The sequence below is a fragment of the Meriones unguiculatus genome, chromosome 8, assembly GCF_030254825.1.
Source record: "Meriones unguiculatus strain TT.TT164.6M chromosome 8, Bangor_MerUng_6.1, whole genome shotgun sequence".
NCBI classification, from domain to species: Eukaryota; Metazoa; Chordata; class Mammalia; order Rodentia; family Muridae; genus Meriones; species Meriones unguiculatus.
Genome location: NC_083356.1, coordinates 23,227,094 through 23,509,368, shown reverse-complemented (window position 1 = coordinate 23,509,368; position 282,275 = coordinate 23,227,094). Strand labels below are relative to the sequence as shown.

The 282,275-nt window shown below is 51.1% G+C and overlaps 5 protein-coding genes and 2 long non-coding RNA genes across 14 annotated transcripts; 2 read left to right on the top strand and 5 right to left on the bottom strand.

The window, feature by feature from the left end:
• Nucleotides 1-18,704: 18,704 nt before the first annotated feature.
• On the bottom strand, nt 18,705-31,942 carry Txn2 (thioredoxin 2). Of its 2 annotated transcripts, none has more exons than XM_021636758.2 (4): nt 31,784-31,942; nt 30,503-30,765; nt 27,801-27,924; nt 18,705-19,470 (listed from the first exon to the last, which is right to left on the bottom strand). In XM_021636758.2, the coding sequence occupies exons 2-4, from the start codon at nt 30,763-30,765 to the stop codon at nt 19,357-19,359; spliced, it is 501 nt and encodes a 166-aa protein (XP_021492433.1). In that variant the 5' UTR covers nt 31,784-31,942; the 3' UTR covers nt 18,705-19,356. The 2 variants fall into 2 exon arrangements, with proteins under 2 accessions (XP_021492433.1, XP_021492434.1); XM_021636759.2 differs by having other exon boundaries at nt 30,503-30,790; nt 31,784-31,929.
• On the top strand, nt 20,095-26,273 carry LOC132655803 (uncharacterized). Its single transcript, XR_009593663.1, has 4 exons — nt 20,095-21,681; nt 22,698-22,801; nt 24,385-24,684; nt 25,630-26,273. It is a non-coding gene; the product is annotated as an uncharacterized LOC132655803 (long non-coding RNA).
• A 4,217-nt stretch (nt 31,943-36,159) lies between the features above and the next one.
• On the bottom strand, nt 36,160-59,594 carry Foxred2 (FAD dependent oxidoreductase domain containing 2). 3 transcript variants are annotated; one of them, XM_060389110.1, is made up of 9 exons: nt 59,394-59,592; nt 58,416-58,916; nt 56,459-56,710; nt 55,459-55,728; nt 55,136-55,302; nt 51,765-51,930; nt 50,313-50,554; nt 48,948-49,118; nt 36,160-37,110 (listed from the first exon to the last, which is right to left on the bottom strand). In XM_060389110.1, exons 2-9 carry the CDS (start codon nt 58,913-58,915, stop codon nt 37,091-37,093), a joined length of 1,788 nt encoding a protein of 595 aa, XP_060245093.1. In that variant the 5' UTR covers nt 58,916; nt 59,394-59,592; the 3' UTR covers nt 36,160-37,090. The 3 variants fall into 3 exon arrangements, with proteins under 3 accessions (XP_060245093.1, XP_021492373.1, XP_060245092.1); XM_021636698.2 differs by lacking the exon at nt 36,160-37,110 and adding an exon at nt 44,132-45,952 and having other exon boundaries at nt 59,394-59,587; XM_060389109.1 differs by lacking the exon at nt 36,160-37,110 and adding an exon at nt 47,473-48,337 and having other exon boundaries at nt 59,394-59,594.
• Nucleotides 59,595-61,612: 2,018 nt separating this feature from the next.
• On the bottom strand, nt 61,613-73,670 carry Eif3d (eukaryotic translation initiation factor 3 subunit D). Its single transcript, XM_021636761.2, has 15 exons — nt 73,518-73,670; nt 71,433-71,565; nt 71,138-71,183; nt 70,252-70,388; nt 69,643-69,728; nt 69,086-69,158; nt 67,945-68,057; nt 67,231-67,363; nt 66,400-66,547; nt 65,662-65,792; nt 64,604-64,689; nt 64,359-64,488; nt 62,645-62,787; nt 62,209-62,492; nt 61,613-61,737 (listed from the first exon to the last, which is right to left on the bottom strand). Exons 2-15 carry the CDS (start codon nt 71,553-71,555, stop codon nt 61,724-61,726), a joined length of 1,647 nt encoding a protein of 548 aa, XP_021492436.1. The 5' UTR covers nt 71,556-71,565; nt 73,518-73,670; the 3' UTR covers nt 61,613-61,723.
• Nucleotides 73,671-98,919: 25,249 nt separating this feature from the next.
• On the bottom strand, nt 98,920-216,850 carry Cacng2 (calcium voltage-gated channel auxiliary subunit gamma 2). Of its 3 annotated transcripts, none has more exons than XM_060389107.1 (5): nt 216,282-216,850; nt 215,874-216,019; nt 117,964-118,047; nt 101,857-101,997; nt 98,920-100,765 (listed from the first exon to the last, which is right to left on the bottom strand). In XM_060389107.1, the coding sequence occupies exons 2-5, from the start codon at nt 216,013-216,015 to the stop codon at nt 100,230-100,232; spliced, it is 903 nt and encodes a 300-aa protein (XP_060245090.1). In that variant the 5' UTR covers nt 216,016-216,019; nt 216,282-216,850; the 3' UTR covers nt 98,920-100,229. The 3 variants fall into 3 exon arrangements, with proteins under 3 accessions (XP_060245090.1, XP_060245091.1, XP_021492370.1); XM_060389108.1 differs by having other exon boundaries at nt 216,541-216,850; XM_021636695.2 differs by having other exon boundaries at nt 215,874-216,850.
• A 674-nt stretch (nt 216,851-217,524) lies between these two features.
• Nucleotides 217,525-231,450, top strand: LOC132655802 (uncharacterized). 3 transcript variants are annotated; one of them, XR_009593662.1, is made up of 5 exons: nt 217,525-217,661; nt 217,813-217,999; nt 218,083-218,283; nt 221,861-221,989; nt 230,062-231,450. It is a non-coding gene; the product is annotated as an uncharacterized LOC132655802 (long non-coding RNA). The 3 variants fall into 3 exon arrangements; XR_009593660.1 differs by lacking the exon at nt 218,083-218,283; XR_009593661.1 differs by lacking the exons at nt 218,083-218,283; nt 230,062-231,450 and adding an exon at nt 223,085-227,891.
• Nucleotides 231,451-255,110: 23,660 nt separating this feature from the next.
• Nucleotides 255,111-269,856, bottom strand: Ift27 (intraflagellar transport 27). Its single transcript, XM_060389106.1, has 7 exons — nt 269,532-269,856; nt 263,999-264,078; nt 263,632-263,691; nt 262,249-262,308; nt 260,728-260,845; nt 259,772-259,881; nt 255,111-255,357 (listed from the first exon to the last, which is right to left on the bottom strand). Exons 1-7 carry the CDS (start codon nt 269,563-269,565, stop codon nt 255,259-255,261), a joined length of 561 nt encoding a protein of 186 aa, XP_060245089.1. The 5' UTR covers nt 269,566-269,856; the 3' UTR covers nt 255,111-255,258.
• Nucleotides 269,857-282,275: the final 12,419 nt, after the last annotated feature.

The window sequence follows — 282,275 nt, the reverse complement described above, 5'->3', positions numbered from 1 at the left end:
CTCCTGTCTCTGCCTCGAGAGTGCTAGAATTAAAGGTGTGGGCCACTGTGCCAGGCACCTGATTTTCTAGGTAAGGCTTCAAGCCCAGAGAGGAACAGAGAACTGTGCGAACTGTGCAAGGCTCAGCAGCCAACCGGAGGCAAAGCCAGGGCTAGACCCCAAGCTCTGAACACGCAGCTCCTGGCTCTGCACAGCCCTCACTCTAAGGCTGGTAACTCAGAGCTGACACTGCAAAGGGCTTCTGGAAGCCAAGTCTAGCCATCTTGTGATCCCGTTTTGCCAAACACTTGAGAAGTCCACAGCCCACCTCCAAGGCATTCAGATTGCTCCTGGGGCAGCCTTGACATGATGCTGAAATCCCACCACCAGCAATCTTCCTCTCTATTTCCCAGGAAGGAACACGTCCTAAAAAAGGAGCAGATAACCCCCACCCCCCAATTATTATCAGTCATTTGCATTTGGGTTTGAATTAGTTATGAAACTCTAAAAGACTGGCAGCTGCATGCAGGGCCCTGCCCCCCAAAAATAAATGACACAGGATGGGTGAGGAGGGAGTGATCCCAGGGCTTGAGCTGAGCCTTGGGTGTGTCTGGGTGGAGCTGCCTCTGCAGCAGCTGGCCCTGGGCCCTGAGTCCTGAGTCCAGGTGGTAGTGGGATGGGAGGGGCCCAGGTGGATACAGGTGTGTGTTGGAAGAGCACAAATCCTGCCCAGGTTGCTACCCACATGCCAGCTTCCTACCTGCGTAGCTTGGTCAGCCTCTCTCCTCCAGATTTCACAAGCACCTAACGCGCTGGCCCGGAGAGTGCTCCTGAGCGTAAGAAGATCTCTGGGGAAACCATCTCTGTGGGTGTCACAGAGCCTGGGACGCTGAGCACAAACCTCACCTTGTAAAGAAATTGTATATACACATACACATACACACTCACCTCCCTCACATCTCCCCACCCCACCCCCACCACAGCCAGATAGAGAGCGTCCAAAGGAAAAGAAGTGGCATGAAGGGCAGGGACTCCCAAGCTTCTCTCTGGTAGCCACGCTCATGAGCACCGAAGTCTCCCATGAAGCTCAGCATCCAGGGACTTGGGTCGTATAGCTCAGCTGGTAGAGTGCTAGCCTGGCACCCATGAAACGCGGGGTTCGATTCACAGCCCTACACGAGTGGCACACGCTTGGGAGACAGAGGCAGGAGGGTCAAGAATCCAAGATCTTTGGCCATATAGTAAGTTTGAGGCCAGCCAGGGCTGCAAGTGTTGTGTCTGGTCCCACTCTGAGTCACTTCTGTGACAGCACATACCTTGATCCCAACCCTCAAGAGACAAGGGAGGGGACTTGTGATTTTGAGGCCATCATTCAAGCTCAGCAGGAGACTGTCAAAAAAGAAAGAAAGAAAGAAAGAAAGAAAGAAAGAAAGAAAGAGGAAGAAAAAGAGAAAGAAAGAAAAAAGAAAGAAAGCAAGCAAGAAAGAAAAATCTGGAGGTCTTAGGTTCAGGATTCCATTTCCATGCTGGGCTGCTGATGGCCTCAGGGAATCTTGTCTAGCTTCCCTGTGTTCGGAATTGGGAAGGTAACGAAGGGCTGTGTCAAGCCTGCAGAGCCGTTCTGCCCAGCACGCGGCAGGTACTCAATAGCTGTTTTGCACGGACCTGTTCATCCAGCGTGGAACTGTGTGGGGCGCTGTGTCTGTGGTCTCTGAAGGCGCCGCTCAGGGACCTGAGGCCAGTGTGCTCACTGCCTGGTGTCTCATATAGGACCCCCTGGGGTTCTCAGGTCCTTCCTGCCGAGGCTTCAGAGAGCTGAACAGCCATGACCATTGGCCTGCTCTTTCTTCTAGAAAGACTGTCATGTCAGCATGGGCTCTTTTGACTGAGCTCGGTGAGGTGGAGGTGTGGGGGTGGAGGTTCATCCAGCCTGGCTGCTGGAAAGCAGGAGGAAGGGCTGATGTCTACCTTCAACAGCCTGGGGAAGCTTCTTTGCAGGCTGAATGCTTTCTGTGCCTTGGGTAGTGGGTTCTAAAAGAGGCACTTTAGATCCTAGGTTTTCAACCTGTGGGTCGAAACCCCTTGGGGGGGGGTCGAACGACTCTTTCATAGGGGTCTCATCTCAGATATCCTGCGTATCAGATATTTATATAACTATCCATAACAGTAGCAAAACTACGTTTATGAAGTAGCAATGGAAATCATTTTTATAGCTGGGGGTCACCACAGCATGAGGAACTGTATTGAAGGAGCGCAGCGTTAGGAAGGTTGAGAACCGCCATTCTAAAGCTTTAGGGCCAGAAGAGTCTTTCCAGGATGTGACATGACACCACATCCCCTCCCCCCGCCCCCCACCGCCTTCCATCTGAGTCTCTTGAGGTTTTCCAGTCCCTGGGAAAGGGAATCCGTTGCCATGGGTCACAGGCCTGCTCTGCTTAGGAGGGGAAGTCCCATCATAAATAAATAGAACAGGGAGGGGCGGGGAGGAGATGGCTTCTGCAGTAGACTGAATGTTTGTGTCTTCTCAAAAATCGTTATGTTGAAATCCTGTTCACCCACAGGACATTCATACATGGGACCTTAGGATTAGGCCATGAGAATAGTAGGATTGGTGATCTTTAAATAAATAAATAAATAAATAAATAAATAAATAACTTATTTTTATTTAATGTGCGTTGGTGTTTTGCCTGCATGTATATCTCTGTGAGGGTGTCAGAAGCCCTGGAAATAGTTACAGACAGGTGTGATCTGCCATGTGGGGTGCTGGGAATTGAACCTGGGTCCTCTGGAAGAACAAACAGTGCTCTTAGCTGCCAAGTCCCGGGATTAGTGATCTTCTAAGACATGTGAAAACGCCCCCCTCCCTTCTACCATGTGGACACAGCGAGAAGACCGACTCACCCCCTCCCCCCATTCCTTCAACCCATTCCTTCACCCCTGTTCAGGGAGACAGGGCCTCTCCTCAGACACAGGGTCTGCAGGCACCTTAATCTCACACTTGCAGCTTCCAGTGGAGCTGTGAGAATGATGAGGAAGGTGAACTGTGAGAAATGAACACACCTTTGGTTTGTAAGCCACCCAGTGTCTGGGAATTTGTTTTTATTTTATTTATTTTTTAATGTACATCGGTCTTTTGACTGCATGTATGTCTGTGTAAGAGTGTCAGATCCCCTGGAACTGGAGTTATAGACAGTTGTGAGCTGCCAGTGGGTGCTGGGAATTGAACCTGGGTCTTCTGGAAGAGCAGTCAGCGCTCTTAACCACTGGGCCATCTCTCCAGCCCCCTGGGAATTTGTTATAGCAGTTTGAATAGACTAAAACAGTCCTTTGGGAAGAGACTGCTTTAATCGGAAGGGGAGCAGGCTAGGGCTAGATAGTGCAGCTGGTAGCCTGGCAACCTGAGTTCCATCCAGGGAACATGTGATGGAAGGGGAGTAAGGACTCGCCTGAGTTGCCCTCTAAACTCCATGTGTGCAGCGATTTGGGGTGCATGCTCTCCATAAATAAATATATGCAGAACAAACCAACAAAACAAGAAAGGTCTTAGAGCTTCCTGGGAAACAAATCGAAAAATCCCTCTGTGGACTCTGCCAGGACCCTAGTCCGTACTCCACCAAAATTCCTTCTCGGGTTCCCTTTCCCCTTCCTACTCCCCCTCTCCTTCTCTCAAACAGGAACTGTGTGCTAGACCTGGGAGGCAGAATCAGAGCTCAGTGAGTCTGGGGCACTATTGCTCACCCAGTGCAGGCATTGCCAATCGATCACAGGGATGGATCATGACTTCCCTTCGAGCCTGGGTTCGGCTTCACCTTGTCTTCACAGAGCTCCAGGCAGCCAGTTCTCACCAGTGAGAGTTGGCCCAAATACGGAAAGTTCTTGGCCAGCACCAGTCTTCCCATGATGTTTCTTTCAATGTTTTTAAAACAGCAAAATTCCCCTTTGCCTTCCCCGGGGGAGTGTTCTCTGCATCAGTGGTTTTGGTGCTTGACCCTGGTCCGATGTTGAGTCAACATGTTTGAGGAGTTTGAGCAACACAGAGGGCAGCATCTTAGTTCCACTTCCCTCCCCTCCTGAAACAGGGTCCTGGACAAGGTGTTTATGGCGACTGCAGCCAATCAGTGCACACTCAGTGGTTTTAAAACTGTCAGGGGAAAGCTAGGGGTATAGCCTTTGCCTAGTATGCCCAAGACCTGGGGTTCAATACTCAGTACTGCAAAGAAAAATAAGGGGGGGGGGGTTTAGGGGAGGCAGCGGTGAGAAAGAGAGAGAAAAGAAGGGAGGAAGCCAGGCCAGGTGGCTAGCAAGATGGCTCCACAGGTAAAGGTGATTGCCACCAATCCTGACAACCTGAATTTGATCCCTGAAACCCACAGAGTGGAAGGAGAAAACCATCTCCTTCAAGTTGTCTTCTGACCTGCACACATCTGATCTGGAATAAATAAGTGTAAATTTTTAAAAAGAAAAAACAAACAAACAACAACAACAAAAACGGGGGAAGGGGGAAAACCTGGCCAGGTGTGGTGGCAAAATACCTATACTTCCAATACTTAACAATCTGAGACAGGAGGATCACCGTGAGTTCCGGGGGCAGCGTGGGCTATATCCCCAGTCCTAGACAGTCACATGGAAGACAGAATGCCTTGAGTCCAAGGAACCGGGAAAGTTGGCAGGTGGGGGTGGGGGTGGAGGAAACAGGCCTGCTTAGATTTCAGGCCCTATCTAGTGTCTACAGAAAAAAAAAAAAAAAAAAAAAAAAAAAAAGCCTGGAAGCTACCCACCATCCTAATCCTGCGGCCTCAGGGAAGCAGCCGCTTCCTGAGAGAAACCAAGTTCCCACAGGTTTTATCTTCCTCCTGTTGTCTCCAGGCGGAAGAGACAGCACCCTCACCCCCACCCCCATTTTACCCCACTCCACACACATATGGGAAATGAGGTCAGGGATAGCTTAGAACCAGAGGGCTCCAGGACCAGGTGCGTGTCCTGGAGCCCAAGTGGGACCCGGAAAGAGGGTGGCAGAGGGTGTCTCCCGGTGTTGGCCTCCTAGGCTGGTGAGCACATGTCGGAGCCTCTCCCAGATGGGTCATTTCCTGAACTCCTTTCCCGGGTCAGATCCACCACCACCTTCTCCTCAGACTAAGATCACAGCACAAAGGTAAGGGCCGCGGCTACGCCTGAGGCTCTCCTGTGCTATGAGAGGAACTCCCCTCTCTGGGCCTCAGTTTCCACATCCATAAAAGGAGAGGGCTGGATTCCATTCCTAAAACGTTGTCTGGCTCTGAGATTCCAGTCAGATGAAAAAATGGGGCAGAGGGGTGGATTGGGACGAGGCTAGGAACTCTGACCCCTGTGTGCAGCCCTGTGAGCCAGATGTTAGGCCTGGAGGCAAAGCAGCTGGAGGAGGCAAGGGTGGGCCTGAGGAGAGGTCTTAAGTGAGTTTCTTCCCTCGCATCCCACACTGTGCTGGGCTGGCGGCAGACAAAGCTAGTCTAGCCCCTGGACTGGTGGCCAGATGAAGACTTGGCTGAGTTGGGGGCGGAGGACTGGGAGGAACGCGTCCTGATGTCACTTGGCTCTTAGGCCTACCTGTGGCCTTGTGATGAAGGAGGCCAGGAAGAAAGACAGTGTGGGAGACCGGTGGGCCTGTCTTAGCCTTGTAGGCTACCTTACAAATTAAAATAGGCGGAGTGAAGGGCCATCTCCCAAGGACCTAAAAGAAAAGACTAGAGGAATCAGGACATCATTGATTGATTAAATAAAACGGAGTGAGCTAATGGAGAGACGAAGCTATGCTATATGAATGCAGGTTTATCGGAGAGGTGCGGGAAGGGGCGAGAGAGTGCGCGCTGGGTTGTGGGGGGAGGTAGGGGGGGAAGGTATGAGAAAGCAGGAAGGGGAGAAGGGGAAACCGGGAAAGGGGCAGTGGAACCGACGCTTCTGGGTTATAGCTCCGCCCCTAGGGCAGGGCTTGCTGCTCACGCCCTGCCCTGCGGCAGGTAGGGACTCTAACACTCACCTAGGAGATGGGTGGGAACTTCAGGCTGGAGAGTAGGAAGATTTTTCTTTACTTATTTTTATTTAGGCTTTAAAAATGATGTGTAAGAGTGTCTTGTTTTCAGGTACATCGGCGCACCATGTGTGTACCTGGTGCTTGCGGGGGTGGGGGTGGGGGAGCATCGGATCCCCTAGAACGGAACTGCAGTTAAAGACACTGTGAGCCATCAGGCGGTGCTGGGAATGGAACTTGGGACTTCTGCAAGAGCAACAAGTGTCTTTGTTTGTTTGTTTGGATTTTGGTTTGATTTTTTGAGACAGGGTTTCTCTGTGTAGCTCTGGCTGTCCTGGAACTCACTTTGTAGACCAGGCTGCCCTTGAACTCAGAGATCCACCTGCCTCTGCCTCCCATATGCTGGGATTAAAGATGAGTGCCACCATGCCTGGCTCTCACACCTGCATGTGTGCCTGTGTGAGGGAGTCAGATAACCTAGAAATGGAGTTACAGACGTGAACCTGGGTCCTCTGGAAAAGCAGGCAGCTCTCTCTTTGAAAAATTTAGTTATTATTTATACAGCATTCTGCCTGCATGTGTGCCTGTGCACCAGAAGAGGGCACCAGATCTCACTATAGATGGTTGTGAGCCACCATGTGGTTGCTGGGAATTGAACTCAGGACCTTTGGGAGAAAAGCCAGTGTCCTTAACCTCTGGGCCATCTTTCTAGCCATAGCACACAGTTCTCTTCATCACTCAGTCATGTCTCCAGTCCCAAGGCCTTTTTTTTTTCCTTCCATTTTTCAAGACAGTTTCTCTGTGTAGCCCTGGCTGTCCTGGACTCACTTTGTAGACCAGGCTGGCCTTGAACTCACAGAGATCCTCCTGCCTCTTCCTCCTGAATGCTGGAATTAAAGGTGAAAGCCACCAGGCATGGAGAATCTTTTTTTTTTTTTAACCTTTAACTTTTATTATTTATTTATTTATTTTTAAGTTGAGATACGGTCTCACTATGTAGCCCAGGCTGGGCTCAAACTCACAGGTAGCTTCTGCCTCCTGAATGCTCAAGTCTTATTCTTTAGCCTAGGCTAGGCTATCCCGAAACTCACTATGTACCTCGGGCTGACCTTGAACTTGAAGAAATCCTCCTGCCTCAGCCTCACAAAGCTGGAGTTACAGGCACATGCCACCACATTTGACTCAAGTCAATTACTTAATTTAATAAATAAATTATATATATATATATTAAAAAGTTTATTTTTTAAGACAGGATTTCAGGGCTGGAGAGATGGTTGGTGGTTAAGAACACCGGCTGCTCTTTCAGAGGTCCTGAGTTCTATTCCCAGCACCCGCAGGGCGGCTCCCAACTGTCTGTAACTGTAGTTCTACAGGATCCAATGTCTTCTTCTTATGTACAGATATAAACTTAGACACTCAAACACGTAAACTTAAAATACCTTAGAAAAAAAAAAAGGATTTCATTGAGCCCAGGCTAGACTCTGACTTAGCTCAAGATGGCCTTGAAGTTTGGATCCTCCTGCCCCCACCTTCCTGAGTTACAAATTACAGCCATATACCACCATGCCGGGTCTGCACAGTTCCGGGAATTGAGCGTGTGGCGTGGTGCAGGCTTGGCACTCTACTGAGCTACATCCCCCGCTCCAAAAGGTGGTTCTTTGTTTCTGAGACAGGATGTCTTTGTTTTGTTTCTTTCGAGACAGGGTTTCTCTGTAGACCAGGCCCGCCTGCCTCTGCCTCCCTGAGTGCTGGGATCACAGGCGTGCGCCATTGCTCCCGGTTCATTTATTTCTTTTTTTTAATTTTTAAACAAAGTTATTACATCCTTATTTATTTGTTTTGCACGTGGGTGTACATGCACATGCAACAGCACACGTAGGGAGGTCAGAGGACAGCTTGTAGGGGTCAGCTCTCTTTTTCCACGGTGTGGCTCCAGGAGATGGGCATCAGGCCTGACATTTGGTCCCTACCTGTTGATCCATCTCACAGGCCCCTCGAGTTAGTTAATCACGATGGTGATAGGACAGAAAATCCCAGCATGCATTGGGGCAGTAGGAGTAAATGATGATGAAACTCCCTTTAATGTTACGGCCTGTGCCAGGTTGTGATGTAATGTTTTCCTTATCCCGGTCACTGTCAAAACCCTGAACAGTCACTGCCTTAGATCTTCGGGACAAAGGGAGGCTGCTTGAGAGGCCTTCCCACTTGGCTGCGGTCCTCCTTCCTCCTTCCTCACACGCCTGACCTCCTGCTCCTGCGGGGCCCACGCAGCTGCTGCACACGTTTATGCCTGTTTGTTTCAAAAGCTTCCTCTCAGCCTGAGAGCACCCTTTCCTTCACCCAGGGAGGCCTGCCAGAACACCCCTGTCCCCAAACAAGGCTATCCGTCACGGCGTAGGGTCCCCGTGTGTGATGAGATGGTCCATGGCAGGGCCTGACAGGAGGAGAAGCTAGCTGGCTCCTGTAGCTGTCCACGAGGAGAACAAATTGACAGAAGCTGCATTGCTGTGGGCAGGGGACTGACTGCCTTTCTTGTTCGTTTTCAGGCAGGTCTTGTCAGTAGTCCTAGATAGCCTGGTACTCATTATATAGCCCAGAATGACTTCAAACCCTTGGTAATCCTCCTGCCTCCACCTCCCGAGGTCTGGCATTCCGGCATAGACTTTGGTTGTACCTTCACTGTTCATGCCACTGCGTTTGTGTGTGTGTGTGTGTGTGTGTGTGTCTGTCTGTCTGTCTGTGTCTGTGAGTGTGTGTTGCTGAGGACTGAAGAGGGCATCAAATCCCAGTAGAGATGGTTGGGAGCCACCATGTAGTTGTGGAAGTTGAACTCAGGACCTCTGGAAGAGTAGACAGTGCTCTTAACCTCTGAGCCATCTCTCCAGCCTCTTAGCTGTTGTGTTTTATCTCTATCTTGTAACCTTTACAAAGGCCTGGACCATGCTTCCTGACCAGAGAGTTCTTGGTCCTAGTGTCTTATAAATTTATCCAGAGAATATTTAGGAAAGTGCAACAGGCTAGCCTGGGAGGAAAATGTACAGGATGGAGAGATGATTCAGTGGATTAAGGTGATTGCTGAGATGCCTTCAATCCTCAGGACCTACATGATGGAAGGAGTGAACTGACTCCTGCGAATTGTCACGCACAATAATAAATGAATGCGTACTTTAAAGCACTGCAGCAGAGGGGCCTGGGCCTGGCATACCACAGCCCTGGGAAGAGCATGTTTTTTTTTTTTTTTCCTCCTTCCCTGGCTGGGACCTTGGCAGAACTTAAAAGGTGCAAGACTCAGGACAGTCAGCTTCTTAGTTTTCAGACTTCCTCAAATTCTGGTACTGGTGAGGATGCCCCGGGAACCAGGGGGTAGTGAGAACCAAGGATGTCCCACTCAGATGTAGAGGCAGCTGAGAGGCATGCTCTGATACAGCAGCATTCGCGCTCAGCAGGTATACAGCCACTGAGGCAGAACCAGCCTCCGGGTGCTGTCCCCTCCCCACCATGGATGGGAAGGGGTGAGGGGTCCTCTTCTCTCTGCAGGTGGGAGGTGCAGGAGGCAAGCCTGAAGGTCATCAGCAAGCCTCCTAGTGTGCCTTTGCATTCTCAGCATTTTCTTGTCTCTCCTTCTTCTTCCTCCTCTTCCTTATTCTCCTGGGGAGGGAGGAGAGAGCAGAGTGTGCCTGTACCTCAAGCATTTAGGAGGTGGAGAGGAAAGGATCAGGAATTCAGGACTCCTACATAGCAAATTCAAGGCCAGCCTGTAGACACTGAGACCCTTCCTCAAAACAACGATAAAAAAAGAAATACTACGTCGCCAACGGACCAGTCTCCATCTCCTGTCCAAGGCTCCTAATCTGAGACTTTATCTCAAAGGAGGAATTACTAATAAGAGGTGTATTTAGCCTAGTTTTAGTCTTTCTCCTCGACTTTATTTGGGATCCACTGAGATGTGAAATATATGGAGCCCGGTTCTGAAAAGATGGCTCAGCGATTAAGAGCACTGGCTGTTCTTGCAGAGGACCCTAGTTCAGTTCCCAGTATCCACTGGATGGCTCACAACTGTCAAAACATCCATCTGAAACAACTACAAAACAAAGAGGCGAGTTCAACGCCACTGGCAGAAGCTCCGCTGGTCCGTCCGCGGTGCAGAGCGCCGTCCCGCTCGAGTTCTCAGGTAGCCCGGCCTCTACTCTGCCCATCTCGCCCACTGCTGGTTCTGGCTTTCAGGTCCGGAGCGTGCGCCCCAACTCTCCTACAGTTTCTAGTGTGGGGACACCTCGCCGCCCTTCCCAGTCAGCGGACGTGGTGAAGGCGGGGTCTCAGGAAGTGGGCCGCCAGGCCCGCTCGCCTAATATGGGCAGGCGCTGTGCTGAAGGGCGGGGCATCCCATTCTGGTGACCCTGCCCCCTCACCACGCCCATTCCTGGGGCTCTGCAGAGAAGCCTGTTGTCTGCCTTCTGCAAGCCAGGCTAAGTAAAGCGCTGGCTACCCTTCAACCTTCATCCCGCCCTAGCCAGGGTCCTCACTAGGCAGATGGGGCAGGAGAGGGCTGAGGACTCAGTCTTGGAGCTCCACAGTCAGAGCGGATGGTCACTAACGCAGTCTGCTGTACCGGGACAGACTTCAGTCTCTAACCCTAGACTGAGCCCAGGACCTTGCGCAGTCTGAAATGTGTGGTTAACTTGATCCTTTACGGGCACATGAGTCTTTTAATCACAGGAGAAGTTCACCCACAAGCTACCTAGGTCATGTTACCGTTGTAGGCTCCTTTCAAGCTTTCCTTAGCTTCTTAAAAATCCAGAACTCTGATTCTTGTGGTCTCCGCTTCTCTCCTTAAAGTCTTTCTCTCTCTCTCTCTTTCTTTCTTTCTTTCTTTCTTTCTTTCTTTCTTTCTTTCTTTCTTTCTTTCTTTCTTTCTTTCTTTCTTTCTTTCTCCTTCCTTCCTTCCTTCCTTCCTTCCTTCCTTCCTTCCTTCCTTCCTTCCTTCCTTCCTTCCTTCCTTCCTTCCTTCTTTTTTTCTGAGACAGGGTTTCTCTTTGTAGCCCTGATTGTCCTAGAACTCACTCTGTAGACCAGGCTGGCCTCGAACTTAGCGATCTGCCTGCCTCTGCCTCCTGAGGTTAAAGGCCTGGACCATCACTGCCCAGTTTTGTTTGTTTGTTTGTTTGTTTGTTTGTTTGTTTTGAGACAGGGTCTCACTTTGTATCTCTGGCCGTCCTGGAACTCATTATGTAGACCAGGCTGTACTGGACTTATAAGAGATCTGCGTGTCTCTGCTTCCAGAGTGCTGGGATTAAAGGCACATGCCAACATGCCCCTCCATTGTATAGACCTTTCAAAACTTGCTGTTTCTGTTTGTTTCCAGTCTTTGTACTGCTGTCCCCCACCCCCAAGGCTGCTTTCCTGCACAGCGACACTCTCTCATCTCTCATTATCCTCTTCCTGACTTTCCTATCCACTGTTTAATCTTTCTGAACAAGCACTTGAGTTTTAGACATAATGTGTGTCTTTCCAGGGCCAGTTAACCCTTGCTTAGGCAAGCTGGTGGCCAACTGGAGTTTGACTTCCCAACTCAGTCACTTGACAGCTGACCCAATCCCCCATCCCAACCCTGGCTGAGACTGGGGCTGCTCTGCCTACTGTAGGAGCTGGTCTCTGAGGGCCTCCTGCCCAGAAGGTCATGACCGATTAAGTGCAGCAGCTGAGTGCTGAGAAATGCAGCCTCTAGAGAGGAGCTGGGAGGTTAAGTTCCACTGAGCGGGTGGGGGTGGTCAGTTCAGTGCACAGAGCCTCACCCTCCCCAGCTGCTGCTGGCCGCTACATCCTCCTGGGTCACTGTCCAGGATGCTGGGCAGGGAGGGCCAGGCCTAGCCCAGCACAGACCCTCCTTCCTTTACTGAGGAGGAGGCTCTGGATGGAGGGCCTGAGGAGAAAGACCCTGTGGTCAGTGGTCAGGGCCAAATGCTGGGCCAACACAGCGACCACTGGGCAAAGTCCTCCACCTGTGGCCACCTTCAAGTCATTCCTGGGCAGTGTAGAGTTCTGTCTGGTCAGGCCAGTGCAGTGTGGAATGGAGAGACATAGCAGGGAAAGGACTGGTCTTTGTCTATTCAGAAGCAATTTCTTTTCCTCAAGCCTAGGGCTGGAGGCAGGAGCTCAGGCCTTGTCTGGAATCTCCCTCTTGTTGGATAAACCAGGAAAGCACCCCACCCCTCCCTACTCCACCATTTTTCTGGGTTTCCAATCCTTCTCCTGGTCCAAGTCTTATGGCTTCCGCTCCAGCTCAGTGCCACAGGGCATCAATGAGATGGGAACTGATGTACCAACTAGATTGATCACTGTGCCCCCTCAGTGCCTGGCTCCTGGCAGAGAAGGAACACAAAAAGGTGCTTTAGGGCACAGACACAAGTGTCCTCATAGATAGGGCTGGAACCTTGGTAACTGATCTTGCTCTGGTGCAGTCCAAGGCTCCGGGATTAGCGTCACTGACACCTTGAGAATGCACCTTCTTCGCTTCCATTCCAGACCCCAACCTCCTGGACCAGAGTATATGAACCTGCACTTAGACTCAGGCTCTCAGGAATACCAGAATCGGAGCCTGGAACTTTCTAAGGCATAGGTAGAGGGAAAAAAAAAAAAAGGGACTGGCTATGGGCAAGGCAAGCTGAGCTGTTTGGAGAACATTCCTTTTGCTCTGCCTCCCCTCCCCCAAAGCAAACTGGCAGGTGGGAGGTTCAGGTGGCGGGCAGCTCCTCTGGTTTCAGGTTTAGAGGCACTCCTTCCATGCTCTGAGGACAATAACAGACTCCCTTTACCCTGGAAATCCTGGTCTATAAAAATCTAAAAGCTATGTCTGTGCATGTTTGTCTCAACCTTGTTTATAGTGGAAAAGCAATTAACTGAAAAATACCTGAAGATCCCACAAGAGAGCCAAGGTTAGCAATGTAACCCTGGCTGACTGACTTCCCTCTGAAAAGGACAGACACACTGAGGGGTGGCTGCAGGCCGGAAGAACCACTGCTCTGCGCTGAGGTAAGGCCATTGGTTTGGAGCCTGCTGGTGACATTAGTGATGAGGAGACCCGTGGTGTCAGTATCAGAAGGTTGGATTTAAATCCTCCTCTGGCCCTTCCTAGATGCATTCTCCGCGGACTACAAAACCTCAAGGCCTGGTTATCTCCATGTTTTTAGCATAAAGGTTAACTGGTCATAGGACCAACCTCCTGGCTTGTGTGAGCAATTTTTCACATGGAGAGCAGTGGAATGCCCTGGGCCCCTGGGTAGAGTTCCTTTGTTGTTAACATGAGCCAGGAGTGGAACTGTGCCCCCTTTGTGTTCATCTGCGGAAGCCCTGTACCCCAGAATTCAGAATGTGACTGGACTCACAGACAGGCCTTTTGTAGAACCAATTATATTAAAAAATGAGCCTATTATGATGGACCTCGTCTATTCTGAACCTTGTCCTTCTAAGAAGAAATTGGGCCTGGCAGGCACACGGCACTCACATATAATCCCAGCATTCAGGAGGCAGAGGCAGGACGATCTTCATGAGTTTGAGGCCAGCCTGGTGTACAAATTGAGTCCAGGACAGCCAGGGCTATTACAAAGAGAAACCCTGTCTCAAAAAGCAAAACGGGAGATCAGAGATGGCTGGGCCGATTAGGACAGCAATGACTGCACAGCGGAAAAACGGACTGAACTGTGGGCCCCCAAACACCAGCATCTGGGTCTCCCAATATAGCGGAGACCTCAAGTCCTAAAGAAACTAAGTAACCTGGAGGACCCTTGGGAGAATGCTTAATTTGTATTCAGAAGGGCAAATAGAATAGATATCTAACATGGTCGAGGGAACAGGATGGGATCCTTCCATAGCTGTCCTTTGAAAAACTCCACCCAGTAGAGGATCAAAGCAGATGCTGAGACTCACAGCCAAACTTTGAGGAGAGTGCAGGGAATCTTATGGAAGAGTCAGGGGATAGAAGGACCTGGAGAGGACAGGAGCTCCACAAGAAGACCAACAGAGCCAACAAAGCTAGGCCCAGGGGTGCCTGTGAAGGCTGATGCACCAACCAAGGACCATACACGAGAGGACCCAGGCTCCTATTCAGATACAGCCGATTGGCAGCTCAGTTTCCATATAAGTCACCTAGTAAGGGGACTAGGGGCTCTCTCTGACAGGAACTCTGTTGCCTGCTCTTCAATCACTTCCCCTGGTGAGGCGGCCTTGCCAGGCTACAGGAGGAAGAGAATGCAGGCAGTCCTAAAGAGACTTGATAGTCTGGGGTCAGTTGGTAAAGAAGGAGAGCTCCCCCTTTCTGAGGACTAGGGGACAGTGATAGCAGGGAAGAGAGAGGGAAGGTGAGACCAGGAGGAGATGAGGGAGGTGGATATGATCAGGATGTTAAAATGAATAAAATGATAATAATAATAAAAACAAACAAACAAACAAAAACAAAACAAGAAGTGTGTGTGGTAGCTTCAACCCTGTAACCCCAGCATTCTTGAGGTAGAGGCAGGGGGATTACCACAAGTCTGAGACTAGCTCAGGCTATAGTGAGACCTGTGTCAAAAAGCTAAGAGAGGGGATTGGAGTTCTCTTAGCGGTTAAGAGTGGCTTGAAGGGCTGGAGAGATGGCTCAGAGGTCAATAGCACTGACTGCTCTTCCAAAGGTCCTGAGTCAGAATTGGCAGGAGGCATGGCAAACAGAGGACTCAGTTCCACTGAGTGAGGTCACCTCTGGAACTCAGAGCAGGAGTGGATAGTGTCAGAGGTCAAGGCTGACAGAGGCCACAGGCTCAATGGAAGACACAGGCCCAATGGAAGACCATTAGCCTAGTTTAGGTGTGGAGCAGGTTAGAGCAGGGAAAGTCCGGGAGGTGAAAGTTGACCTAACTTTTTTTTTTTTTTAATCTATCTATCTATCTATCTATCTATCTATCTATCTATCTATCGAGTTTTAAGTTGCCATGTGGGTGCTGGGACTTGAACACGGTCTTTTGGAAGAGCAGCCAGTGCTCTTAACTGTTGAGCCATCTCTCCAGTCCCTTACTTTATTTTTTTTATACCTAACACTTCTTAAGCTCTTGCTGAGCAATGGCTGTTTAAATCTACCATGCCCTCTCATGCCCAGGACCTCAACTAGTACTGTTGTAAGCCCCAATTTACAGGGATGCACAGGTGTGTATTTGGGGCACAGCATGATGAAAACCTTGCTCTAGAGGGAAAGCAATCTGGCTACATGTGAGTTCTTTTTTTTTTAGATTTATTTATTATGTTTACAATGTTCTGCCTGCATGTACACCTGTGCACCAGAAGAGGGCACTAGATCTCATTCTAGATGGTTGTGAGCCACCATGTAGATGCTGGGAATTGAACTCAGGACCTCTGAAAGAGCAGACATAACTTTTAACCCCTGAGCCATCTCTCCAGCCCCTCACATGTGAGTTCTAGTCCCAGCTCTGACACTTATTTGTGTCATAATACCTTCTGGGAACCTCAGTTTACCTTATTTGTAAAATGGCAATAACAATAGTCCCTGTGGTTGAAGGTTATTCCCAGATCACTGGGAGGGTGAAGGCTATCATGAGCACTCCCATTTTTTTCTGATGCAAAACTCATAATCTATTACGGTAAACTGACCGGTATAAGGTCATGTGCAAGTAGCAGGTACAATGAAAGGATATGAACCGGGCCCTGATTCTTCCTGCACTGGGGAGGGACCTAATAGGGGGCGACATTCCTTGCAACACCATCAGCCTAGACTTCTTGTGTAGCCGTAGACTTTGCCCTTGGGCTCCTGAAACCGATGTTCAGGATTAGGCTAGTAGCGGGTGCTCCAGGCCTTGGCGAGGAACCACAGCAGAATGCCTGGAAGCCTTGCTTGCTGCCTGGCATCCTGTCCAATGAGGACATGGCCCTGACATTGTTCTCTGGACCCAGCCTGCCAAGGGCCCACAGGTCAGGAATTTCCGCAGCCTGACCAGCACAGCCTTCACTTTCTGGGAAAGCTGTCCCCTGGTAGCCATGGTAGGGGGTGAATGGCCTTTGCTCCCCTTGCCCGGCAGAGACTGCTGGTAAAGGTGACATCATTAACATCCTCTTAACCTTCCAGGTTCTGGGCCTGGAGGTCGCTGCCTTGGAGACACAGCGACCTCCACACTGGACCTCCTACGGCCAAGGGAGGAAGCACTGTTTTAGGGCTGCCGGAAGTCAGGGTGTTGGCATTCACACCTAGTTTACCCTTCCCTATACACTTAGGAGGCAGGATGGATGGTAGCCGAGGGCCTCCCATGTGCCCCAACACCAGCTCAGGAATGACATGCAGCCTCTTCTGGGGTTTCTAGTTAGCACAGCCAGTTTCCTTCCTGAGCCAAACGTTAGAAGGAACTCACATCCTGGGGCTGTGACTCAGGGGTAGAGCATGCGCCTAGCATGTGCGAGGCCCCGGATCCTATGTACAGCGACGCAGTATGTGACCTCCCCACTGTCACCCTAAATGCCTGTGCTACATGCCAAGGCTTACGGAAGGCTGGCCTTCCCTGTGGGATGCAGCCTCAGCATCCACTGCCCGGCTGCGCGGGCTCTCCTCTGAGCAGGGCGGCTCCTGCCTGCCTGCAGTCTGGCTGAGGGCTGTAGGTTAAGGTGCTGCTTCCCTCTCTGCTTCTGGCCCCCAGGCCAACCTCAGCAGGAGAGTACCAGCAGGCAGCCCCACAGAGATGGCTTAGAGCCTGGGCAGCCTGTGGCCCTTTGTCTCTCAGGCTTCCCACCCGGTGATAAAAGGCCATTAGCATGGTGGAGCAGACATATAATCTTAGTTGAGGCAGGACAGTCTTGAGTTCCAGGCCAAGTGAAAAGAAACTCCAGCCTTTTTTTTTTTTTTTTTTTTTTTCCCATTCGGTGACAGGGTTTCTGTCCTGGACTCCCTTTGTAGACCAGGCTGGCCTGAAACTCAGAGATCTGCCTGTCTCTGCCTACAAAGTGCTGGGATTACAGGTGTGATCTGCCCCTGCCCAGCTGAAACTCCATTTTCACTGGATGTTACAGCTGGTTTGCCCACTCCAGCTCCAAAGCCCTGAGGCCCCAGGGTTGGGGGGAGGGAGGGGACCTGAGGCCACTGTGGGACCGCCACATCCCTGGTGAGGTCAGCACCCAGAATTATGCAGATCACCCAGAGCATTCTGTGCTCACAGCCAGTGACTCATGGACATATAATCATTGGCAGAGGCTGCCAAACCTGGGGCAGCTGTGTCCCTGGCCCTGGGCTCACCTTGCCTGTGGAATCACCTTTTAAGGAGGGTGAGCTTGGTTCTCTCCCTCTGCCAGCTCTCCACAGCTATCTCCGGCGAGTCAGACTCCTACCTGGGTTTGTATCTGGCAACCAGTCAGCCAGTTTTTAGATATGACCTTGGCCAGGCCCAGGTCTCTGAACCGGTTCCTTCGCTTAGGATACGGAAATGATCCTTGCCTCATCAGAGTGGAATTAAATGAGGTAATGTGTGTAAAAAGTGCTTGGTGAACGGTACCTTTTAAGGGGTGGCAGCAGAGGGGTACAGCAGGGCAGCCTCTGAATTTTGGCCACTCCCCTTCCTTATGGGGTATTTGAAGTTACTCAACTCTGCTGGGCCCACACTCCCTCTTGGCTTGGGAGGTAAAGACCATACATTCTGTACGGTGATGGCGGGCTGGGGATGTAGCTCAGTTGGTAGAGTCCTTGCCTATCATGTATGAAGACCTGGGTTCAGTCCTCAACACTGAATAAAACCAGAAGTGGTGGTGCATGCCTGTCACCCCAGAACTCCAAAGGGGGAGGAGGGAGGCTCAGGAGTTCAAGGTCATTCTTAGCAAGCCCAAGACTAGCTGGGTGCACATGAGCCTGTCTCAAAACGACAGGAAGCCACAGCAGAGAAACACTGGCCAGTGGTGGGCTTCATGCTTGCTAATCTCTTACCCTAATGTGCTCTCTGGAGGCTGCTAGGAATGAAGGCACTGAACACTCCAGGAGGCGCTCTGACCAATGGCTGTCATCCATTTACCTTGCTTGTGGTCTCTGCAGAACAGTCACTGGGCCAGTTTTCTTCTGGACCTGCACCCTCTGCCTCACTCTGCTTCAGCAACAGAATAGTTTGTCCCCTAATGGAACAATGTCTGCCACAGTAAAAACGCACACACACGCACACACCAGAGGACACTGCACACTCAGTTCCGAGGGTACCGGGACCTCTGTCATCAAGTACATGAGACTTGCTGAAAGCAAGCAGCAAGTCCAAGTGGCCCCTTCACCCCAGGAGGGCTAGAGGCTGGGTTTTCTTGGTTGGGCAGCCTGGCACTCTCCTTAGCCAAGGGAGCTGGAGAGGGAACAGGATGGGTGGAGGGTCTGGTCCCAAGGACTAGAATTTCCTGTGGGCATACATGAGAAGAAGTGCCACCCAGCCAGGAAGGGTCAGAAGCCAGTCCAGGAAGAAGGCCCCAGAAGGGCTGAGGGGAATCAATGGTCAGAGTTCAGGTTTCGGAGACAACCACTATCGGTACAACCCAGCCTGGATTCCTTGAGCCCACGTCTGCACTGGAGTGTGTGTGTGTGATAGCATCCCCAGACCAGGAGCCATGATGGACAGAACACAAGTCACAGGAGGGATGTAAAGTCCAAGAGGAACTGGGGACAGTAGTGGGCCTGGGAATACCCCAGTCCACCCCAAGTGTCTAGTACTCACAGAACAGAAGCCAGTGGCAGTGCAAACCTGGTTTTATTGGTCTGACTTGTTCAAAGCTCCTCCTGCTCAGGGAACCAGGCCCAGCTAACCCAGGGAGGGGTCAAGGGAGAAAAGGGACAGCTATAGCGTGTGGGCTCGGTTCTTCACAGCAAGAGGTAGAAGGGTCACATAAAGTTCTCTATTACAGACCTACAAAAAATTAAGAGAATTATACATTACTCTCCCTTGTTCAGCTTCTGGTTTCCTTTACAAACAGAGGCAGGAGAGGAAAAGTGCCAGAGGCAAATGCCCAGGGCTTGGGGGATTCAGATCAAACGACGATGGAGATGGGGTGTGGGCGACCACCTACACAGTCAGGGTATGGGCTGGCCCCGGCTCTTCCAGCATCTGGGGGAACAGGGACAGGCCCTAGGAGGAGGACACAGTAGGAGGTGCACAGGGGGCCCCCACACCGGTGGCAGCATTGATCCTCTGCTGGTCACCCTGGCTGGGGGCTGGCTCTGGAGCGCTGCTGGCTTCCAGGTTTGGAGGTCTGCTGCCCAAGGCCAGACCCACAGGGACGAGGGGCAGGGCAGGAAGGATCACCGCGGAGGGCTGAGAGTTCTACTAGGCTCCTCCCCAAAGAGGCTCCCAGCAGACAAGGGCAGCCAGGGCTCTTCCCTGCTGTCAGCCAATCAGCTTCTTCAGGAAGGCTTCCAGCTGGTCTTCATCCTTGATGCCGACAAACTTGTCCACCACGTCCCCATTCTTGATGGCCAGCACGGTGGGCACAGCAGACACCTGGGTGAGGGAACCACAGAGCCCAGATCACTCCAAGGTGAAGGTTTCTCCTGCACCTTCCCCAAGCCTTTGTGGAGAAGGCCAAAGTCACAGGAGGCGCCAAAGGAAACGGGGTCTTTACTGGCAGCAGGGCCCAGAGGAGGCCCACCCACTGGGCCGTCTTCCACTGCAAGCTCCCATCGGTACCCTCCTCCTGAACCACGTCACTGACTCGCTGGCCCAGCAGTTTGGCGGGATGGATGAGATGAAAGTAGCTGAACAAGCTCCAGGCAGGCTGCTTCTTGAGCCTCTCAGCCTCTCTATCTACCGGGCATCGAATGGTTTACCCTGAATGTTTGAGATAGAGCTCAGAGTCCCAAGGGGAAAAAAAAAGTGGTCTAGTGGTCTAGTGGTCTCTCAGTGGTCTAGAGAGTGAGCTCTAGGGCTGGCTGGTCCAGCCTCACTCCTATCCTGAGTCAACCTGGTGATCCCTTTATCACCTAAAGTCTCGGCTTCCATCAGCAAGCAGAGACACTGACAATACTTTTAGTTGGGTGGAGGGATGCCAAGTGACACACTCGAGGGCTGCACAGGGCCCATGGCCCACGGTGGGTGTGAAGCTTGACCTCATGAGGACCACTTTGATGGGCACAGTTAATGATTGTCAGGGACCAGAGATCCACAGCTTCTTCCTGCATGGTGTGGAAAGGGACAGTCGAATGTGAGCCGAGGCTTATTAGGGCTGGCAGCAGATGAAAAAAGGGGCCTTCCTGTTCCATGAGGCAGCGCCTCCACCGCTCTGGAGACCCATACAGATTACATCAAACATAGATGAGGCTGGCCGGCCTGGCATGGTGCATTACCCAATGCTCGGTATTTGCTGGCATGTGAGAGCCTTATATAAACAGAGTAAGATAAACTGGGACTTAGCTTACGCATAGGTTAACTACAAGACAATGAGAACAATGTACAGAAACCCAGTAGGTCTTCACACAGCTTGAGGGCTGTGGGATGAACCTCCTCAGAGGCCAGACTGAGATTATGTTCAAAATGGAAAAAAAGAGAGAAGTGAAGGCCACTTTGGCCCTATCCTACAGCCCTCACTGGTCACGTGACAGGCCCTGTCTCTTCCTAATGAGAAAAACACAGCATGTAGGGACAGTCTTTGTGCTTTTATTTTTAGCACCTCTGGTTCCTTTAAGGATGGTCCTGGGGGTGATATGGGGGCCCCAGGGTATGTGCCAGCAGCAGGAATGGTGCTGACCATAAGTGTCCGCAGTCATAGCCTCTCTGCTGGCTCTTGTTCTTGTCTCACTCTGACACAGGTGGTGACATTAACAACCCAGTGCTAAGTTTGTACTGACTGTCTCTAGGAAAAGGCAGGGACCAGCAAAACAGGCTCCAGAAAGCCCCACTTGGTGTGTTTCTGCACCCTCTAGTGGCCGATGAATGAGCTGCAGCACCCTAAGGCTGCCAGCTCAAGGGACAGGCTGAACTCTGCTGAAATGTTCTGTCGGTGGACATTCCGTCCCTTTCAAAGAAATATTCCATTTTTAAGATGTGGTCTAGGGTTGAGGGCGTGGCTTAGTGTGGGGTACTTGCCTAGTAGGCACAAGGTCTGGGTTACATTCCAAAAGCAAAAAACAAAACAAAACAAGGAACTTCCCTTTGTTTTGGTGCTCTAAGTGGACGGAGTTTGCAAGCCTCTGCACAGGCCGGGACACAAAGACCAGGTTGGTGTCCACGACAATTGAGGTCTGGTCAGTACTGACCGAGGGTTTTCTCGTGTGCGCCTGAGTAACACACATGTAAACAGGCATGCACGCAGCTGCAGGCTCCCAGAACACTGTTCTAGGTGAGGTGTCTGGGCTGTGGCCGGAGGCCAAGGCTTTTGCTGCTCCTAAATCAGGGTGCTTAGAACACGGCCATCAATGTTAATACTCGGGCCACTGCACGTGGTCTTGGGTGTTGGGAACACAGGACAGCGATGGGGCATGCCTTCGCCTCCTCCTCACTTCCAGCACGACAACAGGAATCAATGCCATCTGTCCTGCTCCGAGAAGCCATCTGGGGGCCCCTAGCCTGGAACGTGAGTGCTCCTATGATCTCGCCCAACTGACCTACAACGTTCCCACTAGCAACTCTGCTGTGAAACCATCAAAGGGCAGCACAGCCGACACCGCAGGAAGCTGTTGACCTCGGTGGCTGAGGGACACACCGTGGGTGGAGAACGTAAGTGCCAGGAAAGGTCCTGGGTGCTTATCTATGCATGCTCGTAGAATGCCGACCCTAGGTTGGTCCATTTTATTGTTTCTACACATAGCTGCTGTCACTGAGCGACATCCTAACTCTCCTCTCTGCATCATTTAAGATATGAGAACAGTGAGGCTCAAAGCACCTTTTTCAGGAGGACTCAGAAAATTAAGGAGGGATTAGAAACAAGAAACAAGGTCTGTTAGGCTTTGCTTCTACAGGAGAGTGAAGGATCAGAGACAGAGAAAACACAGACTCCAGCAGGGGAAAGGCAATTCAGAGAAGCACTCAATGACTGACTTCATGCTTTAAATGATGCCCAATGTTCTGTAAAAGCGAGTACAAGAGAGTTCTTAGAAAAACCATTATTGCCAGCCATGTCACCTTTAAACCCAGTGCTCAAGAGGTAGAGACAGGCAGATCTCTGAGTTCAAAGCCAGCCTGACCTAGGGAGTGAGTTCCAGAACAGCTAGAGTTACACAGAGAAAATACTGTCTCGAAAAACCAGAAACGAAAAAGAAAAACCATTATTTAACAAACAAACGGGGCTGGAAAGATGGTTTAGTGGGTAAAGACACTTGGCAACCAGGCTTGATGACCTGAGTCCAACCCACTGGACCACCTGGCCAAGGGGGAGAACAGACTCCTGGGTGTTATCTTAGACATGGGGCTGGAGAGATGGCCGGATGCCATGCAACTGTGAAGCCCAAGTCTGGATCCCGACACCCATATAAACGCCGGGTGGGTACGGTGCCTGCCTAAACTCCTTGCATTCCAGAGGCAGAAAATCCTGCAGCAGGCAGGCTCACAGCTGACCAGTGTGAGCTCTGTGCTCAACTGAGAGACCCTGCCTCAATCACTCAAGTGAAGAGCAAGCAAGGAAGACACCAACTTTAAGCCTTAGACGCACTGGCACCCAGCACACACAGCCACTTAGGAATTATATCCTTCCCAGGACTCTAGGTGATAATCTGCTTTTTATTTGCCCCCTTCAGGAAGGAACCCAGGGCCTTTGGCATACGTGCTCTAGGCATGTGCTCTACCACTGAGCTATACCCTCAATCCCAGTCTGCTCTTTTGAGAATTCCATAAATGCCAGGTAGGTATGGTAGCCTAACCTGTAACTCAGCCTCAGATGGAGGGTGGGGGGAGGGAGGTCTTTACAGCATTCTAGCTAGCAAGCGAGACCTTGCCTCAAGGGATAGGTGGAAGACTATAAGGATAATTGCCAACATGGCATCTACATGAACGCACATGCATGTACCCCCCCCACACAAGCAAACCATGCATTGTGCACATGGGGAAAAAGGGGAGAAAAAAACAAAAAAGGAATACTCCAGGAGGATGAGTGAGGTTGCTTCATGGGTAAAGGCACTTGCCACCAAGCCTGACAACCTGGGTCCAATCACCGAAACCCATGTAACAGAGAGAACCAATTCCCACCAAGTTGTTCTCTGACCTCTACACGTGTGCTTGGCATGGGGGCCCATACATACAATGTACGATGATGATAAAAACCAAAACAAACAACAGCCCACATCGTAGTCAAGTGTGAGAAGCACTTGATTCCCAAACAGGGGAATTAGAAAGGCTTAAAACAGCATGTATTTTAAACTACTTGATGATGTGTCTATTGGGGGATACATTCTAAAAAGGAAAAACAACAAAACAAACACGACCCAGCCAGGCTGTGGATGTGGATCAGTTGGCGGGGTGCTGGCTCAGTGTCAGAAAGCCCGGGTTCAGGGTTCATCCCAATTTCAACTTGGAACTGGGGTGCATGCCTTTAGTCCCAGTACTTGGGAGATGGAGGCAGAAGATGGTTCAAGGCCATCCTGTGCTACACAGAGTTTGGCACCAGTCTGGACCACATTAAAAAACATGCCAACCCCTCTCTAAAGTAAGTAAATAAACAAATAAGTCACTAAAGTAATGATAGTGGCTGTGTCATATGGTCAGGCTACAGGAGATGCCGGCTTGTTCTTATTTCTATAAAAGGACCAAACCTTCAAGTGCAAGGCTGAGAGAGAGGCCTCAGGGGACAGCAGATGGCCCATTCTCTCCTTTCTGGACCCCCCCAGGAACTGGCAAGGTCTCAAGGGTTAGGACAGAGATGGGGGGAGGGTGAAAGCCTTGCACCCCCGTAAGCTGAGACCACGCAGAATAGGAGTGGAGGCTGTCAGCGAAACCCTGAAGGCCTCAAGGACTTTTCTTCCTCCTCCTTCAGGGGCAGTGGAAGTCAGGGTGGGCGATGGAGGAAGGGTGTGGGGGGGGTCAGGGAGGCTTGAGAGGTACCTGGCTCTGAGAATGGCTTTGAGCATGTCTGACAAGTTGGCCACACACCTCACACACCTGCAAGAGGGCTTGGGGCCTTACAGGAAGCTTCCCAGGGGGCTGGGGATCACTTGGTGGTGACTTCCTTCTTGGACTCTCTTTAGAAAGAAGATGTGCAAGGGAAGGAAGGGCAAGGAGCAGGCAGGGTGGGCCTGTCCGGATTCAAGGGATGTCAGCGGTCCCAGCCCAGGGCTTGACAAAACGAGGACGACATGTAGGCTGTCGCAGATGCTTTTCTGTGTAACCAAGGCACTGTGTGGATGGCGGGCAGGGGGAGGATAAGGGTCCCAAAGGACTTCCTCACCTTCTACGCTCACCACAGGGATGTCCATATTGATCCCATCCCAGGCTCGCTGGAGTGGAGGAGCTACGGTGCTGGGAACTCCAGTCACCCGTGGCCCCCAGGGGACCCCTGTTGGTGGAAGTCTGCTTCGCATCTTACTAGCTTCCAGGCCTTGGCACAGGGTTGGTCTGTAGCTCTTTGACAAACATATGATGCAGAGCCTGACATGGGAACATTTGGAGGTCCCAGGAAGCAGCCTGGAAATCCTAGGCCAACCCATGCCCCGGGGTGGTTCCTGCCGTGAGCTTCTACCAGAAGGCCACACGTTCACACTCGAACCTGCTGGGATCTCGGCTGTGCAATGGGTAAGCTGGGGGAAAGTCAGGGGTGTCTCAAAGGTTGGAGGGCCCCTCCGACTGAGCTTCAAAAACAGTCTCCCTTAAGTGACCTGGGTTATGACATCTCAAGGACTTGCATCAGGAACAGTCATCCTTGACCCTGTCTACCCAGAATTCACTTCCTCTGCTCTGCCCCAGCCAGCCTGATTCCCTTCGACTAATTATTCTGCTCTCCGTCCAGCCCAAGAGATGGGCAACAGTTCTCATACCGTCCACCCCTCTGCTTCCCTCCACGGGCTCTGGTCAGAGGATGGAAAACTGTACCTCAGTGGCTTTTAGGAAGGAAGGCCTGGTTACCTAAGCCTAAATGTCTGAACTCTGAGAAAAAATTCTCTACCTCCCTTAGCCTCTTGCATCCAGACGGAGGGAAAGGTTCACTTTGGCCTTGGGGTTTCAAGAAATCCAGGATGGGGACTTTTGAAAGAATGTATTCGTTTTTCGAGAGGTCTTGCTATCTGTCCCAGGCTGGCCCAATGCTCAGTCTGATGGGCTCACGGGCATGTGTCACCATGCCTGGCTTGCACAAATCCTTCTGAGTTTTAAATATCAGCACCTGGTTTTCCCTTTTTAAAAAAGCGCACTGACAGCCAGACCAAACATATCTGTGAACCAGGGCTGGGCCCCGGGCAGCCAGGTGTGACCTCAGCCTTGTGAGTGTCACGGTCAGCAGTTTCCCTAGGACCCCCGGTTCCAGTCTGGCCTGCTTTCCCATGCACCTGGCCTCCCAACCCTGCTCTTCCTTTCGCCTAGCCCCTCAGCCACAAAGGGACTCTCTCTTTCCTCAATTGGGGTCTGGGGTCCACAGGATATCCCACTCCTGAACCATGGTCTGTGGCCAGCCCAGGGCCTCTGTTTGCCCTGCCCCAGGCCTCTTTCCTGAGATGTGCACACTTCATTCACTGCTCCTTTCAGGTCTCTGTTATGTTACCTCCTCACGGAAGACAGTCCTCTGACAGACTGTGACGGTGCACACAGACGGAAGCACTGGGTCAGAAAGGCAAGGCCATTTTCACATGGTGACACCAAGGCCAACCTGAGCTCCCTCAACAGGCCAAATCAAAGAACAGAACAAAAAGAAAACCAAAAGAAGAGCCCCTCCTCCATTTCCATCTTTCCACACATCAGTTGACACAGATGTCACTGGCTGAGTGTCCCCAAGCCAAAACTTTCAGCTCTGAAAATGCTCTGAAAGCCTAAGTGTTTATCAATGACTGCCAAAGCCTCTGTACTGGCAGCTGATGCCTGAAAAGTGGACCATGGCCCCCGGGGCCAAACTCTGCTTGTTACCCACCTCTGTAAACAGGACTGGAACATGCCACCGCTTTTAATTTGTCCTGTGCCTGGGAACTTCAGAGAAAGCTGAGCTGCTGCAGCAGCCACTGCCTGCCTGCAAAGCCTCACGTGTTTACTGCTGGCTCCTGCAGTGACTCAGAGTTCTTCAAAAGATGTATTTGTAAGCTTGTTTATGAGCTTTGATATTATTTAAATATTTAAATTTACTCATTTAAATAAAAATAAAATTTATGGGCATGACAATTTTGTCAATAAAGGCCAGAAGGAGGTGTCAGACCCTTTGGGACTAGAGTTATTGATAATTGTGGGCTGTGATGTAGGTGCTGGGAATTGAACCCATGTCCTCTGGAAGAGCAACCAGTGCGTTTAGCCTCTGAGCCATCTCTCCAGTCACTTGACATTCCTGAACGCTGCTTGCTGAGGTCAGAGTGGTTTTTGTTTTGAAATTTTCCCTTTATTTTTATTTCATGTGAATGGGCATTTTTACTGCAGCTACGGCAAATGCACCTTGTGCGTGCAGTGCCAGAGGAGGCCAGAAGAGCAGCACAGCCTCTGGGGCTGAGATGACTGTCAACAGCCATGTGGGTGCTGGGGATTGAACCTGGGCCTCCTGGAAGAGAAGCCAGTGCTCTTAACTGTTGAGCCATCTCCCCAGCCTGCCTTTCTTTCTTTGTTGTTTTTGTACTGAGACGAAGGCTCACTCTGTAGCCCAGGCTGGCCTTGAGCTTGAGGCATTCTCCCTGCCCCAGTCTCTGGATTGCAAGGGTGAGCCATCACTTCCGGCTCTTTCAGGTCTTTGTGTTCACTCGGCTCTTTCCTTCTTGCTATGTCCTTCACTCCCACACACTTCAGGTCACAAGCTTTGGAATGTGAAGCCTTTGCTGTCCTGGCCACTTCTACCCATGACAAGGTGTGCTGCCTCTTCTCACGCAACTTTTTACTTCTGGTTGGAATGATCACCTCAGACCAAGAAACATCTGGGGACAAGGGTCTCCTCTTACCTGTGCCACAATCATGCCTGGCATGCCAGCCAGGGCTCATAAGCAACAGCTGGCTGCAAGTGAGGTACATAGGACAGGGAGATTTAAGAGGATGACTTGTGAGCAGCCATGGTGGCACATTCCTATAAGCCTAACATTTGAATGGCAGAAGCAGGAACATCAGGAGTTCAAGGACAGCTTGGGCTATATAAAACCCTATCTCAGAAAAACCAACAACGGCCGGGTGGCGGCAGCTCACGCCTTTAATTCCAGCACTTGGGAGGCAGAGGCTGGCGGAGCTCTCTGAGTTCAAGGCCAGCCTGGTCTACAGAGCAAGTTCCATGACAGCCAGGGCTGTTACACTGAGAAACCCTGTCTTGAGAAACAAAACAAAACCCCAAAACCAGTAACAGAGAATGACCCAGTGTTTTGGGTCACAAAATCCACTTCCTAAGGGTGCTAGAGATCAATGTGTGCTCAGCCCGGAGCTCTATAACAACACCAGACATGCCACTTACTACCTGTTCTCCTACATCACCGAACAGTTTAAGAAATTAATGTTAAATCTATGAAAGCAACCCTACTTATTATAGGCTGTGACCAAGCAACGAACTGGAGAATAAATGTACAGAGTTACTTTTCTTTATGGGCCCTGGGAGGTCTTCCACACCCCAGTGGGTGATCACATCCAAGAGTATGTAGTCAACACAGGTTGGATTCCACGGGTCTTTTAAATGAGGACACGGAGTTGGTGGTCCCCACAATGTCCTCACCTTGGCTTCTCCGAGACAACTCTACGCTAACACATACCTCATACTCAATGGCCAGGTCTGTGTGGTCGTCAATATCCACTTTGGCCATCACCACCTTCCCATGCTGTTTGGCCACCATCTTCTCTAGCCGAGGTCCGAGGATCTTGCAGGGACCACACCACCTCAGAAGGCAGGCGAGAAGGGACAGTCAGTCCTGAGAGTACTTGCTGTTACACCTGTCTCCCAAGGACGCCCCTGGAACCCTCATGGACTCTGAAGGTAAAAGGAAAGGGAGGGAAACCCAGGAGGGTGGGCACCTTCTCAGAGGCATACACGACCTTGAAAAAGACATTCCCTAGAGGATCCAAGGCCTGTGGAGTTCTTGCAGATGACAGAATGGGAAGGCACATGGCCTGGCAACGGGGTGCAGTCCAACAATTCCTCAACTTGGGGGAGGGGTTGCTGGGCATGCCCATGGGGGATTATTTTGATGAGGTAAACTGAGGTGGGATAGACTCCACAAATTGTGGGTGGATGGAGCCGCTCTCTGAGCTAGGATTCTGATTGTGTAAAAAGGAAAAGTTGAGTGTACAAGATGGCTCAGCAGGAGAGGGCTCTTGCTGCTGGGCCTGACAACCCAGTTTGTCCTGGGAGCCTCCATGGTAGGAAAGTATCAAGTCCAGAAGGCTGACCTCTGATCTTCAAATGCATGCCATGGTATGAGGAAGTATGTGTGTATACACATAATAAATGTTTAAAAAAAACTACAGAGTTGAGCACAAATATCCATCCCTCTTTGTTCTTTCATTAGAGATCCAACGTGACTAGCCTCCCCAAAACTCTGTCACTATGGCCTCCCTATTATGATGGGCTGAGCTTGGAACTGTGAGCCAAACCTTTTCTCCTTTAAGCTTCTTTTGTCAGAGTATTTTATCATAGCAACAAAATACCTAACTGAGACAGGAAGAGAGAGGAACAGGAATTTGAGGCTAGCCTGGGCTACATAATGAAGCCCAGTCTTGATAAAGCAAGCAGAGCCAGGACCACCTCAAGGTTGCTAAAAGTGTTTTTTTTTTTTCTTTTCTTTTTTGGGAGAGGGGTGATTGTTGGTGGTTTGAGACAGGGTCTCACTATGTATCCCTTGCTGGCTCAGAACTCGATTTTATAGACTAAGCTAGTCTCAAAGCCAGACATCCATTTGTCTCTGCCTCCCCTTTTTTTAAAATTTTATATGCTTTAGTGTGAAGGTGTCAGATCCCTTACAATTGGCTTTACAGACAGTTGTGAGCTGCCAAGTGGGTGCTGGGAATTGAACCCAGGTCCTTTGGAAGAGCAGACAGTGCTCTTAACCACTGAGCCATCTCTCCAGTCCCCTCGTCTCTGCCTCCTGAGTGCTGTGATTAAACATGTGTATCACCACTGCTTGGCTAAACAAAGGTAAACCATTTTTGTAAATTAATTTAATTTTATTTCATGAGTTTTGGTGTGAGGGTGTCAGGTCCCCTGGAATTGGAGTTATAGACCGTTATAAGCCGCCATGTGGGTAGTGGGACTTGAACCCAAGTTCTCTGGAAGAAAAGCCTGTGCTCTTAATCGCTCAGCCACCTCTCCAGCCACTGGGATTATTTTCTTACACAAAGTTTCTTGGTGTGATACTCTCACTCAAGGACTCTCTGACTTCTTATTCTGTACCAACTACTGAGGATCATATTGCAGCAGATAGGAGTGACCGCTCCTTGGCTGGGGAGTAGGAAGTCTCCTAAGGCAGATACTATGCTACCGTCTCTGTACGTGGTAGCAGAGATGTGCCCTTCACTAAATGAACAAACCCAAACCAAGCAATCAACCACCTTGTAGAGGAGAAAAAAAAAAAAAAAAAAGAGGACTAACTCACTGACCATTCCTTTCAGAAGCCTTCCGCCACACCAGGAAGTTGGAGAAATTGCCTTCCACAGATCCCTGGCCATCAACTCCTGCTCTATCTTTTCTATAAGCTGGCCCATACCAGTTGTCTCTTATATACGGGAGGTGGAGGCAGAAAAAGGCAAGCTCAAGTCTGACATAGACTGCACAGTGAGACCCTATCTCAACTCCTCATTCCTAGCCCAAAACTTCTAATCAATTAATAAACCTAAATATCTAAAAAGCCAGCCTGCAAGGCCTTATCTCAGACAAAAGGACATACACAGGCCTGCCCAAGGCAACTCGGTGAGTCAGAGAAAGGACCAGAAAGAAAACAAAAGAACCCGTGAGACCTGTCTAGAAAGCCTCCTAATTGTTAATCAGGTTCTTGGCTTTTTGGTTGAATCGGGTGTAAAGGTCTGGGAAGGAAGACCAGGTTAAAATGCAGGCATTTCTATATCCTAAAACACACAACTACCGTACGGGGAGGACACACCTCCTGCCCACCCCAGACACACTTGGGTACTACCATGGCGGTGCTGATGATTCGCCCAGCCCTTCCCACAGTTTTAGTGGCTGAGATGTTAAAATAAAACGACGTTATTCCACACTGGAGAAGACTTTTTAGGCCGTGAGATACAGGACACAGGCGTGACGCAGCACACACCCTGGCCTGCTATGAAGACTGTTTGCCAATCTGTCTCCTACCACAGATTCTTAAGGGCAGGGCACCGGGTCTCAAAAGTCTTCATAGTGAGTTTACGTATGAAAAGCATTGTACATGGTGGCAAGCCATAGTGGGCACCATCACTAGCATGCAATAAATACCTGCTCAAGTATATCTCCCCCAGTACTCACTGCGCATGGAAATCCACAACAACTGGTGTCTCACTGTTGACAACTCTGTCTTGAAAGTCAGGTCCATCCTGGATGTTAAAGGTTGTTGAACACACTCTGGAGGTGTGTACCGTCCGGGCTGGGCTGAATGTTCCTGCCTGACCCCCGGCACTGTACTGAGGGCTCTGCAGGATCCTGGGGGTCAGAGAAGCCCACCCACCCTGAGGGGGCTTCCTGGAGATGACTGAGGTCAGGAACCTCCTCAGGAGCAGACGCTGAGCCATCTGTAAGAGAAAGAGGCACGAAGACCTGGGGCACACAACAGGAAGTCAGCATGCTAGGAAAAACAAAGCTATCTTGGAATTCTGAGATGTTTGACACACGCAGCGCTGGAAGCAAAATGTATGATTTTTGTGGTGAAGCACGCTTGTCATTATAAATAGCTATAAGTCACGGTCAGTTTGGGCTATTCAATAAAACCCTGTCTTGAAAACTTCCACACAACAACAACAAAAGCTATCTAGAGGTGAGGGCGGAATGAGAATCAGAGTGTAGACATAAGTTAGGTGGTCAGAAAACTGGGTTGACAGCCAACAGGAAATCAAGACTTAGGTGTAATCATGAGGTTGATGGAAGGCGGAACAGAGTTACATCACTGGTTCTCCCTGATCAACTCTGAAGAAACTGTTATAATACTGTCCACATTCGTGGCAACAGGTGGGTTAAGTGGACAGTTAATTGGAACCCAAGGTTGTCAGTAAAATCTTTACCTTCTCAATCGCTCTTTTAAAAAGTGCTTTTTAGGGGGCTGGAGAGATGGCTCAGTGGTTAAGAGCACTGTCTGCTCTTCCAAAGGTCATGAGTTCAATTCCCAGCAACCACATGGTGGCTCACAACCATCTATAATGTGAACTGATTCCCTCTTCTGGCAGGTATAAATGCAGACAGAACACTCATATACATAATATAAATAAATCTTTTTTTAAAAAAAGTGCTTTTTAATGGGAAATTAAGGAGGGTAAAGAGAGCTGTCGAAGGATGAGCAAAGAAGCCTCCCAACCACGGAAGGAGGAAGCGAGAGGCATAGGAACCAGCCACGGGAGACCAAAAAGAAATGGGTGCATTGTGTACAGAGGGAAGCCCAAAGGAGGGACACGTGTTGGGGGGACTGGGGAGACGGGGAGCACAGGGCGTGTGGCGGCCGAGCCTAAGTCCCCCCTCTCAGGGCTTCCGCCTGCCGGTCGCCAGCCCGCACTGGAGCCAGCCGTCTCCGCGGCTCGGCCCAACCCTCGGGGCTCCTACCTCCCGGCAGCGCGAGCGGAGGGATGCGGAGCCTAGACGGCCTGCCCTTCAAGGGCACTCCTGTTGTCACTTCCTCAGTGGCGGACCCAGCGTCATTTCCGGGAAAGACTACCCGGACAGCGTTTCTCCGCAACTTGAGGGAGGGGGGCTCGGTATTTTCTACCAATGAGGGTGACGAAAAGAGGTACGACCGAGGGGGCGCGACCGGAAAGGATGGGATCAAGGAGGAGGGACCGGAAGTGGGGTGGGACCGGCGAGGGAAGGTAATTAGGAGGAGGGGCGGGAGTGCGGGGAGGAAGGAGTGGCTTTAGGACTAGCCGCTGCTGCTTCTCGTTTTATTTGCGCTTCGGTCTGCGCTCCAGGAAGGGCAGGAAGGAAAGGGCTGTGTTCATCTTAACGTCGAGGAAGCTCTGTTCCGCAGAAGCTTAGTGTTTAAAGGAAGAGATTCCCGGGCTGGGGTTGTGGCTCAGTGGGTAGAGTGCTTGCTAGCACACACGAAGCCTGGGTTCTCAGTACCATGTAAACTGGGTATGAGGGCACATACCTAATCCCAGAAACTCAGAGGCCGAGGCCGAAGGGCTCAGGAGTTCAAAGTAATCCTTGCTACGTAGGGAATACTTGAGACCCTGTCATTAGTGTGTGTGTGTGTGTGTGTGTGTGTGTGTGTGTGTGTGTGTGTGTTCTGTGGTCCTTGGCTCTTCTCTGTGCAACCTAACTTCTTATAGTTGAGCAAGTCGCTCTGCCCCAAAAGGCTGGTGGTACTTTTAAGGCCTTTCAAGCTTTTGTTTTTGGAATTGTTGGGAAAGCAGGACCCAAGGTGTCATCTGAGAAGCTTGGGCCTGGGGCTCTCCCTCCATTCCCACTGGCATGAATAAGTGAGGTGTAAGTACTTTCCTTACTCATACTGTAACTTGTATTCCAGCCCCTTATGGTCTGAGAACACATTGCCTGCTCACTTCTTCCACAACCTTTTTACCCTGAATTTCGTTTCTCAGTGCTTAGAACACCCGCCAACCTTATCTTCTCTGAGTGGTAATGCTTCCTTCTCGCTAGTCCTTGCTTTGGAACCCTTCTAACACATTACAGGGTCTCTTGCACCAGGTCTGTGCTTTCTGAGAGTGGGGACTTGTGGATGTCGCTCACCTGCATATGCTCAGCACCAGCCTCTTGCAGTGCCCGACCCAGAGAGGCTGCTCAGTAGATGCTCACCAAATCTAGGTTCTTTGCACATCTCAGCAGGTGGTTCTGTCAGAGGGGTTATGTGGTGTGTCCAGGCCGAACAGGCAAACTGGCAGGACTCCATCTGCTGAGGTGTGTTTGTGTCTGCAGTTATCACCAGAAGGCTTTCCTAGAACTACGCTTCTGAAAAGTATGCTACTAGGTTCGGCGTTGGATCTCTTTTCTATCTCCTCCAGTGGAGGCAGGACCTCCTCTTTGCACCTCTCAGTCCCCATTCTCCAAACTTTGTTTTGTTGTCTGTTCCTTTCTTTTCCTTCTTTCCTCCCTCTCTCCTTAACCCCTCTTTCCTCCCTCTCTTTTTACCTCTATTCTCTCTCCATCTCCCCTCCCACTTTTTTTCTTTTTGGTTTTCAAGACAGGGTTTCTCTGTGTGATAGAGCCCTGGCTGTCTTGAACTCTCTTTGTAGACCAGGCTGGCCTTGAACTCACAGAGATCCACCTGCTTCTGCCTCCTGAGTGCTGGGATTAAAGGCGTGTGCCACCACAGCCAGCCCCCCTTCCCTTTTCTTTTCTTTCTCGGATAGACTGTCTTTTGTCCCAGAAGAAGTTTTGTGTGGTGCTAGAATTAAACTAAACAAGCACTTTGCCAACGGAGTGGCACCCCTTACCCCAGTGTCTTTTTATTTCTCACTCTACTGTCAGCCCTGCAGTGTTGGGGTTGGCTCTGCATACACCATGGCTGGCAGAGGAATGATCTGCAAGAAGGCAAAAAGGCAGCCCAGTTTAGCACGACTCAGTAGCTGGGGTTGGTTCAAACTTTGAGAGCTCGACACTGGGTAGTTTATTTTAGGCATATTTAAGCCCAACACAATTTAGAAAAATCTCCTGGTGATAATTAACTCAATCCCATGTGCTCAATAAAGCTTAAGACATGACTACATTGGAAATTCCTTGAAAAGTACATTTCATGCTTTCCATAAAGATGGGTTCGGTAGACTGACTATAGGTGATGTCTTAAGGGTGTCGGGAGGATCTGGCGTGGAACCAGTCATACAGATGCACAGAGGTCACCAGGCTGTTAGCCACCTTCGCTCCCAGCCACCTCTACTCCCAGCCTCCTAGGTGGAAAACAGGTTATACTTATGGTCCTTTGAAGAGACAACCCTATGTGTTTGACATCCTGGTTTCCATAGTGCTTCTCTGTGAGTGCAAGAACCCGTGTCCCTCAACACTGCAGGGTCTGTCTATGTTACTTGCCCCAGCGCCTGACATCGTAGGAGGGGCCCAGTGGCTCGGGGAGGTGCAGCAATGACCCACAGAGTTCTAACATCAAATCCATTTTCCTCAGCACATTCCATGGCTCCGTTGTACCCTTCCAAAGCCATTGTCATGCTCTCATCCGGTTCATCTTGGCCACATCCTGCTCTCTCTTTTTTTTTTTTTTGTCCTCTGTCCAGTTGGCAGGTCCCCGTGCTGTGCAGGGCTTTTCCTCTAGGACAAAGTGAGGGGAACAAGGGTACTTGCCCTAGCTAGCCACTGCCATGTCAGCCTTCCACTTGGTAGAGTCTTGCCCACTGAAGGCAGATTAGGTCAGGTATGGGCAGAGTGGCCTCTCTACCTTGTTTGACCTCTTGTCTTATTCCCTGCCCTTATCCAGGATGACAACCCACAGGGGGATACCCAGATCCCTGGGCTCCTGAGGTCAGCCTCCCTTGCTGCAGCTGTTGCTGATAATGCCAGGCACCATCTGGCAGGGATGCTCTGCCCCACCTACTTCCATATCTGCTTTTCTCTGTCTCCAGCACTTTCTCTTCCCCAGCCACCTACCCGTCCTAGTCAGCATTTTCAGAGCAGTTTCTTGTGAGCCAATTTCCTTGCTTGATCCCCATTCTGAATTCTAAAGCAGGACTAGTCCTGTTTATGTCTATTTTATAGTCATCTCACCTTTCTTGGCCCAGGCTTCTTGTCTGAGAAATGGAAACAACATGACTTCCTCAGAGAAAGACTGTGAGCTAACTGAGTAGTGCATGCTTTTAATCCCAATACTCAGGAGGCAGAGGCAGATGGATCTCTGAGTTTGAGGACAGCCTGGTTTACAGAGCAAGTTCCAGGACAGCCAGGGCTACACAGAGAAAGCCTGTCTCAAAAACTGAGGTAGTGGGAAGAAGAGGATACGGGAGCTGGCATGATGTCAGTTCCTTTTCCTCTGGCAGGTGGATGGCTTGTTACAAAGGTTAAGCTCTCAGCAGGCTGCCAAAGGTCCCTCAGGTGCTTGGTGGTACCTATGTCATGGGACTGGTACATTCACCAATCAGATTCAGGGCACAAGCTTGAAGCAGAGCAAAAGGAATCAGGACAGGCAGCTACATCTGTGTTTCAGATTATGAGCATTGGTGAAATCAATGTTGTGATCAGTTTAAAAGTTGTTTTTTAAAAATAAATCTATTTAATATGTTTATTTAATTTTATTGTATGTGCACTGTTATAAAGGTGACAGAATCCCTAGAACTGGAGTTATAGACAGTTGTGAGCTGCCATGTGGATGCTGCCATGTGTGGTCCCGGGTCCTTTGGAAGCAGAGAGTGCCCTTAAACACTGAGCCATTTCTCCAGCCCCCTAAAAGTTATTTGTTTGTTTTAGATTTACTGTTTACTTACATGTATAAGTGTTTTGCCTGCATGTACATATGTGCACTGCAGAGGTCAGAAGGAAATGTTGGGTCCCTGGAACTGGTGTCATATAGATGCTGGGAACATAACCCAGGTCCTTTGCCAGAGCAACAAGTGCTCTTAACTGCTGAGACATCTCTCCATCCCTCTGTGATCATCAAAGTTAGCTGGGCATGGTGGAACATAACCTTAGTTCCAGCACTCAGGAGGTTGAGGCAGGTGGATCTGTGATTTAGGATAGCCTGATTTAGGTTCAGGCTAGCTAAGGCAATATAGTGAAATTCTCTCTCAAAGACAGACAGAGACAGAGAGAGAAAGAGAGAGAGAGAGAGAGAGAGAGAGAGAGAGAGAGAGAGAGAGAGAGAGAATACAGAGGGGCTTGGAGATATAGCTCAGTAGAGTGCCTGCCTAGCGTACAAAATGGTCCCGGATTTGATACCCAGCACTGCATTATAGTAGTGTGTGCCTACAATCCCACCACTCAGGAAGTGGAGCAGACCAATCAGAAATGCAAGGTCATTCTTGGCTATATTAAGTTTATAGTCAATCTGGGCTACATGAGACCCTGTCTCATACAAAATAAGATAAGGACACAGAATGGAGTTGAAAATGCCAAAATACGGCACATGCCTGCAATTCCAGCACTCCGGAGGCAGAGGCAGGCGGATCGCTGTGAGTTCAAGGCCAGCCTGGTCTACAAAGCAAGTCCAGGACAGCCAAGGCTACACAAAGAAACCCTGTCTAGAAACCTTTCTCCCACCCCTCCATCCTCAAGAGAGAGAGAGAGAGAGAAACCTGAACGTGCCAGGTGTTACCAGCCCTGCTTTGTGTGGCGTCTGTTGCTATGTGACCAAAAGGAATTATTCTCAGAGATGGTCTTGTGTACTCAGCCCCCCGAATGTTGAGATGGCAGCCTTTAACTGCTTCTCTTCCTGAGGATTTTGGTCAAAGGGTTTGAACTGTCCCGCTGTGCTGCAGTGTAACCACGTGAATGCCTAGCACTGTTGCCAGCCTCCCGCGTGTTAAACTCATCACACCCTGCCGCTCTAGGAAGAAGGTACAGTTGAAGCCGCCGCCTCCATCTCAGCGGAAGCCACCGAGGCACATGGAAATCAAGAAGCTTGTTGGGACACACACAGAACACGGGGTGCGTCTTAACGGGGCCATGCTGCCCCCAGAAGGGTCTGCCTTGGCTCCAGAGTGCTGCTTCCTCCCCCAGCCTCCAGAGTCCCGCCAAGCAGCGCAGGCCATCTGAGGTCAAGCCGTGGAGGGTGTCGCTGCTTCGCCTGAGGCTCAGTGCTCTTGGCAGCATGCCGTAAGCAAGGCTTCCACACGATGGTGCTGTGGTACTCAGTTTCCTCTGGGAGGAGCCGGCAGTCCAGGGCGCAGGCTCCCTAAACCCGGCAGAGGACAGGGCTGCAGGACAGTCGCAGTTCAGCGCCTGGAACACTGGAGGATGTCAGGGTACGAAGGAGGCACCTTGAGAAAACAAAACGTACAAAACTATGGGATGGCAGGCCACACCCGCAGAGGTGCCTCTAGAGGACTTTTTTCTTTTTTCTGTTTGTTTCCGTTTTAACTTTGTGTTTTTGAAACTAGTTTTTGCTGGCCTGGAAGTCTCAAGACTGGCCTTGAACTCACAGAGGTCCGTTTGCCTCTGCGTCTAGAGTGAAGGAATCAAAGTACTCCTCCTGGCCTAGTTCCCATCTGGATGGAACCTTTGGCGTTTCTAGCTCCATTGCGGAACAATCTAAGCCAGTTTCATGCCAGTTGTGACGTGCACTGTCCTGTTTCCAGCTATTGTGCAATGTCCCCTCCGGGGCCATGTGTGATGGAGGTGGCCTGGGTACCAGGCTAATTCTGGCTCCAGGCCACTTGTGTGTTACTGGAGGTCAGGGCTGGGGTTCTGCAGAGCAAGGCAGACCTGCAGCTGTGAGGAGAGGAGGGGGCAGGCTTCTTCCTCCTTGCCAGATCTTGCCTAGTGTGCTCCCCCTTACTGCCTCTTCAGCAGGAGGCAGCTGTTGGCAGAGAAGGACTGTTCAGGAGCGTGGGAGCCGCTTCCACCCAGGCTTCTCCTCTTTGCCTGCCTTAGGGAGGGACTCAGGCCAGCCCAGCAAACTTCATGATGTCAGTCCTCCTCTGTAGCAATGCTGCTGTTACAGAAAGGCTGGATCTTCCGAGTGAAGGACAATGAGCAGCAGTCCGGGGGTCCTCACCTCAGGCTCATTACCTATTTTAATTTTTTGTTTCGTTTTGTTTGAGACAGGGCTTTGCTACCTAGTCCTGGCTGACCTTGAACCCCCAACAGTCCTTCTGCCTCTGCCTCCCAAGTACTGAGATTACAGATTATGAATCATGCTGTTATGGATAATAATGTAAATGTTTTTGGAGACAGAAGCTTGCCAAAGGGGTCCCAACTTTGAGGCTGAGAACCGCTGCACTAGGGAGAGTCAGTGAGCCGGAGGGCCCATTCCCATGTAGCTCTCTCAGGGCTGCTGTGGAGCAGCATCTCAGCAGATGCATCGCTCCTGATCCCGTGGGCCTCTCTCTCCACGGGGCTTCCTCACAGGGTGGCACTGGGTGCTTGGACAGTGGGAGCTGTCAGTCTCCTAAAGCTACGCCGGGTAATTGGGGCATCACTGTTTCTACCTCTCTCCTTTGGCCTACCACAATTCAATGGGAGGGTGCCAACACATCCCTGCAGTGGGCATATTCTGGATCATCTTTAAGCTACTGCAGTGCCTTAGATCAAGGGTTTCTGGGTATTTCTCCCAGCACGCTTGTTTAAAACTCAGTGCAGCCAGTGGTAGCGGATCATATTATGCCTTTTGGTTGTTGCTTTGTTTCAAAACTGCCAGATGACAACACCACACACTGGACGCTCTGACATATTTCACCCTCCTCTCATCCTGAGGGGTTTTTGCATCCAGTTATTTCCTGATGATTTGAAACAACTTGAGAGAATAGGTTAGCAATGATAGCATCTCAGAGAGAAAGGAAGAAGCAGGTGATAGACTTTTTGGAGGATTTGGCAATGAGACCAAGTGGGGCTTCTGCAGAAGAGCCGGCAAAACAGCCTTATTTATGCAGCCCAGAGGAAGGAGCGAGACAGGGCGGCCTGTTGTTCCTTTCTCCCTTGCCGAAGTACATCTGTTGCGTGCTATTTTTTTATTTCGGGTTGATGGGTTGATCTCATGATGCAGTTGGGCTGCAGCACCTCCTGCTTGCCCATCAGCTTTGCTCTGAGCAGATTTACATTCCGTCTGGGATGCCAGATTGAATTAAGTGCTTTTTTAAAGCCTGCAGTCTGACAGAGATCTTTATCCAGTCAGCGTTTCCCCCGTATTTTAAAAATAAGCATCTGCAATGCAAAGATGCCGTTGATGGCTTATTTTTGAGAGAAGAATCCAGTTTGGCTTGGTTGTTGATGTTCTAATTGGCTGCAGACCTGAGTGCTGAGACTGGAGCTGGCCAAGGGCGGATGTCTCCCCTTCCCTTTCAGAATCACCTGTCATGCCTTTGTGGATGAGGAGGCTTCATTTGGCACCTGCTATGTAATCAGTATCCCTCAACTGTATCTTCACACTCCCACCCCTATGGGAACCATACTGTCTTCTTAGGATTAAGAAATCTTCTCTCCTTTTTTTTTTAGATTTATTTACTACATATACAGTGTTCTGCCTGCAGGCCAGAAGAGGGCACCAGATCTCATTATAGATGGTTATGAGGAGAATTCTTGAGCTGGCAAGATGGCTCCATGGACAATGGTGCCTGCTGCTAAGTCTGATGATTTGAGTTCAATGTCTGATCTGATCTGGGGCTCAGATGGTAGGAGGGGAACTGACTCTGAAATTGTCCTGATCTCTACATGTCTGTGTAGTGTGCATACCCATGCACAGTAAGTAATCAAATAAAATGTAAACAAACAAACAAAACCCCCATGGAAGTTGGTAAGAAAATAAATAAATGAATAAATAAATAAATAAATAAATAAATGAAAGAAAACAGACAAGCAAAAAAACCACAACACCACAATATTAAGAATTGTCTCCCAACATTTAGTTGAAGGAAACCTCCACATCATCCATGAGGAGGATGGCAAGGACTAGGCCACCATGACAGGTAAGCATCATTGTCAATTTAATTGTGTTTAGACTCATCATAGAAACATACGTGTTGATGAAGGATTTTCTAGAAAGGTTTAAAGAAGACAGAAGACCTACCTAGAATGTGGGTAGCAGTGTCCCATGGACTGGCTTTCTAAACTGAATAAAAAAGGAGAAAGTGAGCTGAGGGCCAGCATTTCACTCTTTCTGATTCCTAACTGGGGATGCAATATGACCAGCAGCCTCACACTCTAGATACCACTGTACCCTCAAACTGTGAGCCAAAACCAAGGCCCTTTGGAGCTAGAAAGATGGCAGTTAAGAGCACTGGCTGCTCTTCTGGAGAGGACCCAAGTTCAAGTCTCAGTACCCATGTGGCAGTTCTTAATGTCTGACTCCAGTTGCAGGGGATGTGATGCCCTCTTCTGGCTGTTAGGGCACAGACAGGACGGTGGTGCACAGACACATGCAGGCAAAGCACCCCCAGACATCAAACCAAGCCAAACCAACACAAACAAAACCACTTTCCCCCTTGCATCGCTTTTGTCAGAGCAACAAACAGAGTAACGCACAGAGCTGCCATTCGTGAGCGGATTGCCACCATCTAGAGGATCTCTCCCGTGGGGTGAATTTTCTCAGGGCCCCACCATTGTCTTCCTGTGTGGCTGTCCTCAGCCTCGGTCCCTCTGGAGAGTGAGTCACCTTACTGCATGTGGTCGTGGTGGGAATGGAATCCATGTGGAGTGTGTATTAGTCATGAGATGCTGTGCAGCAGCTTCCCACCCTCTGGCAGCCTGTCCCCAAGTTTCTGTAACCAGGGGTCAGTGGTGGCTTGTCTGGGTGGTTTTAGCTCAGGGCCTCTCATCAGGCTCTGTTGGGTGGAGCTGTGGCTGTGGCAATGCATTATGTTCAATGCCTCCTAACAGTCTAAGGAACTGGACCCCCACTCACACCCTGAGGTCACGTGAGGTTGAAGAGTGCTGCCCGCAGCCTGTTTGTCTAACTTGTCTTTACCAGAACAATGGAATAACATAACCTGCCTGGGTTTCCTGTGTAGTCAACCTTTGCGACTTAATCTACTACATCATAGCTGTAATTTTAGATGGAGTACTCTTCCATGCCTCTGATCCAGCAAATATAGGGAGGAGGCAGTCTTATAAAAATAATCCATAAATTTTGACAGCAACATATATAATGTGCTTGATAAACAGTGATGTTTGTGGAAGAGGTTTATTTTCTGGGTCAGTTGGAGCTAGTGACTCAATCCCTTGTAAAACTCCGTTAAAGATTTCTGTAAAGTGTCCAGTTTCATTCCCCATTGAAAAGCTTTCAGCTCTGTTCAATAAGAGAGGGCAAAGCCCTTCCTTAAACACAGACACTTGGACACAGTTGGAGACAGAGACAGACACAGGGCCAGATTCACAAGACAGCTTTCAGGCTGGCACAAATTCACACTCCTACAGCAGAGGGTGGAAGATACCGGGAGCGTGAAGTAGAAGGTTCAAATTGCTCTCACTTGAGTAAATGACATCGAAGGGAAGTGCTTTCATTTCTTTCCTTAACTGACACTAGTGCATTACTGGTGACTTGGATTAATTGCTCATGCAGGTGCTATGTTTACCTGGTTTGCCTAGGGTAGGAGCCACGTTTAAGGGTCACTGGTGGTTGCAGGAAGGTCTCAGTTCCGTGCCATGTGATTTCTTGTGTGTGTGGCTATGCTGTGGGGCATGCAGCAGAGAAGACTGCCTGGACATAAGTTTAAGCCAACAGAAAGTCTTTGGCAGCCAGCCAACCACTGACTACACTCTACACAGGGTGTTCAGGATCCCAGTGTAGCACGGAGCCTTTCTCAGGATGCGCTTTTAAACACAAAATCCATGTTGTGGGTTGACAAGATGAGTTAGCCGGAAGTGAAACTACGGAAGCTAAGAAGCAAGGTTAGTACATTCTGAGACTTTCCCTGAACTGTGGACTTCATGGATTAGGTCTTTGTTTTCATTTTGGCCTATGGGACTGTCTACAAGCTGAGTTTTACAGCCTGAATGGTACTTCCATCATGGAGTCAGTTGAGCTAAGGTCTGGGAGCCTACTAAGGTCTGGGGCCCTGTTAGAGTTTGAGGTAGGTCTCATGTGGTTCAGGATGGCTTCAAATTCACAAGTAGCTGAGGTTGGCCTTGAACTGTGGATCCTCCTCTTGTCAACTCACAAGTGCTTGGGAGGGGGGGTTATAGGCCTGTGCCATTATACCTGGCTTATTTTTGTTTGTTTGTTTGTTTTATATCATCTATTGTGTTCAAAGTTGGCTTCAGGCTCACTGTATTACTGAGTACCACCTTGACTTCCTGATCCTCCTGCTTCTGCCTCCTGAGCAGTATGCTGGATTACCACAAATCCAGGGCTTTGTTTGTTTTAGGCAAGTGTCCTATCAACTGATCCACACCCCCAGGCCACAAATTCACTTTTTGGCCAGCTGGTTTTCCAGGTGGACTTCAGGGACACCGCCACTTTCATTAGACAGAAGGAACTTGGTGCTGTCCAAGGCATTGGAGAGCAGCCCTGGGGGGAGGGGTTGTCTCTCCACAGGAAGGATTTTATCTCTGATTTCCTATCATTTGGGAGGAGATGCTCCCAGGGGGCGGCCATGCTGTGTTATCTCAGTCAGTTGAGAGATTTCACTGGAGGAGGGCATTAACTACTCCCTTCCTTTAGCCTGGACATGTATTTTATTATTATTTTTTTAATTTTTGTTTTGAGCTTGTTGGTCTGGAACTCCTTTTGTAGATCAGGTTGGCCTTGAACTCACAGAAACCCACCTACTTCTTGTGCCTCCCAAAGGCTGCAATTAAAGATGCTTTTTGCAGGGGATGGAAAAAGATGGCTCAGTGGTTAAGAGCACTCACTGCTCTTCTGAAGATCCCAAGTTCAACTTCCTCGTGCAGACCAAGTACCCATATATACAAAATATGTACATAAGTAAGTCTTTAAAAAAAAGATGTCTTGGGCTGGAGAGATGGCTCAGAAGTTAAGAGCACTGGCTGTTCTTGCAAAGGTCCTGAGTTCAATTCCCAGCACCCACATGGTGGCTCACAACCATCTATAGTGTGATCTGGTGCCCTCTTCTGGTGTGTATGGCAGAACACTGTATAAACAATAAATAAATACATAAATCTTTAAAAAAAGTCTTTTGTATCTCAGGGTGACCTTGAATTCCTGATCCTCCTGCCTCTACCTTCCACCCCGCAAGTGGAAGGGTTACAGGTGGGTCTGCCATTCTCTGCCTCTGAGGGAACTTGTAGTCTGACACACGGTACTCCTTAGTGATTCCTTCTAGGGCACCTAACTGTGGCCACCATGGCCAGCACAGCAGAGCACAGCCTCTTGCAAGCACTCCCATGGACACCCTTTCCAGCAATCCCAAGGTTCAAGGGCAGAAATTGTTTAAAAATAAATCTGTTTTTATTCCAGTAGCATATAATCACATTTGAAAAATAAACACAAATTTGATCAAAAGAGTCATACAGAACTGTGTCCCACAGCCCCAGAGTCACTGTGGCTTCCTGTCTTCACAGCTACCAGCAGCTCCAGCTGCTGTTCCACCTCACCTGGTGCCACGTCACACGCAGTGTCACCCGTGTAGGTACACTCATCAGCCCTCCCCTTCACCATTTAAGAGATGATCACAGAAAGTTACTGAACTCATCTTCATGTTTCTCACTTATTCCAATCAGTTCCTTCACCGTAATTATTTTTGCCCATGCATTTATCTATCTACCTATCTATTTACTTATTTATTTGGCAGGGTTTTATTATGTAGCTCTGGCTGACCTGGAACCTGCTGTGTCAACTGGCAAGTTGAACTCACACCAGATTCTCCAGCCTGTGCTTTGAACGTGTTTAATTAAGATTGAAGGCATAGACCACCATGCCCAGCCTATTTTTGCCCTTTTAAGTTTTCTTTTTTTGGGGACAGGATCTTGTTAAATTGCCCATACTTTTCTGGAACTCTCCATGTAGCCCAGGCTGGCCTTTCAACCTCAATTCTCCTTCCTTGGCCACCCTAGTGCTGGAATATTGTCTTGTTTTTAACCTTTTCTTTAAAGTAGTTATGGGGGAGGGGTCCTGGAGCAAGTAGCTCAGTACTTCCTGCTCCTCCATAGCGTTTAAGCTCAGTTTCCAGCTCCCACATACGGCGGCTCACAGCCTCCCGTAACTCCAGCTTTACAGGGCTCTTGACACCCTCTTCTGGTCTCTGGGCACTCACATATACATACCCATACATAACCACATACAAGTACACATAATTAAAAGCCTTAAAAACAAGTACCAAGCCAGGACATGGTGAAACCCTATCGGGTAGAAGACATCCCTAGTCAACTGAGCAATACCAGAATCCTCTGTTAAAAACAAATAAGGCTGCCTGATATTTTGACAGAATCAAGGATCTGGCAGATGACAGGAAGCAGCAGATGTCATACAGGAGGGTGTCAGCCAGCTACTTGCTAAGGCACTGAACAAGTGGCTCAGCCAGCCTCAGTGACTGGAGGGTGACGTGTAAAGAACAGCATTCCATTTCCTGGCGCTAAATCAAAGACTCATTTGAAAATGCTCTGGAAACAAGGGTGGGATGGCAAGGTCCCAGTCTGGCTTGCCCATCACCCTGTGTGAAATAAAGTGACACTGGCATCCTGGTGATGTCAGCTGGGGGATGACTCAGTTAGGTTTGGCCCTGTGCAGACTACCTCAAGTAGGTACAGGGGTACACAGTTCCTCCTGGTGAGATGAAGTTGTTGAATTGCCCTGTTAGAACTTGGTAAGCACTGGAGAAGAAGGCAGGTAGGTCAGGCGGCTCAGAGGGCCTGGACCCAGCCAAGACTCTTCCATGGGGAAGAGGATACTCCCAGGAAGGGGCTTTGGCTTGACATGTCCCTGCATGAATGAATGCAGGATGAATAAAAGAGGGTTGGTGAGAAACAGTACCTGCGCTCTGGGCCTGTGGGAAATCACGTGATTTCCATGCTTCCCTTGTGGTCATGCTTTCCTTATGGCTTATTCATCAGTGAGACTAATCTGTTGGCTGAGTGTGGACTCTGATGAGGAAGGCAAGGAAGGGGAGAGGAATAGCAAGGCAGCCAGGATCAGGGCAAGTGTCAACATTTCTATGCCCAGGGCAGCAAGCACAGCAACACCTTAAACCTGCCCAGGCTGCTCTCAAGGAAGACACTGCTCAGGAAGCCAGTCAGCAAGGTGGGAGAGGGACAGAGGCTCCTGATCCCTGGGAGTGTGATCTTGAGGACAGGGCAGCATTGAGGCTCCTGAGAAGGCAGCTGGACAGATGACCTTGCAGGAGTCTCCTGTCTCTGTCCTTTACCAGCCCTCCGGGCCTGTGATGCCCAGCCTGAGAGAGTTCTGCTGAGAGCCACTGCTAGGGGGAGCACGACGGTGTGGAAAGAAAGGGTGGTATGGGGGCAGTCTCTCCTGGATAAGGACCTTAGAAGATGTCTGATGCTTCTGAGTTGGGGTCCATAGATGCATTGGGGAGCAGAGATCCTAAGTGTCTGCCCCACTGATGAAGACCTCAACCTTTCACTCTAAGAGGCCCACTATGGAAATGAAGGACTTTCAGCTGCCAGCTGTTTCCCAGGTAGATCCAAGCCCATCTGCAGAGTGAACCAGAAGGAAAAGGAAATTGGTTGGTCCTAGAAGCAGACGCACTAGACCAATGTGGTCTGTGATGGTTCAAGTGGGAAGGAAGCCGGCAGTGGAAGGCAGCTCAGACCTGACAGAATGTACCCTTCTCTTGACCTTGCATTTAGCACCCAGGGGCAGCACAGGAAGGGACACCACAGTGTGACCGTGTCCCAGCCTTCTGCATTCTATAGGCTATTCTGTTGTCTGCCATCTATATGATGGTTCTGAGAAGCCCGAAAGGTGGGAAAAGGTTTCCTGGAGAGGTGCCAGCCACCATAGCCTGGGAGAGGCTGCTCACAGCTCCTCCTTGTTGTTGTCAAGGGACTGAGCCAGATGCCCTGGAACCGAGGGCTGGTCTCCAAGCCACCTGCTGCTGTCCTCTATGGCTGTGTAGTTCTGCAGGAGCTTGCTTTCCACGCCATGTTGCCGAAGGCTCTCGGTGCTTGAAAGCCCCTGCATCCTTAGGTATCCTTGCTGGCAAAAGGGGGGCAACTTCTGGCGTGTGAAGGTGAACAGGAAACAGGACTCTGTACAAACGTAGAAGAAGGTGTCAGGCAAGGTTGGTGCAAGAAGGAGTGGGCAAGGCTGGGGAAGGGGAAGGGTTCCTCAGGGGCCCTGCGTTGTCCTTTCCAGCCCTTCCACCTAAGCTGCCTTTCCTGATGTCTCACATATGACCAGATGAGGTCATGGGTCAGGATGCCAAAATGAAGCAAACCACAGACACGATGGGTCCTAGAGCTCCGTACGGGACAGGATGGCAGGAGCCATCTCTCCAGAGCTGGCCCTCAGCTGTTCTGCAAGCTGTGTAGGGAACTCAGGTATTGAGCTCAGCGCTGCCTATAACAATATCTGAGCTGCAAGTACTCCATACAAAGTTCTTTTCATGGGTGGGTCAGATGGCTCAGCGGGTAAAGGTGCTTGCTGCTAAATCTGATGAACTGAGTTTAAGCACTGTAACCCATATGATGGAAGGAGAGAATCAACTCTTGAGAGGTGTTACCTATGCGCACATGTGAGAAAATAAGGTTCTCTCCCCAGTTGTGGGAAGTAAAACAGATAAGACAGGCAAAAATCCTTATTAGGACCAAAGCAGAAAACTCATACACATGTTAAATTTGATCATTGACAAATATCTCTGGATATGTATTATTTCTGAAATCTGAAGAAACGATGAAAAGAATCCACGAGCAAGTAAAGGCACCAGGAAGAATCACCCCAAAAGCCAGAGGTAGTTCCTTGTGGGGCGTGATCATCAAGAGGTAGGAAGAAAGCCTTCAGCCAAGTTCAGTGGTCATGCCTTATGGTTTCTCCCCCCCCCCCCCATGGGTTCAGTTGTTTGCTGTAGTCAACCACCTGACAATACCGAATGAAATTCCAGAAATAAACTATTCATGTCTTAAACAGTGTGTCAAGTACTGTGATGACATCTAGAGCCTTTCTGTTCCAGCCCACCCAGGATGGGAACCATTGGTAGAGATCTGAACTATATATACTAACTTCCCACAGCTACTGGGTAGCACCTGGAGTTACAGTATGGGAATCACTTCTTTGTCCAGGTAGCCACATCTTCCACAATACACACCCATGTGTTACTTAGTAACCATCTGGTTAACAGGGATGGAAATCATCCCTGCATCCAGGAACTCCGTGTTGTATATACTTTCCACCCACTAGTTACTTAGTAGCCGTCTTGGTTATCATATTCTATATGCTACTATATACCACCCACACTTAGTAGCCATCTCCACTAACAGAGCCATCACAGTGTCATACTATACCTGAGTCAGTTACCCTTAGTGCCCAACAGGGTAGGTCATCTGGGGAGAAAACATTTTTTTTTTTTTTTTTTGTCATGGTGTTTGATCACAGCAACGGAAAGCAAACTAGGACATCTTATTTTACCTTGGCCAGTAATGGCTTTAAAGCTAGAGAACAGAGGTGGTAATTGATGGCCAAAGGGAAGTCATAAGTATTTCTTTTAAGTGAAAAGGTGATAGTTCTACTCAGAATAAGAAAGAAAAAAAAAGTGTTGTGTGTAGTTGCTAAATGCTAGGGTAAAATACATCTTACATATGGGAACTCATGAGAGGAAAAAAGAAATCCATGTGGCAATGATACATATCATGTAAAACAAACAGGCATTAAATTTGTGGAGGAAAACATAACAGATACATATACACATTCATATTCTGACATCAAAGCGTTGTGCCAGCAATCATCAGGTCTATATTGAGATTTCATTATGACATCCTGGAAGCGAGTACCCAAACCCCAAGTATGTGATTTGGTTCTATCTATTCAGATATTCTCTGGGGGCCTTGGACCATATCCTCCATGGTGTGGAGGGCTTTGACTGAGAAACAAGGGATGAAACAGATACCCACTCACTCTTATAAGGAGCTGGAGGCAGGGTGGGAAGGCAGAGTATCAGAGCCTCAGTGGAGTCCTTCTGCATCTTTGGGGAACACTTCACTTTTCCCCTTCTCTGTAACTCTTGTGAAAGGGGAGGGAATACACAAAGAACGATGCTCTCAGGGTCACGTGGTGAGTAAGCTGAGAAGGGCTCCATAGTATCTTTTCTTTATTCACCTCTGACTCCAGCACAGAGGTCTTGGCAGAGAAGAGAAGAGATGCAATGGCAGCCACAAGGCCATTCATCAGCGTGACCGTCTGATGTTACCCTTCCTCAGTGCTCAGGGTTACTGTAAAGATTCATCGCAGCAGTAACAAAGGCTGGGAGGATCTGGGACTTGGGGTATCAATATGCCACTGCATTTTTGTGGACTCTTGAAGCCCCGGGCAGGCAGTTTGGAACTGAGGGTGCTCTTTACTAGGCATCTTCAGGGGTCAGTGTATGATCAAGATTGGCTACTCCCAGACTGTTAGAACTGCAAAGGTGCTTGGCTCTGGCTCTATGGGTCAACCAAGATAGAAAGAGACTTAGATGATCAGGGCTGGGATGTCACTCAGTAGCAAGTCAGTTCCCAAATCATCATTTCAAAGTATGATGACTCAGGATGAAGCGAGATGCTTGCTCTTTGAATAGGCTAGAATCAGTCTCTAACGTGAATTGGTACGAATAGTATCGGGCATTTGACAGGTTCTCTCAATAGTAGAAAAAGCATTGGATTCAGAACATCCAGGGATTTAAAAGGACAAAATTACTGGCTTGTTTCTGTTACTTTCTCCTTTAGATCATTTGAGTTCCTGACCTAGGTCCCTCTTTGTATTTAGCTATCAGATCTGCCTTCCAATTTACCAATTCTCTCTTCACCTCTGTCTAATGCACCACCAACTCCTTATATTGAGCTTCTCATTTCAAGCATATTTTATTTCCATTAGTTTTATCTGCATCTTTTAAAAATATCATACAATCGATTCTGGTAGTCTTTAGCTCCTCGTTACATTTTCTCCTGCTTTTTTCCCTTTCCTTTTCCTGTGCTAGGCCTCAAACCCGTGCAAGTTAGCACTCTAACATGAAGGTATACACCCAACCCTTTGCCTTCTTGGGAGCTCGGTTACCTGCATAGAAGCTTCGAAGATCCGTGTCCAGACAGTTCTCCAGGAAGCGCCTCAGTGGGAGAATGTGCCCCACCGGGGCTGTCCAGTCAGTCAGGAAGTCCTCCACAATGTGGTGGAGGGCTATGGGCCGAGGCAGGGGCCACTGTGCAGGCCGAAACCGCATATCTTGCTCTGTGGGAGGAGGAAGGCATCAGGGCCAGGCCCCATGCTGGCATGTCCCCCTGCTCTCGTGATGTCCTTCCTGGGGTGCTTCTGCCAGGATGTGGCCAGCTTGGCCAGCAGCCACCTTCATGTAGCTGGAGGAAGAGGAACCAGACCTGCTGCCTGTGGTTTCTGAGTGCAGCGCAGGGACCAGTGACGACATGGGGCTTATCTGGACTCACTTCCCACTGATGTGGATCCTGCTCTCTAAGGGCCCAGCCCACAGGCTGCTGGACCAACTCCTGACCAGCCCTGGAAACCAGTCTCCAGGAGGTGACCAATGGTAGTTGGCCAGTGTTTGGGCTGCTGACTATAGATCTGCATTCCGCCCACACCCTGCCTTCTGTCTGCTGAAGCAGCCTCTGCCATTGGGAATAACCCTCAGTTGGGCCACCTCTGGCAGGATCTCAAATAGCCCAGGCTGGCCTTGAGCTTGTGGCAAGCCTGTCCCAGCCTCCCCAGTGCTGAGGCGATGGGCACCTGTCTGGAGTACCCTTTTCAACCTGAGGCCTTTTAAGCGCTGAACTGAAAGGCATGGTACGGAGGATGTGCCCTTGCGCCACTGGCATTTTGTGTATATGCTCCTGCAACCCTATATGAAACGATTATCAGCATGCCATTTTGTAGACCAAGAAGCAAAGCTCAGAAAGGTTAGATAAAATGGCCGAGATCACTCCACTGTGAGTACGGACCTGGGAGTTCGGCCTGCCATTTCTGCGCTGTGTTGGCCTGCTCAGTCCTTGTGTGGTTTATTATTGTTGCTGTTTGTGTGGGCACACACGCCATAGCGCCTGTGTGGAGGTCAGAGGACGATTCGGGGCGGTCGGTTCTCTTCTTCCACCTTTTGTGGGTACCAGGGATTGAACTGAGGTCACCAGACTTCCGGTAAGTGCCTCTACCCATCCAATCATCACACCCGCCCTCATCCATTCTTCTCTGTTTTTTTTTTTCTTCATCCATTCTTCTTAATGCTCACCCGAAGCACGTCCCCCCTACTCTGAGACACCACAACATGACAGCACCCCTTTCACTACATGGTGCCCAGAGATTACGTGTGGCAGGTCCCCTGGGTGCCCTCTGTCATTGCAGAAGCTCTGAATGGCCTTATGGCGACTATGGTGATTCCTAAAGAGGCCGAGCCTGGGGAGGGTGGGAGCAGCTCACCGGTAGGGAGATGCCTATAGTAGTATATGACAGGGTGGAGGAAGTTGGACATCCAGGCATCCTCTATGTGGGCCACAGACCGGTCATAAAAGAACACGTCCTTCTCTGGCCCAGAGAAGTTTTTGCCATATTCCATGTTGATGACAAAGAGCCCGTGGCGCGCTGTCCTCCCTGTGAGCGTCTCCAGCTGGGCCAGCATCTGCATGGGGAACTCTTCCAGGTACTCAAATGCTGTGGCGTTCCTGTGGGTGGGACCAGGGGGAGGGCTCAGGACCAGGGAGGGGTGCGGTGGTGTGGACTCCCACCCCATAACATCACCATTCCTTCTGGAATAGCTGGGGTAGGTTTAACCTGAGCACACACCAGAGGCTAGGGCGTTCCAGGATGAGGGAGAGTGGGGAGAAGCTGGTCACTGTAGGTAGAGACAAGAGTAACGGGGTCAGGGAGCTCAGAGGGCTTGCGTAAAGGAGCTGTGGGGTGAGTGTGCCCGTAAATGGATGGAGAAGGGGAGCTGTTGGCCCCTGGGGAGTGGGGGCAGGGACAGCAGTATCACTCTCCTTTTAAAAGGATGACTGGTGGCTACGCTGAAGGCAGAGTGACATGCTGGGAGGCTGCTGGGCCAGGGTGGGTGACGGAACTAGGATGCTGACTGAGCACTGGATCCTGGCATGAGCACCCTTATCTACACAGCTGTGGCACTCATGGAAGGGTGCTGAGCTCCTGGACTCCCTGTGTTCCTGAAATTAGTGTTGAGTGGCCAGGGCTTTGGACCCAGGAGTGTCCTCTGACCTGTCTGTCTTCTTTAAGTTCCCCTTGCTCTTTCCTGACATGTCCTGCACTGTGTTCTCAGGCTCTGTGTGTTCTTTGATTTGCCAGTAATCGTTTGATCTAAAATGACCAGCCTGGGGCTGGAGAGATGGCTCAGAGGTTTAGAGCACTGGCTGTTCATCCAAAGGTCCTGAGTTCTATACCCAGCAACCACATGGTGGCCCATAACCATCTATAGTGAGATCTGGTGCCCTCTTCTTGTGCACAGGCACACATGCAAACAGAATGCTGTCTAAGTAATAAATAAACAAATCTTAAAAAAATAAAATAAAATAAAATAAAAGGATCAACCTGGTCCTTGCCTGAGGGGACTCTTATCATCACCCTTCAATGCTGCAACGGAATTATGCTCATTTCTGCAGATGAGGCAAGAAAGCGCAAAGCTTAAATAACCTCCCCAAACCATACAGTAAGAAGTCCATAATCTGAGGTTTATACTGGGCTGTGCTGTAGACACTGTGGTATTTACCTCACTGACTTCTCTGCCAGGATAGATTAGCTTCTCGGGCCTCCTTTCTATAGGAAGCAACTGGGTCACTAAGCACACAGAATAGTCCCAGAAGCAAGGGGCAGGGTATATGGCTAAAGCGGGGTGGGGAAGAAGAAGTGGGGAGGGCTACTCACTCCTTCAGCAGGATGATATCAGCCAGCACACTGAACATCTGGTACAGCCCGGAAGCTTCATTGACACGACGAATGACAGAGCTGGTCAGCTCTGTGATGGGGTGCTCTGTGCACGGCCAGGCGATGCCATGGTGCCGACGCTCCAGCAGCCGGTGGACAGCACGCACTGAAATGGCCAGAGGGAGGAAGGGCCAAGATTTTATCTTGGCTCACTGGAGGGAGGCCCAGGCCTGGGGAACAGTGGCAGTGAGAGTTGTGTATAAAACAGGCCAGGTGGCAAATATTCTTTCTCCTTAGTCGCATACAATCACGGACCCTGCTCTCTTCTGCCTCGTGGGTATCAGGCAAAGTATGGGTGGGGGTGGATTTGGATGTGATGCCACATGGGCATTTCCCTGCCAACTGTCATCCTTTACACTGGGGGCATCCAACCTAGACACAGAGCTTTCAATCCCCCTTTGAGGCCATTTCTAAGGCCCCATGGACACTCTGGCTCTTTCTCTCTTTTTCAGTCCCCATGGACACTCTGGCTCTTTCTCTCTTTTTCAGTCCAAATTTACCTGTCCCTGTCTTGTTCTGAGGTCTTTTGTAGAAAGCAATTGCCGTCCAAGCCAGCAGTGAGGTGGTTTTCTTTACACCTGGGGCTGTTCTATCCTATCGTGTTAATAGAACACCCCAACACAATAAGGCTGGTGATCATAAGAAAGGTGCCAGTGGCCAAGCTGAGTTTGCAAGGTGTAGGAGCTGAAGCTAGAAAAGCCTGGGAGGTGCCTGGGATAGAAAACAAAGCCTGGGTCCTGGAGAAGGTAAGACCTGTGCAGAGCAAGTGTCAGCATGCCGAGGCATGGGGCTTTCCAGGAGGTGGAAGAGAAGTCACAAAAGAACAAGACTCAGAGAATGGAGGTATTTCTCTCCATTGTTTTTGCTACTGTAGAAGGAACCTGGAGCCTTGTACAGGCTATACAAATGCTTTGTCAGTAAGCTCCGTTCTTAGCAACCCCCTCCCCTTTTCTTTATTATTTTGAGACAGGGTCTAAGTTGCCCAGGCTGACCTTGGACTCAGTATGTAATACTCCTTGCTAGCTGGAGAGGGTAATGAAGTATAAAACCTTAGCCTGTTTCTAAATGGAAACAGGAGGGTGTGGACTCATGGTCCCTAGGGTCTGGATGTGGCCCATGGAGCAGTAGCCAGGCAATATGGTACCCACTCCACAGGCTAAGGGGCTGCTCTAGGTGCCACCACCTGAGGAGATATGAGGCTGCTAGGTTCTCACAGGAACACCTTTCTGCTTCCAAAGATGCAGGCGAGGGGACCGACAGCTGACTCCCAGGATTGCCCACAAGAGCTTAAGTGTTTACCATTGCCACCTGCTAAGAGAGTCAGCGATTCTCAAGCATCAGCAGGTGGAGGGAGCGAGGTCATCCCCACAGTGCCCACTCTAACCTGGAGGTGATGGCATGAGTCTCCCCATGCAGAAGGACATGAGGACCTATGAGCCTACACTGAGTTTGCTGCTTCCTATGTTACAAAGACACCCGTTGGGCTGGCAAGATGGCTTGGCAGGTAGCTAGACACGTGTTGCTAAGCCCAAGATCAATCTCCAGGTCCCACATAGTGGAAGGACACTGACCCCCAAAGGCTGTTCTCTGACCTCTATACATACACTGTGGCACATGTGTGCCCACAATAGGTTACAGAGGGTCCTTTTTTTGTGTGCTATTTTGTGTTTTTCCACATTTCTACAGTAAACACACAGTTCTTTTTTGTTTTTGTTTTTGTTTTATTGTTTTTTAAGAGAGGGTTTCTCTGTGTAGCCTTGGCTGTCCCGGACTCTTTTGTAGACCAGGCTGGCCTCGAACTCACAGAGATCTGCCTGTCTCTGCCTCCTGAGTGCTGGGATTACAGGCAGATGCCACTGTGCCCCACGTAAGCACACAGTTCTTTGTATGAAGAGATTGGCAGCATCCCCTCCTCTGATCGCCACAGCACCTGCCTTATTGTCTTCGTGAAAAAAGTAAAAGCACAAACCAGGTGTGGCAGTACACATCTGTAATCTCAGAACCAGGGAGGCTGAGGCAGGATGATTAGAGGTTTGAGGCTAGCCTGGGCTACCACACCCTGATCCCAACACAAATGTTTTACTACTGTTACTTCTCATAGGCCACTTTTCTCTCCCTGGCCTCAGCACTGTGCACCCTAGCCTGGGAACTGAGGATACACAGGCCAACAACATTCAGGCCCTGAGCGAAAGCTTCCACTGCATTCCTGATAACAAGGACCGAAGGTTGATCCTTTGTCCACTGAATGCAAAGCAAGCACTGCAAGCAAAATCCATGCCAAGCTGATGGCATCTGACCTGAAAAATGTGGGTAACAGCTAAACAGCCCACTCAGCTGCTTTTGTCTGCTGCTTCCTCCATGGAGGGGAGAAGAGGGCAGGAGAAGCCACTCTCTAAAAACCAGAAACCAAACAGAGCGCAAACAGAGCGCAAACAGAGCTCTCTGGTCCTCAGAAAAAAACAAAGGCTGTTCTGGCCAGATGGCTCAGTGGGTCAAAGCACTTGCTATGCTATGAAGAATTGAGTTTGAGTCCCAGAACCCAGGCAGAAGGAGAAATCAGACTCCTGCAAGTTGTCTCCTGTCCTCTGCATGCTTATGGTACATGCTCTGTGCACATGTGTGAGTGCCCTTGAGCGCACACATGCACACAATAATTCTTACAATAAAAAAGAGAAGGAGAAGCTAAGGCTTTCTAGTCAGCACACAGGGTGCATGTGCTCAGCCCCTAGAATGTACTTAACACGCGGCAATTTATTCCTCTCCTTCGGTTTTTTGTTTCTGTTTATCCTTAACATCACAAAGTATCGATTTCTGGTTAGAGATTATTATTGTGCAGTAAATCAAATCATCATCATCATCATCATCATCATCATCATCTCATTGAGACCAGAGCTTCAGGCATACTCTAGATGACTGCTCTGCCACTGAGGTATATCCTCAGCTTTCAGATTACAAGCCAACATTATCAAGACAGTAGAAGGGCGACATCTTTAGTACTGAGAGTTTTGCAGCAAGAACTGACATCATCAATCGGAACTTTCACTGAGGGGAAGCCGCATCCCAGTGCAGAGCTGCTTCATGGGCACACACGTGAAGGGTACTACCTTATTTAGCTCTGTGAGACTGGCCCAGCTAAGACCACCCATCCCCATGAACACGCTTCAACTCAAACTACATGGGACCGAGCATTTCACAGCCGCCCTTAGAGGTATCTACTGTTACGCTCTTTCCAGGTGGATCCCCAGGCCATGAAAATATCCTCTTGATCCTTTTGAAAGTCAGGAGCCCTGGGACAGTGGGGCCAGGCTTACCTGTGTATCGGAATCCATGGATGAAGCCGCCAGCAGATTTCCGATAGTCCACTGAGTGGCTGGCGGTCCCTAGGATAAAGAGACCCCGGCTTCCTTTGGATTCATAGCTGGGTCTAATCAGTGGGTACTTCTTGCTGAACTCAGTCCCTGAGGAGAGTCTGAGGGACCTGCCGTGAAGAAGGTTTTTAGGAATATTAGCTGCTAGGGACAAGGCCTTGGCATCCTCCTCCATTCCTGAAGTGGGTTCCTGAAGCCTACTACATTGCTAGGGAGGTCTGAAATTGTTGGTGAGGGGTCCCCACACCCACCCCACTTGGACTCACTGGTTGAAAATGGAGAAGTCAAACTTCCAGCCCAGGCAACGGATGACGCGGTCATAGGCCACCCGCATGGCAAAGTTGTCATTGTCATCCTGGGGGAGGGGAATGGAGTCGGCCCTCTGGCTGCTGTTGTTCTCCTCCAGGAAGAACCTGAGGGTGATGCGGAGCTTGCCCTTGCTGTCCTTCACGAGGGCCAGATGCTCCAGGTCCGACTCCAGGAGTCCGTCCAGTGATTTCAGCTGGTAGGTGTCCAGCAGGCCATTGTTGATGGCTCTGGGATCCACAAGCAGAAAGAGAAGAGAGAGGGCTCAGGAGGCCTGTCTGGTGCAGCTGAGGATGGGGAAGTTCCCATGTCTGAGGTCTTCTAACCCAGCAATGCTTAATTCCCACAGAGGGAACACTGGGAGAGGACAAACTTTTTCCTTCTCTTTCCCTCTTTCTTTTTGGTCCTATGTAGACCAAGCTGGCCTCAAATTCAAATAAGTAGCTAAGGATGTCCTTAGACTGTGATCCTCCAGCCTCCACCTCCTGAGGGCTGAGCTGAGACAACAGGTGTATGTCACCTCACCTTGCTTACGTGCTCTGGGGACTGAACCCAGGGCTTTAGTACATGGGAGCCAAGCATTTTACCAGCTGAGTGATATCCCTCTTAAGATGGGAGATCTTTAAGAGGGAGAACCTAGCGGTGGATCACTGGGTAACGCCCTTGGAAGAGATTAAGGCAATTTTGTCGGGAACTCTTGTAAGTTCCAGGCAGAGGATTGCTAGAGGAGGCCCAAGCGCTCCCTTGTCTGGCTTCCCACCTTGCTAGCTTACTCTCTGGCACATGTGCCTACTTCTGTGATACCATCTACTATGAGGTGCTGGTGAGTCCTTGCTAGAGAGAGCAACATACTTAGCCTGTGGAATCATGAACTCAGCCTCAGGCATTCTCTTATAGTATCAAGAAACAGATTAGTACAGGATTTACAGTACAGAATACAAAAGCAGGGATGTAGCGTACCTGACGTCTCCAACATAGTGGGTGGCCCAGGAGAGCCGAACCCGGGAACGGCTCAGCATGTGGACGAAGTTTGTGACACCCAAGATGTTGTCTGCTGTCTCAAAGGCTGAGTTCCCACGGCCCAGGATCAACACATTCTGACCCACAAAGTCTTCAGGGTCCACGGACACAGACTCGTAACCCTCCACATGTTCGGAGCCAGGGAAGTCAACCAGTTTGGGGACCGACAATCCAGTAGCTACAAGCAGGACACTGCAGGTGGGGACAAAGAAAGGCGACTCAGTCCTTCAGCCTTACAGCCACTCAGTGTGTGTCTCTTTGCCTCATCCCAGGCTCCTCAAAGACATGTCCACTCATATGTCTACCCATGTGCTCCCCCCTCCGCCGACTGACCAACACCAGTGCATCCCTCTCTAAGCTAGCCACAGTCCTTCATGCTTCACTGGAAAGATACCGTACTTGGGGAATGTTCGCTCAGTGATGCTATAGTAAACCATTTCCCCTAAGAGAACAGTGGTGAGGTCAGTTTGCCCGCAGGGGATGCACTCCAGCTTGGCATTCAGGTTCATCCTGTTGACTTGCAGGCCAGGCACACACATCTTCTATCCACGCTGTGCCAGGGTGTTTATCTATCGTCCTACTCCTCGATCTCTTCCACTCCTCAGCTGATGTCCCCTGGCCTGTTTCACACATGAGGAGGCACGGGGCCCTTTGGGTGAGGGCATCAGATTTCTTCAGGAGAGCCACAATCTGAGTACAGAAGGGCCCGATTCCAAAGTCCTGTTGAGGTGTGGGCTAGCTATGTAGTCTGGGGCTAGCCTTGGACCTGGCAATTCTCATGTCTCAGTCTCCCCGATGCTGGGTTACGGGCATGTGTGCCATCTTGCCCAGCTCTGTTCTTTATGCTGATGGGGATTCCAATGGAGTGGTGGCGGCTGGGTATCTGGAGGTTGAAGGCTACAGAATTGTTTGGCCACTGAAGGGCAAATAGGCCCTTGTTTTCTGGCCCCTGTCCTCTCTGCTTCTCACTCCTTTCTACGCTAGCAAAGCTACCTAAAACCCTAGAGTCCCAGTCAGGACAGCCCCCTTTCTCTGGGTCGCAGGAAACAGTCATACACTGGTCTGGAGCCAGGAGTGAAGCTGACAGGCAGAGAGTGAGCATGAACAGCAGAACGAACACAGGCTTAGGTGTCAGCGAAATGCCAGCGGAAGTATAATAGCCCCACACGTGAGTGGTATGACCCAGGCGGTGATCGAAGTCTTCAAAGCTGAGCCTCACAGTTGTGCCTGCCAAGTGGGTATTAGGGAACATCTTCTCTAAGTTCCTTGTGAGGACCAAACAAGTTTGAGGCATCCACATCATGCCTCCCAGCTAATATCGTCTGGAAGCCATGCTCGTTGGGCCTTCAATCTGCTTCTGTTCTGAAATCTTGCTGGCTAATGCCGCCGGGACACTTCACTCAGCTTTTCCCAGCATGGGTTTTGGGGACTGTAATTTTTAAGGAAGCCATCGGATGTCCACGACAGCTGTGATTGTGGCCCAACACAACTTGCAAACTTACTTAAAAGATAAGCTTTGTGTATGTGTGTGTTCTGTAACTTGACCGTGTGTGTGGCTTCAGAGCTCCAATCCTGTAGATGACAACGTGGGGCAGCGGTGACAAAAGGCTGGACCTGCCTGCAAGGGTTTGTGAGAACACACTATGCTTACACGTAGTACTCAAACTCAGAGGATCAGAGTGAAGGCAACAGAACCTGGCGAACCCTAGGGGATGAAGTGCTAGAATTTTCCAAACATACTCAGCCACAGCTTTGTAAAGACACACCCTAAAAAGTGCTGGCTGTACCAAACCTCGGTGCTGAGTCCCAGTGGGAGCGAGGGGTAGCCCCCCTCTCCCAATCTTCCCCATCTCAGGGCCAATCCAGCGGTGTCCTGATTTCGGGTGAGGCTCCTTACCTGCACTGGTAAGCCTGGCCCTTCTGGTCGGTCAGAATGAAGTAATGGCCGTTCCAGGCTTGCGGATCCTTGTCCAGAGCCACGTGAGTGATGTTTGTGTTGTACCGCACGTGGAGCCGCAGGCGCCGCGCGAAGTCATCCAGGTAGCGCACCATGTCGCTGGCATCGGGAAAGTAAGCCTTCGAGTAGTGTCTGAAGAGCAGGTGTGGGTCATCGCTGAGCAGAGAGTTCCAGTCGTGGCGGAGGTTGAACTCAGCGTTGGCCTTGCCCGTGTGCCGCTTGTTGATGCTGATGAGCTTGCGGTGGCGTGGGTAGCGAGTGAAGAAACTGCCAGGGGCGGACTCGCGTTCAAACACCTGGTAGTCCCTGCCGGCCCGCTGCAGGAAGGCGGCCATCTGCAGGCCCGCGGGACCGGCGCCCAACACGCAATAGTCCCAGTGCGGACGGGAGCACACCGCCAGGTGCAGGGCGAGGGCCAGCAGCAGCCCCGAGGGACCCATCCTGCGGCACAGGAAAGGAGAGGCCTTGTACCTTGCGGCTGGCAGCAGGTGACAGCCGGCTTTCTAGAGGAAAGAGGGACCTGGCACAAGGGCCTCCCCCGGACCTGGAGTGGGGCCAGGACCGAGCCCCGGAACCTACGGTCTCATCTATCTCGCCTCCATCCCCTCCAGGTGGGATCACGGGCCCACAGGAATTCTGAACCCCAACAGTGCATCTCCAGTCTTCTTTCCCGGGGCGCCAGACTCCCTTATTATCACCCTAAGGGAGAGACAGTTTCCCCAGTTTCCATGCATTCTGGATGTGCCTTGCATTTTGGGAGGAGGTCTCCCGAGGTGACCCTTCAGAGGCACTGGTCCGGCAACCCACCCTCCATCCTCAAGTGGGTGGGGAGGGATGAGGGGGGAACGACTTGAAGGAGGTGTGGCTTCTAAGGCCCTGCCCCAGCCCCCTGGATCACGTGAGGATGCCCCTGCACACCTGCTGCAGCCTCTGCTACCCCGCGCTGCTTCCGGCGCGTGCGCGGTGCCCAGGATGCGCCTCCGACCCGCACGCCGCCGCCGGAGGCCCAGCGATGCTCCCGCTGCAGGCTGCAGTGCTGGGAAGCTCCGGCTGGCTCGCGCCACGGCGGTCACGCCCCTCCCCGCTCCGGGCCAATGGCGGGGGGCGGGGTCACGTGCGCCACGCGCGGCACGCCGGGACTGGTGGGGTGGCCGGGGCGGCAGTGGCGCGCACGTGTTGTGAGAAGTGCCTCTGTGGGTTGAGGCGCCCCGGGGAAACAGCGGGTCCGTGATGGACACACCGGGCCGGCCTCTGCTTTTGATCTGTACTAACCCACGTGTCAGAGATGAGAGAGGTTTTTGGATAAATTCTTGGCGTTCATATCCCTTTATGCTGCAGCAGGAGACTAAAACTGATTGGCCATTCCGTTTTGTGAGACTGATGACAAGAGCCAAGACAGATGAACCAATTATTTGCCCTAGATACTTGACCGTCCTGTTGTCTGGGGGGTGGGCAACTTGTAACTGTCAATGAAAAGTGACGTTTGCGTAAGTCAACAACTAGGTGGATTTTGAGATAGCATGCTAGCTCACTCTTAATAAGCTTGAGGCAGGAGGACTGACTGGAGTGTGAGACCCCGCTTCAAAGTCCCCAAACCAAAGCCTCACACTGAAAACCCCTGCAGATAATGGAAGGAGGAGGACTTCAATTTTCCTGCTGGCCTCCCTGCGGAAGAGTTACCTGATTCAGTGTGAACTGAGGGAAGGACAGCGACATTCACAGGTCGCTGCAGACTCCAGTGAATAACAGGGGGTTCTTAGGGAAGCACTTTTCTGCCTTCCAGCTTTTCGAGGCTGGAGATTTACGCCTTTATGATTTTCCTGGTCAAAGCACACCCAGGAATGCTGCTGTTTCCTTTAGAGCTTGCACCAAAGCAGGAAAAGAGCCCTGGGAGCAGACACAAGCTTTCTTTTGTAGTCACTGTGGAGACCTCAGCCCCCAGGTGGCTTAGTCTGGAGCTACCCTGGATAGATAAGGTTCCTCACCAAAAATACAGCAGAGCATTTCACAGGTGCCTTGGAGAGTTGGGGTGGGCATGGGAGGGGACTAGAACCTGAAAGTTGGTCTGGCTTGGTCATGGAAATGGAATGCTTCCCAGGACCCCCAAGCCTGGCTGAGAGGTATGCGGTTGCGGGCAGAGCTACGGGGGCTTCTTGCTAGAGGGTTGGGCCAAGGGTCTGGCCAGAGATCGGGATTCTGGCTCATTCCTGAAGTCCTTCAAGACACTTATCACACCACTTTATTTTCTTTGCACCCTACATTATAAACCCAGAACCAGGGTTGCTGCAAGCCCGAGACTTCCAGAAACTCTCGAGTTTTCTGTTTACCTTCCCAAGAGAATCAAGGCCAGCATCCTTTGTTAGCTTAAGTTCAATTGTTTCCGCAGCTTTAGGAAGGCAATCCCAACCCTGAGCTCCTTTTATCTACATAGCTCTGCGTCCACCCACATACCAGTTCTGAAGAGGCAGGTGAGGCATTTATGGAAAGCTTGGGGCAATTACCCAGGCAGGACAATTAGTGAAGCGTTGAGACCAGCACTCATGGAGAAGTCTACACAGCCTTTAAACACGTGCAGTTCTTCTGTGACACACTGCTTTGTGGAGACCGGCCTGAGAAGCCTTCTCCCGCCCAAGCCAACCTTGTAAATCACTAGAACCACCACCCAGCAGCCGCTTCTTAAGATACCTTCAAGAAGGGCCACCTCCCCACCACACCCTGCTCTTAGAGACAGTAAGCTGTGTCATGCTGGGCTAAGGCAGTGGTTCAACCTTCCTAACTCCGAGACCCTTTAATACAGTTCATGTTGTCGTGACCCCCAACCATAAAATTTTGATACTTGGTAATTTTGCTACTGTTGTGAATCAAAATGTAAATATTTGTGTTTTCTGATGGTCTTGGGAGACACTGTGAAAGGGTCATTCCAACCCTAAAGGGCCACAACCCACAGGCTGAGAACGGCTGGGGTATCTCCATGTGGGGGAATCTCCTCCACAGGACATGCTGTTTTCATAGTGCTCCAGCAGGGACAGAACCACTGAACAGCGGCCAGAAGGCTACAAACACTGCTGGATCTGGTCTCTCACAGGGACTGCTGAGAGCAGGGCTGAAGATCACAATGGGAGCACAGGACAAAGGAAGAAACTGAAAGAACTTAAATTTTATTCCATCTGTCACAGCGAGCAGGAAGCCAGACACATGGTGCCCAAGCACAGCTGGATGGAACCCACGTGGGCACCAGTCCAACTCATTTAAGTCTCTTCCTCTGAAAGAAAAACAATTAAGAGAAGTGAGCCTCACCGTGTGACCCGATCGATGTAGCCTTTCCCTCTGGGCCAAAGCGGCCTCCTCTTTGCTGAGTCCTCCTGATCCCTGTAGGGCTGAGCTTGCTTTCCTTTCAACAGCTGCCCAGGGCTTTCTCATATTTAAGGTTGTGAGCCTAGCCTTAATGGCTAAGCCATCTCTCCAGCATTTTGTTTGTTTGTTTTTTGAGACAAGGTTTCTCTTGTGTAGACCAGACTGTCCTCAAACTCAGAGACCCACCTGCCTCTGTGATTAAAGGCCTTAGTCAGGGCCTTCTCTCAGTGTTCTCCCTGGGCCCCTTTGGTGAGCCGGAGTGGCACCCTACATGAAGTGCAAGGAGCTCTTACTGTGCCGCCAAGGTGACCACAGCACTAGCCTGTCTCCCTTACCAGCCCTCAGACTACCCCAAGCTTCATAGGCCCACTCTGCCCACCTTCCTCTTCTTCCTCTTCCTCCTCTTCATCTTCTTCGTCTTCCTCGGAGCTGAAGGTGCCATCAGGCAGGCTGTAGACCCGGATGACCTGCTTGTTGGGGTCCTTGAGGATGAGGTACTTGCCCTCGTCCAGCTTCATGCAGATGTCAATGACACAGCGCAGGATGCCCCAGGCATTCTCCACGCTCAGGTTGATCTGGCTGGCAAACTCATTTGGCTTAAACTGCTGGGTGCCCAGGATGACATGGCGTGAGGAGTCCTTTACGTGGTACCGGGACACATACCTGTGGGGGAGGAGGATGGGTGGTGACACTGGCTGTAGAAAGATGGCAATGCCTGGGGTCCAGTGTCGGTCCTGTGGTAATGCCTGGCCTGCTTTTCCCAAAGTAAAGGGGGGTGAGCAGCTTTTGCCCCAGCACCTTCGCAGGAGTCTCACCCGAGCTTCAAGTACTCAGATCCAGCCAGCAGGGCACAGCAGGTCCACCGCGCCAACTTGTAGCTGTTGTTCTTCAGCTCAGTGGCGATGACAGCCCCACGCTGAGAGTCCAGCTTCTGACGCCAGTCAACGCCATTACAATGCTGCAGAAGGAAGGCTGGTTACTGGGTGAGGGTGACACCTCCCGCATAAGACACCAGGGCCTCCTCTGAAAGACAGGGAGCCACTAGAAAGTGAAGAGTATGCCTGAGCCAGAAGTAGACTGATGATTCCCCAACAAGCAAGGGCGCTGTGTGGTGAACTGGGCTTCACGCTGTGCCACAGCGAACATGGAGAGAAGGATGGAGTCTGAGGGGCACGAGTCCAGCACCTGATGCTTCACAGGCATAGACTTCCAGACATGGGAAGTAGGGCAGTCTAAGGTCATCGGCAGGGAGGTCCCCACCATTCCACGAATACTATCTGACAGATTCTGTGTTTCCCTTAAAACTGGAAAATGAGCAGTAGCCCCCTAGAGAGTGCTGTGACACCAAAGAGCCCTGACATCATCCCGGGGACAGTCACAGGCAGAGACAAACTGAACACAGGTCAGACAGAAGACAGATGTCCAAAGACAGGCACAAGGTAGAGAAAGTTCCTTTCCAGACTCACAAATGAAATAAAAAGACAACAAAAAAGCACCAGAGTGGGATAGGAGCCGCCTGGGTTCCTGGACGACTGCAGTGAGCAGGATCTGAGACGTATCTAAGGGAGAGGGGTGAGGACTCCTGGGGGTGAAGGAGTGTTTGAAAGCTGGCAAGGGACTTAAGCTGTGCCACTGCAAGGACCTGACTTCCCCAACACCCAGATGAGCTTCCAAGATAATTGCTTCTGGAACACACTTAGTTCCCATCCATGACACTTCAACATGCTGGACACCCGCCCACCAAGTCCCAGTCAACAGGTGCTGTTTTAAGCCATAAAGTTTCTTTTCATGTGCTTGTAAGGCAAGAGAGCACTGAGATATAAAGGACTTTGGGACATGAGCTGCACGGGGGACTTAGCCACTTGAGTGGGGCAGGAGTGTACAATTTTAGAATAGTATGAGCATGAGGAAAGATGGATGCCACAAAACAGAGGGCTACGGGCTCCAGATGACAATGGCTCTCTAAGCCACATTTTGATGGCAGGCCAATCATCACAGGCTGGCGGGGCCTCAGAGTTGTCCTCACCAGTATGCTTTATCCTGTACAGAGGCAGCAGCTCCTCCCTTCTCATCAATAGAGAGCCACACACAAAGCCAGGGAGGACTGACGCCTGATCTAACTGTCCCAGGGCACTGGTGGACAATGGAAAGCAGACTATACATGCATGTGTGCATGTTTTCAGTCCAGATCTTTTAAGGTCAGCAGTGCCAGTGCTGGATAAAGGGATCAAGAGGTGCAGGCTGAGTAAAGAGGTCAGAGAGAGTGGGCTTTCAAAGAGGTGAGGTCAATTCAAGATCAGCTGTGTAGAGAGGAGCCAATGGGTGGCCAGATGAACAGACTAAGTACTGGAGACAGAAGATGCAGAAAGTGAAAACCTTCTTAACTCAGACTGTTCTACCCTGTCAGCTGGGACTTGAGTGGATAAAGAAACTCAAGCTATTCCTGCCCAACACCCGCCTGGCCACTCTGTGAGCACTCACTCTAGCCAACCCCACCACACACTGCAGGTGTATGCAATGGTGCCTCACCCTCGAGTCCCACTCGTTGAGCGTTTTGATGTTGATGAAGGACACTTCCCCGTTGGCTCCAGTCATGACACCATCGTGTTCACAGCGGACAATAAGGTCAATGTCATCTCCAAGCTTCCATCTGCGGTAACTACAAGGACAGCAAGACTCACTGACTACAAGATCTGTTGCTTTGGATGGAGCCTCCAGAGCACTAGACAGGGTCTGTGCCCCAGTCTGGTCATACCCCAGCAGAGCTGACGTACCGGTAAGCAACAGAGGCGATCTCATTCTTATCCATGTCATCCTCCACAAACGGGTTTGGGTTGGGGAAATTGTATCTTTCTCTCCCCTGCAGAAGCGACAGAGCTTTCAGGAGATAGGGTTGATTTCAAGTCAGCAAACCCAACACTGTTTTCGACAGCCCTGGCTAGGTCCCTATGTCCTTGGGGGTCTGGGCTCACTGTGCAAACCAACACATCCCACTGAGGAATAGCCAGCAGGCCACTGCCTGCTTCCCTCACCACAGGCGGAGTGCTAACCTAGCACTGTGGAACTGTTGTGGAAGTTTTGTTTCTTGATATGTAAGCATGCTTTTGTTTATTCCCAGGTGTGGGATTTGGAACTGAACCAGACTGCCCACAGCAGGATACTATTTGCCTCACGTGGACTCTGAGAGGGGCTGGCAGACAGTTTAATTCTAAGGACTCTAAGAGGGAATAAAGGCCAGAGCCCAGACAGAAAGGGGGCTCCGAGAAAAGAAGAGGGTTGCTGGTGCTTCCCCCTGCTGCTCCTGGTTGCTGTTGACGCAGCGTGATGAGAAGTTGGAGATATTCTGAAAGGAGGACCAGACTTGCCCCAAGGAACCCGATGACCCTAAACAGCAGGAAGGAGCTAAGGAAAACTAGTCCCCTTCTCCCCACTTTCTTTCTTTACTACCTGGTGATGGAGGGCTGGAAGGGACTGGGGTGGAGAAGGGAGGCAGAAGCCTAAGAAGTGTATGTAAAGTAGATTAAAAGGGCACAACACCCTTCATAGTTCCTCCTCCATCACAGTAAAGGTACACAATTTGTTCAATGCCAAAACCCCAAGGCAGGAAAAGGGATTTCCACAGCTATGTGAGACAGACCTGAGACTAGCATTGTAAATATTGTTCTTTTACAAAGGGGACATACACCTGAATACACAGACCCGTTTGTGGCTTAGATCCTGTTACCTGGAGGGGTCATGCCCAGGCAACCTCACACCACAGTGTAGAGCGTAGCAGAGGGTCAGCAGCAGTGACCTAACCCAGCAAGCTGGTGCCAGCTGCCCGTGTGCTCACCATTCTCAGGCACTGCTGGGAGAAGTTGTGGTTGATGTAGGTGGCCTCCATGGCCAGGTTGCGGGGTGAGTTGAAGGAGTTGCCTTCATCTTGAGGAGGCTCGTTGGCCGTCTCACTCACAGTCAGGAGGTCTGTAAAAACCCAAGCATGGATGGTTACCTGCTTACATAGCCAAAGCCACTGGCAGTGTGTACAGCAGCACGGGGAGATGTGGGGACTCTAGACCATAGGGGCCCATCTTCAAAGAACTGCCTTCTGCTGACAAAGGCCTCTCCACAAGGTGCTGAACACACAAGACCTAACTACCGCACCAGTCACACGGTAAGAAAGAAAGAAGTTCCTTCTCATTCTTTCTGGATTCCTCAAGAGAATGTGTCTGTTTTGGCATTTTAACAAACGAGGCTTGAGACTCAAACATAATCAGACTGCTGTCTTCATGCTGTCATTCTGTGAGTGATTCACTGACGGTGTGTATATACATGTGTGTGTGTCATAAAACACATGCATATGCATTTTTCTTTATAGTATATAACCGAGAAGCAGAAGCCAGGAAGGTTTATGCAAGTAACAGCACAATCACAGTGGTGGTGTGAGGACTCAGAGAGCTGAAGCCCACGGAGAAGTCTCTTCCTTTGGCCTCCAGGACGAGAAGGATTGATACACTACCCATTCTTAGGACTAAGGGATTATTCTGAACCAGCAGCACCCATGCCTTTGAGCTGCTCCCCACCTGCTTACCAAAGTCGGAATTGTCCCTCTTGTCAAAGAAGAGTTTAGATCCCACTCTCTGGACGACAATGTCCCAGGAGTACACAGAGCGGGTGCAGCTCATCAGTGTGGCCAGGATGGCGTCGGTGGCAAACACATTGCCCTGTGTTTTTGCCAGCTACAAGGGGGGGAGAGAGACAGAGAGTGAACTGAAGATGCTGAGGTCACTTGGGAAAGAAAAGATCCCCTTAGTCACCTGAAGCAAATCAACTGTCAAGGCTGCTCAGTCACTGTGGCAGGTTGTGGTGGAAGCACACTAGTTTCCAGCCAAGCTACCTCTCTGCCTTTGCAGGAGAGGATGCTAAGGTTCTAGTGCAGCTAAGTCAGTCAGCCTGACAGGGCTGGGATCTGAGCATGCCCCTGCTCAGCACATTTCAGTGTACCCAGGAATAAGCCTCCACTTCCAGCAAATTCTAAGTCTGACCCAGAAGACCCCTACCTAAGGTTCTTATGTGCACACACAGGAAGCTCTGCATCTGGGCTTCTCACCAGTCAATCTACCAAATGTGTAGGGGGGATATGTGCCCAATCAGCACTGCTCCCGCTCTTTGCCAGGTTCCCCAAACAACAATGTAACGACTGTGTATGTAGCAGTGTCCAGTCTTAGGTGTTGTGAACAGTGCAGAAGGGGTGCCAGGGCTGACTAGTCACATCATTGGTAATGAAGCATCCATGGGTTTTGGTATCCAGGGGAGGGTCATGAATCAATCTCTTGTGCATACTGAGGGACACCTGCATTTCTCACGCCCTGTCCTTTCTGGAGCTTCAGCAACATTCCTAAAGTGGGCAAAGGGCGCATACCTTCCGGATGACAGGGTCGTCTGTGGTGGTGACCGTGTGGAAGATGCGCTTGATGCTCCGCAGAGGCTTCTCACTCCTCGTGGTGATGCGGTCGAAGGCTTTGTCATAGTACTCCAGTGCGCCACAACACTCACTGAGGGAAGAGAGGAAACTCAGAGAGAGCCTCCCCACTTCTTTTATGCCATGGAACCAGAAGTCTTACATGCCGCGCACAGCGGTGCTCACCTGCAACCCCACCATTGGGGAGGGCAGAGGCAGGAGGATGGCAAGTTTAAGTCTCAGCTACACAGGAGGGCCTGTCTGAAAAGACCCAGTAGTCCAGCATACATGAAAGAGATGGAACTGATCTCCCTGAAAATGAGACAGTTCTGCAATGCCACCTCGGTCTCCTGCCTTCCTAGTTCCCAATGCTCCTCTGTAGAACACAGGGAAACATACCCTATCCAGCTAACCTCCCCTGGGAAACTGGGCCCATTACAGAGGCAGCCAGGTGTGTGGACCCCTGGGCTAAGCTCTGCTCCCACTGACTTAGCTCCATGTCCCTGTCCTCTGGTTAACGTCTGTCATATCTCTCCTGCCCAAAGTGACTGAGCTACTGTGTGCCTGCGCAGATACCCAGAGTGAGAAGAAGGATGTGCTAGGACTCACGGAGACATGGATCCCTGGCTGGTGCACATGCCTGAGTGTGTGGGCAGCAGTGAAGAAGCCACTCACATGTCTTGAGGCTCTGACACTTCCAAGTAGCGCATCTTCATCAGCTGAGGGAAGTCCATCTCCTCCTTCACCTCCCAATCACTGCGAACTTCAACTGAAGAGTCTCGGGGCTTCTGCAGAAGAAACACAGGGAAAGATACTGATATCCTATGCAAAAAAAGCAAAAGACAGGGCAACACAGGAAGGGCTTTTACTCAATCACTATGGTCTTGGCTGTTCTACATACTTCGAACACAACAAGCACCAAACCCACCACAGTGTAACCTCCACAATTTACACATCATTTGCCCCACCTCACAGTGCTGGGGGCTGAACCAAGTTTCTGAGCATGCCATGCAGCCACTTCACTGCAGGGCTATACTCCTGGCCCGAACTCTTGCTTTTGCTCATGTCTGCTATCCTCAGTGCTCCCACAAGGATGGCAGCATCATTCCTAACAGTGCCGAAGTGGAAAGGCGAATGGTGGAAGGAATGTGGCAATCCATAAAAAGACATACTACTTAGCAAAAAGTAGTAAGTAGAGTCAGCTCTCCACATCTGCAGGCTTTATGCTGGTGGGTTCTGTATTTAGTCATATGTGAACTGAAAATATTCTGGGTGCTCAGCATACTGAACACCCTGATGGCGGTGGCTGATGGGAGAGGATCACTTGAGATTAAAAATGATACTTTCAACCCGTATAAATAATCAAGAGGTGAGTTAAAGTCCATGAGGGGATGCACATAGGACACATGTAAATGCTACCCAATTCTATACAAGAGAAAGTAGCGTGCACAAATCTGAGTTTCTCTGAGGGTGCTTGGAACCAATCCTTAACAGAAACGAAGAAAAAACATGAAAATACTGCACTAATAGGCAGTGATAGGGACAGACCCCAAAATGCCGCACTAAATAAGGGGCGCATTTTCTATGAAATGCCTGCATCAGAGAAATTCAGAGATAGCAAAGAGCAGCACTGGCTAGGACTGGGGCGTGCCGGACTGTGTATGGGCACAAGGTTTCTTTCTACAAGGGACGTAGGTGGTCTAGGCTGCCTGCAGTCACTGAGAGACCACACAACTGCACACACGACTCCTATCTCTGAGGGTAAAAGAAACAAACTTGCCCCATTCCCAACAGAATCCAGGTATGGACACACTACCTGTGACTTCTGGTCCCATTTTTGCCTCACGCCAAATTGCTTCTGGAACTTTTTCTGCAAGCGAATTCGTTCTCTGAAAAGACAGACAGAATGCTGTCAGTGGGGACTTCTAGCTGAATTGCACTGTCCTTCCTGGCTGCTACCAGGACAGAAAATGGGGGCTTAGATGAAAAGCATGCTGGGGAGGCGTGTACCCCACCCAGTACCAACCACGGGGGTGCACTGAGCCCACAATTACTGTCATGGCAGCCACGGCTAGGCTGTGGTGGCTGCTGTGCTCACAGAGCAGACAGTGTAAATGGTGCTGCCGGGAACCAGGCACCAAGAATCTACAGAGGCCACAGAGCCACTTTACTTCTAGCTATGGCTTTACAGCATAAATGTCTGACTTGGTCCCCGCTTGCCTGTCTGTCATGACCCAGTCTTGGACAGCAATAGCTTAGGTTTTGGTTTCTTTTGCCAAAGTGAAAGACAGCTAACCCCTGCTCTGGCTCTGTGAATTCTGAATACAGCCCATCTGGGTACACAGCTTTGACCTTGCAAGGAGGGATGCTCACCTCTCTTTCTGCTTGGCACTTTTAGGCAGTGTCTGTAGGTTGAACTGCACCATGTTTCGTCGATCTTTGTCTCTGCGGAGGTTCCGCTGGGAAGTAGGAAGAGACCCACGTTAACCCCTTAGAGACATGGCTTATGATATCTTGAAAGCAAGTTTAGGGTGTGAAGCCCCCAGTTTTTTGTCTCTGTGCTTTTACTCTATGGCACCTACAGTATTTGGGTTAAGGGGAGAAGCTCTCATGTTAGCTTGGATTATCACTCCCACTAATGTGGGTGTATTAGTTTTACTGGAGTTGCTAAAGTTGCATCTTTATGTAGCAGGAGGCACCCAACCAAACCATCTAATTGACAAAGGCTGCATGCGGCAATTAAACAAGACAGTGGGTTCCCAGAACAGCTGTGTGATGTCTGAACTACCGTGAACAGATACCTAAACTTCTTCAACGCATCCCTGGACCCCCTGAAAGTTATTCTGGTATAACTGGTCACTGAACTGCCACTCGGGATTGGCCCAAAGCCCGCAAGCCTTTCCTGTCTCAAAATGGTTGCAGAGCAGTAGAAGCTTCCACATAAGAGCTCCCAGGGGCTCAGGCTGCCAGCCCAGGGCCCACCTGTGCGAATCTCATCCGGTTCCGCTGGTAGGCAGTCTTCTGTGTCCTCGCCGTGTCCACCAGCTGGAAACTGGTCTCATCCTCCTCATGGAAATATGCATACTGACTTCCCCCACCGAACTGGGAGGAGTACTTGTCTGCAGGCAAAGGTGACAGTGTGGGTTAAGTGTTGCCTACAGTCTGCTCATCATGCTCAACGGCCTTGAGCCTTGCTCTCTGAAGTGTGGTTCTGGGACGTGCAGCACTGGCCAGAGGCTTGGGAGATGTGCAGACTCACTGCCCCTGCCCAGACCTGATGGATGGGAACCTGTATTTAAACACGATCCCAGGTGATTTACACGCACAATTAAAGTTTAAGAGCTTGGGTCTAAACAATTTACCGAGAGCCCAAGAATCTCAAGCTAGCTCACTTCACCTCTGCCTGGTCATGTAGGAATCTGAGGGGTCCCACCGTTCCTGCCACCCAGAGTCACGGGCATGGCCATCGATCATGACAGACTTTCTTTCTGACCTCATTCACCTTAACTTAGTGTTCCAGCCAGCCACTCCAACTGTCTCACTGTCACCAAGAAGAGTGTTTTCCCTTACCAGAACCTTAACCAGGGCCCAAAACCTCATTCATTGATGGCTTCAGGAAGTCCCAAGCAATAGAATGCAAATGGCAGCACACTCAACGTATTTGTAGACGTCTCTGAGTGTCACCTCGACCATAATTAACAGTTTAACTTCTGGGACTACTTCCAAAACCACGGTTAGTACACACATTCCAGGATACATTCCCAATAACTACTGCTACCACGAGCCTTTCTTTTCCTAAGACGCTTTCCTGTGGCACTCACTGAAAGAAGTAACACCTTCCCACGGCCCAGATGTGGGTCACACTTACTTGTATACCTCTTGTCCTGGTATGTGGCCCCCGTCCAGTCTGCAACCTGTTAGGTGTAATGAAGACAAGGAAGAGAACAGGTCAGGTGAATAGGCTTCTGCTGACCCAGAAACCCCAGAGATGGAGGGAGGGAAACTGAGTGAAAAAGGCACCAGCATCATGCTCTGTACATGGCTATCCCGCCTCTGACTTACTCTGGAGGTCAGGGCCTTCCGCAGCTGGTATTCCCACATGAAGAGTAAAAAAGAAAAAGGGGAGCTGTGGAGTAGCTGCCCCAGCTGAAGGGACCCCATACCTTCCCCAGCCTATCTCCTTTGCTGAATGGCTGGTAGGGCATATCCCGAAACTGCTCAGGAACGGCACAGGGACCCCAGCCCGAGGGGTTGTCCTGGATCACAGGTGTCATGAACTTTGCCATCTTCTAAAACCTTAAAAAACAAGCAGTGTGAGCGGCTTTTTGAAGGAGGACCGTTAAGTCCCAAACACTGGAGCTGCACACCAAGCAAAGCCCTAGGCTTGGAATACCACCGACAGGGTTTTCTTGTAAACTGCTCTAAGAACAGTTAAAACTCAACATTTCTGATACCAGTGACATATTCCTGTCTCATTAATTCTAGGATACCTTCTTTTTTTTAGCAAGTATCTTTGAAAGAAAGCCATGCCTTCCCTGTTGGGGTGTCACATCTTTTCTTTCACAGCATAACATTTATGAAAATATTAAAACTGTGATGAGTTCCCTCAGAACACCTTATCAAAACACTCAACACCAGACTTCTCTAAGCCTTAGTCTCTAAAGTAAAGATCAGTCTGTATCATAGGACCATTGTCTTCTCAGTTAACATGCAGCACAATTACTACTTGGTAAGAGACACTGGCATGGAGTAGCCTTGGGCTGGTGAGACAGGGCAGCAGGAAAGGGGAAGGAGAGAATCGACTCCCAAACGTGGTCCTCTGACCTCTGGCTGAATACCAGGGCATGCACATGCTGGCATTCACGTCACTCACACACTCAACAACAAAATCTTAAGAAAGGCGAAAGCACCATTGGTGACCAGGGTCACCACAAACTTCAGAGCAGAAGTGGCAGGACAAAAGCCAGTGAGATGGCTCAATGAGTAAAGGTTGCAAAAGTAGCCAAGCGTCAAACTTCATTAAACACAAGCACCAGGACGCTGTTGTCACTGCTTACAGCACACAGACCCCTTAAGCCCTTCTGACAATCCCGTGGGGCAGAGGCCAGTTGCGCTACACTTTCCGGGGAAAGATTTAAAGGGACAGTGAAACACAAGTTGCAATGCTGGATGATTAGATTTTCACACAGGTAGTTTAGCTTTGAATCATAGTCTGTATAACACTACAGCTCATTATAGAATGGTAAAAACTAATTCAGGTGCTTGCTGGACACTTCCCAACAAAACAGCAGAAAACAAAACAAACCACGCACTGACATACAAGAAACCCTTTGAAAAGGTCCAGAGGACCTTGAAAGCTGGAGAGCAACTGCAGGAACACAGGTTGAGAGCTCAGTTAACCCCTGCTCCTTGCTCTGCCCCAGGGAGGCTGAAGATGACAGCAACAAGGGATAAACCTGGGAGCCTCAACCCCCAGCTCACATGAAGTAAGAGCCTCCAGCATGTGGGAGCACTGTGTCGGCAGGACAGCTTAACACCATTGCTCTCTCAACGCCCCATCTTTGAGATACAAAGTTAGCTCTGCTAACTCAAGCAGTCCATCTGCAAATGACTTCGGAACAGTTTCCAAGGTTGTCTACTTAAGCCCGGGTTTCTCTTGGCTATACTGTAGTTAGGTGGCAGCCTGTAACCAAGCCAGACCCAACAAACTGCCTCAAAAGCAACTGTAAATCTGAGATGTCACAAGTTCAAGATGGCTCGAGGCTTGACATGAATCATCTTCCTGGATGGGCAGGGTTTGGTCCTTTGGCTTCTGCACATGTGAACCAGAAAGTTACTCGTAGGGGGAGAACTAAAACGACGCGACAGCAGTGCTGGACACGATACAGTGTAGATCACAGTGCACACTACGGGCAGGAGCCATTAACTCCGTTTCAGACCAGAGTTGGAACCTAGTCCTTCCAGCCGTCCGTTTCGGAGCAGAGGAGTATCCCCCAGAGGAGGATACTTGGCTCCCGACGGCCCTAGGCGGAGAATCGGAAGAGGTTCACACACCGGGTCCAGTGCCCTGCACTCACAGTGTCCATCCAGCCTGGGACCACCCGATGCAAGTTCCCGCCCCGCCCAGCGGAGGGGCAGCGACGACAGGAGAGGACGTAAAGGAAGGCTCTTCCGGGAGGTCCCCGAAGCCCGGCCTAGCCCAGGCTGGCTCGCGGGGTCCGCAGGTCCCTACGAAACAAGCCGCTCACCTGTAACAGTTTCCACGGGCCCGGATGGCGACAGATGGCCCGAGGAAGGGACTATGATAGCCTCGATACCGGGAGGAACCAAACCAGGAGGGAAGATGCGCGCGCAGAGCCAGGCGCCGTAAAGCGCGATCAGCGCTGTCGTAAATGATTCTACCACTTCCTTCTTAGTCAGCGGAAAAACGTCGAGCCGTAAAGTGAAGGCGCAGCCGGAAGTGTGTCACAGCTTTGGCTAAATGTTCTCCTAAGCCTCTGAGGTGCCAGACACAAGTAGGGAGTGATTACGTCAGCGGCATTCGGGGAGGGCCAAAGCGGTTCAGAACTGAAACGTGGCCGCGCTCGGTGCGAGAGACGCTGAGGCGAGAGTAGGAACAGGCTCCGTGGTGTCCCACAATGCTCCGCGCCCGCCTCGCCTCCAATGTCTCCCACAATGCCCTGCGGCTCTCGCTTGTTTCAGCTGGGGTGTTTTTATCAGAACACCTTGAGGGGGGTCCAGCGTTACCTGTGCCCTTTATCTGTGGCACCAACGCAGGGTGAGGAGTGGCTGGGGCTGATGGAGCTTCGGGGTAGCTGCCAGGAATCAAACCTGTTCCACAGATCTCAAGCGTCAACCGAGATTTCTGGTCGCTAATTAAAAAATAATAATAATAATAAAAAAAATATATATATATGTAAAGTGTCTCATTTCCGTAGATTGATGGTCAAGTCGGGACTACTCAGGCTGGAATCCAGAAGTCTGCGTTTTAATTGGCATCACGGTTTAGAGGGTGCGACTCAGGGCGATATTTTGGCTTCTTTCGCCCTGTGCAGCCGGAAAGGCAATTAATGAAACGTGGAAAGAGACGCAAGATGGGCTTTGGTTTAAACCTGGCCTCTTCTCCTGGCTGTTTAGGTTTCCTTGCTAGTTTTCCAGCAGATAGAAAATAAGGCAGAGCCGGGCTTAGTGGAGCACACCTGTAATCCCAGCACTCAGGGAGGCAGAGGCACGTAGAGCTCTGTTCAAGGCCTGCCTGGTCTACAAAAGCAAGACCAGGACAGCCAACACTACACAGAGAAACCCTCTCCCCAAAAAACAAAAATAAATGAATGAATGAATAAATAAATCTGTTCTTAGACACGTGTCCAACTACGTCTAGCTCTATGGCTGTTCGTTTTTTCTTTTTTGTAATGTAAACTGGAAATGGTGGATAACAAGGGATAAATTAAATGGTTGTCAAAAATGCATTCCACTTTCTAGTCATTACCATGGGTGACACTTGGGTGGACTTGACCAGCTGATTTGGCCTCTAAAGGTGCTGAAAATGACAATGTTGATGGGAGTGTCCATTTCATTACATTACCAATGACCTTGTCTTCCAGTTTTTCTAATTCTCTAATTTTTTCTAAAACTGGATTTGGTGGCTCCTGCTGTTCTTTCACTTTCCAACCACATTCATGACTAGCCTGTCTGTATTCTTATTTCAGGCACATCTTGAATGTTGACTCCCCTCCTAGCATCATCTCCCCTCATCACTTGATCCATTCATACTTCCGATGGGTTGCTTCTCAGTATGGCCAGAACTTCCCATACAAGTGGCACTTTCCTAGGGAAGCTGAACATGAAGTAGGACTAGCTTCCTGTGGACCGGCATCTCTGGCTGCATTTTCACCTCTCTCCCTGCTTTTCTGTATAGCCTCTTTGGCCACCGTGGCCTGCCCTCATTCCCCTCAGCTGGTCCTGTTCTTTCTGCCCTGATGGTTGACTGTCACTGCCTTGGTCCTGTCATGTATATGTCTTTAAGAGTTGGCTCTTTGACAGGTATGGCAGCACATTCTGGGATCCCTCTACTCTGAATTTGAGGCAGGAGGATCATAATGCCAGACAGGAGCTGGTGAAGTTGGAGATTCTGAGAAACGGTACCTGCTTTGGAAACTGAGCCATCTTACCAACTCTAAAACTTTTTTTTTTTTTTTTAAGCAGGGTCTCACTAAGTTGCCTAGGCTGACCCTGAACTCTCAGCAACTGAGAACACGAGACACAAGGATTGCTGCAATCCTGGGGCCAGCCTGCACTCCATAGCAAGACTGTAAATCAACAGAAACTTGAAATGTGTCCTGCAATACAAAGAGGCATGCATCTTTGCTGAAGTGCTTCCATCATGTCTCTCTGTCTTTTCCCCTCTTTTTGCTGTGGGTCGCGGAGGCCATCTGCTGCAGCCTCTCTATCGTGTCACACATGAGTCATCTTTCCCCTGTCCTCGCCCAGCTATTCTGCTCTCTCCAGATGGAGGGTGATTTGGAGGGTCCCGCCTCATTCTCAGCTCTCTGTGCGCTTGTTCTCTTATGAATATTCCCTACCTCCTCCAGACTCTGCGATTCTGCAGTTCTATATCGCTCTTGTGTGGTAGCATTCTCCAGTGTGCCCAAGAAGTGTTTTATGGACTTAAGGCCCATAGAACCTACTTTTAGAGACAGGAAATAAGACAAAACAAAACAAGACTCCCCCCAAATCCCTCAAGGCCCTGGGTTCGATCCCCAGCACTGTGTAAGACAGGTATGTTGGCACATACCTGTAATCTCAGCACCGGAGAAGGGGAGACAGGGAGATCAGAAGATCAGGGTCATTTTCAGCCTGACATGCAAGGCCAGCCTGGGCTATATGAGATGTTTCAAAACAAAGATTCTGTTCTTGTCAGAAAGTGTATGGCTCATTATGGCTAAGGTTAGCAGAAGGATTTACATGAATAAGCCTGTCATTTCACAATTACAGTATTTTTTAATTTATTTAGAGACAGGATCTCAATATGTATCTGGCTAGCTCAGAATTTTCTAGGCAGACCAAGATGACCCCCTACTCACAGAGATCCACATTTACCTCTGCCTCCTGAGTGCAGGGATCAAAGGCATGTGTCACCACAACCAGGACTGATTACAGATTTCAGTATGAACTTTACACATGGCCAAAAGAAGCTTGGAGAGGTGCATTAGTTAACCGAAGTAAACTATGAGGCTATTGAGAGACAGATAATCCCTTCACCTACTCCATCAGGGTTTCTTCTAGAAACGGAAAGGAGTGGGCTCCATCCCCCTTGGGGTGTTCAGAGTGTTGTGAGAGGGAGGTTGGGGTGGGAGGGAAGGTGTCTTCTGAGAAGTGACATTTGGGGGCTGGAGAGATGGCTCAGTAGTTGGAGTACTGGCTTCTCTTCCTGAATATGTCAGGTTGGTTCTCAGTGCCTGCACTGTGGTTCAAAACCAGTTCTTGGAAATCCAGTGCTCTTTTCTGGCTTTTGTGGACATCAGGCATGCAAGGGGTGCATGGACATACTTACAGGCAAAACACCATACACATTAAAAGAGTAATTTCAAAAAGTGACGTTTGACCAAGAGCTGAACACAGGCAAGCAAGGCAGGTGCCTTCTCATGATGCTGTTGCTCCATATGTCCTGTCTTTTCGGCATCGTAGTTACTTGATTGACATATTTCTGACAGCACCTGGAGCTTCAGGCAGAGTGTGTGCTTAATAAGGATTTGTTGACTTAAGTAAAGGAATGAAAGGAATGAAAGGAATGAAAGTCAGCAGGCATGGTGACGACATCGCCCTTAGTGACCAAATCATTAAGAGCTCCCCCTTGCACCAGGATACTTTGTGTTTAATGATGGACAGAGCTGATTCTTGTCTCAGAGAGCTCTCAAACAGATGGAAGTGACCATAAGAGCGTGCCAGGCTCTCCTGTGTGTCCCCACAAGTCACATCTGGGAGCAAGAGGCCCCATTCTGTGCTATACTGTCCTGTTCTGATAAAACCTCTGTCTACGTAAGATAACTGCATATTCTAATGGAATCTACTTAGGGAGGGATAGAGCATTCACGAGTGCTGAATGTATGCTAGTCAAGCTGCTAGGGGCTTTCCATGAATGACAATTTTTTTTTTAAATGACATTCCTATTAGTGCTGGGGGAAAACAGCTCTGGGCATCTGGGTGGATAGCTCTCAGAGCAGCAGCAGAAGCAGGATTAGACAGCAATTTTATGGACTCTAATCTCCCAGGTGGAATGGTAGAGGAGGCCTTCCCTGGGTGGCATGGTTCTCTTGTCTGTGAGCTCTCTCTCTCTCTCTAACACACACACACACACACACACACACACACACTTTCTCCTTCTCATAAACAGGCTATTTACTGTGAGGGTCATCAGCAAGTCCACTGTTTGATTTCCTATGGGCTGGGCTCAGGGACTATGATTCAATGGGAAGGGGACTCTTGGATCTTGTGGGAGTGTCCTGCTGGTGTCATGCATGTGTGGTGAGTAGAAGAAAACATTCTGAACATTTTCAGGCTGACTCCTGTAGTCTAGGCTGGACCTGAATTGGTAATCTCCTTGCTGCAGACCCCAGAGAGCTGAGAGGAGAGGTGTGAGCTGTCATGCCCGGCTCTTGCTTTGAAATTTTTATTTAAAATTCTAATTAGTGCATGTTACCTGTCTAGTTGTGGCTTTTGTTGTGACATTTCCACACCACACACACTGGCGTGCATTGATCCTATTCATTCCTGTTGCACTTTCTCATCGCCCTCCTCCCTTTTGTCTAGGGAATCTGCCTCACATACAGAGCTCAGGAGCTCAGAGTTCAGTTTTGGCATAGAAGAACGCTGGCGGACTTCCGAGGCCACATGGTGGTGAGTGGGTGATGCGTTTTCTAGCTCTGAAATTGCCAGTATCTAAAGGAGTGATCTGACCACTCAAAGCCATCGCTGCTGAGGAAGCCCAGCCTCCCCACGTGGACTCACCACATAGGCAGACCCCAGAGCATCCATTTCTTGAATTCTTTGTGTTCAAGGTATGTCCTGTATTCTATCACTCTGGGTTGTAAGGAGAGTGGCTTGCCTAATGAAAAGTGACCACAAAATTTATCACTCAGATTAGACCATGATGAGGAGAGAAAGGGGTCACTATGAATAGGTGCATTAGGAAAAAGATGTCAGCCGGGCACTTGCCTTTAATCCCAGCACTCAGGGAGGCAGAAGCAGGCGGATTGTTGTGAGTTTGAGGCCAGCCTGGTCTACTTGCAAGAGACCCTGACATCCAGACTGTTAACTATGGAGGAAGAGGTGGGGAGGGTCAGTGGACCTTTACCTGAGATTCCAGCTGCTCTCTTCCATACCGGGACAGACGGTGACTCTGCCCCCAAGTGCATGTGGCCCCATGGGCTCAGGTGTTGCTAGATTATGTAGCCTGTGGGAGGTTGGGAGAAGGAGCCAGGGTGGGCTCCATCTTCGCAGCTGTATGGAAGTTTTCATCCATGTTGGAGTGAGACCATTTTGGGGTTGCCCACACTTCTGTAAAGTCCAGTAAGCTCATTGGTTCCTCAAGGCGGACGTTGGTGGAATTATACTTTGTCATTGAGGCCTGATAAGGAAGGAGTAGATATTTCTTTATATCTCCCCATGGAAGGAATTCTCATAACATGCGCTCACTCTAGGCTCTGCTTTTTGTAGTGTGTGTGTGTGAACCTGAATTGTTTTACAAAGGCCTCCATCTTGGAGCTTGTCTTCCAGCTGGTGGCACTATTTGGGGAGGCCGTAGGACTTTTCGGAGGTGGCATTTGACTGGGAGATGTTGGTCACAGAGGGTGGACCCAAGGTCATATCTTCCCCTATCTCTGGCTGGCTTGCTGTGCCTCCTGGTCGGCCATCCTGTGAATAACCACTGCCCCACACTCCCACCTCTACAGGTGGGGCTGGCTGTTTGGCCATAGCTCCTGTGATAGACTCAAATCCCCTGAAACCGTGACCCCACATCCTCCTTTTCTGGCTGGAGAAATTTACACTGTGCAACAAACCATTTCAAAATCTAGCCATTCGAACAGCAGCGAGCTCATCCTGGTCTTTCACTTCCTGTGGCTTGGGGCCTGGGGAAGGCTGGCTGGCAGGCTCTGGCCTGGGGTCTCTGCTGCTGCTTGGGTTACATTTGGTGGAGTTGGAGTAGCTGGCAGATAATGGATGTTTCTCTCTTTCCATTTAGTCTGGAGTCTGCTTGTGTTTGAGTTCACGTGAGTAAAGTAGTTTGGGCTTCCTCAGTACGGCATCCTGCAGACTGCCTTTGTGGGTGACCTCAAAGCCGGAAGCCGCATTGCCCACTCTCTGCCATGTAGCCTCTGTAGTTTCTTAGCTTCTTGAGGTCACAAGTGAGTCAAAAGCGTCAAAGGAAAGGAATGAACGGTCCGTGTTATCTGTCAGCTCAGCAGAATCTAGTCAGCTGGGGGATGGGCTTCTGACATGCCTGTGGTGGAGCATACTAATAGCCGTGGAAAAGCCCACCTTAGCCATGAGTGGGACTGTCCCCCCGGGCTGAGTATCTGGAAGTGAATAAAATGAAGAAAGGGCACTGACAGGCACGGGTATCTTCTCTGGTCTCTTCCGAGTGTGTGCCTAGCTGATGCAAGCCCCCGAAGCCTTGACTTTCCCTGCCGTGATGGGTTGTAAGCTGAGCCTGTGAGCTAACATAAGCCCTTTCTCCCTGAAGTCACGTTTGCCCAAGTATTTCATCCCAGGAAAAGAGTCCCAGGTGCCGTGTTGGGTGAGGTACAAGGCTCTGGAGGGCAGGTGGAGCAGGAGAGGTTGCTTAGGTTATAGAATTTTTATATAACTTGGCTTTTGCTGAGAATCATCAGTTTGTTTGTTTGCAGATGTGTGACTGAGTGGATTTGGGACACAGAGGGTACCAGGAGTTTCTCCCAGGGAGGAGCCTGGACTAGGACGAGGGCTCATCCAGGGAGCTCTGGCCACTTAGCGTGTGTCCTCTTTTAGAGAAAGCAAACAATCATGGTTAGTACTGATCGTCAGCTTGACAGGGTCCGGAGTCTCAGGGTGCTCTGGGCGTGCCTGTCGGGGAGTTATTAGATTGGGGTAACGGACATGGGAAGACACACTCCAGGCGTGCATGCTACACCTCCCTTAGGCTGTAGGCCCAGGGTCAGTAAAGAAGTAAGCTGAACATCACCGTTTCTCTCTCTCCCCCTTTCTCTGCTTTCTGGTTGTGGATGCGATGTGTGGGCTGCCTCAAACTCCTGCCACGGTGACCATCCTGCCCCCTGGAGGACTGTAACCCAGGAACTGTGAACCTTCCTTGCGTTTCTCTATTCAGGTTTTTTTTTTTTTTTTTTTTTTTTACAGCAATGGGAAAAGCAACAGGCCGTGCATGGAGGTGTCCCTGGGCATCAGGAATATAGGAGAGGACAGTCATGGAGCCAGCTGCCTAGGAGGTAGGCTGTGACCGCTCTAGACACTGTTTCCTGCCTGCAGGGGGTGAGGGCACAAGCTGGTCTGTAGCTAGACACTTCCTGAACTAAAGCTAGTACTTAATTTGATCTCTCCTCCCAGTCAGCCCCGTGAGTCTGGGGAAGCTCCTAGCACTTTAGCTGTCGTGGTTCTCGGACTAGTCAGGGTGATAAAGTGTTTCAGCCGGCCTGTGGCTGTATTTCTTCTTCATTATTGACAGATCTTCTGTTCATGGGCAGCCTCGTAGGCTCGACCTCGCATGCAGACAGACCCCAGGTTCTCCAGCAGATTCACTAGTGTGTCGTGGGACTGCTGACAGGGGCAGCCCCGCTTCCAGCGAGCCAGCCTGTATCTCCCCTGCCCTTCCTAAAACCACGGGGTCATTTCTCAAGGATAAAACCTGAGGCTCCAAGAGGATGGCTGTGCTCAAGACCAGCTAGTCAAGGAACAGCCGAAACGTACCTGGGGTGGCTAGGACTGGGGCTGTTAATCATTCACAGCATTAAAGTTCCCAGACTCTGGAGCTAGGAGTTCTTCACAGGGCTGGGTGAGCGTCTGAGCAAGGCCCCGACGTGAAGTGGAGGGTGGTTTGAGTCTGTGTCAAATCTCACATAGTGTGAATGTTTATATATTTTGCTGAGGACCCACGGCTTATGGAGCTCTGCATGGGACTCATTGAGCATCGCCCGTAGTGTGGTCAGCCCGTTGGAAAATGTTTTGCCATCTAAAGAATTGAGCACTCTAGGGCTGGCTCTATGGCTCAGAAGGTTAAGGAACTTGCCTCCAAGTCTGATGACCTGAGTTCGACCCCCAGAATCGACATGGTGGAAGGCGAGACCAGATTCCTAACAAGCTAACCGCATAAACTCCACATCTCTGTTGTGTGTACACATGCACACACCCACACCTTGAAAAGGAATTTAAATCTTTAAGGCAAATCGGGCAACGAGGGCTTCAGTTGAGAGATTCCGTCTCTCCCCCGCCACCACCACTCAGCACACATTTTCTGTCCTTCTGAGGCAAAGTTCCTACGCTGTCCTACTCTGTCCTTACAGACGACTCAGGGCTGAGGACACAGTGTCCAGGCAGACACCCCGCAGAGCTGCAGTATTTAGTCTTTCTGTGGGAGGATGCATCCACGCAAGGGGAAAGCTTTCAGTTCGCCAGCCTACCTCAGCCTCAGGAGGGGAGGGGGTGGGAGCTGACCGCCCCAGCAGAACTGTCAAAGTCGCCAACCCACGAGGACGAAAAGCCTCGGAGCGCACTCCTTGTCCTCAGAAGAAAGGGAGGCTGTCGGCCGTTCGTGCCGGTGATGGGCACGCAGAGTTATTTTTTATTTCAGCTGGATGTACACTCAGCCATCACAGGACCGTGCTCAGAATAGAGAGGCACCTGTTGAGCCATCCTCCCCACTTCCTGCCTTTTGGGCATCTCTCCAAGTGCTGAGCCATCCGCTTCTCCGCTGTGCCCAAGATATATCAGGATTCGAAGGCCTGACGACAGGGGACAAAATAGATCCCCATTTCCTTCAGAACCATTTAGCTAGTTTACAGAGAGTTTGGCCATTTCCGTGGGATGAACAGAGGCTCCTTCCTCTACCTCACATTCTTCTCTGCTGGAAGTGTGTATGGGGTGAGGGGTGGGGAGGGGAGGGATGGGGTTGGGCCCCTGAGGCTAAAGGCAAACTGTTGTTGGCTTTACCTGGCTGTGTTGTGTTGGGTGTGGAAGGCCCCCTCTCTGGGCCGCAGCCCTGCTTTGCTGTGGTGTGTAACCTGGTTCCCACTGTCCTTATCACTGAGGCCAAATGACTACAAGGTCTTACTTGGGGGGGGGGTCTTCTCAGGCAAGGCTGGTAGATGTGTGAGGGGGTCAGACTGCCTTTGGACCCAGATTTCCGGTAGCCATGTGGCCTTGAGGATGGCAGCTGTGCTAACACAATGCCTGGCAAACCAACTGTGAGTCCAGGTCAGTGGGCTGACCTGGGCAGAGCTTTGCCTGGGTCACGATCTCCCCATGTTCTCAAAGCCATCACTGGCCATCTGTGGCTGGCGACGTAGGTCAAGCCCCTGAGTAGCCCCGGGTCTAGGGAGGCAATGTGGTCCATGCAGGGGATGTGATACCTGAGAGGTGCCTCATGAAATCATTTTATAACTTTTTGTTTATTTTGTGGTACAGGGGATGGATCCCAGGGCCTTTTGCATGAGAGGCATATGTTCTACTGGCAAGCCATGTTCCTAGCTATGAAATATACTTTGAATTTACATTTAAATCTTGTATTTCACACATAAATCCAGATTTAAGGATATTTTCTCTCTCTTTCTCTCTCTCTCACGCATTTTGGAGACAAGGTTTCTCTACATAGCCCTGGCTGTCCTGGAATTCACTCTGTAGACCAGGTTGGCCCAGTCTCACAGAGATCCAACTGCCTCTGCCTCGCAAGAGCTGGGATTAAAGCTGTGTGCCACCACAGCCTGGTAGGGACTCCTTTAAAATCTGGCCAGACTATTTTGGCCTCCCTGACATCTGAAGAGGACCTGTCCCCTCAGCCCAGGCCTTACAGACTTGCTCCAGTCCCCACCATCCCACTATCAGTCCAGGCCCAGCTTTCGTCCTATTCCTGCATGCCCTCTCTGCAGCCCTCTGGGGATTAGCAGATAAATTGCAGTGCCATGCCGTGGGTGCTGTGAGAGGGACAGTAAGTCAGCCGGGGCGGTCAGGAAAAGCTCCTCAAGGGAGAAAAGCCACAGCTGCTGCTCTGCAAGCCCCGCAGATGCAGCTGAACACCCCTCTCTTCACGGCTCAAGGAGAAGAACCAAGGACACAAAGTCAGAGATGGCGGGGATGTCTGCACTGAGAGCTGAGAGCTGAGGCCGATGGCTTGCTTGCGGTCAAATAGCCTTTCGGCATCTCCCCTGGCTCTGGGGTCCTTGGAGACTGGAAGGCATAGGGGACCCTGGACTCGAGGCTTGTGTCTGTAACTCAATTGCAGTGTGACCTCTGATTGACCATTTCTTCTCTTTGAACCCGCGTCTCCCTGTGTCAATAAGATTCGGGATTCTGATGGTTTGATAGGACAAGGGCCAAATACTGAAAAGGTGGTCTGTGGCCACTGACATTTGAGGGTCATTGTGACAGTTGGAAAAGAGCCACCTTCTCCGGCAGACTTGGTGTCATCTGTTTAACAGAGGCCTTGAAAGGACCCCATCCCCACACCTGCCTGACTGGCCCCTCTTTGTGCCGGGGGATGGGGAGAAGCAAGGCACTATACACAGGAGTGAAAAAGCCTTGCCTCTCTCTCTGGTCTGCAGGTTTAGACAGGATCTCACTGTGTAACCCACACCAGCTTTGAACGTGGACTGATCCTCCTGCCTCAGCCTCCCAGGTGTCAGGCCGACAGGCATGATCCGTTTCTGTGTCAGATTCCCACTAAGACTCCCTTCAGTGGGCCTTTATGTAAGAGCTCAAGGCTGGTTGAGATGATGCCGGTTTGTAACTCCAGCACTTGGGAGGGTGTGTGTGTGGAGGCAGGAGGATCAGAAGCTCATGATAGTCACACACTGAGTTAAAAGCCAGCCCGGGCTACATGAGGCCTGTCTAAAAAAGAAAACAAAGCAGCAAAAGCCAAGAGCTAAGTGTCATGGCACTCAAGGTCACACAACGTGCAGTGCCAGAGAGAGTGCAAGTCTGTTTAGGTGGAGAATGAACAGTGCTTTCTGCAGGGTCTGGCTGGACCCTAGTGTGGGGTTGGGCTGCTCTTTGGGTGCTGTTTTGCCCCTAAACTAGGTAGAAAAGTGTCCTCATTATTGCTTCAAACTCCTATGGCACATTGTCTATATCCTGAAAACCATCTCCAGGGGCGAAGAGGTCTCTCCTCATGCTGTGGTGTCAGACTGACTCCTCTTTGTATTTGTTTCTAGCGGAACCTGAGCAGCCTCGCCCCTACTGGGTACCTCAGCACTGCCCATCTGAAAGTCTTGTATTCTGCACTATGGCCACAGGGTGGCGCTGCTGCTCAATTCAGGAAAACAGCCAGCTTCAGGGCTGCAATTCAGCGCATGAGATACCCTTTAAAAGTGAGTCATTGGCTGTTTATGACTGCGGTGTTAACACATATAAATAATCTTAATGTGAGCAACAGCATTATCCCTGCTACAGGGCTTCTTGCTTTACCAGTTCGCCTGGTTAGTTGGTTCCAACTGCCGTGCAATCCAAGTCCAATTAGCTGAGGCTCTTTTCAGTGACTGCTCTTTGAGGAGGAAACTGAGGCACCGAGAGGTGACAGCACAACTCAAAGGGGAGGGCACTCGGTGCTCAGCCAATAAATCAGGCTGGCAGAGTTCTTCCACACTTCTCCAGAGTGTGCCTCAGGACTCAAGGGCGAAACTCTCCCCACCCTTAGCCCAGTTCATGGTCAAAGGTTTTAGAGACCCTCTGTGGCAGGGGCGGGGAGATATGGGCCTCCTACAGGGTGCTCAGCCTCCCTGAGCTGCAGTGTGGCATGTAAGCCCAGCCTCTGCCAGCCTGGAGGGCTCTTTGGGTGTCCTGGTTGGGAGTAGCAGTCTCTGGGCTGCAGCTGGTGGAAAGACTCCAAAGAGGAGGTCATTCTATTCTCCAAGTGGCATTTACAGGGCATTGGTGACTCACCAGAATTTGGTCCCCAGAGCCTGCCAATGGCAGAGTGGCCATGAATGAATGAGTGATTCATTCATTCATGCAACCAGCATTCTGTCAGGTCCTGCCCCATGGTAGAAGTAGGAATATAGCGGTATAAACACAGCTTCATACTCCATAGCTTCCTGGACGAAGGACAAGTTAGAGGACGTTACAGCTTGGGACAAACTGCTCACAGATTGGTCTCAGTGCCCTTCCCCACATACTGGGACCCTTCCTTGTGCAGTTCTGTTGGGAGAATAGCAGGTAACAGGAGACCAGTGAGTGGTGAGTCCTGGAGAGGCCTTGGGGAAGAGCCTGTGGAGTTTCCATCTTGGCTTTTTGAAGAGCGTTATTTCAAAATTCTAGTTGGGGCAAGATGGGGCTTAGCAGTGAAATGGGGCAGAGGGCAGGGGTGGGGAATGCCTGCTTAGGGATCCATGTTCATGTGTTTGATGGGCTGGCATTGCTGGCTGGTAGGATAGAGGTGAGGGAAGGAGGCACCGAATGGAGATGAGACAGAGGTGAGGCTCTGTGGAGTTCCCAGGACAGTTGCATGGACACCTACAGCAGCTCTAGTCCACTGGGCTACATTCTGGAGCTCTGCACTTAGGGGCCAGGAGGACTGCCTTAGAGCAGGTTGGGAAATCTGAGCAGGTCGTCTCTCTCTCTCTAGGCTTCTGTGTAGGTCAGGGCCATGCAGGAGCCCACGGACCCCTCCTGTATTATGCAGGGAGGTGGGGTTTGGGGCTGGAAACAGGAGGACAGGGCAGGGGGACTTGGAAAATAGAATTACAAGGGGCTGCAGTCAGGAACTGATTCTCCACAGACCTCCAGGGCTCCCCAGGTATGCATGCACGCGCACACGCACGCACACACACACACACACACACACACACACACACACAAAGGCACACACAATACCACATGTGATATGTGGTGCCAGAACCACAGTGTAACAGATAATTTATTTCATTCAATTCTCACCTCCCTCCCTCTCTCCCTCTCTCTCTCTCTTTTTAAATTATTTATTTTGAGTGCTCTATCTGCATGTACACCTGCACACCAGAAGAGGGCATCAGATCCCAGTATAGATGGTTGTGAGACACCATGGGGTTGCTGGGAATTGAACTCAGGACCTCTGGAAGAGCAGCCAGTGCTCTTAATCGCTGAGCCATGTCTCCAGCCCCTTACCTCTCTTTTTTGATTAAAAAAAAAAAATGTTTTCCCAGTATCCCTGACACACAGAAGTGTGACCCTTGTCCAGTGATTCTCTGGTTTCCAATAAGTTCCTGGTTTTATCCATGAGTGATACAGCTTGGAGACCCATCTGGTGACAGAGGAGGAGGATACCAGCTGCAGAGGAAGGACCCTGATCTAGGCAGTCCCTGGATTCTGGCGACCTTCACCCAGTTCCTTTGCTTCCCTTGGGGATGGAACCACAGAAGCCCTGTTACCTCCTTTCTGGAAAGATCTGAGGCTGAGAAGATGATCTGGTGGCTGGCAGAACACTGCCTAATGTGCAAGAAGCCATCTCCAGCAGCTGAGCGTGATGATGTACTCCTGTAATCCCAGCCCTAGGGGGGCCGAAGGCAGAAGAAACGTTGGGTTCCAGCCACCTGTGACCCTGGGGGAATCTGAGCGTATTAGTCAACCTGCCCGAGCCTCAGCTCTTCATCTTTGGGAGGAGGGGGGGAAGAGAGGCACTCCGAAGGAGTGTCCATGGGCATTCTAGCAGACAGCAGCTCAGAGAGGAAGGCTTCCCTTCTCTGGCTCAGTTATCTGCCTCATCATGAAGAAGTGAGGCCCGGGTAACTGGATGTTGAGGAAGAGAGGACGACGGAGAAGAGATTGGGAGATGGAAGGTCAAGGTCAAACCAAAGAGATGGAATTATGTCAGAATGGTGATTTAAACCAGCAGCTCTGGCTGCAGCTGCTGGTGTGTGTGTGTGTGTGTGTGTGTGTGTGTGTGTGTGTGTGTGTGTGTGTGGTGTGAATTTCTCCTAGGGCTGCAGAGATGTGGACCCGAGGCCAAGGAGACACAGGTATCATGTAGACAGCCTTGTGAGGTCTCTGCCGGGAGGCTGGCTTCTTCTTCCAGCAAACTTTGAGAGAGGAAGTCCTTGCTGGGTCGTGTGATGGCGGCACAGGCAAATGGGACAGCAGCTCTGGTCCAAAGGAACGCCAGTACCAGGCAGTAAGTTGACCCCCAAGGTCCCTCCCTTGTGCAGCCCCTGGCTCCTGGTATTGATCCACTGGGGCTGGAGCTGGCTGGAGCGGTGGGAGGCAGAAGCCGCAGTGCTATTAGCGAGAAGAGACGCTGTAATCTGTCAGTGTCTCCCTGAGCACAGCTGGCTGGGGAGCAGCCCTACTGTTAACTCCCCTCCTCCCTCAGCTTCCCACCGAGCGAGCACACAAACTTGGATGCACCCTCCCGCCTTTCTCCAGAGGGAACTCTTGCTTCTCCCAGCCTTGAGCCCTGGTTCCCAAGTGCCCCGGTCAGCCTTGCCTCTGCACCCGCAGCCACCAAATTCCACACCAGGTGTGGCCACCAAATCTGTTCCCAGACATCTGTGAGTCCATCTGTTGCTCTCATGGTCCATCATGCTCTCTTTGTCCATTCATAAATACATGCATCCATGCGTCTGCCCACCCATCCTGCAACTCAGCATCGTTCGATTAGACTCAGCACCGTACAGTTCAACCAATTCATTTTGCTTTCTTTGAGTTTCCTAAGATTAGTGGCTTCGCCATGTCTTGAGCAGGGGCCAGTGGGCAGAGACCTTACCATCCTTCACAGCCACCTCTGACTGTTACCCCACTAACGCATTTGCGAGTCCCTTTGGCAGAAGCCCTGTGGACCAGTGTTGGCCATCACGAACCCCATAGGAGACATCTGAGGCAGGAGAGAAGCCGGCCAGTAAGACAGGACTTGAGCTCCAGGCAGGGAAGGGGCTGTGAGCTGAGGTCAAGCAGAGAGGAGTGGACATGACTTAAGAGCAAAGGGGCGAGGAGACCCCTGCTGGAGAAGTGTGGTTTTCCTGTGACTCTTGAAGGCTGGTGCTGTGAGGATGTAGGCTCCAGAGGCCCTGGCCTGCCTGGCTTATTATTAGAGGGCCACCATTTTTGTTGTTGTTTCCCTATGACCAGGACATATGGCCTAACCTCTCTGAACTCCATTTTAAAAATGGGGGCAATATTAAGAGCTATCGCTCCTAGAGCAAACATTTAAAGTGCTTAAATCTGGGCTGGGCACAGGTGGAAGTGCAGCAGTTTTGTGCTCTAGCATCCCTCCTTCTCTTCTCCCTTCCCTTCCTCCTTCTCCCCCTTCTTCTTTCCTCTCCTCCACCCCACCCCCCGACCCCAGTCTCTTTCATAGGGTCTCATACAGCTCAGGCTGGCCTCTCACCCTCTTACATATCTGAAGAGAAAGCTGAACTTCTGGGTGTTGGTATCACAGACACGTGCCACCGTGCCCGGTTCATGTAGAGCTGGAGATCAATTCCAGGGCCTCGTGCATGCTGGACAAGTTCTCCATACTGACTGAGCCGTGTTCCCAGTGCCAAGCACCAGACTGGGAACTTCCTTACGCTTTTGACTTTCTTCTACTTGCTTGTCTCCATTAGGAGCATTCTGGCTCCCAATGCTGCATGAGGATTGTTGAACCATAGGAAAGGAGGGCCCAGAGAGGCTCAGCTGTGCTGGCATCACACAGCTCTCTCTCTCTCTCTGTCTCTGTCTCTCTCTCCCTCCTTCTCTCTGTCTTTGTCTCTGTTTCTGTGTTGGATCCAAGACTGGCATTTCTCCTCCACTTCCCACTCTCTCCTACAGTCTCAAAAGCCAAGGAATTGCTGTTTCTTAAGGACTGGGTTCTCTGATTTGCAGAGACTCCCAGGCACCCATCCAGAGGGCTACCTGGGGCCCTCACTGGGCTTTCTTTATTTTGGTCTTCATTACTGTGGAGAGTTAGTCTCCTGATGATGAGTTAAAATTTTTAAATAAATGGTTCAGTGTAAAAAAATAAAAAGGTTGTTTTTTTCCCTCTTTCCCAGAAAACTCAAACAACCTCTGAAATGCAACTTTGACAGTGAACGCTGCAGGAGTCATGATGTTTTCCTTTCAGCCTTGCTCGTTAGTAAGCCTGTGCCCTTTGTCATGTTGCCTCTCCTCTCTCTGGTACGGCTTGTGTCTTCTACCTTAGGCTTCATGCGTCTTTTGCTGTGAGCCACCCTAGCCACAGAGGAGTGAAGTAAGCAGAGGCTGAACCGAAGAGGGAACATTACAGATCACAAGGAAATGCCTTAAAGAAACTCCGAGCTTCGGGGACAGGATATGAGTGTGTCTGCCCCTCCCTTTCTTGTGGTCTGGCTTTGCCTCTGGCTCAGTGAGATTGCGTGGAGTCGCCATGGCAGTTTTCTCTGTGGTGTTGTGGACAATGGCTCTATTAAATCTAATTATATATATATATATATATATTTTTTTTTTTTTTTTGCTTCCTGTGCATGGATCTGTGTGTGTGGCATATGTGTATGATCTGTGGGTATATGTTTGTGTGTGTGTGTGTCTGTTCATGTGTCTGTGGGTTTGTGCATACGAGTGTGTTGCTTGCAGAAGCCCTGGAACTGGAGTTAGAGGTGCTTGCGGGCCACCTGATGGGGGTTTTGGGGATGTGAGGCTGGCCCTCTCTCAGAGCAGCACTCTTACAGAGTAAGAGCTGGGCTACTTCCCTTGTCCCTACACCCATCCTATTACGTGTGTGCCGAGGATTCGAACTCATGCCCCAGTGCTTGCACAGCCCCCACTCTTCCTGCCCATGCCCTTCCTTCTGCCTCCATGCCAACCACACCCTACTTTGGCCTGGATTGTCCTCCTCACCCTTGGACTCCCGCTGGATGGCCAGCTGCTCAGAGCACTCTATAGGTTTCCCACCCCTGCTGACTGCTCTGCCTTCAGAGCGGTGGTGCTGACTCTTTTGAAGGCAGCATTCACTCTTTCTGCTAATCACATGCAAACCACCACTCCCACCCAAAAAGCTCCTCCCTCCCCCCCGCCCCCCACCACCATGGAACCAGGCCAGGCAGCATCAAACTCTTGATCCTCTCGTTCAGCTTCCCCAGTGCTGAAACTGCAGATGTGGAGCAGCCTGGTCTGACCTTTGACAAAGGGCTCCATCCTGGTACTTGACCTCTTTTAGCCTCAGCTTCATCTCTGCAAAGGGCAGATTAGTGCCTGCTTCCCAGAACTGTGACAATAGATGATGTGACAATGCCTGGCATGTTGTAGCTTCCCGATAAATCCCAATTTACTGTGGCAAAATAGGTAACAGGGCTGGGCGTGAGATTGCATGACTGCCATCTCATCATGTGGGAGACCGAAGCAGGTTCAAAGCCTGCCCGAGCCACATAGGAAGATCCTGTTGTGTTAAAGGCAGAACAGAACAAAGCAAACATGGGCTGAGGATGTAGCTCTTGCCTAGCATGCACAAGGCCCTGGGTTTGCTCTGCAACATCAACATAAAATCAAGAGACAAGCGGTAGAGCCTTTCAGAGGCTCCCCATGGAAGGCTCCTGTCCTGTTTCCTGTCTTCTCTGACGTAGCCCATAGGCAGCTCAGTCTCCATGTGGGTTCCCTAGTAAGGGGAGCAGGGGCTGTGTCTAACATGGACTCAGTGGCCGGTTCTTTGATCACCTCCCCCTGGCCAGGTGGCCTAATTAGGCCACAGAGAAAGAGGATCCAGGCAGTTCTGAGGAGACCTGATAGGCTAGGGTGGGATAGTAGGGGAGGAGGACCTCCCCTACCAGTGGACTAGGGGAGGGACATAGGGAAGGAAGTGGGAAGGAGGAGATGAGCGAGGGAGCTACAGCCGGGATACAAAGTGAATAAATTGTAATAAATAATAATTAATAATAATAAAGAAAAATAAAAAAAAAGAAACGAGTGGTAGAACAACTAGGGGAAGCTTTGAAGGCTGTGCTGAGGGGGCGCTGTGGAACTGCTGAGGGCTTCTGAGTGAGAGAGGAACTCTGGTTTAGTTCAAGTCCTACCCTGTTCACTCCCTCCCGGTCACTTCCGTCCGCCTGATCCTGCTATCTGACCCTCACAGCTCGGGGATTCACAGGAGAGCCGGATGCGTGCGGAGCATGCTAGCTGACCTCGGTTGTCAACCTGACTGGATCTGGGATCACCTGAGAGATCTGTGAGGTTTTCTTCACAAGGTTATTTGGAGGAGGGAGACCCACGGTAAATGCCGCAGCCCAGGTACAGGAGGGAAGCAGCTGTGGTTTTTCTCTCCTTGACTTTGCATTTTGCTGCGAGTTTGCATTTCTCCGATTATGTCGCGGCTGCCTCCACCGCTGCTCTATTTGCTGAGACCAGAAACAGCTTCTTCAAGTGTTTGACTGGGGCTGGATGAGAGGTGGCTTTTCTTTTGTCTTCAGGCAGAGACTTACTGTAAAGCTCAGGCTGGACTGGAACTCTATGGAGACCAGGCTGGCTTTGAACCCACAGAGATCCACCTGTCTCTGCCTCTGCCTCTGTCTCTGCCTCCACAGAGATCCACCTGTCTCTGCCTCTGGAGTTCTGCGATTAGAGGCATGTGGCATAACACCCCGCCCAAAGTAGACTGAAGACCAGCAGCTCTCCAGGAATCCTGTAAGCTTTCCTCAACAGCTTGGGACTACTGAGGTTTGTGAACTGGGCTTTTACTGGCTTCTTAGTCTATTCAGTGTGGTTTTTTTTTTTTTTTTTTTTTTTTTTTTTTTGTATAAGAATCCATCGTTTAGGGCTGGAGAGATGGCTCAGCATTTAAGAGCTTTGTCTGCTCTTCCAGAGGTCCTGAGTTCAATTCCCAGCAACCATATGGTGGCTCACAGCCAACTATAACAGGGTCTGATGCCTGATGCTCTGGCATGCAGGTGTACATGCAGATAGAACACTCATGTAAAATAAATAAATATTAAAAAAAAAAAGAATCCATCATTTAAAGAAATAAGAAAAAAAAGCATTCTTCCAATACTTTGAAGTTCTACTTGGAATTTCAGTCTCCTGCTTCTGCAAAAGGAACCACTGTTCTCTGAATATTTTCTTTTTCTTTTTTAATTTTAGACAGGGTTTCTCTCTGTAGCCCAGGCTGTCCTTGAACTTACTCTGTAGACCAGGCTGTCCCTGAACTCAGAGATCTGCCTGCCTCTACCTCCCAAGTGCCAGGATTAAAGGTGTGTGCCAGCACTGCCAGGCCGAAGACAGCCTCAGACTGTGCCATGTAAGCCAGACTAATAAATCTTCTTTCAATGCATGTTATCATATCTGCTCTGTCTCTCTGGCTAATGCAGGAGAGGGAGGTTGAAAAAGAGGAGGAGTAACATACACACAAAGAGAGAGAGAGAGAAAGAGAGAGAGAGAGAGAGAGAGAGAGAGAGAACTAATGAACAGAGTTTGGTTTCCTGGTCTGGGCTGCACACTGGTCCAGCCATCTTCGGTCACACTGTGCATTTCTGTCCTGACAGATGCGAGGAGCGCAACACACACAGCCACAAACCCCTTATGCATGGTGCATGTGGACCCTGGCCTCTGTGACGTAATGAGGGCTCCATGCCTGTGCACACACATCAGTGCTTAGGTGACCTGGGCCACGGAGATAGGAGTGCAGGGGATCATGAGTGGGGACCAGGCACGCCCACTGTCCCATGACAGTCTCTCTCCTTTCCTTGCCACAACAAGTCTCTTCTCCTAAGGGAGCAAGACCAAATCTTACAGACTGAAAAAACATTCTTCTTTCTGTGTGTGTATCAAATTCCAGTGTGTGCTTGTGCAAGTGTGTGTGTGTGTGTGTGTGTGTGTGTGTGTGCACATGTAAAAGGTGTATATGCACAAGTGTATCAATTGTATGCATGGATGCTCTCACATGCACATGTGCTTTAGGGCATGTGCTAAGGTATGCACAACTGAGCCCATATGCACAGATGCCCCTTATGAATTTGGGCAGTGACATTCAGATACACGTATTAACAAGTGGCTCTTCTTTAAAAAATAAAATAAAATAAAAGGCCACCTTGTGGCCCTTGTTCATGGTACGAACATTTCCACAGGGCATACGTTAAGCCACCAAGGGGGTGTAGCACTTTCCGGGCCGGGAGGTGGGCACAGATGTACACGGCTGGACTGCAGGAGCTGTGGAAGTCTGCTGGCTAGCTGGGATTTGCCTCTGCGACTGCCAGTAGCAGGCAGGGCCAAGTCCTGTCTGTGCTGGCAGAGAGGAGTCTCCACGCTGGCCAGGAGAAGCAGAACCGCTGTGCCCGTGGGGCAGAAGGGAGGTGGCTGGGCACCAGCCAGCTTTTTACGTGTCACCTGGAAGCTGGTCCAAACTGATGCTCCTTGTTAAGCTGGTCTTGACACTCTTCGAGACAGCAGTCTGCCTCAGCGTGCAGCTGCTGTGGGAGATGGTGGCTGGAAGGATGAAGAGAAGGAAGCAGTGTGGTGTGGGGATGCTGGAGGAGGGAGCTGTACCTGACACCTCCAGCCCATGAGATTGGGGGAGCAAGAAGCTGGGTCCCTAGGCTGCTTATAGCCACTTTGCTGTATATGTGACTTTTTCTCTCTGGCTTCCAACTGGGGCCTTTAATCAGCAAGGGACAAGACTTCCCAGAAATCTTTATAGCCCTTCACTGGACCCACTGGAGCCAGAATCCTGAGGCTGCGTTTGCAGTATTGGGGTCTCCATTGAAAAGCCATAGGCAGGCTGGGAATGTAGTTTGTATCAGTGAAGCTCCTGCCTAGCATGTATGAAGCCCCTGGCCCAGCCCTTGAAGCCTATAATCATGGTGGCAGTACAATGGGAGGAAGACAGGAAGATCAGATATTTTAGGCGATCCTCGGTTACATAGGGTATTCAAGGCCAGCCTGAGCTACAGGAGAATCTGTCTTATAAACAAACAAACAAAACCATAGCAAGGTTCAGCTTTCACTGGGTAGTCAGGAGGCCGCTGGGGCCTCGGCTGGTCCTTAGGGATCCTGCTCCAGCCCTGTCCAGAGCAGGAGAGGACAGACATCTTGCCAGGGAGATATGCTTGCCCTGAGCCCCCTTCACTGTTCTAGGCTCCTCTTTGGAAGCTGGCAGTCTGGATTTCTGCCTGAAGGGTCCATCTCTGCTCCCAAAGGTGAGCTGTTCTAGAAATGTCTGTTCTGGGGAGCCTGAGAGTGTGTCTCTCAAAGGGAGGTATCCTGCTCCTGTTTAGTGGAGATGAGGACTGGGAGGGAGGGGCAGGCTGGGGGGTGGAGGAGGGGGAGGGGCCATTCAGGACTACCCCTGCTGTCACTGTGAGGCAGATTCTCCCAACAAACCTTGAGTTTCCCTCGCCATGAAGATGTGTGGTCCCGTCAGGAGAGAACACATTGCTGGGGGTCAGTTTGATTCACAGCTGTTAGCATTTGGCTTAAGATCCCGGAATCTCCTTTATAAAAGCCAGTGGAATGACATTGAGCTTGTCTTGTGCCCCGTGCTCAATCAGGGTGAACCCCAAAGAGCCCGGGATTTGTGTGTGTGTGTGTGTGTGTGTGTGTGTGTGTGTGTGTGTGTGTGTACTTGACAATGTATTGACTGGGGGCTGAATTGAGCTAGTCATTCTGAATGGTGGGCCTTCCCATGGAACCTACTGGGCCTCAGGGCATGGGGCCTTGCTCTTCTTGGGTTGGTGTGGGTCTTGTTTCATCCTTTATCTCCCCACTCCTGGGGGTTAGATATTGGCTCAACTCCCCCCTCTAAACATTAGACTGTAGCTTGCCTCAAAAAGACCTCCTGGCAGTCCCCAGGCACAGCCAGCCAGCCCTCTTCATGTCAGCATTGGGACCCTAGTAGCTGAAACCGTATCGTCCTCAGAGCTGGGTGTCGGCAGTCTATGGCTGCTCTAGAGTGACCCCCATCCTCTTCCATTGGCGTTGTCTGGCCTTTCTAAATGATAGTATTAAAATAACCACTAGGGCTTGAGAGGTCCCTCAATGGGTAAAACATTGGCCACAGAAGCACAAAGACCTGAGTTTGAATGCCCAGATCCATGTAAAAGCTGGGCTTATGGTATGTGTGCATCCTTCCAATAGTACTCATGAAACAGGCAAGTGAATGTCACCCACTTTAACAAGGAGCACTCTGTGTCAGTGGTGATGGTGGCTGTCAGAAAGGTAGCTGGAGCTCCGGCTGGTAAGCTGATGGCTCCGTTATAAATCAACTTGGCCCTGTTTTCCTTTTTGTCACTGCATCCGCCCGACCTCTATCTAGGTTGAGGGCAACGGATTCAGAAAGGTGACAGGCGGGAGGGTCAAACTGCTTACCAGGTTGGGAGGCGGCTTAGTTGATAGAGTGCTTGCCTAGCATGCATGGGGTCCTGAGTCTGATCTCCAGCACTGGGCAAAAGGGATATGGTTAGAGAACGACACGCCCCCATCCCCAAACTCCAATTATGTACTAGATGAGTGTTTTATGCTTTACTCCCCCATCCCCCCAGGACAGGGTTTCTCTGTGTAGCCTTGGTTGTCCTGGCACTCACTCTGTAGATCAGGCTGGCCTCAAACTCAAAGATCCGCCTGCCTCTGCCTCCTGAGTGCTGAGGTTAAGGGTGTGGCCACCATCACCTGGTTCAGTTTATACTTTCTAAGTCTAGATTTGACATGAAACTCCTGCTTTCTTCTAATCCTTTTGGCATCACCAAATCAAACAGACTTGGTTCATGTTTAGAGATGTTAAAAGGCATCCTCCTTCCAGGAGCTGAACAGCCAGGGCTTCATCAGCCATCAGACAGGGGCCTGTCTCCAAGGTCAAGATCAAACCCGTTGGTTAATGTTCCCACTCGTTTCTTCCACTTTGTCAAGTTGAGAGAGAGAGAGGCTCCTATAAGACACCCCCCCCCCCAGTTTGTGCCAGCTCCTGGTTCTCTCTGTAGAAAGCCTTCAGAACATACCCCAATGTCATGTCCATTGCAGGCTGCACACACAGAGTGGGGTGGGCTGTGAGTGGCGGCTGGTTTGCTCAAAGGGGAGAGCTCAAGGATGGTATAAGCTCTGCTTTTAAAGATGGGAGGGGGATCATGTTGGAAAGGACCAGTGTTGTTGGAGTGGGAAGGAACGGATGGACAGTGACAGCAGGGACTCGTCAGGGAGCTGCAGGCACTGGCCTCTGCCACCTCTTGCGATAAGGGGTCAAACTCCTTATCGCTAAGGAATGCTGAGAGTGGACTCACGACTTCGGAAGTTGGGGCACCTTACTGCAGGTCATCCGTGTCTATCACCCCTCAACTCTGAGAATTCATAGCAACTCTGGGAGCTGCTTTAATGTCTATCACCCCTCAACTCTGAGAATTCATAGCAACTCTGGGAGCTGCTTTAATGGTATGGCCAGGAGTTGGGAAGCAGCTAAAGAAATTCATGGAAGTGAGGACCAAGCTATATATATATATATAAAAAAATCTTTATTTCATGTACCAGGATTTTGTTTTTTCGTTGTTTTGTTTTTAGGTTTCTTTTTAAAATTTTTTTTTCTGTTAACAGTCTGAAAAAAAAAAAAAAGGACCCACCAAGAAAATAAAATGGAAGTTGGTTCTTGAATTGATCAGAGCTGGGCATGAGCTGTCAGTCACCACAGGAAGCATCGCCCCTCCCCTCCAGGCCCCCCTAGCCCTTTCTTGGTCAGCCACAAGTTTTCCCCCACAAGTCTTCTTTGAGTGGCCTGACCCCAGGTCTCACTGCTTGGAAAGAAGTCCCGACTGCTGCTCAAAATACTTGGCCAGAGCTCAGGGAGCTGGGGCCACGGTTCCTCCACCGAGAGGTGCTTGCTAGTATGACCCTTTCCTGTGTCCCAAGGCCTTGGTCTGGTGTGGTTTGGAATCTGCTGGGGCTTGGGTAGGGCTGAGTGAGGCGGGACAAGTTGCCATTTCTGCCCAGCCTGGAAGACGCTCTGCTCTCGCTGCCCACCTATCTGTGTTACCTGGCCCACATATCTGAGCCGTGGGGTCTGAGACCTCCCCGGAACTTCTGGGCTGACAGAAAGCTACAAAGCAGGTGGTCTGCCTTGTAGCTGGCCTGGGAGAGAGAACGTTCCTCTTCCAGACACAAGACAGGAAGCAACAGGAGCCTTCCTCAGCAAGCCCTCCAAATCCCAGAATTCCCTCAGAGAACCCTCAGATCAGGCGGATGTCAGCACAGCAAAGACAGGCAGGAGGCTGGTTGATGCTGGAGGAGCAGGGTTCTCACTTGTGGGGTTGGATGAGGCTGCTAGGAAATCGTTAGCCTGGTTATCATTGTCTTATCTGGCCCTTGCCACTGTGGGGGAGGAAAAGGGGAAACCTGAGCTCTCCCTCATTTCATTTGGGGGTGCAGGCCTAAATGGGCGGATACTTGCCTGAGGGAGTGTTCTGCAAACATTCTTTCCACACAGGGAGACTTTTCACCTCAGAAGACCCGCTTTTTCACTGACCTCAAAGACAGCAGGAGAGCCGTCTCTGCTATGTGAGTCCCCTCCCCCACTTACTCTGACTGGGGTTATAACATTCAAAAAGGGAAGGCAGCCGAGGCTCTCTGGCAACTGCATCTTCCTCTGCCCGCACGGCAGGACTGGTTGCTCACATATGTGAATTTTTGCTTTGACACTAGATATGGGGGTTGGGGGCTGGGGAACACAGTGAGGAGGCACATGGTATGTTTGTGTGTGTTTGTGTGTGTGTGTGTGTGTATGAGAGAGAGAAAGAGAGAGATTTAGGAATGCTCTCAATGTCATCAGAACTGTTTTGATTGCTCCTGGCCATTTTTCCACTGGGCTGGACTGGTGGCAGATCTTAAAAGTCACAGACAAGGAAACGTAAGACTGGGCCCGTGGAGCTCAAACCAGTCTGTCTGTGAGCTGACACAGTGGGAAGTGAGGTCCAGAGATGGGAGCCCTTCCATCTATAAGAATGCGGTGTGTCCACACGTATGCAATGTACAGTGGGGGAGGGGGTGCACACAGGAGCACAAAGGTCAGCGATGGAGTTTTTGGGGCTGGTTTCTATGGCTTTGGTGGGCACAGGCCAGCTGCCTCTGAGCCACACTCCTGACTGTGTGGTGGATGGGAAGGGTTTTCATTGAGTGTGAGCATGAGTGGTTTGCTGCGGCTCTGAGCCTAGGCGACAGTGGCTGTGGGTGTGGCTATGAGTGAAAGAAGGGGTGAATCTCCACTCTCCATCAGAAGCATCCCCCTTGCAGGCAAGACCTCTGCAGTCCCCAGGAAGACGGTGGGCCCTTTCTCCTTTCTCTCTGGCTCTGTGCCCAGCTCACAGCTCTCCCAATGGGTTTGTTTGTTTGTTTGTTTGTCTTAATGGATTTCTATATTTGCTTTTTTGTTTTGTCTTTACAAGTTCCCTGCTAAATTTTAAGTTCCCCCACCCCACCCCGATTTTTTGTTTTCACAGTTTAAAGCTGGAAAAGAATTAAAAGAAAAAAATACTACTTGATTTTCTTGCAAGTAAATTCACTTATTATATATTTACATTTATTTATAGTCTGTGGTTTTTTATTAAAAAAAATCACCACTTGTTTTTCCTTTTTCTTTTGTAAAAAGAAACCTTTTTGCAATGTCATTGTTGGACTCACTGGGCCCCCCCAGAGGGGTATCAGTGAGTCCACGGACCCCCAAAGGGTCAATGAGCCCCCTTCCCGGGGGGGGCAGGGGCCTGTGAGTGTGGGGGTCCACCGTCGCCCCAGGGTCACCTAGTGGCCCTGAGGTGAGGGGTGAGGAGGGACGGCTGCTCTCTATCCCCTGGGGGGTGGGTGTCTCCTGCCTCCAAGGACAGAAGCTCGGGGTTACTGACCCCCAAAGGCTCCCCCTGAGGATTCCAGGGAGCTGGTTTCTCTGTGAGCCACCAGCGGTCATCCCGCCTCCTTCCCTTTCCTCAAGGCCTAGGAAGTCATCACAGTGGGTTAAGGACCATTAAGGACTGGGAACCTGGGGCTGGGCGGCCCCAAGCGCACCACCTCCAGGCACCTAACGGACAGGGGCGGACCAAGGGCTTGGGTCACCTGGAGGCCTGCAACTGCCCCATTGGTGCTGGGTAGAGTTGGCTGCAGAGCCATTGGACTTCCCCAGAACCCCAGGGCCCAGCCAGGGATCCAGGGTCTTGGCAGTGACCATTGCTCCCCTGGCCCTGGGGGCCCTGAGTCTCTACTCCTTACTCTCCCCGGGAGGCAGGGCCCACTGGGGTTAAAGGGAAAAGAATGCGTTTTTTTTATTTTTATTTTTTAATTTTTTTATTTTTAAACTTTCCCTGCAGTTAAAACAAAACAAAAACAAAAACAAAGGCAACATAAAACCCTAATAAATACTCTCTTGCTTTCCTCTTTTTTTGTGTGTTTTTTTCTTTTTTTTTGTTTTTTTGTTTTTTGTTTTGCTTTACATTATCTTGGTTCCCTTTTATTTTTTCATTTAAATTGGTTTTTATTAAATGTTAAAATAATGGTACATGGGAAATCATGCATTTTCTTTTAGATTTATTTTCTATTTTAATTTTATCCCTCTTGCTTTGTTTAAAGTTTGTTTTCCCTCGGTTATATTTTCCCCCGCATAACCTGTGGTTTTGATTTTGTTCCTCTTGTATTTTGTTCTTTTTTTTTTTTTAATTTACTTGCTATATATTTTTCTCTTTTTTTGTTGTTTTTTGTTTTTTTGTTTGTTTGCTTGTTTGTTTGTTTTTGTTTTTGTTTTTTTTTTTTTGCGTGTGAAAGGTCTCCCCGTGGCTGCTGCGGTTCCCTCCCCCGCCCGCGGGCCAAGCCTCCCGGGTCCCCCGGTCCCACGGTCTTCATACGGGCGTGGTCCGGCGGTTGGCTGTGTTGGCGTGGAGAGAGTCCTTGCTGTCCTTCTGGATACAGTTGTGGACCTGGAGAAAGCTGTTATCCCTGTCCGAGTTGTAGGTGGCGGTGGGCGTGGTGGCAGCCTTCAGGGGGTCCCTACTGAGGGTGTACATGGAGATCTCCGTGGACGGCAGGGTGTTGAAGCCCTTCACGCCCACGGGCGAGGCGTCCCTGGAGTGAGAGGGCTCAGTGGAGCGCGAGCTGGAGCGGCTGCGGCGCTGGTAACGGTAGCGGTAGCTGGGAATGCGGGTGATGGCGGAGGCCTGGAGGTAGTCGGTGGCGCGGGCCGTGGCCCGCAGCTGTTTGTGGCGGTCGATAAACATGTGCACGGCCAGCACCCCGACCATCTCGGCGATGATGAAGGACAGGGCCCCGAAGTAGAAGGACCAGCCGTAGGAGTAGCTGTTTTTTTTGGAGTCACTCTTGGAGGGGTCTCCAGCATTGGCTGATATATACACAATGATCCCGATGATGTTACTCAGACCTGGAAGGGAAGAGATGGGGGGAGAAGGGGTGTCAGAGAGATGCTAGGGGGAGGAGAGGCGTGGGGTGGGGCTTGATCTTGTGTTTCCTTGAATAGATGAACCTGGGGAGGGGGCGGTCAGGAAGCCTCCTATTACTATCGCAAGTCTTAAGCCTTGTTTATTTACTTATTTGGGTACGACTGAGTGGCCCGGTGTGGCCGGCAGAGGATACCTCTGGGAGTTTGGTTCTCTCAACAGTGCGGTCCCAGGGATGGAACGCAGGTCCTTAGGCTTGGTGGAAAGCTCCCTTACCCACAGAGCCACCTTGCTGGCCCCGCCTTAACATTTTATCCTGCGGGCCACGAGGGGAGGGGTCTGTGGCCACAAACTTGGGCAGACAGAGGTATCCTAGGAAGCAAGGGGTAGAGATAGCCATAGATACTGTTAACTGCGTGCTCCCTAACTGCCTTCCCTAGCCAGTGATCTACAAACAGGCTGCAGACAGGGAAATGGAGCTCAGAGAATAAGCATCTTGCTCAATCCCCGAACGGGACTGAACCCTTTGGCGGCAGTGACCATAGTCTAAATTTCCCAATCAGCAAGGCCTCATAGTCCTTCGGGGACCCCAGAGAGGACTCGATGAAGGAACACAGGTGGATGTTCTTGAAAGAGAATGTACCTGGGACATGCTCAGTGCCCTTAGGTGGCAGCCAGGCTTATTAAATGGCTTGTGATAGAGTTGCTGTCACTCCCTGGGCATCTGCAGCCCCGTGACAGGTCACGTAACTGCGCAGGTATCTATCTGCCTGTGGGGCCTGCCTGCTCTGCTAGCTGGGGCGGTGATGGGGGAGCAGTCTTCCTTGGCTTCCAGGGTGCAGCTGGGTGTCATGTGGGATAGACTGGGTCCCTTGGTACGCCTCTCTCTCTCTCTCTGCCTCTTCCTTAGTTTGCTTGTTCTGGGTGGGCAGAGGGCAAGTGGGGTGGGCCTGGCGGCCTGAAAATTACCGGGGTCTATGGAGTGGAGCTCCAGCTCAGCCTTCCCCTGGGGCACGACCCGTAGCCAGAACGGGAGATGCCCACCCGTTCTTCCCACCGCACGCCCCTGCCTTACCTGCAGACACAAAGAAGATGCCAGCGCTCAGGATGATGTTGTGGCGTGTCTTGTAAAACTCGCTTGCTGCAATGCAGAGACCACCCATGAAGAGCAGGATCACACTCAGGATTGGGAAGATGCTCGAGGCCCTCACGGCCCCTGCGGAACACAGAGCACAGAGGCCCAGTGAGGGGCAGGAGGATGGGGAGATAGAAGGACATGGGGAGGCTTGGCAGGGGGCCAACACACAGGGGGCCAGGGCTTCACTAATACAGCCCTGGTATCCAGTTGGCTTAGCAGTGTGAGGATGGGGAGGAAGGAGGGTCCCTGCCCAGCTCATGGTATCCTAAAGACTCTCCATGACCTTCAGGGCAAGACTCCAGCACCCTGTCAGTTCCACACGGCCTTCTCCCCCTCCAGTCTCCTGCCTTTAGGCCTCCATGTTTTCTTGCCCTGGCACACAAGCTTCCTGTATCATTTCAAGCTCTTGGCTTTTTGCCATACTTAGCTTTCTTACTGGAATGCCTTTTCCCGTTCGCTTTCCCTCCACAAACTTCTGCTCATCTGTCAAAACCCAGCTCAAAGCCCCCTCCTCTGTGACACCTTCCCTGATTTCTTTATATAGAATCTATTAGCTCCCTCCTGGGTGCTTGGGGACACTTAAGCATATTGGGAGGCAGGTGGAGTCACGGGAACTGGAATCTGGCCGTGGCATTCATTAGCTATTTAAATTTGGGACTGTCATCTTGTGTGTCCACACTTCAGTAAGACAGGGATGGTCTCCAAGGAGCAGTGTGAAGGTTAAATGAGTCAGTCCAGATAATGGATTTATAAAATACGTTCACGGGGCAGTAAGTGACAGTTGTACTCAGTGCTTGTTTATATGTATATCTTCACTGTAAGTCGTAGAGCCCAAAGGGCTAGGTCTTCTTTTTATAACTTCTTTCTTTATCCACTCTTTTCAAAGACACAGGAGACCCCTGGTGCATACTCACGGAGTGACCAAAATGGCCCAGAAAGGGCAGCAGACAGGCTCATTGCAAAGACAACGTGAAAACGAGACACTCAGGGCCTTGGGATGAGGGAGCAAGGAAGGCCTGGCTGGCAGGATGCAGAGAAAGAGCAGCTTAAGGGAAAGAGCTGAGAGTGGGGAGGGTGGCAGCTGGGCGGCATGAGTGGGTGGACACATAGGGGTGTGTTTGTCTGTGGGGATCAGTGTCTAATGAATGCCAGTCTACAGAGGCTCCGAGGGTCCCTGCAAAGTCATATGGCTTTTCCTGTCCAAAGTCAACTACAAAGCAAGTCACATCATGACCTGGTGGGCTCCAGTGAGGGGCGGGGCTGTGTCCAGGCAAGGGCGGAGCTGAAGGCCAGGAGGAGAATGTCTGTTTAGGTACTGTGGCTGCTTCCTCTGTGGCTCCCTTCCCCCCTCAGTGCTGTAGCTTGAACCCAAGGCCCCCCACCTCCTAAGGAAGTACCCTAGCACTGACCTATACTCTCAGCTCTCTTTTTATATTTCAATGCAGGGTCTAGGTTGTCTAGGTTGTTTTTGAACTCACTCTAGCCCACTCTGCCTCAGCTTTCTGTGTGCTGCGATGAGAGGTCTGTGCCATCAGGCCCTGGCCTCCCTCAGCAGCTTCTAAGAAAGTAGGGGCCTGTAGACCACGGGGGCTTTGAACCAAACCCAGTGATTGGTTGTGGTAAAGTTTAGGGGTGAAGATGTTGGGTATGTCCCTGACCAAGTCTCTTTGGGTTGATAAAGGCTGAGGATCTGTGAGAAGAAAGCTCCTCCCCCTTCTTTCAAGACAGGGTCTTACTATGTAGCCCAGGCTGGCCTTGAACCAGGGATCCTTTCACCTCAGTGTGTCAAGTGCAGGGATTATAGGCATGCATTGCCATGCTAACTAGGGGTCAGATCCTCCTCCTTTTATTCTTTCCTTCCTTCCTTCCTTCCTTCCTTCCTTCCTTCCTTCCTTCCTTCCTTCCTTTCTTTTTTCTTTCTTTCTCTCTCCCTTTTCTTTTTGTTGAGACAGAGTCTTTCTATGTAGTCCAGGCTATCCTGGAAATCAGTCTGTAGACCAGGCTGTCCTCAAATTCGCAGACTCTGCCTGCTCCTGCAGTGCCAATGATATTAAAGGCATGAGCCACCACACTGGCTTGGGGACAAACTTGGGCTTTCGAACAGAACTTTAGGGCGTTCCCTAAAACAGCACCCCTCACTATGGTGGAATCTCGCTGCTCACTACTGTTCTTGGGTAAGTAGACCATTTTAGGGTGGGAGAGAGGGCCTGAAGGCATGCAGAGCTCTGTGTGTAGGCAGGCTACAGATGGAAGTTGGGCCAAAGGCTTTCTCTGAGGTCTAAGGACCCTGAGGACAGGGCTGCTTCCCTCCCCAGGCCTGAGGGAGATGTACTCTCTTGCAAGGTATTTCTTAGAAAAAGCACATTTTACCTAACGGGACTCCGACCCAAACAGCCATGGGCACACCCATGGAGACCCAGATCCAGGCACACACACGCACACAGTTCATAGCTTTCTTAATTCCCATCAGTACATGCATGTGGGCATGGTGAATGCTTACTGATGACCTGGAGAAGAGCGGCCCCTCTGGGCTGGGTCCTAAGCAGACCCCTAACTCCCACTACACCTTTGCTGTGATTTAGAGCAGAAAAAATGAGTTCAGAGAGGTGCGACAACTCATTTAGGGCCTGCCTGCTAGTGAGCAGGTTTGTGATCCAGAACAGGACCAGGGCTCTCCCAAAGAACTTGGGAAGGTACTGGAAGGTGGACTGATTTCCCCCTCCTGGAAACCGGCCTCTGGTTTCCTCTGCATTGTGGACTTGCTGCCCCTTCCATATGAATATGGAGGGAGGGCTCTGTCTCCCTTCTCCAAGGCCCTTCCTGCCCTCAGCATGCCTGAATTCTGTCCCTGATGCAAAGGGCCTCAAGACAGCCTGGGCCAGGTACCCATCTCTGCTTCTTCTGCTGTGAGCATTTTGTGCCTTCAGGATCAGCCTCTAAAAAGCTCGTGCTGCCCCTGGAAGCTGAGGCCTTGGTGAGTGGATTCCACCTGCTGGCTGGAGCTGGGCTCTTCTGGTTGTCTGAGATAGGGGTGTCTTTGCTCCTGCTTGGTGAGAGTGCCACACCTGTGCCCAGTTCTGGGATGTGTGAAAACGAGCTTTGCCCCATCTTTCCGGAGCTGTGTCCTGGTGAGGGAGATATGTGTCAATGGATGGAAACAACCAGGATGAAGTGTCCCAACAGGAAGGTACCCAGGAGGCACCGTGGTTTGCGGTTTGTGTGTGTGTTTTGTGTGTGTGTGTAAGAGAGAGATGCTCATGTCCTGAGAACTGAGTGTGTAGCAGACATTGCTTTAGGCCCTGGCTGCCTCCTCAGCCAACGGAGAATACTGTACTCTTGTTATACAGAGGCTGAAACTGAGGCCTAGAGAAAGTTCATCCATCTGTCCAAGTGTTGTGATCCCAGGCATGTCCATCTAACCGTGGCATTCCCCTGCCTAAGCTATGTACATTCTCTGAGTTGGATCGGGGTGGGCTGCCCTGACAGAGTGATATGGGGTTGGGCGTGGGTAGGGAGCAGCTCTCAAGCAGAGCGGAGGCAGCTGCTAGGAGTGTTTGCGGGACAGAAGCAGCACTAAGTGGTGACTGACAGGGACAGGCTCACAGGAGGGACTTGAGGACCCATGAGAGAGGAAGCCAGGAAGGACAAGGCCAGGGTCAGACCAGGTGGAGCCTCCTGGGTCACCAGGAGCCTTGTGGGTCAAGGCAAAGAGTGTGCCTTTGTCTTCAGAGCAAGAGGGCTGTTGGGAACCTAGGACAGGGAGGGCTGTGAAGGGTCTGACTGGCATCACAAGGAGCCAAGTCAAGAGTGACTGCAGGGCCTAGAGGAAGGAAGGCTGCTGACCATAGCAACGGGGCTTGCTCCACTCCACACTGTGGGCACACTCCAGGATATGGGCAGAGGGAACTGGTCTACTCTTGGGAGGTGACTGAAAGTGGCCAGGTGGGGGAGAGAGGATAACTTTTTTTTCTGTGGTTTCAGACCACAGAAGCTTGGCTGGAAAAACTGCATTTGGAAACAAGAAAAGAACAAACTTTGGAGGGACAGGCCAGGCCAGAGGGTGAGGAGAGGAGGAAGAGAAGTTGGAGGACAGGAGGAGGGGACAGGGAGGGAATGAGGAAGGGGGCAGAAAAAGAGGAGGGGATGTGGAGGGACTGAGGAGGGGAGGGGGAAGAGGAGGAGAGGGCAAGGGAATGAGTAGGGGAAGAAGAGGGAAAGAGGAAGGGATGGAGAGGGGAGGAGGAGGGGAGGAGGAGGAGGGGAGAAACTCCAGATTTAGACATCCCTAGTTTGAGGTCTTCCAGGGCTATATCCATGTGTGGAGCCGGGCTTGAAGGAGCCACGACGTGTGTATTAGGCTGTTTATGTGGGTTCCACAGACACAGATGAGGACTTCCTGTCCTTAGCCCTAATGCCTGAGGCTTGGTATCCCCAGTGTGTGGCGGCTGCCCAGAGAAGATAAAAATCCTATCTCACAAGCCACAGTGACTAGAAGAAATAATAATAATAATAAGGGTTCTGGTAAGGGAAGTGTTTGCGTATTCGGGTACTGTATTGCTCTCTTTCTTTGCCTCTTCCTTTGTTGCTCAACCTGGCTAGAACTAGTTATGTAGCCAAGGCTGGCCTCAAGCTCTCTGATCTACCTGCCTCACACCTCCTGAGAGCTGGGATTACACTGCCACAACTCCAACTCACATTTTCTGTGTTGGTGGCAGAAGTGACTAATGGTCCTGAGCCCTGGGGAGGACTGCGCTTAGGAAGTGGCCTCTTGTCTCTGCCAGGGGTGGAGGAGGGGCAAATTGGAGTGGGTGGGTGAGGACAGAGACACTGAGCGGACCTTCTCTGCTTGGCTCAAGCATCCTCTTTGCCACGTTCTCTTGACATATGGGGTTTGTGATCTCGGGTCACAGGGATCCAGCTCCTATAGGCCACCACACTGTGAAATTGCTCTTGCGGGTGGGCACAGCCGGTGGACAGCAGCAGTCCGAGGCCATGCTGTTTTTTTTTTTTTTTTTTTTTTTCTCCATCTGTCAGTGTGGGTGGGTGGCACTCAGTGAACAAAGGTATAGAAAGTTCTTCTTGATGCCAGCTCTTCTCTTTGTCTTCCCCTCCTCTGGCCTCTGCTGGCACTACACTAGGAGAAGCTGGAAGCCCCCACCGTTGTGACCAGCCTGTGTTCCTGGGATCCTTCCTCTAGGTCAGACTGCCATCTTAACCATTCCCCTGGCTTGTACGCCAGTAGTCGTAATAGTTAGCACACTGAAGGCAACTCCCCAGTTTCTGCACAGTGTTGAAATCTATGGATGTTAGCTCCCTGGGACTTGATCCATCTTAATGAGATCATGTGGCAGAGATGCTGGGTTGGGAAGAACCTGCCTGTACCCTCTTCTTCTTCCAATTGGCTGGTGTGGCCAATGACCATGAAAGCGGGTGGATGATAGAAGCTGTGTGTGTGTGTGTGTGTGTGTGTGTGTGTGTGTGTGTGTGTGCCGGAAAGAGATAGGGAAAGAGGTGCAAAGAGATTTGACAGGGAGAGAGGAAGAGAGAGAAAAAGAGAGAGAGTGAGCGCAGGTGTAAGTACAGGCTGCCTCATTGTCTGTGTGGTCTGTGCCTGGCTTTCCCCATCTGTATGACAGGGAAACAGCCAGAGCCGCCTCAGGGTGTCTGTGAAGATGAATCAGGCCGCTACTGTCTGTTTGGGGACATAGCTGAGTGCTCAGCACCCATTTATTCTCTGGAATGCTTCATGGAAGAGACGTTGGAAACATCGGGGGGGGGTATTTGGGGAACACCGGATGTGTTGATTTTGTGCCAGGCACTCCTCCATGCACTGATGTGTGTGCAGCCTGTGACCATCACTCAGGTTCAGGGGACAGCTGTCGGGGCAACTCTGCTTACCATCATGCCTGGCCCTCTTCCTCAGTTTTCCCAGATCTTTGTGCTGAAATCAGGAAGGAGTAGAGCCAGCTTCTCAACTGCTGTGGGGAGAAGCCTGGGCAACAAGTGCAGGGCATGTCCCCAAGGGGTCAGGGGATACTGTTGGCATGACAGCAGAGCAGATGTGGCTATGATTCCTCATCTGTCTGTCTATACATCCATCCATCCACCCACCCACCCACCTACCCACCCACACACCCATCCATCCATCCATCCATCCATCCATCCATCCATCCATCCATCCATCCATCTCTATCATCTGTCTGTCCATCCATCCATCTATCATCTGTCTATCTGTCTATCTATCTATCTATCTATCTATCTATCTATCTATCTATCTATCTATCTATCTATTTACCTACCATCATCTATCATCTATCATATCTATCTATCTATCTATCTATCTATCTATCTATCATCTGTCTCTATCATCTATCTATCTATCTATCTATCTATCTATCATCTGTCTCTATCATCTATCTATCTATCTATCTATCTATCTATCTATCTATCTATCTATCATCTGTCTCTATCATCTATCTATCTACTTATCATATCTATCTATCTATCTATCTATCTATCTATCTATCTATCTATCATCTGTCTCTATCATCTATCTATCTATCTATCTATCTATCTATCTATCTATCTATCTATCTATCTATCTATCTATCTATCTATCTATCATCTGTCTCTATCATCTATCTATCTACCTATCATATCTATCTATCTATCTATCTATCTATCTATCTATCGTATACTTACCTATTTATTTATTTGCAGTGTGTGGTGGTAGTGGGCAATGGGGAAGAGCCTGTGTGTGTTGCTGTGATCTGAGTGGAGGTCAAAAAACAACTTGTGGTGTTCCCCTTCCACCGTGTGGGTCCCAGGCATTGAACCCAGGCTGTCAGGTTTGGTGAAGGGATGAGCCACGTTGCTGGCCCCCTGTTGGGATTAAGGCTCCTGAGGTGAGCTAGGTGCAGGCAGCCATTCAGCAGCCGCAAGATCAAGGAGAACTGAAATAAGAGGTGGGGATTGAGTGGAACCTGCCTGGGCCCAGGCAAGAAGGGTGGTGCTGCCCTGTTCTGCACTGATGGGGCTGGAGACACTTCACTGCTGTGGGATGTGACAAGTAGACTTCTCCACTGCTGTGACTTCTAGGGGAAGGTCTCTGTCCCTTAGACTCTGCTGAAGGGTGGGCAAGGGATATGTGGCCGGCGAATGCACCTGGATCCTGTTTCCAGCAAGTGTCCTGAATAAGGCAAGACTTTTTTTTTTTTTTTTTTTTTTTTTAAATCTCAGTTTCCCCCTAATCTGTGAAAGGAAGGCACAGGGTTGGGTACTCCCATTATCTCCCACTCCGTGTCTCCAAGGCCTGTTTTTAAGAGTTGTGATGATGTTCTTTTACTCCCAAAACTGTAGGGGCCAATCCCTGCCTCGGGGACTTCTCTCATGTTGTTTCCATGGTGGCTGGGGAGGGTTTACAAAGTACGATTCAATCATTTGAGGCACAAAGAGATCAAGCGACTGGCCCAAGACCACAGAGCACAGCCCATCTGGAGTTTAGGCTCCTTTGTTCCAACTCCCTAACTTAGAGCTTGGCACCTCATCTCCCTGCGTATCCTGAACTCAGCACCCTCGAAGCCCCTTGAATGCCTTGTGGGATAAGTGGAGGTAGGGACGGAAGGAAAAGTAGGGAGGGGGTGTTCTTCAAGGTGGGAGGATGGCCTTGTATCGGCTGGAGCCCTAGTTCCATCTCTTCTCATTGCAGGAAGAAGCACTGTGAGCCTGCTAGGCAGACTTAGGGAACAAGGTATCTCATTTAGTTACTTGGCAAACAGTCCCCAAGCTGGATGGAGTGGGGGAGGACACTGTCTTGGGGTCCTCAGGCTCTTCCCGTTCCAATGAGGAAAATAATTTTTTTTTTTTTTGAGACAGTTTCTCTATGTAGTCCTGGCTGTCCTGGAATTCTTAACTCACACAGATCCCATCCCCCTGCCTCTGCCTCCTGGGTGCTGGGATTAAAGGTGTGAGCCACCACCTTCCCTCAAGGAGAAGAATCTTAACAGAAACGGGGACCAGGACTGGGACTGTAGCTCAGAGGGAGAAGGCTTGTTCTAGTACCCACAAGGCCCTGGGTTCGACTCCCAGCACCACAGAACAAAATGGAAAACAGAAAAAGAAACAGAGCAAATAGGAAAGTAGTCTGTTCCGGCCTTAGAAGGGCAGTGGTATTTACCTCTCATCCCAGTTGGGACTTCACATCCCTCTCTACCCTCCAGGCTATTGGCAAGTGTACCCTCCACCCCTTACTAGGACCCCCTACCCACCTACTCCTGCACAACCTGCTGTTCGTGGCCTGCCGCCTCCCAGCTGGCCTCTTCTCTCTAGTCCAAACCGAAGAGCCAGGCTTTGAGTCTGAGCGTTTGACTATGTCCTCTGCCCAGAGCCCTTACACACGGCTGGGTAGTGTCTCATCTCAGGGCAAAGCTGGTCTCTCTGAGCCCGTCAGTGTCAGAGATGCCGTGGCTGCCCTTGGGCCTAAGGTATATGCCCTACCCCAGGAGCAGGGGGTGGGTGGGGATGTCTGCAATGGCTGCAGCTCCCTCTCCTCCTGGTCTCTGCTCGAAGGCTACTTTTGGCTCGAGGAGCCAACTGGGAAGGGAAGCTCTCTCATCAGCTCCGTTCCCATCCCAGCCTCCTCCTCTTTGTTCTCTGCCATCACCGTAGTCCTCACACACGCGGCCACGCACACCAGCCACAGCGGCTAATGCCTTCTGAGTGCTTACTGTGCTCCAGGCTGCTCAGAAGCGAGATGGTCTTAAGCCAGCTCAGGTCTTAAGCCATCACAACCTCAGGAGATAGCACTGAAAAAAGAGGCCGGGGAGGCAGCCGAGAACAGGCAGCTGGTGTTGGAACCTCTGCAGCTGTGCCCAGGTGGCTCTTCTGTTCCCCTGCCTCTTGGTAGCCTACCTCAGTGTCCTAATCCTCCCGCAACCCCCCTCATGGCCACCTGGCGGTTACTTTTCCCCTCTCTGTCTGGTGTCCTTCCTGCCTGGTGGCATGGTCTTTTTTTTTATTTTTTAAAGGATGGCCTTTTGCTCTAGATGCCCTCTCAGGCCAAGGGTAAGTCTCTGATGAGAAGTCCTCTCACTCAGGTATGTTGAAGGAAGCTTATAGCTGTGTCTGGAGTCCTCAGCTCCTTCTCTGTCAGTCCTTTTTCTGTGACCATGTGTGTGATGGGCATGCTGAAGCTGGTACCCAGCTCTGCTGTGTATCTGAGAGTCTGTGTTCGCGTGTGCGTGTGCATGCGTGTGCGTGCGTGTGTGTGTGTGTGTGTGTGTGTGTGTGTGTGTGTGTGTGTGAGAGAGAGAGAGAGAGAGAGAGAGAGAGATCTACAGTATTAATCCTGGCTCCTACCTCCAAGCTCTAACTCCACACTCTAAGTTGTTGGAGACCTGGTGCCCCCCCCCCTTTAGTCTTGTGCTATGTAAGTCTATAATATTGTATATGTGGGTGCCTGGCATACAGTAGGTGCTTACTATGTGATTGTGGAAAAGAATCAATTGCCCTGATTCTTTTTCCCTCACTCCCAGCCACACGGGGAAATCTAAGAACACAAACTTCCATCTTATGGACATAGCAGGGATACCCCCTAGCACACAGAGATCTAGCTTTGACACAGAAAGGGACATGTGCAGATACGTACATACATACTACATACATACACACATACTTTTTGAACCTTAGATGCACAGCCACCCAGGTAACCATCCACAGATCATAGCACAGATGCAGACCCTAGCAGAGACATATGTTGGCTTTCACAGGGGGATGGTGGCCGCTAGACAACACCTTTACCTTGCTCAGGCTGAGGAAGAGGCTGAGGCCACCATCGCAGGCACATCCTATGGCCTACAGTGCTCAGAGGGACACGGCCACCTTTCATCCCTAGTCGGGGCAATGGTGGTGTGGGTGAGGCCTACATCACCACACCTAGCAAAGTGATGGGAACCAGGAGGCAGGTGAGAGGACCCAAGGTTATTCTCACATTCCGGGGGGGAGGGGGAGCTGGACTCAGATTCAGGATAGATGGTGGGCCAGGGAAGAAGATCATGCACTCATGCACCCATCCACCCATGCACCCTTGCATCCATGCATCCATCCATCTCTCCCCTCAGGAAGACCCCTCCTTGCATCAGGCCCTCAGGAAGGCTGGCCAGTGACTTGTGAGCAGGCATACCCTGTTTCCTCCGCTGACCAGGAGATGGGTTCGACACTCCTGTCTTGTCACACTCTTCTAGAACTCTCTATATTCCCCCCCCCCCGTCCCAAGTCACTCTGGGCAGACAAGGAGGGCGTGGGTGACACACTGGCTCCCTTTGCTTTGCTCGCTCTGCTTTGTCCTTCAGTTTATTGCTCGAACACCCTGGTGAGTGCTGGCAGCCCCACCCTTTTCCTGCTTGACTTTCTCTGTTTCGGCACCCTCACAGTCTAACATGCTTTATGACGAACTTGCTAATTTTGTTGATTGCATATCTCAAGTGCCTGAGGCTGGGCCTCCGTGGCTGTCAGCTTCCCCATCCTCAGCACCTGGAGGAGGGCCTGGCATACAGAAAGGAGGCTGCTGCAGGAGGACTGGAAGACTGTGAGTCTTTCACACTTGAAAGAGGAGGAGGAAGATACAGCTGTCTCTAGGGTGGCAGCTTCACCAGAAGCTTCAGGCCCCCAGGAAGGAGGAGGAGAGGGTTTGGCAGGGCTCAGCTCCCCCTAGCCATGCTGTGTGGTTCCTCTTAGGCTTGGGAAGAGCCCAAAGGCCTTTGACAAAAGGGATGGATGTAGCCACACTCTGCTCCCATCTGCTCACGTCTTTGCTTTCCTTGGAGCGAGTTCAGAACATGGAAAAAGGACTCTCCCACGGCAGTTTCCTCTGTGGGATTGGAGGGAGCTGCTGGGGGTGGGTGTGGGGAGAAGCCTGCCTTGCTGTCCCTTTTCTTGCACCTCTATGGCTTTAGTGAAACCTGAACAGCCTGGGCTCGGAAGCTGGCATCTGTTGGAGGCAAAGGGCTTCATGCCACCCTGAACGCAGGCTCCCCTGAGTAGCCTTCTCTGGTCCCACTGCGTGAAAACAGCGATCACCCCCACCCTCTGGCTCCAGCTCCATGACACTGTAGCTCTCACACGCCAAAGGGGCCTCATGCTTGCTTCTCTGTTCAGTGTCTCCTTTCATCATTCCAGGGTTTGCCCTGCAGCATCCCCTCCTGCATGGTGTCCGGGACACGTGGAAGCTCTGTGAGGGTGTGCTGACTGAGGGTGTGGCTTGAAGAAGCTCATAGCTTTCTTGAGGGAGGGGGTGGACCCAAAGCCAGGCTGGCTTTGAACTCCTAATTCTCCTTCTTTCACCCCCTGTGGGCTAGAATCACAGGCTTGTACCACCACCTGGCTCTTCGTAGAGTTTTTAGAAAAAGAGGTCTAATCTGTGTTCAAATAGTCTTAAAAGCCTGAAGTCAGAAACAAGGGGAAGAGGTCTGGGGTGGGGACGGAGGAATGGGTGTTTCTTGCAGCCCCTGGTTCTCACCATAATGCTATTTGGTAGGGGATAGCCTAACTTTTATGGCCACGTGACCTTTGTCAGAGAAGCAAAGATACCAGGTAGGTCAGTACTGAGCTAGCTTGAACTGTTGGGTGCTAGACAGGACCTTGGGCAGCTTGGCCCTCACCTCTCTTGAACACTAATGTTCTCTCAGCCCCAAGGAGCTCACGTAAGCACCCTTGGTGGGCTTGTGGGAGCTAGGGCTTGTCTAGTTAGGCCCAAGCTCTACTCAGCCCACACTTCAGAGCTTGCTTCATTCCAGAAGAGTGTTAGCCTCAGCCAGCCCTGGCCTGGGTGTGTGTGAGGAGTTGGGGTTGACACAGGTCTGATCCTGCCCTGAAGTGGAGCAGGGTCCGGGTGGGGTCACAGTTGATGGAGATGAGCTTCTGGGTCTGCCTGTCGGGGTCACCATGATTTTAGTGTGGTGTGAAGACCTGCCCACTGTGGTTGATGCCATTCCCTGGCTGGGATCTTAAAGAGCTGATCAGCTCTCCCTCTCTGCACTCTGGCTGCAGATGTGATGGGGGACGCTGCTTCAAACTCCCCCTGCCTTAAATCTTCTGCCATGACAGCTGTGTTCTTGAACCGTGAGCCAGAATAAATCCTTTCTCTTTTGAGGTGCTCTTGCCAGGATCTTTTATCATACCTAGAGCCACTCACCATCTTCCTGGAGCTCACCCTACAGGGCTGCTGTCCTTTCAAGTCCAGAGGTCAAAGGCAGAGCTGTCTTGAGGGGCAAGGCTCTGGTGTCTCCACTGGCTGAGCCCCTTCCACTCCTCTGGTTGTCTTCCCTCCCAGCCTTCCACTCTGTCCTGCTCAGAGTTGTCTGAGCATGGGACATTGAGGCATTGAGGCATGGGACTCAATGTTGAGCCTTCTACAAGCTGCCTGGCCTTCAGCCCTCCCCAGTCTCTGACTGCCCCAACTCTGTCAGCTTCACCTTGCTTCACCTCTCTATGGTCAGTGCCTCAAAGCTGGAACTGGCCTCCGTGTCTCTATACCTCCATTACTTTTTTTTAATTCCCTGCCCCTTATGGCCAGCTGCCCTTCAGACCAGGCTCCATCTCACTCAGAAGGACACCTGACTCTGTCCCCAGACCCACCAGGCTGGGACCTCTCTGTGTCTCTCCTCTCTTAGGCTGCAGGCTGGACTCCAGCTAGGCTGGCCTTGTTTGTGTTGCCCAAAGATGGGGTGCTGTTCTTGCTTCAAAGCCTTTGCTTGGTGCTTCCCTCTGCTAGGTTATCCCTTCCCAAGGAATCTTCTTGCTGTCTCCCCTTTCCTCATTCAGAAAGGCTGTCTTGGTCCCGGATCTAAACAAAACCTCTTCCTCTGCCTTTCCCTAACGCACTCCCTTCTCTGAGACCGTCTCAAGCAGGGACATGGGTTCTTGCTCATTGCTCCTTGCCTCCACCAGGACTCAGCTTTCCCGAAGTCCCCAGTGGTCTCTTTGGTTCACCCTGAGACCCTGAGCACTGACGACAGTACCTAGCGCAGCCTAGCCCTCGGCGAGTCCTTGCTCGGTACGTCACAGCGAGTGAATGAACGATGCTTTTAGAACTGAGTTTTACACTGTGGTGTGGTAACATCTTTAGGAAACACTTTTGTGAACAGCCCTGTGGGGAGCATGATGGGGGGGAGCAGGCTCCCCCAGCACCCCAGGCTTCGTGCTTTCTCCTTCTGCAGCAACATAAGCTTTAAGGTCCCTTCCCCCCCCAAGCTAGCTAGCGGTCAGGGTTACTTCTGTCCCTCTCCCAGCCCCTCAAGTGCCAGGTGAGCTAAGGTGGTAGGTTGGACTGACGTAGGCTCTGGGCTGACTCAGGCTCCACCTACCTCCAGGTGAGCCCCACCCACCTTGCCGGCCTCCACCAGCTCTTCTGGAAGGCCCTGCTGCTTGCTTTGCCCCTGGCGATGTTTCCCTGTGGCTTGTTCCACACCCATTTACCAATCCAGTCACTTCCTTGGTCTGTCCGTGAAGCATGTTACCTGACCCTGTCTCCCCATCAGGCCCTGTGCTGGACACTGGGGTGAAGAAACACATGGGCAGGAGACTAAGAAACTTAGGTCTTGCCAGGAGGCCAGCAAAATTTCACTGTGGGGGTGATAAGGCATGAGATGGAGATACAGGAAGGGGGTGACAGGGGCCTAAGAGGGGCTTTTGAACCGAAAAGAATGTAGGAGGGTGGGGACTGTTCTAGAGTGATCATCCCTGCCCTCCAGCTCAGCTGCACAGAATGGCAGGGGCAGCAGCCCTGACCTTCCCAGAGCCATGTTGTCTAGCTCAGACTACCACATTGTACTGCTCAGGGCCAGCACAGCCACGCCATCCTAGGCCGCTTCGTGCATTTGTGAATGGACTTTCACAGGAATTACCACTAGGAATCCTGTGTCTTATTTTTCTCCTTAACGAGTAACAACGAATAAAAAGCAGGCATAGCAGCTCGTTCCTGTAATCCCAGCTCGGGGGATGGGAGGGCTGGTGAAAAGGGAATGGGAAGTTTAAGGTCATTCTTGGCCCTGTGATAAGTTTAAGGGCAGCCTGGGCTATGTGAGAAAAGAAAAGGGGGCATTGTTTTAATGGCTTCCACTCTCTGTGGCCAGGCTGGAGCCAGAGTGGCTTGAACAGATGAAAACGTTTCTCGTCTCATCCTTTGCAGAAAACAGTTGCGAGTTTGTTATCCGTGCTCAGAGAACGCCTGCGTTGCTCAGTGAACTCAAGTCAGGCCGTAGGACCCATGTTGCTGACACAGATCCCAGCCTCGGTGTGAGGAAGCGGAGACACAGCAGGGCAGAGTGTGCCCCGGAGGAACCCTGTATTTGACGAGAGGCATATATTGAGCAACTATTACATTCTGGGTCTTGTACTGAATGAGATAAACTGCCTCCAGCTGCTTCCTGCTTGGATGATGAAGTGTTAGGCCCTCACTGTATTTGGCCAGGTGAGGCCTGGGACCCCCCCCCCCCCGTGTGTGTCTCCTAGTTGGGAGTGGGGGTGGGGCGCTCAGGTTTAGCCTCCCACTTCTGTATCCAGGTCTTGTTTCTATCACACTCTTCATCCCGACCAGTTGTCTCTAAGGGCTCCCCTCCCCCATGCCTGATCTTACTGGCAGCCAGGGACTGTCTGACTTGTCCATCCTGCCCTCCCTACTGCTCAGCACAGGCTCTGGCATACAGCAGGCACGCAGGCCATGCTGATGGCATTGGCTGACTCCAGACACAAGCAACAGGTGATGGCAACCAGACAGCCCTGTGGGAATTCTACTTAAGAGCAAAATCGTGAGGGACTTCAGGAAAAGAAATGATGATGCTCTTATGGTATTTGTACCTCCTGTACCTCCCTAAACTCCTCAACTAACCGGGCACGGTGGCGCACCCCTTTAACCCCAGCATTTAGGAGGCAGAAGCAGACAGATCTCTGAGTTCAAGGCCAGCTTTGCCTACAGAGCGAGTTCCAGGACAGCCAGGGTGACACACAGAAATCTGTCTTTAAAGAACTGATAAATAACTGGATGTGGTGGCGCGCGCCTTTAATCCTAGAACTTGGAAGGCAGAAGCAGGTGAATCTCTGAGTTTGAGGCCAGCCTGGTCTAAAGAGGGAGTTCCAGGAAAACCAAGGCTACACAGAGAAACCCTGTCTTGAAAAACAAACAAACAAACAAACAAACACACAACAACAACAAAAAGACAACCCCCCCCCATATATAAGTAAATAAATAAACAAAGAATCTATAAATTGAGTCCTGCTCTTTCTGTCCCTTTCTGGCTGCTTTACCAGTGCCATTTTCCACAGGCTTTTCAGGGAAGCTGGCTCCCAGGCTGGCCTGATGTGAGTAGGGGCGATTCACAACTAAAACACCTCCTACATGTTTGTCATCAACAGCATCCGGGGTGATGCTGACTGGGGTGCTGTTGGGGAGGGGAGGAGGAGAGGTGTCTGGGAGCAAAGGCGGGGACAAGCAGCTCAGGGGACTCTGTGAGCAAACCCCCTCCATCGAGCCCAGCTGCCTGAGAGCTTTCATTGTGGCTGTCCCAGGCCTCGAGGACCCTCAGCTCCTCTCTGGGAAATCCCTTTTGATAACTAACAAGGTCTTTGTTGGTTTCTGGGGATGCTTGAGAAATTTCCCTGGGGCTTCAGAAATGCTTTCTCTTGATAATATGTCTCAGGGGGAACTTAAGTTCACAGTGGTTATACCAGGATTTGGCTTTGATTTGACTTGTGGGGGAAGGAAAAATTCTCTTCTCTCTCTCTCATGCAAGAGCTTTTGTCATTTTTTGACGATAAAAGGCCGCGCCTGGGAGCCCATGAGAAACAGGGTGGCTTCCTGGAGGAGGTGCAGTTTCGGGAGGGACCTGGCGGATGAGTAGGAGTTGGCCAGTCAGGAGGGAGCAGCAGTTTTCCCTCCCTCTGCTGTAGCCAGGGTTCTGAACAGGCCTGACCTCCAACTCTCCATTCTCGGAAGGAACAAACCGAGGGGCCCTTCAGCCGGAAGGGAGATTAAAACGCCACGTGACTCACGGAGGAAATACTCTGCGGTGTCCGCCTCGTAGTCCGCGTCTTCCGGAAAGTGGTCGATTTGCTTGCACAGACCTTTGAAGTTCCCTGCAAGACAATGCGGAAGGAGCGCGTGAGTGCGTGGTTCGTGTGGCTCGGGACCCACCTGCCCTTTCTGGACCCGGCGATCCCCCCATGATCTTTCCGGGGTCACTCCCTGGCACATTTGCCCTGCGAAGCCTGCCGTGTCACCCTCAGAGCACAGAGGAGGCTCAGAACCAAACCTCACCATCCATCCCCACCTCTAGTTGTCTATTTGTGCATCTCCTCCGAGGAGCCCGGGTTTGACCCTGGGGTGGAAACTGTGCTGGGGAGGGGGGACGATGGGTTCATCAGCCCAGCAGGGTATCGGGGTGCCGCACCTTGGCAGGGAGTCACCCGGTTCTTTAAAAGCAGTAGATTATTTTCCCCAAGAAGGCAGACTGCGCCCCCCCCCCCAACTGCCTCGACAGACAGCCCCTTAGAAGAGGATGCAACCATCTGTGCTGGCAGGAAATTCACCTTCCCAGACCCTCTACCCCAAGCAGTTCCGTTCCGAGCTTGGGGGCTGGCTCTCTGCCATGCTCCCTTCTGAACTCAAGGCTCCTCTGTGTAGCCCAGACCGCCTTTACATTCATCACGATCCTCCTGTCTTAACCTTCCAAGTGGGTCACAAGCCTGAGCCACCATGCTAGGTTTTAGTTTGTGAGCTACAGCTCACTGTAGCGACAAGGCGCCCTTTGGAGGGGTGTTATCCGCCGATTTTACAGATGGAGGAAATGGCTCTCAAGCACCTCAGTACTAGGGACAGAGGAGCAGCCTGGGATGGCGCACCACAAGGACTCAAGTTTGGGGCTTTGTTGAGAACAGGTCCTGGGCACATGCCAGCACAGGGCCCCTGGCAGACAGTCAGCAGTGCTCACACAGAGTGAAGAGCCATCGGAGGAGGGAGCCAGCAGACAAACTGACATCTGGGATTCTGTTTGCTGTCACCAGAGTGTCAGCTTTGGCTCTGGTCTGCTCTGTGCATTTCCCAACACTGTGTCCCCAGCAGCAGCGGAGGCAAGGCTGGTACCAGTCCCTGCAGGAAGGGTGGCCCAGACTGTCTGTTTCCACTCAGCTTTCTTCACTTGACTCAGTTCCTCTGCTGGAACACACACACACACACACACACACACACACACACACCTGTTCTGAACAGTTGGTGCAGTATTTAGTTTGGTGACTGATGGGGAGCAATGAACTGATCAGACGGGACTTTTCTGTGACAGTTGCTAGAGTCACTTAATGAACATAGTCCCCAGTAACTCAGCAATTAAAAAAATTAATTTATTTTCCATGTTTTATTTATTTACTTTTAAGACAAGGCCCCTTACTCTGTGTACCCCAGGCTGTCTTGGAAGTCACAGGGTGGCCTTTAACTTAGGACAATCCTTTGCTTCCATCTCTCTAATGCTGAGATAACAGGTATGAGCCACCATGCCCAACTTAGCAAACTGTTTGCTTATAGAGTCGGAAGATCACACACACGTACTCACATTCACATATGCACACACGTGTACACTCATGCATATGCCCATATATACACACACACAGACATGCATATACACATGGAACACACGTACACAGGCATGCATGCACACACACATACATATACACCCACATATATGCACACGCACACATAGAGCACACTGGGTCTTCTGGCTATTTAACCTAGCTCTTTTTTTTTTTTTTTTTTTTTTTAGACAGGGTTCCTCTGTGTAGCCTTGGCTGTCCTGGACTCACTTTGTAGAACAGGCTGGCCTCGAACTCACAGAGATCCTCTGCCTCCTGAGTGCTGGGCTTAAAGGTGTGTGTCACTGTGCCTGGCTTTGACCTAGCTTTGTAGGGCCACAATGGATCCATAATCTCCAATAACAAACTATAGAAATGTTGTCCCTGAAAGTAAAGTCTTTGGATCCATAATTTCTCTAAGGATTTTGGTCGCCCTTTCTTCCTCCTTGGTCTGTTCCTCCTCTCCATCTTCCTCCTGCGTTTGGGGGTGCTAACAAGAGGCTGGTGTCACCTGATACCCTATTCCTAATACCCAGGCTCATGCCTCCTCTCCCTTCTCCACCAGGAAGGCCCTTGCAGCTGTTGGCTAACTTTCCCCCAACCCCTGTTCAGTTACAACCCCCCCTGCCGCCCTTCTGAAGCACTTTTCAAAGCACTTTCATTTTATTTCCATTTGATCTGGCAAATATTTCATCAGTTCAACTCTGCGCTGTTTGAGGACTACGCGCAGGAGGCTTAGAGACCCCTGAGACAAAGGTCCTCACAGCATGGGGACAGAGTTGAATCTGGAGCCTGGGTGAAAGTGGGACCTCTTGGGATCTCAGCACTTTGTCCTGGGCCTCATCCACACCTACTTCCTGCTGGCTGCTGGCTCCTGTGCCTAACCCCTGCTCCACCTGGTGGCTCCTAGCATAGGGCCAGGCATGGGAAAAGTGTCTAAAGAGTGGAGGCTGGTCCACGTCTGGGCGGCCAACTTCCACCCATGTCTCTGTAGCCTGTTACAGAGAGCTGTAAGCTCAGTCTTTGCACTCATGCTTTCTCCTTCCAGCCAGGGCCTCTAGAAGCAGAGGGAAGAGCAGAGAGAGCCTCTCCATGGCTCCCTTATTCATGGGAAGGCAGGGTCATCATCCTGACCTGTCTGCACTGCCTGTGTTGATGCCTCGATGCCTTTCACCCCTCCTCTACAAACTCAGAACCTCAGGCAAGCCCCTGTGTGACACCATAGTCACCCATTTCTACATTTTATGCCTTCCCTTTCCCAAGCTTTGAAAATGCTGGCTGAGTCCTCCATAACCCTCCTCCTCCTCCTCCTCTCTCTCTCTCTCTCTCTCTCTCTCTCTCTCTCTCGTTTATCTATATTAAGACTTGCATAGGTTACCTTAGAATGCTCCAGGAGAGAGGGAAGATATGGGGAGGGGGGGCTGGGATGGGGCAAGGCCTAGGACACAAAGGTAAGGTGTGTGTGTGTGTGTGTATGTGTGTGTGTGTGTGTGTGTGTGTGTAGATGGAGCCGGGGGACCGAGCGAGAAGGCGAGACACGGTAGTCAGAGACGGGGAGGTACCAGGCAGAGTATGTGGCGGGCTGTGGCGACTAGTCATGCCGAGGTCAAGGTGTCCCAGGGGAAGGTGGGGGTAGGCGGTAACAGGAAGGATCGCGCAAACGGGTCCTCCTGACAAGATGAATGCGTCCTCTTTAGTTTCCCCGCACGCCAAGTGTGAGTTAGGAAACTGCCTACCCAGTGAAAAGTTGATGCGCAGACGATACATCAAATTATGCTAATGGGCCCCAAATCATCGGTTGGTTTTTAGAAATTATTGGTGTGATCTTTGGTTGATGAGGCTGCTGCGGACTAAATGATGGCCCTGTCTGGTCACGCTTTGACACGGGGAGCTGTGGCAGATGCTTCCAGGCCTCCTGGTTGGAAGAAGAGTGCTTGGATGCAGCCAGTGGGGTTTCCTTCCTCAGCTATGGCTCTGTGAAACTGCCCCCCACCTCGCCCCAGCCACAGCCCCAGGAGGCCTGGCCTCAGACTGGATGGTGACACCAGAGGCATGGGGGAGGGCAGGGGTGTGTGTGTGTGTGTGTGTGTGTGTGTGTGTGTGTATGTGTAGGAGGCCAGTTTAGAAGAGACATCCTCATCAGTGGTAGGGAGCACAGCCGGGAGCTGCCTGCCATGCCCGCTACCTCTTGGGGTCCACAAGGGACTGGAGGGGCTTCAGAGCCTGCAGAACTGAGGCTTCGGGAATGGAGTAGAGCTCTTGGCCAGTCTTTGAGAGAAGGGGAGGGAAGATGATGTCACACAGCCCTCCCTTCCCCTCTGCCTGTTCTATCCTGGCAGCCCCTCTACCAGCCCGCCTTTCTTTAGTTATTGGGAGTGATTAGCTCAGAGGCACAAGCAGGATTTCAGCCACTAGGGAAGCAAACATGCTTACAGGCCAGATTCGGGTTTTTGGGAGTGAGGTGGCCAGGGCCAGTCTCTGGAGGGACTGTCCAGTGGATTTGGAATCTCCTAGAACAGGAGCAGGAGGAAGCAAGCTAGAGATATTTTGTACAGAGGGTGAGGGAGCGAAAGGAGCTAGCAAGAGGTGGAGAGTTGAGTGAATCTCAGAACTGGGAAGTTATGGGGGAGGGGAGAGCTGGGGCACGGCCTGCGGCCTGCGGATAGTGAACATCAGCGAGAGGCAGAGGAGCGGTGGCCTTAGGGACACAAAGAGGACAAGGATGAGTGTCTGGGCAGTTTGGCCTACGTTGGGACATGCATTCCAGAAGGCACCAAGACAAGGACTGTGGAGGCTGGGTCATCTCGGGGAATGAAAGCATTCAAGAGATGAGACAAGCGAGGAGTGACCAGGCACGTGGCGGCACAGATGGTGGTGAGTTCAGTCCTGGTGCTTCTGAGGCTGGATGATGAGGGCCATGAGAGTCAAGGAATAAAGCCTCAGTGTCCTGGCTTCTGTCCCATTCTGCTACAGAGGCTCGCTGGAGGGGGGTACCAGCAACACTCCACCTACGTGTTGTGTCTCACATGGGACATTCAAATGGACACACATCGTGATAGGTGGTGAGGAGTGGTGTGTCCTGGATTTCCCGACCTGGCCTTTGGTCCGCATCTCCTCCCATTCAGCGGCGTTAAGCTCATGGTTGGGATGGCCACCAGATGGATCAGGTGCCCAAAGAATTTGTTGTCTTGGCCTCCCTCTGACTTTCTTCTAGGTTGGCTTCATGGGGGGGGGGCAGCCATGGTAGAGACTTAGGGCTGGCCTACCTTAACAGCTTGGTGCTGTTATGGCTGGGGTAGACTTCGCCTGATCTCTGGTGGGTTCCCAGTGCAGGGAACAAGGCAAAACTACAGCGTGTGTAGAGGGTAAAGGCTCAGGTACCACGTTAGAGGGGCATGCAAGGCCTGCTGGGAGGACAACCCTCTAGCTAATATTTGTGTATCTCCAGCTGCATACTGTGTTCTTTGTAACTTGCTGAGGATGCGGGAAAGGAAGAAAAAGAAAGAAAGGAAGAAAAAAAGAAAGAAAGAAGGAAGGAAGGAAGGAAGGAAGAAAGAAAGGAACGGAGTTTAGTTCTCAGGGCCTGAAGTCTGTGGTGTGAGATAGAAAGCTTGTGGCAGAAGAGCAGCCAGTGCTGGGATGCAGTGGGGGAGGAGAGCAGGACTGCAGAAGAGCTTGAAGACAGTGGTGTATCAGAATCCGCTTGTCCAGGCTCAAGAGGGCCCTTGGTAGTATCTCTCCCCAACTCTCAGGAGCTTAGCATCTGCTCTTTCGGATGAGTTTACAGCAAGACTCTCCAAATGCTGCAAGTCTTCTCCCGGCTCCCAGCAATCCTTACCCCAGAGCCTGCCGTTAAGCCTTTTGCAAAAGCTAGTCCTTTAGAGGACTAGCAGGATTCAATGAGGGCAGGAGGTGACTGGACAAGGGACAGAGGCCAGTTCCCACCCAGACCAGTCTGATCTAGGGAGGTGATATCTCACCTCTGTTCCCCCCACACCCACAGCTCTGCACTTGAAGGAAGGTGTTGGGAGGGGCTCCCCTCTCAGCCATGGGGCTCGGCAGCCAGGAACCTCCATAGAGGGAACCTCCCGGACCCTAAAGCACTGTGGCTTCATGCCAAGTGGAGGAGGTAGTTCTTGAGGCTGCCAGGAGCTTCGTGGGCACCCTGGAATTCAGGCTTGCAGGTATTAAGTGGTTTAAACGGAGGTTTCAGCAGCTCCATAAAAACACATTCTGCTGCTTTGTTTCTGGAGGTACAATGAGCTTCTGGTAAACCTGGTCATTAGGGGCGGCTGCTGCTGGTTTATTTTCACATATGTAGAGCAGCCTAAAAGAGCAGAGCAGGGAGGGGCAAGGGAGCACAGGAGGAATGGGGGGCGGGGGGAGGCTGTCCAAGTAATTTTTTAAGTGAGGTAAATGAAGGGTTTGGTGGAAGCTGCTTGTTCTCTGCTTTCAACCTCTTCTGCTCCTGGCTTTTTGTTTTTTATTTCTGACAGGGCTCTCTCTGGAAGTGAGATTTCAGGAGACCTTGGGTGGGGGGGGGGGGCATGCATGACTGGTACTTCTTTAGCCTTAGCATAGCCTGGGTACCAGGTGGTGTGTGAGTTTGTTCATTTGGTTGTTCATTCATTCATTCATTCATTCACTCATTCATTCACTCATTTAGTGGGTGGTTCTGAATGCTGGCTGCAGCCGGGTGCTGGGCAGTTTCTGGGTAGGGTCATTGTGGTCTTCTGTGCCTTCCTGTTTTCCCTGTGTTTGCTCTTTCTGGAGGCTCTGCCTGCCCACTCTCTGCAGCTCTCAGCATTGCCCACACCGGGGAATGCTGGCTCACGCTCTGTCCTGTCGCATCTGGTCCTGGTTTTTATCCTCCATGAAGAACTCCTTCAGTTCTTTCCGTGGGCCGTGTGTGAAGAGCTTGGAGCCCTGGACTCAGGCTTCTAAGCCTGGCTTAGAAGTGATCAGCTTCTTTAGATACTAATCAAGAGAGAGGACCCTGACTAAAATGCTCAATCCCCATCCCGAAAGGCAAAGAGGATGGACATCAGAAGAAAACAGGAAACAAAACCTAGGATCCTGCCACAGAGGGCCTCTGAAAGGCTCTGCCCTGCAGACTCTCAAAGCAGACGCTGAGACTTATGGCCAACTGTTGGGCAGAGTGCATGGAATCTTATGTAAGAAGTGGGAAACAGTAAGATCTGGAGAGGACAGGAACTCCACAAGGAGAACAACAGAACCAGAAAATTTGAACACAGGGGTCTTCTCGGAGACTCATACTCCAACCAAGTACCAGGCATGGAGATAACCTAGAACCCCTGCACAGATGTAGCCCATGGCAGTTTAGTGTCCAAGTAGGTTACATAGTAATGGGAAGAGGGACTGCCTCTGACATAATCTGATTGGCCTGCTCTTTGATCACCTCCCCCTGAGGGGAGAGCAGCCTTACCAGGCCACAGAAGATGACAATGCAGTCACTCCTGATGGGATCTGATAGACTAAGATCAGAAGGAAGGAGAGGAGGACCTCCCCTATCAGTGGACTTGGGGAGGGGCATGTGTGAAGAAGGGGGAGGGTGGGTGGGACCGGGAGGGGAGGAGGGAGGGGCTTATGGGGGGGATACAAAGTGAATAAAGTGTAATTAATAAAATAAAAAAAGAAGTGATCAGCTGTGTAGATTGTGCGACCACTCTCCTCAGTTTCCTTTGTGGAAGGGAGGGTTACTAATCCTAGTGTCGATCATGGGGTCATCCCTTAGGACTTGATGAGATAACAGAAGTGAGGGTCCCTAGGAGTTTCTAAGCACCAAATAAATGCTGCAGCGTCTTCTCCCTCCTCCTCCTTCTCCTTTGTCTGCATATTCTTTTTCCTGTTCCTCTGCCTCTTTCTCTCTCCTCCTCTTCATTCTTTTCTCTTTCTCTTTCTTAAGACATAGTCGGTATATAGCCAAGGTAAGCCTTGAACGCCACAAAGCTCCTTCCTTGGCCTTCTGTGTGCTGGCATCATAGGCTTCTGTGTGTCTGGATCTATGCTTTCTTTTAATGACACTTTGTATTGTCCTCTGCTGAAAAGACCATTTTCTTCTCTGTGCTCCTGTACAGAGCTCAGACTCTAGCGGGCTGAGAAGTTCCCCAGGGTCATCTAAAGTGGACATGGATGGGCCAGAGCACTGTGTTTGTCATCAGTCCCCAGGTGACACCCACACTGCAAGGACCTCAGTGGACAGACTTGGGCCTAGGGGACGAGGGGTATTTTGCACATGCTTTGATCTTGTTCTGTTTTGGTGTTATTTGAAAACCATGTCAAACCTGTAATCTCAAGGGCAGACTGGCTTCTCTGAAGATACCATATTTTCCTTGGTTCTAAGATGCTCCTGTGTACATTTCATTACTATTGGATTCATTTAATGTAATGTGTGGGTTTTCCCCTGGGAAAAAATGTCGTCCCTGGGGATAAAGGGATGGCTCAGGGTTGGAGGGCACCGCTGCTCTTGTAGAGATCCTGGGTTTACTTTCCAGCACCCACATGGGGGTTCACAACCATCTATAACTCCATACCAGGGTATCTGACAACCCTCTTCTGACCTCTGAGGGCAACAGGCGTCCACAGGTGCACACATATAAGCAAACACAACATTTACAAACACAAAATAAATAAGTCTAGAAAAACCTTTTTTTTTCCCTCTGGGAAAAATTTATCAAACACACGAAAAAAAGAAATCTACAAGTCAGTGGGCGCGCATTACATGTGTAAGTGGAAAGACAGCACGGGACATTTCTATCCTTCTAAACAAATGAGCATCACGTCAAACACTAGATCCCGGGGTGTGAGGAGCGCCTGTACCTCCCTTATTAAAAGCCCTTGGCAGAACTGAAGTGTATGTACACGTCACACTCAGCAATTCCTTCAGACGCGAGGCTTGGGGAAACCCCTGTGAGAAGGCACAGGAGGACCCGTGTGTGGAGCGCCTCCAGCAGCACTGCTTGTCACCGAAACAACCGGGAACCCTCCACCTTTCCTATCACCTTGTAGTTCAGGAACAGGGTACTGGGCCGCAGTGGAAGCGAAAGGGTTCTGGGTACTGTACACATGAAGGCGGACGAGTCCCACAGGCCACAGAGTGACACCGATAAACCCACACGCCTCTGGTGTCTGTCACTGCGCCGTGCACCATAACCCAGCCGTGGACTCAGCCTGGACGCCCACCGGCAGGTGACGGAGAAGCATGGTAAAATGTGGTGCATCCCTGTGATGGAGTTTTTATTTGGGCATTAAAAACAAATGGACCAATGTGGTTTTTCAGAAGATGGATGGCTCTGGAGACTGTCAGGTTGACTGAAATAGCCAGATGCAGAGTGACTGACATCACATATTTTATCTCATATGGGGACTCTAACTTGAAAAACAGAAAGCATGAAAGAGGTGGGCCTAGCTGGGAAAAGGAAGGAGGCTAGTGGAAAAGTAGGGAAGAGTCAAAAGAAGGTAATGGTGGCTGGATATGGGCACACTCCATGGTGTGTGTGAAAACACCATGATGGAACACGTGGTTTAGTACCATTGGTACACGCCAGTAACATACCAAGTAACTAAAACTGAGAAATCAGCCCTCAGTTGGTAAATTGCATGTTTGCATGAGGACCTGAGTTTTGAACCCAGGACTCATGTAAAGTCCTCATGTAAAGACTCATGTAAGGTCCAGGTGTAGGGGACAGACACAGGCTCTTCCCTGGAGTTTGCTAGTCGAGCCAACTGTTGACCTTGGAGCTCAGTGAGAGGACCATCTCAAAAACTAAGTCGGGAGACTCAGGTGATGTGTGTGTGTGTGTGTGTGTGTGTGTGTGTGTGTGTGTGTGTGTGTAGGGATGAGGTCAACATTGGGTGTCTTCCCAAAATGCTTTAGGTTTTATGTTTTTGAGACAGTGTCTCTCATTGAACCTGGAGCACACTGACTGGCTAGACTGATTAGCCAGCAAATGTCAGAAGTCGGCCTTTCCCTACCCCTCCATCTCTGGTGCCTGGCTTTTCCTGGGTCCTGGCACAGAGGTCATTAGTTACTGTGGCTCTCAAGGATCAGTATTTTGTTATCTAGCTCTAGATGGTCAACCTTGTCATTACCTGTTGTTTGAGATCTCTGATTGCATCCTCACCTGCTGGGGGTAGAGTAGATTCTGAACTGGCTCCCAAAAGATGGGAACGAGTCCGCATCATGGGTAGCTGAACCCCAGACAGCCTCAGAATCCATGCCTGAGGAGGTGAAGGGGATTCACACAGCGGAGGAGACAGATGAGGCCACCCTGTAAGTCTGGTGTGTTGTCACAGGCATGAAGGGACATGAGGCCAGTTCTCTCCGAATCCAGTTCCACTCAATTCAGTGCCTGCCACCGGAGGGCAGCCATCGTTGGAGCTCAGTCTTTAGGCTGCTGCCTCAGTCTGCGCCCCTGCTATCTCTGGGTCTTGGCCTCCCAAACTTTGAGACAGGCAGACCTACCTGATGGGATTGTGAGGACGGTACAGAACCTTCCATTGCAAGGGCCCGCCACGCAGCAGACACTTCACAGTGGCAGGGTGGACACCCAGAGGCCCTCTCAACAAGTTCACGGTGGGCAGGGGGAGGCTATCGAGATGCCTAGAGAGTTTTTGGGCAGTCACAGGACCTGTGAACCCTGGCAACCTATGGACAAGCCTGCTCCATAATCTGGCCAGTTCCAGAGTCCTGAGAGTGGGCCCTTGGGAGAGAAACACTGTTACGTATCGACAGGCTGTGAGTTCCGCAGCCCGTGGCCTTGCCAAGTCATCCACCTGTACCCCCTCCCCCACATTAACAACCTTTCCCCTTTGAATCATGAAGCTGTATCTCAGAGAGCTTCAGCGACAAGTGATTTGGTCTCCCAGGGAATCCAGCCTGACAGCTAAACATTTCAGACCACAGCGTTGTCAATAGGTTACATCATGGCTTACGACAAATGTTATACCAGCTTGTTGAAACACCCCCTGTCCTTTCAGAACTGAAAATGCTCTTTGGTAGGCTACCCATCTTTCAAGTCAATATTTCAGCTAGTCCTAATATATATATAATATATATATATATGTATATATATATATATTTAGGACAGAGTATCAGTACATAGCTCAGGCTAGCTTTAAATTCACCAGCCACTTGCCTCAGGCTCATGTGTGCTGGGATTCCAGGTGGCTCTCTCTAAGTGTGTGTGTGTGTGTGTGTGTGTGTGTGTGTGTGTGGTGTGTGTGTGTGTGTATACACTAAGTGGGAGGGAACAGCATATGTTGGATTATTTAGGGCCTAAAGAGTTATTAAATATGAATTTCAGCCTAATGGGGAAACCTGGAATTAACATGACCTGAGCTGTGACCTGTTGCTTGAATGGGGAACTGTAGTGAGAATTTTGGAATTTTGGTTTCTTTAAAAAAAAAAACAAAAAACAAAAAAAACAAACACAGAAATTAGCCAGGTACGGTGGCACACTCCTGGAATCCCAGCACTCAGGGAGGCAGAGACAAGCGGATCTCTGTGAGTTCAAGGTCAGCCTGGTCTACAAAGTGAGCCTAGGACAGCCAAGGCTACACAGAAATCCTATATCAAAAAACCAAAACCAAAACCAAAAAACCAAAACAAAACCAACAACACAGAAATTGGGCCACACACAGAGAAATCCTGTCTTGAAAAACAAAAATAAACAAACAAAAACCCCACAGAAATAGTATAAGAACATGTTTTTGTTTTAATTCCAGGTAGGGACGTGGTGCTGCATCCGACTGTCTGCAGCAGCTGGCTGTGATTTGCCTCGTGGTCTGGCAGAGGCACGATTTTGCCAGTGCAGATAGTTTCCATGAGTGTGTGATGCTTGGAATTCTGGGAACGTTTCAGAGGGTATACAAATGCGAGGGCCCTGAGAGGCAGGGTCAGAGGTTGTTGATCATTTAGGGAGGTTGGTCGTGGTTTGTTAGTGGCTGTGGCCAAAGAAGAAACAGAGGAAAGATTCAGGGATTTTCCTAATTCCTTTCTCCTCTCTCTCCTATCTACTGTTGGGGTGAAAAAGGGAGGGGAGATGACAAAGGGCAAACTATTCCATCTTGCAGGAAAGCGCTTTAAACTCAGCAAGTAAACAACCCAAAGGCCCCAGGAAGTCCCTGAAAACGACCAGATTTAGTAGACTATCTTCCCCAAGCATGTACAGGCGGTAAGGACTGCTGAGAGACGCTCTCAGACAAGTTGGGCTGCCTGGAAGCAGCAGAGACCAGCCCAGCTGCTGAAAAGAGGCTCCAACCTGGTGAGCTGCCTGCAGGTTGTACAGCAGGTTCTAGTGTCCAGTCTTCTCGAGCTGTCACCCATGGAGGGTTTTTAGCAATGAGGATATCTTTGAGTCATTTCTGCTCCTATAAGTAAGCTCTCACCCATATTCTAGTAACCACAGTAAAACTCACACTTTCTCACCAAGCTGGACTCTGGTGGAATCCATACTTTAGTCCGTTGTCAGCATCTTATCTGGGGGAAGCAGACATCTGTTCTTCCCAGGAAAAGCGGTGCACAGCACTCCCAAGCCAAGGACGCCCACCTGCTCGAAAGGCTCCAGGGCTTTGCATGGCCTCCCGTACAGGGATACGTTCAGCCAGGCCCAGGGATTCCGTGTCCCCGCCCCCCCATCTCTGTTGCTTTCTTCCCCAGATGAAGGAAGCTCTTGCCTCTTCTCTACCTAAAACACGTGTTTCCTTCCAGTTCCAGAAGGCGGAACTGAGAGCCACAGGTGGCACGCGCAGGCAGGGCTGGGACTGGGTGAGGTGCCTAGGGGCCAGACTTTAGGAAGTGAAGTCAACGCCTCCTGTTTTGCCCTCTGTCGGCTCCCTTAGCCTAGCTGTGTGGCAAGGAGATGTCAGGTCAGTATGTGGGTAAGTGTTAGGGTTTCTGGAGCGGCCGCCTCAGGTTTATCGAGCTACCTATCCTCAGAGGGGTTCTAGCAGAAGGTTGCCGCCGACCCACCTCTAAGAGGTGCAGAAGAGAAGGTGTTCACAGTGACTGGAATCCGTGTTTCCATCCATCTAGGAGCCTGGTTCTGAGAAGCCCTCCCTGATCCTCGTAGCCTCGAGCTGCATCTCCCTCCTTTCATCTCTGCTTTTACCTTCAAGATAACTGATCTAGCGATTAATCCTAAGCAGCCTCGGGACAGCTTTTGGATTCCTGTCTAGTCTCGTTATTTCAAAGTTCACGTGTCATTTCCCTAATACAACGGCATCAAGGACGGGGATTGGACTCCACACTCTTTTCCTTCTCCGTGGGCTTGGGAGATTCTTTAATGCTTATTAAAAGCCCCTCTGGGCCACTAATTCATACAGAACCTGATTTGATGGTCACATTGGCCCCTCAGATTCTGAATGAGTCCAGGTGAGGAATGGTGGGCTTGGAGAGGCCGACAAATGTTAGTTACTGTTTTAAATAGACCCAGGCCCCATGCTATGGGAAACCCCAGGGCGTGGAGACATGGGCAAGGCACTTAACCCTTTAGAGGCTTTGCTTTCTTGCTGTAAAGTGGGATACCAATAAGATCCGCTTAACAGTTTCTTGTGAGGACTAAGGAAGGGAATCTACATGCAAAGTGATCTCTGAGCAGATCCAAATCATGTTTTCTCTGTCAATAATTGTGTGTTGGGGGAGTGTCTTGATGAATCTAGAAAGGAATGACAGGAGTGTAAGCCACAGGATTTCCGGGTGATTAAAAAAAATCCAGACTAGTCAGTGGGCGTGATGTTGCACGCCTTTAATCCCAGCACTCGGGAGGCAGAGGCAGCAGATCACTGTGAGCTTGATGCCATCCTGGTCTACAAATCAAGTTCCAGGACAGCCAAGACTACATGGAGAGACCCTGCCTTGAACACCCCCTCCCTCAAAAAATCCAGACGGGCCATCTTGGCAGAAGAATGACTGGCTGCTCCCCAGAACTCATAACGTCGTCAGTGTTATGCTCCCACAGCCATTTGTACCGTAAAAGTGGGTCTTTTTATGAGTTTCACTGGTAGAAATTAGTCCTCTAGGACCTCATCATCCTTAGGGCAAGTGCAAGAGACCAGAAGCAGAGGGTAAGGCTAGCTCTTTCATTATTGATTCACTAATTGGTTAAATGCACACTGGCCACCCTCTCCAAACCAGGCACCAGGCTAGGGCAGGAGCTCTGTAGGCTTGATGAGAAGGAGGAGGACTCAGAGAGCTTTGGTTCCAGAACCAGCCCTGTGTGTACAAGAGTAGGGCAGACCCCACAGAAGAAAGGGGTTCCTGAGGCACAAGATATACTGCTGTTCCTGAGAGCCTGGGGAGCTTGAGCTGGTTGTGTTTGTCATCACACGTGTGTGGGAGACATGGAAGCAGGTTCTCAGGACAGCACCACCGGGGGCCTCTGCCACGTTTGCTGAAGAAGCATGGTCTCTGGGAAGGGGTGCCCTGCCGTTGCCTCTGGCCTGCACTTTGCTGGTGGTAAAGACCGTTTACATTATCTGTCACTTAAAACAATGTGGTGTTGTGACACTCTGGAATCTGAAGATAAACGTTTAATAAAAGGATTTAATTTGATATGATGGTGGAACTTAATTAGATCCGCAATGCACAGAGGGCTCGGCAAGCCCTTCAATTAGGAACAACTTAAGGGTCTTGTGTGTGCAGATCTGCAACGCTGTCAAGGGCTGTGGGGGCTGGGACGGGGCCTCTCAGCTGCAGGTCTGCCCTCTTGCAATTTTCTAGATCAAGGGCACTGCCTTTTGGTCATCCTGTCCATAGGGAGGGAGGGTCCTGGCCCAGCCTGTGCTTGGAAATCTGCAGCTCTGGCTCTGGGCCGCAGCATGTGATCTCAGAACAGCGTACAAGAACTTGACCTACTTGAGACTCAAGACCGTGACCCCAGGTCAGGTGAGGACTCCTCCGAGGGCAACTTTGAACAGGAGAACTGCCTCTAAGTCTGCTTGGCCCTGAGTCCAGGGACAGTGAAGGTCAAAGCTGCTGGAAACAGGTTAACAGGTACATTTGTGAGTCTGGCTAGGACTGACATTCCACAGACACGGACTGATATTACAGCGACTGACGGATATAGCTTGACAAAAGACATGACGTTGCCCAGACAGCCCCAAGATTTCCCTCTTCCTTCTGTGCCAGCCAGGTTTGCCCCTCTCCAGCTATCTTTTTTACTTCCCCATCAACCAAAAGAGGTGGGATGGCTTTTTCAGCACCACGGCCAGCGCCCACGCCCCGTTTCTAGGGGGTGCCCAGGATGTGACAACTGTGAAATATGTCAGCTTTCTCCCCCAATTTCAGCTTGTGCAATTGACATCAGTACAGGTGCCGATGAAGCACACATCTGGGAGAAAGAACTTTGGGGTGAGAACCCCTGGACTCAGGCATCTCTGAGCGGCTCCCTAAAGGCTGTGCGGGTGATCTGCAGCTACGTCAAGATGCTGTAAAAATTGAAGTACATACATATGAGGCAGGAGGATCCAGAGTGGCAGCAGCAGCAGCACTCAAGGTCTAGACTGGAGCAATCCAAGTTCAAGCACCAGTGGACTGTTTTCAGGGGCCGAAGAAAGCAGCACTTAAAACGGTAATGGCTGGAGGAACCAGACTGTCTGGGGCCAGAACTGAACCCTGCCGTTTGCTAGCTATGCCCTTGTGCAAGATGGCTCATCTCTCAGTGCCTCACTTTTCTTGTCTTGAGAACGAGATGTTTGGCTTTAAGCGAACAAGGCTCGGAATCTGCTTCACTCGGCCTCCCGAATTTAGGGCTCACAGGCACACATCATCATGACCAGTATGTGGTTTGGGTCTTCAATAGGTTTCAAACGCCATCTGTTGAAGGCTTGGTGATAGCCTCAAGTGATTGGAACTTTAGGAGATGGGGTATAGTAGAAGCAAGTGAGGTCATTGGGGTTGGCCCTGAAGGAGCCGTTGGAGTAAAAACCTGCCTTAAATGTGTGTCCCTGTCAAGGAGACACCGAGCCGTAATTCTTCCTTTCTACCTCTTTGCTCTCAGTCACCAGGAAGTGAGGAACTTCTACCCCACATGCCACATAACGCTATGAATGATGTTCGGCCTCACCGTGGACCAAAGGATAATGTACCCAAGCCACCACGGACTGAAGCCTCTGAAACAGTGAACCATCCTTTCTTTCTTTATAAACAGCCTATCACAGCCGTGGGAAACAAGACTAGCATAAATATCTCCTGGGCTGTTGGAAGGACACATGAGTCAGTGGTTTGCAAGTATAAGTAACGCTGAAGGCTGTCTTGTGTGTAGTAGGAGCTCATTTTGCTGATTACCGTTGTTATGTAAAGTGACTGGCACATAGTGGGTGCTTAGTAAATGGTATAGCCATTTAACCACATGAAAAGGGGCTTTCACCACTCACAGGAAGAATTCTCACTCTCACACGTCCCTTATTAGGATTCTTAGCCTTTATCCCTTGAAAGCTCACATATGCCAAGGATCCCCCGAGCCTCACAACCTTTTGGAGAGTAGAGAGCTGACCCACAGTGTCCTCTCCTTCCTCCTCCCTTCCAACAGACCTGCACCCGGCTGATTACTAGAGTAACCGTATACTCTATCACAAGAATATACCGACATGCATATGTACGTGTGCATGCACAGATGGTTGTAGGTGTGTAGGCCAGTGTGGGCAAGTGTGCATGCATGCATTTGTGTGAGCGCGTGCGCATACGTGTGAGTAGACACGTATGCCTCCCATCTCACGAGGCTCCATTCTTTAGATTATCCATCGATAAACATCATACTAAGTGACTCTTGGCTTTTACACCTGTTCTTTCGCCCAGAGACGAGGGTACTGAAATGAAGGGTCAAGGGTCGCAAATGAAGGTTTGCAATAACCCGCTTCTTTCCTTAGATGCTAGTGCCGGAGACATTTCTACCTGTGTCCCTACCTCCAGCCTCTGCCTGGCTCTGCCATCAGGTGGCCCATTTGACTAATTGGCATTTTCTCCTGCCCTCTCCACTGGGTGCCCGGGACCTGATGTTGCCTGGTTTCTTTCTGCTCATTCTCACTCTCCTGTGCAAACTCCTTACCTTTTGATGCCTAGGCATCCTCTCTCACTCACCATGTGCTCCCTAGAGAAGGCCTCTCTATCTAGTATGGAGTCTAGCTCTGACTCTATCTAGTATGGAGGAGTCTGCCATCAATATGTCCAACATAGACAGGTCTTCCCCCTGACCTCCTGGTGCCCTGACTGACTCCTGGTGCACCTTACGGATGTGTCTGTCTCCTCTGTTGCTCTGTTTTCTGTTGCCTCTCTGAACAAACCCTGCCTCTGCCTGGCCTATTTCCCAGTCTGCAAACCTGGGAGCTGCCTTTGGTTTCCACCTCATTGGCCCTACTCCCTCTGTTCCCCAAGTCTTCAGCACATCCTGCATTTATCACACTGTGGTCCAGAGCACGGTTAAGTTTTTCTGCATTGCTATAATCATCTTCCCGCCCCAGCCAACATTCCTCTTGCCCACAACAGTCATGGATTACAAAAGAGGAACTCTGGGTTACTTCCCCCCCGCCCCCACCAGATGCCACCCTGATCCCTCCAGGACAGATTGGTATACCCCTCAGCATCCATCGCAATCTGAACACCACTTTGTTCTTCAGAGTTAGAGTGATAACCATTATTAGATGGGCCCCTGCTTTGTTCTTCAGAAGCCACAAGCTGCCCTGAGCCCCGGAGCCCACCCCTTTCACTCCCGTCTCTGGCATTTCCTGGTGTGTCTCACATGCCCTTCCTCCCTCTCCTTTCCGTTCACCCCCTGGATGTCTCTACTGGTGCCTTCGTGTTCATCTGTCACATGCTTTTCTTCGGGGAGGCTTCCTCAAAGATTGTACTTCCGTCGTCCCAAAGACTGCTTAGCCCCACTGTCTCCCACAGCTACCCACTAGTCAAAACTGCCTCCACTGCACTGCAGTAGCCTGTTACTCTGTTGCCTTGTCTAGACCCTGCACTGGAGCTGAGGCCCCTGGGGAGTCGCTGTCAGTCATTAGGCAGGAGGCAGCCAGCCTGCTCTCTCCTGCTTCCCTCTTAATTGCTGTCAGTCCACTCCTAGAGCTAAAGTGGGGCCGGGGAAGCAGCAAGCGGTGGCCACTGCTGGATTTTATAAAGATAGTGAAAGGCGGGTGGATGGAAGCGATTACCCCTATCGGCTGAAATGCAGTTGGGGCTTTCCTGTGGCTTGCAGTGACCCCTTGTCTGTGGCCAGACATGAGCTGGAACTGGGTGCACTGAGTCACAGCCCAAGCTGGGGGCAAAGCCACTCTCTTCTTCAGCGTCCCTTGTCCTTGGCACACCTCTCGATTAGTGCCGGATGGACAAGGGCACGACACTGGGCATGCTGACTTGGTTTACTTCCTGCCTTCTTCTGGGTCTAGAGGAATGCCTGCCTTTGGACCGGGAGCACATGAGTTCTGTTCACAGTGCAGCCCCCCTCCCCCACCCACCCGCCAGCTGCTTTGTAACTAGCTGAGGGATGAGTGAAGTGGATGAGTACATTCTCAAGCTAGTTTCGCTACGGCCTACAAGGCTATATCTGATTGGTCAGGAAGAAAAGTGTATGTATGAGGTTTACAGAGGTTGTAGAGAAGACCTAGGAGCTAAGCTTTGAATTGCTGCCTAGTATAGACGCCTTGGGTATCTAACAGCCCCGTGTCTACAGAGATGTGTTTATTTCAGTCTGCAATTTCCTGTGCAATCTGCTCCATCCACACTGGCTTCGCCCTTCAGATACCAAATAGGCTTCAACCACAGGGTGTTGGCACTGGGTTTCCCTTGCCTAGGACCCACACAGCTGTCACCATCTCTTCATTCAGATCTCTGGTCAAACAGCATCTGTTTGGGATGACGAGTTGATTCAGCAGGCGAAGTTATCTGCTTCAAAGCCCGATGACCTGTGTTCGATCCCCATTGCCCCATGTCGGAAGGAGAGACTCCCGCAAGTTGTCCTCTGACCTCCACACGCACACTCATGTGTGAGCACACACACACACTCTAAACAAACAAACAAATGTAAAAAAAAAAACAAAAAAACAAAAAACCCTGGTCATCCATAGATTATCTCCACTGTCGGTATTTTTATTTAAATTAGTTGATCAAATAAAGGCTAACACTGTAAAAATATCACCTGACCATCTCCCTCTGTTCTCTCACTGGCTTATGATCATCATCATCATCATCATCATCATCATCATCATCATCATCTCCTACCCTTCCTTCTCTTTTTCTTTTTAAGACAAAGTATCACTCTATATCCCAGACTGGTCTGGAACTCACTTTTTATCACTGATAATCCTCCTGCCCCTGCCTCTTGAGTTCTGGGATTATAGACTCATTTCCTCATAGCCATTCATTACTCACTGAAGTCCAATTACATTTTTTTTTGCTCACGCGTTTGCTATTATCCACACCCTTCTCCTCAGGATGGAGACGCTCAGGACAGGGACTGTCACAGCCTCCATGTCCGCACAGTGCTGGCCTCACGGAAGACCCAGGAAATACTTTTGGAGCACAGGAGTTAATCTCTAGGTATTCTCTCTAGCTTAGCCTTTTGTGTTCCAAAGAAGAAGAAAAACATGTCATGATCATGTTAGTTAAAACAAGGAGTCTCCTGACACGCTGCAGGGCTGAGTTAATTTAAGGTATGAAATTGTTTACATTCCCTCCCTTATTTGCTCCTCTCAACTTCATGTGCTGTAGGCGGAGCCTCCACAGTCCATCCTTGCAGAACCAGGACTCAGAAAAAGAAAAGATTTTCAAGTTTGGTTTCCTTGGAGTGACAACAACCCTGGGTGATGTAACCTTCTGTTACTTTGATTTTTCTCAGCATGAATAAGGAGGTAGGAGAGGGATTCTTCTCCTGGGGTGAGCTGAGGGTCAGGGAAGATCAGGAGACACACTTAAAAAGTGCCTGGCCCACGGGAGAACTGCATCCATGCTGGCTGCTCTTGGGACTGTTCAGTGTGGAGTTTCGATGGAAATCCTCCTCCCCGAGGATTCTGTCCCTGTGTTTCAGATGCCTCTCCCAGGCAGCTGGGTTAGATAAGACTGTTAAAATATCTATCTTTCTCAGTGGAGATGATCCCAGGAAGGCTGCAGCCCATACTCTGGGGCTGGCAATTTCCTGGATCCTATCATCTCCATTTGATTGGGTGAATGCGTCTCCCTGTGAGAATGTAAGACTCGGGGACTAGAGAGAGCCTTGGGGTCTGGACAAAGTTTTGCCGTTTGTTCTCTGCTGTGGATAGCTGTGATCTGTCCAAGTTAACTTTTTCTGTACAGCAAGTGAGGTGGGGATTGAGATATACTTTGTTTCTGGCATAGATACCCAGCTGCCCCAGCCCCGCTCTCGCCCTCGGCTGTTGTTTGGTTCACATGTATCTCCTAGCCCAACTTCTCTGTTACTTCTCATCAGCTCACCAACCTTCCATGCTCCTCAAGGCACCTCCCCCCCCCCAACTAATTCCTATTCATTTCTTCTTCAAGGCACTCTCAACTAATTCATATCCATTTCTTCTGTCTATAATGTGTCAAGCATTGTGTTAGGCACTGAGCACAGCAGGGGCTGAGGAGAGAGTGGGTGGGACTCAGAGGCCACTCCTGCCTTCAACAAGGGGAAGACACAGTCATGGAAGAAGGAACTGGAGCCTCCTACTGAGGTATGACTAGGCTGTAGCCAACTCTGGTGTCAACAGAGTCCTTCCTGGAGAACCCCTGTAGCTCTGGGAGCCTCAGAGGTACCCAGGGGCTTGATAAAGACCGGACGCGGGACCAGGAAGCCTGTCATTTTTCCATCTCCCCACCTGTCAGAACGCTGGTCTATCCTGTATGCTTTCTTCATGTTTTACAGTGTATGTATGTCCCTAGATGGTTGCGTGTTCTTCGGGGACTAGGACAGATGCCGGCTCTCAAAACTCCATTTCAGAGGTGAGCACGGGGTTGGAAGCTGGGTAGGTGTGCCACGCCTGCCAGCTAACGGTGGGTAGAATGGTGGCGGCATTCTCTTTCCTAATCATTCCAGAGACGTTAGAACCTGGTCATTTCCTCAGGGAACGAGGCTCGGAGAGAGAATGCACCCAGCTCTGGAAGCAAACAGACTGGGTGCCACCTCAGCTCTGTCCCACGTCAGCTAGTTCACACTGAGCCTGTTTCCAAGGCTTCTTGAGCCTCGGCTTCCTCATCTGTAAAGGATCCTACCTACTTCATGGTTTTGCTTGGAAGATAAAAGGAGGAAAGCAGAGAAAAACCCCGTTCCCAGCAGCCAGTAAGTGTTCAGCAAGACCTTGGTATCCTTTGCTCACTGGGACTTCGAAAGGCAGTCTAGCATGATTGAATAACCTAGCCATGCGGTGGCATAACATACGGACTGCACACAGACACCATCAACCTCTGTGCCTTTGAATCCCCGAGTCTGTGTGCTTGTCTGCAGAGTGGGGTAATTGCTCCTGCTTTTGAGGAATCCGGGGAAGATTCACTGAGATCATTTATGTAGAGCACCTGCCACGTTCTAGGAGCTGATAATGGCTCCTATCAATCTCACCCTGAAAAGCTGCTTCGCTGAGTATGAACTAGGGTTGGGCAAGGTCTGCCTGGCCATAGTAGCTGATCAATAAACAGGCGGTGAATGCCTAGTTGGTTTTGTGTGGCCACACATCGTCTGAAGTGGGGACGGAGGTGGAGGACAAGGCAGGGAGGGACAGCAAGTCAGCTGTGAGCGGTGTGCTGGTGATGCCGGCAGCTCTTGGGGAGGTTCCAGGACTCTGGGACCCAGACACTACCAGCCTCTCCCCTGTAACTTTGCCCCCCTGAGTCATGATGGGAGTGACCTCCCCTTTCTCCCCAAGAAGGAGCATCTGCCATATGGCCATGTCTTCAGCTGGACCGGAACTGGGTGAAGCCCAGAGGCAGGTGGCCAAGTACGCCTGTGGGGGCCCTTGGAGACAGCTGCTCCTGTGTCACAGCCTGGCTGCAGTGGCTGCCCCGACACGCTGCCAGGATATCCTGCTGCCTTCTTACCAAAGACTGGCTCCTCCCTTCCCAGAGACAGGTGGCCACTGAAGGTACCGAGGGCCCCCCCAGTTCTCCCTTTCCTGCTGGCTATGTGCAGGTTCAACCAGTCCCCACTTCCAACCGATCAGAAACAAAACAAAACAGAACAGAACAAAACAAAACAAAACACAGACTCAGGAAGAGTTCCTGATCCACAGTGAGGCTATGTCCTGCCCCTGAAAGAAAGGAGATATCACAAGAGCACACAGTAGTATAACATTAGAGAAAGAGGCCAGAATGGACATGCAGTGTCACCCAGCTCCTAAATATTTCCTAGAAAATATTTTTTTTTTTTCTCTGTCTCTGAGATAGTGTTTCTCTGTGTTTCCCTGGCTGTCCTAGAACTCGTTCTGTAGACCAGGCTGGCCTCCAACTCACAGAGATCCACCTACGTCTGCCTCCTGAGCACTGTCATTAAAGGCGTGAGCCACCACCACCGCCCAGGGGAAATACTTTCTTTAAAAATGTATTTGTTTTCCTTGTATGTGTATAAACGTTTTGTCTGCATGTGCATGCCGTGCTCGAGGCCAGGAAGGGGTCAGAGTTCCTGGAACCAGAGTTACAGAGACGGCTGTGAGGTGCCGTGTGGATTCTGGGAATCAAGCTTGGGTCTTAGATACTGAGTCCTGTCTTCACACCACAAAAGAGCTTCTGAAGTTCACACAGCCAACGTGAAGGACAGGTTGTCTCTCCTATCCAGATGAGAAGACCAAGGTCCAGAACAGAGAAGGGATGGCCCAAGATCACAGTGTAAAAGTGGGACAAGTACTCCCCTGTCCTGGGGCCTCTGCATTAGACTCTCAATCTGGAGCCATGGCTGCGCACGTGTGTGTGTGTGTGTGTGTGTGTGTTTGTGTAAATCCTGAAGGCCAAAGGCTGACTGACAGATTCTTATAATTTCTGAAATTCTCAAAATGTAGAACCAAGGTGAGGTGCGGCTCTCTAATGCTTATGCTTCCAGCTCTTATACGATTGCAACATATATAAATATAAACAAAAAACCCTAGAGATTCAGCGCCACAGCCCTACCAGAACTCAAGTGTGGGGGCACTGACAGGACCTGGAGGAGGATGCCGCTGGCCCCGAGTGGCTTTGGAGTTTGCTGGGTCTCGGCCGATGTGGACTCACTGCTGTTTCTGGACCTGTGTTTTCGTTCGAGACCCTCGCTGTGGAGGTCACCACAGAGTCACGTGCCCTTCAGGGACGGTGGCCCGTCAGATCCTAAATCAGGCTCGTGAGCTGGTGAAAAGCAAGGAAGCGCACTTCTCACTTCTTTTGTGATCACAAACCAAAGCCTTGTGTATGAGATGAGAGAACATGTTACATTTTCTTTAAGAAGAATTAAAAAGAATATGTAAGTTTATACGCATGCGTCTGTCTGTGATGCGCATGCGCGTGTGAATGCAGTGTCCACGGAAGCCAGAAGAGGGTTGCCCTGGATCCGGTGTCGTACCTGACTGTGCGCCACCCAACGTGGGTGATGGGAGCCATACGTGGGACCTCTGCAAGAACAGCACCTGCTCTTACCCACTGGGCCGTCTCTCTGGCCCTCTGACTTGTCACAGACACAGACTGCAAGAGAGATTTGCTCTCTCTTTCTTGCTCTCTCTCTCTAAGTGTTGATGTGATGTAAGGGTGTACATGCGTGCACCCGTGTGTGGAAGCCAGAGAGAAACATCAGGGGTTGTTTCCCAGGCACCCTCCACTCTGTTTTTTTGAGACAGCATCGCTCACTGTCTGGAGCTCACCAGGTAGGCTAAGCATTCCCTGGCTGGCAAGTACACCTCAGGGGCCTGCCTGTCTCTGCCCCCTAGCCCAGCACTGAGAGTTTGAGCGTTCACCACGACGCCCCAGTTTTTAGGTGGGTTCTGGGGACTGAGCTCTGGTCTGTGCCTGGCCTGCAGGCACGTTACCAATGAGCCATCTCTCTGCTTCCGACTCCGCTTTTCCTAAGGATATTTCAACCTGAGTTGGGACTGTTCGCCCGCTTGTGTGGCAGCCAGACACGCTTATCGGTTAAATGCTGCCACCGGGGTGTGTGTTGTGTGTGAACACGAAAACACACCCTAGCGCCGAAGTGGCGCATCTGTGTGGGATTGGATGGGCCCTTTGCAGTCTTTGTGGGTTTATGAAAGATTATCTTCAAGTAGAAACATCAGGGTAATGCTCAGCCACAGCACCCAGACTGCAGGGTCGGAGGACAACTAATAGACTGTCCTGTCTTTACGGCTTCCCTGGGATGCAGGCTGCGCTGGCCAGCGGAGCCTGTAATTGTACGCTCAGTATCGCTGTCTGCAATCTGGGGTGGCTCTCCCCTAGTGTCCCTTGGCTGCCCCCGGGGGGCTTAGGTCAGCCTGTCCTCTGGGATTCAGCTGAATGACTCTCTAATAAGTGAGCGACTGTAAAGCCGTATGCTACAGCGGACCTCGCAGCGGGGATGGGACCCCTCTACGGGGTGTACTTCAATAAAAGGGGGTTCTATGGTTCCTGTCTTCTTCCCCCAAGTGAAGTTGCCACATAGGAAGTCTCTCCTGCTCCTGTGTGTCAGGTCACTTGTTCTATAACGGAGTGAAGTGTCTGGGAGCACAGATGTAGGGGTAAGGCTCCGCAGACCGCAATTCTAGCAACAGTGCTCATTGGCTGTGCGGCCTTGGGAGGATTACTTAACCTCTCCGCACCTTCATTAAAATTTTTTTTTATTATTAACATATTCTAATTATACACAATAATGGGTTTCATTATGACATCTTTATGCATGTACTTAATCTATCTTGATCGTATTTCCCTCAGCTCTGTTTCCCTCTTGCTGCTCTCTTACTCATGCTTATTCCTTTCCCTCTCCCAACTAGACTCTTTTCTGTTTTCACACCTTTTCCCCTTCCCCTTTCTTCCCCCTCTCCCTCTTCCATCAACCATTAACTGACTATATAACCCCTGGGGGGGGCCTTTCCCTGGGAGTATGGACTCCTTCCCCGATGGATCATTGAGGGATCCATTTTTGCACACCTCCTTCTGCTCATCTGTGAGGTGCCCTGGTGGAAACGTGTGTCCACACAGGAGAAAAGTCTTGAACACACGCACACAGACAGGGCTATATTGCGTCTGCCTGGTTCAAGCTTCACCATTCTGTGGCCCGAGACCATCAGGCTCTGGAAAGATGGCGGACCCCCCTTTGCAGCCCTTTCCTGCATCTAGACAGCTGGAGTGGCTGTGACCTTCATCTTGGCAGCCTTTTCCCAGCTGTTGGCTTTGCTACCCACCCACACCTCTCCACCCTGGCCTGCATTTTGTCTTTAGGACTCTCGTACCTTATGCAATGGGAGCAAGATGGCCTATTTGGAATTCGGTGTGATGCTCCTGTGAATGACTGGTAGCCATCTTTAATTATTGAGTGAAACACATCAAAAAGTCGAGAGAAGAGCTGGATGTGGTTGTGCATTCCTTTAATCCCAGGACTCAGGGCAGGGAGGGGGGGGCAGAGGCAGGTAGATCTCTTCGAGTTTGAGGCCAACCTGGTCTACAAAGTGAGTCCAGGAAGAGCCGGGGCTACACAGAGAAACCCTGTCTCAGAAAATAAAAACAAAAACAAAAACAAAGAACAAAACAAAAAAATTCAAGAGAACAAAGTGATTTTCCACTCAAACATCCATCTGTGTGTCTTAATACAGCCTGAGATTAAATAGTATGTGTGTGTGTGTGTATGTGTGTGTGTGTGTGTGTGTGTGTGTGTGTTACATGAACAAGTATTCCTAGAGCAGCACCTTCCTGTGTGGCACCCAAAGGGTTGTGGGACACAGGCCTTCCTCAGCTTTTACCCCCATAAGCCGGCTGCACGTCCTTCCCGGGAGAGCATTTGATTCATCTGAGATTCACGGAACCCAATGGTGCTGGCCAGCATTAGATGCTTAGGAACGATTTCTTGACTGGGGCTGAATGAAAAAGACACCTGGAGCTTCAGCCATGTCAGACACTGTTTAAGGATGAGTCACCTGTAAGTCATGTCAAGCACACATGGAGGCTTGTGTATTTGCCAGCCGCAACAACAATTAGACAGCAGGTGACATTTACTGAGTGTTTGCTGTCTGGCACTCACTCTGTTCCACACTGCAGGCCCGTGCTTTGCTTTAGCCCTCCAGGCACAACTGCAAAGTCCACAGGGCTCCTGTGTCCCTTGGCAGAGGAAGGCTCAGGAGCGCGGAAGGGCTAAGTTGAAGTGCCCTGCCCCAGGTTGCTCAGCCCATCAGTGGTGGGGCAGGGTTCAGAAGCGGTTAGCTCGTTCAGCCAACAGTTTCTGTGTCCTGGCATGCACCAGGCATGTGCTAACTGTGGCATGACCCATGGAATGCTCAGTTCTCAGTGTGAGCTTGACGACCCGTGAAATGGGCACTTCTCAGACTGAGCTCCTTGAGGGCTTGAGAAGTTGGCCTGCTGGGCCCACCTTGGAGTCTCTGACTCAGTAGGTAACGGCCGGATCATGTGCAACAAGATTCTAGTAGCTGATGGCCTTGGAAAGCTGCTGAGTTAGTGGACCTAAGAGGACCTAAGAGGACAGTTCAGCCATGTTTGTGACCACACAACATTTATGGCAGGGCATGGGAGCTAAATACCTGTAGTCACAGGGCATGCTTGACTCTGGAAGTTTGTGGCAAGGAAGGGGTGCGTATTTTTAGGTCTGTTTTATCACCCCACTATGACACTGAGCCCAGAGCCATCTACCTTGCCCAGTCTGGGAAGCCTCTCGGTTGAAACACCATTGGAGATGGTTCTGAGAGGAGGAGGCCAGCTAGCGATGGCCCTGTAAACTCACAGCTGCTATTTGATCCCTCCACAGAAACGCTAGTGGGCGGGTCACTGTGCCAAGTGTCTCATCAAACATCTCAAGGATCCTGCTAGTAGCTCCCAGAGTTCCTGTCTGGAGAGGGGACCAAGGCTCTGCCTGGTGAGGCCCAGGAAATCCCTCTGACCTGGGCAAGCTGCTTAACCTCCATATCGGGCCTCCAATGTGCTGCTGGTCTCAATGCCCTCTGAGGGTCTTCCTGCTCACAGATTTTTTTTTTGAGACCTGGTGACCCCAGCATGGGAGCTTCTGAGCCCCTGGCTTTGGGGGTCAAGGGTCAGCACTGGAAATGCCCTGGGTTAATGAATGGCAGCACCAGGAAAGTCCAGCCGAGTGTGAGGACATGCCGTTTCCAGGTGGCCATGGGAGGCAGAATATACCCAGGGATGGTGTACAGCTGGCACACAACTAGAGCTTGACATTCTAGACAATTCAGGAGTCACCTCAAACGGTGTGCAACTGGGAATGGAGTGGCTCTGTGTGAGAGGCGAAGCCAAGTGGCACACTAAGAGCCATGCACCTCCTTAAACTTCAAGATCTCCCAGTGGGGCACCTGATGGTGTGTGTTTCAGATGGCGTGTGCTTACCACTCTGTCATCTCCGAACCTCCCAGGCCCCGTAGCAAACCCAGGGGAGGGATGAGCAAACCTCCCTCCCACAGGGAAGGCTAGCTTCTGGCCCTTAGCCAGGCAGCTGGAGGCTGAGAGAAGGGCATGCAGAAAAGGCCATTAAAAACTGCCTCTCCCCCGACTTTCTACTTTGGGTTTCCAGGCATCTCTTCATCTTGTTAGTCCTGCTCCAAACCTTCTGCTAGGGCTTTGGAAACAGCCCACCAGCTACCTTCAAATTGGCTGAGAAGCCATTCAGAGCCCTGACCCCACAGGCCACAATACTAGGGAGGTAGCATTAGATTGACTGGTCCATGGGTCCCCTGCTAGGGTCTTAGAATACACTACAAGAAACTCCATAGTGCCACTAGGCTTGGCACCTTTACAGGAACAGGTCAATAGCGGTTTCAAAATTCTAGCTCACGCCTGTTATTATGTGTAAACGTGTGTGTGCCGATGTGTGTGGGGGTCAGAGGGCAACCTTGTATGCCGTTCCTCAGGCACTACCACCATCTGTCTTTGAGAGAGGGTCTGTCACTGGCCTGGAACTCACCAAGTAGACTAGACTGGCCAGCCCACAAGCCTCATTTCCTCAGTGCTGGGCTTTCAAGTGTCACCCACCACACCCACCAGTGCTGGAAAGTGTGAGCATTCTTAACCGCTGAGTTGTCTTCACAGGCCCTGGAATCCATTCTTGATATATTCTTGATAGTTCCTATGGAACCTAAGGGCCCATGCTGGCTCTCCCACTCACTGTCGGGGTGACTTTGGGCAAGCTCCTCCCCCCACTCTGGACCGCATTTTAAATGAGGGTGAGAAGGTACGCCCTCTGTAGGCTCCATCCTTTGGAGCTCCTATTCTACTTCGAGGCTGCTCTTGTGCCTGCCCCTTTATTTTCGGGGGGGTAGGGAGCTTTTGGGGGGCACTGACGCTTGTCCTTCGTCAGTGTCGAGGGTCTAGGCAGACTTCACACACTGGAGCCGAGAGCACTGTCCTACTGAATGAATGAGCTTCTGGCAGTGCCGTGGGCGGCTGAGCTTTGCACAAGGTAGCGCATCACACCCAGATGATCACCGGTGGCAGACACTCATTGGAATCTTAAAAAAGGAACTGTGCTAGCTTTTGTCTGATATGATGAGAGGGCTCGGGTTCAGAGAAACCTTGTTTATCTTTAACTGCAGTTTCATTTTTTTCTTTCTTTTTTTTTTTTTTTTTTTTTTAGTAAAACCTTTCATAGTAATTTGACTATGTGAGTTTTCTATCTCTAGTCATTTTCTTGGAAAGAAAGAAAGAAAGAAAGAAAGAAAGAAAGAAAGAAAGAAAGAAAGAAAAAGAGAGAAAGAAAGAAGAGAATAAGTGTTCCCAGCAGCAGGGGATGCTGCTGCCTGGGAATTTAAAGGTGCAGGCACAGGGACAGCAGCCCAGCTGGCTACCTTCAGCTGGCTAGAGCAATGCTTCATGGCTTGCACCTCAGTGTCGGCTGCAGGCTAACGAGGCGGCCCCGCCCCCAGCCCTGTTGCTGGTCTGCGGCAGCCTCAAAAGAGACACTTCTGCTGAACTCAGGCTCCGCAGCTCTGGCCAAGCAGGACACCAGTGACCTAATTCATTGCTGACTAACTCACTCTCCTTCCTTCCTTCCTTCCTTCCTTCCTTCCTTCCTTCCTTCCTTCCTTCCTTCCCCCCTCCAGCCAACCTCTCCTTTTTCCTTCTTTCTTCCTTCCATCTATCTTCCTTTCCTCTCTCCTTTTCTCTTTTCCTCTCTTCTTCCTTCCCCACCCCTTCCCTTCTCACTTTCTTCCTCTCCCTGTTCCTTCCCTTCCCCCCACCTTCCCCCACCATAGACTCCTATGCACTGTGTCCTCTTTCTTTCCTCCCCCAACCCCTCTTAGGTTTTATTGGCTGAAATGTGGGTTCAGGATGGAACTGTTGAGTTTCATTGGTGCTTTTCGCTCTGTCTCAGTGAAGACACTATTTATGGAAGGTCTTTGTGCTTTGCAGAGCAAGCCAAACCTCAGACAAGCAGGGGAGCACGTTCACAGGAGCTGAGTCATGTTTGGTTCTTGTCTGTTCAGTGGTTTGCTTTCGAAATCTGGTTTCCCAGCCCTTTTCAGCAAAGACTCTGACTCTGGCATTAAAAGACATCACTTTATCCAAACAGTAAAATCACCGGATGAAGAGTCTGTAGCTACAACTAAGGAGGACTTGGCCTTGATCTTGGCCAGAAGAAGGAGAGATGGCTTCAGAGTAAACCAAAAGCCCCTGAGTGGTTAATGAATTCAGGACGTTCGGTTGACACCACCGACCCCATGCCACCCTACAAACAGGCTACCCTCGTCCTTATTCAACAGACAAAGAAACCGAGGTTCAGAGAGCTCATGATACGTGGCCAGAGCCATGCAGAGCAGGAGTGGCAGGTGACGTCACAGCCCAGAGTGTTTCTGCCTAAGAGCATCTTCATTCTGCTGAGCAATGCTGCCTGTAGGCATCAGACTTGAGACCAATGGGACTAGAGCCAGATAGGAGGGCTCAGGGGTCAAGAGACAGCCCCCTCCTTGCTTCCGATGGGGTGTCTGGGCATGGAAAATGGCTCCCTTGGGGACTTGTGTATGAGGAGAGCATCAGGGGTAATATATAATTAAAGTTTATTTTAGATTTTAAGAGCAAGGCATGCTCATGGCAATGCAGGCAGTGAAGAACGGCAAAGGAAGGGACCTGCTCCAATCCCACGCTCAGTGAACAGGGGACCCAGCTGGGCCGGGAGTTCCCCCTCCTGGGCTCACCTGCTCTTGCCTATTGGCAAGTTGTCATGGAAACAACCAGAAGGCAGTTCATCGGAGCTGCCTGCTAGTGGGTCTGGGTGTTTGGGGTATCTGGGCTGCTGGCATCTGATAACATCTTTGACTCTTGTTTCTAAGCTGGATTTTCAAGGCTACTGAAATAGTCTTTGGCCCATCCTTTTCCAGATTAAAGGTTTAGAAAAAGTTTGACATGATGCCATCAAGAAAGAAAACATAAAATCACGCGTTCAACATGTTCTGAGTGTTAAAATGTGAGCCTGAATCTGCCAAAAAATGTCAGAGAACCTTTCACCCTCTTTCTGATTTCACTGTACTCCTTCTAGGTGAGAATGTCGGGAGTCACCTTAACCATCTTCCTGGTGCTTTTCTCTCTTTACTATATAGCCTTTTTTTAAAAAACGCCATGGCATGTTCCGCTTATACGGCTGGAGAATAAGGCATGCTATTTATAAAGGTGAACAGATATCTGAGGACAAGATTTTTTTTTTTTTTTTTTTTTTTTTTTTGAAAGAAGCATAGCGACTGGCACTCACAGAGACAAAATAAAGTGGCAATTTCCTGTTGACCTCAGCCAACAGTGTTGGGGGTGGGGAGCCGAGGGATGGCGTGTTTCTGTTTCTACAGGCTTTCCTCAAGGTGTCTCCGCTGAGCACCAACCTTTCTGAGGGTTGAACATCAGCTGTTCGAAGGACAGTTCCTCTTCCTTGGAACCCCTGAAGTTGCCGTGTGTGTGTGTGTGTGTGTGTGTGTGTGTGTGTGTGTGTGTGTGTTTGCATGTGTGTATGCATGTTCCCATGTGTATGGTGTGGGTGAAGGCCCTAGAACAAGTTTGAGTGTTGGTATTCGGGTGCCATCTGCCTTTCTCTCCAGGAGAGGCCGTCTGGCCAGGGAGGCCGAAGGATCCACCTGCCTCTGCCTCTCCGGCCCCAGGATTACAAGTGGGTACCACAACACCCAGATTTTTTAAAAACATAGGTTGTGGGGCTCATGCTCTATTGAGTGAGCTACCTCCCAAGCCCTCCAAAGCCCTCCTGCTTTCTCATTTCTATTTTGCTTTCCTAGTGAAAGTTTTGGGTTTTGTCCGTGGGCGTCTACCGGAAATCAAACAGCAGGGGAAATGACCTGCAGTTTAAGCTGTCTGGGGAAGCGATGCCACAAGCTAAGAGCCCTCGGCTTGGCATGTGCTTTAGGGATGAGGCTGTCAAGCGTGCCATTGAAAGTTGCTGTGGACTGGGTGGGCTGGCAACAAAGTGTGGGTCTTGGGAGCCTCTGGAGCCAGTGGTTCTCAACCTGTGTGTCACAACACCTTTCACAAGCGTTGCCTAAGATCATTGGAAAACACAGATATTTACATTGTGATCCATAAGAGTAGCCAAATTACAGGTAGGAAGTAGCAACGAGAATAATTTTATGGTTGGGGTCACCACAACGCGAGGAACCCTTTAAAGGGTTGCATCATCAGGAAGGCTGACACTGTCCTGGCTGAATCCCGAGGCCACAAGATCCTCACTGAAAGGAGAGGTAAAGGCAAAGACAAAAAAAGCCAGAATCTTCAATTTCAGGGGAGCATGAGGAGGTGAAGGCAGATTTGCTTTATGATGCCCTTTCAATAAAAAAGATTTACAGGTAAGTCATTCTATCTAGGCATGAAAGGGAGAGAATCCAGTAAACCAGACCCCAGAGAAACTTGGTGTAAATAAAAAATCCGCCAACCATCAAAACAAATATCAATGGATCAGAAACACAGCACGGAGGAAGGCTCTGGTTCCAGTGTTTGGAGCTGTGCTAGCCCATCATGCAGAGAGGGACACGGGCAGGAACTAGCATGTCTTCTCCTTGTCCCCATTCTTAGATGTGGGATTGACTGAGAGAATGGAGTAACCCAGGTCTAATTTTAACAGCTAATGGATAACTAAGGCCTTGGGGCCCAACAAAGAATGTATTAATCCATCCATCTGTTCATCCATCTACCCATCATCTGCCCATCCACCCATTCATCTGTCAGTCAACGGTCCATCCATCCATCCATCCACCCATCCACCCATCCATGTATCTATCCATCCACACAGCGGTTTCCCGGTGTTGCTGCTGGTTTATAGACAGTTGCCGAGAGCATGGGGGAGGGACCGTTTAACATAGACTGTCACATCAGGGATATAAGTAAGTGTTAGGCATCAGTGTGGGAGGCAGAGAGGTAACTACTTGTTCTTTGTACATAGATGTATGTGTGTGTGTGTGTGTGTGTGTTGTGTATGTATAAGCTGATGTATGGTAGAAATGAGGGCATGGAGAAGTTAGGTAAGGGGGCAGGCCACATGGAACACAGAAGCCAGATGGGTATCTTTCATCTAGTTGTCACATTCACTAAGTTATCTAGTTTCAAGGACTCAAGTCCACATTTTTCCTGGACTGAGTGAGCATGGTGGAGAAGGGCCCTGGCATTAGCGGATGGCTACTCAAGCATATGTTTTAATAAGGATGTTTCACTGAGATTGCAAGTGAATGTGAAAGGAGAGCCTTGGAGGCATGGGGAGGGTTTTGGGGGCAACTCAGATGGTTGATGCTCTCTGAATCAGTGGAATCTTGGAAAGAGTGTCCCAGAGAAGATCAGCAAAAGTATGTACTATTACCTAGGAGAAATATTGTTGTCTGTGAGGGTCAGGAGGTAGCAGTAAGTCTGGGGACAGAGGATCGGGTTTGACAGGATGAGACAGATAGGTTGAAGACAGATTAATATGTGTCTGATGGTCCTGGTAAAATATTAAGAATTGTCTAGAAGAGGGCCAGAGTGGGAGGTAGACCAGTTGGACAGCTATCTCTCCAGCCCAGTGGGAAGGTAAGAAGGGCTGGGTTATGTGAGAGCTGTGAACCTGGCTGAGGGATGCTAGCTTGGAATTATGTTCTGAAGCAAAGCCAACATTACCAGCGGAAGGCCTGGATGTGGTGAGAGAAGTCAAGGAAGAGACCAGAGAGAAAGCCTTGAAACTTCTACACACGAATCAGGAAGATGGCAACAATTCCCAAGATGGGAAAGAGTGTTGTTTGCAGTGGGAGACAATCCCATAGAGGGGTCAGCATGGCATCAGTTTGGTTGTAGGAAATGGTGGGTAGGGCAGGCCAGGGTCAGGATGGCTCTTCCGCTGCCCTGTGAGAGAGCTGGACATAAGCTCAAAGCCACAGGAGCTCTTGGTGGCTCTTCAGAATCAGAGTGAGGCTGTCAGAGGTCTATCTTTTGAGACACAGCCTCTCACTGTGGACATCTGGACATGGGTGGCAGGAAGGGGAGCGACGGATAGAGTGTGGTGAGGTGGTGGGAATCTCGGGAAGGTGGGTGTAGAGGTGGGCAGGTGCCTGAGCTGTTTTCTGGCTGGCAGGTGCAGGATGCTGGGTTGGCACAAAAGAGTTGGCACAGTTCGTACCTGGTCCTGGGTGGGGTTTGCACATCCCGTTGAACAATGTAGGGCAGGACAGAGCATAGCAGGGCCCGGCCCGCGGTGTCTGTGTCAGAGCACTAGGTAGGGTGTGTTAGGGTAGCTCTATCCCTCATGGGGAAGCTGACCCACCTGAGCTCCACACTCTTCCTGACTAGCCAGAGAGCAGAACCTTGGGCAATAGTTAGCAGGCATGGTCTTGTGAGCTGAGTGCCTGGAAAAGCAGCCTCCTTGCTAGAGTCTAGGGTGGCTCTTTCTGGTCCCACGGGTATTGTCCTTGTGACTGCGCAGCCCCCAAACTCTGTACCCATCCCTCTCCCAGCCTTGAGGACAATGAGAAAAACAAACCAACAGGCTACAGCTGGCCTGTTCTGTGAGTGACCCATTTCTTTATAGAGAACCCAGCTGCTGGAGTTTTTCTCCGCTCCTAGCTCCATGCATTTTAGGAGAGAGAAGGAACAGTGGGAAGTTCAGCGTGGACACGACAGAAGCCACGGCAGCTTCTGTCCAGGGTCTGAGATGGAGAAGAGTCATGGCTCAGATGGTCTCAGGAGCTGGTATCAATTGGACCCATTTCCCATAAGTGTTTTTTTTTTTTTTCTTTTAATGAGGAAGCGGAGGATCGGAAGACAGCTCTCCCTCACAGAGCACGCTGCACTGTGCAGTCATGTGCAGAGGTGGGCTATGGAGCTTCTGCAATTAGAAACCCACACGGGAGAGACGCTCGTTGCTAGAATGATTCAGACGCTGTTCCGACAGAAGCAGAGTGACCTATTTTCTGAGATTCTTTTAAAAGTGGAAATCCGTTTTGTGTCAATTGCCCTAGGTGACCTCTAAGAGACACAAAATAGCCCTGAGGTGACAAGTGGTAGCTCTTGGGGACCGGCACCTATGGTCAAGTTCCATTTCCATGCCTGTACTGGTTGGGGTCCCAAGGACTCCTCCATCCATCAGCCCTGTGTTAGGCCTGGGGATGAAAGAGGTGAGGCAGGCACTCTTCTCTCTTCCCATCCTGATCCACCTCTCCCAAGCTTTCTCTCCTCAGTCTTTCATCTCTATAGTTGTATCTCATGTTGCAAATACAAGAGATTTCTGCTTGCCACCTCTGATGGCCAGTTCCCTGTCCTTATCTGGATAATTGGTGACATTACATATACTGCTGATTCCTTCTTTGGCATACTGTTTCACCAGTCCTCATCTCCCTCCCCCTTGGCACTTTTTCCACCTCACTGGCTAAAACTTTTCCCAGCTCCTTTGTACCTTTCCTCATATCCCCAACACCTGCAGGGACCAACTGGCTTACTCTCTTACCAAGCTCTGCTCACCTCTCAAGTCCCTAGATAGGAGCCATCATCCTGAATATGGCTGGAGGCCCTAATCCAGCCAGTTCCCAGGGCCAGCCTATTCTTTCCCCCACTCCCTTAGTCTTAACTTGATGTTCTAGAAAGTGCCAAACACATTCTCGGTTCAAATCTCTTCTGAAAGTCTTCCCTCTACCTGCAGTCCTTTTGCTCTGGTCATCATCGCAGTGACTGTCCCTGGCATCCAATGACCCAGTATCTCCCTGCTTCACCCCTCTCCATCCTCAAGCCTCTCAGAGGACACGTTGTCCCCCGATCCATTACACGTGTGTCTGCACTTCCGTTCTCGGTCCTGTCGGAACATCTGCTGTGTGAGGTTGGGAGACGTTCACTGAGCACCTGCACTTTTAGCTTCCACCCAGGGTGACTGCTGCCATGATTACCAAAGCCATTATTTGCCCCCGATGTAAGGTCTCAGGGTTGAAGCAGGTGTGGTGGCTCAGCTGATAAAATGCCTGCTGCCAAGATGATGACCTAAGCTTAGTTCCTGAGACCCACATGGTGGAGACAGAGCTGACTGCTGTGAGTCTGCTCTCCACACTGTCCCTGCCTCTGGCCTCCACACGGCCACCTAACCTCAGATTGTGTACAAAATAAATAAAATGTAAGATTTCTTTTTCTCCCCAGGGTCTGTGCTTGCAAAGCAATAGGAAGTGACCACAACTTTCCAAGGTCCCTTTGGAACTTCCAGGTACACTATCCGTGGCATAGGGAAGGCGTGTCAAAAGTTTATAAGGGAGTAGATTCAACCAGAACGACTGATGTTGACAGGCTCCTCATCAGTACACATCCCAAACTTCCTGAAACGCCATTCTGAGCGATACGGGCAGACAGCCGTTTAGACACATCTGTTTCAGAGGCAGTTTGACCTATGGTGAGAATGTCAAATGAATTGAAAACATTCTGACATTTTAAGAGCTTTAATTTACTCCAGATAGAAGTCATAGCATCAGAATATGTCAAGTTCATAAGGCATAGGCTTTAGAATAGGAGCACGGTGCCCACGTGGAGCAAGGGTATGCCAGTGAGCCCGTGACTCACTGGAGGAGAGCACCCCAGGAATGATGGACACATCTGCAAACCGCAGCTGAGGCTCAGAGCCGGGAACGTCTGACGTGCTCACTGCAGTCTGAAGATGGGTTAAACACGGAACTGAACAATGGCCAAGGTGATTTAGATCAGGGCTGATGCTAGTTACCGGTCGGTGGTGTGTGTACACCAACTTTGGCCTAGGTGAGCTGGGGGCTGAGTCCCGGCTCTGCACCACACAGGCTAAATACCATCGGGCTGCTCACCTCACCTCTTATTTTTGGCTTCTGCCTTTGAGGAGGAGAGGGAGACTGAATCACTCAAACCTATTTACCTTACTGTGGGTCACCCCAGCGTGCTTCCATTCTATCCTCATGCTCAGACTGTTTCCCACACCCCCTTACAGTGATGCCTACAGAATGGAATCCTGGCTACTGGGGGGTGGAAACTGTGCCATCTCCAGGCCTGGCCTCTAAAAGCCACTCTGGTGGGACCTGCTGTCTCTCTCCCCTCTGGGTCTAGGGGAGGGCCGTGGCAATGTCCGGAACTGTGTGCTGAAGACAGTGACATCCAAGACTGAAAGACATGTGCCTCTGAATCGGTGCTTGGATAGATCCCTCACCAGGCAGACCTAGGTTTATAGCAGGGGTCTCAGAATACCAGTGCTTCCAACCCTCTTGCTTAACTACTCAGCACAGTCAGTACAGACATTAATCTCAAGTTAATAAACCTCTTGCTAATCTCTGAAGGGGATTCCAGAAACACAGGGAAGGGGCCGGGGAGATGGCTTAGGTGGCAAAGTGCTTGCCTTGCATGCACAAGAATCTGAGTTAAATCCCCAAAAGCCACGTTAAAAGTCAGGGTGCCAGAGGGAAGGATCAGCAGTTAAAAGTGCTGGCTGATCTTCCGAAGGACCCATATTCCATTCTCAGCACCCACACGGTGGCTCTCAGTGTCTAGCTCCAGTTCTAGGGGATCTGATACCCGATCCCAGCCTCTATGAGCACCAGGCAAACACATAAAAAAAATACCCATACACATAAAAAAACACCAGGTGGTAGGCTGGGAAGATGGCACAAAGAGGGCATAAATAAGATGGTTAAAGCTTCTGGCAATCAGAAATAGCCGTATTAGTAAGCTCTGGGTTTGAGCGAGAGACTGCCTCAATGAATAAAGTGAAACTGCCATTTAAGATGACTGTGACATCAACTTTGGGCCTTCACATGCACCCAAACACACATATGTCACACACACACACACACACACACACACACACACACACACACACACACGTAACTACCCGCACACAAACATGCACACTCACACGGAACACAAAGCAGGTCCCTGGTTCCCAATTTCATGGGCTTTTCATGAGAAGGCAACTGCCCTTCATCCTTTGTGTTTGTGTGTTTTCTGCAGGACAAGGTCAGAATGAATGTCTCTAGCAGTAACCATTAGAATTCAGAGGAAGGGGGTTTCTGTGGCCAATTAGGAAAGACTTCATAAATCAGCCGGACGGCAGAAGACAGCAGCTCCATGGACCCAACCAGAGATAATGGACAATATAGAAAGAATTTCTATTACATTTTCGGGAGGATGAGCATGATGTATTCCTCCTCCTAGCAGATAGTCATTGCTAACCATGTTAGTGATGTAGGCTCCTTAGAAAATTAACCCAGAATACGGAAAAGGCTATAAACAGGACAAGGATGCTCCTTATTGAGTTTTTTTTTTTTAATGTCAAAATACAGAAGCAACTCAGATGGCCAATGGGGAGAGGGTACATAAGTGGGTTGTGGTCTGTCCCTTTGATGTACCATGTCCTTAACAAACCTCAGTTAGCTGAAGCGGTTCCCAAGTTTAGTTATCATGGCCACACCAATGACCGACTGTCATGTCATAGCCATGGCCCTGACTTCTCCAACTCTACTCCACAGTCATTTGTCCTGTAGGGTAGTCTACCTGTGTGCTGCAGAGGCCTTTCAAGCATCCTAAAGGTGGGCTGGCTTATCCATGTTACTTTACTATGTTCCTTTCGCATGCTCTTTAGTTTTCTCTTCTCTTCTTTTTGAAATACTTTCTCACTATGTAGTCCTAGCTATCTTGAAACTTCCTGGGTAGAGCAGGCTGGTCTCCAACTCACAGAGATTCACCTGCCTCTGCCTCCCGAGTGCCGTTAAAGGCACACACCTGCTTGTGTTGGTTACTTTTCTCACTGTGGTGACTACAAATTCTGACCAAAGCCACGTAGGGACAGGTGAGTGCATTTTGGCTCACAGTCTGAGAGAGCACAGTCTGTAATGGTGAGGAAGCTGGTCACGTCACATGTGCTGTCAGCAGCAGAGTGAAGACTCAGCTTTCTCCTTTTTGTTCAGTCATGGAAGGACACGCCCACAGTTGACCTACTCTAGCTAACCCCTCACAGGCATGCTCAGAGGTTTGTCTCATAGATGATTCTAGATCCAGACAAGCTGACAACATTAACTGTCATGCTCTCCCCCATCCCACAAAGTCCTCTCCCGGCATCTCCTGCCTCCTCGGTCCAGTGTAAGACAGGACTGTAGGGATGTTCCTTGATGCCCACTTTCCTTCCTCCCCATGTCCAACCCCTCAGAGCCTGCACACCTTTTAAATTTTCTCTCCTTGTTCTCTGTTGCCACCTTCCCAGCCGGGATCCTCTCTAGGATGGTCAAGACCAGTTCTGATCCCTTCACTTCCTCTTCTCATCTCCCAGTATCCCAGTGGCTTTTCATGACTTTTAGACTGAGCCTTGATCTGCTGTCAAACCATTCTGTGCCTCAACACTCCCTCCTCACAGTCCACATGATGGAGTACGGCTGTCCCCTCCATTGCCGTCTCTGGGCCCTTTCCTCCATAGGCACCTCTGCCAGATTCACACCATCCACCTTCTCTATCTCTTTATCAACTCAGACACCCCAGGGAAGCCCCTTCCCCCCCTGCACCTGCTGGCTAGCCATGCTCCTTGGGGATCAGCTCCCCTAGACTGACTAGGAGAGGAGAGGTAACTTAAGTTGTTTGGCCCAGGGAGGAGCCAGGCATTAGCAAGTCTCTGTCCCCTAAAGTGCAGAATGGCACGGTACCTCTAGAGGTGAGGTGTTGGGGGACAGACCAGTCATTTGTGGCTATGCTGTCTCTCCGGCTCTCGTGGAGCTGAGCTGTTATTTAAGGAGCTCCCAAGCTCCAAGTACATTTGTATTCAATTGGCTCCCGCCGGTGTGTTTTCGTTCCTTGAGTAAGACATTTCAATTTTTTTTTTCTGGGTCTCAGTTGTAACAGCAAAGCCTTCGTGACATGGGGAATAGGCATTCCTGATGCCGAAAGGCTGGGGAATATCAGGTCTGGAAGAGGTGTGGGGAGGAAGTTGGGCCTGGAATTCCAGACCCTTCCTCGACCCCCTTCAGAGGACCTTATCATTAGCAGCAGAGAGCACAGCCAGTCCCTGCTGGCTGGCGAGGACCCAGAGATTAACGTCCGGGGTGTTAATGTCCTGATCTGGCCAGCGCTGAAGGTGACAACATCTGCTGCGTGAGACTCCCGTGCCAAGGCTCATGTGGCACCTCCTGGCTGTTGGAGCATCTGTCTTGGGAGGCAGACTGGGTGGCCTTAAGGCTGAGCTCAGCACAGGCTCAGTGGCTGCTGTCAGGTGATAAAAAGCTCTTATTAGGGCCAAGTAATTGACTTGTGCCTCCAGTGTCTCAAGGAAACAATAGGGACCCACCTGATTTGGCTCTGTGCCCAAAGGTTCTCAGGGACTGGCAATTGAGTTACTGCTAAAGTGACTGGAAAGCTGTGGTCAGGGGTGCCAGGTACGCGTGGCGGAAGACTGGCCGGTGGTGTGTGCTGTGTGCACTTTCCCCTTGGTACACAGGATGTGGGAGGAGTTCATTTTGTGTGTGCATGCGTCTGTGTCTGTGTGGCATGCAGGTATGTGCAGGTATGCACAGATAGGTGTGCACCTGTAGGTAGAGGCAAAAGGTCAGTGTGGGATGTCTTCCGTATTGTTCTCCACCTTATTTTTTGAGGCAGGGTCTCTTACTGGCCTACAGTCACTGGCTGATCCATCTTGACTGGCTGGCCAGCAGGCTCTAGAAATCTGCCTGACTCCACCTCCCCAGCATTGTGCCTGTGTGTGTGTGTCTCGCATGCACACACACACACACACACACACACACACACACACGCACGCACGCACGCACGCACGCACGCACGCACGCACGCACGCACGCGCACGCAGCAGGGGTGCTGGGGTTAGAACTCAGATTCTTCCGCTTACGTCGCTGTGGCCGGAGCTTTACCAAACGAGTCACCTCCCCAGCCAAATTGATTTTCCTTAAAGTGTTTCTTGATACGGTAGGTTGTCAGAAGTCAGGAGGCAGAGGGAGGTCAGGCAGCCTGTATCTGTCGGTGGCTGAAGGAGAGTGGATTGCTTGGGGGGTATCTCAATAAGCTACCAGCTTGGTCTGCTTGATAATCACCTCTTTAGGAGGGTGTTCCTGTAATGATGAGGATGGACGGCCTGCCCTGAATCACATTGCCGATAAAGGTGGGTGGGGGATCGAGATCATGGCCCCTCTGCTGTGTCCACAGAAGACTTACAGGGGCCCCAGGCACGCTGACCCCTCTTTTCCTTCTCTCCATCTCCTCACTCTTGCTCCGACCACACTGTCTTTCTGGTAACTGTTTGAAAGTGTTTCGCTGTTGTTTTCTCTTAAGGCCTCAATATATGACATGACATTCTTTCTGGGCCGAACGCTTTCCCACAACTTTTGCCTTGGCAATCTCTACTCAACCTAAGACTTTTTTTTTTTTTTTTTTTTTAACTTGAAGATTGTCTCCAAGGACCAGATGGCGTGGTGGGTACTTGTCTCATGACCTGGTGACCTGAGTTTGATTCCTGGAACCTATGTAAAGGTGAAAGGAGTTAACCTCAGAGTTAGAGTTGACTTTTTGACCTACACAGACACACACACACACGTCCTGGACCTTGCTGTCCAATCACATCTTGTCCCTCAAAACCTGTATTCTGCCTCCATCCCCACCTGTCCATTTTTTTCTCTTGTCCCTTTCCCTTCCTTCCCCTTCTTCCTCCTGCTGTCCCTTCTTCCTCCTCTCCCTCCTCCTCTGGTGCTGAGAGTGGACTCCAGGTCTCCGCACACGCGCAGCATGGTGCCTCCGGGCTTTTCCCCCAGCCCCTGCCACGTTTTGATGATCCCCTGCTGTCTTTTTCTTTGCAGCCTCACTGCTATTTGCTTTCAGTCTTCTCTAGAGGTCCTCAAGTTTAGGGGCTAGCATGGCTCTGCTCCCCACGGCCCCTCCAGCTCCTCACCCCCTGCTTGGTACATGGCAGGCTTTCAATAACCATTTTAAGAGTTTGTTGAATGGATGCTTGCTTCCTCAGGACTGTCGGCGTCAGCCCTGGCAACGTGGTGCCTATGAGTGTATTTATAGAACCCGGTTCCTCCTAATGCAGTTTTCCATTTATTCACCCCTGAGTCATTTCCATCAATATTTACTAAGCACCAACTGGGTGTTGAAGATGTAAAAAGTGGCTGAGAAAAACGTGCCAGCCCACCGGCGGGCTCAACACGGATAGAGTGGTTAGGGAAACCACCTAAGGTCAAGAGCCTGAGTTTTCATTTCCCCTGGTCAGGTTTTCCAGGTTTGGCCCGTGGACCTTGTTGGTAGAGAGCTGTGAGACAGTGGACCAGTCACTTCACTTCCCTGATCATCTCATGCGTAAAACAGGAATGATGGTTGCTTTGAAGGGGACCATGGCAGCTTGTAGAAGAAGGCATTTGACTGGGGGCCTTGCTTACGGTTTTCGAGGTTTATAATGGCAGTGAGCGTGACGGCAGGCAGGCAGGCGTGGTGCTGGAGCAGTAGCTGAGAGCTTACAGCTTATCCAAAAGTTGGAGGCAGAGTAGGGGGGGCCCTTTGAAACCCAAAGCCCACCCCACTGACACACCTGTTTCAACAAGGCCACACCTTCTAGCCCTTCCCCACACAGTTCTAGCAACTGGGAACCAAGCGTTCAGATAGACAAGCCTATGGGGGCCACTCACATTCAAACCACCTCAGTACCACCTCGCTTGGCCAACCTGTTGTCAACTGAGCAGGAAAGCATCTACGGCGGAGTGCACCAGGGAGCAGAGGCTGCTGTGTTACTGCCTAAGCCTCAGGTGGGGTACAGAGCGAAGCAGGACAAGTCTACTCAGGTGGGGAGGGTCACCAGCTCCCGTGAGATTAGGTGGGTCAGAGTGAGAATGAAGAGGGACCTGGTGTGGTCCTGAGCCCACAGCATCTGTCTGTAGCCTTCTGTTCCTCCTTTTCCTTGAGGGGCACACGACATCCTTTTTTCTTCTATTTATGTAGGGGTGACCATACCCTCCTCTCTCTGATCTGCCTTCCCACTCTCCATCACCGCTTCCATCCTTGCCATTTCTACATAAGTTTCTAGGGACCCCCCATTTCCCTCAGATGGGGAATAATGAGGGCCTGGGAGCATCTCCCACCCATCACATGGAATAGGAGCTGGTGGGGTCTTTTAACCGCTGCTTACTCAATCTCCCCCACTCCCAGTACAGATGCACAAAGCTGAGGTCCACAGCAGGGACAGGTTAGCTCTTTAAGGACTGACTTCCACCTTGGCTAGGAAGCCCCTTGCAGAGCTTCTGAGAGAGACGCAGTCCCTGCATAGACCTTGTGCAGTGTCCCTGACTTTACATCCACAGACAGCCTGAATAGGCACCAAGCACGTGAGCTTCAGTCTCCAGATCCCAGTTCCACTCAATCTCTCAGGTAAACAGATGGAGCGAGCCCTAGCGGAAGGAGAAACTCTAGGAACTCAAATGCTGGGGGCCTTAACCCAGGCCCACACTGGGACCTGACCACACAGCCTCACCTGCTGTCAAGTGTAAGACAGCAGCTTCCTCACCGGCTGCTCTGAGCACAGGCCCAGGCTGTGTGGGAGAAGATAGAACGCCACAGTCCCTGTGGAAGAACTACTGACGGCCGGCTGTTCTCATTCCTCCTTGGAACACTTCCAGCGGAAGGACTGAGAGATCCCCACCTCCAGAAACCCTCCTTCCGGCTATTTCCCTTGATGAAGAGCAGGGCCTTCCATCATCTGGAGACGCGCAAGCTTGTGACAGCTCAGACAGCCAGCGCTCTGCAGCAGGCAGCCTGTGGGGCTCAACTGCCCTTGGTAACCGTGTCTTCTTTCTGTGCCTCAGTTTCCCCATCTTCAGGGTAGGTGCATAAACACACCCCACAGAAGGACACCCGAGCGTTTTGCAGTGCCAGTGTGAGTATCTGAATGGCAGATAGGGAAGCGTGGCCTGTTTGCTCTTCAGGTGTTTAGTGTTCTTTCCAGACTCTCCACCCAGCCCACACATCTCCTCACCCCTGCTTCTGCCCTGTCCTCATCTCCGTTTCTCACCCACATCCTTCTACCCTGCCCCCACCCTGGTCACCCCAAAACACACCAAGTGTTTTGCAGCTGCTCTGCTACCCTGGAACGTCTTCCGCACAGGGATTTCCCAAAGCCTGCTCACTCACTTCCAAGTTGCAAGGACTCTAGGTGTGCACCCACTGTGGGAACCCCCCCTTTTTTTGTATGAATGGATAATTGTATTATGTAAGCTTAAGACCAACTCTATTTGTGAAGAGGTGCCTGGTTCATGGTAGGCCTTTGATACGTGTAAGGTGTTTGTTTTTTTTTTTTTTTCTTTCAAAAAATATTTATGTGTGATGTGTGTGTATGGCTAGTCAATCGATGCGGGTGTATGTGTATGTGCGTGCGCATGAGTGCAGAGGCCAGGAGTCAGCCTTGGGTTTTGTTCCTCAGGAATGTTGTCCACTGTTTGTGAGACAGGGCCTCTTACTGGCTTTGAACTTGCTGAGTAAGCTGACCCTGCTGGCCAGGGGACCGGAGGTATCTATCTCCCTCCCCCCGGCCCCCGCCCCCGTCTCTGCTTCCTTAACTCTGAGATTACAAGCACACACCATCATGCTCAAAATGTGGGTCTTAGGGATCAAGCTCAGGGCCTCACGCTTGTGTGTGAAAGAGCCTATTGACGGCGCATCTTACCAGCTCCGAGTGTGAGTTTTTAATCCCTTCGATAGCAAACTGGAGAGGACGTTTGAAAAAGCACATTCCCTCAGGAAGGGTAACATCCTGATTTAGAGCCATACCAGAGGCCGGAGAAATGGCTCAGGGTGATGGAGACTCCCTGTTGCTTCTTTGGAGGACCCAAGTTCAGTTCCTAGCCTCCGTGTGGGTAGTTTGCAACAACCGCCTTTGACTTCCTTTTTAAGGGATCTCGTGCCTCTGGCCTCCAAAGGCACCTGCACTCGCGTGCACACAGCAACATGCAGACACAGACACAAACAGATACACCTAATTAAAAAAAAAAAAGTTAAATTCACACCAGATTCCTGGAAAAGAGACCTAGTTGGGAGGCCGAATGAAGCAAGCCAGGGGCCCTGTAGACCGACTTCACTTGCTAAGCAATTTTGCCTCTGGCCAGCTCTGTTTATGTCTCTGTGTGTGCCGATTCTCCAGGCAATTGAATTACATTACCCTTTTCATTCTTATAATACGAACGGAATTCAGATGCGGTATCTGATGATGTCTTGTCTATTGCCCGGCTTCGGGACTGTCTGGCTCACTGCGGCAAATTACTGTCAACCAGAGGGCCTCTGCGCCTCTGCCATCGTGCCAGCGTTTCCACGGAAAAACCCTGGCCATTTAGTTTATGTCTCAGAAATGAATTTTTATTTCATTGGCTTAATCTTTAGAGGCATTCAGAAAACGCCTGCTTATTCCCAGGGAGGCTTCTGAGGCAAGATTCTTCTTATAACAAGACCGGAGCTGGAAAAGCTCCTGAAGACTGAGAAATACAAGTGCTTCCTGCCTGGCTACAATTGCTGTTTGTACCACACCTGCTGAGACAAAGAAGAGCCCAGACTGGATTCCCTCCAGAAACCGGAAGGGTAGCTCAGACCAAGTTGGGAGGGTGTTAAGAATCTTGAATCCAAGGCTGACAGATCCAGGGAAGAGGGAGAGAAGGGACAGTACAGTGTATCTTCTAAAATCAGAAGCCTGGGAACTGGAGAGTTCAAATAAGTAATGGGCTGAGCTGGTGGGGGTTTAGATATTTGCTGCTATGCCGGAGATGGAGATTCGAACCTGTCTCCTCCTTCCCCACCCAGCACATTTATATTGCCTTAATAACTTGCCACAATTGACTATGAAGCCTTTACTGTGGCTCAGAAAAGGATCCAGTCTCCCCAGGAGAACTTCCCATCAGATTGAGGCACAGCTCTGCTTGCAGGCTGGGTCCCAGACCTAGAAGGGTCTACCTTGGGGGGGGGACTAATTTTATTACTATTGTTTCCACTGCACTGGTAAAGGCCTGCTTACTCTTTAGGGCTGTGACTTAAGGTGGCCATCTTGATAACGAGGCATGGTTCTATCCAGCCTCCTACCCTTCTCCATCTTCTGTACTCACACAGAAGGGGAAAGGCAGCCCACACTCTAAGGAGGATGGTTTCCAAGATTTTTTTTTTCAGCCTGGCTGCCTGGCAAGGGTTCCTGTGATCCTGGGTGGTTGGCAGTGTGGTGGCAGCCATAACCATGTCACCAGAACGAAGCTTCAAGATGGGTGAGTGCAGTCTACTCGGCACGAGGCCTCTGAGTATCAGTAAGGGACAGACAGGACAAGAGAGAACAGATGTCTATGGAACTTTGCAAAGCCTCTTGGGAGAGAGAAGAGTTGACTAGAGACCATTTCCTCCTCTTCTCTTTTCTTCTCTCCTTCCCTTCTTTCCTTCCTTCTTGTCTTCCTGTATCTCTCCATGATTTCCTCTCCTTTTCCTTCACTCTCCACTCACCTATCCTTCCTTTTTTCTCTTCTTCCTTCCTTGATCTTCCTTCCTTCTATCATCCTTCTTCCTCCCTTCCCGTTTCTTCCTTCTGCCCTTCCACCCTTTCTTCCCCTGTCATCTGTTTATCACCTATCCATCCTTTATTTTTCTATCATCTATCAATCATCAGTCTGCCTGCCTACCAATCTTGTGACAGTAACTATTTCATGAGCCCTGAGCTCACACTTTATGCTGCCTAGTCTTTAGGCCACAGCAACAAACGAAATAGACCAAGCTTGCTCAGTTCGACTTCTTAGACTCTAATGATCTATATATTTCCATCCATCTCACACAGTGATCTTTTGTGGCATAGACAATAAAAGTCACAGGGAGTCGGGATCGAAGAATGTCAATCAGAAGGGAAGGTCAGGACCAGAGGAGAATCAAACACCAACAGGAGGCCAGTGGCCTGTACAGTTGCTAGTGCTATGTGGAAACTGGGTGGGAATCAGCCAAGGCAGTGTGTGTGTGTGTGTGTGTGTGTGTGTGTACCGGGCATAGAATATTACTATTCATAAGAGACAGCTCTGAATCTTATTTTTTCTCCTTAATAAAACATACTCTCTAAGCACACGACCTTATTTAAGCCTCAGGATAATCTCATCATTCAGTTACTGCCACTAGCTCCACTGCACAGATTTAAAAACTGGGTATTAGCCAGGCATGGTGGTGCACACCTGTAATCCCAGCACCTGGGGAGGCAGAAGCAGGCAGATCTCTGTGAGTTCAAGATCAGCCTGGTCTGCAGACCAAGTCCAGGACAGCCAAGGCTACAGAGAAACCCTGTCTTGAAAAACCAACCAACCAACCAAATAACCACCAACCAACCAACTAACCAACTAACCCAAGCTAAACAAAACAAAAATCCTGGATGTGAAAAAACTTAAGAACCTTGCCTAAGATAAATCTTCAAGTGGCTCAGACTCACAATACAGATCTTCTCCAACCCACATGGTTACCTCTCCTTTGGGGTGATCAGAAAAGGCACATAGTGGCCCCTTTGGCAAAGGCCTGATTTTCGTGGAGGAGAGTCTGGGTGGAAGTGATCATAAGAAAAGGTCATGCCTACATGCAATGGAGAAACTGAAGTCAGTTTTGAAACCCAGTAGCTTTGAGGCCAGTGGCATCTGAAACAGCCTGAGAAGGGGAAAAGCAGAACTGACCGTTCCCAGGTTGCACCTGACTTGTTCCCTTGGCCTGAAAGCATTACATATAGTTCCTGCTCACAAAAGCTGATTCCTAGGAAGAAGAGAAAAATAGGTCCGCGTGTGCCCCCTCCCTGCCTGCTCCCTGGCCAGCCAGCACTGGTAAGCTCCTGGCCTAGCAAGTGCCAGGGGGGTGCTCTCCAGGGTGCTGAAGCGGGCCAGGCCTCTTCTCCCAGGTGCATGACTCCTAGGAAACAGATGGACACGCCAGCTGATGGGAAAACTTTCATAGCCAGCTTGGAAGTGTTCAAGCTCACTGGACTTTAATGTAAACCTTGAGGGGTGACTGAGGGACTTTCCCCCCACCTGAATCTCTCTCTGTCTATCTCTGAACTATCTCACAATACAGCCTTTACCTACCTGGAACTCACTAGGTAGATCAGGTTGGCCTTGAACTCATAGAGATCCACCTGCTTCTGTCTCCTGAGTACTGGGCTTAAAGGACTGTGCTATCATGCCTGTCCTGGACACATTTCTTTTTGTTGTTTCTTTTTTGCTTGCTTGTTTGGTTGCTTTCAAGACAGGGTTTCCCTGTGGAGCCTTGGCTGTCCTGAACTTGTCCTGGACTTGTCCAGGCTGGCCAACTCACAGAGATCCAACTGCCTCTGCCTCTCTGAGTGCTGGAATTACAGGCATGTGCCGACCCGGACACATTTCTTAAACCTCCCTCCCCTCACCAAGAAAATGGTGATGATGATGGTGGTGGTGGTGACGATGATGATAAATAAATTACAATAACAGGACAGGTCCCCCAAAGAGTCACCACAAATCTAAACTAAGTTGCCACCTCCCATGAACTGAGCAGTGCCTGGGAAGTCTCTCTGTCTCTTTCATGTGTGTGTGCATGAGTGCATGTGTGAAACTTGGTTACATTCCTCAAGGCAAAGTTGCTTGGTAATAGGGTCATCTCTAGGATGATAAGCCTGGCAGAACTATGCCATGATGTGGATAGCTTGAGCCCTTGGGGAGCAGCAGTGACTGGTGACATGAGAAATAATCTTACTGTCCTCCCTTCCTGTCACATCTGCATGCCAAGACAGACGCCTGCTCCACATCCAGGTTTCTGCTGCATCTTAGAATCCTAAGTGATTTCCTTGTGGTCTAAGGTCCCGGGTTCCGTGTGCTGTTTGGTTTTCAAACAGCTGTGCAGGGACCCAGCCATGAGCATGAACAAGTGTCCCCAAATCTCTTGGCCCCTTTTGGGGGATGTTAGCAGTCTAATTAACCACTGTTTACAAAGCGTCTAAGAATCTAGTGAAAGTTGCTACAGAAACATGGGCCCTGTGGGTGTTAAGCCACTCTGTGGAACACGAAGCTCATAAGAAAAGATATGTATGGGGGGATCACCTCTCATGGCTTCTCTTTCTGAGTTTACAGAAGTCCCATTTCCTCAGATAAATGTGAAAAGAAGTAAAAGGGCCACATGGCATCCCCACTTTAAAAGGCCAATATGTGTTTCAATACGGATCATTCTGCAGAGTCAGCTCTTTTGGATATAACTTTTCTCTCAATGCTTGCTACTATTTTAGCAACACTAGGCTCCACAAGTCAAAGTTTGAGACAGAAATGAAGGAAGATGGGTATCTCAGGATTTTTACTGCTTCAATAAAACACCATGACCAAAGCGACTTGGGGAGAAAAGGGTTTTTTTTTTTTTGACTTACACTTAGATATCACTATTCATCATCAAAGGAAGCCAGGGCAGAAACTCAAACAGGGCAGGATCCTGGAGGCAGGAGCTGATGCAGAGGCCATGGGGGAGTGCTGCTCACTGGCTTGCTCATCACGGCTTGCTCAGCCTGTTTTCTTATAGAACCCAGAACCAACACCCCAAAGGTGGCCCCACCCTTATCAATCACCAACTCAGAAAATACCCCACAGACCTGCCTGCAGCCTGATCCCATGGAGGCATTTTCTCAATCGAGCCTCCCTCCTCTCCCAGTGACTCTAGCTGTGTCAAGTTGACCTAAAACTAGCCAGCACAGCGGGGATGATGTAAGCACCAGTGACTGAAGTTAGATATTGGGCCGATACATCTACAACACAACTCCTGCCACTAAGAGATCACTGAAGAAGAAGGAGGGGGAAGATTGTAAGAGCCGGAAGGATAGGGAGCTGGCTGTGAGGCCGTGTCTTCTGGCAATGCTAAGCCCACAAAGTCTCACTAACATGACTGCCTAAACATGAGCCGAACAAGCACAACAACAACATACATAGATAGGACAAAGCTCATAAGCCCTCAGCTCTAGACGAGGAGCTACAAGCAACCAAGGAATGCTGAGAGTGGGAGAAACAGTTTTCTCCAAGGAGAGCACACTGGTTGGTTATCCAATACCGGAAGGTCAGCCCTGAAAACATACACAGGCCAGTAACATTATACAGACCGGGCAGGCTGTGTTTATGTGTGTATATGAACACTCGAAGAAAAACAGGACATGAAAGAGAGCCGGGGATTGGGGGAGGGGACGTGGGAGTGAGGTTACACAAGAGGCTTTGGCAGGAGGAGAGAGGAAGGGGAATGATGTAATCCCAGTATAAGATCAAGAGATTATTTAATTTTTCAAAGTTACATATTGGGCCTCTTAGCTCAAAAAAATATCTGCCCAAAGCTGGGCATAGAGATCTGCTTGTGAGTCAGGCAGAGAGGCAGGAGCTCCATGTGCTTGAGGCCAGTCTAGGCTCCACAGTGAGGCTCTGTTTCCAAAAGAACATTTTAGCTTGGCTTGATTTTGCGGGAAATGACTGTCTAACATCGAGAGAGGTTCTGCCATGGCCGTAGAGTCACTTTTTTTTTCCAGGGTGCACTGCCTCCATTTGTGTGTGTGATGTGTGTCCGATGATGGTATGTGTGTGCGCTCATGCAAATGAGTGAGTTTCTATGTGTGTGTGTGTGTATAAGCTGGAGGTGAGCATCAGCCATCTCCCTTTATTACTCTCTATTTCACTGTTTTCTGAGACAGACATCACTGAGCCTGGATCTCTCCAATTTGCCTAGACTGGCTGCAGGCATTCTCCTGTCTCCACGCCCCAATGCTGAAGTCACAGACACAAGCGCCTTGATGTCCAGTTAGAGATACGAATGCAGGGCCTCATGCCTGCACAGCAGGCACTTTATCCCCTGAGCCATGTTTCCCTGGCCCCAGCTTTCCCCATTTTTATAGAGAATCTCCATTTAACAGGCGTGTTTGATTGTAGCTAGTGAAAACGACTTTTCCTTGCGAGTGTGTTTCCTAACTCAAACCTGCAATAACGGCTTTGACCGCAGCATGCTGAAAACAAAGCGCAGTGGAATTAAATTTTCCCGCTACACAGAGGAAGGTGCCAGGCCCCTGAGCAGGCTCTTTGACTGAGTTGAGCCTGAATCAGATAAGAGCATGACCCTCTGCTATCAGCAGTGGTGCCGCCCTGTTTTAGCAATCACCGACGCACAAACGGACTGGCCATCAGATTACACATATTCCCGTCAAATCAAAGAAACCTATTACCGTCTGGAAAGTTGAGTAGATATTTGCTTGTTTTCTGTGAAAACCTGGAACGTAGCCATTTCCTTATCTCCAACAGGCACCCGGAGGCTCTGTCACTCTTAGCAGCCCCAAAGCACGCACTTTTCACAACTCTTCAGCAGGGGGTTCACAGCTCACCCTGCCACCTTCCCCCTCGCCCCTCTTTGCAGCTGCACCCCTAGATGGCCTGGCACATCTGATACACACTCTCCCATAATAACGGACAAAGGAGGAGATGCCGGAGTGTGCTTCGTGGGGGAGGGGGCTCTGCTTTGAGATTTTTCTCATAGGCTTTGCTGCACTGGTCTGATGCCAGCTGCAGGCAGCCGTTCTCGCAAATTACCATCGGGGTTCAGTCGGCTCTAAGCAGCCGTGCAGGGCCTCTGTTCCTGGTGGGTGATGAGTCAGCGAACTGATTCTCGTACGTCTGGATGTTCAGTTCTCCGGGTCTCACACTTAGTCGGCTGTGTTGAGGAGTGTTGATTCGGCTTTCAAAGCCTTCTGTTTCCCTCTCTCTGAGGCCGTCACTTCTAGTCTAAGCCACCTCTGTCTCTCATCTGGATGGTGGCGGTGACTTCCTCAAAGGCCCGCTTTAATCCCTCTTGCTTCTTTTCATCTCCTTATTGGCACGAGAGCCCAAAGGAATACAGACAGTGCGAGTGTGACGGCATCCATTCCAGGTCTCTTCCCAAACACTTTGCCCTCCTGCTTGGTCCTTAGTGAGCTGTATTTGCTCTCCTGCCTCAGGACCTTTGCACACCTCATTACCTCAGCCTGGACCACTCTTTCCTTGCTCACCTGTGGCTTAGTTTTCACTCCTCTTCTTCTGGGATTGCTAACCCACCAGCTGTGCATCCTCTCAGCTCTCTCTGTGTCTCACTCACATTGATCAGCACACGACGTAGTTGCCTGTGTGTGCATCTCTGTGTGTACGTCTGTGTATGTGTGTGTACATGCCCGTGCATGTAACTGGATCCATGTGGCTTCCCACTCTGTCCCCCCAAACTGGGGACATGCTAGTCATGATAGTCACACAGTGGAGATTTAAGAGCTATTGCCCAGTGAGTGGATGACTCGGAGGTAAAAGCAAGATCCTTGTTGGGTGAGGCAAGAGCGGGAGAGCAATCCTTGTCCTCGCACACCTCTCGTTTGGCCCCGTGGAAAGCGTGCGTCAGCTACATGGCATGACAGCTTCATCCAGCCCTGCCTGCTACCAGCACACCCCCGGCCTCAGCCTGAGAAATTATGCAAGCTCTTCCCCGGCAGAAGTCCAGGCCTTTATAAAACAGTCCCATCTACTTGTGGCAAGTGTCCAGCAAGCCTATCACAAAATGAAAAGAACGTTTAAGGGACCATCCGATCTCCAAGTCAAGCGACTGAGAAAGTCAGGCCTTGTGCTGGCCATTCTTCACGGTGGAAGTGGTCACCAGAGCTGGGCGGCATGGCTGGCCCTGAGCAGCTGGCGCTCTCAGAACGCGGTACGAATGGCCACCCTCCACCATGCTCCCGCTGGGGAAGCTGGCTTGTCCCGAGACCCACCAGTTAGAGCTCACCTCCTCAGTCAGAGCACCCTGTCGTGCACGCCCCAAGGACAGGTGCTTCTCTCTGGCCTGAGCCACATGCTGCCGCCCACCTTTCCTCTTTGCCCCTGCTCCCCCAGTCTCCTGGTGTGCGTTCCTCCCTCTGCCCTTGCTGGGCCTACCAGCGTGGCTCTTCTGAGTGATGAAATACTCAGTCCCACCAGGGATCATGCTTGCTGATGCCCCCAGTCTCTCAGGATGGAAACTGAAGAGCCTGGTCTCCTTCACCTCTCTCTGGTACCCATCTTGTCTCACCTAACAACTGTTGTCCCAAAGCTGTCCCTTTTCTCCAACCCCCCATCCTAATCTTAACACTGCTTTTCCTCTTGCATCCCTATAAAGTTTGGCTCTCTGCCCTCAGGGGTCCACGTAACCGGAAGGTCCCTGTTCCTTCTCCTTTCACTAAGAGAAACAACCCAAGGGGCCAGAGATGGCTTAGTGGGCCAACGTCTCTACCACCAAGCCTGATGACCCGAGTTTGATCCCTGGCGCCCACATGCTGGAGGGAGAGAACCAACTTCTACACATGTGCCACACATGCCCACATCTCTCTCTTTCTCTCTCAGTCCCTCCCTCTTTCTCACACGCCATAATAAGGAAATGTAATTGTAAAAGTTAAAACTAAAAGAAAAGCCATTCAAAACTCCTTCCAGTCCCACAGTGTCCCCAGAGACTTGGCTCACACTTCCACATCAGTGATCCCCTCCCTCCCAACCTGACATCTCTCTTAGGGCATCGAAGATGGCCATCCTATCCCCATCCCCTGCTTCCTGGAAAACCCCCATCTCTGTTTCTCTCTGCTTACCAGGTCAAAAAGACCCGGATCCTCACTTGTCTTCCCAGATTACACTCAGCTTCCCAGCACCTGGGAACAGCCAGCCACCTGCCTGCCTCAGAAGGTGTCCCCCCCACCCCCAGCCAGTAGCACTAAGATGGCTGCCCACTGAGTCCAGTCTGGATGGTGGCAGTGGCTGGACTTGTCCCTCGTTCTCACTTTATCTTCTTCCCACCATCTCTCTTCCCCTTCATTCAGTTCTTGATCCAGCGTGTGGAAGAACGAGGCTGAAACACGAGGCAGGCCAGGGCACCTGCCAGGGACGTCACTTCACGTGGATTCAAAGCTAACATCCTTCTCACATAAAAAAAAAAAAAAAATTTTTTTTGACACTGCAACCACTGTTGTCTCATCCCCCTACCGCTGGCTTCTCTCTAGACACTGTGACCTCCATCGTGGTCTAAAATACTACCCCAGGTCCTTCATGCCTGTCGGTTACTCTGCCCGGCATCTGTCCTTATTATTTATCATTGATTTGTGATTTCCCCCAATGTTATTTGTTCCTTCAGATATATTTATTCAGCGATACTAAGATCTTCCCTGTTTACCCTGTCTATAGCGAACTTCCTTTCCCTGGTACAGAAAGCCCATTAAAAAAAAAAAAAGTTTTGTTATTTTTAAATGAGTGTGTGTGTGTGTGTGTGTGTGTGTGTGTGTGTATGTGCGCCCTTTTGTGTGTGTGTACAGGTGAATGCACTTGCCCTCACATGCCTGTAGACTTACAAGCACTTGTGAGTCTCCGGGTGTGGGTGCTGGGGACTGAACTCTGGACTTCCGGAAGAGCAGTAAGCATTCTTAACTGTTGAGTCATCTCTCCAGCCCCAGAAAGCCCACGTTTTGCGCTTATTTTCCTCCTGCGTGTTTGTCTCTCTGCGGCTTGCAAGGCTGGCTTCGAGCAGCTTTGGAGCTGGGCTGTTACGTGGGCCTTGTGCTTAGAAGCCTATGCCCGGTTTGTTTCTATCTTGGAACTCTTCATATGTGTGTAAACGCATGTGCAACGTCTGTTGAACAACGCACCCACAACTTCACTGAGTGGAGCCCCACACACTATTTCATGTCTCCCAGCTACAAGCCCTCAGCTTCATTCGTTTTATTCCTTTGGCGCACCCTCTCCCGATAGAATGTGAGTGAGCTCCTCCCACCCAAAGCACAGGGCAGCTGCCCAGGTCAGGCTTGTTGAAGGAATGAGTCTCCTAGCACAGCTAGCAGGAACCAGGGAATCCCAGATAAAGTGAGAAGGGCTTTCATCGGGCTGCAAGAAAGGAATAGCAGTTTCCCCTCTCTTCAAAGGAGCCCATCAAGCTCTCCCTGAAACATCTTGTGTTTTCTCTTTTAGCCTATGAATAGCCCTTTGTTTCCGAAGGGTTCAAACCCTGCTTGTGGGAGCTCTCCAATGCCACCTCCTTCTGTGACGCACCCTGGGGGAGAGGGGGTTTGGAGTTCTAGGTGAAAGCCAAGACTCCGAGGAATCAGAAGCCAGAAGCCAGATGGAGCAGTCCGGGATAAAAAGCAGGCAGAACCTCAGGCTGGTACACGCACTCCACCCAGAGAAGCTCCACGATAGCACTGGTGATCGCTGTCGATAAGAAACCCTCAAGATCGACTAGGATGCCAGCATATTGATTTCTTCTGGACAATTTCATTACAGGGGAGGAAGGGGACTTGGGACCTGTGGCGGGACCAAGCTGGCTGAGTTCTTGCCATGCTGATGTCTGAGTCTTAGTTGTATAGATTCAGGAAAGGCTTTGAGGGGGAGCAGCAAGGCTGAATGGAAAGAAACTCAGGTCCTCATGGGTGGGGAGGGGGAGCAGAATGTTGGCAAGGCTGGGCAATGGATGCTTTTGATGAAGGAGACTCTGGAAATGGGAATGGTATTTTAGGACTAATTCTTTTTAAATGAGAAATTGATTTCTAATTACTCTTCGATTGGCTTTCTCTACCTCCCTGTGTTTTGTCTTATGTGGCCCAGGCTGGTGTTGAGCTCACTGTGGAGCTGATAATACCCCTGAACTCCTGATCCTCCTGCTTCCATCTCCCAAGTGATGGGACTACAGGTGAGCATCAGTCTGCAGTTCAGATAGGCTTCTTGCAACATGGGTCTTTGCAGAACTGAGCTACTCAGGAGCCTGCAATGCATCTGGGCCACACAAGCTCATCTTGCTGGGTTTGTGACACAGCATCTCAGGTTCTAGAACCGCTGACTTGTCCTGCAGAAGTCTTGGTGGGCTAAGGTCTGACTGGACCAAGAATCACCTCTCTACCGAAGCCTCCCTGGACTTCTGAAGCAATGAGCGAGCTCCCAGGGGTCCCCACAATAGTTCCCACACTTGTGCTTATGCCCTGTGGAAGCTAGCCACACACCAGGCTTTAGCTCTATAGATTCAGCCCAGAGCTAAGCCCATAGTGTTCAGCAAACACAAGCCCTCTGAAGGAGCTGGTAAGTGAGGTTAACTGTGGCTGCAGTTTACTCAAGACCCCAAACATTTTAAAGCAGGAATTTAAGAGAGCTAGGAAGTGGATTCCCCAGAAGGTAAACAAGGCAATTTGTGGAAGGGAGAATAAGCCCTTGGCCAAGTTTGCAGGTGTTTTAGACTAGGCTGATCTCCAAAGTTAAACTCACCTTTGACTTCTGTTCTTTCCCAGGGACCCACATCTGAACCATAAAAGACTCCACTGTCTAATTTTCAACACACAGCCTGAATCCCGCCACATCTCCTTTGCACTCCTAATCTATAAGCCAGCTCTTTTTGTACCTGGGGTGCTGAGCCGGACCCTGTCTGATTTTCCTGTTTCCATTGTAGTCCCATGACATGCTCTCCACCCAGCAGCCAATCAAGAACGCCTTGTCCAAGATATCCTCCAGTGGGATTCTCAGAAACAAAGCCAAGGTCTTCCCAGCCTGGCCCCGACCTGTCCCCTCCTGGGTGCCCTGCCTCTATAGACACTGATCTCCTTGCACTTCCTCCACCAAACCACACTCATCTCCATGGTTCATCCTCTAGACACGGGAGGGATCTTTTCCCTCTCTTCTTTTGGGATTCTTCTCGCCAAAGCTCCTGGGACCTCCCCTGTTAGCATGCCCTCACAGGGCATTCTGCCCTGTAGGCTGGCTGACTATGTACTCTCTCCATGAGAATGAGGGCTATCATGAGAGCCTGGGCTTTTGCTTGCTTTGTTTACTCCTGTATCCTGATGTTGGGAACACAGATGTTGGGAATCAGTATCAGGACTCTACCTGTGTTGAGCGTAGTCCTTCCTGGACCACGTGTCTTGGTTCTTGTTGTGTGTTGTGCTGGTTTTGTGCAAAATGCCCTCGGCTTCATGACTGGGGACTCATGCTGAAATCTTGTGTGTGTGTGTGTGTTTTCTCGTCTTTTTTTTTTTTTTTTTTGGAGCAGGGGAAGGTCAAAGGGCAAGGAAGATCAATGGTTCAAAACAGAAAGGGACCTGGCTTTGGTCAAGAGTAGAAAGCAAGTATAAGGGCCTCAAAAGAATAAAAAAACCACTAACAAGAAAGGCACTTGCCGTTTGTGAGTTAAGGAGGGAGGGATGGGGTGCCAGCTCTGGGAGGCTCTTGTCGGGAGAAGGGTTTCGAGGGCTGTGCCGGAAGCTAGGTGGCAGGTTGTCGGGTCTGCGGTTGCTTCTATCTGAACGTATCTTGTGGCTCCAGGGTTATCTCAAGGTTTTGTTTAGGAGTCACACCCTGTGATTGTAGTGTTTTAACTTAAATAGAATTTTAACTTTTATTTAAAACTAGAGAACAGTAAATTTGCCCTGGTGAATGGAGGACAGTAGGGATGAGAAGGGATATCCTGGGATTTGTGCTTCCTCCATCATGACCAGCAGATGGAAGCTTCTGGTTCTGGAATAGCAAGGGGGAACCCAGCATGTTGTAAAACTGAAGCCTTGGGTTCTCTGCACTCCCTCACTACCCCAAGTGACTGGTGATCCAAAGACCATGAAACATGGGCTGCATGAGGATTCTGAGTCTGCCAGGGACAGGCCTAGAGACTTGTCCCGTGCAAGCATGCGTCTGTGAACTGCTCTATCAAGGTGTCAAGGGGAGCATTCCATGGCTCAGCCCCAGCCTTGTGGATGCTTCAGAGGTGGAGCGCCTTCTTGACTGCACGGGAAGACCCTGGGCGGGCCACGCCTGCCCCACTGGCACAGTGTTTACATCAGTGCTGTGGAAGGGTTTGTGAGAATCTGTAGGACACACACTGCTCTGAAAACAGCTATGAACAAGACCTGGAAAAACTACAGGGGTGAACAACAATAAAAATAGCCGGTGAACTTGAGCACGAGGTGGAAAGGATGCGGAGGATGATGGGACCTGAAATCCGAGGTCAGAGGAGGTTGCACCTCAGTGTCAATCGGAAGTGATCCTTTGACAGAAGGGTCAGGGAATGCCAGGCACAGCTTGGTGGCCTTGGAGATGACAATGGGACATCAGAGTTGGAGGCCATGGAGAATCACCCATAGAATCCCTACCATGATCCTAAAATAATCATTAAGTGGCTGCTATTGCTTCCAGTTTCCAGGAGAGAAAACTCAAGGTCAGAAATTGGACCGACAGGGTGCAGAACACCCACTGGCATCTGGACTTTGGGTTAGGATTCAGACACCATGGGTCTTTAAAAAAAATTTTTTTTCCCTTCCTTCCTTGTTTGCTTCCTTCATTTGTTTGTCCTCCCTTCGGTCCCTCTTTCCTTCCTTCTCTCCTTTCTTCCTTCCCTCCCTCGTCCCTCAGCTTCTTCTTCCTTTTCTTCCTTCCTTCTTTCTTCCTCATTTCCCTTTCCAGACCCTGCTCAAACACCAGGTGCCCAGAGTGTCCAAAGCAGGACCCTTTCTGCCCACTTGGGAGTTTGCAGTGTGGGGTGCTTACAGAGAGAGAACCAGAGCATGGTCCCAGACTGAGTATGCCCTCCGGGTATACTTAACTGGAGACACTGGAACACCTTGTGGAGAAGGGCAGGGAGCAGCAGGGATGGGAGGGAAGGGCTCTGCAGGTTGATGGAGGCAACCTGAATTCTTACTTGGTAGAGAGAAGTGAGGGTGAATGGGTCTGGCCACTTTCCGTTCACCCCAGCACATACCTGGCTCCGTGAGGGATGGTCAAGTGACAGGAGGATTAGCATTCCACTCTGCACAGTGGCATGAAACTCCAGGCCTTGGGAATCTAAAGTATGGTCTGGGCTTGCTATTGTGTCCCAGTGGGCACAGCAGTGGGCCTGTCCACAGACCTCCAATGCAACATTAAAGCCATGAGGCGGGAGCTCTCTACTGCTCTTGGGTGGGGAGGGGGAGGGAAGGGGAGGGAAAAGAGGTGGTGGTAGTGGGCTAGGTGGGCGTGGTCCCCAAGCCACCCTACTGTCATTTCTCCTGGAGTGGCTGGTGTGCTGAGAAGGACTTTGCTTTGGGTATCAGAAAGCTCTGGGCACAAATGCCAACCAATACCAGCTGCCAGGGCTCAGGAGCAGATGGAGTACCCTGTCTGTCCATATACCTCCCCCAGAGGAGGTCCCAGCTCAGCTCCCTCTTGCCACAGACTGCCTGAGTAAGCAGCCCCCGGAAGAGCCTGACTCATTCGCCCTGGCTCCCAGCCAGTGGAACTCCAGGAAGGACAGTGGCCCAGTGGCCTGCTACCTCCCAATTTGGTCTGACTGCTCGGCCTCCTCTGGGAACAGGCAGGGACACTCCCATCATGCCTCTGCCCTGGGTCCTCCGCACGAGCTCCAGCCTCCCAGGTTATCCTCTCCTCCCTTGGCCCAGCTAGCTTCCCTGCATGGAGTTGCATGCTTATGTGTCATTGTCCCTCACTAGGCTGTGCACCCCTGCAGGGCAGGGACTGCCTGAGTCATCTCCTATTCCCAGTGCTCCTGGTAGGAACTGGCACAACGCAGGGGCTACTTGGCAAATATCTGGTGAAGTCCCTTCGAGGCCAAACAGGAAGTCCCCACACCCTTGCCTGAGGACCATCTCTGCTGATGCCGCGCCATCGGGCTTCCGTGGGTAGCGCGTCTCTCAGATGTGTGGCACGCAGCGGCATCTGTCACATTGCCTTGCCATGCTTTCCATTGCTGGTTTTATTCCAGCCCATTCTCACTTTCTGTCTTGGAAAATCACAAGGAAACTCCATGCTGCTCCTTGGAACTCTTGCCAGTGTGATTCAGGAGGAACTGAGCACATGGAGCCGCGTCCCTACACAAGCAAAGATGTTGCTACTTTCAGCTCAGTGGCCTCCTTTCTCTGCCAGCCTGGGTCCCTCCTTGCCTAGGTGACAGAGGACAACGTGTGTGTGTGTGTGTGTGTGTGTGTGTGTGTGTGTGTGTGTGTGCAGGAGGCTGCTGAATACAGAAGGAAGTGCTGGATCCTCTGGAGCTCGAGTTCCGGGTGTTTGTGAACCACTCGAGGTAGGTGCTGGGAATCGAACTTGGGTCCTCTGCAGGAACAGCACATGCTCTTACTTGCTGAACCATCTCTCTAGCCCAGTCCAGTTTCTTAGGAACTTGGGTTAAATGACTCGTTTTCTCTGGCCTCAGTCTCCCCATCTGGGAGACAAAAGTGCTACGAACACAGGACCATCAGGGGGATTGGATGAGACAGACTCTAGGTGCCTGGCACAGAGCAGTGTGCTCGGTGAGCCTCTGATGAGCAAACGTGGCGGCTGCCGCCTTGGATGCTTGGGGGGATATGTGTGCCTGTGCTTCGATGTGTGCTCCAGACCTTCACCGGGCTGCCCATTCCTGTACCACCGTCCCTGGCCCTGTGAGGTCGGATCCCCGGTGCTTGTAAGAGGGTGGCCGTCATGTCTTCCGTGTGCCCCCACCAGGGCCAGGAAACATCACGGGCCCACAGGGGCAGATATCTGTGTGGGTCTGGAGGCTTGACTGACCTTGAGGTAGCTCTCCCATCCCTTCCGCAGGCTAACGCTGGGTTCGTAAGGGCGTATTTGAGATGGGGGCCTATTACCTACTCTGTTGTCAAAGACGGGGGAGTCCCTGTGGCTGCTGTCCTGCCTGTGAATGGGGCTGATCCCTGGATCTTCCTCAAAGGTTCCGGGGGCTACAGTTATACAGTTCCTTCCCTATGAACAAATCCCTGCTCATCTCTCATGTCTTATCACAGGCATGCTTTGTCATGGATCTTGGCATCCCAGGTAGACGGCTGAGATTTTTTAGCTGGCTCTACTGCCTGCCAGCGTATGAAAGAGACACCTGAGGCTAACAGTCCCACGAATGCGAGGGCACCCGGTCCAGGCTCTTGTCACATGACAAAGACCCCGAGGGTAAAGGTCAGTTAGCCTGATGAGCCGGGGCAAACATTTAATGGTTGCAAGCCACGTTTTCGTCTTGATCCTTTGGGATCTTGGCAAGATCCTTAGCTTGTCCAAGTCTCTATTTCTTTACCTGGAGAATGGGGTTATTTATGAGGCTGGGCCTCATTCATGTACCCATTCTCTCATTCAGTCACTCCCTCCTGCTTCCTTCTGCTTCCTCCTGCTTCCTTCCCTGAGCCCATACCTCACACACCCAGATCATTTTCCAAATTTTCCAGGCTGTTTCTTTCTCCCCCCCATCCTCCTCCAGCATGCCTTCCTTTCCTAAGTACTAGAAGTGGGCACCCCCAGCCTGGCTCCCCAGTACCTGGCATTTACCCTAGTGGCATGTAGAGAGGGATTGCATGTCTGTGTCCTGGGCACCGGGCTGAGTCCTTTGCAGACAATCCCCAAGCCTAGAGAGCTTGAATTCAAACCCAGATAAATCCTAAGCTCTCTGCTCTCCCTTGGGCGTCTGTTATGCAGTTCTGTTCTACTGGACCTTGATGTACTTAGCTCTGTGTCCCCAGGGCCCTGCACTGCCTAGGGAAGCAGATGAGAGTGGCTGAGCACAGCCCAAGCACTCCTAATGCATTGCTAGAACAATTGCAGTTGAGAGGGAAAAAAGAAGAAAAGCTGGGACACACAAGGCCCCCAGATTCCTATCTCCAGGACTTACTGCCCTCCCTGCCCCCAAGTTTCACTAGGAGCAAAAGACCTGTGAGAGGGGAGTCCAACCCCCCATGTCGTGTGCCCTTCCAGCACTTTCCATGGACGGCATGCCCAGTGGACACAGCATGTGTCCAGCCAACTTGACAGTTAGACCACACTGTTCTGTGAGCAAGGTTGTCGCCAAGTCTCCTAAGCTGAATGGCCTTTGGTGTATGCCAAGGGGTACTTAGAGGGAAAAAAAACCACACCTGCCCCCCAGACTCTGGGACAGTGTATTTCTGGGGACCGCCGTGCAAGAGATCAGAACGAGCTGATAAGATGATGATGACAGCCCTCCAGGCACCTGAAGTGTCTTCTCCAGGCACCTGAAGCTTTTCCTTTCTAGAGCAAACTCTGTAATATTAATAAACGGCAGAGAGGAGGCTAGAAAAGCGACTCTTTTCCCTTTGACATGGCGAAGATCACAGGGACAAGAGAGACCTTTAATCTTTATTAATGTGTCTCGAGGGGGCCTCTCCTGCAAGCTGTGGAAAGCAGACATCCAAAGAGCTAGCATGGCTCCCGGTCCCCCAGCGTCCCCGGGTGCCTCAGATGACTGCCTGGTACTGTTCAGAGTTGAGCAGGGCCGCGTCATGGGGACCTGCTGTGTCCTGGGCAAGAACAAGGCAGTCCTAAGCCGGCTCCCATCTGTAGGGGGCTGGAAGACAGGGGAATTCAGGACACAGGGCTCGGTCACATGGTCCGGCTTCTAACCAAGGGCACCAATGCCCCGAAGAGGTTCAGAAGGTACCAGGCTGTTAGTGGCAGGAGCAAGCACACATTTGCCTATAGGGCCACACCTGAGTTCCATCAAGGAATGCCAATTCCCTCCCTCATTTGTTCCCAGGTGTCTCAGCTCTCTTCTGCCCCACCTGGCTAAAAGGTTCTTAAACCATCCTGAGTTTTAGGCATTGCTTGAGGGTGGCCCGAAAACCTGGAACTTGGTGTTATTCAGGCCTCATTCCAATGGCCTCATGCACCATAGCTGGCAGGGTGAGCTGGAGAGAGTTAGGAAAAAGGGGCCAAGAAGGGTCAGGGTCACACACACGTAAGAAGGTAAGAAATAGAGATGTGTGCATTTATTCATTCATCCAAGCATTCATTCATTGAAAAGCATTTATTGATTCCTTACTTGATGTTTCCCTGGGTGCTAGGCCCTGGACAGGGTTAATGTGACCACGTCAGAAAGCAATGTTAATTCTGGTGCTGTGGATGTCGAACGGCCTCTCCCTCCTGGGCTCAGATCACACAGCTTCAGAAAGATCAGCCCATCCAGGTCTCCCACTGGGCTGTTGACTGACCTGGGATTTAACTTCTGTTCTAGGCTGGCTCTCTCTCTGTGAAGCCTCCTGACAGACCTGAGCCGGGAGGGCTGGCAGAGGAGGAAGGAAGAGGCAGCTGGAGTGTGCTCACCAAAGGCCTCGCCTAATTCGATTACGTTTGCTAGACTGGAGTGGAATAAAGGGGGCCGTCTCTTCGCAGCACCCGCTCCTAATGTTTACAGAGCAAGAAAGGAAAATGTCAAGACAGGAGTTTCGGTGTCCGAGCACACACTCTAAAACTGAGGTGTAGAGAGAATAGACCCGGAAACAGTTTCTGATTGACACTTAGCTCTGATGAGAGATGCAGGAGCCCTGGGATCAGGACCTTCAGAAGGTCAGGCAGGCACCGGGAAGCTGGTGGGGCAGAAGGTCCTCTTAGGAGGATGTCGGGACATGCAGAGGCTCACGGGAGAGGCTTGTTAGAAGGACGTGGGATGTCAGGGGTCAGGGACTTGTGGATGGTCACGTGGGCACCTGTATCTCCTCACTCCTTTCCTAGTCCTCTGCTTCCCTCCCAATACCCACCTTTCCGTGCAGCTCTAAGGGATCTGTTGGCACAGCAGAGCCCCGGCATTAGCGTTTGGACTCTGCCTAGGTGTGAAGCTTACTCAGCCCACTCCTGTGCCATGTGTCTGGGCTAGGTTGCTTAACTGTCTGGATGCCCATGTCCTCATCTCTGAGTGAGGAAGGAAGCCAGTCCGGACTCATAGGATTGTGACTGATGAGCCAGTGCACACAGAGCTGTGCATGCTGGAATGCTCAGCAAATGAGAGCTGCTGTCTTTATTGCACTCAGTGTATCTTCTAGTGCTGAGGACCAAGCCCAGGTCCTTGAGCCTGTGAGGCACACACTCCCTCGCTGTCATACATCAGCTTGTCATCACTGTAGTTTTTCTCATGCTGCTTCCTTTTAAAATTCCATGAGTAAGCATACACATGTGCATACACACATGTGCACATACGTACATGCATGCACATACATTAGCACAATATATGACACACACATGCACATACATACACATATACATGCACACATACCCACACACATCTACATGCATGCACGTCCACATATTCACAGACACACACGCTCACATATGCACACATACACACATGAACACACATGTTCATACCTATGTATGCACATACACATGTGTGAACACATGATACTCTTGTACACACGTGTATGCACATATACATACATTCTCAGTGCACATATATGTCCACACACTTACATGCACACATGTACATATATATATGTACATGCACACACATATGTAAATGCACACACATAGTTACACAGTACATGCAAGCACACACATATGCACACACATGCAAACGTGCCCGCACACATATGCATATACACACCACCCACATGTACATGCATACACATAGGTGTATGTGCATACATACATAATACAGAAACACGTGAAAATGCGTGCGCACACACTTCTCAGTTCAGAGATGAGCAAAGGACTAATACTGACACGCTCAGCATCTCTAAGCCAAGGGTAACTCACAGGGAGAAGACACCTCAGCCATCCGTGTGGCTGCTTTTAAGAAACCTGTGAAGAGTATCGGTGGGAGGCGGAGAAACGGGAACCCCATGCGCTGTGGATAAGCCAGTGAATGGTGCAGCCAGGGTGGACATGGCACGGGTGTCCCTCAAAAGCTAAGAACACAATGACCACAACTCAGCAGTTGCACTTCTGGGTACATAGTTGGAAGAACTAAAGAGCAAGAGCAATCTGTCCATCGTTGTTTTCAGCTAAAGCCCCAAAGCATCCCATACACCCCTTGGTGGCTAGATGCAGTGTGCCCATCCCATCCTGAAAACGGAGGACATCCCTTCCCAGGTACCACCATAAGGTAATGGAAATTATACGAGGGTTACAAAACTGCAGCACAAATTAGAGTTCAAAAGGATAAACACTGTATGGTCCTACTTACACAAGATCCCTAGAAAAGCCAAACTACAGAGGCGGAGAGCAGAATGGGTGGCGAGGGCTGGAGGAAGGAAGAATGTGGAATTGCTGTCTCACGGGCGCAGAGTTCCAATTTTACATTCCAGAGGTGGACGGTAGCCATGGACGCACACACCAGATGGAATGGCGTTAGTCATATTTAACGCCATTGACCCCTATCTTACACCACTGACCATATCTGACACCATCGAATGGGCCTCAAAACGCCGGCCATTTCCAAAACTCAAAAAAAAAAAAAAAAAAAAAAAGTGATGGAGGTGGCAAACTGTATGTCATATGTATTTTACCACAATAAAAGATTGGGAACCCTCTCCCAAATGTGTACGGATGGAGGCTCTTCCTTGCCCTTAGAGGTGACCACTCTTGTAGCCTGGCTCTCAGGGCCATTGTTTGTCCTCTTCCGTTCTGTTTCTTGGCTCCCTTCCATCACCCTCTGAGCTCCTGATGGGCCCAGAGTCCACGGCTCTTGCACCCCTAGGCACTGCTATGCTTCTTCCCCTGAAGCCACCTTCCGATCCAGGCCCAGTTCTGACGTGGAGTCACACTCAAGACTCACTCTCATCTGGGCATCTGGGAGAGTCTTTGTAGGCTCTCGATTCCCCGACCCTGTTCACCAACCAGCCCCTCGCAAGAGCAAAGCCCTATCTCCCCATCACTCAGCACTCTGAGCAGCTTCCGTGGCTGACCCTGACCACTTTTGATGGTGACGGCTCATGCCAAGCCTTTGGAACCACCTCCCCAGGATTAGCATGGAGCCTTAGCCTGTGGCTGCCTGATGGATTTGGCTCCAGAAAAGGAAAGCGTTTGCTGGGCGTGGTGGTGCATGCTTACGGCCTCAGCTCTTTGGGATACTGGGGTAGGAAGATGGCGTGGGTGTGGGGGTTTGAAGCACACCCAGGCGATCTAGAAATATCCTGCCTCTCAAATGAAAACAAAAGAGAACAGGCACCCACTGGCCTGAGGGGGTCTCAGGTCTTCCAGGTTGTAATAAGGCATGCCTCAGTCCATCCCTGGCGGCCACTTCCCTCCTGGGCAGAGGCTTTTAGAGAGACAGTCAAGGGAGGGCCACTCTGGTCTGCCTTCTCCTTGCTTCGGAGCAGGAGGGATAGAGCAAGGGTTTGTGTTTCTCCTTTGAGAAATCAGGTCACTGGGTGTCGCTGAGCGTGCCTCACAGAGCTATGCTAATCAGTTCTCTTCTGGCCTAAATATCTGGTAATTATCTTGGTTTTTTTGCTCTGCTAGACTTGGCTTCCTGAAACAGTTCATCCACGCTGTTACTTCTCAGCTCGAGCTCCTCCAGGATATTAACCACCACCAAACAGCAAGCTTGCCTTGCCCTGGCCACGTGCACATGCTGCTCTGAGCCTCTAACCTACACAGACTCCTCAGATCTCCCCAAAGTTTCTGGGGCGGGTCATACCATTGTCCCAGCTCACAGAGGAGGGTGCCAGGCCCACTGCTTCTCCAGCTCTAGCCCCCTCTTCCTGCCCACAGCCTAGTCCCCCCACTCTCTGCTTGCTGCCTTGTCCCGGGCATGCACAGTGGGTGGATTCCCAGGACAACCCCAAGCCCCCAGGTGGTGCAAGGACCTTGTCTCTTCTTGTACACTTGCTCAATTGTGTTAAGATTCTTCAGAGAAACAGAACGAATGGGATGGAGAGAAGGCAGGAGAGAGGGAGGGAGGAAAAGTGGAGAGGGATGTGAGGGGAGGGTAAGTAAAGGAGGAGGAAGGAAGAGAGGGGGCAGAAGGAAGGAGGAAGGAAGGAAGAGAGGGAGAGGAGAGGAATTGGGTAGGCTGAAAACTCTTTGTCTATCCATTTGCATGGGCACAGTTGGCATGGCAGAACCAGAAATGTCAGGGGTACAGCTGGGTCTGAGCTTAAAGGAGAGCTGGTGGCATAAACTTTGTGTTGAGTCCAAAGACCCAAGTACCAGTAGCTCCTACGTCCAAGGAGGAGATGGCAAATGCCCTGGTTAGCTTTCACTGTCAACCTAAGACAGCCGAGTCACCCCCAGAGAGCCTCATTGGCTGAGCTGCCTAGGTCAGGCCCGCTGGTGAGCATGTCTGTGGGGGAGCGCCTTGATTGCTAACCGCTGTAGGAGCATCCAGCTCACTGTGGGATGTACCCCCCCCCCCGGGCAGGTGATTCTGGGCTGCTTAAGAAAGAGAGCTAAGGGCTGCAGAGGTGGCTCAGTGGATAAAAATGCTTTGCTTTTGCTGAGGATCCAGGTTCAGTTTCCCGTACCCACATGGAGGCTGGCAACCACGTGGAACTCCAGTTGCAGGGGACCTGATGCCTTCTCTGGCTTTGGTGGGCGTCAGGCACACACTCGGTGCACAGATACACCCAGAAAACCACCTAAACCCATAAAGTGTAAGTGTTAGAAGCGAGAGAAAGCTAACAAAGCATGTGATCTTCAAGTGAGCCAGTGAACCAGCAGGCAGCATTTCTCCGTGGTCCCTTGACTTCCCTCAACGATAGAGTGTGGCCTGGAAGTACAAGCCAAGGAAACCCTCCCTACCTTTGAGTTGCTTTTGGTCAAGGTCTTTGTTCCAGCCTCAGAGTCAAACCAGAACAGGGGGTGAGTCCACTATACCCAGGAGGACAAGGGACCAGCCCCTCCTCCACATCCGTTTCTCCCTGTTTGGTCTATCTGAGGGTTGGCGGATGGTGCTCTGATCAACCTTCCTCCAGTGACTCAAATGCTCATCTCTTCTGGAAACACACACACACACACACACACACACACACACACACACAGAGTTGTATCAGTGATGTGGGTATCCCTTTGCTCAGTTCAGTTAGCGCATACAATCAGGCATCATCCTTCCTTCTCTCCCCCAGAAGGCCTGTGGTCTAGCCCTCGAAGATGTGGCTGAGGTCTAGGCTGTGCCAGAGAGTTCTCTTTGAATTTACACTCAGTTGCCATAACCAGTGTTTGGCTGCCCAGTGGTTGTGTGCCCAGGAGTGTGTGTCTGAGTCGGGGGAGGGGGACATGCGTGCTCATGAGATTGCTTTCTTCCCACATTTAGACTACAATCTGGAATAGGGATTCTACAGATCGTTCATCTAACTGTAAGCGCCCCTCTACAGCCTTCATTCAACCGAGCCACCCACAGCAGACATTTATTAACCGTTCATCGTGCACCGGGTTCTGTGGCCAGCCCTAGACGCTGGCTGGGCAGCAGCTATGGAGTGTGTGTGTCCCAGGTCGACCGGGGAAAGTCCTTTTATATTTGGGGCCCTGTTAGGGATAATAGCCAGAGCCCTGTTGTTTTGGTGCCTTATCACTGCCCTATATCGCCAGCCCAGAACTTCTTTTTGGGGGAGGGGCTACAGGAGTCTAGTTAGGATTAAACCCAGGGCTGTACATGTACCAGGCACTCTGCCACGGAGCCTCGTGTGTGTGTGTGTGTGTGTGTGTGTGTGTGTGTGTGTGTGTGTGTGTTTGCAGGTGTGCACACATGTGACGAGGTCAAATAGGCATGTCGGATATCTTGCTCTCTGCCTTATTCCCTTGAGACAGGGTCTTTTATTGAACCTGGAGCTCAGCAGTTGCCCTCAAGGCTGGAGGTCAGGGAGCCCCGTCAGCCTTCTCATCTCCGACCCCACAATGCTGGCGTTATATGTGGCTGGCCGTACCTGGCCCTTTACATAGGCTTCTGGGGATATGAACTCGGGTCCTCACCCTTGTTCCCAAAGCACTTGCACACACTGAGCCAGCGCCACAGCCGTACAGCCATCTTGTGCCTTAAAAACAAGCCAACCCCCCCTTTTTATTCCGAGGCAGGGGCTCACTAAGCTGCTCAGGAAGGCCTTGAATTGGTGACATTCCTGCTCCAGCCAACTGAGTAGCTGAGATTACATGCCTTGAGCAGCACCAAGGCTAGCCCAATCCATCTTTCAGAAACCCAAGGCTTGACAGCCCTGCTTCTGGCTAGACAAATGACAGTGTCGTCAGTTACTGGCATGACAAAATGTGAGTATTGACACTCCCATAGCATCTTCTGCCGAGCTTGCTAGTTTGGGGAGATTTTTAAAAAGCTATTATCATTATAGAATAACAGTTTCGCAGGGCTGTTTAGGAAAACGACAGTTCCCAAACTGGGTTTGGTGGTACACACCTGGAATCCCAGCACTCAGACGCAGAGGCAGGAGGATTACTGTAAATTTGAGGCCAGCCTTGGCTACATAGTAAATTTCAGGCTGTCCTGGGCCATGGAGACAGAGACAGAGAGAAAGAGAGAGAGAGAGAGAAGGGAAGCAAGAGGAAAGAAAGGAGGGAGGGAGAGGGAGAGACACACAGAGAGAAAATAATGACTGTCTTGCTAACAGCGTTGTGAGGTTTTCTTTGGTCCTAGGCTTTGCCTGTGCTTTGCTGAGTGAATACCCACTCAGAGCAGCTCCCCACGCCTGCTGCTCCAAGGGGACCCCGATAAACTCTTAATTCTAGCGCTTAAGCAGTCTGCCCGTAGGGCAGGCAGGGCAGCCAGAATTACAGGGCCGGCCCACATCTATGCTCTTTACTCAACTGGTTTCTGTCTCTCTATTTCTGAAGTTCTAAAATTATATATGGAGAGAAATGTTTTGACCTTGTGGTAATACATTTTCTGTAAGGTCAGAAATAAATAAGTAAAAATTAATCTGACAATCTCCGAGAAGGCTGGAAAATGCCGCTCTGTGTTCCCCTTGGATTTGACCCCAGAACGGTTCCCCTCATTGACAGCTGATTGGTTTTAAATAATTCATAGCCTTTTGCCAGGCCTAGGGCTTCCAAGTGGCACCTGCTTGGTGCAGGCTGTGACTGATGGGTGATTACAGGCTTAGACGTTCACTGTGCATCAGAGTGAGGTGCAAAACCCATCTCCCCAGGGTCTTTAGGCAAGTCTGTGCTCTCTCTCTCTCTCTCTCTCTCTCTCTCTCTCTCTCTCTCTCATCATTTGTGGGGTTAGGGTGGTACAAGTTTGGAGGCCACATCTGATGTCTTCCTCTATTGCTCTCTACTTCATTTCCTTTTAATTTTTACATTGAGAGAGGAGAGACAGACAGAGAGACAGAGAGCATGCCACAGTGTTTATGGATTTTCAGGAGACTTGACACTTCTGTCGCGTGACTACTAGAGATCAAATTCAGGCTGCCAGGCTTGGTCGTAAGCGCCTTTACTTCCTTCGTGAGCCATCTCACTGACCCTCCCACCTTATTTATTTATCTATCTATCTATCTATCTATCTATCTATCTATCTATCTATCTATCTATTTATTTTTTTGAGACAGGGTCTCTCACTAAATCTGGAGCTAGCCATTTCTGCTAGACTGGCTGGCCAGCAAGCTCTCAAGATCTGCCTGTGTCTCTGTGTGTGTTTACTACCAGAACTGGGGTTTAAGAACATTCCTCTGTGTTTGGCTTTTGCATAGGCTGTGGAGTTTAGTCTTTGAGCTTGCACAGACAGCGCTTGACCCACCAAGCCTTCTCCCCAGCCTGAGGGTGGACTTCCCCAGAGCACTGACTCAACAACAGTCAGTTTGAGGACTGGCTGTGTTTCCTGGGATGCCAGGAGGTACCTGAGTTCTAAGTTGCATGCCTCACCCTAGTGTCCGCAGGGAGCCCTGCCTCCTTTGTCTCTAAGATAGAGTTCCATCAGTTTCACAGTCCTATCAAGGACCCAGATGGTCTGCCATCAAAGGGGGGCCCTTCTGATACAGGACAGAGTGACCTACCCTTTTGAAGAGAGGAAAGAAACGGTGCACCCCTGAGGCTGAGAGGTTAGGGGTGTCACTAAAGGCAGACGGGGACATGGCAGTGACAACTCCAGCAAAAGGCATCAAAGAGGGGAAATAAAAGGCAGTCACCAGTGACAAGTGACAGAAACGTGGCACATTCTTAGAGAGGGTGAAGCCTTTCCTCAGACACAGGCGAGACAGAGCAGGTGGGCACAAGCTTGTGGTACCTGGGTTGCCATAGAGAAGCAGATCGGTGAAGCTGGGTAAAGGTGGCAAGTGGGTTACCTTCTGAATGGGGCGAGAGACGGAGAAGCTGCGGGCTACAGGCTTTCCTTTTCCTCCGTGGTTCTGGGAGCTTTTCGGGGGGCTTAGATCCAGGCCCCAATAGATGGGGTGAAGCTTCAGGACAAGTGACTTTGGGTCTCAGCTCACATTGTTAGTCCAGTCTTCTGTAGTCTCTCTCTGTCTCTCTGTCTGTGTCTCTCTCCTGAGATAGGGTCTCACTGTGCAGCCCCACCTGGTCTGGAACTCACTCTGTACGCCAGCTGCCCTTGAGCTCACAGAGATGTGCCTGCCTCTGCCTCCTGAGGGCTGAGGTTAAAGGAGTGCACCGCCTTGCCTGGAAAGGACTCTCTTCCTGCTCCCTACAGTGACGTCTCACCCACACTTGCTGAACCCCAGTCCTCCACTGGATTCAGACTGCTGTGTGCATATTGAGGATTAGGAACACTGACATGTCCAAACCCAAGGGCTGGAAGCTTCACTTCACAGGCTCAGGGATGATGGCTAGTGTTTGGTTTTAATTCCTAAGCACAGGGTTTCTACTGTGGTGGGATATTAAAAATGTATATGGGGTGAATGGTGGAATCTCTCAGACAACAGAGCAGGCCTGTGTGGAGGGGTTCAGTAAAAAGGAAGGAGGTGATTGATATAATTGAGTAGGTAGCAAGGATTAGAAGATGGAAGAGAGTGGAAATCAAACCCTCTGAACTTTAATAAGGTCAGAACTGTCCCTGAAACCTTTAAGTGAACCGTAGCCTGCCTACAAAGAGAACATCTTAACGAATATTCGCACTGATCTGGTTTATGGATTCCTCAACGCTGTGGCATGGGTGTGTCCAATGAGGAACCATTTTGGTGAAGGGAGGTAGGCAGAGAGAAGCCAAGGGTAAAGCCACTTGCATCATGGGAGGTTGGTCCCAAGAGCACAGGAGAGCTGCCACCCTCCTTCCACCCTCCTGCTGCAGTCAGCGCTGCAGCAGGAGCCAGAGGAAAGTGACCACAGGGAGGGGAGAGTGCCTCAGCCTCTTTCTCCAGAGGTTCCCACCTCCATGTTAATTCCTCTCCTGAGAAGAGCACTCCATAGTTGTGGGAACAAACCACTTGTCACATGTAGAAGTCAAAGTACCTGGGCCTGTTGGAGAGTTGACTCAGGGATTAGGAGAGCATCCTCGAGTGAGGAAGGACAGGGCCATCTGGTCACCTGGCCCTTGTGCATCTCACTGTTGCACATATTTATGGGAGGGCACAGAACAGCTGTCCACTCTCTGACCTGGGAATGACCGTGCTTGGCCCTACAGACCTCTCCTGTAGCTTCCCCTTGTGGGATGACCGTGGTCCTGGCTGATGCTACCACGTGTTGACCTCAGGTCCAGGCTGGCCTCCGAGCAGGGGGAGCGGTGACCATCTGGGAGGAGTGACCATGGGAAAATGATGGCACCTCTCCTAGCTCCCACTTTACAGCATAGACTGTGGCTGGACTCATTTATTCCTGAAACAGTGCTCATGATGAGGATTGCTTTAAAGGCTCATTTTGCAGATGGGGAAACTGAGACCTAATGTAATCCACCACGAGATCTGGGTTGGGCACGGGTGGTATGCTTCGGGACAGAGTTCCTGACTTCTGTGCCATGCTGCAGGAAGGAGGGAAATGGGCCAGAGTGAGTGATGAGCTATACCCCAGTCCCAGCTACTTGGTGGTGTGGCCTTGGCCAAGTGAATTGACCTCTCTGAGCCTTGGTTTCTTCATCATAAAATCAATTTTGATCACAGTACTTGCTTCCTAGGGCTGCTTTGAGGGTTAAAGTGACATGACCCAAATTAGTCACTTATGGCAGTATATGACCCCTAAGCACAATGTGGGGCTTTTTATTCTCAGGGTTGGGGAGGGGGTGGTCAGGTGCCTTATGAGGAGGTCAATCAGTCAAAAACCAGCAGTCCCCATTCTGATCTTTCACGACCCAAAACGGAAGCTATGATTAGCTTTCAGGGTCAAGGGTAGGGGTGAATTCCATCCTATAAGTCACGCGGCTTTCACTTGTTAAGTGACGTTAACTCCTTCCAGGATGGTGCGTCTTACCCTACCACATGGAGAACGGGCCCAGGAGTTACAGCTCACCAGGCCCCATGAGGCCTGCTGGGCTGCACTGAATTGCAGTGTTACCTGCCAGCTGAAGGCCTGAGCAGTGTGTGGGCTCTGAAGGGCCCAGCTTCCAGCTCCCCCACAGCTGTGACTCACTCCTGCCTTCAGCCAGTTCCCTTGTTTTTGGAGCTCCGCGCTCCTGACCCCGATCGTTCCCACAGGCAGATGTTTGAGAGAGAGAAGGAGGGAGTAAAGAAAGGCTGCGTTGACTATTCTTCCTACCCCTAACAGCCGGGCTGATGTAATGCCTGCTCTTCCTAGGGACTGCAAGAGCTCCATGTGTGTAGCCACCAGCCTTCACTCTGAGCCAGCCAGGGTGGGATGGCCCTGTCACTCACTGTAGGAGGGAGAGAGAGGACGGCTTGTGTCTTAAGGTTGGCAGTCTCCTGGCTTGGGAGACACCGGAGGCTGTGGAAGGGTCTCATCTCAACCTTCAAAGAGCAGGTTTCTATATTCTCTCTCTTAAGAAGGCTGCCCATGGGCCATGTGCTGTCCTGACTTGATGTGTTGTGTGTGTGTGTGTGTGTGTGTGTGTGTGTGTGTGTGTAGGCCAAAGGACAGTTTCGGGTGTTAATCCTCAGGCACTGTTTGCTTTTTAAATTTTGAGACTCTTCATGTATGCTAGGCTGGCTGGCTAGTGAACCGCAGAGATAAGTCTCTCTCTGGATCCTCAGTTTCTGGGACCATAAGCGTGTGCCACCATGCTTGATTCTAAGGTTCTGGGGACCAAGCTCAGTCCTCAGGCTCGCAAGGCAAGCACCTGACGGACAGTTCTCCCTAGTCCTCTACATGAGTTTTTATGGACATTCAGTCTTGCCCCAATGACCACACACTTTTACCCTTCCTTGTTACTGTCTGTGATCAGCCTGGACTTGATGGCGGCAGGAGAGACTGGTTGGGACTAAGGATCCCTCCTTAGGAGAGTAGTGTCCGCCACCTGTAACATGCCAACTGCCACCAAGGGAGTGGTTCCTCCTAGGCAGACACCGATGCTGAAGCTCTGTTTAAAATGGCGATATCAGGCTCTGAGAACTAAGCCATTCTCCTAAGGTCCGAGCAGACTCTTATTCTAGCATTGTTAGGACCACCCAGGAAGCCCAGGCCTGGGTGTCTCATTCATTGGGTGCCTTCCATGTTCGATTGTGAGGGGGCGTGGCCTGTGCTGGCTGTCAGGATTGGCTTTATAAGCTGCCGCCGGCTACTGAGATTATCTACTTCTTCTCTCCCACGGAAGAGGAGAACGAAGGCTGAGGGAGTAGGAGCCTCGGCCAAGGTCACAATGCAGAAGATGCAGAAAGCCTCTAGCCCAGATTCCCTGCCTTCATATCCAGTACTATTTCCTGTATTCGACTCACTGCCTGGGAACATCTGCTGGACAAATTTAAGTGAATGCCCTGGGGGGGGAATGACAGGGATCTCATTTCTCAGTGTGGCTCGACGGAGCTGTGTCTGCTGCTGCTAACACGGAGTGTGTGTGTGTGTGTGTGTGTGTGTGTGTGTGTGTGTGTGTAAAATCACAAAGAGAGTGACTTCGGTGTTGTCCCCCCTTCCCTCCTTTGGCACTAACATCTTACCATATCCAACAGCCTCTGCTTCAGAGGGAAAACCATAATGAATGACTCAAAATAACTCGGCTGAAGAAAGCTCAGGTTTGATTTGAATCGAAGAGGAAACGGTTCCTTTTTAGTCCCCCTACCCCCGCCCCAACTCCCCTCTCTATACTTCCTGGAGGAGGCTTGCAGGATCCAAAAGATCCTTCTAAGTCAAGAACAGTCAGAGCTAAATGATTGATCTGAGAGGCTGCTTAACCAGCACCCATCCCTGTAATTCTGCAGGAAGGAACACCCCCTGTTTCCAGCGCCCTATTCTCGGAAGCCCACAGGAAAAGGTAGGGCTTTCCCATCCTTGTCCCATCTTGCTGAGCTTCTTGCTAAGGGGTGGGTTGGGATGGTCCACATCACCACCCCAGCCTGTTACACACTGATCTCATCCGTCAAGACAGTTCTTAGAAGCAGAGACGCAGGTTTAATCAATGCGCTCTGATCTGATTAACTTCATAGAGCTCCATCCACAGATCCCCGAGGAAACCAAGGGCCATGAGGGTATGCTTCGGTAGAAACTTTACTTGACCCTCGTGTGCCACAAGTGAAGCTGAAATCGTCGGGAAGACATCGCCTCCCCACGCTGCTGCCGTTCACCGGCAAAATGCAGCCTCCTCGGAGTGCCACAGCCAAGCTGTGGATGGCACGTTCTCCTTTTTGCTTGGGAGAACAGTTCTATCCACCCAAGCAGCCAATAGCGGTTGGGCTGATTAATGAAAGCCCGTTTCTTTTAAGCGTCATTTTTGAAGCATTGTGGTCTGACTGCTCTGTGACTGCGCGTCTTTGAACGGAGCCAGTTTGGAAGCCGCTAAAACGAATGTATTACTCAGCTTTATTGACACCATGTGTTCTGAGGCTACAAGTCAGGTAGCGATGCCAACTGGTGGAGGGAGGAGGCTGGGCCGGGGATGTGGCGAAATGCTGCGGATGAGGGTAAAGCGATTGCACTCTGGGTTGGTGTCCCAAGCAAAATAAAGGCCACAGGGAGTTCTGGAATGTTTATGTCCCCAAATCCAAACGTGGGCCAGCTTGCAAAGGGCTGAAGACTGAGCAGCGCTCTGCTGTGGGTGACCCTCATGTGATTTTGGAGAAGAGCAAGCAAGGCCACCTTAAGTCCGTGAGGGGAGTCGGCCCATCAATGGAGCCAGGAGGAAGTGGCCAGAATCTCACGGCTTCGTCCTTTATCCAGGCTGCAGATTCAAACCACCGTCTCACTCGCTGTCTGAGCGGAGGGAACCAGCGCACTTTCAATATCACCTTCTCCTAGCCTCTGTCCACGCACATTCACGTTTGGCCCACTTCCCCCTTCTATCCGAAGGCTCGGCCCAGTTCTCAAGCCTTCTCCCCCACAGCTCTGACCCAATTCTCTCACCATTTCCACAAAGACGTGACCCAATTTGCCTCCATCCTTCCCATTGCACATGCCATCATCCCCCCCCCCCCCCAGCTCTCACGCTACCGCCCCAACCTCCTTTCCACCCCCAGGCTCCTCATCACACCTGTTCTTCCCTGTTTCCCCACATAGACTGGAGCTGGACCAGGATTCTTCTCCCCGAGGCCACACCACCACCTACTCCAGGACAGGGAAGGCCCAGCCTCACCTCGGCACAGCCTCCTCTCTCCCAGGTGTGTTCTGACCCCATTCCCTTCACTTCCCAAACCCTGCTCCCACCATGGACCTCACCACCGAGCTTACTTCCCAAACCCCGCTCCCCACCTCGGCCTCTTCCCAAGGACATGCCCGGCAGGTCACGGCTGAATTGTCAAGGCCACTTGCAATGCCAGCGTTCCCAATTACAGTTCGAAGCCCAGCCCCGCGCAGGCAATTACCGCCGCACCTGTTATGGCCAGAGGACACCGGGCAGCTGCCCGCGCCTTCAGCTCAGATTTTTGTTACTAGGTTATTTTTAAAGAAATAATTTCCCTTGCTGCTTATCTGTCGGCACTCGCATTTCTCTTCTTAAGTAAAAAATGATCTGTGACTAGTTATGGTGAAGTGTGACAGGCCACACACAGGTCAGGGGTTCAGGTCCTTTATATGAATTCATGGAAAGAGCCAATAACCCCACGCAGGGCACCTTCTCCTCATCTCCTCACGTCAGCAGGAGTCTTTAAGAGGTGATTGGAGATAGCTCTCCATGACCTTTTCATCACGTAGCTATGTGTCAATCATCACGGACGGTTTGAGCCTACCCACAGTCAGGAAAGCTACCAAAAGGTTTGCTGAGCGTCGTCACTGGCTTAGGCAGACGGGCAGGAAGTGGTGGAGACGGTTGGAGGAAGACCAGAGGGTCTCTGCGGCAGTCCCCTCATCCTGCTCACCCTTCCCTCCCTCCGAAGTTGTCTATGTATGCCATGGAAACAGCGCGGCTGCCGGATCCCCTTCTCACCTGAGCCCCGGGGACGCTCAGGGTGGGATTCGGATTAGAAATAGCTGCTGTTCGGGAGAACCCAGAGTTTTTCTTCTAAAATGAAGTGACCGCAGAGGAAAGGTTTTGAATATGACTAAGAACATTCGTTATGATGGAGACAGTAATTCCGGTTGTTGTAGAAGCCATCACCACCTCCTTCACCTTGGCCTTCATCCCAGTCATCATCACCATCATCATGATCATCACCATCACCATTACACTCAGGTACCACCTTCTTCACCATCATCACACTCAGAGGCAGCACATTCACCACAATCACAACATCTAGACCACTCCCATCTCCACCTCGACTCGTCATCTACAGTACTTCCTTGATTTCGGAATGAAGTCTTTGAAAAGAATAAAAACAAAAACAAAAAAATAGAACATTTATCCCCTATTTATTTCATTTTACTTTTGAGACGAAATACCACATGACCTGGGCTGGACTCAACCGTCATACCTACTGAGGGTGAACCTGAACTTCTGATCCTCCTGCCTTCACTCCTGAAGTGCTGGAATTACAGTTCTGTATGCTTACTTTCTAGGTGACCCTGGGCTTCTTGATCCTCATGCATCTTGGGCAAACACTGTATCAAGTAGGCCACACCTCAGCTCTCCCGTTTTTACTTTTTAAGTATTTGTCTGTTTCCTTTATGGATATGTCAGCGGCTTGTACTTTAGCAACTCCCCTCCCCTTCGTTTTTTCCTTGTCCTCTACCTCTTCCTATGCTTCTTCTTAACCCTCCATCTCCCTCAAGGCTGCCTTAACCTGATGGCCCCTGAGGACATAAGGCACACCTCTGAGTCATGCAGATCCCAATCGCTAGAAAAGACGCAGAGAAGAGAGGTTGAAGAAAGACTGTACCCACAATCCAATGTTCCCACCCAGGCCTGAACTGGTGCTTGCCCCTCACACACAGAGCTGCACGGCACCCACCCCTCCAGTTCCCACTAAGTTAGCATTGGCCATCAGCTTTCAGGCAGTGAAGGAATCAAGCTCACGGATTCTGGGATTTTCCTTCAGGACACATCTCTGGCCTTACCCACCCTTCCTGTTTGTCTTTGATCAGACTCCTAACACGGATGGACTTTCATGCTGAGATCAGAGTTTAAGATCCAGCCCCTTGGGTGACTCATCATCAGATGAGGAAAAAAAAATCTCAACTTCTTCGGGCCTTGCCTTTCTCATCCAAGCAGTGGAAATTCCACCACACAGTGTGGGTGAGAATCCAATGGGATGCGGTCTTTGCGCTGCATCCTGGGAGTCCAGCCCGTGGTAGGTGCACGCTCGCTGGGTGCTTGCTTCTTTCCCCTCAGCATTGTCATCCTAAATAGACACCTGGAGACAAGGAGCTGGTGGAAATTGGGTCCAGCTCCCGGAAGGGCAGACAGATATGCCCAGGAGATGTCCCCCCCCCCCATTTTGGGCCACTCACTGCTGCACAGACAAGGATCCACAACTGAACCCTCTTGGGGTGAAGTTCAATACCCCAAGTCTAGTGCTTCCTGTATGGATGATGGAGGAGGGGCTGCCCACAAACCTAAGTGATTCCTCAGAGTGAAGCGTGGGAAGGGGATGAAGGAGATGACGTGTCCCTCCTACTCTCCTGTGTTATTGGCATCCAACCTTTAGGCGTGTGGACAATGTTATTTTGTGACACCAGCACCCTACAGGTTACACCTTTGCTTCAGGGGAATGATCCCACAGCTGCCTGCTGCTGGCACCCACCCCCTCTCTACTCTCTCATCTTCACCACGCTCAGCCATCAGCCATCGAGGGCGGTTGATAATTGCATTTGGGAACTGTGGCACAGGCAGAGAAGGAGGCAGAATTCCCTTGTGCTTGGATGTCCTTTTAAAAACTTCAAGAATGCCCTGAGACAATTCACTTGTCCCTACAGATGGGGGCAGTTCCTACAGTGTGGCTCATGCCGGGGGAAGGGGTGAGGCCCAGAGTCTGTGCTGGAGTCAGGGAGGTGGACAGAGGATATTCCAAACCCAGTCCCACGCCTCCTCATGAGCTGCGCAAGGGATTACCCAATCTCTTGGCTACTCGGTTTCCCCATCTGCAGAATGATATTTTAGAGTCAGGTCCACATGGTTGTAGTGAGGATTAAAATTAGATAAATTTTAATAGATTTTTTTTCTGCTGTTCTTTCCCTTTGAAGCCTACCCTTTCTTTATATTTTCCCGGGTTTCTTGATCTAGATTTTCTAGAAATGCTGTCAGCTCAGAGGTGGAATATTAGAGCCCGATGACCTTGGGAAGATGGGCAGGAAAGAACCCTACATAAACTGAATTGCACATGTAAGGACAGCAACGTAATTGGGTGGGCTCATTATTAAATAGAAAAAAACAAATGATATCAAAATAACAGTAATTGTATGAGAAGCCGGTGGGCATTTCTAACCTCTGATTTGTTTGTGACTCCTGCCCTAGTTTATAACTGATGCTAAATCAGGCAGTTATTAAAAAGAAGACATCCAACTTGATGATGCCGAGAACGGTGATGCCTCTTCCCAGCACGGGAGGCTCTCAGTCCGCTTTAATTGAAGGAAAGCTAGGCAAGTGTTTTCTCCTCTCTTTTCCGCAATTCTTCCTTTCTCTCTCCCCACCTCCACACACTGAGGCCATCTGTCCAGCTATTAAAATCTCATCAGCTTCATTGTGAGAGTAGTTATTTCCCCCACACTGTCATCCCAAAGGGGGTGCCTGGAGCCAGTGAGCTCGGGGCACTTGGGTCCCTTTGAAGGGCAAGCATTTGCTCTGGGCTCTTGTTGGGAAGCATCCCATCTTCCCTTCTTGGCTTCCCAATGCTAAATCGACAAGGGACTCTGTGATTTATTTCCCGGCCCTGCATTAATGCCCAGTAATTAGTTTATAGCCTTACTAATGTGTGGACACTTTCTGTTGGTGGAAGAAATCATGATGGCTCTTGTCAGCGGGTTAGGGTCTAACTAGACAGTGTTTGATCTATGCAAGAAGCGCTCTTGGGGCGAAGTTCAGCTCTCCAGGTTCAGCACGTTCTTTATGGATGACGCAGGAGGGGATGTGCATGAATCCAAGGGCCCCAGCCAGGATGAATCATGGAAAGGGGACCAAGGCCATGGCTGTGTTCTCTTAGACACAGCATCTGCATTGCTGCCATGGCAGAAACGTCAACTTGAGAATCTAGAATCGCCTGGAAGATGGGTCTCTGAGAACGTGGGAGGTTCTCCTATGTCAATGGATGTAGGAAGGCCCATCTTAATTGTGGGCGGGGCCATCCCCTGGACTCTATAAAATGGAGGAAGCAAGTGGAGCGTTATCAGGCATCCACTCATTCCTCTCTGTATCTTGATTGTGGGTGTGATATAACTAGCTGCTTCAAGCTCCTGCCTTGACTTCCCTTGTCATGATGGGCTATACCTGGGGCCATGAGCCAGGAAAAACGCTTTGCCCCTCAAGTCATACTTTTTTTTTTTTTTTAATCATAGCAGCAAAGAAAGAAACCAAAATGCCAGTGTGTGGCATGTTATTCTGAGCCCTGTTTTCCCAGAATCCTCTGTCACTAAGTGTCAAACGAGGCTGTCACCTCTGTGACACAGTGGCCTCTTTTCCCTCTCCCACCAGGAGCTGTCACTCCCGTGATGCCCGGACACTTCCAGAAGCAAGGACGGTCAGTCGTCTGGCTTTGTGGAATGTGCGTCTACAGATTCAACTAACATCAAGTCAAACATGGCATAAAAACCTAACCCTACAGTGAGCTCATTCAGACATTTCCCTTGTTCCTACTTCCTAAATGACATCCTGGGATGACCTTTTACATGGCACTTGCATTGTGCTTGGTGACACAAGTTATCTAGAGATGACTGTAAGTACACTAAGTTAATGGCTGCTGGTTACTAGTCAATACTGCATTGTTTCTCCTCCACTTCCTCCTCACCCTCCTCTTCCAATTCCTCCTCCTCTTCCTCTTTCATTTTCTCAAGAACTTGAACCTCTTTGGGTTTTGGTACCAGTGAGAGCCTTGGGGAGCGTTCTGGAATCATTCCCACGTGGATAAGAAGCAGGACTATACTTCATACTAGGCGTTTAATCTTTAGGTGTGATAGACTAAGGCAGGGAGAGAAACCCCTCCATCTCAAATGGAGTGGAAGGAGTTAATCTCTCTATCTCTGGTGGGAGCTCTGGGAACAGCTTCTCCTGAAGACCCACAGGGGATATGGAAACTCCTTAGCACACACCAGGAAGGCCATCCAATCTCTCCCCATACTGTCATCTATACCATGGTCCTGATGGGAGAACAGACCCAATTCTAAGAACTGAGTCCCCCCAACTCCTCAGAGACTTCCATGGGTTGACCTTTTACCTTTCTGCTTTCTTTTCCCCTGTTCCTTGGATGGCTTGAGGCAGAAAGCTGGGGTGTGCTGGGGATGGAGGGCGCCCTATCCAGTGATAGTCTGTTGTCAGGTTGTGGTTTCTGTAAAATGGACAACACACACTCTCTCTCCATCTATCCCACTCGTGTGTGTGTGTGTGTGTGTGTGTGTGTGTGTGTGTGTGCATGCCTGTGTGTGCACTTGTGCATCTGTGGTGTCATTATCAGGCACTACTCATCTTGCATTTGGAAACAGGGTCTGCCATTGGCCGTAGGCTAAGGCGTCTGGTCTGTGAGTGTCAAGGATCCTCCCATCTCTGCCTTCCTGACAGTGGAATTACAAGCACACACCATCACGCCTGGAGGTTTTTTTTTCACATCAGTTCTGGGGCTCAGACTGAGGTCTTCATGCTTACAAGCCAAGCACTTTACCCACTGGGCCATCCCTCTAGCCCTAAGCTGGCATTTTTAAACAGTGTTAAAAAAAATATAATGAGAGCCTTAAATCTGTGCTTCTGCAGACAATGTTCAGGAAGGAGCTGTAGCAAGAGCATCACTTAAAGATAAGTGTCTGGATAACAGCAGAGTGGTCGGCGTCTGAATAACACATGTGGTCTCTAAATGAGGGATGGCTGAGAGAGGCACCTGCCAGCTTTGGAGCCTCTGTGTGTCAGCCTTGAACTTTTGAGTGGGAGCCTTCTAGCGTGCTGCTGGCTGAGCATCATCTCTGCTCTTGCTGGCAGATGAGAGGGTGGCTCAGAGAGGCGAGCCTGAAGCCTTAGAGCCAGTCAGTATCCATAGCCAGGTCCACCTGATACCCTCTCTTCCTGGGGATGGAGCTACGGGATTGCGAGGGTGTGGAAAAATCTAGGGCAGGAAGCCCTTAGGGCTGAGGGGGAAATCTACAGGATATTATGGTGTGTGCCCCTGTTGTTCAAGGCTCCAGTTGCCATTTCAGATGGGGCACTAGGGCCATAGACTTTGGGGATCTGTCTTATTTTTCCACTAACAGTGGTTTTTCCAGAGAGCTGTCCCAGAACAGCCTGTCCGGAGGAGCAGATGTCTCTCCCTGCCTGGGAGAGGCAGGACCTTTTTTGAATCATGTTTTCTCTTTTTCCTGGCCTCAACTATCATTGGTTCTATTTCCCACCTGTTCCCAGTGGGGATGGATGCCCCTGTGCCTAGGGGGGCCTACGCTGGTCCTCTGGGCTCTCACCCTTTTCTCAGCACCCACCACCACACCCGGTCATAGGGTGTTCCTGCCTCCCACCAGCTTGGGTCTCTCTCCTAGTTCCTGTTCTCAGGTTGCAGATATGGGGAAAAGACCAGCCTCTGTGCCCCGCCCCCCTGCTCTGTGCCATGAATCAGCCATCTCACCTGCTCTGCCTCTGCCTGTGAGTCTGGTGTCAGGGCACAGTGTTCCTGACTGGAGAGAAGCCTTTTGAAGCAAGCAGCATTCTCTGAAGCAGCCCGGGGAGGGACTCTGCCATTCCAGGGCCCAGGATGCAGGGCAGCTGCCTGCTTTCAGCCTCTGTTGCTTCATTGGGAAGCCTGACTTAAGTCACCCATCCCTCCATGTTTCCTCCCTAGCCAGATCCCCCCTCTTACGTTATAATTTTCTTTTGGGACACTGGTGTGCACTGGCCACACGTGACCCATTGGCTTGCCCTCACTCACTGTCCAGGCAGAGGCAAAATGAATACAGCATTGTCCCTAGCTTTACCTCCTGGTCCAAATGGTGACTACTTAAAAACAGAGGTGCAAGAAAGAACATGGATCTTTGCATGTGCCTGAACTGGCAGTGAACACCCAAAGGTGCCCCTCAGTTGGCTGGACAGGGGCAAGCGCTACCCACTTCTGGCTCGGCTCAGGTCCACCCACCATCTGCGTTACTACGAACGCTGCAGAATGCCCGGATGAAGGATCCTTCTCCTGACCCAAAGTGCCAGCTCCAAACAGAGGCCCTGCCAATATACAAACCAGGAAGGAGGAAGCGCTGCATTGCCTAGGGCGTGTGAGGTCCCTCTCTGGCCAACCCCTCTGTGCCACTCTGCTGCAGGCAGACGCATCTTTGGAAGTGACGGCTTTGTGGAGCACTGCGTGATCCTGGAGTTTACCATGGGGGAACAAGAGAGATGCAAGACCAGGTAACAGCCAAGGGACTCAGAAGGGCAGGTGGCTGAGCCTCCTGAAGGCGGGGTCCAGCAGAATATGTGAACCAGGGGAACAATTAGAGCATGAAGGAACAGCCAAGCCCCTTCCATCTCTCAGGCACCGTTAGCTGCCACTCTTAGCTGCATGCCACTGCCTGTCACTGGCTCTGTGGCCCTGTGGCCTCTTTTCCCTCTCTTACCCTCAAGGCCTTCCAGGAGAAGGGGGCACGTAGGGTACTCTGAAGACACTCCTTTCTCTTTCTTCTTGTCCCGGAACCGCAGAACCTCTAGTGTTTTCCTGGCCACATGGCAGCCTGCGACAGAGGATGAGCTGTGGAGCATCCCTTGCAGGTTATGAAAAAGAACGTTAGGGCCTTTGAGACTGAAGTGAAACTGTGATAGCTTCTAGGAAACAGTCCGAGGAGCCCTCCTGCTCCTGCCCTTTCATATCGTCTGCTACCTTTGCTGTGTGAGATGTGAAGGCCGTTGCTGAGGCTCGGGCAGCCATGCTGGACTCTTGAGACTAAAAGTCCTATAGCTATAGTGGCCGGGGGTGGGGGTGGGGGTGAGGGGGCAGGGACAGTCTGTATTGCCAACCAGTGTGTGGAGCTTCTAGACAGGTGCTATACAATTTGCCTCAAGATCTATGTGCGTGGCCAAGAAGAAACCCTTTTATCTTACTTGATCCCAGGTTGATTTTGTTTTTCTGTTACTTGCAATCCAATGTAATCTTTTGGTTAAAATCTCTAAAGTTCCTTCCAGGAAAATGTGTCTGGGGCAGTGATAATTAGGTTTTATTTGTTTGGTCGGTTGGTTTTTGAGATAGTGTTTCTCTGTGTACCCCTGGATGTCCTGGAACTCACTCTGTAGATCAGAGATCTACCTGCCTCTGACTCACAGGTGTGCAGATCAAAGGCGTGTGTCACCACTGCCCTGGCTGACAGTAGGATTCTTTAAGTATTTATTCCCCGGGGGGAGGCAGAATGACAACTTTCTAAAATGACCACACCCCTGTTCCACAACCTACATCTCAGTTTACGCTGTCACCCAGCACAGTTGGATGGGGCTGCCATGGCCTCTAGCCCTCTGGCCTCCAGCTGAAGGACGTTTCTGGGCTGTCTTGGTGGCCCGCACATAGCCACAAGGATCTCTAAGAACACAAGAGGAAGGAGAGCATCCCAAGAAAGACTGCCTGGTTCTGGCTCTGGGGATGAAAGAAGAGTATAGGGAAAGGACTATGGGCACTTCTAGGAACAGTAGACACCCAAGGGCCTCAAAAGGAACCCATTTCTGTTGGAAACTTGGCCTTAGCCTGAGAAACACCCTTAGACTTCCATCCTAGTAAGAGAATAAACGCGTTGTTCGAAGGCCCCATGCACGCAGTCCTTTGCTATAGCTACAGCACTGGGCTGCTCACGGAGGGTGACATGTGTGGTCCTCAGGACAGGGCCTAGCACCCAGTCACCAGCTAGCTCCCGTGGAAAGCCCCTCCCCCGCCTTGTGTTCCTTTTACGCAGCCAGCTGCCCAAGCCCTAAGGCTTAATTTCTAGTTGTGGTCCCACATCCACGCAGCACCTGCAGGCTGGAAACACACCACATCGGCATCCACCTGGACCTGGGGTCCGATCAGCCCTGCAGCAGGATCCCTGGGGATTATGGGAATCCTGGCATAAGGGAGGTGTGTTTATAGACCTTGCTTTGCTCTCTCCTTGGCCTCATCCTTCTGTGACCAGCCATGCTTGATTTTATTGTCTACCTCCTCTTTGGGCCTTTCCCCTGTCCTACCCAGCAAACTCCTCTTCATCTTGCAGGATCCAACGTAGAGAATACTTCCTAGAAGTTTCTCCACCCAGACCCCTCATGTAGAACTGTTTTCTTCTCTGGCTTTTGTGCTGGGTTCATGGCAATGACCTTGACACCTTCCCATGACTTCCCCTTCGGAGATGAGGCAAGTCTGCTACCACCAACATTTACTAAACTCCCAGAACATACTGTCTTAAAGACTACATGGACGTCACCTTCTGACTCGGGACAATGGCACTGAGTAGGGGGAAAGGAGCCTGGCTAGGCCAGCAGCAACGTGTGGCGAGGAAATACATGCAAAACACAAGGAAACAACGCAGAAAGCAAAGCAGGCGGATAGCAGGGAACAGGAGGCCGTCTCTCCCCTCCCCGGCTTTGGCTGGACTCGGTGACCCACCGATATGACACAGAGTCTGAGACAGTGACCATTCAAGACAAACTCCAATGGGCTCAAACCAGGCTATTCCCCCAGATCAAATTACACGTCTTTAAAATTCCTATTGATCGATTTTTGATTGATTTTGATTGAGTGGTATGGGTATACCTGTGGTGCTTATGCATGTATTTGAGTGTGTTCACCTGAACATGAGCACATGGAAGCCAGAGGTCCACATCATGTGTCTTTCTACTTTTTTTTTTTTTTTTTTTTCACAAAGCTCTCACTGAACCTGTCTGGGTAGACTGGCCGGCCAGCAAGCTCCCCAGGATCTGCCTGTTTCCACCCACGTGCTAGGCTTATACCCAGGCACCGTCACACCTGGCTTTCACATGGGAACTGGGGATCTGAACTCAGCTCTGATGTGAGCGCGGGAAGTGCTTGACCTTCTGAGACACCTTGCTGGCCCCACATTCCCTGTAATACTCTCTTTCTGGGAGGCTGTTGATTGATCCTTTTTCCTACCTAGGGGTCTCTTAAAAGTTCCCTCTGGTCTAGAAGGTCTTGAGAGAGACAAATTGGAAAACGTAGTGGCCTTTGGTCCTCCAGAAGTCCTTCCCCTCACCCTGCCTCCATTCACGCGTAAGACACAACACCTGTCTCCCTGGTATTTAGTTATGAATGAAGCTCACCTTGGGGTGCAAGCTCAGCAAGGAAGCACTTTCTGACCCATGGTCCAGGGTAGAGAGTGCTGCTCTTTGAAAACACAGCCATAGAGGTGTGGCCCAGGCACGTGATTCTCAGGGAAATGTCAGCAGGAAGTGGGTGGCAGAATCAGGGGTGTGCCTGGCTCTCACTGGTGCAGCTAAGAGAGAAGCATCCTCCTTGTGAGGTTGCTTCCAAGTGTGATCACCTGGCTACCTTCCTTCTGCCTCTGGTACTGCTCCGCTTTGCCTGCCTAGTGCGTAACTGTGTTTCTAGCCATCAAAGGATGGGTCTGGGTGGGCCTGCACTTTGGAGTCTGCAAACACAGACACTCACAGAGCCCACGAAAGGGACACTGATGATCAAAGTAGCCAGTCTGGACAATGGGGACTTGGGGGCAGGGCCCAGCACCTGCCTCACCAGAGACATCTGTTGCTTGGGTCTCACTGTTACCAGGCAGACAGGAAGCCCGGGGTGACAAAAATCTTTTTCCCCAAGGGAAGCCGACACCATGGATATTCACGGGATAGTTGTCAATTTGTAGCACCTGTGAGGGCCTCATACCATCTCTAACACATCTTCATTCCCAGTGCTGGGTTGACAGTTGTCAAGCACACTGCTGGTTGTGGAGGTGTCTTGTGCCTGGTGGGTGGGGTGCTGACTCTATGTTACTTAGTGCCCTCTCTGGGCTAAGGGTGGGCAGGGTCACAATCCACTCAGGAAGTAGGTGCTATCATTTCTCCTTGCTGTCTGTGGGAGGAACGGACGTAGCGAGTGAGATTCGATTCCTTGCCCAAAGCTGCGTGGCTGCTAAGCACACAAGGCTGGGTTTGAACCCAGTCTGTTGGAAACCAGAGCTGATGGGAACACCAGGTCTTGCTGGAACAGAATTGGAGCTTTGGTGGTGATGGAGCTGGGAAAATCCAAGATGAAAGTCTTGTCTAAGTCTAAGTCTTCAATGCAAAATATGACCTGCTGGTGGGTTTTTGTTGTTTGTTTGTGTTTTTGTTTTTAACCCTATTCCTTTGTTCTTTCATTCCTCTAGGTGTATCCCAAACAGGACTAAACAAGCATGTCGCTTGGGATGGGGTCTCTGTCTAACCTCACCCCACTTACTCACCTCTCCCACCCTCCCCACCTACATCCAGTCTCCCAGCAACTGTCTAAGCCCTGGTGGTCCCCTTCACACTGCCACTCACTAACACCTTGTCCTAGGACACAATGATAACTTAGAAAGTCCTTTTGTAAATGGGTGAGAGGCCCATGGCCTAGAGGTGGGCAAAGAAAGGGAAACAGCCATGTCGGATATAGCAGGCCTGAGGTGTATACTTGCTGCCATGATTAATGCTCACTGTCAACTTGACAGGATCTTGAATCACATGGGAGACAAGCCTCTGGCTATGCCTATCAGGGGTTAGCCACTCCCATGCGTGACTAGCCACACCCATGAGAGATTATCTAGATTAGGGTGAGGTTGGAAGATCCACTCTAAACGTGGATGGCATCGTCCCGTAGGCTGGGGCCTCTGACAGCATGCAAAGGAGACAATGAGCTGAGCACCAGCATTCTCTTCTCTCTGCCTCCTGACTACAGATGTGGTGTGAGCAGCTGGCGAGTGCAGGTGCCAGTGGAGGCCAGAAGAGGGTGCCAGATTCCGTGGAACTGATCTTCAGAGGCAGTGTGAGCTGCCTGGCATGGGTACTTGGAACCAAATGAGGGTCCTCTGTGGCAGCAGCAGCAGCAAGTGCTCTTAACCACCGAGTCATACCTCCAGCCCTGCGTCTCAGGTATTTTGCGGGCAACAAGACAAGTAACTAATACACTTGCTGGCCCGTCACGCCGGAGGCAGAGACATGAAGACTAGGAGCCAACCTCAGCTATATAGAGAGTTTGAGGCTAGCTCTGGTTCCCTGAGACTCTGCTTCGGAAATCAAACAAAACACGCTGGAAACAAAACTACGGATGGCAGGTATTGTGTGAGGCATGGATGGGAAGGGAAGTTGGGGCGAGGCTGGGTCATGTGGAAGATGAAGGAGATGGCAACCTGAGTCCTGAAGACAAAGAATGTGGCCGGGAAGTAGCCTTCGGCAGAAGACAAGACACCAGGAGTTTTTACTCTATCCCCAGTCACAAGAAGGATGGCCTTGCATTGAGCAGCGGCTGATGATGTGGTTACACCAGCTTCCCCCACAATGCCCTGGGTAAGGGGCGCTAACCTAAGCTAAGCCTCAGATTTCTGAAAATGTCACTACGCATAGGAGTACGGGCACCAGTGCCCAGAACGTCTCAAAGAAATGTCCTTAGACTTGGGAAGAGGGCAGGGCCCAGGGAAAATTGTGAACCCAGTGAGGTCAGATGGGCATGGTTCAGAATCCCAGTGCTGGTCCTGTGTGACCTCAGCAAGTCCTTAGCCTTCTTGAGTTTCTCATGATGAGGGTGATGGGGTAGTGGTTCATCTCTTCAGGGCTGGGAAATTGAAATGAGAGCCAGCCTCTGGGAAACATCAGCAACAATTCTTAGCAGAAAAGAGGCGCTCGAGGAATGTTAATGGTTGGGGGTGGGGAGAAGGTTCCAGTAAAAAGCTTACTGTGTAAGCACGTGGACCTGAGTTTCTCAGAACCCGCATTAAAGGCCTGACTATTTGCTGTCCTGAGTTTGATTCTCAGAACCCACATTAAGGGCCCGACTGTGTGCTACCCTGAGTTTCATCCTCGGAACCCTCATTACAGGCCTGACTATGTGTTGACCCCTGGGAAGTGCTCGGAAGAGAAGATCCCTGAGCCTATCCGGCCAGCTAGCCCTCCCTGCCTAATTCACAAGCTTCAGGCCAGTGAGAGACTCTCACCAGGAAAGGTCGATGAGGCCCGAGGAACAGCTTACCCACTGCTACGCAATGATTATTATTCTGTAATAGTGGCAGCTGTATGCGCAAGCACATGCGTGCGCACAAAATGGCTATCATCATCATCATCATCATCTCTATGCTCCATATTACCTGGATGTGGCAGAGGATAAGGTTTGTTCTTTATCGGAGATGAGGGTGAGGCCAAACTTGGGAAGGGAAACTGCAGAGAGTAAGTGACTACGCAGAGAAAATGAACGAAGTGCACTGTGGAGCGGAACTGGGCTAGAGAAAGTCTGAGGGGGCCACGGCCCTTCCTCCCCGCCCCCAACCCCCAGAGAGCTTTTCTGGGTAGGGGCAAAGCCAGGGAGAAGCTGGCACTGGGTACTAACAGTGTAAGGGGGACACAAACTGAAGGGTCAGCTCTCGAACGAACAAGGCCACAGCAACCTGCTCCTGGGAACTTGTTCGGAAGCCTGAGCACCTTGTTAGCAACTTGAAGCCTAACCCAAGGTCATGGAGGTTCAGGGAGGGCAGGTAGAGTGTGGATGAGGGAAAGGCTGGAGGCTCCTTGGATGTAACTGCTGGCTGTTAAGCCAATACCTCTGCTACGTATTGGCAAGGTGTCCGGCACCCCGAGGCTGTGGTTTATCACCCTCTCTGAGCTATACAGCAAAGTGGCAGTTACAAGGCATCCCAAACCAACATGCGGGTGCGAGGGAAACGCTGCTCCTGACCTTGTGCTTTTGGACAATGTGCATTTCTGAAGCCTGGAAGGAAAGACCGGCTGAAAGGTTGCTTTGAAAACCTAGCAAGGGTTTTCAAACAGGAGGGCAGCCCCCTGCATCATTTCCGTGCTCCTAGAATTCCCCACACGTATATATTTCTTGTTATGTTCTCAACATTGGTCACTGGCGGGCCTCCTCTTTTACACTCAGCTTCTCGAGGGAGAGGTTGAGCCTTTTATGCCCTAAGCATGGGCTCTCGGCTAGGCAATGGGCCCGGCTCTGGGGAGAGGCAGCCCCTGTCTGTGTTTACCATCTGTGGTGGTTTGAATGTAAAATGTCCCCCATGGGCTCACTTGGTCCTCAGCTGACACTGTTTGGGGTGGTTACGACACCCTTTGGGGTGCAGCCTTGCTGGAGGAAGTGCATCCGGGGGGGGTGTAGGAGTCAGCTTTGAATAGTTACAGCCTCACCTCACTTCCTGCTCACTCTTGCTGCTTCCTGTATGTGGACACAATTTGGTGAGCCACCTTCCTGCCATGCCGTGTCTATCCCCCTGGAACCCCAAACAACTCTCTTCTTCCTTAAGTTGCTCTTGGTCACGGTGTTCCATGACAGCAATGGAAAAGGAACGGAACCAACCTGTCTTCTAGGAAAGTGGGAAAGTCTGGCCGGAAGTATCCCCGCTGTGTGCTATGCTTCCCCTCTTCTCCTCACCCCTTTACTCTGTTGCTGTAACTACCTTCGGGCCAGTCGATCAGTTATCAAAGCCCCCCATTAGACCTGTTAGAACCACAGGCTCCAGGGACCAGAAGCATGCGGTCTGGTCAGCGGCTCCCTCCTGGCTCACGCTCTAGTCTAGCTCTATTCTGCTCTGTGACCCGCTGCTGCCCCTTGGACTCACATCTCTGTGCCTCCCTGTCTTTGTCTCTCCCTGCCTTCCAGTCATACCAGATTACCAGCATTTCCTCTCCGGGACCTGTGTTTCGGGAATGACCCCTGCCCCCTTCTCTCCAGCTGCTCACTCAGTTTTCAAAACTCACTTTCCTCCAGGAGCCCTCGGCCCCATCTCCATGCTCCCAGAATCCCCCGTAACACAGTTATCATCTGTTCACCAGCAGATCTTCTCTACCAGACGGAACTCTTCCGGGGTAGAGATCCATCCTGTCAGCTCTGTCCCAGAGGCTCAGCAGAACCTGGCCAGGGTGGCATGGAGGACAGCTGCTGGGAGCACCCCACTCCCCCTTTCTTGCCAGGAAACTGGTCAGAACACATTCTTTGGCCCCATGTTGCTTTGAGTCAGGGTCTGGAAACTAGTTAGTGGCTGCAGAGAGCCCTTGGGGGGGGGTCACAGGACACTGCCTACCATTCTCTCGACCGGGGAGGTAGCTCTCTTTCTCTGACTCCAAGGCACACACTGTAAGGGCCAACGTCACAGAAATTAGAGTGGGTTTATTTTTTTCTCTCTCTCTGTATATTTGTATATATGGATGTGTTCATGTGTGTACACATGTATGTGGACAGCAGGGGGGGGTCAAGTTTGGGTGTTGTTCTTCAGGTGCCATCCAACTATCGTTTTGAGACAGGGTCTCTCATTGGCCCAGAGCTTGTTAAGTGGCTAGACTGGCTGGCCAGTGAACTCACAGGATACACCCATTTCTATACCACTTGTGTTGGGATTCTAAGAACTTACCACCGTACCTGACTTTGTGTGTGTGTGTGTGTGTGTGTGTGTCCACATGAGTGTGACTGTGGTGTGTGCATGCCATGGTGCAGGTTTGGGAGCCAGAGGACATCCTCAGGGTGCCAGTCTTTGACTTCCACCTTGTTTGAGGCAGGATCTCTCATCGTTCGATGCAGTCTGGCTGGCCTAGGAGCTTCCGGGGATCCCCCTGTATCCATTTTCAACATCACTGTAGGATCCTTGGGATTACAGACATATGCTGCTGCGTCCAGCTTTTCATGGGCTCTAGGGATTTGAACTCAGGTCTTCATGCTTGTATGATAAGCATTTTACCAACTGAGTCATCTCTCTGGCCCACACCCAGTTTTTTTTTTTTTCCTTTTTTAAATGTGGGACTAGAGGCTTGCTTTCATGGCAAGCACTTTACTGAGCCATGTTTCCAGCTCCCAAAGTCTGTTTTAAAAACACTGTGGACCCTACCAGTCATACAGAGTTCCAAGTCTCCTAAACTCAGCCCTGAGTGCCACTGCTTAGTGGCACTAATCCAGGCTTAGTCCCCTCCCCACACACATGCCAGAGTTGTTGAATTTAGGCTCTAAGGACCCTGATGTCAGTGACTTTGAAGGACACTGCTTCCCATGAGGTCCCTAGATCCCTGGCCTTGCACTTGGAATTTATTGAGGCCCATCAAAGGCTGAACCACTGTAAGGATTTTCCCATGTATGCCTGTGGAGCAATAGCCTGGGCATTTAAAATGCAAACTTCATTTGAATATGGGGTTTGCCCCCCAAATATTTAAGATTAAGAAGAGCCATTGATGTTTTAAATGTAAAAAACATATATAGATATTTTAAGAGACAGGGTCTCACATTGTGGTTGAGGTCATCCCGAAACTCACTCTGTAGCCCAGGCTTGTCTCAAACTTGTGACAATCCTCCTGCCTCAGCCTCCCGAGTTCTAGGCTCATTGGTGTAAACCACCACACCACGTCCTGATATTCTGATAAAACTGAAAACTTCTTAGCAGCCTGGGTAGACATTTCCTCCTTCTCCCTGACACAGCAGCTTTCTCCAAATGCTCTGAGACAGCCTCTGTAGATGGTGGAGACGGGGAAGTTTGGGGCAAGTGGCTCACCCCCTCCTCAAGCCCTTGTTTCCATCCCAAGTCCCACTTCCATCACTGCTGGTCGTCACTGTCCCTTTCCTGGCAGCCCTCTGTCTCTCTTTCCCCCTCTCCTTCACTCACTCTCCTGTCTTACATTCATTATTTATTTTGGAGTGTCACCACTCACTCAGAGACTCTGAGGGATATGAAGGGGGCCGCTAAGTCTAAACTCCCCTCCTGTTGTAGCTGGTGATGATTATTTATTCATTCAACAACGTAGGTTGACCTTCTGCACTGTCACTATCACTGTGGGTATAGCTATGAGCAGGAAAAAAAAATCTCTCCTCTCATGGAGCTCCTGGCCTAGTAGCAGGAGAGATAAGATTATAGAAAGAAAGAAAAAAAACCCTGATACCATGGTCTGGACAGCAGTAAGTACATAGTAAAAACAAACAAACAAACAAACAAATAAAATGGCTACAGGAAGGGGTTTAGGAGGGAATAGGAATTTTTGGTTGAAAATTCAAACAGCATGGTTGGAGACAAGGAGAACAGCTGTCCTCACAGATGGAATGTTCTTCCTTTCCTTACCCCATGGAGTCATTTAAGCTCTAACCCCCAACCACCCTTGCAATGGGGTTATGATACTTCCTGCTTTTACAGGAAAGTCAACTGAGGCTTAGAGGGGGCCTTGATGGTCCCAAAATGCCACAGCTCATTAGGTTGAAGTGAACCCCATTCCATTGGGTTTACAAACGTTTCCCCTTCTAACCTCAAGCTTCCTCTGAAAACTCCCATGATGTACACAAGATGTACAGTTGGGTATTTTCTGAAGCTTGTCATAAACCCATGGAATGGTCACATCAAGGACGCCTCCAAAGTGAAAGGTCCCAGAGAAAGGGGTGCCCAGTGGGTCAGGCCTGGAGTCCTCTGTTGGAAACTGGTCACTGTAATTCTTCAGCCTCAGTTTAGCCAAGAGTCATGTCCTTCTGAAAGGGGCAGGGTGGCACATTGGCAGAGAGTCAAGTGGTCAAGAGCTCAGCCCTCCTAACTGCTCAAGCTGACTCAATGGGGCTCCATCGGATGCAGACAAAATAGGACCCGTTCAAGGCAGTGAGCAGGAACAGTAGCCAAGGTGCCGTGCCCAGAGCTTTCCATGGGCTCCAGAGTATATGGAGCAAAGCAGAAAAGAGAGCTCCAGGTGTCACGGGGGCCTGGGCACAAGTTCTGGCTCAGCCACTTTCTGCCATGTGACCCTGATATGTGGTCCCCTCCTCCCACTCACCTTGGAAGTGGAAGCAAGGCAAAGAATATTGGGAGGGAGGTACAGCTGTGAAGAGCAATGAACAAAGTCAGGCTTGGCTAATAGGTGAGTGATGCTAAGACAGTGGGCCTGCTCTATCAGAACATAGGTCCTGGGAGGTGGGGGTGGGGCACGTCCCGGGATCTTTGGAAGAGTTGGATGGACATTTTTCTGAAGAACAGAAGGTTCTACGGGTGCTGGCTAGGGATGGTATAGTAATACCCAGCACCAGAAGCCCCTGCTCTAGAAGATGGCTACGTGACACTTGAGTGGTGATAACAGAAAATAAAGAAACCCCACTGCTCCCTCTCCCTTAGAGATCGTGCAAACCATCTTCCCCTTCTCTTGACTAATTTGCCCTCACTTTGACCACTAGGGAACTGCACAGCTCAGTGATGGAGCCCTTTGGCTTATTCTACTTTATAATAGACTCATGACTCATTATTATTTTTTTTTTAAAAAGAATTCCAGGAAGAAAAACCAAATTATTCTGATTTCTCTTTCTCTCTCTTTCTCACTCTCTCTCTCTCTCTCTCTCTCTCTCAATCTTTCTCTCTCTCACACACACAATCTCTCTCTCTCCATTCTAATAATGTTTGCATTTACTTCAATCATATTAAGAATCTCTGAATCCAGATGTGGATAAGTATTTCTTGTGCATCTCCTCGTGGGCAAAGTTCCTAGACTCCAGGATCTATAGAAAGTCGGGTTACCTTAGAAATATTATTATGTTATTATAATGTTAGGAACCAGTGTACACACACACCAAGAAGGGCTCCGTTAGAGGCAAGAGTGTCCAGAAAGGCGGTGGTCTCCCTTGGACCAAAAGCTCTATTCGTTCTGTCTCTAGAAACAAGAGTGCATGTTGAGCGGCCTGGAATGTTCTGCCACCTTGAAGGCCAGATGAGGACCATGCAGTTCTGAACTTAGAAAAGACAGCTAGGGACAGGGGAAGTGATCATCAATTAGAGACCATGAAAGTGCAGAATAACCACCAGAGGGGCCGTGCAGAGGCAGAAGGGAGATACTACTGATGCTTCGGGAGCAGGGGGGAGACACCAATTTGGAAAGAGAGTGATATTTTTGTCATTCCTTATGGTGAGATAAGGAGTACAAATATTGGAAGTGGGATGGGGGTGGTTTGTATACCAGCTCCTGGCTCTTCCTCTGCAGGGCTGTAAGCCCTCTGGGGGAGAGTAGAGTGGGGACAAATGGGAGGTAGGAGCACCAACATGGTGAGTCTCTGGTCCCTGGAAATAACACTTCCTCTGAGGTTACAGCAGAGGTCAAGTCTCCAAGTGGCAAGCCACGGTGGTCCGGACTTGCTGTAATTGGAGCAAGCCATTCCCATGCCCTCTTGGAGATTTGACTAAGTTTATTTTTCTCTGAAAGAGCCAGTTCAGCTTCCCACTCTGGGACTCCCAAGGCAGCTTTCTGAACAATTTCAAGGCTTTTCTACTCAGTACCTGCCAGTGTCACACACAGCCTGTCCCCTCTACCGCCACAGGCTTGAATCCCAGTAAGGACACCCACTTGTCAGACAGTTCAAGTTCACACAGAGAGAGTTTTCAGTTGTCTGCGGAGGGGAATATTTCCTTGATCTCTCTCTCTCTCTCCTTCCCCAGAGTGTGGCCCTAACAGGTGGCCATGTCCCTTCTCTCCCCTCCGCAGACTCATTAATTTCAAAAGCAGGCACAGAGGCAAGGAGCTATTTCCCACTTCTTCTTTTCATGGTGAAGTAAAGGAAAATAACCATCCCGGGAGACCACACACAGAAAAATCCTAATGAAAAGTAGAGGGTAAAAGAGACGAGAGGAGGCAAGGCCTGGATTTCAGTTGCAGTTATCAGTGGCCTCTCAGGGAGAAAATTAGAAACCTGTTCACCAGGTCTCCAGTGTGGGCACAGAGCACAGTTCCAAAGGGGATGAGAGGATCTTTCTGGAAAGTCTACTTTCTCACCCCAGGCCCTGACCTGAAGAACAACCACCGATGGCCCAGCCCTCACTGAAGCTGACTCTGTAATGAACCCTCAGAAACGCAGACTTGTCGATGACACCATCAGAGATGTGCATGCCAGCTCACAGGAAACCCCAAGCCCCAGATTTGGGAAGTGCATTCAGTTTGAAAACCAGCACCTTAAAATCCCCCAGTCACTTCCCGAGTGGCGAAGGCCAAGTGGTCCGAGGTCGGTGAAGCCCCCAGACAGAAGGTCTAGAAAATGAAAAGTCTGGTCAGACAGGACCCCGAAACTCCCTAGCAATTCCAGCCTGGGCCTCAACTACGCGTGGGAAAGGGACTGTTAATCCAGCCCTCCCCTCATTGCCTAGAGGCAAGTGCCTGGGTTGGGCGCCTGGGGAGGCCGCTGGGGACAGTGCCAAACCCACAGCTCCTGTGTGCACCACACAGCCCGGGAGGGGAGGGGCGGAGGTGGTGTTGCAATGCTAACCCTTTTATAGTCGATGGAAGAGGAAGAGAGTGCAGCCTGGTGAGAAAGTTAAAGGGGGTGGGCAGCTGCGGACTGGGGACAGATGGGCTTCTAAATGAAAATGCTTAAGCCTTTTGATGCACAAGTGACCCAAAGCCGTCTCAAGTCTGCATGTCTCTCGCAAATTATAAGATGTTTAAAAGATCACGGCATTAAGGATCTGTCGATAAACCCCCGATTTAAAAAGTATATTTATACCAAGTCACCAATATCTGATTACATTTGCCCCAAAATAAAGACACCAATTTTCTCTAATTTTTCTTGGCTGCGGATCTCTTATCCCTCTAACCAAAAATCCAAGCAATGCAAATAGCTGCCAGGATCATGTCCCCAAAGCAACCCTCATTCACTTCTCTTTCTTTCTCTTTCAGCATCAAAGCTTGCCATAAATGTTTAATTACATGGAAGCTGCCTTTCCACTGCAAATGACTGGCGCTATGAAAGGCTTTTCATTTTTTTAAGAGAGGCGGAATGCGTGTGTGTAAAACGGTCCCTATTAATTTCCTGATATTGACTCTCTGGCTGGGGACGGAGCACGGAGTGTTCAGCAGAGAGCACCTCTGCAGAATGTTAAAGGCAGCGCTTGGACTGAGAAAGGGTACCAAATGCAGTATGCGTCAAACAGATCATCGCTCAATGAAGTCGCTTAGCTATTCAAAACATGTCCAGCCATCACTCAACCGTTTGCACCAAGAACACGGGGAGGGGGCATGTGATGTGAGCTCCTTCCCAGACTGGTGTTGGGCTCGGTATGGGCTAGACCCCCAGGACCGCATCAGTTTTATCCTATCCCCCATCGGCTGGCCCCAACTCCCTGCAGCACCAATCCCACGTTGAGCTTAACAAACAGTTCTGCAGTGCTCACTCCCCGACGCCGCCTCAGAGGGGCCTCCAGGCTTGGCTCACGTCAGTGAAACATGCGCAAGCCTCTTTCCACACAGGGGCACATGTGTCTCTCTGCCTGTCCTCCTATAGGTGGCTTGTGCACGCAGACAGATATAGCTATGCAAATTCGCCCGCTCACATTAAAAGTCTGTGACTAAATGCAGCTTGTATGACCTGCAGAGTTTCCCCCCTTCCTCTTGTGTTTATTAACGTGTCCCAGAAGCACACGCCTTCCTCACGTCCTAGCCTCCTGGCCTTTACACCGTGGGAGCCCCTTGGCCCATGGCACATGCAGCACACATGCCCCGATGACTCTGCAGCATCAGGGCCAACAGCTGACACCCCCACCTCATGCTTTCCCGTCCCCCCCCCCCCGCCCAACCTCTCCATGCCCTCGCCTCCTGCTCTCACAGTGCTGACTCGACTTGCTTCTGGATGACAGACATGTCACTCTGCGTGGAGGCAAATCAGCGCTCAGCCTAACCCGCAAGTGACCGCTGTTTATTAGAACTTGGGCTTGTTTCCTGCGAGAGACGCATGCATTTTTAGACTTCATAAACGTTAACACACACACACACACACACACACACACACACACAGACACAGCCAGCCACCTCAAACGATACGTGGGGCTTATAGACATTACGAAATGCTCTTGAACACAGCTTGAGCTCCTGAAATAATTAGAATCTACCAAACAAGGATTCTTAGAAACAACAGATTTTTTTTTAAAGGAGATTTGCAGATGGTGCTGGGCCTGTAACTTTTGAGGAGTGAGGGGGAAGAGGAAGAACCTTTCCCGAGTCCTTCATCGCAAAAAGCCGAGCAGCACACAGGAGAGCAGTTATAATATACCCTCCTCATAGGTGGCAAAGCTGGACCCAAAGGCAAACCCTAAGGGCTCCAAAGCATCCAGAGCAAATCTGACTTTATAATTTCTTGTTTTCACTGTATCATAGATCACTCCAACGAGGAGGACTGGGAGGACGGGGTGGAAGGCCAAAGAGTAGAGAGTGTGGGTTTTGCTTATTGATTTTCTTTCCTCTGAAACTAACCCAGCCAACCTTGGTCTGCAGCGTCGGCGGCGGCGGAGGGAATGAAGTGGGAAAATGGTGGAATGTGGAGGGGGCTTATTTGGAGGTGGGTGGGGAGGGGGAGTGTGGGGAGGGGAGGGGCAGTGTGGGAAGGGGGAGGAGGTAGGAAACCAAATACCTTCGAGGCAGCAGGTTCTCCATAATCCGGAATGGGTCATAACTTCCTCGTTCTTTTTGCTGGTTTCATTCTCACTGACACTTTTGGTCTTGCAAACCCCTCTGGAGTAGAGCCAATAGTCGGTTCCCACAGCGATGGTCATCAAGCTGAAGGCAGCGAAAGCACCAACGGTGGTTAAAAGCATTTGAACACCTCGATCAAACAGCCCCATAATTCTTCATTATATAAACACCCAACCGACTTCTGGTTCTCAGGAGCGTGTGTGTGAGGGTGCCAATGGTAATTCCACTACTAATATAATGGATATATGTGTGAATAGAGAATATGGAGAGATATAAAAAAAGGGAGATAAGAAAGCTCACGGAAAAGTGTGTAAATTATAAAGATCACACGGGAAGAGAGGCTTGCCTTTTGAGATCAAAAAACTGTTCCAGTTGCAGCGATTATTTTTTTAAAAAAGGGGAAAAAATAAATAAAAAGACACCCCCCACCCCCCCAAAGTGAGATGCCTTAATCTCTTTTCCTAAAATTCTGGTCTCCAGTTTCCATATGTGATCGCTAATTTGGAGATGGCTTCCACAGCGCGCCAGGGAATAGCCGAATGCTCAACACCATCTCTCATGGTCCAGACCTAGACAGTTAGAGACTGGGAGAGCTGGGAAGCAACCTTCGGTCTTCGTTCGCGGCTCTGCGGCCTGCGCCATGAAAATCCGTGGCTTCGCCAGTTCTCTTCCTTGGGGAGGGAGGGGGTCCTCGGGGCGCCTCCGTTTCAGAGGAGACTGCCCAGTCTTCTGCAAGCCCTCGAGCTCAGCTGCACCGGTGCGGGGGTCTCGCCTCCCATGGTTGTGCCCCGGCGGCAGCGGCGGCGGCGGCGGCGGCGGTGGCGGCGGCGGCGGCGGCGGCGGCGGCGGCAGCAGGGCTGGCGGGCGCGGCGGCGGCAGGACGAGCAGCCGCGGTTATTGTTGTTGGCGGCGGGGGGAGTGTCGGAGAAGTGGGGGAGGGAGGGGGTTTCTCCCGGAGAATCGAGGCGGGGTTCCCTCCCCCGATCCGCAAAGCTCCTCGGAAGCCAGCGAGCGAGCGAGCGAGCGAGCGATGGGGCGCGCGAGCCGGCGTCTTGCAGCAGGCAGGCCCGCCCGCCTCCCCCGCTCGCGGCCGCGCAGCCCCGGGCCAGGCGCTCCCGGCTACAGCATCGCCGAGGTGCTGAAACAGACAGCTCTCCCTGCCCGGGCGCTTCCACCTACTGCATCGCCGTGGTGCTGAACTGGACAGCTCCCCGCGGCCGGGCGCTCTCACCTACAGCATCGCCGCGGTGCTGGACTGGACAGCTCTCGGAGCAGGAGCGCCCACCTACTGCGTCGCCGTGGTGCTGAACTGGACAGCTCCCCACTCTGTGCGCTCCCTGCGCTCTGTAGCCAGCCAGGTGTGGGGCCCGGGCCACGGGGCCTCTGTCCTCCGGGGACGGGCCAGGCCGGGGGCCGAGCGCAGAGCTGCCTGGCCTTCCTGACTCCTGTTCCACAGTTCCGGAATGAGTGCTGTCCGGGGCCTCCTGGAGCTGAGAGGAAGGCGTAGCTGGCAATCTCTCTCTCTCTCTCTCTCTCTCTCTCTCTCTCTCTCTCTCTCTCTTCCTTTCTCTCCTCTTCCCTCCCCCCCTCGGTGTTTCTTCCAGATCAGCCTCCTTCTCATTCCATCGCTACGTGCCCAGAGCTTCAAATACAGTCCTCCCATCACAGTCAGACTGCCACAAAACTTCAATCAGCTGCTTCTCCGCCTGCAAGAGAGCCTGGAAGGGTAATTACAAACATAGTCTCTAGGTGCTTTTGCCCCCCTAATTATGGGTTCCACTCTCTTTGGGGAGGGGAGGTTGTTTTATTTCGTTGGCTAGACAGGTGCATCTCCTTCCTCATTCCCCTCTTGATCTTTTTCTCTTTCTGGTCAACAGGGGTGTTTGCATAGCTTTATCTGTGACTCCCTCCCTGTAGCTTTCTGGGAAATTCTACATCTTGCTTCCGCCAGTAGACATTTTGGAATGGGTTATTCACGTGAAATGATGAGGAAAAGGTGGCTGGTAACTGGAGCTTGGGCTATGATGCTCATCTCAAGGCTAAGAATATTTTCAGGAAAAGTGGGTGAGTGTGCATCTTTCCAAGTTTCCCCCGTCGTTCATCAATGAGATTGAGAGTTTCTTCTAAAGCCTCTCTGTTATGAACAGGGAAAGACAGGAGCCCCCTTTTGCTCAGCGGAACCGTGAGCCCCGGCAGATTCCTGTGCCCCCTCTCCAGATGGTGTGTGCAACTTTTCCTTAATGTGACCCTGGAAACTAAAGCACAGCAATGATATTTGATGCTGTGGATGATATGTTTTCTCCAATCACTTCTGTGACTAATTAAAGGAGAACATACGAGGCTCTAGGGTAGGTCTTCCCTTTGGGGGAAAAGGGCTAGAGAAAGCTATGAATCCAATAAGCCCATTGACGGGTGTAGAGAGATGGTTTGAGTTCGTAATTAGTAATCCCACCCCCTCGTTTTGTCTCAAGATGACCTGCTTGGTAATTTCTCTGTGATCCAGAGATTAGGAGTGTACACAGAAGATGGCGGAAGTGGAAGTGGTTCCTCGGGTATAAATCCCAGTGCCTGACTTTGTGCTTTCATCTTCCCGGTCACAGGTAGAAACTACCTGTTCCTCTGCCCTGCATAAAACTTCCTTTTCTCCCAATCTCTGTTCCCTCCTCAGACTGAAAGGACCTTTCTGAGGACTGAGAGCTGTCTTTCTGGTCTAGGGAGTGGGTCCTGGCATCTGGGGAATGAGCTGTGCTATTGCTCATCCTAGGGGCAGTTGAGTGGTGGCTCGGGTGAGTGTTTTTCTTGGGCAGCTACCCTTAAGGAAGATGTGAGGGGCAGATATCAAGGCTTCTGAAATCACGTCCTTACGTGTCTGAGAGATTTCCCTTCACTGACGCTTGTCACCTTGGCTGCCTTTGACCTGCCCATGCAGTGGGGGCAGAAACACTCCTCATCTCTTTTCCCTGCTTAACACCAACCCCTGAACCTGCTGCTCGGAAGGACAGAGTCTGTCCATGGACTCTGTTAGCCTCGGAACTGCTGACAGTGGCTGTAGCATTTGCAGCCTTTGATTCATCTTCTGGCCAGATCGTCACCAGAAAAACAACAGGGATGGAGGGGGGAGAGAAACGGTCTCCACAGTCAGTGTGCAGACAGCAGAGACTGCTGCAGAGAGAATAGCCCCAGGGACACAGCTTCACTCGGGAATTGGGACATTGCCCTACTCTGTCCAAGTTGGCCTCCTGGAGACTTAGTTTCAGTGTTGTCCACTCTGTTCAGAGATTCTCAGCTACTCTCTGCTTTTCACTGCTGGCCACACTGCTATGGCCTTGGTCACCACACTGATCACACTTAACCATGCTGTGACCTCCTCTTTGCCACATAATCCCTTGAGGTCAAGAGCTGAGTCATGTTCTCTGTTATGACTTTGGGACCCAAGGAAGTTCTAGATCCATGGTGGACTCTTGGTAAATGATGCTCAAGCAGCTGCCATGTGGACTTCATATGGCAGAAGAAAGGCAAAGAGCCTGGAATACAGATGGGGGAATGCCTCTAATTCCTTTACCCCATTCTATACCCAGAAAGCTCTCTGTTTTCATCTTCTGCACACTTCTTGTCTCACGACCCTCCCCACCTTTCCAAATGAGTTATATGTCATAGGGTCCTTCTGCAGGCCAGGAAAGGCCACCTGGGAGAGCTGGTCCTCTCAGACCCTCTCTGCTGCTCGGGAGGCACCAGGCACCTGCACTTAGAGGCTGTTGAATGGACGTCTAGGGAGCGGCTTTGTGTGCCTGCAGTTTGTTACTTAGGAAGGGCTTAGAGGAAATTAGCTGAAATGCCACAGGCCTATTTTGAGCTGACTCTTTGATGGAGTGGAGATAACGTGGGGTTTGGGTGCAGCAGACCTGGTCTTGAAGCACAAGGCTACCATTTCCTCGTTGTTTGACCTTGGACAGTTACTTTAACCTCTCTGTAAACTTGTCTTTTCATTTGCCAAGCACTGGGGGCACGAGCCTTATGCTGTGGTTATCTAAGTAGTGCATTAATAGCCATATCATCGGCTGACATTTACTGGGTGCGGACCCAGGCTGAAAGGGAGTCACCTTACTCCCGTTTACAGGTGAGGAAATAGAGCCACCTAAATGCAAGTATCTGGCATTATTTTTCATGCTTAGTCAGAGACAGACTCTGGAGTCTAATCCATCATCTAGGCTGAACCCAAGTTCCGAGCGTTCTGAGGGAGGGCCTTGTACCAAGACTATCACAGCTTCTCAGCTGCCATGTACAGAGAAACTTCCAGGTGTCAGGTGTGTTCACGCACATGCCACACTCAGTTCAAGTAACCCTCAATTCTGTGCTAAGAGCTTTTCCTTCAGCTGAGCAAAAGCCCAGAAAGGTCACATCCCAAGGTCACAGGTCATAGGTCAAGTGCGTGGGTCTGCAGAGATTTGAACACTTTGAAGTGACTCAACTGCCACTTACAAGTCCAAAGAGGATTCATTCAGTTGTTTTGTTTTTAAATCTCAACTTAAGCATCTCCTGTGTGTCAGGCACTGTGCTAACTCCTGGTGGAAGGGACCATCTCTGCAAAAATGAAGGAATGAGTCAGGCATGGCAGGGCACACCTTTGCTTCCAGGACTCAGGAGGCAGAGGCAGGAGGATCCCTGAGAATCTGAAGCTGGGTAGAGTTAGAAAGTGAACACATACAGAGAGGGGGGATCTTTTTCTGTGGGGTCACAGAGCAGAAAGAAGTAGTTAGACCAAGATGGGGGCTGGGATCTGAGAAGAGAGAACATTCTAGGCTGGGGAAATGGCCTGTGAAAGGTTCGGATGTGTGAGGAGAGATGACCGAGCAGTTACAAGAAAACAGAGCAACCAAGTATGGCTGGTGCTAACACAGTGGTGGGGAGTGCCCAGCAGTCCTGGAGAAGATGCTGGAGCAGAAGAAACATCCTAAAGGGAAGGTCTCAAGTGAGCCTGGAGCAGGAGACAGCTAGGCTGATGAGGCTTGTCCCCAAGCCAGTGATGAGGTAGCTTGGTCAGAATAGGGGATCTCAGGTTGGAAAGTGTGGTGGTTCAGGAGCATCTGGGGTGAGCCAGGTACCCACGCTGAGGCAGGTGATGTGAGGAAGGAGCTGGTACAAGGGGTGGAAAGCTGGGACATCTGCCTCTGTCGTGTAGCTGGTTGCCATGTTCTAAGACCCCGACACTCCACGTTCCTCTTTCTCTCTCTTCTCTGCATGCTAATTAATTAATTAGGGATGCAAATCATTCATTTGATTCCATTCTATTCCCAGCAGAATGCAAATCTCACCAAGGCAGAGATTTTTCTCCACTGTGTTCATGCTGTGGTTCCAACCCATTAGAACACAGTCCAGCACATAGTAGGTGCACACTAAAAAAGGATGCCTATACCCAGGTAAAAATTCAAATGTGTGCTGTCTCTGCTCCAGACAATATGCTGAGGGGCTAGGGACACTGCCAGGATTAAAATACTTAAACCAAAGATCTTGAAAAGAGGTCGAGTAACCCGGGACACCACAGTCTGTATGGAAGATCCAGAGGTGTTTGAAATCAAATGTGTTTTCCTACTCAGCGCATACTCTTGTAGCGCTTCATTTTGCATTTGGTATTTCAGACTGATGTGCAAGGTTGCCTGGGATATAGTAGGCCTGCAATGCGGGTTTGATGAGTGAACAAAAGACACTGAAGCCCAGGGTAGTAATCACGTAGTCCCAACCTAGAGGGGGCTCAGGAGGGTTTTTGGTGCCCAGAAGACCCCTAAATGTCAGAAGGAGAGGTTACAAGTAGTCAAGAGGGGAGCAGAATTCTGAGCACGGCCACATGACCAGCCACTGCAGAGGACAGCCCAGTTGGAAAGTGTGGTGCCCCAGGCAACAGGTACCCATTGGCTCTATCTTGCCCAGGAGGAAGCTGGAAGTCGGGGGCAGAAGAAGTTGTGGAGCCAAATGCACCTGGCCTGGAACCCAATTCTGCTGCCTGTTTCCCGTGTGTTTCCAGGCAGAGATGTGGCCCCTCTGGGCTCAGCCTCATCTGTAAGTGCGGGAATGGTACCTGCTTTGATGCCCTGCACTTGCCATTTCCTCCCAAGCATATATGTTTGGATCTTGGCATTGCTTTCTCTCACCTCCCGGAAGGTGTAATCATGTGCTTGCGTAAGTGGTCACAGACACCGAGGCCTCTTTCGCCTCGGCTGTGGTGCTTTTCGCAGCCTGATACACTCTCTCTAATGGTCTGAGGTATCTCCCACCTGCATTCCTTCTCTGGATGTCGGGTGCTGTCTCTTGTCCCTTGCGGAAGCCCCCACACCTAGAAGTTGCCAGAGCTTAGAGTTGCTGGGTCACTACTTTCGGAATACCTGAAGTGCGTTGTGCTCACCGTGACTGAGCAGGGTGTGTGAGGCACTCGGAAGTCAGGAGATTCAGGGCCTGACCTTGGCCATTGGAGTGTGATTGGGGCGACAGGAAAAAGTGCCATTCATGAGGCTTCTGAGACATGAAGGCCCAAGCAGGGTAGTTATCCGAAGGCTGGGGGAAGAAGATGCTCGGAGTTGTCTCTAGCAAGCCTTGGGGGCTAGGGGCAATGGGTCACCCAGCTCATAAACTGGGGACGTGACTTGTCCTGAGCCCGAGGACAGCAGAAAGCTGAGCTCTGCTGTGGAGGTGCCCCTGGCAAGAATCCCTGCAGAGAAGTCGCTTCTCCCCCAGGACCCCCACCCCCACCCCCAGCCAGAGCCATGAATCACAGCTTGAGGGTGGGTGTGGGATTCCCCAGGAGCTGAGCCACCCATGAAAGAAAATTAATAACATAGTTACAGAGGGGAACATTTCAAATCGAAAGGGCACGTGATGGGGCATGGCATGGCAGGGAGAGCAAAGGGCAGCCAGAGCGGAGTGTGAGGGAAGAGGAAGAGGAGGAGGAGGCCGCTGTGAGTAGAGAAGAGACACAGAGGTATTCACAGCTCAGTAAAGGTAGCAGCTGCCATGCCTGACCACCTGGGTTTGATTCTCAGGACCCACAGAGAGGAAGGAGAGAACTGGCTGAGGAGGTTCAGGGAGAATGGGGATTATCCTGAGCATCCCCCTCCCCACCTCACAGGTCCTCTTCTTCTTCATTCTGGATGTTTCTAGGTCTCTTGGCCCCATGGTGACCTCATAACCTTTGGATCAGCATCATCTGCCAGGGAGCTTCATCTCTAGAAACTAGCTTATTGCCTATCTCCTACGGGTATCTGTTCAGAAAGCAGCAACCCAGTAAAGGTGGCCCTCACTGGCTCATCTTTACTCTTCTTCAGCATTGCACATACCCTCGCTTTTCATAAGTGTTTATTTCCTTAGGGTGTTAGTTCCAGGGCTGCGCTGTGTGACTGTTATGATCTCTGTCTCATGGAAAGTGTCTGGCACACAGTAGGTGCTCAGTAAACACACATGAATCCAATGGTAATGCCCTGGGCCTGTAGGGAGGGAAGTGGAGGCTTGAGCATCCCGGGAGAAGGAAATGATGACGGTTGGTTGAGATACCAACACGGATGGGGGCAGGGTTGGGAGGTCTGCCTGAAGAAGGGGTCTTAGAGAGGATCAGGAAGGCTTCAGAGGTACTGGGGCAGTGCGGGGCTTATCTAGTGGCAAGGAAGAAAGACCAGAGGCGACCTTGCCAATGAATCTCAGATCACAGAGGTGGTGACTGCTGGGGTGACGGGGATGGATGTGGCTGAGGGGTGGTCCCTGAGGGTCAGGCCCCAGAGTTAATGCCTCCTAGCAGTGAGACCCTGGGAAGGTGACAGCTTCCCACCTTGTCTGAAAAGTGGGGCAGTGTCACCTGCCTCGAGGTACTTGTTCTGATAATTAAATAAAAGAGCGAGAACGCGGACTTGCAGTCCTCCCATGGTAAGCCCTGAATAAATATTAGCTGCGTGTTAAGCTCCCGTCGGCAGCGTGTGCTTTGAATAAAACACAAAAGTAGGAAAGACGTGGTCCCCACTCAGGACTCACATAGCCAAGCGTCACTCAGCATAGTGTGGGTGACAGGATGGTGGGTGAGGGGAGGAGGAGGGAGGCTTGGCATCAGAAAGGGGCTTTGAGGAACTGGTAACCATGAGCCAAATGATGGCGTAAGAAGCCAAAGGGGCCCCTGGAAATGATTTTTAGGCAGAGGGCCTCGAGGTGAAGTGATTTGGGACAGAAAACCAAAGCCGGCGGAGCACATCAGTACATGAGGCAGTGGGTGTCTGCCTCCTGGACAGACCTTCCCAGAGGCGGATGCTAAGCAATCGACCACACAGCCGGCAGCTGTGATCACAGAGAGTGGGTGGAAGCTACAGATCATTCCCCAGTGTGCCAGGAGGGACCAGGGCCAGGGGGAGGGGAGGACAGGCCAGGGAGGCCATGGATGTAGCCTGGTGTCCACTGGGTGCTAAGCTCAAGGAGGAACAAGGGGGCACGTGGAGGAACAAGACTAAATGTTGAGGTCCGTGGGGCAGGATGGATGACAGGGAACGGTGGTGAGAGCTTCCTGGAGAAGGTGTCCTTTTACCCTACTTCCAGATGAGTGGAAAATACACACGCTGGTCCTGTCATTTGGAAGCCCGCTTCCCCCACTTGCAGTCTCAAAGGGCATAGATCATCTGTGGGCTGATGGGTTCTGAGTCTGGCAGAGATGGAACTCTGGGCCTTGGGAACAGGGAAGGAGGTACAGAAATGCTGAGATGTAGGGCCAGAGAGAGCAGTAGGCTGTTCTATCCAGATGGCCCTAGGGCTTGAAGGCTTGAGAAATCCTGGCTTCCTTCTCACTCCTCAGTCATCAGAGGCTGGGACATGGGCTCTTTGGTAGTCTCTCTTTACTGTCAGAGGGACATGAGCATGTCTGTGAAAGCCTTCCCAAGAGGACCAACTGAGCAGAAGGGACTGGCCATGAATGTAGCCAGCATCAGGCCACGGGCTGAGAGCCTGGACAGAGTGAAAAAGGAAGCTGAGAAAGCTGATGGAGGGCTGGCCTCCTTCTTTCCCTATTTCCTGGTCTGTGTCATGTGAACCAGCAGCAGGCCTCACTTCAGATGGCCACAGGGGAGAGGCCCCTGCCTCTCCCTCCATGAAGGATTGAAACTGTGAGCAAACAAACCTTTCTCCCCTTCTGCTGTTTCTGCAAGGTAATTTGAACACAGCGAGGAGAGAACAATGAATGCAGACTTCTCAGTGGGGACATTCATGGCTCCTCCCTGCTATGCACTAGGCTCTTTCTGAGGGCTGATCCCAGCTATGTAGCTGACCCAGCTTTTCAGACATGTGACCAAGATCACTGAGGGTTTTGGAGTACCTGTGAGGCGTGGCCTAGCCAGGTCCCTGATGTACTGGTCCTAGAAGAAATAAATGGAGGTGGATGGACAGTGAGTCAGTCTGCTGCTTTCCCCAAACAGCCCTCTCTGCTGTGACCTCAGGCCTCAGACCAGGAGAGGCCTGAGACAGAGCTAGGTCCACCCAGGCTCTTAGGTGCTGAATCCTTGTTTATGATACCATTATACCCCCTTTCCATTATTTGTTTCTTTTTAAACAGGATCTCATGTCGCCCCAAAGTTGCTATACAGCCATGAATAACCTCCAAATTCTCTCTCTCTCTCTCTCTTTTTCTTTCTCTTCCTCTCGGGCTTACTTTTATTTCATGTGCTTTGCCTGCATGTATGTCTGTGCACCCCATGGGTGAAAAGTCCAGAAAAAGGCTTGGGTCTCTTGGAACTGGAGTTACAGACAGTTGTGAGCTGTCATGTGGGTGCTGGGATCCAAACCCAGGTCCTTTGGAAGACCAGGGCTCTTAACCACTGAGCTCCTCTTCAGCCCCTGAACCTTGAATTTCTGATTTTCCTGCCCTCACCTCCCAAGGGCTGGGGTTACAGGCATGCACCACCACACCCGGGGCTTCATGCAAACCAGGCAAGCACTCTGCCTGAGAGACATCTTCATCCCTGGCCTTTGCATCTTTCAGGATTTGAACAGAAGAGACCTCCTTAGATACAGCATTGATTTGAAAAGTGTCAGGCAGGGGGAGGCGCAGAAAGGTGGGCCACAGAAAATTCTTAACAGCACCCTTGCTGAGCTTCTCTCACTGTAGGACTCCCTATTTGGGGATCATCTATTGTGCCCTGGGCATGTTCTTCTAGCCTGCTATAAAGACCTGGGTGGCAACTGAGGCTCGGTGGGGGCGGGGGAGAGGTAACCATGCCAAGCCGAATAGCCAGCAAATGTTAGAGCTGTAGTCTGCTCACTGCTCACTCCCTGTCCGAAAGTGTCGGCCGGTGCACAGACTGACTTCAAGAGTGTGGAGCGGCTGTGCAAGCCACTCAGCCCTGTGGAGGGCAGAGTGATGAGGGGTGTCGACTGAGCCCCTGACTTCCTCCCTGGGTTGGGTTCTGGTGCTTAGCCAAGGCTTTGCCCTGCTCTACAGAGATTCTACAAACCCTGAGAGGCCATGGTGACTGGGTGGTGACCAGAACACGGGGTCTGAGCTTCAGAGGCTTGTGGGAAGGTGCTTCTCATTCTCAGAGCCCCACTTTCTTCATCAGGGCAACTGTTTGGTTCAGCAAGGGTTAATTATAGCCCGGGGACCATGGGGTCGAGAGGATGCTCCAGGGAGGATGGAGACCTCAGTGTTTCCCCCCACTGCACTTGAGCTATAGCTGTGGATTCTGATCCCATGCTGTCACCGGCAGACTACTCTTCTCAGCAGGCAGAGGGCACACTCCTCTCCCTCTCTGACAGGCTTGCCAGTTTTCTGTGCCTTCTACAGCCCCCTTAGTCCTTACGTGTGACCACACAGGCAGACAACCGGGGAACAGCCACTAACCGGCTCAAGCCTGCAGGCAGGTCCCCTTCCAGCCTTCTTGTCATCTCCTCTCTACGGTCATCTCTCTCTCTCTCTCTCTCTCGTGCCCCTGTCGACAGCTTTGTTTCCACACGTGCACATTCACAAAACACACATCAGAGCCACAGCCATGGAGCCAGCGTCACAGACCCACACACACATGTCTGCGAGGACCATAGGGGGCACTGGGACTTCGTCTCTCTTTCCCCATTCAAACAGCCACCCTAGTGGGACCCTCTCCAGGGTTGCGGCATACTCAGGCCCAACATCCTTCCAGCCTCTTACTTTCTTGAGACAGGGTTTCTCTCTGCAGGAATGGCTATCCTGAAACTAACTCTGTAGAACAGGCTGGCCTCAAACTCAGAGATCCACCTGCCTCTGCCTCCAGGCTGCTGGGATTAAAGGCGTGGGCCACCATTGCCCAGCTCAGGCCCAGTCTTAAAATGGCAATATCTCACTGAGTGCTCTGATTTCCCCATCGAATCTTTTCTCGCCAAAAGGCATTCTCTTTATTTCCCATTTTTATCCTCTGCCCCAAACACTGCTACGGTAAGCTCTCCCGTGCGTGCGCGCATTCTCCAACCAGAGCTTTTATCCCCACCAAATACAGTTCCTGTTGTGGGGTTATTCTACGAAAGGGAACATGCATTTTTTATGACAGGCGGTGTTGCCAGATTGCTCGCCAGAAAACCTTGTAACACTCCACACTGTCTCTAGTTACTCAAGAACCAGCTCTTCTCCTGCAAGTCCCTCCTACAGTAGCTGTTAGCCCCCCTGGGGATTTTTTCCCCCTGAGTGATGGAGACAACGTGAAATCTCACCGCCCCTACAATTTCAAATTCCGGTAAAAGTGGTTCATCTTTAATCCGTGTGCCGACCGCTGAGCCGTGCTCCATGCCTCGCCTCGAATCATCTTTGCCCTAACTCCAACCCTCCTTGCCCATGATAAGTCTGTGGCGGCTCTTTACATGTGTGGGCGTTAACTTTTAGGGTGACAAACTTTTAGGTGTGCCAAACAGTCATAAGCTCAAATTGCTAGTCTTTGTATTGACCTTATAAATGATACCTGTTGTCATAAAAGTAACGCTTGTGTAATGAAATGTCTATTTAAATTTTATCTTTAAATAATCATTGTATCGTGGGGTGGTGACAGGGGTGGGTTGTGTGTGTATGTGTGCGTGTGTGTGTGTGCATCAGAGGAGGGTGTAGGGATGTTTGCTCTATCACTTCCCATCTTACCGACTTGAGACAGGGTTTCCTTTGAGCCAGAAGCTGGACCTTTTGGTAGGTGGGCTGCTCATCCATCTGTAGGAATCCTCCTGTCTCCGCCTCTCACCTCTGGGATTAGGAACATGAGTGACCACAGCCGGCTTTTACATGGGTGCTGGGAATTCAACCCAGGCCCTCATGCCTGCAGGATAAGCATTCTTACCCCAAGCCAGCTCCCCAGCCCGGTGTCTTTCTTTTAAAACATTACTTTTGATACCTGAGACTATTTTTTTTGCCATCTCCTACATCTTCTTTCAAGATATCTATTGCTTTAAAAATGTTTTTGGCTGTTAGCTCTCCAGTCCTCCTGGGGTTTACGTGTATAATGTAACATGAGGTTTTAACTTGCTTCCAAAAGATAGTGGCTTGCACAGGCATCATTAATAAACAATGCTTCCTTTTCCCACTGGATTGAAACTCCTGCTCTGATATGCGTCTGAGGCTCCTGAAGGCTTGGCTATAGCTCTATTCTGTCTTTGTCCTGCTCTGTGGGCCACTTCCTCATCAGCACCCCTCAGGCTGTGTTTTAATTTTCCACGTGGTCTAGCTGCCCCTATTTCTCCTTTCTTCAACACGGACCTAGACTGATCATCTTACGTTGGGTCTGAATTCTCCTGTTATCCTGGTGTCTAAGATGGATGGAGCTTTCTGTCAGGGAACAATTGGATCTGGGTGTTCTTGCTGCTTCCTCTCCTCAGATCCACTCATCCTCCACCCTGAGAGTTGTAGCTGTTAAACCAGTGCTGCCCTTCATGTCAGCATCCTGTTTCTCTCTCTCTCTCTTACACACACACAGCACAACTTACCTTAGTGTCCTGAGCTTTGTTTCATTCTAGTCCTCCCTCGTCTCTTCCCTTTCTCCTGGAGCATTCCCAGGCACTCCATGCAAGCCTTAACAAACACAGCACAACACACACACACACACACACACACACACACACCCCATACACACACACCGTGCACACACTACTGCTATATTCTAGGTTTTGTTGGACCTGCCTCAATCCCCGTCATTTATCAGATGTTCACAGCGGACCCCTGAGGGGGACAATTTCACAGATGAGGAGAGCTAGGCCCATGGGGTCTGGTTCCTGCTCCAGGCCATGGCGAATGAGTGGCTCAGCTCTGTGGCTCTTCAGCCCCACTCACCATCATCCCATCCCCAAGCCTATAGTGGGTTGTTTTTGGTGGTAGTGTGCTGGGAGCAGGATGCTGGGGTGTGACCAGGCTCCTAGAAGTCCGTTCTCTGGAAACAATGTACAGTGTGTATATATGTGAATGCTAGGTGCAGGCTTAGAAATAGGAAGCAATTGGTAGACAGAGTTGGGCTTAGTGCTGAAGAGCGATGCACACAGCCTCGGCCATGCTAAGGACCGAGGGAAGATGTTATAGGTTAAAAATGCGAACTAAGACGTGTTAGGGAGATCCCGACGATTTATTGGGTTTATAAACTCATGATTGTTTAAATGCATTCCTCTTCATTTTGCCACGCTAAATTCATCTACAACAGAGGAGTAATTTAATTCTGACGCTAAATTAACTGCTCTTTGCCTCTTCACAAGGCCGCATGCTTTTGGTTTTTCTTTTCCTTTTTTTTTTTTTTTTTTTTTGCATAACTTAATTCAATTTTTCGGCTCTTGCCACATTTTCTTCAGCTCCTACGCACTTTTGAGGGCGGCTATAGCGTTATTATCTTATTATTAGTCACTAACTGGGGATAATCCACTTTTCCAATTGATCTATACCGCTCTAAGACGTCCTCCCTGCAGACAGTGGCGGCAGGCGGGTTTGCAAGTTTTGAGAGCTGGAGGAAACACGATGGTGACCGGAGACGCTGACCTCTGGGCCTCAGTGACCTGTTGTCAAGCTTCAGAGGAACATCGTGAGGCAGCTTGTCAAGGTCACCGTCAGGGTCGACTGCTTGCCTCAAACTCGTGTTCCGTGTGCTTAGCAGGTGGCAGTTCCTGATACGCTGCGTCTGTTTTAGGTTTGTTTCCGCCAGTGTCAAGTTCAACAGTTGTACAGATGGACCCTCTCTACAGACGACCTATGGGTGTGCCTTAGAGGTAGGCTACCCAGAGCCCCCACAAATCTGGGAAGGTGGCACAGCATTTAGAATGGTGCCTGGAGTGTTCACTGTGGGTGAGTGAGGTTTGGGGTGTAAACAGTTGTTGAGCTCACGTAAGGGAGAACCGACCCTGAATCTTCATGCTGGAATGGCGTCAGAACACTCAGTGGCCTCAAAGGAGAGTCCATGAAATGAAGTGTGTTCCAGCAAACCTCCCCCCCCCAGGAAGAACAGGCTGTGTGTGGACAAGCGTCCTGGCCTTTCTCTTTTTCGCTCTCAACTGCTTTCACTCTCACACTCGTCGGCAGTGTTTGGGCAAGCTTTGGGAATATGGATCACAATGACGGAAGGAGGAGAAAATGGACAAGAGCCCTGCTCAGGGTTTAGGAGGACTCTTGGGGTGTTGGTGAGTGGGATGTGGGAGATGGAGGGACAGAACGGTGACTTGTGTAAAGCCTGGCTGCAGATGTCACGTCTCTGCGGTGCCTGGCTATGGGACCGAGATGTCTGGGATCCTTGGGCTGCTAGATTGTGTTTCTTGAGCAACCTTGCTTCTCTTTGGCCTGGGCTACCTGGGCAGTAGCTTTCCATGGTCACGGGGGACAAAGGAGCTGGAGGCTGGGCACACTGCTTGGGTAAGCTGATAGACTGGCTAGGGATTCGTGAAGAGTCAATAACTTAGATGTAAGGCTTTGTCTCTGGGGTATTGGCAATGCAGCTCAATTGACAGAGTTCCTAGCATGTAGGACTCCCCAGCTTCAACCCCCAGCATGCGTAAACCCAGCCTGATGGCATCTGCCCTTAATCCCAGCACTCACTCAGTAGACTCAGCAGGACAATAAGAAGTTCAAGACCATCCTTGGCTACAGAGGGAGTTAGGGGCTAGCCTGAGCTACATGAGATGATGTCTTTAAGAAGAAAAGAGAAGACAATGTGGGGTTTGGAGGGTCTTAAGTCTTAGGTAAAAAGTCAGAAGTGATCAGTATTAGAGCCATTTGGCTTGGCTCCCTGGTTTGACCCCTCTTCTCTTCATTGGACACATTAGGTCTCGGCGGGATGACAGTCTTCTAAAGGTGACTTGTCCACCTTTCTGGGTCATTTTGGGCTGTGCGTCCGAAGGTGACAGACAATAGAAGAGAGGGCATTGGGATAAGGGGTGGCTCCTTCCATGAGGGACAACAGAAGCTTGAAAGCACCAACAGTCCAGAACCTTATTGCTGTGGTTTTCTTACACAGGGAACCATATAATAAAACTCAATTATGTGCCAGTCACGCAAGAGATTAACAACGGATAATAAAAGAGACAATGGAGTGTAATAAAAGTTGTGGGACTGTGCCTTTCTCTTTCCTCCCCCCACCCCCAAGTGCCTTACTGTACCACATGGATGGAATTGGCACGGACAATAATAGGGTCCTTAAGGAGAGCCTTAAGATGTGGAGTAACATAGAGGCTTAAAACCCAAGGAGCTGTCCAGGGCAGAGAATGATCCAGTGGACGCCATATCTAGGGCAAACGGGATAGAAGAACTTGTGACTAATTCCCCGCTGCCTGTGTGAAGGGTGCAGCCATTCTTCATGATTGTAAATAAGGCTGCGAGCAACTTAGCACGCTGGACAGTTTGGGAAGACCTCCCCCGCCCCCTGGACTTTTTTGGATTGAATCTAGAATCACATTGGCTCATGTTAAGCAAGTATGCATCCATTCCCAGACATCTTTTTACTTTTTATTCCAAGACAAGGTCTCAGGAAGTTGCCCAAGCTGTGCTTGAACTTGTGATACTCCAGCCTCAGCCTCCCAAGTAGCTGGGATTAGATGCCTAGAAATGAGATTTGGGCTGAGTCTTAGTGGGAGAGTGACCTGCTGGCCTTTGTCATCTGACTCGGCCAGAGATTGGTCCATCCACACTCCTGTTTCCTCGTTGTTCTGAACTTGAGCCGTGGGGCCACACAAGGTCATGATTGCTCCCTTGTGTGGGTGTCTTCGGCATCTTTTAGTGATGCTTGTTCGGGACACTGGAAAGCTCTGAGTTCTTTCTTCATTTGATAGTTTTCCTGTGGGGTAGGGAATCTGCTAGGAAGCCCTCCATTCCAGAGCCACCTCCTTGGACTAAGTGACTCAGAAAATCACTCAGTTATTTTATGTGGAGAAGTGGCATCCCTATTACCTGGTGACTATTTGCTCAGCAGGGACATTCAAGGGAGATGTTCAAGGTTACAGAGTTTCCGTCTCCTGGGACAGCTGGGTCTGTAGGGCTTGTTTTCATAGAAAGGCAGGAGGGAGGCTCTTCCCAGCTAAGTCAGGGCAACGGGGCAGGGGGAGGCGGGGCGGTGGTGGTTTGAATCTTTGTTGAAATGTCATCTTCACTGTTCCAGAGGGTTGTAAGGGTAAAACGATTTCATGACTTTACAGGGCTCATAATGGTCCTGACAAGTAGTAGCTGTTAGAGTGTTACCATTAACACAGTAATAATATTAATGCGGGCATTTTATTAACATATGCATAACCCAGATGCTCTTATCAAAATATGCATTCATACTACAGTGTAAATGTCTGATGGGATACCATAACACAGACCTCAAATATTGAACAACAGATGGTTAAACTAAAGAGGCAAATTCCTGAGGCTGGAGTTTTGAGAATCAGTAAAAATGGAATGACTAAGGAAAAAAAAAAAATGATTCTGGAGTTAGTTAAATTTGAGTCAAAATTCCAGCTCTGCGCTTTCTCATGGAGTGCACGACAAGGGGTAAAGATTCTTCCCCTGTCATGCCTCAGAGCGCCGCTGTGCGCCTTTAAAAAAACAAATTACAGCAGAAAGTGCCTGGAACATAGTAGGGCTGATAAACACCCGTGGTGAAGAAACTGGAGGGAGATAGGCTGGAAGACTCCTCTCTTGGGGTCCTGAACCTGCAGTGACCCTGGCTTCACCTCTGTTCATCCATAAAGCCACTGAGTACCTACTATGTGCTGGTACACCCCCACTCTGCTCAGCCAGGTGACTTCACAGTTTCTTTTCCTTCCGGTGAGTTCCCCCTGGCTGTTAGGTGGGTCATGAACACAAAATGAAGAACCCACCTCACCAAGTACTCGTGGGTCCCTTGCTTGGGGCAGTCCTGGGCATGTCCCCAGCAGCTTGCAGGCCTCACCTCCTGCCTCACCTTAGCCCCACAGCCCTTTCCTGGGGGTGGGAGGGTAGGGTGAATGGGCCAAACTTGTCTCTCAATGGATTCACACTCTGCTTCCCACAGCATAAAGAGTTTCTTGAGACATCGACCTCCTCTTCCTGTCTCTGCTCCTCCAGTCAGGCTCCTCACACCCTGGGATTGAGCCCTCTCCTGAGTCCCCTTTGCCTTGCCATGTCTCCGTCCTGTACTTAACTGCTTCCTGTCATGTGCGAGCAGGCTCCCCCTATGGGGCTAACCTCTGAAGTGGGCAGAGAGACAGCATCAGCACCACTGCCATGTTCACACATTTTATAGTCAGACCACTGGGTTTATATGACGAGTATGTCTCTGTCTTCCCGTGACATGGGTATATCAACGAGAGGTTTCCTCCACTGTGGGGAGGGAGCAGCCTTTGCTTCTCTCTCTCTCTCTCTCTCTCTCTCTCTCTCTCTCTCTCTCTCTCTCTCTCTCTCTCTCTCTCGCAGCTTACGGGGGAGGAGGCAAGGCCAGGGAGTGGCCCAGCCCAGAGCCTGGTTGATAGGAAGATAGGAAGTGGGTTCATCCCTTCAAGTCTCAGCTTCCTGCTTGGCAAGATGGGCTAAGATGCTTTTCCACTGGAAGCTTGGGCTGCCCTCAGTCTGAAGCTACGTGGGCACAGGGATTGAGCAAGTAAGCTTGCATTCAATACCTAGACCTGGGCCCGAGACTCCCTGAGCTGCCCTCAAGCCAGAGGGTCAGCCTCCTGGAGGCATAGACAAGCTTCTAAATGAGTCCAGTCCAGTGGGTCCCAGAGAGGGCCAGGGATCATCCAAGAATTCACAGCTAAGGGGGCCTGGTCCTTCTTAGGTGAGGTTCCAGATCTCGCAGCTCCTCGGCTGAGTCTTGGGACATCTTGGTCGGCTTGGAAGGCCTGAGGGGACTGTCAGAGTCCACACACAGATGTCAAGGCTGGACATCCCACTGTGTATGACGACATAATAGGCCCTGCCTTTCAACCACCAAATAATGACACTGTCAGTGAACTATCAGGCGAACATTTTAATTGGAAAGAAAAAGGGGTTGAGGGCCAGCAAGACGGCTCTGTAGCTAAAGGAGCTTGCTGCCAAGTCTAATGACCTGAGTCTGATCCCCAGAACTCGTATAGCAAAAGGATAAATTCAGACTACCCAGTGGCAGGAAGTAGTGCAGGCATTTTCTTGATTCACGAAAAGGTCTAGAGGTATTAATTACAGGCATGGCCTTTTTTTGTCTTAATTTTAATGGCCAAGTAATTACTTCTATTATAACACGCCAGGTGTCTTGACACCATATTCTGCCTGTGGTTGGAGGTGTGAAGGACACCAGCCTCTAGCTGCAGGTGTCTGTGTTGCTCGCTCTGGCTGACTCGAGAGTGGAAACTTGTTGGATCCCCAAGCCTGCTCCACGTGGCTCGGTGTAGTGTGAGGGAGAGTGGAGGGAAGCCGAGCTCTTGGGACCTCTACCGACTTTACCCTGTGGGGCGTGCTGCCCATATCCCAGCTGGAGGGATGCCTCGGAGACTGGGGGAGGGGTGGCATCCACATACCTGTTAGCTGTGCTGCCTTTGGAGAGTCACCTTGCCCCCTGGGCCTCTGCTATTCATCCATCCAGTAGAGGAGACGATGGCATTTTCACTGGGGAGGTGTGACAGGGATGGGACGAGAGAAAACCTGAAAGAGTCACTCATAGGAGAAAATGGGTCCGCGAATACCACTGTCAACCTTATCCCATTTAATGACAGCCCCTAGAATAAGGATTTCAACAGACCCTAGATTCACCTCCTAACGCCTTTGACTACCAAAGGAGGATGGCTACACCACTCCTTTCTCAACTGGGGCCCAGTGGCTCAGTTCTGCTCGTGTGCCTTCTCTTGGTACTAAGAGAGAAGACTTAGGTTTATTGGTCTTTACAAAAGGTCCCTTGCTGCTAGCAGATCTCAGCTTATAGTGCCCATGTTGTCCGAGCCTCTTATGCAGCAGGCGTGTCCAGACTTCCTGCCACACCCCTGCTCTGGTTTAGGAACCTAAATTCATGGCTTTGAGAGGTTGCACTGGGGTAGAGGGACCCTGCTGGGCCCAAGGCCCTGCCCGAGGGTGGCCACGAGGAAGATGCTCACCCTGAAGCCATTCGGTCCCCTGGCCCCACCCCCACCTCCTTGCTGTCCCTCATGTCCTGCCGAAGATGGAGATTCCTGAATGAGGTTGGGAATGCTGCCACTGCTCAGTGAGCGAACGGTGAAATTGGAGACTCCTGGGCAGGAGGCTTGGTGAATGATGATCACAGGAAACGCTGAGAGGTGAGCCCTGGAGATGAGCCCAGCCGTTCTGTAGAGCAGGGTGAATGGGTAGAGCTGAGCCTGCCCCGTGCCATCGCAGGTGAGGGTACGACACCCTCAGGACAGATCTGGGTTCAGGTCCCAGCAATGCCCCCTTGCTTGTCCCCGTTGGATGAAGGACTGGTTTTCCCGGTCTCCCTGGAGCAGAGCTGGCAGGGGCTGGTCACAAAAAGATGCTCAGAAAATACACGATGCTTCCTCCAAGGGGCAGAGTGAACCCATTCCTGTCTCTCAGGGAGGGACGGACCCCAATCCTGCAGCTGTCTGCACTGTCCAAAGGGGGCAAAGAAAGAGCTCTAGTAATCATGGGATTCCTGACAGTGTTTCCAAGGAGGACAGCTCACCTGCCCAGGGTGGCCATGCACAGAACCTTTCCTATTAGGTCCTTTGCTGTCTTCACATAGAGGTAGGTTTGGGCCTCTGTCTCTCTCTGTCTCTCTCTGTCTCTCTGTCTCTCTGTCTCTCTGTCTGTCTCTCTCTCTCTCTCTCTCTCTCTCTCACACACACACACACACACGCACAACCTGTTTGCTTGGGTTTTGCAGTGTTGGGGATGGAAACCGGGCCTTGGAGTGTGCTTTATAAGCGCTCTGCCACTGACCCACAGACCACACCCATCCTGCACACTTCAAAATTTTAAATGGCAATCTCCCTCGAAACCATCTTCTCCTCTTTGGGTCCAGTCTTGGGGTACTGTCCTTTGAGGGGCCAGGCTTTCTCTGAGGCACCTGACCTAAACTCATCTTGAAAGACTCTCTGTCTTGGACCTTGTCTAGAGCAGAAAGAGAATGAATTTACTCCTTAAAAAGAGGGTCTAGGAAGAGGACTACCACCCAGCCCTGACAAGATCATCGGCATTTCTGCCCCGTGCTACACCCTGGCTCCTCCTGCACCATCATTGGCAGCTTCCTTGAAACTCCCCTACTCCAGCCAGCCCCTGTGGACCCCCCCTGTTCGTGATCCAGTGCCTGGCCTGGGGGTTTGTTGTCTGCAGTGGGGGCCTTCTGTTCCCTGCATGTAGTGTATGACAGACACTGAGAACAGGTCTCATGCAGCAGGTGATCTTTTGTCTTCAATGCCTGTCCTTTAGGGGACAGTACCGGGGCATCCAGGAAGAACATCCATGCTGTCTTCAGCCTCTCACTCTCACCTGACAGATACTCATGTTCAGGCAGAGCATGCTCGAACCAGCCATAGAGCAGTATTAGCAGGCTGGGCTGGCGGGTTGGCCTGTGGGAGCAGGAAGTATAACAGCCTCCTCACCCCTGGGCCATGTTCCTTGTCCTGTAGTTCTGCTTGTGTGTCTTGGCCAGGGACTGCTGGACCTATTGTCCCTCAGCATCCGCAGCAGCGCTGTTAGGAGAGACGGTTGTGAGGGCTCTGAGAAACTGCTGTGTGCCCATGCTGTGTACCCGGCCCTTAAATAGAAGTCACGGGGGCACCTGTTGTCTCAGACCGTTGGTCTCAGCACTCTGAGAGTAAACATGCACCCATTTTCTGGACCAGTCAGCAGAGGCAGAGGGATGTTGCTAGGAAGACACAGAAGGGGTTTGGACCCTGCTTGGTACCTCTCATTCAATGGCAGCCCGGGCATTTCTCCTGGTTCATTTCAGGGAGACACAGAAAGACCGGATTCCTCCAGAGCCAGCCCTGGGTGATTGCGCCTGCATGTTGATGTGGTTTCAGCTTGTGAGGACTTTATCCCTTTCCTAAGTCATGCCAGGACCCTTGAGGACTATTGGACTAGCTCATGGATGCTGGCAACACATTCACAACTCCCGAGTTCCTAGCTCTAGGCTTCCCTGCCTGTGGCACATAGATTGGCACCTCGAGCACCCTCCCCGTGCTCTAGAGGCTGGAAGACCCTGTGACTCCACTGCGTGATCCCAAACTCCTGGGCTAACGCAGAGCCTGTAAGCTCCAGGTGGACCGAGAACATCCATCTTCACCGGCTCTGTCTATGACTCCCATGTCACTCAGGGAGAGAGCCTCAGACTCACAGTGGTCTCCCGGGGCCTCCGGCCTTGGAATTCTTGCACGCTGAGGCTCTGCTTGGTGCCCACCGTGCCATCGGACTGTGAAGCTGCCAGGGGGGAGAGGCAGCGCTCCTGCCCGTGTGCTGAGCTGGCCCAGAGAGTGTTGTTAAGTAGTACAAGTGGAACAAGAGCCAGAAGAGAACAAAGGCATACTGAAGACCCTTTCAAGGTCACCAGCTGGCAGGGAATGAGCCCTGTCATATTGTTTGATCATTTATTTATACTCTATTTTCAAGCAGGACTCGAGGCACCTGAGATGAAAGGCGGAGAAACAGGGGAAACAAAAGCTCATGTCTTGGGCTCTGCCGCCTCCCCTCCCAGCGCTTCCTCGAGTCCCGAAAGCCTGCTCTGGTCTGTTTTCTGAGTCAAAGTGCTGGGGTCTTCTTGTGGTTCCATCCTCCATGTAATTGGGCCCTGAAGCCAGGTCTTCAATGCTCTGAGTCCAAGCTTCTGAATGGTGCCTCACCTTCTCTCAACAGTAGCCAGGGTCCTGGCTCTGCTTGGATCATGAGGTATGATGCGGCTCTCAGACGTAAGTCACCTGTGCTTTGGGAGTCAGAACCAGGCCACCCAGTGGCTCTGAGTCCTTAATATGCTCTGGCTACTCCCCAACCCACCAGGGCACACAACCCTGCCTCTCAGAGCACCTTTCTTATCTGATCCCAGGGGACGACTCTACAGTCCGAGCCATGTTGCAGTGCCCATGGCACAGGTGGGCATAGAGTCTATGTCCTGTCATATTTTTTGGGGGTCAGGACAAACCTGCTGGTTGGGTAAAGCAGGAGGTGAGGTGAGTCTAGAAGGAGATAGAACCAGCCCCCATCACTAGCCATGTTTCTAAGGGTTCCATTGCTAGGCGCTGAGATCAAAGCAATGCCGGAGCTGGACCCTCCCCATCCTGAGACCTGCTCATTTTCTGCCTTCTCCCGGAGACCAAGCCAGGGTGCAGCGTACAGCTATAAAACCTGTCACCTCTGCCAGCCCTGAGACAGCGGGCATGGGTGCATGGGAAGTTCCCTTTGATCTTATTTGCCTAAGTACTGTGCGCTGACCAATTGCTCTTTTGGAGCTCCCTTTCTTAAAGACAAGACGCTGAAGCCACCAAAAAAAACCCTGCGGTGATTAACCTTATTGTCAACTTGACATAACCCAGAATCACCTGGAATCAATGAGGGGCTGTCCACATCGGGTTGGCCTATGGACAAGTCTGTGGAAGGCTGACTTTAACTGATGCGGGGTGACCTGGTCCACTGTGGGCAGAGCCATTCCCTAGGCTTGGATCCTAGACTGTGTAAGTGTAGAGAAGTCAAGCTGAGCACAAGCGAGTGAGCAAGTGTGCATCTGTGTCTCCTCTGTTCTTGACGGCGGATGTGAAGTGACTAAAGTCACCACCGTCTTGGTTTCCTGTGATGGTTGACTGAGAGCTGGAATTGAGAGCTAAAGCAAATTCTTTTCCTCCTCGGTTGCTTTTTATTAGGGTATTTTGTAAACAACAACAGGAATTAGAACAAGAATCTCCTTCCTGATCTGCAGTCACAATTCTCTAGTTCTTCCCATGTTTCCTAGAAGATGACTCATACTGTTTGCACCACATTGATTAAGAGGTCAGGATACAGGCTTTGTGGGGATGGCTTAGTTGGCAAAGCGTTTTTGCTTTGCAAACCACGAGGACCTTAGTTCAATCCCCAGAACCCAAGCTTAGAAAGCTGGGCGCTAGAGCTGGGGATGGTTCAGTCTGAAGGAGACTTGCCATGCAAACATGAAAACTGGAGCTTTAGATCCCAGCACCTGTGCAAAGAGCCAGATGTGGTGACGTGTACCTGTATCCCCGCACTGTAGGGGTGCCAACAGGGGGCGTCTCCAGGGCTCCCTGGCCAGTGTGTCAGCCAAACCAGCCAGCTCCAGGTTCAGCAAGGAGAGAGCTTGTCTCGAAAAAGAAGGTGAAGAGTGACTGCAGAAGACATCATATGCTTATCCATGGCGTCTACACACATACATGCATACACGAGCACAAAGACAGGCAAGGGGTGTGTGCTTGTAATCCCAGTGCTCTGGAGCTGGAAACAGATGGAGCTTGGTTCTCTGCCATCTTAGACTAATCAGTGATACCATGGACCCGATTAAAGACCATATCTCAGCGGGAATAAAAGTGATGACCCCCGAGGAAGGACACCTGTGGTTGATTTTGGCTTACACACACACACACACACACACACACACACACACACACACACTATTAAAATAAATCCACATCCAATAGCCATTATGTGGTAGTTCATGCCTGTAACCTTAGAAGCTCAGAAGTTCAAGGTCATCCTCAGCTACATAGTAGGTTCAGGGCAAGTCTAGGCTACAGAGGCCCCTGTATCATAAAACAAACAAAACTCAGGTTCCGGGAAACTTGAAAGTTGAAAATCCCTTAAAAGCACACAGTGGAAACTTCAAAGCCATCAGCTTCTTGCAGTCCTGTGGCTTGCATCTGTGTGACCACTTGACTTGTGCCCTTACCTCTCGTAAGGGGCATGTGATGGGCATGAGTGAGGCAGGGACTTCAAACAGAGCCCAACGCTCACTGCTGAGTCTTGCAAAGTGCCCTTCCATCTCTGGAGGACACCCTTCACTCCAGTCCTATGGGTGGGGCCTCTCAGGGCTGAACAGTTTAAGAGGGCTGTGCAAACAGAAGGCAGTGTTGTCTCCATTTGGGTTGCTGTCATCCCTGGCTGAGACACTACTCTGGGGCCCCCTCCTGTTCGCATCTGATCTTCTGCCTCTTTGACAGCAGCTACAGGGATGTGGCAAAACACCAAAATCACATCACACCACTTTCTTTCTTAAAGCCCTTTGTGGTTCACATGCTAAGTACCCTGGCTGTATCTGACCATCTGTAGCCCCTGGCCTGCAGCCCTCTCTCTCCAGTCCTCTGAATCTAGCTATCCCCATGTGTTTTCCTGCCCCAGGACCTTTGCATGAACCCTGTCTCCTACATGAAGCCAGAACACACTCTTCCGTGTTCCTTTTTCTGGGTGGGCTCTGTTTCCTCCTCCACAGGAACACCATCCTTTCTGGCCTCACAGACCTCCTGGATTTAAACTGGGTTCCCTGGTTTCATTCTCCCCGGCAGGCCTGTTTCTGTCCCGTGTTCTGCAGACACAGGCACCACGTCTGCTCTGCTCCTTCCTGCCCCTTCCAGCTGCGAGCCTGGCGTGAAGGCTCCTCCCAGCACTCTCAGTTGGATGATCATGGTGTTTGCAGTTCTTTGCCTCGCGCTGTGTGTGCCCCCCGTCTTGATTTAGAAAGTCGCCTGGTGTCCCCCTCCCTCAGATACAGTGCTGGGCAACAGCTGTAGTGCTCTGCTAAAACCCCTGGGTTCATTTAACCCTCTTGGTATCAGGCCTCCATTTCCTCTGTTGTGAGATGGGAATTCCTAGGACCGGGAGGTGGGAAGAGATTAAGTGCGGCCATTCTCTTCTTTCTTACAAATGCCTTTGGCTCTTCTCTGGGGAAAAGTTTTTCAAATAAGGTCCTCTTTTTCAAGTAAGGACCACTGAGGACTGGAAAAGTCAAGCGCTTTATCTGAGAATACACTGCGGATCTGAATGTCAAGGTGAGGGTCTTTCATTGTATAAGGAGCAAGATTGTCTCTCCCACCTGCCAGCCGCGGCACAGCATCAGGATCCTCTCATGTCCAGCGCCTCCTCCTTGTCTTCGGTAAGCTGCCTTTACAGAGCTGAGTCCCAGGCGACAGGCTTTCCCACACCAGGACCCTTGGGGGACATTACACAGAAAACTGACCTATATTAATTTCGCTCTTTGCAGTCTTGATCCCTTCCCACCCAGCATGCAACCCCGCCCCGCACAAACTCGAAAACACGTTGATCAGCCCAAGGACATTGTAAAAATAAAATGATCTAAACCCGGCCTTCTGGGAGCCTCCGCCCGCCTGTGCCCCTGCTCTGAGGCAAGGGGACAGTGCTCCCAGCCCAGTTTGAGGGAAGGATGCCATCCCCCTGGGAGGGCAAGAGAAGGAGGCAGCAGCTAAAGCAGGTGCAGGGAGCTGATGGATGTGAGGAGCGAGGGGCCGAGGAGAGGGCAACAGAGGGAAGAGAGAAATTAATAAAGGCTCCCTGGGGGCAGGTCACACCAGGGAGTGAAGGAAAGTGCTAGAAAGAACCATTGCAGCCTCACAGAGCGTGAAGACAGAGAAGGGAAAATCCCAGGAAGAATAGCCCGGAAAGGGGAGGCAGTGGTGTGAGAGCACACAGCCCACGAGAGCAGATGGAAGGACCCACAGCTAATGTGAGTAGGTTTTTTTTGCGGGGGTGTGTGTGGAGTGTCCTTGAGAAGAGTGAGGAAGGAGATAGAGCTGACAGAACAGAAGATAGAGACCTGGCTTTAGTGTGGCTTTCAAATCGAGTGGAAACCAAGAAGTGACACTTGAGGCTGTCCTCTGACTGTCACATGTGAGCTACCACGTACATACAAGATTAGGAGGGAGGCTGTGTGAAGGTTCAGGAAAAGGATGCCATGACCCTGGCCTCACCTTTCCCTGACTTGGGAACCCCAGCGCTGCAAGGGAAGGACCCCTGTTCTGAATGAAGCCTCCAGGCTGTGGAGTGTCTCATGGCCACACCCACGCACTTCCTGGAGTGTGAAACGTGATCATCGCTGCCCCCAGGCCTGTCTTTATCTTGCCATCTAAGTCAGGGGTAGGTATGGTCAAGCTGTACTAAAGCAGTCTTCAACAAAATGTAAGTGGATGGCATGACTGTGTCTCAATAAAACTTTATTTATAAAAATAAAAATAAAAATACCCTCACAGGTTGCAAACTTCCATCCTTTTGGAGGAGTTTGGAAGGAGTTCTTGGGTAGACAAGAGACAGCTTTATTGTGCAACAGGAAGGGGCTTCAATATGTGCTTAGTAGGTCGCTGTCTCTTTGGAAGGGTCTAGAAGGCACTGCCTTGAGCCTTGGTGAGGTCTTATCAAAAGGCTCCATGGTCATGGCCTTCGGCACACCATCCTCCTGGTAATGATCCTGGCTTTGAGTCTTGTCCAGAAGTCACTTCTCACTTTGAGCACTGTTGTCAAGTAGAATCTGGGAATGGGAAACGCCCAAACCTAATTCATTTTGTTTATCTATCATCACTAGCTTGTTCATTGGCTTCTCTTATTGACAGAGCCAGGATTTGAACACAGGACAGTTACCTCAAATCTTGTCCTCTGGCTGAGAGTCCCTGTTGTTCCTGCATTGTTCAGTCCTGAGAGAAGGGTGGGATTTAGGCAGGAGAGACAGTGAGGAACATGCCAGGCATGGGGTTGGCTAGAGGTACAGAAATGAAGGGGAGAGCACCAGAGTGTGTGTCCCCCCCATACCGCCTTGCTCTGTCACTCAACATTTAGATCCTAGCTTCCATTTCCTGGTGACCACTTTTTATGTCCCCTACACAGTGTAAACACACTACTCCCCTGCCAGCTGGAGCACACAATTCTATCTTCCTTCAGAAAGCCCATCCTCATCCTGTCCACCAACACAGTGAAGCTTCGGTTGAGGTTCAACGTGAAACCTCCTCCATGAGGAGGTTTATCAGTTACAACGTTTGCTTGCAAGGGTCTGAACACAGGATTTTCTCAGTGAGAGCACAACGGAGCGGTAGCTGGCTTCGGTGAGGCTGTTGAGTATCACTTAAGGAAGCTGCATAGTCCCCAGGTTCCCCCGACCCCGGGATCTGCCAGCTTCTAGGCTGGAGGTTTGCAACCTGTGATGGTATTTACTTTTATTTTTATTTTTGTAAATAAAGTTTTATTGAGACACAGCCATGCCATCCAGTTACATTTTGTTGACGACTGCTTCAGCACAGCCCAGCCTGCTTGGCTGTCTGTGACAGAGAGTGTATGCGTCACACAGCTTAAAGAAAACATTTGCTGACCCTCACTCTGGGACTCCGAAGGCCAGGGAAGAGAAAGTGGAAAACTGTCGGGGAGGGGCTTATGGGTTAGACAGGATGTGTGGCTCCTCACTTCCTCTCATAGCCCATCCCCTAACAAAGTGCAAGAATGTTGGGAAATGTAGTCTTTCCTAGGTGGATGGGGGAGTAAGTCAGCCTGATGGATGGCCTAGTGTCTCCGTGCAGCTTTCCCAGACCTTCCCTCTCTGCTCTGTGCAAGGGGAGATGAAAATGGTTTTATTTAGCCCACCTGCAATGCCCAGGCTGGAGTGCTGTGGGGTTCATGCTTCCCCAGTCCTCTTACTACAGACTATCAGAGCTGGGTGACAAATTCTATAGATCCCTTGCACCTTGGTAACCCATTCTGGGTGTGCCCCCACTGATGAAGGCCCTGTTGCCTGCAGTGGTGGCTTGGACCCGCTGGTTCCTTTTTCTCCATTTCACACCTCCACACTGCCTTTGAGATCACCTCCCAGAACACACACTGCCCCCGCTGAGCATCTATTTGGCCGATGTCTCTAGAAGAATCCAAAATAAGACACTGCTGACTGCATATTAACTAGGCAGGGAAACTGAGGCGTGAAGAAGTTTACACACCGTATCAAAGAAAATGGCAGCAAATAATCTTTGGAACTAAAACTTTGTGTGTGTGTGTGTGTGTGTGTGTGTGTGTGTGGTCAAGACAGAATAAGGCCAGGGTTGGGGTCTAGGCCACTAAGCCAGTGGCACGGGAGGCTTTGAAAAGCTTTAAGTAGATCAATTGCCATCTGAACTGTAGGTACAAGGTCACTAAGACCAGTTAAAAAGCCTTTGGTGGTCCTCTAAGGGGTCATCAGAGCGGGGGCCACTTACTTCATGTTGGGAGCACTGGATGACCGCAGAAGCTCTGCTCCCTGCTCCCCACCCACAACTACTTCTAAGGAGGACACACACCTGGTCCTCTTAACATCCATCCTGAACCCTGTTCCTACGAAGGACCCTCTCGCTCTGCCCCAGCCCCTGCTGGCAAGGGTCTGTGCCAGAAGCTGCCATTCCTGCACCCAGGGTCAGCAGCTTCAGCGGGCAGTCAGCCGGGCCTCTGACTGCCATGCAGGCCCTGGAGGCAGCACGTGGCTGGCCGGGTGCTGCTCTTTCTGCCCCAGTGCCCTGCGCTGCCCGCTCCGCCTGAGCAGATGGTCTTGTAAGTGAACACCATGTGAACGGGGTCAGGAGGGTCTGCTGGATCCTTCTCCTCCTCTGCCTCCACTGGGCTCCACCGTCCTTGTCTGCTGTCCTGGATGAGTTCAGCCAGCTAGGCTGCGTGGCGTGGCACAGCCCTGGAGCCCAGACTGGGGGATGCCAGTTCTGGGGCTCTGCATAGTGGCAGCGGTCTGCAGGCTGGGAGGATGGTCAAGTGGCCAGCCATTCTGTAGATGGAGTGGCTGTTGATTTTGAAGCTGAGAATCCCACTGGATGTCTGGGAGCTTGGTGGAAAGCCCATGGAAATGAAGGTATCTGTTGCAAGGTGTGGGCAAGGCTACAAAGCACCCCCTTTCCCAGTTGCAGCCAGGGCACCCCCACTCTGTGCTCTAACCACAACTCCTCAGGGGCTCCCAACTGCACTTCTGCAAAGCCCACATTGGGAATGGGGCTTCTCCAGCCTTTCATTTCTTCCCTCACCAGGGACACTGGCTTTCCCTAAGGCCGAGCTCTTCTCTACCTCAGGACTCTTGAAATATATTATTCTCTCTTTCTGACCCTGACAAAGCCTTCTCCTGTACCTCTCCATGGTAAGACCCCAGGTAGCAGCTTCTTCCCCAATGGTAATGGCTCTAGAAGAACAAACAAGAGATCCGGAGTCTCTAAAGATCTGGCATTTTCTTTCTAGGAGTTTCTACCACTTGTTTGTATGTATTTGTTAACTATTTGTCGTCTCTCTGTCACACCAGAATGTATGTGTCATAGAGAAAGGCAAAGGGCCACGCCTGTCCTGTGTGCCTGGAAGCTCAGGTAGACAGACCCCAGGGCTGGGCCCTCCACAGGCTCTTCATCGATCTTTGCTTGTCTGCCTACATGAATGAAGAATCAAAGGCCTTTGAATTCTAAGGACTCTGAGGAAGTTTGGCCAACTTTGTCAATACTGACAGGGGCTGACTGAACCCAAGGCTCTTAAGCCCACTGTAAGGACCACTGCATTGTGGGGCAGCTGATCTGGAGGTCTCGGGGCAGGAAGTAACTCCAGGTCCCTTGGATGTAGTATCTGAGCTGAAACCAGCAGCAGACAAGGGCAGACAGTAAGATCTGAGCATGTGCCAGGATTCCATATACCTTTGGGAACTGGCCATTCCTCCTTATTAGAGCAGGGACACTGTCAAGACATTAGGAAGGACCCAACCTCTTCTCAGTGGGGGGGTTCCCCCGAAATTTAGAGATACCTGACAGTGCTGTGGGCTTCCACTGTCACTAGGAGGGTTCCTTCAGCTTCCTGGTGGGGAGGTGAAGTCTGGGCGAGACACATTCAGGGAAGGCTAGGGAGATGCTTTGGCCCTGTGATACTCCACAACACCACCCCAGCTACTGAGCAAAGTGGTCTTTTGACTTGCTGTCAGGACAAAGCTGAGGGAAAGGGGCCTGAGTCAGAGGGAACCCAGGGAGGTCCTTGCCAGACATGTGTCTCCATCCTGTGAGGTTGGATGCAAAACATCCATGGGGTAGGCACAAGGAGACAGGGAGACGGCCCTCCTGTTTGTCAGCCCTGATCCTCTCTTTCTCTAACTTCAAAAGCCTGTTGTTTAAAATTGAGATATGGGGGTGTGAATTTCCAGTCTGCTTTTGTATAGCTAGATCCTTGTTCGTGAAACTTAGCTTCTGCTTAATACCCCCCCCCTTTTTTTAAACAGGGTCTCACTATGTAGCCCAGGCTATCCCAGAACCCATAGTCAGCCTTCTAGAGGTTGGGATTATAGGCATGAGCCACCACACTGAGGCTTGGAATCTTCCTCTTGCACCAGCGAAAAACTCTCATGACCTAGACTCTGCTGAGTTTTATACACGCTTTCTTCGTGCATGCTGCAGTACTGGGGGTGAAACCCCAGGTCCTGCACACTCTAGGCAAGCAGTCTACCTCTGAGCGGTGGTCCCAGGCCTGCCCCTGGTGTGCTGGTGTGTGCAGGCTAGGGGCCATCCCGGCTGCGCTTCCTTGAGAATGCTGTTTTACTGAGATGGCATCTTGCTGACCTGGAACTCACTGACATGGCTAGGCTGGCTGGTCATCAAGCCACCAGGGACCTGCCTGTCTCAGCCTCTCAAGTGTTATAGGTTCTAGGCTAGCTTAGGAAAAAAACACCATGCCTGGCTTCTTCCCCCCCCCCCCCCCCGCCTTGTTCTCCAATTCTGGAGGTTGAATTCAGGTCCTCAGGCATGCATGGCAAGTACCTCACTAGCTGAGTCATCTCCCCAGGCCCCATCCCTCCTCTTAGACATTAGACACTGCCTTAACAAATGGTATGACACCCAGGTGCTCTGAAGTCAGTGCCACTTGCTCAGCGGATGCCACTGTGGGCATGGCTCTGTCTACCGCAACGATGCTTGGCTTCAACTCGACACAAGTTTTGTCTGGGTGTTCATATTTGGCACATTAAATATGTCTACACAAGCCGGAAGGATGTGACAGAGGCTAGGAGAGTGTCTTGCCACATACTCCTCAGCCACAGAAGACAGCCGGCCTGTTCCAGTCAGCAGCATCGGCGGCAACCCGCTCCCCATCTTCTGGGTGCACAGCCAGGCCCCAAACATCCCTTCCTTTACGCTTGAAATAGAGTTTAGTTTTTAAACCTACAGAAAGGAGGAGGAGGAGGAGGAGGAGGAGGAGGAGGAGGAGGAGGAAAAAGAAAGATAGGGAGGAGAGGGAAGTAGCAGCAATGGCAGGCAGGCAGGCAGGCAGGAAGAGAGGCACTGAGGAGAAAGAGAGGTATGTCCCTTGTAGGCACCTGTCTTTGCTCTGCCCTTAGCTGGGTCTCAGACCCAAGAGAGCTGGTGGGGGTCATCTGTAGTTAGCTCCCACAGCTCTCAGATCCATCTTCTAGGCTGTGGGGCAGTGGAAAAAAAAAAAAGCTGATCAGCAGCCAATGCCAGGCTGTGGCAGTTAGGGTTTCTGCCGTGGCAGCTGTGGCGGCTGCTCCCAGTCCTGGAGAAGCAGCTCTTTAGAATGGGTCTCCACTCAGGCTTTGTTCTCTTTCCCCACTGAATCTTCACTTTAGGGTTTAATCTGTCATAGCTGCCAGTGGGCTATGCCGGGGGTGGGGGGTCTCTCCCTCCTTTCATCCTTAGGTAGCCTGGCTTGTCTCTGGGGCCTCCCCTAAGCTGGTTAGGTCCATGCCCATCTTCCTTCTCCCTCCTCCTTTCCCTGTGCATCCCTTCCTTCCCTTCAATTTCCTGTCATTAACAAGTGCGGGTTGTCTAGGGTGAGGCCCTCTGCTGCTGGGATGGAGAATCAGTGGGGTCCCCTGGAGGACAATTTGTCACATGCTATCAATGGCTTAAAAAGTACGGGGGCCTCTAGCAATCTGCCATGTAGACATCACTGGGCAAGGGTCTGCTGAAGTACTCTGCCTGCATGCTTTGTAAAAGTCTAGTGACATCACAATCTAGTGACATCAGTGGAGGAAGGTCAAGTGAGGGTCCCAGGGAACCCAGACTATGCAGAATGCACTCACGGGATCAAGGCTGACTTCTTAGCGATGCTAATGACCATGAGGCCGAGAGGTGTGATGTCAGAGCTGGTACAGAGCCTTGTAATGATGACCCAAGGGGAGCAAGGGAAACCAGAGCTGCCGGCGAGGACTGGGAACACCAGCTCATCTGGGGGACACAAATGAGCTCTGTGTCCTCTTGCTGTTGTGATTGTAAAAGGACAAGAGTGAGGGATAGAACTCAGTGGTAGAGAGCCTACTAGCATGTACCAGGCCCTGGGTTCAAACCTTAGCACTGGAAAAATCAATCAAGTGAACATGAAATTCTCCCCCTCTCTCTTTGTAGCACTCCTTTCTAAAACTCTATTTGGGGTGTTTGGGCCTCTACCTTCATTCCACCAACACCCCTAGCCTAGGTAGGAGAGAGAAGGTTAGTGGGGAGTGAGGGACCAGACCCCTTTACTTTTCCCAGATGTTTAAGGTTGATGGACTCTTTTAGGGCTCTGTTCCAATCCCCATCAACAGCAGCTGCAGCCAGCAGTGCCCGCCAAGCCCCTGTGCCTCGAAGTGTTTCTCTCTCTCTGTCTGTCTGTTTTCTCCAAACTGCCACATCGTCCATATTTGGTCTCTTCAAACTGCTACTCAACACAGGCCAACACTTAATTCCACACCTCTTTCTCTGCTCTCAATTTATATTCTCAGAGCCCTAGACCACGCCCCTCTCTGTGACACACGTGGAAGGCCATTACACATGAAAGGCCATTACCGGCTGGCAAAAGCCACACCCTGTAGGGGATAATTAGCCACTGTGGTCAAACTAAAGCCCAACTAAAATCCCACACTTGGGATTAAAACAAAAACACACTTCCGTAACATAACTGAGTTTACAAAGAACCCCAAACTTCCAACTACCCTCCCCCACCCGTGTGTGTGTGTGTGTGTGTGTGTGTGTGTGTTGCAGCCAAGAGGCTGATTTCAGGTGTCTTTTTCAGTGGTTGGTTCTCCACCTCCTATTTAGGGACAGGGTCTCTTGGTCATTGATTAGAACATACTGATTGGTGAACTCATTGGTTGGCCCATGAGATTCAGGAACCCACCTGTCCACCATTCTGTAGTCCCCCAGTGCTGGCTGCACAACTGCTCCTGGCTTCTACATGGGTGCCAGGGATCTGAAGTTAGGTCTCCACGCTTGTAAGCCCTCTTCTGATGGAGCTGTCCCTCCAGACTCTCTCTCTCTCTCTCTCTCTCTCTCTCTCTTTTTTTTTTTTTTTTTTTTTTTTTACTTAAAATCATGTCTACAATTTATTCAAAAGTCAAGCTGGGTATGATGTAGTGCTAACATTTGGGGGGATGAGGCAAGAGGGCACTGAATTCAAGGCTAGCCTGAGCTACACAGGGAAGAAAACAAATGAAAGACACTGTTAATTGAAGAGCTAAGTTCCCAATAGCACACATGGAGGCGACGCGGGTTGCTTGGTTTTGAAATCTGTATGTATTTTACATGCAGAAGGGTGAAGATTCCTGCCACATACCTCTGGTCGGTGTGTGTGTATGAGAGAGAGATAGACAGAGACAGAGAGAAAGAAAGAGAGAGAAGGCTTCCAGTTTTTCATCGTTACCTTCAATGGCTCTGTTTATCTCCCTATTGATTTATAAGAGGGTCCCATGTGTCCTGGTATTTACTATGTAGCTCAAGTTGTCTTCACACTTGCAGCAGTCCTCCTGCCTCAGCTAGCTGAGTGCTGGGATTACAGGTGTACACCATCAAGCTGGCTTCTTTTCCTCTTTTTGTAGTTACATATGTGTTCATGTTTCTCAGCAAACAATTATCATTGAAAATTTGAGCATTTCCTGTAAGACTGCACCTTCTAAACGGAGGCCAGATATGTCCAAATCCTCACAAACACTGTCGACGTTGGTGATTCCCTCATCTGGTGGGTGGGGAGGCTAAGGATCAGAGAGGGTGAGAACCTTGACTAAGAACACCCAGACACAATCCTAACCCTTCTGGAGGAGAAGTAAATGCTTTTCTCATCAACCCCCCAGTGGCTTTTGCAAGGACAGACGTCCCTCCACCACAGACCTCCACAGGCCAAGCTCTCCTGGTCTCCTGCTCCACCTCCCCACCCCCCACAGATACTTAAGCAATGGCTTTGGTGAGAACCGGCTTTGCTCTCCAATCACCGGTGGGAGGCGAAAACTGCCCGCTCAATATTTCCTCCTAATGAGCCTCCGCACTCCTGTTGCCTTTGAGGAGGGAAGCGAGCTCTCTGCCACCGTCGCCCTCATATTTATCAGCTCTGTTTACCTGCGGGGTGGCAGAGGGAAGGAGCGGCGTTATACATAAATATCATGAAATCCACCGAGGGTGGCGGGCAGAGCACTTAATCCCACCTCCGTCACTAACAACTTAGAATCTGAAGAAGTCACTCTCTCTCTGTTTTCTCTGTCTCGAAAGTAAATAGAGGGTAACACGCTTTAAAAAAAAATCAATTGATGTTCCAAAGGAAAAGGATGTGTGAGGGCGGGGTAGCATCTCCATGTTGTACTGACACGCACTCCCTCAGTTCTGGCGATGCTGGAGAGCCTGGTCTCGCCTCACCTATCTGCTCTCCTCCCAGGCCTGGGTGTACTAGCACCTCCTGCCTTGCCTCCGAGCACTTTTGCCCGCTCTCCTAGGCTGGTTGGTCCAAGGCATGTCCAGGTGAGTCATTTCTGTTGACACCTTCCTTCCGGAGCAATCCAACTTTTCTGTTTTGGATTAAAAACACAACAAAACTCTGTGATCCTGCTCATCCTAGGGACAGTTCGACCTGTGTCGGTGCCCACAATGGGGCCTGGAAGTGCTCGCCTCCTTGCAGAAGACTGTGTATAACCCAGGAACCTCACCCAAACCACAGAAACATCCCCCAGGCTGCTTCCGAAGCACGAGACAGGGTCGTACTGAGACCCCAAGTCTTGGGAGACTCCTCCTGAAAGGAGCAGGACAGCCGTGTGTGTGTGTGTGTGTGTGTGTGTGTGTGTTGGGGAGGGGAGGTATGAGGGCGTTTAGACAGAGAAATTATTTTATTCTTTTGAATACTGGATCCCAGACTCCACTTGTGTGGCCTCCCCAGTTCTCTCTGTGGGAAGAGGAGAAGTAGCCAAAGGCATGGAATTTAGCACAACTGGTTGAGTGCTTGCCTGGCAGGCACACAGCTTTGGGCTTAAGCCCTATAACCTTAGCATACACCTGTAATCCCAGCATCCTGGAGGTTAAGGCAGGGGGATCAGAGATCCAGGGTATCTTCGGCTACGTCACCAGTTTGAGGCCAGCTTGGGTTGCATAAGACCTTGTGGGCATGGTTGCTGGCCAGCTTCAGGAAGGCCCAGAGCTTGTGTCAGAACAGGACAGGACCTTGGACAGAGCCCTCTCCCCATTCCCGGGGCTGCTGTGCTCCTGGGGCTCTCTCAGGAAACTGGCTGGGTGCTGCACGTATCCTCAGAGGTTAGAAGCTCACTGTTGGCTCATCGTTCTCTACAGACCGTTGGCCACTGTAGGGCCATGCAGAGGGACAACTTCCCTGCTCACGTGGCTGAGTCCCTGTCCTGGTCACTGCAGTGGAAAGGCTCCATCTCTGAGAGTCACGAAGGAGCTATGTCTCAAGGGTGCCAGCGACTCTGTCCACCTTCAAAGCCTCAATGCTACCTTCATGCTGAGGACTTCTCTGACCTCCCCATTTCACAACCCTCATCCTGTCTCTGCAGGGCCTCTGTCCTCCCTTGCTCTCTCGGCCCCTGACAGCAGGTACTATTTACCTGCTTCACCCAACCTCTCGCCCAACCCTCTGGAACACGAGCTCTGAGCATAGACATCACTCAGCGGGAGGGTTGGTACGCAGCAGGCGCTCACACACATTCAGGACAAAGAGACCTGGCGCCGGGGAGACGGTTCGCTCAGCCAAATGCCCACTGTGTAAGTGTGAGGACCTGAGTTCAAATTCACAAACCCATGTAACTACCAGGCACAGACGCACACATCTGTAACCACAGTGTTGCTGGGGTTGGGGAGAGGGAGACAAGTGAGACAGACAGAAATCCGGAGCTTGCCGGCCAGGCGGCCTGGCTTCATCTATGAGTCCCAGGTTCAGCGAGAGACCTTGTCTCAAAGTAAGGTGGAAAGGGACAGAGAAGACCCTTGACCCTTGACTTCGGCCTCTGCCTCCCACCAATACAACCTGCACCCACAGTTTCACCGTGAGTGTCTGCTCACGGACAGCACGTCTTCAGAGGGATAAAGCACTTGCCAGCCTCCCACCGTGGTGTCTGGCCCCAGGAGGAAAGAAGAGCCACATTGACTCTCCTCACTGGCTTCTGCTGCTTTGGACTCAGGCCCACGTTCCTCCCACCCAGGCCCCTGCCAACCCACCTCCCTCGGCTTCCTTCCTCAGCACGCCCTGGACTAGTCCTCGTTGGCCAGTAGCTCCCCCACTGGAAGGCTCCAGAGACTCTGCACCTTCCGTTCTTGCTGCTCACAGCTGCACCCCAAGATAGCCACATGAGGACTGATCTCAGTGTCAGTATTCCTTCTCCTTGGGGTCCCATCCAACCCGGCCCCGCTACCCCAACTCCCAGCTACCGAAGCTCCATTTTATCATCTGTACTGTCTGAAAGGACCTTATTTACCGGCAGAACCAGTTTGCCAGGAAATGTAGCCCCATAGGCTCAACACCCAACCCCTGTGCCTTCTCCATGAATAAAACTCAGCTGATCTCCATTCCCACTGTGCTCGCCAAGGCTCCTCAGCGTGGTCAGGCACGCTCACTCATTATGCCTTAGACCAGCCAATTTGAAGCCTGTGGGTCTGTTCAAATCTCCTCCTAGGAAGCAGAGGGAAGCATGCGTCCTCTCTTTCTCTCTCTGGGGTGCCACGGAAGGAGCGGCACACTCCCCAAGGTCCACCCTCCGTCTGCTTTTGTCTGCTGTAGTCTCTGTAGATTTGGCACGTCTGTGTTCCTCAATGGTAGGAGGCAGCCATGACCCCTTCAGCTGTCAGCTGAACAGTCCCCCCTGGCCCTTTCCAGGTAGGAAGCAGCTTTTTGCCTAGTGCCACACGGCATGAACATGGCTCCTTTTCCTATGCCCCCATCAGAGCTCTCTGCAAGGTCCCTGGTGTTCTGGGAAGTGGGAGCCTCCCCCACGAGTCCTCAGAGAAGCAAACCAATTGCAAGGACCGTTCTGCATTCCTACAAGGGCACCTATACCCAGCCTGCAGCTGGCACCAGCTCTGCAGCCTCCCTGGCCTCTAGCAGGCGAGCCTAGTGCCAGTAGCTCTTACTGGCGGAGCCTTTAGCCGCAGGACTGTCTGAGGACTTCCTTCACTAGGTTCTTTATTCTGCCTCCGCCACCTTGATCTCACAGAAGGGCAGAGTAGGGAGCAGAGGGGTCAGAGGTGGCCGAGGGCAGCCACGGAGACAAGTGACCTTTACGACATGGTTTCTGTAGTACAGGATCTCTGGCTAGATTCGGGGTCCCAGCGACCAGTTTTAGGGCGATGGGAAATGCTTCCTGTTCTCTTGGTTGTACATTGAGGACCTTCTGTGGCCTGGCATTGCCAGTGTCTAGACGTGTGTTTGGCCTGTAGTCAGCCCTCAGCTGTGGTTTTCTGAAGTTGCCAGCCTGTAGTGGCCATAGTCAGTGCACGCTATGGAGATGTGAATGAGGAAGGGAGATGTGAGGCGTGGGTGCTGGCTGTTGCTCTGTGCCTGGATGGCCAGCACAGTTGTCTCTCCTTCCTGTGACCTTGGCAAGAGGCCTGACCTTCACCCTCTGCAGGCAGCATGGCCTCCACAGCTCCTGCCAAGCTCAAGGGGAGGAAGGAGGGAAACTAGGAGCTGCTGGCTCCGGTGTCGAGCGTTCTGGCTCTGCTGCCCCTTGGCTGAGCTTAGTTTTCTCCTTCCAGCTTGTCATTTGTAAAAGTGGGATATTAACAGACTCCATGCTGTAAGGACAGAATCAGCGGGTGCGTGTAATGCGCTTAGCTCATGTAGAGACGGTGGTGGGTCACCAGCAGCAAACAGAGCCATTCCACCGTGGCCATTATCACAGGAGCACACCAGGGGCTGTGCGTCCCTAGCTAGTTCTGTTGGCCTGACACTCTCCCCCATAATAAAGCGGTCTGGGGACAGGAGGTGACAAAGCTCTGTGGGCCAGGGGGTCACAGAAGAAGTAGGGGTCCTCAGGGAAGACAGACAACCCTAGGAGGCCTCAGGTGCCAGGCTGCAGCCACAGCCCTGGTGTGGACAGGCCGTCGCTGAGGCGTGACAGGGTGAAGTGGGGTTTCAGAAGGATTAAACTGGTGGCAGTGACGGCGTGGAAAGCAGCCCAGCTCAGTGCACAGGCAGACACAGCTCCAGACACTGGAGCAGACAGAGGTGGCCATTACAGGAAGAGACCAGCTCCCAGCTGTCTGTGGGTTCTCAGCATTGTAGCTGGGAGAGGCTGGCTGAACCCTATGCTGAGCAGTGGGCACCCAGGGAAGCGGGCAGGGGTCACTGTTTTTCCCAGGGACAGGACCCCCCTCAAGGAAGCGTGGTGCTTGGAGATCCTCCAGACAGGGGTGATCGCATGTATTGAGGCTGTGGCACCTCACAGGTACTTCCAAACCGGCCCGGGGTTTGCCTTCTCTCCTGAAGGCCTACAGGGGGCCTGCAGGCATATACATGGAGGGCAGAAACAGGGGTCAGGGGTACCCTGTGATTGGTCAGGACAGCAGTGGTTAAAGGCACAGCCCCAACTAAGAACGGAAGCAGACACTGCTCTTCTTTCTCCCTGTTTTATTGAAAGCTGTGGTGATATTGAGGAGTTCCGGGTGTTTCCTTCTTCTGTCTCCTGGAGAGACGAAGGTCTCCTGGGTTCAAGGCGGCCGAGCCCAGCCTAGCCAGCCCTGTGGGACAGTTCACTGTAGCCTCACACCAGGGTGTGGAATATGTCCACCTTCTCCCGGTACAGCTGGTGGAACAGCTTGGCCAGACAGTGGAATGGGGCTTCGTAGTTGTCCATCTCCTTCTGTGGGGGAAGTGAGGGGGCCGTGAGTTTACGGTCTGGGGAAGCTGGGCCCCTCCTGCAGGCGCCCCTCCCTTCTGGCTCCTGACATTTGGTGTCCGAGAGTGTCTAGGTGCTGTTTGGGCAGCTGCTGTCACAACGCAGATTTTACGGGGAAACTGGGATCGAAGGAACACTCGGACAACTGCATGACGCATGAACAGTGGGGCAGGGTCTGGGCTGAGGTCTATCTGTGGAGATCCTTGTGGCCACTAAGGTTCTGTGGTGGGGGGGGGGCGTGAAGATGAGCCCCTTACTTAGCTTTGACAGGGGTCCAAAGGCTGAAGCAGAACAGCAGACAGATGTGTTACAGGGAAGAACCTGGCCGTAGCCTGCCCCCAGGAGGGGAGACGGGGAGGACAGCTACAAGGGCAACAAGGCACAGCCAGGGAAGGCAGAGCACACACAACCGCCTACTGGAGATGGCAGGCTGCAGCAGGGACCTTCTGCTCCAGGGACCAGTCATGGGGTAGGGGCAAGGCCAAGTGGGTACAGGGTTATTTGAGAGGAATGTGCTGAGACTTATGGGATGGTGCCAGATCCCAACAAGAAGGAATGGCTCCTCCTGTGGGGGTGGGGTGGGGAGGGCATCTCTGACACCATGGCAAAGCTGGCTCTCTGTTGGAGGTTTAACAGGGGTTTCCTCCTCCCTGACCCCCAGGGTAGCACTGGCTGGGTGCTTGCCTTACATGACTAAAGGTGCCCATTTCTATTTCACAGAGGGTTGGGAAAATTAAGGAGCCTGCCTTAGGTTGCACCCAAGAGTGGCCAATGGCAGGCCCCCCAAGGTGACGTCAGAGGGGCTGTCAGGAGGAAGAGCGCACACACAGAGCACCCTTCTGACATCGTGGCCACTATTCACCTGCAATGCAGGTACCCTTATTATTTTTCCTGTGTTTGGGCCTAATGTCGCAGCACCAGGGGGTGCAATGCAGGAGCCTGTATCTCAGACAGCTTTTTTTGTTTGGTTTGTGAGATAAGGTCTCTTCACCTTGGGTTTCTGATCTGCCTGCCTCTACCTTTGGAGTTCTGGGATTACAGGTATGTACCCTGGTGCTGGTGATCGAACTCAGAGAGCCCTGCATACTACACAAGCACTGTCCCACCTGAGCTAGATCCCTCGCTGCCATAACCACCACCAACATCACCACTGTCATCATCACCACCGTCATCACCACCACCAACATCATCATCACCATCACCATCACCACCGTCATCACCACCACCAACATCACCACTGTCATCATCACCACCGTCATCACCACCACCAACATCATCATCACCATCACCACCGTCATCACCACCACCAACATCATTATCACCATCACCATCACCATCACCGTCATCACCCCCAACACCATCATCACTACCACCATCAACATCACCGTCATCACCCCCAACACCATCATCATTTTAAGATGCAGCCTACTACGCAGTCCAGGCTGGCCTTCAATTCTTAATCTTCCCACCTCAGCCCCACAAGGGGTAGGATTACAGGCACACACCACCATAGCATCTGGGCCTTAAAAAAAAAAAAAAGTGGCTGCAGACAGGAGATGCAGCTAAGACTGTGCAAGGGCCTGTCTGAAAAGCTTTTCAGCGGCTGGCAAAGGCGCAGCCTCCGTGAGAGGCACTGAAGTGTCTCTGATGAAATGGGAGGAATATCACAGAAGTCAGTGTGGCTGCACTTTACGGAGGAGTGGATGAAGCCGGGAGGGTGGAGTGGTCTAGCTGGACAGTGTATCCCGATCCCAGGCAGGTAACCTTTAAATGGTGTGGCCGTAAAAAGGACAGAAGCGCAGCAAGCCTGGGGAGAGAGCTGCCTTGACTCCCCCACAGCAAGGGAGAAAGAAGCAGGAGCAAGCAGGGGAGCTGTTGGCCAAGAAAAAACAGGGTCCTGTGCCGGGAGCGTGCTGGGAGAGGTGGACAGTGTGTGGCCCGGTGTGAGCACCTGTGCTAGGCCCCACACAGGCACAAAGGCCTCGTCAGCGTCGCCTCTGCTTGTGTGGCTGCCATGTCCCAGGCAGTCAATGTCACGAATGGCACCCCACCACCTAAGTGTCCTTAGGCGCCGAGTGGAGGGAAGGAGGCCTGTGAAAGCTCAGTGGGAGAGTTTTCAGACCAAGTCAAAAGCTCTCCAAAGCATTAGTTGGGAGGACCCGTCATAAAACGTAGGGAACTTAAGGCCCAGAAGCCTCCACAGACACCATGGAGTGCCTGGAAATAGATGGAAATTGAACCATTTTCCAAACGCATTAAGGGGGCCCGCCAGCGACAGAGCCCTTTATCCGATGACTAATTATCATCCTGCGCTGACAGCGCGGGCTGTCGGGAGGCGACGTTTGGAGTAGACTCAGGCAAACCCTTGGTTTGACTTAAAATTCTGCTGCCGAGGGGCCTCCAGGCAGGTCAGGTGAGGGGTCAAGGGGGAAAGGCCAAGACCTGAGCCTTCCAGCTGGACAGGGCTGCATTCTGGTGGGTTCTATTCCTCCTGTACGAGGGGGAGATACGCAACCTCTCTTGAGTCCGTCTGATGACTGAGCAACAGAGCCAGGAACAGCTGCCTTGTCAGGTTGCTGGAAAGGTAATTTGTGCAATCCTAATCAGGCGTTTAGGCCCTCCCCATGGAGAAGTGGACTTGGCCTCGCTCTGACACTCTATACGCCATCCCTCCTTAGCCATAAACGGTGGGTTTTGAAAATTCTTTAAAATTTGTTCAAAGAACTCCTTTTGGACTTTTTTTTTGGGGGGGAGGGGATGGCTAGAGATGTCAGACGCGGAGGGGCGTTTAAGGGCCAAGGAACTACGGCAGTCTCTCCCTTCGGAGGGACTGCTGCACTTCAGAGGAAGGGGAGGGGGGTGGGGCTCGGCAGCATCTCAAACCACGTTGGGGTTATGTTCCCTTTTTAATTACAGCGTTCTTAACCAAGCCACCAGTGGCGCTCCCGTTAGCTGCAACTCAGGGGGGACTAGTTAACTCGAGCAGTTAATACCTGGCGCTCAGCCGCAGCCTCTTCAAGCAGAATTTATGCGCAGCCTTCCTGACACCTGAAGGGAGCTGACCAGTAGCCTTGGGTGACTGACTGATGTGTTGGGGGCAGGAGATGGGGGTGCTGGGGGTGCTGGGGAGGGGGGAGGGGCTACTGATGAAGGTAGAGGAGGAGGGGATGGGGAGCTACTGAGAGCCGGGGGTATATGGCTCAGTGCTCGCCCAAAGGTGTGCGGCACAGCCCAACCTGGGAGCCCTTGATAGTGACAGCTCTCTCGTTTGGACTTCATTAATCCAACATCGTGATAATTGGACTCGAGGCATCCATCTCTGTACCAGCCACTTGTTCTGGGATTTAGTAACAGTGAAAATGCCGTACTAGGGGATCACTTGTTTTAAAACTCCGGCGTGTTGAGCGTTTACTGGGAGCCAGACTTTGTGCTAAATGTCTTATGTTTGCGTGATGATCAGCAAAGGGCAGCTTCCTGTCCCCGTATTTACAGGTGAAAAGCTCAGGGCCCCACAGTGGACAGCACATGCCCACGGTCCCAGAGCCAGGTCGGCTCCTGGGCCTCGGGAGGCAGAACACTCAGACTGAAGGCTATGCCTTGTCTGGGTATGCACGGCCCCCAATGACCTCTTTGGAAAGCCAAAGAATTGGGTCTGGAGACCCTAAAGTGAGACCTCATGCAGCAGAGCCACTGCAGGCCTAACAGGACTCCCTGGCAAGGCTCCTGAGTGAGGGCTGTGGCAGCCTGCGAGGGTGTGGCATCTGGGCCGTCCCCATGCCTGTGGTGGAAGACCCAGAAGGGGTATCCGACCTGCATGGACAGAATCGTGTGTCCGGAAGTCACAACTTTCAAAGTTGCAGATGTTAGAAGGCATCTGTGTCACTATGCTGGACAGCCCTGATGGTGCCAGTCACCCGTCACTCCCCCTCTAAGAGGGTGCTTACATCCAAGATGACACTGTATGTTGCTATGGGCATGAGGAGCTGGGGCTGGGCTCGTGCTGGTCATGCGGGCCCAGAATTGGGAATTGGGAGCCACTTCCTCTCTCAAAGAACTATCCGGTAGGCTCCTCTGAAACCAAGAGCCAAGGGTACGTGCACCCAAAGGTCAGGGAAATGGAACACCTCCCACTTCAAAGTCTTTCCAAGAGAGATGCCCAGAGCTCTGCCCAGGGTGGACTGTCTGCCCTCCTTCACAGGGCCACACGGAGGACTTGCACAACCAACGCCGAGCAGAGGTCCTGGGGAGGATGTGAGCATCAGAACCGTCTGATTTAGATTCTGTATCCGGTGGCAGGACCACTCGATGCATCTGAGGTCATGTGAACTCCGGCACAGAGCTCCGCCAGATCAGTGGCTCAGGGGGTGAGGGTACTCACCACAGACGTTTCAAAGAATTCCAGGCCTTGGCCCAGGGCCCATGCCTGGGCCTGTGCAGAATCTACTGTGCGTCGGCCAGCCAGGTCTGTCTTAGTTCCCACCAGAACCCCTGCTCAAAAGAAATAACCGCAGGGTTACGGGAGGTCGGCTGCAGAGAGAGGGGTGTGCGATGTTTCAGGCGACAGAGGCTGCCCACTTGAGGTGGTGTGTGCCAGCGGGAAAGGTCCCCAGGGGCCACAGAGGACAGACTGGCCGTGGCTGTGCACACGTAGCTCAGTTCAGAGTTATCTCATGGCTTCAGATATAACTATGCTCCTCACCTCCTTAGAGCTGTAAGCGCCAGGCAGGCCTGGGATCAAGTTTGGAGGGGCATTTGTGCTAATTCCCAGCACATGGAACCAACATCGGACGTGCTCATTAATGCTAATCTCGGGCCTGGGCTCAGAGTCAGGGACTCAGGTAATTGAGCTCCATTCCCAGCTGCCTCGGCTGTGCTAATTTCTCAGCCCGTCTCTGGAGGCCGCTTTCCCTGGCCTCTAATGAGGAGAATTTGTTGATCTCACACAGGGATGAGAAAGAAACTGATTGAAAGCGTGCAGGAGTGGCAACGGGGCTGGAATGTAACTTGTGCCCGAGAACCGGAGAAAATGAGGGATTCTTCCCTTAGAGTTAGCTTTCTGGAAACGTCAATTCGGAATACAGCACTTTCCTCCTGATTGTCTCGGCTCTCCCAGCTCTGCCTGGTGGGTGACACTATCTCCCCACACCCAGGCTTGGGGCGGCTTTGAAAACCACGAAGCAGCAGTTTGAGGGCACAGCGAAGGACAATGAAGTCAAAGACCAAGGGATTTGGGCCCTCGTCCTGCTCCCAACATAGCTTGCACTGCCGTGAGCTGAGGCCCCTGAGTGGAAGGACGGAGGTGTGGCTGTAAAAAGTGCTCTCCGCAGTTCCTACCTGGGAGGGAGGTACCCGGAGCCTGGGCCCGGACCTTCTCCAGCCACTTGGTGCAGTTGGTGAAGGACTGCTCATTGGTCACATCATAGACGAGGCACAGGACATTGGGATTTTCCCACTAAGCATGAGACAGGAGAAGCACATTTCAGGGATGTGACAGGGACTCCTGGATGGGGGAGAATCCGGGCTTTCAGAGAGGCAGGTGATGTGGGTATGTGAGCTGGGAAACTGTCACACACACTCACGGATGGCCGAAGTGCACCACGGAACAAATGGAGGAGGCCAGGCTCAGCGGCACTCATGTGGGACAAACATTCCCACCTGGGAAAGGGAACCTTGAACCTGGGTGAGGGGAATTGCTACCCAGAAGAGGGCAGTGGCTACCAGGCACCTCTCCTCAGGGGCTGCCCGTGCAGCACTGAGACGCCCCAATCAGCGAGGTTGTCTGGCAGGGCCTCACTGTTATGACTGAAGAAATGGCTCAGAGCGTGTGTTAAATGGCTGCATCTGACAGCTTCCGGGAGCGGTCAAGCTGCCGAGACGGGCTGTTTACCACCCAGAAGCCCTCTCTTGTCTCTCGTGGTTCCACTAGTTCACGTACCACAGTTCTTTTGGGAGCCCACCACCATGAGGCTATGGCGTTCTCCCAAACTGCAGGCCACAAAGAGTGCACCTTCCTTCGCTGCCTAGTCCCTGGGCCTAGGTCTGCCTGCATCTTCTTCATAAGGGTGGGCTTTTCAAGACTTGGGGACACTTTTGGCTTCTTCCGTGGCATTGCCACCAGCCTAGTGCACACTACACTAACACCTGGAGGGGCCTCTGTCACCTAGTGAAGAGCCAGGCTTCCAGGCTGAGGGCTGTGGACCTCGTGGATGGCTCAGAGGCCCCAAAGATCCTACTACCAGCCTGTGATAAGGGCACAGGCTGCCCCTGCCTGGGCTGTGAATGTTCCCTCTAGTGCATGGGGTCTGGGTACTAGCCCCCTGTACAGTTAGGCCCTGTTTTGTCTGGAGTGTCAAGTGACCTCGTGGGGCCTGCCAAGACATTCTAATCTCCTTGAAAGGCTCGCCCAGGATGGGCTCTGGAGAGCTTGGCAGAACAAGACCAATGCTCTGACCCTTCTTGGTACAGGGGAAAGGGCAGAGCCTCGTGCCTGGCTCTAGGCCTCCGTAGAGGGGAAGGGATCGGTGGTCCTGTCCTGGGAGACTGGGGGAGGGCTGAAAGACCCTCAGAAGGGGACATTCAAAACCAGGAGGCTTGCGGGGCTTGGGGGCGGGGAGCAGCTTCAAGGACTGACCAGCTCCTTGTACATTCCAGAGCAGGAGGTGACCGTGATGGGCAGGAACATCTACCTGCCACGTGGCTCAAAGCCCCAGCTAGGAGGGATGCCCCTTGAAGGATCGTGCCTGGCCACTTCCGATGGTCCCAGTGTGTCACCATGGGGAGTGCCACGGGGGAGAAGGGTTGGGCAGAAGTGGGTGGTGATGACGGTAGGTAGGGGAAAAACGACACACTACTCACCAATTTATCCAGCATTTCGGAGAACAGCTCCTTGCTGGCTGAGTCAAAAATGAAGAGTTCCTGGAGCCAGAAGAGTGCGTGTCAGAAGAGAACTCGGGGAGAGCCAAGCCAAGGTTTGCCTGTTCAGCTTGGGGTGGATTCAGGAGTGCACCTGCCCACGCGCCTGGGTGCTTTCACACATGCTCTGTCTTCTCCGAGGCTCCAGAGAGATGGCGAGCACAGTCCAGGGTGCCCGGGAGGCAGAGGTCTAGCTTCCATCTACCTCCTGTGACCTGGGTGGCAGGTGACTCACCTTTCTCAACCGTAAACACACACACACACACACAAAAAAAAAAAAACCATGGGAGCCAGCTGCCTGCCCACCTGGCAGGACAGACCGCCAAGCAGTCTGACAAGCATTCTGGTGTCCAGAAGGCCGGCCGCTGTGTGCTTTGTTAACCAAACGGACTCTCGGGTCGGATAACAGTTCTTGGTAAAGGAGGTCACGGATGAGGCCTGGGCAAGACGCTTAAAGTAGGACAGCCTGTTGCTGCTCTGAGACTGTGAATGTGTGCTCTGGCCACAAGGCCCCCAGCCTTCCCAGGCCTCGTGGAGACCCTCGTGGAGACGCTGCTGCTTGCCTGGAACCCCCTCGGAGATCCTGAGCCCTTCCTGGTGTAGCACCTCCTTCCTGGCTCTGAACCCTGCTCGCTCTATAGCCTGCCCTGTACAGTGGCTCCTGCCTCAGCCTTTCCTGTGGCATCAGGGGACCTGCCTTTTGCTCAGGGGTCTCTTTAAGAACCTGATAAAGCCAGGAGAGGTGAAGCACGCCTATAATCCCAGCACTCGGGGAGGCAGAGGCAGGTGGGTCTCTGTGGGTTTAAGGCCAGCCTGGTCTACAATGCAAGTCCAGGACAGCCAGGGCTACACAGAGAAACCCTGTCTTAAATAAAACAAAAACAAAAACAAACAATAAACAAAAGAACGTGATGAATGCAACAGACCTTCTCCCTGGGAGCAACCAAATGAACGTGACATGAGAGACTACAGAGGGATCCAGTTAAGAACTCAGATAAAGACTGGAGAGATGGCTCAATGGTTAAGAGCACTGTCTGCTCTTCCAAAGGACCCAGGTTCAGTTCCAAGCACCCACATGGCAGCTCACACTGTCTGTAATGCCAATTCCAAGGGATCTGACATGTTCACAATAAGGCACATAAAATAAAATTAAATCAATTGTTGAAAAAGAAAAGGAACTCAGATAAAAGACACCAAGTTCTTTTTTGGTAAGGCCGCCATCCCAATCCCCAGAGCCCTTCCTCAAAGGTTCCCTGTGTCCCAGCTCCATGTCCTTTGCAGGGAGGGAACCCAGCCCCAACTGGGCTTCAGGGCGCCGTGACTCACCACACTGTCGTTTGTGTCGAGAACGGGCACTGTCTTCACCACCAAATCCACGCCTGTTGTCTGCAGGAGACAGCAAGATCACAGGCGTTAGAGGGCCCTGCGGTGGGGCGATCCCAGGATGAGGAGAGGCCCCAGACCCCTGAGGAGTCAGTCCCAGCTGAGCAGAACTCAGAGGCCCTGAGGACTCCCAGCTCCCCTCCTTCCGCCAGGCCTGACAACCATGTGATGCCCTGGTCAGTCCCCTCCGAAGACAGTCCCTTGTTGGTGGCCAGCAGAAACTGAGTCTCTCAGGGCATCGTTCTAGGGATCACCCTCTCGCAGTTTCTTTATGCTGTGGCCAGGCGGGGACTCTTCGGCCCCAGCTCACCAGGGTGTAATTCTTCTGGAAGTGGGTCCCGTCGCTGCGGAACATCTGTACCAGGGCCGTCTTGCCTACGGCTGGGTCTCCTGAGGCCAGAGAGAGAGAAGGAAAAGTCATCACTTGGGTCCCATCAGGCACGAGCACCCCCTTCTAACTCTGGAGTGCTCACCTCAAGACCAGAAGCTTGGCTGAATTTTCAGAGCAAATGTCTGCAGCTCCCGTGGGGACCAGGCAGGTCGCCAGCAAGGGAACCGGTCTGGGAGCTCTTTAAAGCTTACCTAGGCCACACACATACATCCACCTCACAGGCTGTGACCCACAAAGGGACAAGGGTTAAGGAGGGTTCGGAGCCCTGGCAACGGAAGTGACACGTCTTCCGCCAAAGCACAACCCGTGGGGGAGACCTGTCACGTTCAAACTCCAATTTACTCGAGGGTCTGGCCTGCAGAAAGAAGGGAGCAGAGGCTCGGGACCCTACCGGGCTGAGCCCCACACCCGGCTGAGCCACTGCCGGCACCCTCATCTGCACTGACAGTGAGGAAGTTGAGAGGCTGCACTCGGTGCTCAAAAACTCATTTTCAAGTGAGGCCCTCCATCTCCGTGTGCCAGGTGAACACTGACCTGCCAGGCTTAGGAGCACGCACATGCACACACACACACACACACACACACACACACACACACACACACGCACACACGAACACACGCGCGCGCATGCGCGCGCGCAAACACACACACACACACTCCCCACCCCCTACGGTCATTTCCTACAGCCACTTTGCCCAGCTGAGCCGAGCCCTTCCCTCTCTGCACTGCCCCTGGGAACCTGCACATCAGAAAGAAAGGTTCCTGTCAGTTTTCCGGCCCAGATCATGGGTCTTTTCCAAGACAGGAGGGGGCAGTTTCGTATGGGGCTCTTCCGGGCCTGTCAGCGGGGGCAGCTCAGGGTGCCCTGCTCTCGGCTGTCCCTGCAGCCTTGACCTCTGCTGATGTGGCTGCTTTACTGGGTCAGGCAGCTTTCCCGCCTTGAGAGCAGAATACTGATGCTCACTTCGTTGCTCAGGAGTTTTACAGGACACCTGCTTTCTGCTTTCTGCCCCTCAGGTATGTCACTGTCACCACCACCACTGCCCCCGCCCTTGCCCCCACCCCAATTCCCAGTTTCTTGACTCCCAGCATTTGGGACGGCCTCCGCCTTCACCCTGATTCACAGCGGCTCCCTTTGCCTGACTCCTCCAGTCTTCGGCTCTTGACATGGCTGCTCCTGACTTTTCCCCGCCTGTGATTTTCTCTTGTGAGGCTGTGGTGCCTCCATGCAGGACACCTCTGTGAGGGCTGAGTAAGCCATTCAGGACATGGTTTCCTGCTGGTGCTTCTCAGAAGAGAACAGCCACGGGCCTCGCCCTCCTCACCAACCCTTCACTTCCTTCCCTCCCGTTTTGTGTCCCCAACTGAAGTCACAGGTGAAGAGAGCCGGGCTCATCCAGGTGACTGTCTGGGATTTTAACACTGCCTTGCTTCACCAGGCCCATCTGGCTGACTGTCCCTCCCTGCCCCCCACCATCCTGACTCTCATTCTGCTCCTAAACCTGGGAGGAAATTGGCTCTTTCTCCCTGGGAAATTCCCACACAGATTGGTTTTGGTTAATTCCAGGAATCTTTCTGCTGACTGCCAGTCACCAAGGCTGGCAGCAGAGCTCCTGTGTGGGCTACGGGGAGGGATCCGAGCATGGAGAGGCGGGGGAACTGATAAACAGCCTCTAGGAGCAACAGGATGACAAGCAAAAAGCCAGACAGCACAGCTGAGAGGCAGAGCATCGGAGGGAACTCGAGAAACCTTGAGAGCCTGTGAGCCCACATGCTTGCTGCCTACAGGGTTTCCTGGGGCCATGGCCAGGGCTGGAAGACCAGGCTGCCTTGGGAAGGCACCATTTGGGGCTATTCATGATCTCATAAAGCCTGGTGTCTGCTCCTGGGTTCTCACTCATGAACTCTAGATGGAGTGGTAGCCGCAAACAGACCCCTGTTGCCCCACACCTGTTATGTGGCTGTGGTGACCCTGCACAGGCCCTATTTTGTCACCACTGCTAGGATCTGTCCTCCGTGCTCTGCTCTTGTCTCTTCTGCCTCAGCTACCCACACCTCAGCTTGGGATTAAGCCGAGGGCCTCATGCGTGTGAGGCAAGGGCTCTGTTACCCAGCCACAGCCCTGGTGTCTCTCATGCCTTGACCCTTGCTGTCCTGGGCTGGCTCTTTCCCAAGTTAGCTGGGTTTCCAGCCACATGTGGGGACTTCCACTGTCTTCTGTGGTTTGCTTGTCCACAGCCAAGGTCATGTCTCACCACAGACCCGAGCGATGTCTCCATTTATCTCACTCTTCCTGTTCACCAAGCCTCCTTGCTGCCCAAGGATGTGGCTATCACCTCCTCCTGCATCCTGCTGTCATCTCGGTCTCTCTGTTCTGGGCTGTCTCTCAAGTGGATACCTTGAGCTCTTCCCCCGCCACCCACAGCTGCTCTAGGAGCTCAAGCTTCATCTTCAGGGCTGGGAGCCCCTTCTTAGGGCTTCTGTAGCCAGCCCTGAAGAAAGGGATCCCCCCACGTGACTACCCCAGTGTCCCTGCCTGATACCTGATCTGACATCTATAAAACGGTCGCTGATGAAGAGTGTAGTCATCACCAGGACATGGGCCCCACAACTGGCCTGAACCCAGAAATGGCCTGGGTTGCACCTGGCTCTGAGTCCCCTGCCAGGGGACACAGGTCCTGGTGGCAATGTGGCACGTGTGGTGATGTGGCCCTAGGGTGACTGAATGGGGTGTTGTAGCAGCCAGACGCCATCCCTCTCCAGAGCCCTGGGCCTGGCTCCGTGGGCTCCTTCTCGCTCTCCACCGCTGCTGTGTGCCTCTGCTTCTGCTGGCCGACTCTGGCCACTCTCAGACCTGGAACCGCTTGCCATTAACTTTTCCTGACAACCCAGGCCACCAACACCAGCTCAGCCTCATCAGAGACACAGTCACAGAACAGACTGGCTGCGATGAGTCCTCTCATTTGCCCACCGCACGAATCCACGACTCTCTCAAGTCAGCTCCTAGCTGACCACCCGACTGTCTCCAGCTGTCCCTCGTCGAAAATCTGGCCACACCTGCTGGTACTTTTGTTCCCTGGACACGGCCCGCCCTTTCCAATCCAAGTCTGAATCCTGTCCTTTCTCTCTGGGCAGCACTCAGCTGGCTTCCTGTGTGGCCTCTGAGGGCGTCTGTCCTTCTGTTGTCTTTACCAGGGTAGCTATCATATCAGGTTCATGTAATCGGCAAGGGGGCCAGCGCTACACTCCAGGGAAGCGTGACTATTGTCCCCACATCCCTAGACAGATGGTCCATCACCAAAAAGGCTAAGGCTTGGGGCCGGGCTCCAGCACCACACTAGCGGTGTGTTAAGGAACCGTGTGAGTTATCTAACCTCTCTGTGTCCCCTTTGCTGCATCTGTAAAACAGGCTAACAAGAGTACCCACGTCACAGAACTGCCAGCGTCAATGAGTCAGTAGGTCCTGTGTCTGGGACGCAGTGCTGTTTGTTAAACAGATGAAACACAGATGTGTGTCAACTGTGCTTTTTTTTTTCTTCCTCCTCTCTGTCTCAAGCGACAGCTGTGTCTGAGGCGCTCCTCCGATCCGACACACGAACAGCCCACAGTTCACACTTGCACATCTGGGCTCTTCCTGGTGAGGGTGCTGTACAGGCCGATTGCGGCTTGCACCGTGACTCAATGTGGTAGATGCTCCACAGACATCCATTGGGCGACGATACCTGTGGACTGGGAATTCTGTGAGAGAACACGTGGGCCTGTGAGGGGTGAGGAAAAAGAGCTAGGGAGGTGTGTGTGTGTGTGTGTGTGTGTGTGTGTGTGTGTGTGTTTGTGGTGTGGCAAGGGAGGCGTGGAGATTGAGAATCTGAATGTGCTTCCATTGGGGTCCGTTGGTTCCCAAAGGGGAGACTCCCTAGAGGCCTTAGCTAGAAGCTGTAGACTGAGGACCAGGCTGGTGTGGAGGCCCAGAGCCACCAATGAATGGGCCTGGAATCATGGGACAGGCACAGGGCCAGGAGGACTGGGGTCAGACAGGTCACCTGGAGCTGGACCCAAGATCTGGCTCAAACAGCTCTGCTGTGAGACCAGTGCTAAGTGTCTTCACTGCTCTGGGCCTTGCTCTCCTCCTCTCAGTTGGGGATGACGTCGGACTGGCTGGCAGCTGTGAGGATGAGGATTCGTTAGGGAGACCTCCACTGCGGGTGTGACATGGGAGCAAATCCCAGGAGAGTGGCTCGTGACAGGAGCCCCTTGCGAGCTAACCAGCTGAGGAGGAAGCAGCAAAGAACAGCAGGCAGGGCCGCCCACTTAAAAGGACACTTAACTTAAAAAAAGAAGAAGAAGATGTCCCCAACTTACCCATGCGGAAGCGGAACACTTTCCAAGGCAACAGTGCCTTGAGAGGACCAACCGCATCCTTCTGTTACACAACACTGCCTCCCCTGGCGCCCCAAGAGCTACATACAGACTTAGGAGAGCCAGGCTTCCTTCTGCTGCAAGAGGGTCAAGGCTGTCACTCATCTTTCTGCCTGACCTTTTGTCTTCAAATCAGAAAAGTCATTAACGGGGGAGGGAGTACCATACCCCTCCCCTTATGTTGCTTCCTGTCAAGGATGTTGTCCTAACATGAAGAAAAGTAGCCAACCCTTTGGACCCACGGTCGGAGCTCTGGAGTCAGGCAGATCTGGCAATGCTGTGTGGGACCTTCACGGAGTGGGGGTGGGGGTGGGGGTGGGGGTGTCGGCCCTAGCTAGCTACCACCACTCAGTCCCCCGTGCAATCTCAGGATCACACAGAACCTACCCTGGCATGGCAGTGTCGGCTCGGTACATACACGTTAACCAGTGCCCACACAAGCTAAAGCGAATAGCCTTCGGAATGTTCGCACTGGCTCGAGGCACGCCCACAGGTGTGAGGACAAAGCTCGCTCACTCTGCACCTTATCTGGTTAAGTCTCTTCCACGCTCGAGGCATTGTGTCGGCTCTAGGCTCGTCACTCATCGTGCTGCTGGCTATTTCCATGTCAGCCAAAAACAACAAGATTCCTACTTCCGGGGAAACGCCACGTTCACGCTCTCAGCAGGCCAGCACACCCCACCTCATCTTCCTGATGTCAGAGGGACCGAAGCCAGCGTCACTGACGCCTAACTTTGGGGTACAGTCCATGCTTGTACTGACGCACCGGCTCAAGTTTGTAACTCTACCTGGTGAAGGTGGTCTCAAAATAGGGGAGACAGGGGACACAGCTACAGCTACAAACGTGCCCGAGGGGAGTGGGAGTGTCCGGTCGTGACTCCACCCACTCCCAGCCCCCTCCCTCCTGGGAATCTGTTCTGTTGGTCACCGCAGCCATTCCTATGGGAGACAGACAGTGGACGCGACCGTACATCCAACCTGCCTGAGTTAGGCTCGGGCTCCGGGGACCACGCGTTCAAGCGCGTTTACCACTCACCTGCTAGAATGCATTTGGCTGCTAGCTTCACCATAGCAACCCGGTACTAGCAGTGATGCCGGGCTGAACGCGGATTAGGATTCGGGGACCGCTGACCCCAGGGCCTGAGGCCGTGTTGGGTGGAGGCTCGGGCGCTACGGTTGTGGGGACCGAGTGCCCCTAGGCTCTAAGCAGCCTTCAGGGGTGCCAGTCGGGAGGAGTGGATCCCGCTCCCGGCCCAACCTTTCTGTCCAGGCCTTAGAGTTGGGTCACAACCACTAGTCCCTCTGGTCCCAAGAGTCATGCCAAACGGGCTCCTGGCAACCATCACCAACCCGCCTCCTCTCTCCATATTGTTCTTCGATTGGTTACTACCAAACACTCGGCGCCTCCAGAGACCCAATAGAAAAAGGAGGCGGGAAAGAAACGTCTTTTTTCGCGGCACTGTGCGGAGCGGGTTCTGCTCTTTCACTGCTCTCAGCTCAGCCAATGGCTTCAGACGTTGTCAATCACCCCTGGCCGCCTCCTGGCGTCTATGGAGACTCAGCCCAACCAGGAGGCGGCTGGAGGCGGGAGTTAACAGGACTTTCTGATTGGCCAGTGCGTGGCTTGAACCACGGCGCAGAGTTCGGCACTCGCTGCACCCCCTTGTCTTCCTGGGAGTGGGTTCGCCCACGTGGGGCGGGGCGACGCCGCCGGAGCGGTGGCTGCGCAGTAGGGGAAGCCGCAGTCTCTGGAGTCCCGCGCCGATGCTTCCTTTCCCAGATCCCGGGTACAACAGAGTACCCACAGATCTAACCCTTGTCTCATGTCCGGAACCAAATACTGTCTGTAAAGCCAAGCATGCCATGCGCCTTAAAACTTGAAAAACGGGGAAGGAAGGAATGGGGTAGAAGTTAAAGTGTGGACGGAGAGGGAAGGCTCGGAATGCTTTACACAATGGGGGACTCTTCTTTTCACAGCACCCTTGCGGCGCATCTTCCGGAAGCGGGACGGGAGGAGGAATGGTCACAAGGAGATGATAAGTATGGGTAGAGACCTTTGTCCCGATGGAAAAGTCATACAGTCTATGGATATGTAAATACATACAAACTTGGGTTCCTGTGTATCAGTCAAGCAGAACTAAAATATGAAATCTAGAATAGGCGCAATTTGCAGGAATGCCTGAAAGGGTGAGCGGACACTCCCAACTTTGTTGAGTGAGTTTGTGCTTTCTTCTCTGTCCTCCCCCTCTGGTGTGGAGGAAAGGATGCCATCCCGATGCTGCCCCTCACGAGAGAAGGGTGGGTAAATGCCTTCCGGCTTTCCCAAGAGCCCCTCTTGCTTTGTCACCAATTGGCGGGATATGGCTGGCCAAGTCACCTAACCTCAGACCTCTGCAATAGATAAAAACCATTTCGTGGGACAAAGAAAGTAGGCAAGGGTCCGTGCGTGCACTGGGGCTTTGTTACTGTGGCAAAACACCTGAGAGAAATAATTGAAAGGAGGAAAGGTTTAGTCTGGCCATTTGGTTGAACATCAACAAGCAGCCTAGAAGCATACAGCCGCCTCGTGTTGGGAGAGGGAGAAGGAGCTTCAAGGATATGTCTTCAAAGATGCACTCTCCTTCCACTAGGTTCCATTTCTCAGGACCCGGTCGCCTCCCAGTAGCCCATCCCATTAGGTACCCATCAGTGACTGATGAGATCAGAGTTCCAGTGCTCTCTCACTTTCCCTAAAAGCCTTAATTCTAATCACTCCTGCTCTGGCAGCCAGGCTCTCAACACACAAATCTTTGGGGTGGGGGTGGGGGTGGGGAGTGGATCCACCCATGCCATTGGCCAGGTGGAGTTCCACCCTACTGCTCACTCGCTTTCACGGGGTCCCAGGATTCTGATGGCTAGCATTTAGAGAGGGGCAGTGCCGGGGGCTGCTTTATTTCTGTCTGGGCATTGTGTTGTTTCTCCAACTCCCCGAGAGCGTTCCTACCCCAGGGCCTTCGCACTTAGTGGTCCTAGCATGTTGCAGGACTTTGCAGGACTTTGTTCCTCATGACCTTCAGATCACGGTCCCCGTGGCATGTCCCTAGCAGTTCGTCCCTAGGCATTCCATTGAGGGACTCTCCCTCCACCTGGCAGCCTGTCACCTTGCCCAACTGTACTGTCTTCCTGCCACTGGCCACTGATGGAAAGGATGTGCCGTGGTGCTTTGGAGAATTCTCCACTGGAAGGGCATCCTCACGAGAAGAGACGACATCTTTCGGCCATTGGCCTCCAGCACCGTGAGCCACTCGATGGGTGTTTTTGAAGGGACAAATCTCACAGGGTTTCTACTTGTAGTAATATGGCAAGCACTGGTTGTTTATTCTTTATTGACTGTGGTATTAGGACTTGAATCCAGGGCTTCATGCCCTCTAGACAAGGGCTCCACTACCGAGCCACATCCCCAGCCAACAAGCACCAGATCTCACACAAGTAATATTGCCACTGGGAAGGGGGTGCAGCCATCACTCAGATGGGGGTAGTAGTTTGGTCCTGCCTCCTCACTCTTCCCTGACTGCACTCCCAAGCTAGAGCTGAATTCACTACTGAAGAGGAAGGGTTAACGGTGCTGCTTCCAACACCAGAGCTGTGTCTGTGATGGTGAAGGGGGGAGGCTTGGCGTGGAGGGCTCTGCTTGAGAGTGGATCCCAGAGGCAGCTGCTGACAGACACATCGCTCCCAGGGACCACTGGATCAGTCTAGGGTCACGGGACTCCTGACAGCGTGGACAGCGGCATGCATGAACTGCAGTACAAAGCCAGTCAGTGACAGCTGCCAACACTGCAAAAGAGGAATGGGCTGCTCAGGCCCACTGTGTAGCCTAGCTTCCTCTATCATCACACTGAGAACAGCCAAGGGTCCTTCCTCTGTCTGCACAACGTTGGAGCCCATTTACCTACATGGTTGTTGAGTACAAAACAGACCATTGGGAGACAGGATGAGCACGGAGGCGTACCTTTGTATGCTTTAGACCGAGCCTTGGGAAGAATGATTTCCGGGAACCAAGACTCATTCAGTCTGGTGCCTGCAGGTCCAAGGCAGTGCTGAGCAGAAAGGGCCAGGACTTTGTGGGGGGTCTTCTTGGGGCTGTAGATCAGGGCTTCTCCTGGGCACAGCTGATATTTTAATATAGGGAGGTTTTTTATTTGTTTGTTTGTTTGTCTGGAGTGAGGAGCTACCACGAGCTTTTCAAGATTTCTTTTTCCTTTTTCCCCAGCATCCCACCAGCTACCCAAACCATCACCCTCCTCAGACAACAACAAAATGCCTCCAGACACTGCCAAATGTCCCCTTGGGGTCAAACTCCTCCATGGACAGAAACCGCTGAGGTTGAAAAGGCTACCGATTTAAAATGGAAATCCCAAGGTCTTTGGACCACACTCGCCAGGTCTGAATCTCTCTCTGCTTCTCCCTCGAGTCCCAGCAGTTCGGTTGTTGCCCTACCTGTTCCCGTGACAGTACATGGATGTGCAGCAGGAAAACTCATAAACACCAGCTTTGATGTACAGCCTGGGACATGATGTGTCTCCCGGGGCGGGGGGGGGGGGGCTGCATGAGGCTGCAGCCGTGCTCAGCTTTACAATTGGCTGCAAGGCAAGGCACCACATCTGGTGTGAAGCTTCCTGTGGCAATGACCTTTGAGGTTTGTGTGCCTGCCACTCATGTGGTCCTACTTGTTTGTGTCTTTGCTGGTGCAGTGCTTGGCAGTGGACATCTCAATAAAGGGCAGAAGCTGCGGGACTGACTCACTTCCCCTGTGTTCTGAATGCAAAGTGGAAGAGCTAAGAGCTTCGGTGCTGCGCGGGCAGGCTGCCCTGTGCAGAATCGTCCAGCAGGGGGCACCAGTCGCTGGGGAAAATGACAGCCACGGGCAGGTGCCAAGGGCTCTTGGCTTTTCCTGGTCTCAGGGCTTCTTTTATTTAAATGTTGAGCAAATGGCTTCTCCAGACTCACTTCCTGTAACAACCCTTTGACAGCTCATCTGTGAAAGACAAGTGCTTCTCTTCCAGAACGTTCTATGTTCAGTGTGCCGTGTCCTTTCCTGGCTGGATGCAGGATTAGGAGGCTGGTGGTGGGTGGATAACTCAATTGGCTCTCCCTGGAGGTTCATGGCTTGGGCACACACCCCAGATCCTGCTCCCCCTCTGTGCTCTGTGCATAAAACTTGTGTTGCTGTGTTCAGAGGGTTCAAATAGCATAGATGGTTTAGTCTGACCATCTCCAACTCCACTGCAACAAAGTAAGCTGTTTTGTTTGTTTGTTTTGTTTTTTTAGCACTTTCCCCTTTTTCTTCCTCCTCCTCTTCCTCTTCTTTTTCTTTTTCCTCTTCCTCTCACATCCCATAATGCCCTAAGGCTGAGGAACACACCATCCTGCCCAGACTGGCTGTTGTTCATTGCCTGCAACTTCTTGGACCCCATCTTAGCTTGTCCCTTGGCTTCCTAAAAGCTGCACAAGCCCCATTCTCTCCCTTTCTTAAAATCCACCATTGACTTCCTCTGTCCCATTGCCACTCCACAGCCAGTGTCATCTTTAAACATCTTTAGGGGAAGTGGGATGGCTGGGAGGGTAAAGGCACTTGCTGCTGAGCCTGCTGATATTGAGCTTGATCCCTGGGACCCACAAGGTGGAAGGAGAGAGCCAGCCTCCTCTACAAGCTGATCTCTGACTTCCCTGCATGTGCCTCCGTGTTTTAGTCTCTGCCTGAGACTGTCAGCTTCCTGGGAACCAGCAGACTTGCCCCTGCCTGTGCTGCTTCAGGGCCTTTGCCTGGTGTATCTTGATTTCCTTGACTGAAACACTTCACACACACACACACACACACTGGCAGCTGGCCAAGTGTTAGGTCACCAGCTCCTCTTGCAGCAAGCACACAGGATGCTGTTTCTCTAACGTGTTGAGGGCTCCCTGCTCCAGAAGTGCCAGTCCTCCAGGGCTCTGGCACTGCCTTTCTTCCCACCCTGCTGAGCACAGCCTTTCTGCGATTGTCACACAGGAGGCCATTTCCATGGCTGGACAGGGGAACACACACGAGAGTCCCTTTTTCCCTCCAACAACTGCCACGAAGGCCCAGCCTGACACGTCCCACTGTCCGAGATAGGCATTGCAAGCTATAAAGCACTGGGCAAAATCCAGAGACCTCTCCCTGCTGTCAGGATGGTCTCCATCCAGAGGTTAGTTCCGTGGCGCCTCCTCTAGGTAGCTTTGGAGTGTACCACCAACACCTGAAAAGAGCCTTGTGTCTGGCACACAGCAGCCTAACAAAGATAGCTGCTGGTGGTCCACAGGACAGGGCTGAGGGCCCTTCATGGATGGGACTGGCCAAACACATGAACTGCGGTTGGGTGAGGCAGGGATGATCGGATCCTCCAGAACATTCCAGATCTTCTTCTGAGAGATTCCACAATAGCATCTATCTCTTCCTGTAAAGGGAGCTAGTGAGACAGATGGTCCTTCAAACCTCACAGTTTACCCCTTCTAAGGCCAAGTGCCCCCAAAGAGACATTCCTGGCTCTCTCAGGTAGCAGAGGGACAGGTAGGTAGACCTTTAAGCTAGGAGATTCCGTTTGGAGTCTGACTATATACAAAATACACACCAGGGAGCCAGGAGCTAGAGCCTACCTCAGAAACAAGGGCAGGGGGATGGCCCTGTTGGTAAACTACAGCCACGAGGACCTGAGTCTCATCCTCAGAGCCCACATAAAGAAGCTGGGTGTAATGGCAGGTGCTTGTAATCCCAGTGCTGGGAGGGGGAAGACAGCAAGATTCTCAGTGCTCAGTGCTCAGCCAGCCTACTCTGGCGAGCTGCGGGCCAGGGAGAGACATTGTCTCATAAAACAAGGTGGAAGGTGCCTGAGGAATGACACCAGAGGTGACCTCTGGTCTCCACATGCAGTTACACACATGTATGTTTCTCTAAACATGCACACACACACACACACGTACGCACATACACTATGGACTCAGGTGTAGTGGTGTGTACCCGGGTCACAGTTATTCGGAGGGACAATGCAAGAGGATGGCTCAAATGTAAGAGTTCAAGCCTGAGCACTATAGATGCAGGCTCAAAAAACCAAATCAAAACAACAGAAGTGCCTGTGTTGGGGTCACCTGCATTGCTGGGGTTTTCAAACTTCCCATATCTGATCTGGTGGAAACACTTAACACTTAGGGTCTTGCAAGGCTACAGTGCAGACTGTGTGACATCTTGGCCTTGTTCAAGCTTCTGTTATGTGCATAGCCACCTGCCAGAAGGGGACGTGGAGGTTCTGAGACGCTCATCAATTGACGCACAAGCTGTAGGACTGAGGCTACAGTACTGGCCCCAGCCTGACTCTCCCAGCTGTAAGCTGGGCAGCCCCTGGAGAGCTCATGAAGCCAGCTGAGCCTCTGCCTCCTTCCAGGTAAGATGGAATGGATCACAGGACCCGTCCTGAGGAGATGCATGGTCTCAGAGAGCACTTGCCATGGTGACACAGTCAACTCCAGACAGGTGCCACCTGCGCCTACAACTCTAGAGCAGTTTTAAAACCAATGAGTAAGCAAATGAGTATATTAATAATCTGAATGCTCTCTCCTCTCCAAAGACCGGAAGCTTCCTTTGCAAGAAATGTGCAAACCCGGAGGCAATGCCTTTTAGTCAGAAATAAAATAGCAAAGGAAGTCATTTAGCAGAACCGGGTGTCTCTGTAGCTTCTACATTCTGACAGGGCCTTTCTAAGGCTGGCCTCCTATCATGGCATTGATCTCTCTAGCCCTGATAACAAAGCGGAGGCTTGTGATGACTGGACAACGGCCCTTCTGCAGCTGACCCCTGCTCCAGCATGGGATTTTGCAAAGCTGTGGGGGCAAAGTCACTTCTCACCCGACAGCGGCTCAGCAGGCAGCTCTCTCCAGAGCAATCTGCCAAACGAGCCCTCTGCTCATTCCTTGAGAGTTCACAGATGTGAGCCTTAGCAGAAAGAGAGTGACAAGTGGCTTGAGACCTGCAGAAGCCAGAGCAATAAGAGAAGGGAGCTGGCTTTTTTTTTTCTTTTCTGGAGAGTGTCCAAGTCGGCACAGCGGGTGTTGCGCTGAATACAGAATGCGATAGAACATTCTCTGTTTCCCAGCATGACTGTCAAGAGCCTGCAAAATCAGGACTGCTGCCATGCTGATCTGTTGGCTGCTGAGTCCCTCCAGTCTTGTCGCAGCTGCAGAGAGCTGGTCGCTCTTCTGTGAGGGTCCTGGACCTGAGGGTGCACCTTGGCTGAGATGCACCCAGCTTCGTGGACCAGACACCTCTAGTTTGGGCTCTGGGGTGAGTCCTGAGGTCAACATCATCTCGACTTGGGGTCTCTCCAAGTACACCCTCAGCAAGGAGTTGAGCAAAAGTGGTTTCTTGTAAGAGGTTCCCAGAGCACCCCTAGGGAGTGGTTTGAGAAGCTGGGGAGAGGAAGGAGGCGATGGGCCCTCCAGGGCCATCCTCTATGCCGGGGGCATTTGCTGAGGAACTGGGAACTGGAAAGAGCTGGGAAGCGTTTGGGGGATAGCCCAGCTTCAGGAAGAGAAGTGCTGCATTCAGACCCAGCTCTCTGCCCAGAATCCACTGCAGGCTCTCCTATCAGGCAACCTCTGGCTCCCTGCCGGGCTGTGAGGGCCTGACAGCCAGAGATCAAGACTTTGGACAGCAGGCTTGGGTCTTCAGGATGGGAAGTGAGGAAAGCAGCATCTCTGCCTCGCTCTGGGATTGTAGGAGAGGGGACAGAAAGTTGTCCACTGAGGAGCCCCGAGAATGTGGCTGTTCCTGCCACCTGTCTGTCTGGAAGGTTCTTCCTTGTAGCAAAAGAACTCTCCTTTATCCTTCGGTGTCTGTGAAGATGCTGCAGCTTGCGTGGCATGCCACTTTTCCCTCATCCGTTAGTTTCTCAGGGCTTCTCTGACAAATGGCCACAACTGTGGGCCCTTAAATGACAGAACTTGAGGCCCTAGGTTCTGGAACCCAGATGTCTGAGATCAAGGCCATGTGGCCCAAGAAGGCTCCCTCTTGCCTCTGCCAGCTTCTAGTGACTGCTGGCCAGCCTTAGCTTGTGGCTGTGTCCCCTTTACTCTCTGACTCTGTATCCACACAGCCCTCTCCACACAGCCTTCGTTTCCACTCTTTGTAAGGTCATTGGATTCAGGGCCCACTCTGATCCAGATGCCCTCACAAACAAGGTCCTTACCTGAATGCCCCCTGCAATTTGCCTAGTCTTATTCCTGTTATGGTCCCAGACTGAGGTTCTAGGGGACATGCCTTCTTTAGGGAACAGTGTGTGTGTGTGTGTGTGTGTGTGTGTGTGTCTGTGTGTGTGTAAATATGCACCTATGGAGGCCAGAGGTTGACATCATATGTCTTCCTCAATTATCCACCTTAGTAAAGATCTGTGATTTTTATTTTATGTGTGGGTGTGTGTTTTTTTTTTCCCCCTGAATGTACGTAAGTGTACCATGCTCTTGCAATGCTCATGAAGGCCCAAAGGGCTTATTGGATCTCCCGGGACTGGAGTTTCAGATATTTGTAAGCCACCATGTGGATGCTGGAACCGAACCTGGTGCTCTGAAAGAGCAGCTGGTGCTCTTAACCCCTGAACCATCTCTCCACCCACTTTGTCTTAGTCAAGGTTCTGGTTGCTGCGACAGATGCCATGACCAAAAGCAACTAGGGGAAGAAAGGGTTTACTTCATCTTATAGCTTATAGGCTAGCATGTAGGGAAGTCGAGGCAGAAACCTGGAGGCAGGAACTCAAGCAGAGGCCACGGAGGAATGCTGCTTGGAGGGCTCGCTCAGCCAGCTTTCTTAGATAACTCCAGGACCACCTTCCCAAGGATGGCGCCTCCTGCAATGGGCCGGGCCTTCCCGTATCAATCACTAGTTAAGAAAATGGCCCATAGGCTGGCCTGCAAATCAGTTCCTTAATTGCCATTTCCTCTTCTCTGGTAAGTGCCCTGTGTCAAATTGACACAAAACTATCCAGCACACCCTTCTACCTCAGTCTTTTGAAACAGAGTATTTCATGGGAGCTAAATTGGCTGCTAGCCTCGCTCTCCAGGCTCTCCTGCCTCTGTCTCTCCTGCCAGCATTCCGGTATAGGACACCACGTTTGGCTTTTTATATGGGTACTGGTATCTGAACCCGTGCTTGTGCGGCCAGCATTTTATCAGCAGACATGTCCCCAGCCCCTGTGTGTGCTCTCTGACTCTTGAGGTATTGGCTAGCCTTAGATCCACCTCCCGTGTTAACCACAGACACTTAACTAACCCTCCGTCACACGGACCATCAAGGTCAGCAGCTTCCAGAAGCTGCCGGAGACCTAAAATCCTTCTAACACGACTATGGTGGTCGCGCCTTCCGTCCCTCACAGTGAGAAGGATAGCTTCACCCCTGGGTCCCAACTCTGCATCTTAGGGGGGGGTGGAGTAGGAGGAAGGCCAAGTCCAAAGCCTTCCGCATGCCACCCAGGGACTTCTCATGAGTACATTACTGCCCAGTGCTCAAGCAGAGTTCTTAGAGAAAGAGAGAGGAGGGGCGGGGTATGATTGGGGGACCCGAGTGTGGGGCACACGGCTATGACCCCACAGTTGGGAGCAAAGGTGGGAGCCTCTCAAGTTCCAGGTCGGCCTGGACTATGTAGCCAGACTTCTCCCCAGATAAAACAAAAAATAAATATGAAAAATAATAAATTTTAAAAATTAGGAATAGGCTGGCAGCTGTAGTAAGTGATAGGCAATAATGTAATATTGCCACCTATAAAATGTCTTTGAGTCTCATAACTGCCCGGGGAGAAAAGACTAAAATCACTGGTTAATGCACCCAAGACCTTTGCACCAACCCTATTTCTTTCCTTAACATCCTCCCTTCCCAGGTCACAACAGTCTCCTTTTATCCACCCAAGCCTGGTCCTGTGGGGTCGCCTCACCCGGGAAGCTTATTAGATGCCATTGGAAGCACTGGCTGACAGTGAGGTCTTCACAGGGGTCGGGGACAGAGGACAAACACACATGAGACCAGCTGCCCAGACAGAGAAATCCCCAAACCTGCCTCACGCACAGCCTCTGTCCTCTCCCCTTGATGACATCAGCACACCAGGCTGGTGCTGTCCATACCGTGTCAGACCGGGAAGGAGAAAAGTGCCGAAGGGCCTGGGCACTGTCTCCTTGATATGGGGTGTCCCCTTTGGGTCCCCCTGAGTGATGCTGTGTGATAACTACCCGGTGGAGCCTTTGAGCAGACAGTCAGTGGGAGGTGAACTGGTGAGCTAGATTTTTAGGGTCTCTAAGCTGGTTCAGATACAGGGGCTAGGAGGAGGCGTGCCGTCCGGACACCTCACCCGCTGCTAGATCCCATCAACAAGCTCCCTCACGTCCGCTTGCACACCTCTCCTGACAGGAAGCTCACTAACTTGAAGGGCAGTCTTCCAGGCCACAGGAGCCTAAAACAAAAAGACTGGCCATGTACTTCCTTGTCAGTGGTAACTGGTATTTGGGTGCTTGGGCTCCAGGACTGAATCATTCTCACTCTCTGGGGCACCTAACAACCAAACGTAGAAGGTAGATGCTTGTGGTAGAGGTGCAGGTCATGGGACAGTCGGCTGACCATGCAAAAGGGGCAGCCAGTGTGTCCACATTCACTCCGGCTTTTCTCTAGTTTCAAAGAGCTTTGTGTCCCCGGGAACACTCCGCGCCCACCGAGTAGCCACTGTCCCTCCTTTTCCGTCATTGACCTACACTCTGGCGGTAGTAACTGCGGCGTAATTGTTTGACTAGAAAACACCTTCACAGGCTCCCTCGCCAAGGACTTGGTCTCTCCAGCTGGTGGCACTGTTGGGACACGAATGCACCGTGAGGGCAAGCGAAGTGAGCTATTGGCGCTGCACCTCTGAAGAATATCTCACCCTCAGCACTCACTGCTTTCCCGGGGAAGCAGCCTCCTCACGCACACCTCCCCTGCCAAGGTAGTATAGTCTGCCTCACCTCGGGCGCAAGGCAACGAAGCCAAGCAAACACCACCGAATCCTCTATAACCGCGAGCCAAAACAAGCCTTTTTCATATCGGTGCCGGGACTCAAACCCGGGTCTCCGTGCTGACGCATTGTTTTATCAGCAACCAACTCCCCAGCCTCTGTCTTCTGAGCTTATTTATGAGGCAGGGCTCCTGGGACTGATGGCCCCAGCTCTTAATCTACTGAACTGCTGATTAGATTTCAACGGGAACTCTGGTGGGACACGACATTAAGCTGATTCCTCTAGGGTATTCCGTTAAGCAAGGTAAAGCCGACAGTGTATGTATACTTTGCGGTACAGTTTGGGGGCCAGCTGGCTCCCAGGGTGGCCTGTGCTGGGCAATGCGTAAGTACGCAGCTGGGCAGAGCACCAGGCTTTTCTCCAGAGCTGCCAAGCCATAGCCCTGCCCAGGGTCACCACAACCCTTTACAAGAAAAGGGTGTACCCGCTAGTGAGATGGCTCAGCGGATGCAAGACCTTACTGCTTCAGCCTGATGACCTAAGTTCATGTCCCAGAAACCACATGGTGGAAAGAGGGAACCAAAAGCATGAGGTTGGCCTCTGACCTAAAAGGACACCTGCCCTACAGGACACCTGGCATTGCCTCTGTTTGCAATCACAGTGAAAGGTGGTTACTGTTTCAAAACATTTTTGTATAATCTTCCCCATTTTTTGTCTTTCAAAGTGCCCCCTTGCCTTGTAAGAAGGAACCAAACTAAAGCCATTTTGAATAAAACTTTCATTTTGAATAGGGGTCAAAGAAAGTTTACATTTTCAAGACCTCCCCGGGTAAATGACATCCTGCTTGGCAGAGAGAGACATGTATGTGGGTAACTGGCATCCTGGTTGGCAAGTTGAGACACTGAATTCTGGGCAAGTTGTCTCCACACAGTTGAATAAACCAACCAATGAGAACAGGATGAATATACCACACAGAGAAATGTCCCTAGGCGATCCCCTTATCCCTGAATCCTGATTGGTGAAAAAAAAAAAAAAAAAAAAAAAAAAAGTAACTGTAGCTTGGCACAGATGTTTATGGTTTTCAGACTTAAAAGCTCTGTAACATTCTGGTGTGTGTGTGTGTGTGTGTGAAGGGGCACACACACAGGGGCTGGAAGGGTCAAAGTTCAGCTTCTGGGTCTGTTCTGCATCCCTGGCCAATAAGTAGCAGCTTGCTTACCATAAATTCTTGTTTTCTGAATTGACTTGGTGTTTGAGTTGTGTTGGGTCTCGGCAGCCCCTAAAACAGCCTCACCCCATGGGCCCATGCGCTCCTTACTGTGTGCTCGCCTTGCGGCACTGCCCTCAAGGAAAGTCTCATCTCCGTCCAGGTTCTTCCTTGCTGCATTTTTTTTTTTTTTTTTCTGCTCAGTGGTTGAATGAGCTAAAAAAGCCTTGCTATTTTCAGTTGTATTAGCTGTGTGGTTTGGGGGATGCCACCCGACTTCCCAGAACCTGCCTTTTCTCATGTGAAAAATAGACTTGTCCTTGGGCACCCGTAGCATGGCTTGAGAGGCAATGTCTCGGTCCGTCCTAGATGCCTTAGCCAACACTTTACACTTGGCGTCCTGTGTGCGGCAGACACAGCCTGCTTGCTGCCCCGCAGGCTAGAATTCCAAGGTCAGGATTCTGGCAGACTGGGAATTGGCTGAGGTCTGTGCTTCATGCACGGAGCACCATTCATGTGGGGAACAGGCTTCTGGATACCTTTTAAGTTTGTTTT

Bases quoted from the DNA above. Each gene is read 5' to 3' on its own strand.
- Txn2 (XM_021636758.2), bottom strand. From the start codon at position 30,765: ATGGCTCAGCGTCTGCTCCTGAGGAGGTTCCTGACCTCAGTCATCTCC. The intron at 27,925-30,502 runs GTGAGTACTGGG...CTGCCTTCTGAG, and splicing joins GTTGTGGATTTCCATGCGCA to GTGGTGTGGTCCCTGCAAGA. The intron at 19,471-27,800 runs GTATGTGTTAGC...TCCCTCACCCAG, and splicing joins ACCTGGCCATTGAGTATGAG to GTGTCTGCTGTGCCCACCGT.
- Foxred2 (XM_021636698.2), bottom strand. From the start codon at position 58,915: ATGGGTCCCTCGGGGCTGCTGCTGGCCCTCGCCCTGCACCTGGCGGTG. The intron at 56,711-58,415 runs GTAAGGAGCCTC...CCCCACCTGCAG, and splicing joins GGCCAGGCTTACCAGTGCAG to TGTCCTGCTTGTAGCTACTG. The intron at 51,931-55,135 runs GTAAGCCTGGCC...TGGCCATTTCAG, and splicing joins CCATGGATTCCGATACACAG to TGCGTGCTGTCCACCGGCTG.
- Eif3d (XM_021636761.2), bottom strand. From the start codon at position 71,555: ATGGCAAAGTTCATGACACCTGTGATCCAGGACAACCCCTCGGGCTGG. The intron at 69,729-70,251 runs GTGGGCCCTGGG...CCTACTTCCCAG, and splicing joins ACCGGATGAGATTCGCACAG to CGGAACCTCCGCAGAGACAA. The intron at 62,493-62,644 runs GTGAGACTCCTG...CCTCCCCCACAG, and splicing joins TCTGAGTACTTGAAGCTCGG to GTATGTGTCCCGGTACCACG.
- Cacng2 (XM_021636695.2), bottom strand. From the start codon at position 216,084: ATGGGGCTGTTTGATCGAGGTGTTCAAATGCTTTTAACCACCGTTGGT. The intron at 101,998-117,963 runs GTGAGTCACGTG...TGTGTTCCGCAG, and splicing joins CACCGCAGAGTATTTCCTCC to GGGCCGTGAGGGCCTCGAGC. The intron at 100,766-101,856 runs GTAAGGCAGGGG...CTTCCCTTCCAG, and splicing joins CATCTTCTTTGTGTCTGCAG to GTCTGAGTAACATCATCGGG.
- Ift27 (XM_060389106.1), bottom strand. From the start codon at position 269,565: ATGGTGAAGCTAGCAGCCAAATGCATTCTAGCAG. The intron at 260,846-262,248 runs GTGAGTAGTGTG...TCTCATGCTTAG, and splicing joins CCGAAATGCTGGATAAATTG to TGGGAAAATCCCAATGTCCT. The intron at 259,882-260,727 runs GTAGGAACTGCG...TCTTTTGAGCAG, and splicing joins TCCGGGTACCTCCCTCCCAG to GGGTTCTGGTGGGAACTAAG.